Genomic DNA, 288,358 nt, shown 5'->3' with positions numbered 1-288,358 from the left:
GGGCATATTACTGTAGCTGTCAACATTGCAGTGCATAGGTCTGAAGATAATGATTGTTGGTCGCTGCCCAAAGTGGATTGGTAGAAAGGCTGCATTGATACAGATTTCTGTACTCGTATCAGATGCATCACAGTATTTCTGAGTTGATCTATGTGGTATTTTTTCAGATTTTATCTGAAAAATAATAAAACTGGCATAAATTACATTGTCCCTATATCTTAAATTTCTACAGTTGGGCTAATCGGCAATAATTCTTAGTATATATCATGTATTTGTTTCATAAGAAAAAAAACTATTAGAGATGGTGTTTCTAAAAGCACAAAACGTTCAAGTAGGAACAAGGGAATTAGTGAAAAATGAAATAGCATATGGCTTTTAGTGCCGGGAGTGTCCAAGGACAAGTTTGGCTCGCCAGGTGCATCCAGCCCCTGTACCAATGATGGTTAAAATTCCTGACCCTGCCAGGAATCGAACCCGGGACCCCTGTGACCAAAGGTCAGCATGCTAACCATTTAGCCATGGAGCCGGAAGGGAATTGGTAATTTACATAGGAAGATGTCCTCAAGGATTTTTAGTTATAATTTGGCAGTATCGTGACAAGTTAACCGTGTGAAGAATATAATAAAAAAGACCTGAAACTATACCAGAGTAGTGTAGAGAGAAGATCCGTCCATTTTTCCTTGCCAAGGACCCACCAAGCTGGCCCTAGCAGTATTCTTACTTATATAGAAGAATGAAAACGGAGGCACTATAAATCTCAGATTTGTGAACATTTTGTTTCTATTCGCAGCTTTGGTCAGCCGGGTCAGCTATCATGAAGACTATTTTCTGTTGCCTGCAATAGATCCTGCATCATGTGTGCCCACAAGGCCACCACCCTCGTTGAAAATTAAAAACCGTGCAATTTGAAATTGTCCTGACATGCGCCCATAATCTTATTTTTGTCACAATTTAGCAAGACGCTAGAGGGGATGCTGGAGGCTTGTTAACCTTGGACCTTACGCCCCTCAGACTCTTTGCTCTCCCCCCACCGCCAACTACAACGGTTACTAACTGGACCTCACCAATTGAGACCAACGGTCTTTCCGCTGGCCTGGTCTTGTAAAAACAACCTTGTAAAACACGCTGTGGCATCGTATTAGCCAGGCTACATTGGATCTGCAACCTGTGTTTCGCGAAGGCTTAGCGGATGTGTAATAGGATTATGGTTTTTTAAAGGGAATTTTAAAAATTGCATTTCAATTTTATATCTCTATTTTTCACAGGAAATGAATCACAGTTAAATATCAATTTCATTTTGATCCATTCTGTGACAAGAGGCCACTGGCGTTCTAACTCCTCATTCAGTAATTTAATTATTATTTACATTTTAGCAATATAAATTATTGAAAGTTCACGACTAATACAACATTGCAACAAAACAACTTGGCACAATACATAAATTAATAGGCCTATATATGCTACAATGAAATGCGATCATAGTTCTCAGTCACAAAGAAGATAAAAGGGACAAAAGAACGTATCTCCTTACAGCAAGCTTGACAGCAGTTCCGTAGTGGAACTGGAATCCCCTGTAATCCACTGCTTCAGCCAGTAGGACTTCGACAATTTTTCTTCGGGCATTGCTGCAAAAACACTTCTTCTTCTTCTTCTACTTCCACTTCACAATAAATCACAACACGTGCTGAACATAAAGCGTACGCATACAACAGTTCGCATCGAAAGGGAGGTACAGGGCATATGGGTTGTGCAACATATTTTGCCGTTGACTGGTTCTCCCCTATGTCTTAGGAGGTTGGAGGGGTTGAAGGCTTCGAGGTCAAATTGATCTTGTTTCTCCTGATGGAAATTTCCCTAAAACTATTTCTGGTGACTTCTGAGAATTCCGATTTTTGTTTGTGGGTTAAACAGATATTGAGAAAAGAGAAGATAATTCTGTCGAGCACACTAGCTACAGTATAATGCACTGGAAGAAAATCAGCTGTTATAAAATACAGTCAAAAGGCATCAAATAGGCAATTATACTCCAAATAGGCACAAAACCCTGAAATAGGTATTTATAGGTACAATAAAACCAACGAAATATAGCTAAAAAGACCCTAAATCGGATTTATATCTCAAAAGCCTACGTTTCTGAACACAAGAATAAAATAGGCAAATAGGCAAATTCCTGTTTCTAATCATAACACATCTTGTGTATAGCAGAGCCCCCTCACCCGTAACACGAGCGTCACGCTCATTCATGCAGACCTACACCAAGTTATTGTACAAAAAATCAATGAATATTGGTACCAAAGTATCATATTTTAGACCTAATTACCCTTGTTACAGTTTCTTCCACAAAACGATTACTTTCGAAACTGAAACTACCGGCAAACTTGTATAACTCAAACCAAACTCGATAGCTGCAGTCGCTTAAGTGCGGCCAGTATCCAGTATTCGGGAGATAGTAGGTTCGAACCCCACTGTCGGCAGCCCTGAAAATGGTTTTCCGTGGTTTCCCATTTTCACACCACACAAATGGTGGGACTGTACCTTAATTAAGGCCACAGCCGCTTCCTTCCCACTCCTAGCCCTTTCCTGTCCCATCGTCGCCATACGATCTATCTGTGTCGGTGCGAATGTATAACTCAAGACAGATTCATCCACAGGCTAAGCATAGAATGTGTCGTCCTGTAATATAATTGAAATAGTCAATGCTTTTGCATCCCGGAAGGTACATTGCATTGTCCAGTTTCTTTAGACTTCAATGTGAGTACGGTAGAGTTTCAAAAATGAAAAACAGAAGATAGAAACATATACAGTGTACAATATTTATTTATATTGTATATCAATCCTTGGACAATATTTAATTTCAAAATAAAATCTATTAATACATAGATGGACAATAAGTAGCTCAGAAAGAAAGATAATAAAAGCTCTTGAAGTGTAGTGTTACAGAAGAATGTTAAAGGTGAAATGGATACATCAAATAACGAATGAACAGGTACTGAATCGAACTGGTGAGAGGAGAGTGATTAAGCAAAATTCAACCAATCACTACTGATCTGCACGTAGGGCAATTGCCCAGGTGGCAGATTCCCCATCTGTTATTTTCGTAGCATTTTCTTAAATTATTGCAAAGAAATTGGAAATTTATTGAACATCTCCTTTGGTAAGTTATTCCAATCCCTAACTCCCCTTCCTAAACGAATATTTGCCCTAATTTGTTCTCTTGAATTCCAACTTTATGTTCATATTGTGATCTTTCTTACTTTTAACGACACCATTCGAACTTATTCGTCTACTAATGTCATTCCACGCTATCTCTCCATTAACAGCTCAGAACATACCACTGAAATGAAATGGCGTATGGCTTTTAGTGCCGGGAGTGTCCGAGGACATGTTCGGCTGGCCAGGTGCAGGTCTTTTGAATTGACGCCCATAGGCGACCTTTGCATCGTGATGAGGATGAAATGATGATGAAGACAACACATAACCCAGCCCCCGTGCCAGCGAAATTAACCGATCCTGCCGGGAATCGAACTCGGGATACCTGTGGCCAAAGGCCAGCACGCTAACCATTTAGCCATGGAGCTGGACAACCATGTTATAAATCTCATTGTAAACCGTATTGGATATAGATTATAACAGTTGCAAATAAAAAAACAATAAGATGAACCACCTTTCCAATACTTATCAATCCATCAATCCATGGCAGAAGATGCTCACGACAATTGAGCGAAACATGTCCCAAATTATAACACCAGTTGTAATGATTGTATCCTAAATATAAGGATTGATAAGTATTGGATGGTTCATCTTATTGTTTTTTATTTACAACTATTATGACATACCACTTAGTCGAGCAGCTCATCTCCTTTCTTCCAAGTATTGTAAAGAAAGGAATATAATTAAGTAATTTAATAGGTAGATACTTACCAGATATTGTAATAGGAGTTAAATCATGGCTGAGAAATGATATAATAGATGCAGAAATTTACTCACGGAACTGGAGTGTGTATCATAGAGATAGGATAGGAATGGTAGAAGGGAGAGTATTCATTCTGGTGAAAGAAGAATTTGTAAGCTACGAAAAAGTTAAAGATGGCAAAAATGAAATTCTAGGTGTAAGGCTCGTCTCTAAAGATAATAGGCAACCTGATGTCTTTTGAGTGTACAGACTGGGAAAGGGTAGCGCAGACGCTGATACGGAATTATTTGATATGTGGGAAATGATATGTAAAGGAACATGATTGTAGCAAGTGATCTCAATTTACCAAATGTCAATAGGAAAGGTAATGAAAATGACAGGACAAACAAATGGCAAATAAGTTAATATGGGAAGGACAGTTAATTCAGGAATGATGGAACCAACCAGAGGGAATAATATCTGAATGTGGTGCTGGTAAAACCAGATGAGTTCTATTAGTGATCACGAAGCTGTTTTTGTCATAGTTAAAAATACATGTGATAGAAAGGAAGGTCTTAAAAGTAGGACTATTGGACAGTACCATATGGCTGATAAAACAGACATGACGGTATTTTTAAAAAGTAACTATGATCGGTGGAAAACGGTAAATAAAAAGGTAAACAGACTCTGGAATGGGTTTAAAGCAACTGTTGAGGGATGTGAAAACAGGTTTGTTCCTTTAAAGGTGATAACATATTATAACAGAGAGGTAAAGAGACTAAGAAGGACGTGCAGGTTAGAAAGAAATAGAAATGGCTGTGGAAGTAAAGAAAAATTGAAGGAACTTCTAGGAAATTTAATCTAGCAAAGAAGTCAGCTAAGGATAACATGATGGCAGGCATAATTGGCAGTCATACAAATTTTAGTGATAAATGGATGGGTATGTATAGGTACTTTAAGGCAGAACCAGGTTCCAAGAAGGACATTTCAGGAATCATTGATGAAAAAGCATTGAATAAAAGAAGAATGTTTTAATATTCAGAACAACAGGACTTAAATTTGTTTTCCTAGATCATTACGTAACCAGAAAGTAAAATTAAACATGTTTGGCACACAAATTACTTTTTAAGAACGTATCGATATTTCATACGGGAATTTTTTTTTTTTTTTTTTTACAATCCTCGTAGATTCTCACAATGGCAGCAATTGAAATCTCTAGGACCACATGTCTGTAGTTACGGGATGTACTCTCTGAAATACCATCGACTTCGCCCAGAATCGAAATAGCTTTATTGTGGACCGTACACGACAAACGTCTGCACCATAGAAAACAGTAAGACTACTTCGTATTATTTGATATGCTACCTAGGAAAAAAAATGTCTCTTTACCGTCTGTGAAGTCAAGAAAGTAGAAGTGCTGTAATAAACTTCGGTCGTAGTTCATATTTTCTTTTACTTGAACACGTCCTTTCTGCGGGGAGAGTACTGCAACGACATAATTCAGGATGAATAAATGACTATAGAAGGCAGACGTATTCAGTCAGCAGTATGTAAAGATTGTTGGTTACAAGGATAATGTCCAGATAGAGGAGGTGACTAATACTAAAGAAGTATTAACATTTACCTATGATAACAATGATATTTACAATAAGGTACAAAAGTTGAAACTAGGAAATCAGATGGAACTGGTAAGATTTCAGGGGATATACTAAAGACAATAGGTTGGGATATAGTACAATATCTGAAGTTCTTATTTGATTATTGTTTGCATGAAGGAGCTATACCAAATGAATGTAGAGTTGCTATAGTAGCCTCTGTGTATAAAGGAAAGGGTGATAGACATAAAGCTGAAAATTACAGGCCAGACAGCTTGATATGCATTGCATGTAAGCGTTGGGAAAGCATTCTTTCTGATTATATTAGACATGTTTGCAAAATTAATAACTGTTTCGATAGAAGGCAGTTCGGGTTTGGGAAAGGTTATTTCACTGAATCTCAACTTGTAGGATTCCAGCAAGATATAGCGGATGTCTTGGATTCAGGAGGTCAAATGGACTGTTTTGCAATTGATCTATCTAAGGCATTTGATAAGGAGACCACTGGCAAAAATGAGTGCAATTGTACTAGACTAAAGAGTTGACTGAATGGGTGGCTATATTTCTAGAAAACAGAACTCAGAAAATTAGAATAGGCAAAGCTTTATCTGACACAGTAATAATTAAGAGAGGAATTCCTCAAGGCAGTATTATTGGACCTTTATGTTTTCTTATATATATCAATATATGAGTAAAGAAGTGGAATCACAGATAAGGCTTTTTGCAGATGATGTTATTCTGTATAGAGTAATCTATATATATAAAATAAGAGTTTTGTCTGTACATTGCTCAGAATTTGAAAAGAATGGTATTTCTGTATCGGTCATGTCCACAGTAACAAGGAAATGCACTTTTTACTTTTCCGTAATTTCTGTCTGTCTGTCTGTCTGTCTGTCTGTCTGTCTGTCTGTCTGTATGTACACGCATCACTAGAAAACGGCTAAAGAGAATTTAATGAAAATCGGTATGCAAAGTCGGGGAATAAGTCGCTACAATCTGGGTCATAAATAATTTTATTCACGCTGATTGAAATGGTAGTTTAGGGGAAAGCCCAACATTTAATTTTCAAATATTAATGTTATTAGTGGTTTTATCTTAATAAAAATTGGTATTCAAAGTCGGGGAATAAGTCGCTACAATCTAGGTCATAAATAATTTTATTCACGCTGAGTAAAATGGTAGTTTAGGGGAAGGCCTAAAACTTAATTACTAAATATTTACATTATTAGCGGTCCTATCTCATTGAAAGTTGGTATGCAAATTCTGAGAATGAGACCCCTACAATTTAGGATATAAATCATTTAATTCACGCTGAGTGAAATGGTAGTTTAGTGGAAGGCCTAAATTTTAATTCTCGAACATTTATATTATTAGTGGTCGTATCGATAAATACTACACAACCAAAGTTATATAGAATTAAATTTCCGACCATTTATGTCTTACACATTTTTTCCGTACCGGCTATAATAACACAGATATTCATAAATTTGTATTTTTGTTCCTAAGTCCATATCAACGCCGAGCAACGAGAAAATGGCTTAACAGAATTTAATGAAAATCGGTATATAGAGTCGGGGAATAAGAAACTACAGTCTAAGCTATAAACAATATTATTCACCCTGGATGAAATTGTAGTTTAGGGGAAGACGCCTAAAATATAATTTTTAAATACCGTACCTATGTGATTGGTCGTATCGAAAAGTACTACATAACAAAAGTTATAGAGAATACAATTTTCGGTAATTTATGTTTTATTCAGTTTTAACGTACCGACTATGATAAGAGTTTTATTTCAGAGTAGGAAGAAAACTAAATGTGAGGGCCTACAATGTCGAAAGCGCACAACATTGATCAACAATAACATTAAATTGACCATTATCAATCAATCAATACTGATCTGCATTTAGGGCAGTCGCCCAGGTGGCAGATTCCCTATCTGTTGCTTTCCTAGCCTTTTCCGAAATGATTTCAAAGAAATTGGAAATTTATTGAACATCTTCCTTGGTAAGTTATTCCAATCCCTAACTCCCCTTCCTATAAATGAATATTTGCCCCAGTTTGTCCTCTTGAATTCCAGCTTTATCTTCATATTGTGATCTTTCCTACTTGTATAGACGCCATTCAAACCTATTTGTCTACTAATGTCATTCCACGCCATCTCTCCGCTGACAACTCGGCATCTTTCTTTTTACAAATTAGGCCAACTATAAACATCTGGTGAACTTCTTGTCAACGCAATCTTGCCGAATAAATCTAAAATAACCTACGAAATGTTGACCAATAAATATCACGGACAAACGCATGCCAACGTCAAGTAACTTTTGTCAAGCAATTGGAATGTTTTTCCTTCATATTTTTTATACTAAGCTGCATATTCTGACTTATATCTTTTTACCATATATTTAGCAGTTATTTGACCTACATTTCAAACTTTGACTATGGCTTTAAGCCATCAACTGTCTTTTAGAGTCACATGACGCCTTCATTTTTAAATGTACCTCTTATGAATCTACCAGTTTTTATGTACCAATTGTTTGTATTATATATTCTCATTGAACTGATTTCATATGCCTTCCACTATGTATTAGACATCTATTAATGACTACGGCTTTAAGCCGTACAATCTTACAACGTCCTAATTAACAAAGAACTACATATGTGTTTATCTTTTTATTAGATCTATAGTTATTTCATTGAACATTTTATATGTACTACCTTTGAATCCACTAGTTTTTAGTATCATTTGAATGTAATGTGTATTCTCATAGAACTGATATTTTATGCCTTCCACTATGTATTAGACATCTAATAATGACTACGGCTTCAAGCCACCTTCTTTTACTATATAGTACAATCAAACAAGTCCTATTCAACAAAGAACTACTTATGTTTTTATCAATATATTAGATTTTTAGTTACTTCATGAACATGTTTATAACTAACGTAAATCTTAACTCTCTTATAATCATCAAACACATTTTTGAATATCTTTAACCAGATGCCTGGTAATATAATAAGGTTTTTGATAATGACTGAAGATGCCTCACAGTGAGAGGCGAAACATGTCTCATCTGAATAATGTTTTAAAGTAAATGCCAACTTCTTGTAATGTATTGAATAGGTGGAAATAAACAAAAGATATTATCCTATATACAGTTTACATACCACTTAGTCGAGCAGCTCTTCTTCTTTCTCTCAACTCTTCCCAACCCAAACATTGCAACATTTTTGTAACGCTACTCTTTTGTCGGAAATCACCCAGAACAAATCAAGCTGCTTTTCTTTGGATTTTTTCCAGTTCTTGAATCAGGTAATCCTGGTGAGGGTCCCATACACTGGAACCATACTCTAGTTGGGGTCTTACCAGAGACTTATATGCACTCTCCTTTACATCCTTACTACAACCCCTAAACACCCTCATAACCATGTGCAGAGATCGGTACCCTTTATTTACAATCCCATTTATGTGATTACCCCAGTGAAGATCTTTCCTTATATTAACACCTAGATACTTACAATGATCCTCAAAAGGAACTTTCACCCCATCAACGCAGTAATTAAAACTGAGAGGACTTTTCCTATTTGTGAAACTCACAACCTGACTTTTAGCCCCCTTTATCAACATACCATTGCCTGCTGTCCATCTCACAATATTTTCGAGGTCACGTTGCAGTTGCTCACAATCTTGTAACTTATTTATCACTCTATAGAGAATAACATCATCCGCAAAAAGCCTTACCTCCGATTCCACTCCTTTACTCATATCATTTATATATATAAGAAAACATAAAGGTCCGATAACACTGCCCTGAGGAACTCCCCTCTCAACTATTACAGGGACGGACAAAGCTTCACCTACTCTAACTCTCTGAGATCTATTTTCTAGAAATATAGCAACCCATTCAGTCACTCTTTTGTCTAGTCCAATTGCACTCATTTTTGCCAGTAGTCTCCCATGATCCACCCTATCAAATGCTTTAGACATGTCAATCGCGATACAGTCCATTTGACCTCCAGAATCCAAGATATCTGCTATATCTTGCTAGAATCCTACAAGTTGAGCTTCAGTGGAATAACCTTTCCTAAAACCGAATTGTCTTCTATCGAACCAGTTATTAATTTCACAAACATGTCTAATATAATCAGAAAGAATGCCTTCCCAAAGCTTACATACAATGCATGTCAAACTTACTGGCCTGTAATTTTCAGCTTTATGTCTATCACCCTTTCCTTTATACACAGGGGCTACTATAGCAACTCTCCATTCATCTGGTATAGCTCCTTCGGCCAAACAATAATCAAATAAGTACTTCAGATATGGTATTATATCCCAACCCACTGTCTTTAGTATATCCCCAGAAATCTGATCAATTCCAGCCGCTTTTCTAGTTTTCAACTTTTGTATCTTATTGTAAATGTCATTGTTATCATATGTAAGTTTTATTACTTCTTTGGCCTTAGTCTCTTCCTCTATCTCAACATTATCCTTGTAACCAACAATCTTTACATACTGCTGACTGAATACTTCTGCCTTTTGAAGATCCTCACATACACACTCCCCTTGTTCATTAATTATTCCTGGAATGTCCTTCTTGGAACCTGTTTCTGCCTTAAAATACCTATACATACCCTTCCATTTTTCACTAAAATTTGTATGACTGCCAATTATGCTTGCCATCATGTTATCCTTAGTTGCCTTCTTTGCTAGATTCAATTTTCTAGTAAGTTCCTTCAATTTCTCCTTACTTCCACAGCCATTTCTAACTCTATTTCTTTCCAGTCTGCACCTCCTTCTTAGTCTCTTTATTTCTCTATTATAATAATGTGGGTCTTTACCATTCCTTACCACCCTTAAAGGTACAAACCTGTTTTCGCATTCCTCAACAATTTCTTTAAACCCATCCCAGAGTCTGTTTAAATTTTTATTTACCGTTTTCCACCGATCATAGTTACTTTTTAGAAACTGCCTCATACCTCCTTTATCAGCCATATGGTACTGCCTAACAGTCCTACTTTTAAGACCTTCCTTTCTATCACATGTATTTTTAACTACCACAAAAACAGCTTCATAATCACTAATACCATCTATTACTTCAGTTTCCCTATAGAGCTCACCTGGTTTTATCAGCACCACATCCAAAATATTTTTCCCTCTGGTTGGTTCCATCACTTTCTGAATCAGCTGTCCTTCCCATATTAACTTATTTGCCATTTGTTGGTCATGCTTCCTGTCGTTCGCATTTCCTTCCCAATTGACATCTGGCAAATTCAGATCTCCCGCTACAATCACATTTCTTTCCATGGTCGTTTCCCACATAGCTGACTATCCTATCAAATAATTCCGAATCCGCATCAGTTCTACCCTTTCCCGATCTGTACACTCCAAATATATCAAGTTGCCTATTATCTTTAGAAATGAGCCTTACACCTAGAATTTCATGTGTCTCATCTTTAACTTTTTCGTAGCTTACAAATTCTTCTTTCACCAGAATGAAAACTCCCCCTCCCACCTTTCCTATCCTATCTCTACGATACACACTCCAGTGCCGTGAGAAAATTTCTGCATCCATTATATCATTTCTCAGCCATGATTCAACTCCTATTACAATATCTGGTAAATATATATCTATTAAATTACTTAATTCTATTCCTTTCTTTACAATACTTCTACAGTTCAACACTAACAATTTTATGTCATCCCTACTTGATTTCCAGTTCCCTGTTCCCTTATCACCGCTGTTCTTTGTCTCTTATGCTGCCTCTCAACTCCGATAGATGGAATTACTGCTGCGTACCGAGTATAATAGCCTGACTGAATATTGGCGGGAAATAGCTGGGGAGTTAGAAAACTTTTTTCTTTAGCATGTCATTCTTCTGGTTCTTACATTTTCTGATACAGCTGGTTACGTAACACACCGGTTCATCATAGTATTCCAGCTATTCGAACCCTACTCTCACGCGCTGTTTTGAATGAGCAGTTTTCATACTTAAGGCAGAGGCTGACTTAGTAGTAGTAGTATGGCCTGTTCTAGAATAACAATTAGGGCTATTCCAAATTATAGCATCACAGTTCACTAAATACAGTAACTCAAAATTCAACCCTGAAAAGAGTCGTTTCTTAAGAAAAACTTCTTCCTCTTCATTTTTATTAAATTCTACATTCATTTTAATCCAAATTAGCAGTGAAGAGGGGGTTTCTCCTCTGGCTTGGAGGAAAATTCTGCCTATAAATCAGATAGATTTTTCCACCCCCAGTGTAATGAATTGATACTTTCCGACTCATCGGATACTCCTAGGAATCAGGTTAAGTAAAAGGGCATAGTTTTTGCCCTGGGAGTCACCACTATTCGACCCCCTCCCCGCCGAAAAGGGACGAAGAGTGTTCACGGCTCACAGCAGTCTGCGGCTTCGTCATTCCAGCTCTGAAACAATGGACTGTTAGATCGGCAGCTTAGTCCTGTTCGTTAAAAGTGAGAAAATCTGTGGTTTTTCATTTGATCGAGAATTTCGTATGAAAGTATTAGGCTACTTTTAATCGCGCCATTCCTACTGACGTCATTGTAATGACGTATGTTCATTTCAGTTGGGAAAACGGCAAAGACAGTCTTTCTGAGGATGTATAAAGGCAGGTGGAGAGTGAGTGTCTACAATTATAATTTAAACTCCCCAACCTGATTGTGACTGATGGTAGGCAAGCGGACGTACCATTACAATGAAAATTCCCTAACTCAGTCTTTATGAGAAAAGATGTTTGGTGACTTCCCCCGTCGCGTTTCTAGGGTAACGTAAAGAGCTATGCAAATTAATACAATCTTGGTCACAACGGGTACACTACCTAACCTAGAATTCTGTGTACAATGTAGAATTCCGTAGCGAAGCACGGGTACATCAGCTAGTAGTAAATAAGTTACAAGATTGTAAGCAACTGCAAAATGACCTGGATAATGTTGTGAGTCGTACAGTAGGCAATGGTATGATGATAAATAGACCTCGGATTTTAGGCAAAAACCTATTTTGTTCCTTAAGAGATAACTTAAAATGAAGTTGTATTTACATGTTTCATGTATTTATAAGGTTTGAAACGGTGGTCCTCAAGTGCCTAAAATGCAGTGGCGGCTCGTGGATATCAGCAGTGGGGGGCGCACCTTAGTTTCATAATTCCACAAAATATCTCAAGTTCTTCAAAACATGTTATCAAGATACACACTTCGAACACTATACGGTGCAATGCATATGCAATTGTTTTGATTATGATGTTGATTATTATTATTATTATTATTATTATTATTATTATTATTATTATTATTATTATTATTATTATTATTATTATTATTATTATTATTATTATTATTATTATTATTATTATTATTATTGTATGCCTTTACTGGCAGGACCTAGTGCTTACAGTGCACTATGTCTTCTGGTGTGGGCTAGAGCAATTTTGTTACTTCCATTGATCTGTCTCTGTCTTATCCTTGGCTTTGACAATATGAAAGTGACTGAGCTATGAGCGATGCTAGTAATTCCATTCCTTCTGCAGCCAGTCCCTGCTAAGAATGGTGTGAAAATGTTGCTCATAGGGTCGGTTGGTGTATGCATTTCAGTGGGCTTGGCAGTCTGATATGTAACAGCAACTTCTGGTTCAGTGAGGAAAGCAACGGGAAACTACCTCACTCCTCATTTCCCTAGTATGCCTCTTCAGTGATGCCTAGGCCATCTATGACAGTTGATGGCAGAGCTGTTGAGGATCCAACCAGCCTTAGGGCTGAAGACTGAACATACATACAGATATATTATTATTATTATTATTATTATTATTATTATTATTATTATTATTATTATTATTATTATTATTATTATTATTATTATTATTATTATTATTATTATTATTACATTATATAATTATTAGGAATAATAATAATAATATTTGCCTGTTCTTGTCCACCATAGAGTTATGTTTACGAATAGTTTCATTGTAGTGATCACTTACACAAGACACGACATTGACTTCACCAAGCATTTCAAAGTCCATGGTACTATTGATATCACCCCGGTGGTGATCCATTTATCTCCTTTCCTAGAACGGGGAATAGCAGGCAAGGAAAGCAGTAAAAGGTTTCTGAGATATCACTTTCACATATCCGCGAGTTCTTGTTATATACGTCAAGAGAACTAATTTGTATTTGGAAAGCCCTATTTTCATTTTTCTTTGTCTCCGGTTTTTTCAACAGGAATTCTGGTGTCGTCCTAAAACACTCCTTCAGTTCGACTTTCTTCTCGATAGAAAGAGAAGAAAACGTTAGTTCTTTAATATGTTCGATGGTAATCATGCTGTACGAAGTGCATACATAACACTACGCCTACATATAAATCGCAACCTTTCTCCTAATTTCACCTTGTCACAGTCACCTCACGAGATCATTCATCAACACAAAGTTAAGCATTGCGCTCTCGAGTGAGTATGGCCAACATGAGTCAAGTGCGAGGAGCCAGTAGTTACAGTCGTTACTCGTTTCGTTAGTTAATAATCCTAAAAATTACAAGACAATTTTACATGTATACCGGCACATTTAACTCAGGTAAGTGCCTCAGTAAAATAGTTCCTAGTTTTAGGAGAGAAATGGCATAAACTGACCTCTGTTAAATAGAAATCAGATCACCAATGTTTCGGGTAGGTTGGATGCAACGATGGGCCGCGGCAGAAACGCGCCGGAATCTCCGTAGAACAGCACATCTCTACTGCGCCTCTGATTGGCTCCCTCAAGGCCAGTCAAGCGAGACTCGGGAGTATTTGGTCCGCTGTGAGAGAGCGCCCTCCTGCGTAGGGCCAGCAGCGCATCGCGCCGCAGCACAGTATAACTCGCGCCCGTGATAATAATCTTATAGTAAAATATTTCCCATGTTAATATTTAAGATTAAAATTCCCGAATGTAATGGAACCCCGTGGGGGGCGCGCGCCTTAGCGCCTCCCAAACGAGCCGCCACTGCTAAAATGCCTAAATTAGTGTTAAAACCTATTTTTTCCTATATTCCTATAATTGCTATATTTTATCCCTAAATTGATTATAAATGCTTTTAATTTAGTTGGAGAAACTTAAATATTTGCCGACTCATTTTCAGTAACTTGAATAGTATTTTCTTGAAATTCTTCAGACAAAATGTGAAGCTGTAAACCAGTTACTACTCCCCGGAAGTCCTTAAGAATCTTCCGCCGTGAATACTCCTTTGTCCCTTAGTCTGTGTGTCACGAGGTGGGGGGCAGTATCCATTGACCTGTTGGAAACGAAACTCTTCATTCCATTCTGTGAGACTCTTTCAGTGCGTCCGTTTGCTCAGTGTGTGCATTATGCCAAAAGTGGCAGCTTCCAAGACATCCTTAATTAAACAGTGGTTTATCACAGATATTTTCATTTAAGAAATATTTTCATTTTATATTTAAGAAATTGTGTTACGAGAAACTTCTATTACGCTCTCTCACAAGACTCTAACAGACACTTGAAGTGCGCCTGCGCTGTGAGTGAGTTTCTACATTGGTTGTTCCCCCTTCTGTTCCTTTCCCTTCCCTTCTCAAACGTAGTCTTGGTGGCTGGTTGCATCCAGCGTTAGACTCTCACTAATTATTTGTCGCTCTCTTGAGCAACTACTGGGAGGTTCCTTTCGAACCCAAGGCTTCTGGGCTGCGAACATCGGAGCGTAAGTCGTGAGTGAATGTTGTATGTGTGTGTATTGAGTGAGAGGTTAATGCTTGTGGCCGCGAATGTGTGTGTAAGTGGATTTGAGTTGTGCTTCTGTGTGTGCTGTGCTGTTTGGATGGGCCGGGTTCGTAGTCCAGGGGCCTATGGCCACTTGAAGGCCATTTCTTTTTCTTTAATGTTAACGTTTAATATTACTTTCTAGTACTACTTGTTTCCATTATATGTTCTGGAAATAATAGATCTCCTGTTCTTTCTTGTATGTAAGAGGCCAATAGGAGTTGATTGGTTTACTTTTGAAAGAGTGCTTCAGTTATAATGTTGTACATATGTTGTTGTCAGTGAATAAAAGACAGATGGATTTACAGATGGAAAGCTCCCTCACTTCGGTCCACATAACTTCCTCTCTTCGAATGTTCCCATTTTCCTAGGCCCTTATGTTAGCACCTTCTCAGGTTGCAAGGATTTTCTCCATTTCACATCAGATGGAAGAATTATATTCTGCGATGTTTGCAGCAAAGAGGTAAGTGAAATTTGTTTTATATTTCAGTCTGAAGTACGTACTTTGGTGTGAGAGTCGTACTTAATATGTAGGTGTTCTGTTTCTCTGTTGTATTACGTTTTATACATCAATTCAGCGTACATACACTAAATGAAGTATAACTGTAAATATGAATTGCGGATTGTAGCGCATCCCGATCCCTTGCTTTTTTGTTTATAGAATCATTAAAAACTGGCCATGTTTGTGTGGTACTGTAAGGTCTATTCATTTCAGAGAAAGTCAAATTTTCAAGAAGGTTTTAGAAGAGCAATAATAGTACAAATGTATTGAAAAATGAAAAAATCATGCTGCCGTAGGGAACCTAAAAATACGAGGTGCAAATTGTAAGAAAATTAGATATGCACTTTTATCAATTGTAGGAAGTGTATGACAGATTATACACATTGTAAATATAGTATACAGCAATGATTTTTTTGATAAATATACAGTAAGTGTAGAGAAGAAAAAACACAGAATTCAGCCATGCACAGGCATCAGTACCTGTAGTAACAAAAATGTTGGCCAACATAATCTAACCGAACATAACAAAACAAGAAAAGAAATTAATTAAATTCACCTCTTCTGAGTTCTTCTCCTTGGTTGAATGGTCAGCATAGTCGCCTTCGATTCAGAGGGCCCCGGGTTTGTTTCCTGGCCGGATCGGAGATTTAAACCTTAAATGGTTATTTCCCCTAGCTCAAGGACTGGGTATTTGTACTGTCCGAAACATTCCTGAAACTCACACACAATACTATTGCCCCACTACAAAAGCACGCAGTTTCCTGTACATGGCCCACCCTCGTTGGAGGGTCTGTCGTACAAAGGCTGGACCAGGCAGGCCCCGAATTCAAGTAGTTAGCGCCCTGGGCAAACCATCTTTAGCCGCTCCCCTACCGCTCGTTTATCTGTTCCTCTAAAAAAAGTAATTGTTTACAAATGAAAGATTACAGTTGTGAAGATTATGTGATTTAAAACAGCACATTATGCAAATAAATTTAATTCTCATAATTAAATTTATCAAGTCAAATAAAAGTAACAGCAAAATAAGAATCGGGCTGTTTTTATTTTTATTTTTTTTAAAGCCGTTGGTTCAGTTTGATAGTTTGTGTAAATAAATCATTTTAGAAATAAGACACATATAAATTATCATTAATTTATTGTAATTTATTTTGCTCACATTTAAAAATACAAGTTTTGTTTATTGGCTACTTGTATATAATACTACTTTACAGAAAATATTTTTTTCCTAGCAAACTCTTGAATAATTTCATCAAAGTTGGTTTTCAAAGTTAAATCTTTTTCAGTGCAAATAAGGACTGATGAGCATAACTTTTCATTCAGAAGAGTTGCTCTCTTGGCATTTTTTACTCTGCTTAAAACTGAAAATACCCTTTCTGCAGTACAGTTGGTTATTGGTAAGGTCAAAAACATCCTAATTGCAATTTCAAGGTTGGGAAAAGTACTTGACAAATTGTTTTGCTTACTGTAAGAATACACTTTAGGCAAGTTTTGGAATCCCTCGAGTTCAACATACATTTGAAAGTGTACACACTTGTTTACAAAATCTTGACTGATGTCTTGAGGGTACAGCGAATTAAGTTTCAAAGCAGCGTTCTTCACTTCTGATGATTCAGATGAGCAAGTCAGTAGTAGAGGTAACACTTGAAATCTGGAAGCTACGACTTCATGTGCTTCTTTCCTTCTTGCTAAGTTTCCTATAAGTGTGTCCATTATTTTAAGGAACACATTATTTTTTAAATTTGTTCTTGCATCTAGGTCTCACTCAATCCCACCTGTTTCATCTGCAAATATTTTGCATTTACTCTTGAGTAGCTATTTTCAAAGCAGTTTGTTCATATATGTCAAACTCATCCCTTTTTGCTTTGATCAGGGTTTTCAATTGTTTTACTCCTCCCTCAAGATTAAGATTTTCATACTGCAATTTTTTAGAACACTTGTCAACTCTTTCCAAAATGTCATTCCACCCCAACTAACAGAAATGTAGTCTCAAAATTCTGAAATTTAGTTTTAAGGTTTTGTGCCTCTAGTCTACAAGCAGGTTTTACACAGGAGTCTTCTGACAGCTGCCTCAACGATTGTCGTATTTCTTCATAACCTTTTACCAAAGCTCTGACAGCGTCTGCTCTTGCAGACCAACTGGTTTCTGATAAAGATGTTACCACTGTCAAGAATTGCTTCGAAATATTCCACTTGTACGTTGAAACAGAAAAGTAATCATACAACTCCTGGATGAAGCCAGTGGCAGTGGCAGTGCAGCATTCCATGGCAGCCAAACCAACAAGATTTAATATATGTGCTGCACACAGTGTGTATTCAGCAAGGGGACTTTGCTGCTTTATTCGGGCCTGAAGACCTGAGTAAGCTCCTGACATATTGGAAGCATTATCATAACTTTGGTCCCTACAGTTCTTGATGTTGATTTTGAAACTCTCAAGACAGTCAACTACAGCTTTTTCTAGTCCAGCAGATGTATGTGATATTCCAGGCAGAAGCTTAATGAGTTGTTCTACAGGCTTTGGTTCTGTTTGAGGTTCATATCGTAAAACAATAGCCAATTGGTCAGTGTGAGAGCAATCAGGAATCAAATCTACAATGAGAGAGTAGTATCTAGCTTCTTTTACTTCATCAGCTACAGTTTTAAGTACGCAATTCCTCATAACTTCAATAAATTCATTACATATTTGAGAAGACAGGTATGAGATGTGCCCTTGACCTTTGTTACCATATTTTCCGAAGTGCTGGGCAAGGAAAGGGTCATATTCACTCATTAACTCGAGGCATCCAAGATATAAACCATTTGAAGTTGATCCAAAATCCTCATTGTCTCCTTGGAAAGGTAAACCCCTAACTGCCAAAAATCGTACAACAGAAACTATTCTTGAGATTATACTTCGCCAGTAGTTTACCTCTTCTTCATACCATGTAAACAGAATTTTATCAGCCTGAGTACAAGCTAACAGCTACATGACACAAACTGTGTAGCCAACTCGCTCTGCAAATACAGTGTAGAAGTCTCCAAAATCTTCGTCTTCCGCCATAGGATAAAGTTTGGGAATATGCGGTGAACAACTGTGTAGGTGCCTTGTCCAGCGTCTTATTCTGTATATCACTCTTTTTCCTTTGTACTGGTAAAAGTTATGATAACAGCTGTTCCTGCACTGCCTTGCAGGTTGCAGTCAATGACAAAGTTTCAGGACGGACAGATACACGTGATGGCACTTACGATGCTTTTCAGGACTTGATACTTGAATACCATGCACTTTAATGAGAACTACATTAACCAGTTGAATTTTTAAATTATTATTATTATTTTGCACTTTATTACAATGCATTTCTAAGAAAGCATTTCCCTGTAATTGAGTTTTTGTCCACACCAATCATATTGGGTTTTTAGCTCTCTGTCCAATATACAGCGTGGAACATGAGATACAAAGTGGGAAGACCACGCATGATAGTTTCAAGGAACTACACTTCTGTATGTATCACTACCTGTATGCCTAATACAAAGCACTTTGAATAACTAAAGAATATCTGTAACCGGCCAGCAAGTAACAGGATAGCAAATATCAGTACTGCCTCTAAACTGTTACAAAATTATTGCTCGTGCCTGCACAGGAGTGCACCCTTAAAGCGAGCAGCTACGCTTCCTAATATCTGTTAGCCAATCAAAAACTCCTACCCTCCCCTTGGTTTCGCTTAGACAGTTACTTTTGATTTAGGGCAGTATTATTGGACCTTTATGTTTTCTTATACATATCAATGATATGTGTAAAGAATTGGAATAAGAAATAAGGCTTTTGCAGATGATGTTTTTCTGTACAGAGTAATAGATAAGTTGCAAGATTGTGAGCAACTGCAAAATGACCTCCCGGCTTTTTGCAGATGATGTTTTTCTGTACAGAGTAATAAATAAGTTACAAGATTGTGAGCAACTGCAAAATAACCTTGATAAGGTTGTGTGATGGACAATAGGCAAGAGTATGATGATAAACGGTGTTAAAAGTCAGGACGTGAGTTTCACAAATAGGAAAAGTCCTCTGAGTTTTGATTACTGCGTGTATCGGGTGAAAGTTCCTTTTGGGGATCATTGTAAGTATCTAGATGTTAATATGAGGAAAGATCTTCATAGGGGAAATCACATAAATATGATTGTAAATAAAGGGTACAGATCTCTGCATATAGTTATGAGAGTATTTAGGGGTTGTAGTAAGGATGTAAAGGAGAAGGCATATAAGTCTCTGGTAAGACCTCAACTAGAGTATGGTTCCAACGTATGGGACCCTCACCAGGATTACTTGATTCAAGAACTGGAAAAAATCCAAAGAAAAACAGCTTGATTTGTTCTGGGTGATGTCCGACAAAAGAGTAGCGTTACAAAAGTGTTGCAAAGTTTGGGCTGGGAAGACTTGGGAGAAAGAAGACAAGCTGCTCGACTAAGTGGTATGTTCTGTGCTGTCAGTGGAGACATGGCATGGAATGACATCAGTAGACGAATAAGTCTGAGTGGCTTCTTTAAAAGTAGGAAAGATCACAATATGAAGATAAAGTTGGAATTCAAGAGGACAAATTGGGGCAAATATTCATTTCTAGGAAGGGGAGTTAGGGATTGGAATAACTTACCAAGGAAGATGTTCAATAAATATCCAATTTCTTTGCAATCATTTAAGAAAAGGCTAGGAAAACAACAGAGAATCTGCCACCTGGGCGACTGCCCTCAATGCAGATCAGTAGTGATTGATTGAAAACTGGAAAGAATCCAAAGAAAAGCAGCTCGATTTTTCTGGATGATTTCTGACAAAAGAGTAGCATTACAAAAAGTTGCAAAGTTTACCAGAAGGAGAGACAGGATGATAGGATACATCTTAAGACACCCAAGATTTGTTTAGTTGGTTTTTGAGGGAAGTGTAGGCAGTAAAAATGACAGGGATAGTCCAAAGTATGAATATGACAAACTGATTAGACTAGATGTAGGATATAGTAGTTACATAGAAATGAAAAGGTTAATAGTAGTTACATAGAAATGAAAAGGTTAGCACATGACAGGTTACACATTGGAAAGAAGGGTACTGTAAGTGATAATTCTTTCAATAAGTAGTTCATACAGAATTGTAGTCGAAGCATTAAACATATTTTTTATTATTTATTACCAATATATCAACAAGCTTAATTCAGAAACTTACGGTGTTCATTAAAATTCTACTTCACATTAGAACGTTTTTATTTTACTCACAAGTTCATTCAAAAACAAGACTGTTGTATTGACAATATTGGATTTATGCCAATACGCTTTGTACTAGTGTTACTCTTGTAACATTGAGAATAAGGCGATGGTTCTTAATAGGCAACTTCATAAAATCGTTAATATATACAGCGAAGGTTCAAGGACAATTACACAAGTCAAGAAATACTGAATCAATATAATTAGCCAGATATCAAATGGTTTTTAAAATGGTTTTAAAATGATGTTTCAACAGATGAGTTTCATCCATAAGTTTAAAGGACAATGTTAACATTAAGATTTTAGACAAATGTGTTTTAACTTAAAGACGTAACTTTTATTGTTACATGATCTGTCAAATATTATTTGTCACTCATCCTTACAAAGCATATTTTAGCTCAATAAAGTATGTTCACGATCTTATTAAACCTTGGGTAAATGTTAATTGGCTGATGATGCTTACAAAAAAGAGTGAAACATGTACCATGTTAACAATTTATAAAGGATGTAAGTCATCATTGGTTTATTATGTATTGAATAGGTGGTATTTAATAAAATTATAATAATTTGTGTCATGAGTGGTAAGAGTGGTGTCTTTAAAAGTAGGAAAGATCACAATATGAAGATAAAGTTGGAATTCAATAGGGACAAATTGAGGCAAATATTCAATTATAGGAAGGGGAGTTAGGGATTGGAATAACTTACAAAGGGAGATGTTCAATAAATATCCATTTCTTTGAAATCATTTAAGAAAAGGCTAGGAAAACAACAGATAGAGAATCTGCCACCTGGGCAACTGTCCTAAATACAGATCAGGATTGATTGATTGATTGATTGATTTATTTATTTATTTATTTATTTATTGATTGATTGATTGATTGATTGATTGATTGATTGATTGATTGATTGATTGATTGATTGATTGATTTGTGATACTGATTAAACAAGGTAGAATACCCTATATTTGTAACTAAAATATTGTAAAGCTACAATCATTCTTATGAAAATAAATACAAAAAGCTTTAATTAACCAATTGAATTTAGAATTGTTTTATAAAGATGATTTTCATTTTGTTCATGGGTGAGGGGAAATCTCACCACGTGCCCACTTCCATTCCTAGTAACCTTGCGCCCTATGCAGGGTTAACTGTATATTTCTCATATATTTTTTAATTTTCTGATCCAACACTCATTTGAACCCCATATGGAAGAATTTGAATGTTTTAAACCCTATCTTATTTAACATGTAGGATGTAAAAGCGATCAATCTGTAAAATTTGGATTTTGTATGTTGAACAGTAATGGAGGAATGAATACTTTTTTAAGGGGTGAATGTTTTTAAATATTTATTAACATCTAGGATATAGAAAAGCACCCTTCATAAAAAAAAATTAGTTCATGCCTGAAACAGTTTTGGAAGAATGGATATTGTGTTTTTTGAGAGTCAACCACCATCTAAACCCCCTTAGGGGAGAAATATTTTGAAGTACACAATATTTTACATCTAGGACATAAAAGAAGATCTTTCTCGTAAAATTACAACTTTGTACGTCAAACGGGTTTGGAGGGCTGAATAATTTTGTTTACGGAGCTAACCTCATTCAACACTTTAGGGGTGAAACGTTAAAAATGATTTCCTATTTTACACCCAGGATTTGAAATATATATCGCTATTTGGAATTCTGTCTTTGTTCATTAAACCGTTTTGGAGGAAGGAATGAATATATTTGTTTTCAGATCTTAAACCCCATTTAATTCTCTGAGCGATTAAATTTGTTTCAAACCTGCTGTTATTTAACACCTAGGTTATCATTAGAAATTTTAACTTCATAATTCAAATGGTTTCATATAAATGCATATTTTTGTCATCATTCCTCACCTCCCAGTCAAGACCCTCTTAGAGGTGTATTGTTTTAAGTCCACTTCTTATTTTTATCCTCATAAAAATAGTTCAACTTCTTTTATACCCCCTTAAGTTGATTACACCCCACCTCCTCCACTGCAAATTATGTGTCTTTATTTGTACAGGAGATTTCAAATACCGTTTTTGTCGTCCGTAACATCCTTCGTTTTCGAGATAAACTTATAAGTATCCTCAAACAAAGAATTCAATACATTTTTCCCGTCACCCCCCCCCCTTGTTAATTTGATATTCCAAAAACAAAAGAACACATGTTTCTTTATTTTCAAAGGAGATTCCAAATACAAATTTTCATGTCTGTGAGAACTTCAGTTTTTGAGATATAAGTATCCTCATAAAAAGAATTCAACCCCTTTTTCAGTCTTTTGTACAACTCCCACCCCTTAAGTGTTTTTCTGAAACAAAAAAAATATGTGTTACTTTATTTTTAAAGGAGATTAAAACTACCAATTTTTACATCTGTAATAGGTTGAGTTTTTGAGATTTTGAAAAAAAAAATTCATGTTTCTTTATTTTATTTTTAAAGGAGATTCCAAATACCAATTTTCATGACTTCATGTCTTCAGTTTTTGAGATATAAGTATCCTCATAAAATGTATTCAACTCCGTTTTCACCTTTTTTTCACCCCCTTTAAGAGAATTTACCGAAAACAAAAAAATTATGTGTTTCCTTATTATTATAGGAGATTCCAAATACCAATTTTCACGTCTTCGAACTGTTAAGTTTTTGAGATATAGATACACTCATTTTAAAAAATCACCCCACTTTTCACCCCCTTAGCGATGGAATATCCAAAAATCATCCCTTAGTGAGCACCTACATTGTAATCTAAATGTATCCTCTTTATGTCCAGTAGTTTTGGCTCAGCAACGATGAGTCAGTCAGTCAGTCAGTCAGTCAGTCAGTCAGTCAGTCAGTCAGTCAGGACATGTTATTTTACTGTATATAAAAAGATGAGCTGTGTGTTTAAATAGAAAAATTATTAGTGTAAATTGTATCATACTGTATTTTAGGAAAATGTCTTCATCTCTTGTTAATTTAAAATTTAGTGCTTGATAATAATGTATTTTTTGTGTATGGTACCATTTGCCACTTGCACATAAAGTGATTTTGATTTGATTTGACATTTTCAGTTTATCACCGATCAGTGGTCTGTCTCATTCATATGCAGTAATGATCACTGAAAGAAAATTAAGAATGAGAAAATCTTAGTTTGGAGATAAGAACTTTCAAGAAAACCAGGCAGCAGTCACTGGGTATGCAGCAAGAACCTCCTCTTTTCTCTTGAAGAGATGCCATGTTTGTGCTGAAGTTCATCATCATCATCATCATCATCATCATCATCATCATCATCATCATCATCATCATCATCATCATCATCATCATCATCATCATCATCATCATCATCATCATCATCCTATATAGATGTTGATTCCCATAGGGAATCTAAAATATTTGTCCTGAATGAGTAAATTTATAATACTAATATATAAAGTCCAATAACGGACCCTTTATATCATCATCATCATCATCATAATCATCATCATCATCATCTTCTTCCCAGGTGTGGTGTACAAGCGCTCATTACTTCTTCCTTTCAAAGTATAGTTTCTATTCCTCTATGTCCTCCCACTTGGCATTCCTCTTGCTGACCTTCGGTTTCAATGTGTCTATCCATCGATTTCTTGGCCTCCCAACTGGCCTCTCCCCTTTCACTTCTCTGTCCAATAATGGACCATTTATATTGGTATCATCATCATCATCATCATCATCATCATCATCATCATCATCATCATCATCATCATCATCTTCCAGCACCAATCAATTTCCCAGGTGTGGTGTACAAGCGCTCACTACTTCTTCCTTTCAAAGTATAATTTCTGTTCCTCTATGTCCTCCCGCTTGGGATTCCTCTTGCTGACCTCCGGTTTCAATGTGTCTATCCATCGATTTCTTGGCCTCCCGACTGGCCTCTCCCCTTTCACTTCTCTGTCGAAGTAATTCCTTGCTGTTCTTGTTCTGTCCATCCTCATAACATGTCCTGCATCTTCCTAAAAGCTTGGTAACAGGTATTTTGATGTTTGCTTCATTTCTAATCTTGTCCTTTCAGATATTTTGGTACATTGTTGTGATGAATTTAATTTCTGTTGACTGGATTTTATTATTTGCCTTGTTATGCAGGGTACATGTTTCAAGTCCATATGTGAGAACTGGAATAAAGTAGGTATAAAACATGGCCAGTTTTGTTCTCTGTGGTATTTTATCATCCCAGAGTAGATTTCTCACTTGAAAATAAAATTGAGAAGCTTTCTGAGTCCTATTATTTCCTGTTTTACTGTGTTATCTTTTGAAATGATACTTCCAAGGTATTTGAAGTTAGAAAGAGACTGTAACAGAGTTCCTTCCAGAAAAATGTTTGAATCTGTCCCTTTTCTGTTGATAGTCATTTCAACAGATTTTGTTCTGATGGTTAGTCTATAACTTGCCATTCGAGAGATTTAGTTTCTCCTGTACTTCTGCTACATTTTCTCCCCAGATCAGAACATCATCTGCAAATATTAGAGTGTTAGGCTCTTTGCAATGTTCTTTGATGAATTTTGTGATCTGATCCATGACAATAATGAACAGGAGTTGTGACAAGGCACTTCCCTGCTGGACTCCTCTTTTGGTTTCAAACCAATCTAATTGCACTGAAGTTATAACATTTTAACACAAGGATCATATAGTGAAAGCTATTCATCCATTCAATTGGATCTGTGTGGATTTCAAGGGATCAGTACCATCAACTTCACAGAATAACTACTTGCTTCTTGTTGTGGCAAATGCCCTCATTTTCCTTTTGCCTTTCCCAGTTGAGATATGAGTGCAAGTACAGTCATCTCTAAACTGAAAGTTTTCACTCTTTTTGGCACACCTGCATATATTCATTTTCACAGAGGCTTCCGTTTCATGTCACAAGAACTTAAATACCGTACTTCTTTTGTGCCATAGGAGTTACTAAGAGTCAAACCAAACCTTACAACCCACAAGGAAATAGGCAAGGGGAATGTTATGTGAGTGGAAGATGACTAAATTAGCCCTACATACTAAAGATATTGGACAGTTGCAGATGGGTTGAAGATCTGGAAACCTTACATTCCATTTGTCCATTATTACAGTATGTACTGCAACTAATACAACACTTTACAAGAGGATGTTTACCTTCCCACAAAGATATAGTAACGGTACTGCAACACAATCCTGGTTAACACTTCTAAAATTATATCACAGTTATTCTCATGGCGGAATGAGTTTTTCACCTATACAAACTGTTTATTTTGTGTACTTTTAGAAACTTTACTTGTTGTATTTCCCCTATTTAAGGGGCTCAATATTATTGTTTTACACTCATCAAATAAAGTTAAGCATATATCAGTTTTGTTGTGTTGAGCTGGAACCAATATCATATTATTAGTGTGAAACTCAGAGTAGTAAATACAATGATAACGAACACTTGTTGGTAACTTTTGACTCAGTGTGAAATGAGAAACACTTAGTATGTGACTAAACCAAACAAATAAAGGAACCTCCTCAGTTAGAACATTACAAATTAAAGACAGTTTTCAATGCAGTCACATGAAGTGTTGGTCCTCCACGAAGCCCAAGGCACTCTTGAATGCAACAAGGTATGCTCAGTACCATATCAGCAATCACTCACTACTGATCTGCATTTAGGGCAGTCACCCAGGTGGCAGATTCCCTATCTGTTGATTTCCTAGCCTTTTCTTAAATGATTGCAAAGAAATTGGAAATTAATTGAACATCTCCCTTGGTAAGTTATTCCATTCCCTAACTCCCCTTCCTATAAACAAATATTTGCCCCAATTTGTCCTCTTGAATTCCAACTTTATCATATTTTCATCTTTTATACTTTTAAAGACACGACTCAAACTTATTTGTCTACTGATGTCATTCCACGCCATCTCTTTACTGACAGCTCGGAACATACCACTTACATATTATAATTCTCATATTTTGGTCCGTATTGAATTGTACATTAAAGTCAGAGAAATATTAATGTTTATTAAATTCCATCTATTCAATACATCAAGAGTAATTTTAATTAACAATTAAAACTTATGAAGTAAATTATAGGGACATGTTTCACCCTTTTTTTTAAGGGCATCTTCAGCCTTAATATCAAACCTGAAAGATAATAAATCAGGACCCTGATTGACCTTAATTGTAAATGTGAGGATGATGTTGTAGGTACATGCGTCAAAAAATGAGTGACAGGATTGACAGCAGTTAAAATATTCTTATAATAAAGTCTTTATAAAGCCTTACAAACAGTCCTAATTTATATACTTTTATGAATGTCCTTGTCTAAAAATGTAGTAACAAGTTGCATATTAGTAGTTCTATAAGAACACAATTATTGCTGCGTTGAAATAGCTTAATCTTTAGAATAATAACGAAGAAAAATGTAATTGATTACTCCAAGTGGAGTTTAAATGAATTTTAAAGTTGCTAGTTTGTTGTTTATTTTTTTTTAAATGAGATAAGTCTGCTGCCTTCTTAAATTATGCTGTAGGAGCGAGGAAAAATGCTTGATAGTAAGTAGCCATAATTATAAAGTTCTAAAAGAACACAGTTAATTCTGCATTATCAAGCATTTTTCTTTGCTCCTACAATGTAATCCAAGAAGGCAGCAGATTTATCTCATCACAAAAGATTAACAACAAACTAGCAACTTTAAAATTTATTTAAAATCCACTTGGAGTAATCAATAACACTTTTCTTCATTATTATTCTGAAGATTAAGCTGTTTAAGTTCCGAGCTTATTTCTTATTTCTCAACCACTACAGGGCACCTTTAAACAAGAACTACTAAAATATGCAACGTGTTACCACATTTTTAGACAAGGACATTCATAAAAGTATATAAATTAGAGCTGTTTGTACGGCTTTATAAAGGCTTTAGTATAGGAATATTTTAACTACTGTCATCTCTCATTTTTTGATGCATGTACATTCAACATAATCCTCACATTTACAATTAAGAGCAAACAGAATCCTGATTTATTATCTTTCAGGTTTGAGATTAAGGCTGAGACGTCCTTAAAAAAAAAAAAAAAAGGTGAAACATGTCCCTATAATTTACTTCATAAGTTTTAATTCTTAATTAAAATTACTCCTTGTGTACTGAATAGGTGGAATTTAATAAACATTAATATTCTTTGACTTTAACATACCACTTAGTCGAGCAGCTCGTCTCCTTTCTCCCAAGTCTTCCCAGCCCAACCTTTACAACATTTTTGTTACACTACTCTTTTGTCGGAAATCGCCCAGAAAAATTGAGCTGCTTTTCTTTGGATTTTTTCCAGTTCTTGAATCAAGTAATCCTGGTGAGGGTCCCATACACTTGAACCATATTCTAGTTGGGGTCTTACCAGAGACTTATATGCCCTCTCCTTTACATCCTTACTAAAACCCTTCAACTCTCATAACCATGTGCAGAGATCTGTACCCTTTATTTACAATCATATTTATGTGATTTCCCCAATGAAGATCTTTCCTTATATTAACACCTAGGTATTTACAATGACCCCCAAATGGAACTTTCACCCCATCAATGCAGTAATTAAAACTGAGAGGACTTTTCCTATTTGTGAAACTCATAACCTGACTTTTAACCCCGTTTATCATCATACCATTGCCTACTGTACATCTCACAACATTATCAGGGTCATTTTTCAATTGCTCACAATCTTGTAACTAATTTATTACTCTGTACAGAATAACATCATCTGCAAAAAGCCTTATCTCTGATTCCACATCTTTACACATATCATTGATATATATATATATAAGAAAATATAAAGGTCCAATAATACCAGGTACTGCCTTTAGGAATTTCCCTCTAAATTATTACAGGGACAGATAAAGCTTCGTATACTCTCTCTGAGTTGCATTTTCTAGAAATATAGCCACCCACTGAAGTCACTATTTTTTCTAGTCCAATTGCACTCATTTTTGCCAGTAGTCTCCCATGATCTACCATATAAAATGCCTTAGATAGGTCAATTGCAATACAGTCCATTTGACCTCCTGAATCCAGGATTGCTGGAATCCTACAAGTTGAGCTTCAGTGGAATAACCTTTCCTAAACCCAAACTGCCTTCTATCGAACCAGTTATTCATTTTTCAAACATGTCTAATATAACCAGAAAGAATGCTTACCCAGAGGTTACATGCAATGCATGTCAAACTGACTGGCCTGTAATTTTCAGCTTTATGTCTATCACCCTTTCCTTTATATACAGGGGCTACAATAGCAACTCTCCATTCATTTGGTATAGCTCCTTCATGCAAACAATAATCAAATAAGAACTTCAGATATTGTACTATATCCCAACCCATTGTCTTTAGTATATCCCCCGAAATCTTACCAGTTCCAGCTGCTTTTCTAGTTTTCAACTTTTGTACCTTATTGTAAATGTCATTGTTATCATAGGTAAATTTTAATACTTTTTTAGTATTAGTCACCTTCTCTATCTGGACATTATCCTTGTAACCAACAATCTTTACATACTGCTGACTGAATACTTCTGCCTTTTGAAGATCCTTGCATACACACTCCCCTTGTTCATTAATGATTCCTGGAATATCCTTCTTGGAACCTGTTTCTGCCTTAAAGTACCTACACATATTCTTCAATTTTCCACTAAAATTTGTATGACCTCCAATTATGCTTGCCATCATGTTATCCTTAGCTGACTTCTTGGCTAGATTCAATTTCCTCATAAGTTCCTTCAATTTCTCCTTGCTTCCACAGCCATTTCCAATGCTCCTCCTTGCACCTCCTTTTTAGTCTCTTTACTTCTCTGTTACAATATAGTGGATCTTTACCATTCCTTACCACCTTTAAAGGTACAAACCTATTTTCACATTCCTCAACAATTGCTTTAAACCCATCCCAGAGTCTCTGTACATTTTTATTTCCTGTGTTCCACCAATCATAGTTACATTTTATAAACTCCCTTATGTCTGTTTTATTGGCCATATTGTACTGCCTAATAGTCCTAATTTTAAGACCTTTTCTATCACATTTATTTTTAACTATGAATAAAGTAGCTTTGTGATCATTAATACCATCTCGCTTCGGTTTCTCTATAGAGCTCATCTGGTTTTACAGCACCACATCCAGAATATTCTTTCCTCTAGTTGGTTCCATCACTTTCTGAATCAGCTTCCCTTCCCATATTAACTTATTTGCCATTTGTTGGTCATGCTTCCTGTCATTCGCATTACCTTCCCAATTGACATTTGTTACATTGAGATCACCCGCTACTATCACGTTCCTTTCCATGTCGTTTCCCACATAGCTGATTATCTTATCAAATAATTCTGAATCAGCATCAGCGCTACCCTTTCCCGGTCTGTACACTCCAAAGACATCAAGTTGTCTATTATCTATGGAGATGAGCCTTACACCTAGAATTTCATGTTTGTCAGGTTTGGCGAGCAAAAGAGTGGATTCCATAGAATCCTTTTATAGTATATTCTTCTGTAAGAAAGGTTTCTGTTAATATGATAGCGTCATGATGTATTGTTAATGTTTCTGTTGGGATAAATGGTATCGCGTTTTGTAAAACTTTGATGTTCCATAGTAAAACATTTCCGTGCTTGTTATAATTTTGCACCACTGCCGTATTGAATCGTTTGAAAATGAAATCTTCTTACCCTTATTCCTTTTGGTGGGAAATCTCGTCGTTCTGTGTCCGCGAAAAAACTGAACAGAAATCCTATTTTGGAGGCCTTTTGATTCCTTTTTTTCTCGAGGTAACATCTTACATTTTCTGTAGTTGTGTTTTTCTTTAGGTTACTTAAATATAGCAATGCCTTCTTTTCTGCAGATTCAAGTTCATTGTTTTCTAGTAAGTCCATCCCAATGATGGTTTTTACTTTATTAAAATGTATTTTGCTTTCTTATGTGTGTGCTGTTATATCTTGTGAAACTCTCTGGTCGATATTGTGATGACTCTCCCCGTTGCTTACGTGAAATGGCTTTTCATTAACATTTTATTTGTTTATGTTAGTTATTGTCAACGTATTTTGGTTTAGACATTGATTAACTTTATCTTCTGTTAGTACGTTTAGCTTATTTGATATAAAGTCCATTATAAATTATAGATCCTTTTTTATGCATGTTATCTCATCTTTTTCTTTAATTGTGTTTATGCATTGCATAGGTGATGTCATCTGTATCAAGTTAGCTGAATTAGTTGAATACTGCGTCTGAGACAGGTGACCATCTGAAGTCGATAGACGTTGACTGCCATTAGTTTGTTGCTGTTGACAGATGGCGCTATTTTTCCTGTAGATGAGTTGTCTTCTCCTTGCATGTCAACAATTTGACTTCTCCTAACCTCGTTTCGGGTATTCACAATTTTATTATTCCTAACGTACAGAACAATTTTTATATCAATGAAACAGGTTCTAATGACACTTACTACTTGTAGAATATCTTTTTTCATCTTTTTTTTTTTTTTTTAGATAACCTCCTACTTCCGCGATATTCCCTAAACTTTTCAGGACACCTTCTAGTTGTGTATTAATCTTGTCCACCATTTTTTCCGTATCCACTATGAGTTTGTTACCTCTTCCCTTGTACACTGGGGCTGCTATACCAACTCCATACTTGCAAACAGTAATCAAAAAAGTACTTTAGTTATGGTGCTATGTCCCTACCCATGTCCGGCTCCGTGGCTAACCCCTTTAGTCACAGGGGTCTTGGGTTCGATTCTCAGCAGGGTCGGGAATTTTAACTATCTTTGGTTAATTTCTCTGGCATGGGGCTGGGTGTATGTGTCATCTTCATCATACTTTCGTCCTCATCACGGGCGTCAAATTGAAGGACCTGCACCTCGCAAGCCGAACATGTCCTCGGGACACTTCTGGCACTACAAGCCATACGCCATTTCATTTCATCCCTACCCATTACTCCAAGAATAGCACGGACCTATGGTACTATTTAAAGTCCACGAGGTCCTTGGTGTGCTGTTTCAAATCCCAGAGAACCACACCACATCTGCCAAGGGGATTATCATAGACCAAATATGTGTTCATAGGACCATAGCATTGAGCCTCCCTTCTTTAAGGTGACAAAAAGTTTTCCCAGTCAGCTTGACATGTGTTCCATGTAAACTCTGGGAAAGTATTCTTTCTGATGATATTAGACACGTTTGCAAAATTACTAATGGGTTTGATAGAAGGCAGTTAAGGTTATTCCAGTGAAGCTCAGTTTATTATACAGTGAACTCTTGCAGTATAAAAATAGATTTAAATACTGTTAAATCAGCTTTGTAAAGCCAAAACCTTTAGAAAGAAATGACAAATCCTTTAAGAACTTTCTGATAAATTACATACAAGACAAAAAGTGAGCTATTCTGGATCCCAAAACTAAATATAAGTTATACAAAAGTTGTTCTTTTGTTTTACTGATGCTTCAGGGAGTTCTATCCAAGAAAGGTTTGGGCAAATGGATCAGTACCTTCTTCCTTTACCTTCCTTTGAAGATAAAAAAGGATCTTTAAAGAAATGTACAAATCTAGAAATTGCATTTCAACACATTTGGAAAGTGAAAACTTTGACTCTATTGAGCAATCAGATGACTTAAAATTTGTTTCCTTCTTAATACCAGGAAGTATTGCCATGTTGAAAAATACTTTACTCATAAAGTTACGTTACTGTTAAGAATCTTATTGTCATTGTACCTATATTGTAATTTAGTATTGAGAACTCAAGCTTATGAATGCCTTATGATGGCTGACAATTGATTGGACGTATTTGTTATGATTTCAATTGAACATTATAATTGCCTACTTTGTTATTTTGAAAATAAACACAATAGTGCTTTTAAGCAGAAGATATTTGTTCACTTTATTATGATTTCAATTGAACAGGAAATTGGACAAATTTGTTATTTTGAGAATTTGGAACAGGAAAAGTATCATTCTAAACAGAATATACTGTATTCACTTTAGCAGTGACAATATGTTTGTCCTAAAATTGTGTGCTTGCGCAAGAAAAGGGACCACTTCTCGGTTGACAGTTCACGAAATAATAGTAAAAAACCACTGAAGGGAGTAAAATGTCGAATTTTCATTTTTGATACCTATGTACTGCTTAGACCAGGCCTTTCCAACTCGAGCACTTAGTACTGGGGCGCACCAGCGCTGCACTCAACAGCACCGTTCCCCTCCTTCCCCACCTTCCCCACACAGTGGTCGGTGCATGTGTGCTTAAGTGACAATACATTCATTCTCAATTTCTCTTTGTGTGTGTCATTCTCAGTGGAATCTATTCGAGAGAACAGATAGCGGAGCATTTGGTTTCACCTTCTTTAAAAATGTCGTTTAATCCTTCATGGGTGGATTCATATTTCATTCTCAATCCCGCAGGAAAAGCTCAATGTTTAATTTGTCATGTTATTTTACGCGTAAAGTTTTCAAACGTTCGACTACACTACCACAATAAACATGTTCCAACCTATGATGGCATTGTTGGCACAGCAAGAACCGAACAAATTGCTAAGTTAAAATCGGAATTGCCAAGTTCTTCAGAGATAAGTAATAACTTATTCATTAGGAATTGTTTTGCATCCAATTTAGGAGATTTGTTTTCATTTTGGAGTTTGTATTATTAAGAACTGTTTAGAATTCTTAGATGTGCTGCTAAGAAAACACAAAGATAATTATTTTATCTCCCTGTCCTACAGATACTTGAACCCAACACTTTAGAAGGGGCAGTTCGAGCAAGTTATGGGCTATTGTTGCTCTGAAACATGCAAAAAGTGGGCGACCCTTTACTGGTGGTGAATTTGTAAAAGAATGTTTAATAGAGTGCTCGGAAATATTATGTCCACGTTCTGTGGCCCACTTTGAGGCGATAAGCTTGTCAAAAAAAAAAGACCTCTCGTCGTGTACAGGAATTTGGTGCCGACTAGAAATAGAATTGCGGAACAAATGAGGCACTTTCCAGAAGTACTCGATTGCTCTCCATGAGACTACTGACAAAAATGACACGGCACAGGTATCTATTTTCGTCAGGGGTGTCGAAAAAGATTTTGCTATAACTGAGGAACTACTGGACATCATTCCCCTCAAAGATACTACCACAAGCGCAGATATATTTGCAGCTGTTCAAGATGTAATGAACAATATGGGCTTATCACTGGGAAATCTGTCTAATGTCGCTAATGAAGGAGCACCAGCGAAGTCGTCAGGTGGGCAAGGTTTTACAGGCCTCATCAAAATGAAGGTGCGCGATGCTGGGTTACCTCCAATATTATTGGTACCAGTACATTGTGTTTTACATCAAAAACAATTATGAGCAAAGAACTTTTGCAACTTTAAATCTGTTATGGATACTGTGTCAAAATGTATAAATTTCTGCGGAAAGCAATGTTTGAACCATCGGCAGTTCAAAGAAATTTTAAAAGATCTCGAGGCAAAATCTAGCGTCATTCGCTTTTATTGTATTGTGCGCTGGTTAAGTTGCACAAAGTGCTAGCAACCTTCTTTGTAATAATTAAAGCAATTGCTCTGTTCATGGAGATGAAAAGTTCTCCTTACCAACTTTGTGAAATAAACAATGGGTAGTTGACCTCGCTTTCTTGGCAGACATAACGTCTTATTTGAATGATTTCAATATTTCATTGCAAGGGAGAAACAAATTGATTAGCACCATGGTCACAATAATCACATCAGAAATTACGATAATAGGAATTTACATTCAGCCAAATACACCTGTAGAAAACATAATGGATAAAATATCTATAGCCATAGAACAAACGAAAGCAGAAAGGAACGTAATACTTGCCGGAGATTTTAACTGCAGGATAGACAAAGAAAATACCAAAACTTGCATCCTTCTTGAGACACTGGAAGAAGAAGGCTTCAGAATAGTGAACAAGAAAGAAACACCAACCTACTTTGCACAGAACGGTCATAGCACCATCGACCTACTGTTTTTTAGAGGAGTACAACTACAATTGTGTAAACAAGAAGGCCTATGGAACTCATCGGCAGCACCAATAAGGAAACATACCTATAACGACATGCCTACGTATGGAAATCCAACAAAAAAGGAAGGAAGCAAAAACGCCAAGTATATATATACCAGAAAAATCCAGCGGGAAACAATAGAAGAGAGCAAGGAAAACATCGGGAAAGTGAGAAACCTAATAGAAGAAGAAAGACTAGAAGAAGCCCTAGAAACAGCCACCGAAGTAATAACGAAAGCTATAACAGTAAAGGAAAGAAGAGATGTACAAGCTTGGTTTGACCAAGAGTATAACAAGGAAAGAAAAGCAACTCTTCAGTCAATCAATACTGATCTGCATTTAGGACAGTCGCCCAGGTGGCAGATTCCCTATCTGTTACTTTCCTAGCCTTTTCCTAAATGATTTCAGAGAAATTGGAAATTTATTGAACGTCTCCCTTGGTAATATATTCCAATCCCTAACTCCCCTTCCTATAAATGAGTATTTGCCCCAGTTTGTCCTCTTGAATTCCAACTTTATCTTCATATTGTGATCTTTCCTACTTTTAAAGACACCACTCAAACTTATTCGTCTACTAATGTCATTCCACGCCATCTCTCCGCTGACAGCTCGGAACATACCACTTATGATATAGATGTTGATTCCCATAGGGAATCTGAAATATTTGTCCTGAATGAGCAAATTTATAATACCAATATAAATGGTCCGTTATTGGACATTATAAATTTTCCAGCTAGCTCATTCTTGGTAACATACCATTTAGTCGAGCAGCTCTTCTTCTTTCTCTCAATTCTTCCCAACCCAAACTTTGCAACATTTTTGTAACGCTACTCTTTTGTCGAAAATCACCCAGAACAAATCGAGCTGCTTTTCTTTGGGTTTTTTCCAGTTCTTGAATCAGGTAATCCTGGTGAGGGTCCCATACACTGGAACCATACTCTAGTTGGGGTTTTACCAGAGACTTATATGCCCTCTCCTTTACATCCTTACTACAACCTCTAAACACCCTCATAAACATGTGCAGAGATCTGTACCCTTTATTTACAGTCCCATTTATGTGATTACCCCAATTAAGATCTTTTCTTATATTAACACCTAGATACTTACAATGATCCCCAAAAGGAACTTTCACCCCATCAATGCAGTAATTAAAACTGAGAGGACTTTTCCTATTTGTGAAACTCACAACCTGACTTTTAACCCCGTTTATCAACATACCATTGCCTGCTGTCCATCTCACAACATTTTTGAGGTCACGTTGCAGTTGCTCACAATCTTGTAACTTATTTATCACTCTATAGAGGATAACATCATCCGCAAAAAGCCTTACCTCCGATTCCACTCCTTTACTCATATCATTGATATATATAAGAAAACATAAAGGTCCGATAATACTGCCTTGAGGAATTCCCCTCTTCTTTCTTTCTTTCTTCGTTATGTCCATTCATAGAGCGCATTTGAACTTGTTAGTTGGTTTGATGGTTTGTGCCTTCTTATCCTCCCAAAATCTCTTCATAAATGCACTGTGTTGCATCTTGCGTTCTGTCGACCACTTCCTACCAGTTGTCTTTTTTTGGTTTCTCCCTAAATTTATGATTTGTGTCGGCGCGACGTAAAGCCCCTAGCAAAGAAAAAAAAAAAAAAAAAAAAAAAAAAAAATTATGATTGCTACTTTGGTTCTAAAAGCTCCACGATTTTCCATGATGTCGTCTGTAATATTTATTTCTTGGAGGTCCGCCTTAGTTTCTTCTAGCCATTTTATTTTGACCTTCTTTGAGTTGATTACTTTGAATAATCTTTTAGTTAGTCTGTCGCTGTTCATTCTGTAGATATGGCCATAGAAATTAAGGTACCTTTTCCGTACGGCATCAATAAACCTGTCGGTGAAGGAGTAGAGGTCCAATGTTTTCCTCGTAATCCACATTCCATTTTCTCTCGTAGGACCATAAATTTTCCTGAGAATTTTCCGCTCCTGCTTTTCAATTTCTGTAATTTTAGAGTGACCACCTAAGCATATGGTTTCTGAGGCATATAAAGCTTCGGGCAATACAACTGTCTTGTAGTGTCGTAATTTTGCATTACGCGATATGACTCTTTTGTTGTAGTAATTCCACGTCAGTCTGTATGCCTTATGTAGTTTGGTGTTTCTTTCTACATTGGCACTACTGTCTAATCCTGATAGTAGTATAATTTCTCCAAGGTATTTGAAGGAGGGCACCTGTGAAATTGTGCCGTTTTCCATCTCTAGCGGAGTTCTTTTGCTATTTTGACGTAGATTTTCCATGTACTTGGTTTTCTCGTAGGATATCTGGAGGCCTGCCTTTGATGCTATATTGTGTAGTCTCTGTATGGCATACCTTGTTTCATCCTTGGTCTTAGTAATGATTGCGAGATCATCAGCAAATGCTAAACATTTCACATTGACCTTGCTTCCCAAATTTCCGATGTTCACACCCTTGATATCCTTTTTCCACTCTCTAATAACTTTGTCCAGAACTAAGTTAAACAGAATAGGGGAGATGCTGTCACCTTGACGAACGCCCGTACATATTTCAAAAGGCTCAGAGATTTCTCCAAGGAATTTCACTTTAGAGGTCATACTTGTGAGGGTCTGCTGGATAAGTGCTCTGGTCTTCTTGTCCACTCTGAGTTCTTCTAGAGTATCAAATACTGTCTATCTGTCCACAGAGTCATACGCCTTCTTAAAATCCACAAAGGTTACGATCGTGCTGGCACTTCGGCGAATCCTTAATATCGTCTTCAAGTTCCATATTTGTTCTGCACATGATCGACCTTTCCTGAAACCCGCTTGGTACTCGCCAATCAGATGATCTGTCTGTTTTTCTAACCGGTTCAAGAGAGCTTTTGAAAGGATTTTGTATGCGATTGGCAGTAGAGATATGCCTCTATAGTTGTTTGGATCTGCCTTGTCACCTTTCTTGTGCAATGGGTGTATTAATGCACACTTCCAATCCTGTGGAATCATTTCTGTTTCCCATATTTCTACTAGGATTGCATGAATTTTGCTTACAAGATCATCTCCAAGTTTACACATCTCCGCAGTGATGCCGTCCTCTCCAGGAGCTTTATTATTTTTAAGCGATCGTATGATCTCTGCTGTTTCCTGTATTGTCAGTGGCTGTGAATTGGGGTTGGGCATGGGCTTTTCAAAGTTCAATCTTTCCTTTGGAGGATCACAATTGAGGAGGTCTCGGAAGTAGTCAGCTAGAATAGTGCAGTTCTCTTTGGTGTTCGTTTCTAATGTTCCATTTGCTCGACGGAAACATAAAGATGGTGGTTGATAGCTAGATAAATTCTCACGGAAGGTCTTGTAGAAATTCCTGGAGTTCTTTCTAAGGAAATCTTGTTCGATTTCCATGAATCTATTTTTGTCATAGGCTCGTTTCTCTCTGCGGATTATTTTTGAGGAGATTTTCTGAACTTTTAGGAAGGTCTCCCATCTCTTAGTTGTTTGATGTGCATTCCACTGATTCCATGCTTTCATCCGTTCATCAATGGCTTTATCACAAGTCGTGTTCCACCACCTATGTTTGCGTTTCCTTGGAGGCTGTCCTAATTTCATGGCTGATGTCTGAAGTGTTTTATGAAGGCCTGGCCAGTCCTTGGGGTCCTGCTCTTGTATGTCTTGTAGAAAGGTCGTGGTGTTCTGTCGAAGACATTCTGGATCAACTCTTAGAGATCTTTTGTGTTTAGGTCTGCATCTGTTGGGTTGGAATCTCACTTTGATTTGTGTTAGGTAGTAGTCCGAGTCGACAACTCCCTTCCGTATTCTAACATTTTGGATCTCACACATATTCTTTCTGGAGATTGCGACGTGATCGATCTGGAATTCGCCCAATAATGGGTTTGGTGATTTCCACGTTTTCTTCTTATGTGGGGGTCTCGCAAAATGCGTAGACATTAGTTTTAGGACAAAGATTTTACAGAAGTCTATAAGACGTTCTCCATTCTTGTTCGTTCTCCAATGTGCCGAGTGATGACCAACAATCCATTTGTGTTTCCTCTCTCTGCCAACCTGTGCATTAAAATCACCTACTAAGATTTTCACGTGATGCTTTGGAATCTTGCTAGTGGTTTCTTCTAAGAGTTCCCAGAAGGCTTCCACTTTCTCTGGGTTTTTCTTATTGTCAGTGTTTGTGGGAGTGTGGGCATTGACCAAGGAGTAAGCTTTATTGCCAGATTTCACAGTAAGTACTGAGATTCTTTCAGATGGGGATGTAAAGTCAAGTACAGAACTGATGATAGTTTTTCGTACCGCAAAAGCTGTTCCAAGTTGTGTTAAGTTCCCATGGATTCTTATGGCAGGTTTACCCTTAAATATCCTGTACTCTTCAGAGTCAAAATGGTTTTCATCCTGGTAGCTCGTTTCCTGGAGTGCTATGATTTGAATATCGAACTTATCCAGGGTGTCCGTTAGCTGTTTAAGCTTGCCTGTTTTCAGTAGGGTGTTGACATTAATTGTACCTAAGAAGGTCTTTTTCTTGGGACGAAGAGATTTTGAGAAGCTCCGACTTAATTATTACAGGGTCAGATAAAGCTTCACCTACTCTAATTCTCTGAGATCTATTTTCTAGAAATATAGCAACCCATTCAGTCACTCTTTTGTCTAGTCCAATTGCACTCATTTTTGCCATCAGTCTCCCATGATCCACCCTATCAAATGCTTTAGACAGGTCAATCTCGATACAGTCCATTTGACCTCCAGAATCCAAGATATCTGCTATATCTTGCTGGAATCCTACAAGTTGAGCTTCAGTGGAATTACCTTTCGTAAAACCGAACTGCCTTCTATCGAACCAGTTATTAACTTCACAAACATGTCTAATATAATCAGAAAGAATGCCTTCCGAAAGCTTACATACAATGCATGTCAAACTTACTGGCCTGTAATTTTCAGCTTTATGTCTATCACCCTTTCCTTTATACACAGGGGCTACTATAGCAACTCTCCATTCATCTGGTATAGCTCCTCCAACCAAACAATAATCAAGTAAGTACTTCAGATATGGTACTATATCCCAACCCATTGTCTTTAGTATATCCCCAGAAATCTGATCAATTCCAGCCGCTTTTCTAGTTTTCAACTTTTGTATCTTATTGTAAATGTCATTGTAATCATATGTAAATTTTATTACTTCTTTGGCCTTAGTCTCCTCCTCTATCTCAACATTATCCTTGTAACCAACAATCTGTACATACTGCTGACTGAATACTTCTGCCTTTTGAAGATCCTCACATACACACTCCCCTTGTTCATTAATTATTCCTGGAATGTCCTTCTTGGAACCTGTTTCTGCCTTAAAATACCTAAACATACCCTTCCATATTTCACTAAAATTTGTATGACTGCCAATTATGCTTGCCATCATCTTATCCTTAGCTGCCTTCTTTGCTAGATTCAATTTTCTAGTAAGTTCCTTCAGTTTCTCCTTACTTCCACAGCCATTTCTAACTCTATTTCTTTCCAGTCTGCACCTCCTTCTTAGTCTCTTTATTTCTCTATTATAATAATGTGGGTCTTTACCATTCCTTACCATGCTTAAAGGTACAAACCTGTTTTCGCATTCCTCAACAATTTCTTTAAACCCATCCCACAGTCTGTTTACATTTTTATTTACCGTTTTCCACCGATCATAGTTACTTTTTAGAAACTGCCTCATGCCTGCTTTATCAGCCATATGGTACTGCCTAATAGTCCTACTTTTAAGACCTTCCTTTCTATCACATTTATTTTTAACTACCACAAAAACAGCTTCATGATCACTAATACCATCTATTACTTCAGTTTCCCTATAGAGCTCATCTGGTTTTATCAGCACCACATCCAGGATATTTTTCCCTCTGGTTGGTTCCATCACTTTCTGAATCAGCTGTCCTTCCCATATTAACTTATTTGCCATTTGTTGGTTATGCTTCCTGTTGTTCACATTTCCTTCCCAATTGACATCTGGCAAATTCAGATCTCCCGCTACAATCACATTTCTTTCCATGTCGTTTCCCACATAGCTGACTAACCTATCAAATAATTCCGAATCCGCGTCAGTGCTACCCTTTCCTGAATCCAGCGAAATTATACAGACGCCCAGACGACCTAACAGAATATGCAGAGAAAAGGAAAAAATATAAAGAACTAATAAAAAAGAAGAAAGAAGAATATACAGAGAAACAAGGAAGGAAACAAGCTGAGGAAGCAAAATCAGACCCATGCATAGCGCTGAAAAAGAAGACGCCAATTAAAACAGGAGAAATTCATATGGAGAAGTGCAAACATCATTTCTCGAACATACTGAATAAGGAAGGGCTAAAGCAAGCATATCACGTAGAAACAGCAGAACCCACACATGCTCTGGAGCCAATAACAACGTATCAAATTAGGAAAGCAATACAAGGAGGGAGAAACAAGAAATCCACAGGACCAGACAAAATTTACATGGAACACTTAAAAGACTCACTTGACGAGATGGAAGAACTGTGGAAAGACCTAATGAACAAATGTATACAGACTGGGAAAATACCAGAGGGATGGAACACAGCGACTCTAAAGATACTGTTCAAAGGAAAAGGGAGCAGAACATCACTAGACTCATTTAGAGGAGTAGCACTAGAAAATGCATCCTTTAAAGTTTTGACGAAGATACTAAATAAAAGATTACTAGAAGCCTTCAGTGGGTACATTCCAGAAAACCAATTCGGTTTTATGAAAGGCAGGAGCACGGTCCAGGCAGTGAAATACCTAATAAATCAGGTAGAAGAAGCCTTAAGACACAAAGGAGGGAAATATCACGCAGTATTTGTTGATTTCAAGAAGGCATTCGACTCAATCGACAGGTGAAAGCTACAGTAAAATTAAATTCTTTCAAGGTCCACCTATTCAATACAATGACGTTTTATTGTGATTTAATCACATGTCAAATAGTCAAATGGTACTAGTTTCGGCATCTATGTGCCATCATCAGCCTTGAGTACAAATTAAAACAAGATATATATTCCTAAAACATCTAAAACACATTTTAACTCATTATAAAATAACATACAATTAATGTGGTGATACATGAAATACGATAAAATTATGCTACAATTGGTGTGATATAAAATTCTTAAGATTCCGGCTGTTCGTTACATAATTCAGTCTGTGTGCATCCGGGATAAGTGAATTTTTGCAGTTGTATGCTGTCAATGTGAATGACATTTGTTCTCTTAAATATTAGGTGGTTCCAGGGAAGTTTACTTTGATCATATAAGATCGTGATGTAATTAGAGATGAATTCCCACTTCAGTTTGAACCTGAAGGAGAAAATAGCCAAGTTAGACGTTGGAAGCAATGTATGGAAGTTACTAGAAACATTAGAATCATTGAATGATGATTGACTCACCTTGAGCAGGATGTAAACGTGTTGTTACACAGACGGAGCCGGACGAAGTGTGTGGGCAACGGTAAAGGAGGCGAGGGGAAGGAAGGAGGCGGAGCACTTGCGGGGGAATGGAACTAAGGCGGGGCGGAAGGATGGGGTAGTGGGGGTAATTGACGGGAGTGTGTATTCCGGATTACTTGGAAAATCGAACTGTTTTTCGATGGTTTGGTATTTTTAAGCCAATCGATTAAAAGATCGAAAAGGATATTGGGTTTCTCGTAAATCTCATTTAAAATGTGATTGGGGTTAAAATATTGGTCGCAGTTGATGTAACAACTTTCAATGATATTAATTATGGGTCCCTTGTTTACTGTTTGAAGAACTTCCATATCTTGTTCAATGTCGGTAAATTTGTGATTAGTGTCGTCCATATGTATACCCATGGCGGAAAACTTATTGTGTCTCATCGCGTTGACGTGTTCCGAATATCTAATCATAAAGTTATGTCCTGTTTGACCTATGTAGGAGCTGCTGCATTCATTGCATTTTAGTCTATATATTCCAGATTTGGAGTAGATACTGGGGGTATTGATTGATGCAGAGTTGTGTAAAATTTCGGAGGTTCTATTGTTAGTTTTGAATAAAATTCTTACGTTGTGTTTTCGTAAAAGGTTGGTGATTTTGTGGACGTCATTATTATAAGTGAAGGTGGTTCAGATAGGAGTTTTTTCTTTTTCTTTTATGAGTTTGGTTTTAGGCCGGTACCTATATTTATTTATTATTTGTTCTATAAACTGTCTGTTGTACCCATTGAACTTGGCAATTGCCCTTATGGTATTAAGTTCGTTATTAAGATCTTTCTTTGCCATGGGTATGGCGAAGGCTTGATATACCATGCTATTGTATGCTGCACGTTTGTGCATTATGGGATGTATGGAATCTTTGTGTATAGTGTTAACAGTTTGTGTAGGTTTTCTGTATATTTTGTAAGACAGGCCAGATGTATTTCTAATAATGGTTATATCTAGAAAATTGATTGCTTTATTGGTTTCTGACTCTAGTGTGAATTTAATGTCTGGGTCAATACTATTCAAGTCTTGAAGAGTGGATTCCGCGTTCTTGATTGATTCATCCATAATGTCAAATGTGTCGTCCACATGTCTAGCCCACATGAGAATATTTGGAAAGTTGTTATTATTGATTTTTGTATGTTCTAAGTTATCTAAATAAATATTAGCCAAAATTCCTGATGAAGGTGATCCCATCGCCAGGCCATTCTGTTGATATATAATTTTGTTGAAAACAAAGAAGTTATTGTTGATGACCAGGTTTAGAAGCTGAATGAAATCTTGTATTTCTAGTTTGCTAAGAGAACTATGTTTACTTAGATTATTTTCAATGATTTTTGGAAGTTTAGAAATTGGTATGCTCGGGTACATATTTTCTATATCAAAGGAGTAGAGGGAGTGGTTAGGTTGTAGGTTTAATACCTTTAATTTCTCAATCACTTCAGTAGTGTTTTTAATGGATTTGTTGGAGAGAAAGTGATAATTTTTTGTTAGGAAATTTTGAATGAATTGGGATGCTTTGTAGAGTGGACTGGGTCTGTAGTTGATAATGGGTCGGATGGGAATATTAGGTTTGTGAATTTTTGGAAGGGCTCTGACTGTAGGAAGGCCTGGATTCATGGTTATCAGTTTAGATTTTTCATGGTCTGTAAAAAGAAATGTTTATTTAAATTTTGTTTTAGTTGCCTCTGGATTTTTTGGGTAGGATCTTTCTTGATTATTTTAAATGTGTTGTTGTTGAAAAATTCTTTAGTTTTGGATACATAATCAGTTTTATTCATTAAGACAGTAGCTTTACCTTTATCTGCCTTTGTAATTATTAAGTCATTATGTTTTATTTTACTTTTAAGTTCTGTGATTTGTTTGTGTTCAGAGGTAAATTTGTCGTCATTAGAGTTAGTGGAAATAGTTTTCCTACTTAAGTTTTTAGCTGTGCCTATCTTATCTAGTTTTCTTTTTATTTCAAATCTAATTTCATCTTGTTTCTCCAAAGGCATTTTGTTCATTGTAGCTTTTGATTCTATAATCATGTTAGTCATTATGTTTATTTTATCCATGTTAGGCCAATTTTGGTTAGGGCCTTTTGATAAGACGGCGATTTCTTCTTTATTAAAGTTTACATTGGAAAGGTTAACTACAGGGGGATGAAATTTCTCGATTATATTTTTTGTCAAATTGAATTCTTTAGGTTGATTTACAAGTGAAAATGTTTGTTTCTTCTTTTTTTAAATGTTTAATTTTCTATCTAAAGTAAGCTGTTTTTGCGAAAGAATATCAAACAATTTATTGTCAATTTGACTTTGAAATATGTTCCGTTGTGCTGTAGAAAGCAGATGAGCTGCTTCAAGGTGAGTTTCATACAATTTGTTATTTAAGAAGGATTTTTTCTTATGTAAAAAACAAATTTTGTTTTTCAGCCATATCTTGTTCGTTTTTTGCTGAGTTTTGATCAAATGTGGTGCGTAACGATGTTTTTTAATTGTTCCTTTAAAAAAATTGGGTGTTAAATCATGTGTAATACATTGCTTCAGGAAAATGATATCTTTGCCTAATTTGGCACCTTTGATTTTTAGGCCCATATATTGATAGGCCTTTCTCTTTGCCTGGTAGGCCGTTTCACTTATAGTTATGAATTTCATTGGTTCCGTATTGAAGTGGGATTACAGTAAAATTACATATGCACGACACTAATCACAAATTTACCGACATTGAACAAGATATGGAAGTTCTTCAAACAGTAAACAAGGGACCCATAATTAATATCATTGAAAGTTGTTACATCAACTGCGACCAATATTTTAACCCCAATTACAATTTAAATGAGATTTACGAGAAACCCAATATCCTTTTCGATCTTTTAATCGATTGGCTTAAAAATACCAAACCATCGAAAAACAGTTCGATTTTCCAAGTAATCCGGAATACACACTCCCGTCAATTACCCCCACTACCCCATCCTTCCGCCCCGCCTTAGTTCCATTCCCCCGCAAGTGCTCCGCCTCCTTCCTTCCCCTCGCCTCCTTTACCGTTGCCCACACACTTCGTCCGGCTCCGTCTGTGTAACAACACGTTTACATCCTGCTCAAGGTGAGTCAATCATCATTCAATGATTCTAATGTTTCTAGTAACTTCCATACATTGCTTCCAACGTCTAACTTGGCTATTTTCTCCTTCAGGTTCAAACTGAAGTGGGAATTCATCTCTAATTACATCACGATCTTATATGATCAAAGTAAACTTCCCTGGAACCACCTAATATTTAAGAGAACAAATGTCATTCACATAGACAGCATACAACTGCAAAAATTCACTTATCCCGGATGCACACAGACTGAATTATGTAACGAACAGCCGGAATCTTAAGAATTTTATATCACACCAATTGTATCATAATTTTATCGTATTTCATGTATCACCACATTAATTGTATGTTATTTTATAATGAGTTAAAATGTGTTTTAGATGTTTTAGGAATATATATCTTGTTTTAATTTGTACTCAAGGCTGATAATGGCACATAGATGCCGAAACTAGTACCATTTGACTATTTGACATGTGATTAAATCACAATAAAACGTTATTGTATTGAATAGGTGGACCTTGAAAGAATTTAATTTTACTGTAATCCCACTTCAATACGGAACTAATGAAATTCATAACTATAGATGAAAGCTAATCAAGAAAATGAAAATGACAATCGGCGAGAGAGACCCACTAGTGAGAATAGTTGAAGCATGTCTACAGAGGAACATAATCCGAATAAACAACAACGTAGAAATTTCTGAAGACATAATGCAGACGAACGGAGTTATGCAAGGGGATCCCATGAGTCCCACACTTTTCAACATTTATACTGCAGATGTGTACCGCATAGTGGAGGAAGGATCAAAAGCAGAGCTGATCCTATACGCAGATGACATGCTGATCGGAGCGAAAGAAAAGGAGGAGGTGCAAAGGGTAGTCCACAGACTAGAGTCCTGAGCGGAGGAAAACAGCCTACAGATGAATGAAGAAAAGACAGTACAAATGACCTTCAGAAAAGGTAGGAAATCAACGCCCAAAGACAGCATAACATTACACCAAAAGCCACTACAAAAGGTACGAAATTACAAATATTTGGGAATAACACTACAAACAACGGCGGCGTCCTTTGGTATACATATTCAAGAAAGAACGGCAGCAGCAATCAGAGCCTCATACAGCATCCAAAACATTTCAAACCTATCAATCAGCACGGCGATGAGACTTTTCAAGACGACAGTAGCACCAATGATAACATATGGAATTGAGATCGTGTGGGAAAAGCTGAAGATTGGAGACCTGATGAGAATAGAAAGAATAAAAGCAATGTTCATGAAGAGGATTACCCGAGTTGGAAAGACAGCGCCATCCCGGATGGTATACGAAATGATGCGGGAGACGTATTTCATAGAAGACATACGATCGCAATTCTACCTACAATCAACGGAAGCAAGCAGGACGCTAGTAAACATCAGGGAAAGGAAGAAAAATGAAATTGACCTAGACTTCTACACCTCACAGCGCCACGTGATAACACGACTCTCCATACATGGGTTTCACCACAAGATATGCATAAACCAGAAGTTCCATGAGCCAGACGAAGATTGTAAGTGCACTTTGTGTGGGCAGAAGTATAGTAGATACCACATCATAACTTGCACGATAAGAACCAGGACAATAACAGACTATAGCAAAGACTGAAAAGTGAAAATTATTTAATGCTCAAACTTGAGTGTACATTTCTCTATTAAAATTAAAATGTAGAGTTTGTTATTGAAAAGTCAGCTTGAAGCCGGAAATTTTGACAATTTTCCTTCATAAAAATCATTATATTTGTCTACTTATGAAAATCTTGGAGACTATCAGACGTTGTTACAGACTTTTCACTCTGAATTCAGTGCCCGATTCAAAGAAATGAATGATATGTCACCTCAATTTGAAATATTTATGACCCCATTTTCAGCGCGTTTTGAAAAATCACCATCATATTCCCAAACAGAGCTGATAAAACTACAGTGTGACGCAATCCTAAAGGACAGGTACTACGATTAAAGCGGTGATTTAATTTCCTTTTACAAAGGTGTTCATCCACAAGAATTTACTAGACTTCAAGCACTTGCCTTAAAACTTACGTCGATGTTCGGTACAAGTATGGATGCGAACAGAGGTTTTCAGTTCTGAATTTAAATAAATGGAGAACCAGGATTTCTCTGTCTGATGCTGAGTTGGAGGCTGTAATTAGAATATCTACTGCCAAATCGATTGTACCCAATATTGGTAAATTAGTTGCCGCAAAACGACGTCAACAATCAACTTAAACGCTAAATGTACATTAAGGCAAACACCAATGTATGTACAGAATAAATTGTGTGTTTATGTGTTCACAGAACTGTCATAAATACTATTGTTTTCATAAGCTGCGCGCTGACTTGACGACCTGTGGATCGGCCTCTGCCACGTCCCCTCCTTCCCCCACCACATCAACGGTGCTAGAGCACTGCGCCGGGGCCGTGTGAGCACCTCAGTTGGAATCGCTTGGCTTAGACCGTCATGTACTCACTGCAAGAATTTAAAAGCCCTCTGACAATAATCACTGCTGAAACACGAGGTTTATTTAATACTAAGAAAGGGGACCACTTTTCGCATCGTAAGCGAGGGTCCACACACCTACTCATAGCTGCGCGAACATAAGATAAGATGACTCGGATATCTTATCTTTGGATAAATAAACCCTAGAGGTTTCATAAACATCCTCTCTGCTCCAAACATTTCCGATACTGATGCAGTCTTCTTAATGAGATACCTCATGTGGAGAGTTATGACAGGAAAGAACAGCAGTTGTAAAATTTCATTTTTGCCAGTGGGACACTTGAAATTTCAAGCTGATTTGTATTTTGGTTGTTTCAAGAGAGCATTCCGGAAAAATTAAGGTGAAGTTATTGAAGATGTAATTAATGTCGCCTGTAAAAGTTGTCAGGTTTCTAGCTCTATTATTCCTATCGCTGTTGGCACAGAATGCGGAAATGTAACAATTCCTACTTATGACTGGCAAAACAAGTTCCATGCTAGAATAAAAAACATTCCTCAAATAGCCCAGATACATCACTTTGTATATATGAAAGAGCACCCTGCTGTAGTGTTGGCAAAGAAATCCATAGTTTCTGACGAAATACCCTACACCATCCTTCCAGAAGATCCACTGCCTGACTTCAGTGACTTTCCGCAAGTCATCAAACCTCAAGGACTTAGAGCATCGATAGACATATGTATCTCCGTGAAAAAAATAGACCCTTCGTATCAGAAGATAAGAAGTACTATGTCCTGCTCCAACAACACCGCCACCAACCACCTCAAGTGAAAATCTTACGGAGCCAGCTTCTGTTTCTCCTCCTCTGCCAATAATTTCACCATCATCATCTTCTTCAAAAAGTGTAATGCCTAAGAAAACAAGTAAGGCTCAGAAGAGAAAACCACCAACTCCAAGAAAATTATCCCCAAAGAAGAGGTCTCGACCCACCTGCAGCTACTGTGGAGAGGTAGGACATTGAGACCAAACGGTGAAAGGGCATATAATATGCCCAAAATGCAGGCTTCAGCATGAATAACTGATATCCCTGTCTTATGCTGGCTGTGATTAACGATCATTAAGGTACGTAATAATATTTGTAAAGTGCAGTAGTATTGCGATTAGTTGTCTTCAGTGACCTTCTGCACGTCATAAAACCTCAGAGACTTAGTGTCGACAGATAGATCTCCACGAAAAAATTAGACCGTAAATAATATCTGTTGGTAATTTTTGTTAAAAAATATTCTATGTCAGAATACCGGTGAACATGAAAATGTAAACGCCAGCGTAACTTCCAAATAGTTTAGTAGTTATTTGTGTCACAAAGTAACCAAATTTTTAAACAGCTCTACTGAAAAGTTAGGAAATCTTATGTTGTATCATTACATGCTAATTTAAGGCCTTACTTTCTTTTGGAGGCATTCAATTCAATATTATATGATATTAGTTACATATTATGGAGCACGACAGTACTTTTATCTCAATACCCGACATGTGGTCCCTTTTCATATGCACGCTCACAATTATGAATGTTGGGGAGGTCAGAAGAGTGTTCCACATTTCACTGTTGACCAAAATAAATAAAATAAAATAAAATAAATAAATAAATAAATAAATAAATAAATAAATAAATAAATAAATAAATAAATAAATAAATAAATGAATGAATCTATCTCAACTGTATTTAGGGATGTCACCCAGGTGACAAATTCCATATCAATTGTTAACCTAGCCTTTTCTTAAAAGTTTTCAAAGATCTTGGAAATTTATAAAAAATTTCCCTTGATTCTAATCCCCTATTTCTTGTCCTAAAATTAATATTTGGCTCAATTTATCCTCTTGAATTCCAACTTTATCTTTCCTCCTTTAAAAGCTCCACTCAAGCTTATTCATCTACTAATGTCATTCCATGCCACCTCTCCACTGACAACTCAGAACATACTTAGTCGAGCTGCTTGTCTCCTTATTCCCAAGTCTTCCCAGCTCATGGTTTGCAACATTTTTGTAATGCTATTCTTTTGTCGGAAATCATCAGAACAAATCAGGCTGCTTTCCTTTGGATCTTTTCCAGTTCACATATAAAGTAATCTTGGTGTGGTTTCTGGTACATTGGAACCATACTCTAACTGGGGTCTTACCAGAGGCATATACACCTTGTCCTTTATATCCTTTAAATACCCTCATTACCATGTGAAGAGATCTGTATCCTTTCTTTCTTTCTTTCTTTAAAACCTCATTAATGTGAAGATTATTCCATATATTAACATCTAGGCACTGTCCACATCCATAGCATAACGGTTAGTGTTATTAGCTACTGTCCTCGGGGGCCCGGGTTTGATTCCTGGTACTGCCAGAAATTTAAGGATGGTAGGAGGGCTGGTATGTGATTGAAATGGTACATGCAACTCACCTCCAATGGGAGTGTGCCTGAAAAGAGCTGCACCACCTTGGAATGAGGACACATAAAAAAAAAAAAAAAAAAATCTAGGTACTTACAGTGATCCCCATGACGTACTATTACTATCTACTGTACTGGGTGAGGACGAGCGAGCTGAGTACCCAAGAAAACTTACGCTAATAATATACATGATATTATTTTTATGTCTAAAAATTCTGCTTATTTGTGTGTTCCTTCAATTTCATTTTGTGACAAGCCACATGATTCACAATTCATTATCTCTTTCTTCAAATCAGAAATGTTGTTATTGAATCTTTGCAAACCTATCAATGTTTTCTGTTGATTTTAATTGTCAAATAACAGATCAGAACCAGCTGTGTGGAAGTTTTTGGGCAGGAAAAACAGGATTTTTACAAATAATTTGCACAAAATATTTATTTCTTATAATTCAATATTGCATTTATTGCTCACAACACAGATATCGACTTAGCTGATATACAGTTTGTATAAAATTGAACTTCTTTGCTGACTATAAGAAAAGTTATTTTAAATACTTGAGGATTATCAGGAAGCCAACAGTGGGTAGTGTAACTAGTACTTTCTTCTAAAATCATGATACATAGTAAATAAACTGTAAACTTAAAACAAATTAAACACGTGACCATGCCGCTTTCTTTTTTTTTTTTTAGGAAAAATAATTGGCATTTATAAAATAAAGGTTTTCATTTGTTGGAGAAATCCCTGAATAATGTAATGATAACCTGGTGCTGGAAACAAATGATAAAATCATTTGAATACAATATTCCACAAATCAGAAATAATTTATGGGCTCAATAGAATGTAAACAAAGATGAATTAAGTGGAGTTAGTTTACAACCATATAGTATTTATTTAAAAAATATTCAGTCCTAATCTGAGATTTTGTAATGTAGAAAATACATTGCAGGCCCTCCTATAAAAAAATATAGGGAGTTCTTTGAGCAGCACTCGTGCATTGCTGTTAGCACACTCTTGTGCAAGTGATTCCACGTCTGCAGAGAAAATGTACACCATCCAGCCTGTGAATATACCCTTATCTCTTGCAGCTATGTGAACATTGTTTTTCTTTTACTGATGAGGAAACTTTATTTGGTCATCATATGGTATTTATAATCTGCAATTACAAGTAAAATACATATAAACAAAATGTTATAGCTGAACATCTAGGATATTCAACCAGTAGCAGGGATCTCACTTTATGGTAATTTTTATCTCCAAGTGAAACTGTTTTTTGTACTTTTTAATCTTAACACTGTTGAAGAGGCAGGTACAGTAACACCAGGATAAATCTAACGAAACTTCTCCTGCAAGACTTGACTTCTTTGTAATGAATCGTGAAAGAAATCACTTTGTTCTAGTCTTTGGCTTGTTCCCATAGTATTATAAAAACCAAACCCTGTGGCACAACAGCCCCGAAGGGCCATGGCCTAACAAGTGACCGCCCAAAGGCCTGCAGATTACGAGGTGTCGTGTGGTCAGCACATAATAATATAAGCATTACCTAAAAAAATACATCTATTATTTCACCTTAACTTCTGCCATGTAACCTTGGCTGGTCTTCCATTCTTTGCTACTCTGCAAGCGAGGTTGTCTCGAAGTGCTGTTCAAAGAACTCTGTTTTACCTCTATAGTACCCCAAGTCTAATGCCTGTCGGTCACAGTAAAATTTTTGTTCAAATATATTGTACAATAATTTAATTTTATAAAATTTCTGTTGCTCATGGTCAAATTCAAGTTTTATAAAACTTTTCATAAAATAGGACATGTTCCATTCCGTAAAATTAACTTTGCGAAACGAAACAATTAGCGAAACTGACATGATGATGATGCTGGCGCTACGACGTGAGAAGATTGCGAAGCTTGTTTGTAAACATAAACAAACACTTCTAAAATGGCAGGATCTGGGTGGACTAAGGACGCTGTTAATGTTTGTATGAGGTTAAAACGCCAATGTATCACAACTCAATTACTGAATTTGTGTCACAAGTTCGGCCGAACACAAGCTAGGATGATGTAGAGGTGAAGATAAATGGGCTTTGAACTCAATTCTTGAAAGTGCATACACATCTTAGTTCAGAATTTAGTTGGATTTTATAAAATGATTTTACTGTAAACAACACAACTTGTTTTTGTCACATTTTTAAAAAATTACTTGTACAACAATTTTTACAAAACATTTTACCGTGAGCAATGGGCATAACAGATGTCAGAAATAAATGTTTGCTGGAACAAATTTGAAAGTACTGTCAACTGCAGTGATTACAGACAAAAAGTAAAATGCAATTCATTTTTGAAAACTGTATTCTCTATTTTCCCTCAATTCCAGACAAATTGAACTCTTTTTTTTTTTTTTTTTTTTGGTAATAAACCTGTGACTCTACGTTTAATTTTATGATGGCAATTTATGACTGTACCTACTCCAGAAACCAAAGTCTTAACTTGTTTTGAAAGACTCTGTAGCCTGTTGTACAAGAGTCCAATATCAGCAAAATGAAATTTATGGCACTGACTGAAACAGATGGTGGTGTTGTTGTTATATCATTGTTTTCAAGAGTCATTTCATAACTGCTCATGAAATTGTACTAAATCAATATTATTTATAATGATTTTCAAACCAAAACTAAAAATCTTTGACTTTTTAAGTCAAAGCTCAAGAAATCTTTTTCATTTTTCAAGTGGTTTACTTCTGAATATAAAACTTCAAATCCTTATGAAACAATAATTTTCTGACTTCACAAAGAAAAAAGAATGACTCATACAATATAACCTGTCTGACACAATGGGTCTTTTCTTGGGCATGGTCACATATCACAGAAGTTTATGACTTTGGTACAATAAATAGATAAGTAATAATCAGAATAATATGATGAAAGAGAACCCCTGGCAGCTCAGGCTGAGCACAAATTGGCACAAAAGTTTGCCAGAGAGACTGAAAATGAGATGATACACTTTGTTAAAAAGAACTCAAATTCTGGCTTGTTTCAAAGCAAAATTACAAATACTAATTCAGGTTTCATAAAATTCTTGTTATTTTGCAAGCCTTTACCATTATTATATATGCAAGCCTTTACCATTATTATATATAAAGATTTTTTACTTAAGCAAATATGCTTTTGGATCAAAATTTTAATGATAATAGGCCTGCAATGTTGATTCTCAAGTCTGCCAGCCATCCTGCACATTGTCATTTTAGTTAAAAAGATATGCTCTTGAACAGAGTATTTACTACTATTATAACTCTTTTCAAAGTAAGAAAAAAGCATACAGAACATAAATAAAAATTACTTCATTATTTAAACTAACATTTTTTGAATGTGTACAATTCTTTGTGATGGGATGATTACATTAATGTATACAACATAGCAAAAGGAGTACCAAGTATCAACTGATGACTTCCTGGATTCCTCTTTGGCTTACATTATTGTTCTTGCACTTTATTGGCTACATGATTTGCATCATTGTAAGGGTTAAAAAAAAAAAATACATTTGTTCATACAATTGGAAGGATTATTCTTTAGAATAAGTTAAAAACAAATATTTTTCACACAAATTACTAATCGATATAAAAGCTACAAAATTTATACTGTCTTATTCTTAAGAGGTATTTCTTTATAACACGCATTTTCCAGCCTATGTTACAATACTTACATTATGTATTATTTATATTACACAGCAGATATCCCTGCAATACAGAATTTATACAGCTTTTTACACACAATCTCTGTCATACTTTGTTAACTTAATTTGTTTCATTCACAGCACATACATTACATCTACACAATTCAATATACAAAATTCACAGACTGACACTCATCAAACATTTTACATACAGTAGAAAACTAAAATTTACCTTATCTCTGTTTATAAATTACTATGATGATGCTATTACAATGGGTTAATAATGACTTGGTGAATTATTACAAAAATATGCTATAAATGCAGTTCTGGGTGAGGAGATATAATATTCAAGGATAGTAGAATTACATCCAACCTAATTGAGCATTAATGGTAGTATTTGTTACTGAAAAATACAAGATTTACTTGAGTCGGTGGCTTATGAAGAGGTGAAAAAGTGAAATGTGTCCAACACAATGAGTTGATAGGTTGTATGTACAGTAATACCCACAGAACTATATGAGATTCTCATTGTTAAAAAAATAAAATTTCATTGAGGATGGTGTGTTCTATTATTATTACTGAATAGTACAGTGAAACCTGCTTTAGCAGTTACTTCAATAAATGGCCATTTTCTCTGGAACCAATACATTTTTTCATAAAGCCTGTGTTAATATCCCCTCCTTTAAGCGGTCACTTGACACTGCAGTCAGCAGCCAGACACATTTCACAAACTGACCTGAATGAAACAGCCCGTCATAACCGCTCTGAATACTTTGTTCATCCCTGAAGCAGTCACACAATAATAAAGTAGACATTTTTCACATCTGGCCATACAAATAGCATTGTAGTTTCTCTTTCCTGGGATACAATAAATACCGTCCTTCTTCCCCGTCTTTTCCTCTCTGTAGCCTACTAGAAAACAAAGTTGTAATTTACCTGTGATAACGAGTGGGGTGATGTGACTGAACAAGCTGACAACATGCAATTTTGGCTGAAATAATGTCTGAATAGGGTGTGTCATTGTTATGCTTTGCCATTGTGTCACTTTTTAAATAAACAGTACTGGAAGAATACAGTCTTGCATCTGAATAAATTCTTGGAATCGTTGAAAATGTGTGCCACTAAAAGCGACTACATAACAAACAATGAAATATTTTATTGTAAATCAAGTGAATTAAGAAAATGCTATTCTATATTAATTTAACCCTGTCAGTATGGTGTAGCGAGTAAGGAAGTGTGACAATCTGGACGCGAGCAGCAGGTGGCTCACCGAGCCCGCTGTACAGCATACTTGTCTCGCTCGACTCTCCCGTCCGCAACTGGCTCGCGATGTTAAGAGTTTGAAAGTATTTTATTTTTAATGCATATTTAGTCAAATGCTTATGATCATATTTATAGCACTATTTATTCAGTCAAAGCTTCCATCCTAGTTTCAGATTCACGGCTTTGGACGCGGCAGTGTCGGGAATAAAAACCTGATTTGTTTGTTATTGTAAATTTTATCTTTAATTCCCTTTATTTAAATTTTCAATCAATCACTACTGATCTGCATTTAGGGCAGCCACCCAGGTGGCAGATTCCCTATCTGTTGTTTTCCTAGCCTTTTCTTAAATGATTGCAAAGAAATTGGAAATTTATTGAACATCTCCCTTGGTAAGTTATTCCAATCCCTAACTCCCTTTCCTATAAATTAATATTTGCCCCAATTCGTCCTCTTGAATTCCAACTTTATCTTCATATTGTGATCTTTCCTACTTTTAATAATTACATAAAAATTAACTTTTAATTACAATTTGCTTACCTACATCAATTTGCATACATCATGTAACAATTATCTTAGAAGTTCTGGCAGAGTTAAAAACTTGTTTTTTATTGTAAATGTTATTTTTAGTTACTTTTATTTCAATTTTGTTAATTAATATTATAATTTAACATAAACATTAATTTCAAATTACAAATTGTTTACTTACATTAATTTGCATGTCATAAGCTAACAAATATTTTTTAGAAGTTCTTCTGCATATAATAAGTTTAGAAGCAGGGAAAGGTGCATAATGTTACACTGCATTCCATACAACACATTTTCGTCTGCTTCCTCTTCTGTGCTTTGCAGGAGTGGACTTTCCGCACTTTCACTCCCTTCGGTGTGTCTACAGTGTGCTTCATAATTGCTAAGTTCGAGTGAAATCGTAATTCTTTTGTATTCAGAGTTTTAAGGAACGCCGGAATATCACGTAGCAATGCAGTGTGCGGAGAAAGAGAATCCGCGCTGCCGACAACTAACGAAGAAGCGTGACTCATATAATCAATTTCGTACGTACCGAACAAAATTGATACTGGTAATGCTGATGAAACTGCATTGCTTTCTTTTAATGCTGAGCCCAAACGGTCTTATGGTTTTAAAAGAGGAAGTGCCAGCTGGGAAATCGTACAAGGGTGGGGGATCATTGTACTGTGTTGCGATGCACATGGAAGCGAGAGAATTCCTCCCCATCATTGGAAAGTTTGATAAGCCACAATGTTTGAAGGGTGTCGGGCACTTTCCGTGCAAGTACAAGTCATCTAAAAAAATGCAAACAGTACAGTAATCCAAAAAATAATGCATTTGAACAGGGGAGCCAGCATAATTTATCCTCGTCTTTGTATCGTGTTTTTTCCTTTCGTTGCGCGAGGTTATGTTTGTCAGTGATTTATGAAAATGCATTATTTGAACATTGTAAATGCACCTTGTTGGATACATTTTGGAAATAGTTTTTTTCCATGGTATTTGAAAGGTTTAAACTGTGCATCAAGGTTAACTGCATGCACTAACGGATCTTAGAATATTTTGTGACGTGGCAAGGGTTGGCATTTCTGAATTGCGAGTTGGTGGTTAATTCGAAATCACATAATTCGAAGTCCAATTTTGGAGTCCCAATGACTTCAAATTAACGAGGTTTTACTGTACGTCCTCATCTCTCCAATAATTCCGAAGGCACTGTACTTTTCCCAATGATGTTCTTAAAGTTAAACACAGGTATTCCTTCAAGTGCCTCTGTACTGGATAAAATAAATTTATTCCCCGATTCCAAAATTTTGTAACCTTTATATAGCGGCCACCTGTACTAATGAGCATTTTATCAGAACGACTGTAGGCTGCTTTAGGCAGGTTTCATTGTATATCAATCTGAAACCTATTAAAGAGAAAGCTTGTAGCTTGGGGTTTTATGTGAATGTTGATATCATGATTTTTGCTATATTAAAAAGAAGAAACGAGAAGAGATTTAAATATACAGGAAGAGCCACACATTTGTACAGAAAATGAAGTAGCCTATAAAGGGGTTGAAATTTAACAACTTTCATGTAGGAATTTATAACTATGACGAAACCCTGTGTCAGAGCAAGCCTGAGAATGTCAGAAATAACATAATGGACAATTTATTTGATTTACATTTTTCAAACTGCTCTACACACTAAATAATTCAGAGCTGACAATCAATGATGCGATAGTCATTTGTGCATAAAATGAAGTTAGACACTGGGCACTGAACATATTTTGTAGAGTTTACTACGTCGATGTGATGCCTGCGAGGAATGTGGTGAGCGACAGATGGAACATCTTTTGTAAACAACACTCATTGTCCAGTGTCCAACTTCACAGTGTCTACGAACAACTATCACTTTGTTGATTGTCAGTTCTGCATTGTTTAAGAATGTAGGCATTGTGCAAGAATAAAAATAAATTGGTCATTATGTTGTTCCTAAAATTCCCAGGCTTGCCTGATGCAGGGTTTCTTTCTAGACTACATGTTCCTATTTGGAAGTTATTGTACTTTAACCCCTCTGTGGGCTACTTTCTGTGCAACTTTTTGAATCACCTGGTATATAGCCAATCCTATGGTCTAGTGGTAGCAAGTTCGAATCCAAGCTCATCCACAGTGGGCTGGAACAGGCTTCATTTAACCTCGTGAGACCAACTGAGGAGCTGTCATATATGAGAGGCAGCGGATCTAGTGACTGTTGATATTGTAGCCATAGCCATGGTACCTTCAGTTTTATGTGGAATCAGAACCACAAGGACATTATTATTCATTTCTAAAATCCCAAATGGATTGGCCGGGATTTGAACCAATGCTGCCTTGGTGACAAACCATTGACTATACCACTTGGTTATTATGCCACAGGAAACTAGCTACTGGAAAATATAAATTAAATGAAATAAGCATGTGTTCTTTGACCACCTTCCCCTCATACTGTTATAGGCATTATAAGTTAAATACTTTAATTTAGATCTATCATAGAGGTATTAAAACAATGTAACTAACAACTAATACGGCTATTACTTAATGAAGGTGGAGAAAACTTAAATTGATATTAAGTTCGACTATAGGATGGCGTACAGATGTAACAGACCAAACTGCACACAAACTTATCATTTTCAGGACAGCCAAAATTTTTTGTAGTGTAAAATATTTTGTACTTGTATAAGTTAGAAGAAGTCTTCTGAATCCTTCCTAACTTATTTTTTTATCATTTCCTATTTTCTGATAATTCTATTGTAAATGTACAAGACTTATGTGAATCTGTAACATTAAAAGCTCTGTAATAGTTTCCATTTGATATCCTTCAAAATGATGTTGTAAGAATGAAAATGTAAAGATTCATTAGTAGTTCAGTGGGTATAACTAAGGATAAGTGTTCATATTACATGGATGGAACAGGTACTCGGTTGCTTCATACTGCTTGGTTTTGTTTGATGCCTACCCAAATGAGGCAGGACATTGGTAACATAACTGATGACACCGCAGCTGCGATGCTAGGAGCTGTGCTTCCCCGTATTATCAGAGGAATCCTGTTCGGAACCAGAGTCTCGTCGGCGACTCTGGCGTGATTTGCTGGTGCTGCTGTAATCGCGCTCAACAGAACCTGTACACAACAAATATTATCATATTAAGTATTCTCTCTGACAAGGAATAAAATACAGGGTCACATCTTGTTTACATGAAGGAACTTACCAGGAAGAGGTGTGTGAACCTCCACTTTAACATGGGCAGTGGCTGTAACCTTGGTGGTGACATGAGACTGCGATGATGGAGGAGGTGTTGAGCTTTGGGATGAAGTTGAACTATCGCTGCCATGAGATGCACTCTGAAAACAGTGATATAAACAATTATTTCACCTACTATAATTCTTCTGAAAACAAATCATTTTGATTTACTACAGAGTAGAGTTTTCTGTTCTTTTGGACTGATCTGCTGGTACAAAGTTGTGCCTATTACCACAATATCTTTCAACAAGATTTTATAAAATTCTTACTTCAATGGGTATAATGCATATAATTCTTCAAAATTAGAATGTATATTTATTTAGCATATGTATTTTAGTTGCGGGGAGTGTCTGAGGATATGTTCAGCTCGCCTGGTGCAGGTCTTTCTATTTGATGCCCATGGATGACCTGCGTGTTTGGTGTGAGATGATGGTAATGAGGTAGGGAGAGTGTCGCGACATAGCCTACTCCTGTTATAATTTCATGTGGCTATTTCTAACCGAGTGCAGCCCTTCTAAGGCAGACCCTCCGATGAGGGTGGGCGGCATCTGCCATGTGTAGGTAACTGCGTGTTATTGTGGTGGAGGGTAGTGTTATGTGTGGTGTGTGAGTTGCAGGGATGTTGGGGACAGCACAGACACCCAGCCCCTGGGCCACTGGAATTAACTAATGAAGGTTAAAATCCCTGACCCACCGGGAATCGAACCCGGGACCCTCTGAACCGAAGGCCAGTACGCTGACCATTCAGCCAACGAGTCAGATGCCTACTCCTGTTGAATAACACCAATGGGTCTGCTCAAGGCTTAATATCCTCATCTGATAGACAAATCACCATCAATTGTATTATATGCCCTCACTCTGAACAAACATTGCGGAGAGGTTTAAAATTGAGTTCAGGCTTTTGGCACGCAATTTAGTGATTAGAAATTGTTTGCCATGATCTCTCCCATGCTACTAGCCAACATTCTGATGGTGAAATACTTTTTTCCACCAGTGGGACTCGAACCCGTTAACCACCATGTCAGATCATATAGAATTAATGCCTTAATGATCATGGTCGCTGGGCAGATAGACTGTGTAGGAATACTTAATTTACATATTGCATAAATGTAAGGTAGCAGCACGCTGACCTCACACCACTGCATCCTATGGTTTAAATCCCGGTCACTCCAGTTTTCCCTGTCATCTTTCATTCCAGCAACACTCTCCAATTCATTTCATCTGTCAGTCATTAATCTCAGCCCCAGAGGAGTGCGACAGGCTTCGGCAGTCGGGACAGTTCCTATCCTCGCTGCTAGATAGGGGCTTCATTCATTCGATTCCTGACCCGGTTGAAACAGGAAACAGGCTATGGATTTGCAATTCTCTTATTGCATAAGTGTAGATGTAAGGAGGTTGAATATTGTTTATTTGAATGTTGTTTATGCTGATCGGACAATAAAAAAAGACCCTTACAGAAATAATAAGGCTGACAAATTGTAAATACCAAGTCATATACAGAAAGATAGGAACATGAATAGGAACACAACAGGATAAAAGCAATGACAGGTCATTGTGGGAAAGTGGTGCAACATAAACAGAAGCCTAGGACCAACATGAAAATACAAAGGGATTTCCAGTATCTCCACATCTTCAAGTAAATTGGCTCTCTTTCATCAATCTCAGTTCTTTCATATCCATTTCGTCCCTACTATGGCAAACTAGTGAAGGTAACGAACTAGGGAACCTGTAGTTCTGAAGTTTTGGTCTAGATTTTATTATTTATATGTCTATCCTTTGACAAAGTATCACATCTGCACCTCATTCTGTATGGTTAACACCTAAAACCAATCATTCAGTATAAGAATTGATTTAACATGAGTAATCACAGCTTCTTTCAGCTCTCCTAATTTTTTGACAATTTGCACATTTGTTAGTTTGCCAGAGCGGGGACAATTTCTTCTCAGCGCCTGCCCTGCTCCTCAGCTTCCTCCCTTCTTTATCCTGAATTTTTCCTTGTCCAGCACCACAACCATCTGAGCCACTCATCCCAGCTATTCTATTTCTATTTTGTGGCATCTGATATTTGTTTATTAAATTATATCTACCTTCTGCATCGATAAAATAAAATTTCATGGATAATCTGGACTCTGATGGCCTTCTTAAATTAAATTTGGCTCTTGATAGGTATGACTTGGCCAACTGTAATTTAGATATTTCATATTACTCTGTCAGATGACAGAGAAATGGATTTCTGTTGGGCAATCTACGGCTGAGCTTTTAATTAAATTTTTGAATAAACATCAAGTGCATCACCAGAGATCTTTTACAAGCTTTAATCATTAGACATGGAGTGCTGAATGGACATTTTCTGCGCTTTAAAACCTGACTACCTCTGCCGAGTTTGAACCCACAATCTTGGAATTCAGAGGGTGATACTCCACTACTGATTTATCCATACTAAGATTTGGCATTTTCAATGGCAATGACAGGATAACAGTTGAAGAAACCTTAGGTACCTAATCATCATCATCACTGGCTAGACAGCCCTTTGTGAAGTTTCTGCAAGTCTTTCCTGTTCAGTGCCGTAAGTCCAGTTTTGCCACGTCGTCGTAAAGAACTCAGGTTGGCTAATTCTTCTTTGGATTTTGGGTTGTCAGCCCTATGCCAATCCCCAGCCATCTAGAAGGACTGATGTTTTCTGTGAGATTTGTCTCCCTTAGCTGATGGATCTCCATTTTATAAAGCATCGGGAAACTGCTTTTCCGCCCTTGCATGACTTAGCCGCATAGGTACCTAAAGGTACTTACTAAACTAAAGGTTGTAAAAAAAAAAAATGTTTTTAAAATAGCTTCTTTATAGTGAACAGTAAAAGACATCTACAGAGAGTCATGCTGATGAATTATTCATATTTTTCTTAGTTGATAATATGTGGATCTAATACCTCTCGCAAGACACTCATCCTCCATATTTATCCTGAGCTTGACTGTGCTGTTCTGCTGATATCTGATTACTCTGTATGTTGCTAATGTCCTCCAAAGCATTATAACTAGCATATCACAAAAACTGTATGTTTTAAATGTGAGTTGGACAAAACTGAGAATATAATACTTCTAAGCAAAATTTTCACATACCTGTGTTGGGCCATATGTAGTTGTTTCAACTACCAGCTCTGGTTGAACCACAATCTCATGGGTTGAATGCCAGGAGTTTGCTTCTTCTGTGATGGTTGTGAGAGATGGTTCGGTATGAAGACGGTTAGAATGACCTCTTCTTGGTGGTGCTACTTTCGTAACTCGGCAAGATCCTGAACGCACACGAGCTGGAGTTGGAGGTGGTGTGGGAGTAGAGATACGATCAGGGAACTCGTGAGGCACTACCTAAACAGAGTGAATACAAGTCCATTTAACTCTTTTCTTTATCAAGAGAATACTCAATGTTTTTTAGACGATACTAAAACAAACACAAACTACTACTTACCTCAGCTTGTGGTCCAATTAAGGAAAGAAGCACAGGGAAAAAGACTAGACCATTGAGAAGTCCCACGGCTATCATTGCAAATAAAACATAGAAGAAGTACCTGAAACAAACAATGACATGAAGAAAATTTTTGAAGTGGGTAAATTTATTTAACAGTAAAATATAGTATAAGATTTTCAACACCATTTTCTTGTTGTCTGACCTGATTAGCAACAAAATGTAAGATATAAATTGCTACAATTCTTCTAAAATAGGGAAATGGTGGTAAATTCATGAACGATTTGAAAGAAAAAATTAAAGTGGATACAATCAGTTTGGATACCTTGCAACTTTTATTTTTATACTTCCTCTTAAAACAATAATCACCACCACCACCACCACCTTTAATTTTCTATGGATAAAATCAATCCTAGGTGAGGTATAATGTAGTTCCTTTAATGTTTTATCATGTAGAAAAGACTGTAATTTCACCCAGGTATGACGTAGACCCTACAATGTTTTACCATGTAGATAAAGCAGAGATTCTTCCAAGCAGTTTCAAAGAGTTTGGGAAGAAAGTCATCATAAAATCAATTGCAAATGTTAAAATTAATTGAAAATGGGCAATACAATTTTGGTTTTCTGTAGAGTTTACATTAAAAACATGTAGGAATAAAAAATAAGCAACTATCCAAGTTTTCTGTCTTGGAATGAAATATCCATAAATTAATGCTCTGAATCATTTTCTTTGGTGAAGATGTGGTGTAAATCTTGTTCTTCCATTCCTTTAATGCATGGCATTAGGTAATGATCAAATGTGAAGGAAAAAAAAGAAGAAAGATCACAACTATATCTTAATAAATCTTTTACTAGTCTGGTTTTCATTCTTGGCAACATTGACAATACACAAACACACAAAATTAAGTCAATAACACTCACCTAACAATAAAGTCAAACTCTGAGAACGCCAGCATAAGTACACCCAGTAAAGTGGTGAATGCTCCATGCATGACTGGAGCAAACATGTGTTCGAGTGCTAAACGTATCCGTCGGTCTCTTCCTCCGATACTGCTGACAAAGCCCTGCAGAGAAGGATGCAATTAGATCTAAAATCATTCTTCAGCTATACATTATCATTCAAATATGTTAATCTCTGTAAATAAAATATAAGTTTTCCCTGTAAATGTTTTCCAATGATTTCCAGTACTTATAGTTCCATACGTTTTTACCGCATGAGCTATGATAACGGAGAAATTAAGGAAATATTTTTATCACCAAGTCCATTAACGGTGAGCATCACCAGCATCGAAATATCTATATTTATAACCCATCGCAAACTTTTTATGTCATGCCCTCTTCTGCAACATAACATTTTTTGCACCCCGTTGATTCTTCCTTCCTTTGCACTACTTGTTCTAGGCCGGCTGGTGGCCATGAACGTTAAGACGAAGTCTATATGGTTTGACAGTGTGGTTAGCTGGTTCGAGTTCCATTGGTCGAAAAGAATTTCACCATCAGAATGTTGGTCGGCAGAGTAGGAGACGTGGTGGTATACAATTTTAAATCACTAGATTGCTTGCCAAAAGCCTGGATTAAATTCCAAACCTCTCTGCAGTGGTCATATAGAGTGAGGGCATATGATGCTGTTGATGGTGATTCATCCATGGGATGGAGACATAAAGCTTTGCCCTTTGTGTTATTCGACAGGATAGGCTATGTGCCAATACCGGTTTCACCCTCTGCCTACATCATCATCATCCCACAGCCAGATGCACAGGTCGCCTATGTGTGTCAAACCGAAAGACCTGCACCTGGTGAGCCGAACATGTCCTCGGACACTTCCGCCATTAAAAGCCTTATGATAAATAAATAATTAACTAATTAACCCTTTGTACTTTGCACGCGCGCGAGCACACGCACACGCACGTGCGCACACACACACACAATGTTCTGTTTATCTAATTAATAACAATAACACTGTAATGGGAGACATTATATCAGCTTTGTTGCTGGTATCACATACCTGTGACATGGGGTTGGGATTTTCGTGTGATAAATCATGCATACTCAGGAAGAGCACACCGCCTTAAATTTCCTACCAAATCCAAACTTAACAAGGGTGACAGAAAGGCCTCAAGGTCTCAGAACACCGAAGAACAGTGGCAGAAGGTTCTGTTTAATAATAATAATCTAACAAATTTATGTTTATGGACGATAATAAAACAAAATGATTTCAACAAAGGCCAAATTCATAAGTCTCACTTAGACTAAAACTAAATAATAACCTTAAAGCACACCAAATTTCAGCAGGTTTATGCAAAATATTATTCAAAGGTACCTAAGATTCAATATTTTACTATTCAAAAACATTAATGGTTACATGTATAGTGCACTGCTCACAAGTTTCAAAGGCTTTAAGCTATTGTTGCCTTATATATCCAAGTACTGTCGTAATTTCTTATTATTCAGTAGAATGTTAGTAAAGTCTAGATTCAGTTAATTGTATTGATATTTATGCTCTTTGGATTTTGTTTCACATTTTACATCACTGCAGAAGCAGATGTGGAAGGTGATCGTACTCTGATTAAATTTGCATCTTGTTCTTTATTCATTCGGTAGTTTCAAGGGATAGTAGGCATTCAACGAATCACTCTCATGCGATTGCTTTTTACTACTGTGAATTAACCTCTTATTCACGATTATGATGATCACTAAGAAAGGTTAATTACCTCACCTAATATGTACAATAATCCACTTTAACTATCTTTATACTAACTGTCAGGCTGAGAAAGAGAACTTCCTAGCTGTACTGAGAATCTGAGACTTGTAATAACTGTTTATTAAAGATACAAAATTGGTAACATTATAACTTTTGATTATTCTCTGCTACCCAACCCTTTGCAGATCACCAGGCTAAATGGTGATTTCTAGACAATATCACCCACAATAACCATATAAACTTTGTGCATTTATAGGTTCTTGTGATATACCACATACTACAGACAACAGAGACATTAACATTTTATTCATTAAAATTATTAAAAAGAAACAGCAGATACGTACCAGGCAAATATGAACAGTGAAATGTACTCCAATGCCCACAGCAACAATGAGTAGTACAGCAGGTATGGCACTGAGTTTGATGCCCAGCACTCCCATGATGCCTAGCAACTGTAGTACCATAGCAGCAAGAGAGAAGACAACAAGAGCAGCAGCCCAAAAGTTCAGAAGCAGGATTGCAATCACAAGGAACACTGCAAGTAATGCACAGAAAAGAGCCAGTCCTAAAGACTGACGTAGTCCCAGGTACTGTTCCCAAAACAGAAATGGTATACCAGACGGAAAGTTGGGGAGACCTCGCTCCTCGAACTTCTGGCAAAGTGCCCGCACTTGGCCAATGAGCCTGGTTATCCGTTCTGTATCACCTAGTCCATGGAGGTAGAAGGGCAACTGAGTGTACACAAGAGGAGCTGATTTAGGAATCTTCAGTTCATAGTCCTCTGCAACATGCTGCCACATTCGTGGCTCAGGCCTCAAATTTGCTTGAGAAGCACTGTATGCCAAGGCATCGTTAGATGTCCATGCACTTAAGTAATTGTAAAACGCTTTGGGATTAATGATGCCTTCTTCATCCACTAACCGCACCTGAGTAACGAGGGATTTGTCGATGGGGTTATCTACATGGCCAGTCTGAACCAGCAGCTTGTAGGCCAGGATACCTTCATCGGACGCATTGGAGAACCATTTCTCTTGAGTAATACTGCCACGGGACCAGTCACGGTCAAATGCTTTCTGTAAACCTGGAAAAGATATGTTTCCTTCAGCACAATGTTATTTTCATTTCTTTATACTTTAACCTAATGGTGCAATACATTTTATTCTAGCCATTATTTGTAAATTAGAATGCACAATGGTTCACTATTGACTGAAATTATAGTCAAAGCAAGCAGTGAGTGAAAAAACAACAAGGAAACAGACAATTAAAGGGAACTTTTTTTTTTTATAAGATAGGGAATTCGCCACAAGGATGAAAGCCCTAAATGCAGCAGTGATTGACTGACTGATTGATTGATTGACTAATTGATTCATTCATTGAACTGTTATTTCACCAAAAAAATATGGAGCGGAAAATAGGATAGGAACACTCATAACTTCATATTTCTTATCTTGAGAAATTTCAACCAAGTATTCCAATTGTATTTTAGCCAGAGGATGATGAAAGAAGCAATCATGTTATGATTAAGCTGAGGATATTTCCTAAAATGTCTATTCGTTCCAGTAACTGCTAAACATGCAGAGTGAAGTTAAAAGTCCATTTTATGTCAAACTATAATGAATAAAAGGCATCTGTTAATGCCTATAAATACCTATTTTGACTGTTAGTGCCTATTTGCAATAAATGCCTATTTAAGCACATAAAACATTTCTAAAAATATTTTATTTAATGGATATCTTATTGGTCGGCAGATGATATAGGCCCTATCCCAATTACATCATGTGAGGTTGAGAGTGCATTCTCTCGATTTACAAATATCCTGAATGAAACAAGATATAAATTTACACCAAAAAACCTTGGAAAATGCACGGTAGTCAACTGTAATGTGATTAGGTTGTTTTGGAACAGTTTCAATATATCTTCACAGAAATGACAACAATACCAAATTGGCAATTCAAAATACAGTAAGACCCCTATACAACACTGTTCAGAAATAATTTAAATTTGAATAGTTAATACAAAGTCCATCTCCGTGGCCTTTGGTTCAGAGGGTCACAGGTTCGATTTCCAACAGGGTCGGGGATTTTAACCATCTGTAGTTAACTCTCTGATTGGGGGACTGGGTGTTTGTGTTTGTCCCAACACATCCCCTTCTTATACACACAACATACCACACTACCAGCAACCACAGAAATATTAAATACATCCCACTGCATAGGGTTGGTGGCTGGAAGGACATTTGGCTATAAAACAGGGTGACGTCCACATTTTTCATCCACAATCCCACCAGGATATGGTAAAAGTGGAGGAAGAAGTTAATAAAATTGTATACACACTTAAAAATTTTGTTATCACTTATTTTATTGCCAGTGTCTAAATACTCCATTCTATTCTGTCTTGTAACTGGAACTGTTAAATACAACTTCCTTTAACACAGAACTTTCTTCAGTGCATTATAATGTTTACCGTCCCTTCAACTGCTATGGAGGGCTGGATTTTTTCCCAGTTGATACAATGGAGGAAAGAAACCCAACCGGCTTGAAAATAATATTTAATATGCCCAACCTGCCCCCAAAAATACATTGATTTCAAAATATCCTTAAATATATGACATTTTTTATACAACCCATATCATTGGCTGAAATTCACAACAGAATGTCGCTGCTCCCAAAATACAATATTGGCAGGTCTGATTGACAAATGCAATGAATGACTTGGCCAAAACTCTTTAAAAATTATTTGTGAATTATTTAGATCAAGGATATGAACAGATGCTCCAAGATTTGAAGTAACAGTACTCTGCATTTGGCTGAAGAGAAACTGCTTTGAAAATAGCCACAGCAGCACAAGGAACTGAACATCCAAAACACCATAACTTTCCAGTCCTATTATGGAATGAACCTAACCGTTCAATTCTGGAGGTGGGTACAGTACATTAAACAATGGCTGCAGAAGCTGGTCTAATGATTGTATACACTTACCAATTAGCCAATCCCTGAACATACTGAGCCAGAATTCAGGAAGGCCTCCATCATCATTCTTAATGATATTAGGAATTCTCATGTATGCCTCATGATATTCATAGAGTAGCTTCTGGTTGGTAGGGTACTCAAAGTCTCCTTGTGTCACAGCATACATGTTATAGAAGCCAAAGTAACGACCTTGTGCACTGAGGAATGCATGTTCATCAGTGTTCTGGGGCACTATATCTGTCAGATCCAGGCCATCTGCAACTTTGGTAACACCCCATACACTACCAGCCAGCACAGCAACCAACACTATCATAGACACGACCTGAAAGAAAATAGAACACACCAGTCAGCAATTCTGATTTGAAGTCGACAAACTAGGCTAGGTAAGAGTTCTAGGAAAACATACTAGACACTATGGACGACTGTAGAGCAATGATAAGAGCTGGGAAGTAATCGAATTACATGTAGAAAATACTTTTTTTAATAGTAATTTTTATTTGTAATTGTTACATTTAACAAGATGTAATATTCACTCGTAATTTACTTCTTGAAATAAAATTGTAATTATTACATTCAAGTAATTGTTACATTCTAGTTATAGTTAAATTCTAGTAATCAATATAAATCACATAGAGAATTTGACAACTTTGGAGCTCCAGCACTGCCCAGGGTATAAAGCCGAAAATATGATGTGCAGCCATTCATTTTCTCACAGCTTGTTGTGGTTACTGGTATAATAATTGTGAACCACAACTTTGTGGGAAACATGTGGTCAATAACGGAACAGGAATGAATATGCGACAGTGAAGGGTTTAACTCTTTCACTGTCTTAGTCAGACTACCTTGCTTTCTCCTCAGCGTTTTAAAAGCTCATGCACAAAAACAAGACACACATGAATAATTGAAAACCTACAACTTGTTTTCCAGTCATTGCCCGGGTCAGGGATGGAATGAATGAAAACCTACAACCTGTCTTCCAGTCACTGCGTGGGTCAGGGATGGAATGAATGAAGCCCCCTCTTGCGGTGAGGATACGAATTGTGCCAGCTGCCGAGACCTGTCGCACTCCTCTGGGGCAATGATTAGTGACTGACAGATGAAATGAAATGATAATGGAGAGTGTTGCCGGAATGAAAGATGACAGGGAAAACCGAAGTGCCCGGAGAAAAACCTGTCCTGCCTCCGCTTTGTCCAGCACAAATCTCACATGGAGTGACCGGGATTTGAACCACGGAACCCAGTGGTGAGAGGCCGACACAATGCCATCTGAGCCATGGAGGCTTAAAAAAAACCACGACACACAGACATAGACAAAATTTTCATTTTCTTAAAAACTATAAAAGTAATTTGAAGAAGTCCAGTTCTGTAAAATTATCAGGAATATCTATTTTCAAACCTGCTTGCCCAGTAAGTTGTAGTTTATCGGGGATAGGAAAAGAATCTACACATTTAGGGAATTTATGGTAGTGTGAAGTCCCGTCACCACCACTTGCTGCTGGTAAAACAATATCAAGAATACCAACGTCATCTTTATCACGACTGATACTTTTTGGTCACTAGGTTCACTTGAACTCTCACTTTCACTGCATAAATTATTATCATGGTACAAGTCTCTTTAAATGTCGTCGTTTAGCAAAGAACACAAAACACTGCACGATGAGGAAGCCATGGTATAAACAAACAGTGGTTAGCGTCATTCTTTCGTCTCCAGTTCGGCAATGCAAGGAAGATAAATACTTAGAGCAGCATTATTGCGAAGAGAATATCTTTGTGATTCCATCTGTGTGCAACAGATGGTGTTTACATTCATTTTTGGCTACAATCATAGCAATTAAGGGAAAGCTGCACAAACCCAAGTACGTATTTGGTCTGATACCGTGCAGCGCTAATGGGGAGCCTAAGTGCATACTCGAATAAATATTTTGATTTAGTTGGCCATCAAACTAATGAGTATATGAGTGTGAAACGCAAACTTCAAATTTCACTTGGGAGCAATCATGTGATTGCTCTCACTTAGTGATAATAAATATTTAATATCTCTATGCTAAAAAACAAAACGAGAAGTAATATATTTTTCCTTGCAAATTTTTGTATTATTCCAGTCTCTATGAAGAAAACGTTGTCAGTGATTTCCTATAGAATGGTGTTCTGTGAAGTAATTGTAAGTTTACTGATTATTAGTTGAAAAAGTAATTTGTAATCGAGTAAAATTACCATAATTTTATTTTGTACTTTTCCCATCACAGGCAAGATGGTACAACAAACTCTCAATTATCCATGTGCCAAGGGCGCCCATACCCGGGGGCAAGGTGGGGCCGCGGCCCCCCTATAGCTCTCAGAGAAAGGCAAAAATTTAGTCTAGTCAGGTGTTTTCCTTTCAAGAAAATGATTTAAAAGTCAGTATTACGTAGAAGCGGTAGTACCGTTCCCCACCAACAGGCAGGGAACACTGTGGGTTATTCTACCACAGAATACTAGTTGCCATTTATCTTCCAAAATATTAAAAATACTACGTACCCTCAGGTCTGGGCCCCCCACCCTACAAACTGTCATATGGGCGCTGATGCCATGTGCATTTTATCTGGTTTGTGGATTATCTGTGTGTAGTTCTGGAAACATTTCTGTTTAGAGAACGAACGCAAATGGAGTGCCACTGTTTTGATTCAAAGCAACCTCCCACCCACAGAAGCAGAATCCTTTATGTGTCCATTACAAAGAAAACACACAATAAAAATAACAACAACAACAACAACAATGTTGTAGGGTTAAATAATGACCACCTACACCAAAATATTCATTCTTGCAAATTCACATGAACAAAGCGAGACTTGTAAGCCATGCAACCAGATGCACACAAATAATTTTCTCCACATCTAAACTTCAAAATGCTGACTTATTTCACTCAACCTGTACAAATGAGATCTTTTTAAACTATGCCTTTCACCCATTTCTCAATGGGAAACCTGCAGCTAACGGCTGTGTGTTTTTCCCACTGTAGGGAGTCTGCAGCATCTGGATTAAATAAGTTATTATTGGGACAACATTTAATTGTCACTACATGCATGCATGAATGTTGTGAATTTACTATTGTTAAGAAATGGCAGGAAAATGCAGACTTGTTGTTCTGACTATAAAACAGCAACAATACTTGCTAATGATTATGGTATAGAAATCCAGACAGCCAGAGACTTAATAAAAAACTACTGAAATTTTCAAGCAGAGCAGAAAGCCAGGCAGGACTGTCACAGTGTGAGAGAATTAAAAACCTCAAGTTAATGCAGTTCTGGATGAGGCACTGTATATGTGGCTCAAACAGAAAAGAGCAGAAGGAGTTCTCATGTCAGGTCCCATGTTAATCAAGAAAGCAAGAGAACTGCACCAACTTCAGAAGATTGAAGAAGTTAATGCTCCTTCAGGTTGGATGACTTGGTTTAAACAGTGCTACAGGATTAGATAAATCACAGTTCAATGTGAGAAATCGAGTGCTAACAAAGATGCAGCTGACGTCTTTTTGGATGAGTTTCCTACTTTTACAGAACAGCATGATTCTTCTGCCAGAGTACATTTATAATGCTGATGAGACCAAAATCTACTGGAAGAGCCTTAATCTTTAAAAATACAGGAAAGAAGCCTATTTTGGTCACATCTTCTGGTGACAAACATAGCCTGATACAACTGATCATTGAAGCCAAGACAGAAGGGAAACATGGACACAGAAGATTATTATCCTGGGCTTGGAACCTCCAACAGTGGTTCAGTATCCACAGTGCGGAAATCTTGATGTGGGAATGCAAAATAAGAAAAAAAAAAAAAGAGTACTCCATTATAGTCACCAACCTTCTGTGAGGAGATGGCAATGTATATCGATTACTAGAATTGCAATTTTATTGCAAGAAAAATTACATTTTTTAAGCAGTCACAGTTACAAGTAATGGTTACTAAAAACTATTCATTACAAGCAATTTAATAATTTGATTATTTTAACTCAATTACTTACCAAGTCTGGATAATTTATTGATGATGATGATGATGATGATGATTATGATGCTCATTCTAATAAAACCTTATATAGAGAGGGAATATCCCTTTAGAAAGTTATATATGTTGTAGAACTAGTTTGAATTTTGTAATGTTTGTTGTTTTTGATGTATGTATATGTTGACTGTCATCTTTTAATGCTTTAAACAATGAACATGCCTTGGATGTTTTAAAGAGGACAGGTGGGAGTGCTCTGGTACTAGGTTGGTGAAATAACTGAACAAGTTGTACCTTGACAGAAGTTTTGGCTATAAAAGGAGAGTAATGAGTTGCTGCTAGTCGTGTGAGAGACCATCTCCAAAATCCCTCCATTTGACAACGTCCAAACCTCTTCTCAGCATCTGCAGTACCCTTTTCTGGATCCATAGTCAACAACTCTCGGGTCGAACCAACCCAACATTCCTGTAATAACAAAAATATAGATCATGATGAAGGAAGAAGCATTTGGGTGTTCGTGCAATAGAGAAGAAATAAATGATCTTGAAATACTTCAAAAAAGGGCCATAAGATTAACTACTCATGTACAAATTTAAAAACGGTTAAACACAGAAATCAGGTACAGGAAAGACATTCATAACTACCAAACTAGGTCAATAGATCAGATATACACTGGCCATGTATACTCTTCAAGGTATCGAATAAAAAGCCACAGCAGCATTGTATAACTAATTGCCAATTGAGTTAAGGAGTATTAAATTTTTTCACTATTTAAGAAGTCTGTTTTTAGTTGTTTCTTTTTTTTTTTACAAATATATCTAGAAATGCATTAATTATTATTGCCACAGTTAAATATAATTAATAATTTTCTCCAGTGTACTGCCAACATTGTTGTGATCAACGTATATTATATTAAGAATATTAAACTTTTTTTTTGGTACCGTGATTTGCAAAGCCAAAATTGTAAAGGGCAAGCTAAAAGCTCATTGGGACAGTTCTCAGAATGAATAAATGAATAAATAAATAAATAAATAAATAAATAAATAAATAAATAAATAAATAAATAAATAAATAAATAAATAAATAAATAAATAAATAACATTTTACATAACAACATAAAGTGAATACAAATTTTTCAAACTATGTAAGAAAACTGGTGATTAGAAAGTACTTTCTTCAGAAAACTGGTACAAGTTTGACTTTATAGTCATCCACCCAAGTGAATGAGGAAACTCACTGTAGGTGCATGAGTCTGCTGAGGCTGAGGACTGGCCAACACAGTGACAGTCTGCTGGCGGTCAGGAGGCAGAGCTCTCGTAATCGTCTGGAGTTTCTTGGGTGGCTCCGGCACGACCTGTCCCCGACGGCGAGCTGGTCTGACATTGGGCACTACACTGGGTAATGCCACACATGGCCAACTGTGGCCCACGCAGCAACATAGGATGTCGACTCTACCAGCCCGTCGCCGTCTCAGGTCCAGACTTACTATTGCTGGGAACACCAGCAACATGGTTCCCAAGTTGAAGAACACCAGTACAGCTGCCTGTTGAACAAATTAAATACTTATCAGAACAATACTTATTATTAAAAATGGTCAAATAAGCACTACTCATGTACAAATGTAAACAATGGAACATGCCTAGGATGTTTTAAAGAGGACAGGTGGCAATGCTCTGGGAGTAGGTTGGTGAAATAACTGAACATGATGGATACCATCTTCTATTATTTTTGTACAGTTATTTCTTAACATTTTACAAGCCTTATAAAGAGTAATATTGCATGCTTGTAGTTCAACACTGTGTTCTGACAATTCTTGAAGAGCATCACACGTAAGACCTCATACATAACTCCTTCTCTTTAAAGCTGCATGGGTTCATGTTATAACAGTAATTAATAATTCACTTGGTACCAAATTAGCAAATAACCAAAGCTGATTGCTAACTGCACAATCTGTATTACAAACTTGCTTGCTTTATGTTGGAGTTGTATAGGTCTAACAATTAGGAATATGGATAGTGTGTTTTTAAAAAAAAGTATTTTGAAATTTTCTTTTTAAATTTCCAAAAGAGTTGGTATGAATAAAATAAATGAGTAAATAGGGAACAAATGTCAGGACACTGATGATGTGCTTAAGAAGAGAAAAAAAATCTTTATTTGTAGGCTTATATGAAATGTGTTCTTATTAACTGCCAGTTCTTTCGGTGAGCACTAGGTCATTTTCAAATGTTTCACCCCCAATTTGTATTACAAACCTGCTTACTTTATGACTATTTTCAATGACAATGACACAACTGAAAAGGATAGATACTGTAATTAAACTGATACAGGTAAACTATAATTAATTATATTGAAAAGACAACAATGAAAATAAAAAATATATTCAGGTATAATCTACAGTAAATATACCCATATGAGGCAGTATTAGTGATATAATTACAGTCCTTACTTTGTCTGAACCTGAATTACAACTGCAGAGAAAATAAAGATTTAGGGTTACTTTTTTTTTAATAACATAATTCCCCATGATGGATAGCATCTTCTATTATTATTGCACAGTTGTTTCCTACCACTCTGTACATCAAATTGAAACATCTAGGATGGTAAAAATTTATAATTTTAGAATGGTATGCTGTGTGAAATGGGACAATCTGCTTGTAAAACTTAATGTTTATTGAAGACCCTGTTCAAATTTCTCAGAATTGAAGAAAGTGAACAAGAATGGGAAATGTTAATTGTGGACAATCAAGCATTCATATAGCTGGTTAAACAATGTGCTCACCTGTAGTGAAAAGACTCGCAGAGCTGGAATGGGGATGATGGCGGCAGCAAAGAAGGCACACATGTTGCTGAGGGATGTCAAAAGGACACTGAGGCCAGTCCGTTTGAGTACCACTCCTGTATGCTCCTGTAGAACATAGAATAATAAAATATTATATACAATTTGTTTTGTTGATATTATCTACTGTTATCCATAAATTCAGATCTCTATAAATACTATATTTTATCCATACAGTAATAAAATGATGCTTTTATTTGACTAAGAAAACCTTCCATGTCATATAAAGACCAATGGTTCAGTTTATTTTGGCTGTATGTATGTTTGAGTATCACATGAAACTGGCAGGGCATCATCTGAAGCTGCAATAGAATAGTTCATGATCAAGAGAGCATTTTGCACTGGCAGCTCAACTTTTTGAGCACTTTGAGCTTCACAATAGTAAGACCCACTATTAAATTCCCTATCTTTAAACATAAGAATCTGCCTCTACATCACTTTACGAGCCTTATAAAGAGTAATATTTAATGCTTGTAGTTCAACACTGTGTTCTGACAATTCTTGAAGAGCATCACATTCGTAATATTTTTCAAGATACCTCAGAGATAACTCCTTCACTCTTATCCTTGTTCTCATCCTGGTCCTCTTTCAAAATATGCCACAAATAACTTGTAGTTTTTTGAAACTGCAGAAACACTTCTGTAACTTGAAGCTACCCAATGAGCTTTTAGAATTCTTCCAATTTAGTATAGTTGCTGGTCCAGATCATCAGAAATATTTCTGTTATCTGGCATTTTTATGTGACTGGTAATATAATGTATAAAATTTGTCAAGAAATTATTATTACTCTGTGATGGGAAGTCCTTTGTAACTAAATCAAGAGAGAGTTCAATTCTATGGTTAGTGTGGTGCCAAAACAAGACGTGGATCCTTAATCAAGATTATTACACCTTTTTTTCTCCCTAACATCACAGTTGGTCTATCATCTGCTACTGCAGTAAGATTCTCTATAAAAAATTCTTGAGAAAAGCCCAATCCATCCAAAATATTCATCAGACATTGAATAATACCTTGGGCACATATTTTGCAACAACAACAACAACAACAACATTATCCATTTCTCTCGCCCAGCTCCCGTCAGGTTGGAATGTTTATGGTACTTTTCTGTCTTCCTTTATCTAACCACCATTGTTCCTCCTTAACTGTGTTCCAATCCAGGTTTTTTCAAATTACAACTATTCTTGATCATTTTCAAACACGAGTCTGGATCTCCCTCCTTCTATCGGACTCTTCATCACCCGCTTTGGCATCCTTCCCTCTTCTGTCCTCTTAACATGTCCAAACCATCCAAGTTTATTTTTCTTCATTCTGTTGTAAAGCTTTTCCACTCTGCCTCCTTTTATCTCTGTCCTTTCTTGTCTACTCTATCTTAAAAATCTACCTATCTTAAAAATTTCATTTCACTGGCCTGGATTTTATTCTCCTGTCTATTTATCACTCTCCTGGTCTCTGCTGCATATGTCAGTATTTGGCAGTAGTACACCTTATTACATCACCTCTTTACATTTCATTGTTGCTTCCTTTCTCCACAACAGGTTTCTCTCACTCTAGTAGAATGCATTTCAATTTCCCTGTTGAATCCTTGTACTGATCTCCATGTCTAACCCTGCATCCTGCCTCAGTTTGCTTCCCACGTATTTGAAGCTCTCCACAATTTCAAGGTTTTGTTCCCTCCTTTCCCTTTCTCCTCTGGTCAACACCAATGTCATACTCCTTTCCATGCTAATTTTCAGTTAATCTCACTCAACTGGTTGAGCTGTCCTTATACTTCCTCTCCGATTTCTTTCCTGACTTCATTACCTTCAGCTCGCTGTACCCATATTTCATCTTTGTTTCCTTTACACTTTCATCCATAAACATTATGAATAACAGTGGTGACAACACAGTTCCTTGTCGTAGTCCTGTTTCATTCCAAAACCACTCCGTCCTCTCAATTTGTGTCTGGATATGGTTGCAAGAATTTTTGTTCACTGATTGCACATATTCTATCATTTGTTTTCCAGATCCTTTCCATTACATTTGTTCTGGGTTCACAATCATAAGCCTTTTCTAAATCAAAGAATACCATCACCATATCTCCTCTGAATTTCCAATGTTTTCCCATTAACTGCCTCATACTAAGGTTGGAGTTTAGTGTTGATCTTCCATTACATAAGCTCTTCTTGTAATTGTCCTTCCACCTTTCTTCTCATTCTCTTTGCCTGTATCCTTTCAAATATTTCCGCTACCCGATATATGAGTGTGATTCCTCGATAATTGTTGCAGATTTGTATGTTTGTCTATGTCAGGAAGCATTTTCCTTACATATATTATTAAAGCTGCCTGCTGTCATTTCTTGATGGATACAGTACTTTTGCATCCATCTTTTGGCACAGGCCAGAGTAAAGTGTAGCTTCCACCGAAGTCCCAGTCTCATCCATGGCTGTGACAATATGGAAGTTGCTGGGGTATGGGTAGTGCTGAGTGATGACATTCAGAGCACGACTAGTGCATCTGAGTGTTATGAAAGGTGCAGCTCATAGGGTCAGTCGTGCTGCAATAGTACTTTCTGACCCAGTGAGGAAAGCAATGGCAAACTACCTCACTCCTCATCTTGCCTAGTATGCCTCATTTTGGTGCTGCCATTGGTTTTTGGGGTTTCCTTATAACCGCATAGCCTTTGGTGGTGCTATTTGAGGATCCAACCAGCCTCTGGGCTGATGACCTAACAGACAGATATTATTAAAGATGACAACTGGCTAATAATAGTACTCTTCTTAATATTAGCAAAGAAATCTTGTAATTAGATTAAATTATTTTCTTAATTAGGGTGTTTTCATTTCATCTCCAATAATTTTAACTATATTGATACAAGCATTTGTTGAATGAAGAATTCGGCCCAATCACTTCTTAAAGATTAATTTCAGATTAAAAATCATTGAATGCCTGATTTTTCTAGGCAATTTTATAGGCTATTCTGAAGATTTTGGAGGTTATTTCTTTATGTTCAAAAGCTTGAGTAAAAGAGACCTCCAACTTTTTTTCTTTGTGGCAGTTAATATGTTAGTTTTGTATGTTTTGTGAAACTGTGGACAACTATTGATGAAAATTAATCTATCAATACTTCCTGATGTCATAATTTGAACATAATGCGATGGAGATGGCACCTAACTGGAGACACACTTTTAAACAAAAAAGCAGTGCTTCAAGCAAATTTTCAATCAGTTCCTAGTTGATTTGTACACAAAGGTAGAAAGTGAGAGACTGTTGTAAAAAGTAATTTAACTACTTTCATCCCTTTTCACAACTCAATCCAAATAAATTTAAAATGACATTATTATTATTATTATTATTATTATTATTATTATTATTATTATTATTATTATTATTATTATTATTATTATTATTATTATTATTATCTCTGTATTAATCTTCATTGCCACTGATATGAATTTCAGAAAGGAGGAATTTTACAGATCGCTAAGAGTTGCACTATCTCCACTTATAAATAAAAGCAATGTGAACTTACATCAGGTTGTAAGTTTGTGCCATCTTGTTCTGCATAAGTGTGAGTTAACAGGAACATATCATCAACACCCAGTCCTAGGGCAAGAAATGGTACAATCTGGAACAACATAAAACACTTTTATATGACCATCAGTGGAAAATGAAATGATCTAACATTAGTACAAAGCTATCACAAAGAATATCATCAGGTAGAGAGGGACATGAAACAAAAAAATTAATACAACAATTTTATAAATAAAATTAGAAGAATAACCAATATATGTTACAACTTAAAATTATAAATAACAAACTTTGAAGTTCTGATGAGGAAATCAGCATTTATTTTTCAATGATTGAAAAAAATCGAATACTAATCCTAAAATCCATTATTTTGAACCAAACTGAGAAGCCTGTTTATCATTATTACTATTATTAACTGCAAATAAGCTCATTTAGCACTACGCAAAGTACTTAGAGGTGTTATTTCCTTCCATGTGTCCATTTTTCTTTCATACGTTTCTCTTTTTGGTCTAAGTTGTTCCAGTTATTTCCTTCAGTTTGTCTGATTGGCAAAGTAGCCATTTATGAATTTTGGATCTAAAGATCTCCCTGTTCTGAGAGTCTTCTTGTGTTATTCCTGCCAATTAAGGTAATTTTTTATTTTGCCAATAGATTTCTTAGTGTCTATTTTGGATTTACAGTATTCCTGTGTTTATAGAATTTGACTGTTTGTTTTGTGAATCTGTCACGGTTCATGTTTTTGCTTTGCTTGAACATTGTAATCTGTGTTTCTTAGTCATTGTGAATGTCTGTGTATTGTTTGTTCCTGAGTCTGTATTGTTTGACTTACTTTTGATACTGATGTTTTCAATTGATGAAAAAGAAAAAGTTGAATTCCTGATGGGAACTTAATTTCTGATTTCAAATATCTATGCAGTTGTATGTAGATTGTAATAACTATTAAACAGGTTTGTCTAACATTTTTCATAAGTTCAGTAAGTAAGTATTTGTGTAAAACGATGTCACTATACCTGGGTGGTAGAAGCATTAAATGCAATGCCCAATAGTGCACAGAAGCCAAGTCCAGCAGCCACTGTGATGGACACGAGGATGACTCCAGCAATACCAATGCCAGCCTGAGATCTTATAGGATCGTGCCACCTGAGAAGCGACACACCCGTATACACCAGCTGCAACATAAGAATACGGTATTCAAAAAGTTCTCCAACTTCCCAGGATAGTCAAAAATTCAACTTATGACCAGCTTACCATAACAACGTATCCTGCTGCCATCTTCACCACATTGAGCTCCGAGAATTGACTTAGGATATCATTCAGTAGAGTTGTGGAAAAAGCGTAGATATTATAGGATCCTGTTGCGTTATCCCCTTTAAGTTGATGCCGAATTTCCTACACAAGCAAAATGTAGTAGTGAAATAATCATTTTGCTTTTTGAACAGATCATACTAATCTAATCCTATTAAAGTCTTTCACAAATTATAATGACATGATAAACAAATGGTAGGGAATCTGACACCTGGGCAACAGCCCTAAATGCAGGTCAGTAATGACTGACTGAGTGATTGACTGACATAGACTGCACTACATTCTTACCTCCGAAAACTGCCGTTGCCACATTTCTAATATTAAAGCTGCTTTTTCTTGCGTCCATTCAACGTGGTGGACTTTGTACGAATCTGACCAGAACTCATAAAGCTCCCGTTCCCCCATGAGCTGTACAACCGTCTGCAAAGCTCGAGCTCTGTAATAAAGAAAGAGGGTTAAAGAATTCAAATAAAATGAAAATCACTGTTTCAAATGTATTTTTCACGATTATGCCATTTTGCTCTCGTACCTCTGGATGTGTCCGGTTTTGTTCTTGGTGGTTCCGCCCACCACAAGATCTTCTGGCCAGTGCATATATTTTGCAGCAAAGCCATAACAACCACCAGTGAGCTCTGCACCAATGTCAGGGACCTGTAGCAATGTTATCATAATTAAAACATTGGCAAAATAATTAAATATATGCACTATTTGAAAATAAAAGGATACTGGATCACACTGGTTCTTTGGAGGGGCAGTGACTCATAAGGGCAATCTAAAAATGAAGTGTTAGCATCCCTATAAATGTTTTGGATGATGTTGCACGCACTGGTGACAGAATGGGGGGAAAATTCATCTTAAATTACAGCATAATTTTTCAAGACCACCACATACAGTTAATTAGGGGTAGATTCGGCCAGGGTAGTGTGTGATTTATGATATTTTTGACTGTATAGGCATGTAAAATTTTTATAGCCATATAATGATGTTACTTGTATGTAATGATTTAATGAGAGAAAAGTATATTACAATTGTTATTTATGTTAAAAGTGCCGAAGTGAGGTTCAGCATATGAGTTAAGATGTTTTTAAAACTAATAATTGAAACTCTTATCTTATTTGGCATTATGTTAAATTTAATTTTACTTAAATAATATTAAGACGACTTTTTATTCATCTGAGAAAGAACAGTGTCTGCCTTACATATAAGGTAACCATGGAGATCCAGGATGACAAAACAAAATAAAAAATGTATAATTTTAAAAGTCCGCCTCTGTGGTGTAGTGGTTAGCATGATTAGCTGCCACCCCCGGAGGTCCGGGTTCGATTCCCGGCTCTGCCACGAAATTTGAAAAGTGGTACGAGGGCTGGAACGGGGTCCACTCAGCCTCGGGAGGTCAACTGAGTAGAGGTGGGTTCGATTCCCACCTCAGCCATCCTCGAAGTGGTTTTCCGTGGTTTCCCACTTCTCCTCCAGGTGAATGCCGGGATGGTACCTAACTTAAGGCCACGGCCGCTTCCTTCCCTCTTCCTTGCCTATCCCTTCCAATCTTCCCATCCCTCCACAAGGCCCCTGTTTAGCATAGCAGGTGAGGCCGCCTGGGCGAGGTACTGGTCATTCTCCCCAGTTGTATCCCCCGACCAAGAGTCTGAAGCTCCAGGATACTGCCCTTGAGGCGATAGAGGTGGGATCCCTCACTGAGTCCGAGGGAAAAAGCCGAACCTGGAGGGTAAACAGATGATGATGATGATGATGATAATTTTTAAACAGTTTTTATCTTAATACATAACACATAAGGAAATAATTTATTTGTTGTAATATAATTGGTTGTTCAATATATGAGTCCGGCTCCATGGCTAAATGGTTAGCGTGCTGGCCTTTGGTCACAGGGTCGGGAATTTTAACCTTAATTGGTTAATTTCGCTGGCATGGGGGCTGGGTGTATGTGTCGTCTTCATCATAATTTCATCCTCGTCATGACGCGCAGGTCGCTTTTGGGAGTCAAATCAAAATACCTTCATCTGGCGATCCGAACTTGCCTTCGGACACTCCCGGCACTAAAAGCCATATGCCATTCCATTCATTATATGAACATAATTATTCAAGATTCCTCTTAAAATGCTCTTGTATTGCTGGTCACATAAACCCAGTTGGCTTAGAAGCTTCCTGGTTCATAGAAAGTATGTACATTAAGTTTGCAGAGAGCTCTAATGATGCCTAATCTCCTTCCATTTCTGGGTGCATACAGCATGTCATTGGGATAGTTATGTGATAAGCTTTAGTTTCTTTAACAGACGATCTAATTAATTTGTCCACATCATCTACAAAATTATGCTCAGTTCAGACCCACCATTCAAACATTCCTGCAAGAATTTATAACATTCATAAATCAATTGATAGATGTAATGATTTGTCCATGTGATGTAGTGTAGCCATCTAGTAAGTATCTAAGTACTTGTTTTGCATGCACTGAAAAAGGTTTCTAATGATACGCTTTTGGGCTGATAGAAGTTGAATGCCGTAAATAAATACAGTATTGTATAATGTTCCGCCAGCCCCCGCAGTGTAGGGGTAGCATGCGTGCCTTTTACCCGGAGACCGCGGGATCTTTACCTGGATCTGAGGGCTGGTTCGATGTCCACTCAGCCCACGTGATTACAATTGAGGAGCTATCTGACGGTGAGATGGCGGCCCCCTTCTAGGAAGCCAAGAATAATGGCCGAGAGGATTCATCATGCCGACCACACGAAACCTCGCTGCGCCATGGGGGGGGGGGGGGGGGGGAGGGAGGATGGAAGTGCGGATAATATTCCACTTTCCTTATTATTTTGAAGAAAATAAACATATCAAGTTTGACATACCGGTAGTATGAAACACAATAAAGTACAATATAGGCCTATGTTTCCATTTCATCAATGTAAAATTTTCTACTACAGCATTCATAAAATTTTGTCCGGAAACAGGAGCAATTATAATGCAACACTAAATGTATAATATTACAGTTTAAATCAGTAAAAAATTCTTTTGAACTTTCTTTTATTGCTTGAAATAAAATACGAATTTCATTTATAAGGAGAAAGAGAGGAGGATAGAAATTGAATTTATTGACAGCATGACACTGGGAGTAAAGGACTGCTGCCCAGACAAATGGTCTTCAGATACCATACTGGAATGTTATGTAGTCCGCACCACGACATCCTCGGCCCTATCTCTTGTCTTCCGCGACTGCGACCGCTACCTATCTCATCAGACAGCCCTCTTTACTGCTACTAATCACAAACCTATTTCGTACCAATTTAGTGGTACTACTCGCAAGTACAGGCAACCCATGGTGTTCCCCGCATTATGATACGAATCAAGAGTAGTTTCATGGTTCTAATTCAATCATCCCTGTCGCCCCTTGTAGTCGCCTCTTACGACAGGCAGGGAATACCGCGGGTGTATTCTACATGTGCGTCCCCCATCCGCAGGGGGTTAAAATCCTTGGACAGGCCGGGAATCGAACCCAGAGCCTCCAGATAAAAGGCAGACACGCTACGCCTATATCAGAGGGCTGGCCAATAATAATAATAATAATAATAATAATAATAACTCCCGGGGATTTGATCTCTGACGTTTCGAGAGATAGTGGATCTGAACTTAACTGTCGGCAGCCCTGAGGATGTTTTTCCGTGGCTTCCCCATTTTCACCCCAGGCAAACGCTGGGGTTGTGCCTTAATTAAGGCCACGGCCGCTTTCTTCCCACTCCTAGCCCTTTCCTGTCCCATCGTCGCCATGAAACCTATCAGTGTCGGTGCGACGTAAAGCCAATTGTATTATATCCGACGTGGTAGAACTACTACATCTAACATCGTTTCTTACTAAGTTCAATGTCCGACTCGTTGGCTGAACGGTCAGCATACTGGCCTTCGGTTCAGAGGGTCCCGGGTTCGATTCCCGGCCGGGTCGGGGATTTTAACCTTAATTGGTTAATTCCAATGGCACGGAGGCTGGGTGTATGTGTTGTCTTCATCATCATTTCATCCTCATCACGACGCGCAGGTCGCCTACGGGCGTCAACTCGAAAGACTTGCGCCTGGCGAGCCGAACATGTCTTCGGAGACTCCCGGCACTAAAAGCCATACGCCATTTCATTTCATTTACTAAGTTCAATTAGCAGAAACTGTTAGTATATATATTGTTAAGAACCGAAAGACCGGAATATTATTATCGTGATCATCACTGTTTTATGAGTAATAAACATTTACTGTTGTAAACTCACAGCTTCTTGTTCTCAGCGTATACAATTGATTTATAAAATCTTCCAATTCTTTAATCACACTTGGGATGTGAGCTGGATAAGAAATCTACAGCAGAAATGCGGATCATGTTTCATTTTGTTGTGTGAAGTTCAAAAAACGATTCAGACCAGACCTCGAGACAGCTTATTCTCGCACCTTGGCGAGTTTGCGAGAATGTGGAGGCAGAAAGCATATCCACTGAGGCGTGCAGTAAACGGGTGGCCTGACTTCACGTCAAGAAACAACACTGGCTTTTAGATTTATGGCGGCAATTCCGACGAAGACTCTAATATCTTTAGTTGCCGTTTCCACTCTTTAGAAGGTACAGCTTGGCAGAACCCCAGCTGTGTCTAGGGAGAGGGGATGAAGACATTATACTGCTGGTTCCCCCTAGCATCAGAAGGGGCTATTGTCCTGAGCCCTGCCTTGTCACCGAGACAGCCACACGCAGATGTCATGATCGGCGACCATTCTCACTTCAAAAGAGATGTCATGCTGCTGCACCGCGAAATATTCACAGAAAGACTTGACACGCCGGAGAAAAACCGATTACAGAGAAACGTTTATTCAGAATGAAGCTGACAAAGCCTACACGATTTCATTCCTAACAAGAGTTGGCGCATTCAGCGTTTCTTGCAGTATTCAGCGATTGTGACATCAGAGAGCACACATAGTGTCACTTCTATCGCCGACGTAAGAATTCTAATACAGCACCTTACGTCGAAAATAAAAATCTCTACCATAGATCAGAATACTTAAACTAAACCATACCGGTGAACTTTTACAATTATTTTGCTCTGTGAAAGCAGTAAATTAATTCAGTGTCTATAGTGAAGCTCATATTTTATTACGAAAATAAATAGTTAATTATGCAAAGGATTTTCATATAGAGGAACTGGATACAAACTTCCAGTCATTGGTTGAATCAAACAACTCTGTTTGTTTATAAACATGAACGATTACTGGTCCTTCAAGAATATTATGCCAATATATTTTATTCTTAAAGTGTAAAAACCTGGTTCGGCGAAATTGGTTCATAAAGTTGGGTGAAATGAAATAGCGTATGGCTTTTAGTGCCGGGAGTGTCCGAAGACATATTCGGCTAGCTAGGTGCAGGTCTTTCGATTCGACGCCCGTAGGCGACCCGCGCGTCGTGATGAGGATGAAATGATGATGAAGACGACACATACACCCAGCCCCCGTGCCAGCGGAATTAACCAATGATGGTTAAAATTCTCGATCCTGCCAGGAATCGAGCCCGGGATCCCTGTGACCAAAGGCCAGCAGGCTAACCATTTAGCCATGTAGCCTAAACACACGTACGTCCAGCTTGAAGTCGTGGAAATGAGCGTTTCGAAAGTTGCTGCTGCTGTTGTACTTAGTAGAGTTGTTTTTAGGAAGAATAGGGAAAGACCAGAGTACGTGGAGTATGGACCGGTTACGGGAAGGAGACAAGTGGTCTGACATGAATCTTTTAAACATGGTCGGAGATACAAATGAAAAATGCTTTCGAAATTTTCTGCGAATGCCAGACATGAACATTTGTTTAAAGTGGTTGGATCATTGATCACAAACCTAGATACCCATATAAGAAAATAATCACTGCACAAGCACGGCTCGTAGCTACACTTCAATAGACCTACTTGACTACGAAAGGAGTATGGCAGATTCAAAGTTTTCAGCGGCAATTTCTCCTCAATCTCTGGAAAAGATAATCCCAGGAAGTCACAAAGTTATCTTCTAGGTCCTCACAGACGAGTATCTAAAAGTAAGTATTGTGATGTGTTCTTCTTCATCATACACGATTATTATTATTATTATTAACACGTGAGTACATTAGATTAAACTGGTCAAGTATAACTAATATGCCCCGAACTTTGCCAAGATAAATACAATACCCGTTTATTTTCTTCCTATTTTCACATACACACAGTAGTGTACATATGTTCGCCCCGCCCGCTACATATACGCGAACACGGTTCAACGCCGGCCACTCCACGAACAGTTTTTTCCAACTCAACAAAAATCGAACATGGTTCGTGAGACAACATACACAAGGGATCTTGGTTCGTAAACTCTTGATCTTATGTGCATAGGTCGCTTTAAGGTGGCGGCAGACCACTTTCTATAAACTGTTTTTAAATTTATATTTATCCTGACATGGAATGTACCTTTACTTGATTTATCAAGCTCATGCCTCTTGTTAATATAGTCGAAGAGAGTTGAGAGATGGATTTGAAAGGATCGTTGTATTATTTTATGCCGAATGTGATGGACTCTTGCAAAGGAAAGTTACAAATTAAAAGTTTCTCTAGTTTATTATTATCAGTACTTAAAATACATCGAAACCATATTATGCATAGCAAATAATTTATAATGCTAACGATTTATCACAAAAGGCCACTAAAAGCCAGAGCAGGTAGAATGAACATTCTGAATATTCCGTATTATGACATAAATAAAGCTGTTGTAAAAATACTTTAAACTTTATGGACAGTGGTCTCACAGACTCTCTTTACTTAAGCTATGAACAAGAAAAGAAAGGAACAGTCCCCTCACCTGTCCCGTCTTCTTGTTAGGAGCCGTGAGCGGGCACTCGCTGTCGCTGGGATCCAAGCAAGGCTTCTCCTGGTACCCGCTGCTGATACCCGCCTGGAACACAACATGCATATAACATGCTAATATATATGTCAGAGTGACTTTACAAACCGTGCGAATAAGACCCAACTTGGCAGAAAGGAAGGAAGGAAGAGAACAATGAATAGAATGCAGTTAAGCTTCCACATGCCAAGCTCTAGAGGATATATGGAATACCAGGCAGGGTATATGCGTAACCCTGAAGAACTTGTATGGGGTGACTAAATTAAATACTTAATAATAATGTACTCCGCCTCTGTGGTGTAGTGGTTAGTGCGATTAGCTGCCACCTCCGAACGCCCGGGTTCGATTCGCGGTTCTGCCACGAAATTTGAAAAGTGGTATGGGAGCTGGAACGGGGTCCACTCAGTCTCTGGAGGTCAACTGAATATGGGGGGGGGGGGGGGTTTCAATTCCCTCCTCAGCCATTCCCGAAGTGGTTTTCCGTGATTTCCCTCTTCTCTTCCAGTCAAATGCTGGGGTGGTACCTAACTTAAAGCCACGGCCGTTTCCTTCTCTCTTCCTTGTTTATTCCTTCCGATCTTCCCATCCCCCAACAAGACCCGTGTTCAGCATAGCAGGTAAGGCCGTCTGGGTGAGGTAGTGGTCCTCTTCCACAGTTGTATCCCCGACCTCAAGCCTCACGCTCCAGGACATTACACTTGAGGTGGTAGAGATGGGATCCCAGGCGGCCTCACCTGCTATGTTGAACAGGGGCTTTGTGGAGGATGGGAAGATTGTAAGGGATAGACAAGGAAGAGGGAAGGAAGCGGCCGTGGCATTAAGTTAGGTACCATCCCGGCATTTGCCTGCAGGAGTGGGAAATCACGGAAAACCACTTCGAGGATGGCTGAGGTGGGAATCGAACCCCCATCTACTCAGCTGACCTCACGAGGCTGAGTCCCGTTCCAGCCCTCACGCCACTTTTCAAATTTCGTGGCAAAGCTGGGAATCGAACCCGGACTTGCGGGGGTGGCAGCTAATCACACTAACCACTACAATATAGAGGCGGCTTCATCACAAGGTACCAAATACAATTTGCATACGAATGAATACGGAATAAAAGTAAGGATATAAATGTTTCTTTTCTTTAATACATTATTGAAAACCAGTGAAATACGAACACAATTCGCATTCGTACGTTTTTTCCGCTACACGGAAAAGCATCGAATCATGGATATGTTTTTGGGCTTACAAGACAAGAGTGTGAGTACAGATTCCCTCTTAGTAGCTTCTTACGACATGCAGAGGATACATATAATGCATCCTTTGACTCCACCCACAGAGGAACTAAAGACTTCGATAAATCGAAATAAAAATGAGTGTATCCAGAAATCAGTACAGTGGAAATAATGTTAGAGAATGCATAACATTCCATAAAGTAACATTACCTTTTGATCTGAGACCGCATTTCACAAACTTCTTTGGGAACTCGTCTTCTACATCTGCTTTCTTTAACTGAAAAGTGCTCGCTTTGAGAATCATGCCGATGGAATAGCCCAGCTGACAGACAAGAAACATAGGCTATCTTCAATGACAGCACCAGGGGACCCAAAGATGATTTAAACAGTGGGTGGCATCCTTGTCTTGTTCCTAGTACGGTAATCGCATAAACTCCTAAGTGGTATACCATATAGGGGTGGATTTTAAAAAGAGTTCTTTTTTTTAATGTTCACTCATTCTTTTAAAGCTTAATGGCTTTCAGCTAACTGTAAGCTCTTCTTCTGGGATACCAACGTTCAGTCGCATGTAGGTTCTTCTTTCAGGACGCCATCAAAGAGGATGTATTAATGTGTAAAGGGGTGTGAAATATGTTAACTGTTGTACGGGTCTCCAATGGTTTGGAATAAAGTATTCCTGCATTATTCAATAAATGTAATTTCTTAGAGTACTGACTTCTGTGCTAATCAAATATGTATGTCAATCATGTGTTTGAAAGGATACTTTCCTTGCTTATATGAATAAAATAAAATGTGGTGCGGTACATTGACCATAAAGCTCTTTGGGATCTTGTGTGGCATAATCTATTCCAGGTTTTCTTCCTAATGGTATTATGGGATAGCTCAATCTTAACAGAATACTGTACTTAACGCAGTAACCGGGTGCGTTTTCCTGCTAAGAACTGGAAAGCTATACTTCAGATATCTTAAGTTTGAAACCCAGCGCTGACAACAGCTATCCTGAGATAGTTCATGAGGAGCAGGAAAACTGTTTACGGCTACTATTTCATAAGGTGTTTTAGGGACGATGGTCTTATCCTCGGATGTTAAGTATTCGCTTAAAAATGCCAAAGAAACGTCCGTTTTGGTACTTACGCTCACCTTGTTAGATATTTTCTTTTTAATTTCAAAAAACAGCACTACCAAGATCCATTTTTGGTTGATACAGTGTTTGTTATGCTTCCCGATGTGAGCTGGCTCAAGTTTGTTACTTTCATTCATCTGTTTCAGTCTCACCCTTGGCTATGATAATATGAAAGTGACCGAGGTATGAACAATGTAGGTAACACTAGTCTTTATGCAGCCAATCCCTGTGATGGATGGTGTGAAAGTGTTGCTCATAGGATCAGTGGGTGGGTGTGTGCATTTCAGTGGGCTTGGCAAACTAATATGTAACAACACCTTCTGGTTCAGTGAGGAAAGTAACTGGAAACTACTTCACTTCTCATTTTTCTATCTTCAGCGACGCCGATAGTTGGGCCCACGAGAGTTGGAGTCTGACATTTGAGCGGCGAAAGTAGTAACTACGAAGTACGCTGCGTTGTCATAGTTACCTCCATCTACTGCATATCACCCTTTCATACAGGCTGAATGTTTAATAAAACATGTAGGCCTAATGCAATTCAATAAACTTTGACCCGTTCTTAAGCTCGTGCCTATTTTCTGACGATAACCTCAACAGATGCACATTTTAAATACAGAATAGAACTGTACAAGTAGCCACTGATTAATTTACAAGAAAAAGAATCTTTCTTAATCTGTTTACCCTCCAGGGTAGGTTTTTCCCTCGTACTCAGCGAGGGATCCCACCTCTACCGCCTCAAGGGCAGTGTCCTGGAGCTTCAGACATTGGGTCGGGGATACAACTGGGGAGAATGACCAGTACCTCGCCCAGGCGGTTTCACCTGCTATGCTGAACAAGGGCAGGAAGCGTCCGTGGCCTTAAGTTAGGTACGTCCCGGCATTTGCCTGGAGGAGAAGTGGGAAACCACGGAAAACCACTTCCAGGATGGCTGAGGTGGGAATCGAACCCACTTCTACTCAGCTGACCCCGTTCCAGCCCTCGTGCCACTTTTCAAATTTCGTGGCAGAGCCGGGAATCGAACCCGGGCTTCCGGGGGTGGCAGTTAATCACACTAACCACTACACCACAGAGGCGGACGAAAAAGAAGCTAACAACGAAAATAATATTCAGAAAACAAACACGAAAATACATAAAGCAACAACAACTAACATAGTATCAGTCCGAATAATATCATAAGAGTGACTGAGAGCACGCCAACCCACGTGGCGACAGCTTTCTTAAATGTGGCATTGCTGTTATCGTTGCCATAGCAACAGACCCTTTTCGAGCAGCGTTAGTCAACTTTCTTGCGCCGGTGGCGTTAAATGTCAGACTCTAACCTTCGTGGGCCTTAGTATGGGCTTTACATAACAACTGATGGTAGAACTGTTGGGGATCCAACCAGCCTTCCTGTCTAAAACCTTTGGTATGTGTGTTAAGGTCACCGGGGCCTCATTAAACTCCTTCGCGGGCCGTATTTTGGTGATCCCTGATCTAAAATATCGGTAAATCATGAGAGGGTGACATCACTTCAATGAATGAAAATCAATCAATCAATCAATCAATCAATCAATCAATCAATCAATCAATCAATCAATCAATCAATCAATCAATCAATCAATCAATCAATCAATCAATTCTGATCTGCATTTAGTGCTGTCGCCCAGGTGGCAGATTCCCTACCAGTTGTTTCTACTCTTCCTAGTTCACCGAGGTAATGTTCACAGATCTCAAGCCTAAGTATGAGTCACCATCGTAATAGCTTGCCCAGCCTAAAATATCATTATCATTGTACTAACCAGCTGAATAGCCATGAAAACATAAGAGGGATAGATTTATATTCGGTCTTTGGCAGGTTGCCTCAAATTAATGAAGAGGACTATGAGGAAGACTACCCTGCAGAGCTAAGCAAGCGGCTAGTCTCAAGGTGGAGTGAGTGTTATTTATGTGTTGGGGCGGCCCGCTTGGGTGGTCCAGCTGTGGCTGACAACTCTATAGGGCCTGTACTAGCCCGCGCAAACACATCCGCCCACCGCAGACCGAAACTTATTGCCATTGTAATTGAAAAACATATCCTTTTAAATGATAGAGCATCGTAAACATTCGTTAATAGCATTCACAACTGATTGTAAATATAGGCAATTGAGCCTAACAGTAAGATAAATTGTAACTTCAACTCGTTCAGCGATTAGGTCGTTAAGTTACTGGAGACATTTAAACTTTACCGAAGTTGGTTCCAGTATCAATTATAATGGTGGATAAATATTTCTAATGAATTCCAGCAACAAGATGAAGGAGGTGGTAGTACTTAACTCCTAACCAATAGATCGAAGGCCTTGGTTCAATACCCAATCCTGTTCTTCTCATCTTTATTTAGCATCCGGACAGAGTTATGCATTATTTCAAGTTGTTATACGGTATCTTAATACTTCTCAGACAAACACTTTTTGAAACGGTTATAGATTATATTTTTAAGAATGTGCTTGAAATATTTTAAATTGATTCTATGTATTGTGTATTTGATAACTTTTCAGTGTCCGCCTCCGTAGCGTAACGGGTAGTGTTATTAGCTGCCGTCCACGGGGGCCCGGGTTCGATTCCCGGTACTGCCAGATATTTAAGAATGGCAGGAGGGCTGGTATGTGGTTGAAATGGTACGTGCAGCTCACCTCCATTGGGGGTGTTCCTGAAAAGAGCTGCACCACCTCGGGTTGAGGACTCGAGTTTACTTTTACTTATATTTTTTTTAGTTGATAATCCTGTCCTTCATCAACATTCCGTAAGATTTACAGAGGAATTTCGGACATTACCATATGTTAATAATGGTATTGGTTTTACGTCCCACTAACTACTTTTACGGTTTTCGGAGAAGCCGAAGTGCTGGAAGGTTGTCCTACAGGAGTTCTTTTACAAGCTAGTAAATGTACCGACACGAGGCTGACGTATCAGAGCACTTTTAAATACCACCGGACTGAGGCACGATCGAACCTGCCCAAACTGGGCTCACAAGGAACTACTCAGTCCGGCTTAATAGAAGACATGAACTTTAAAAATAATTATAACTGAACTGTCTATGTACCTTGGGCTACTGAGTTGCAGTTGTGTAGGTTTTAAACGCAGGTAAATAAGATAAGGCTACCGATAAAAAGCATTAAAAATGAATTTTCTATGTACTTTGGGCCTCTGAGTTGCAGTCGTGTAGGTTTTAAACGTACAGTACGTTAATAAGAGAAGGCTACCGAAGGTCCTGGCGACTAATCCTCAAATAACAACTCAGCTTCTACTTGTACCGATGTTTAGCAAGCCCAATTCTAGCAAAAATGAGATTATTTCGAAAATAAGGATGAGAAAGAGTAGGTATTTTAAATCTCCAAAGAATTCAGCATATCACTCAGTTGGATTTTATTGATGTCTGTAAATATCAATAAAACAGTAAACGAAATATTCAATAAAATTAGTATACACTTACCCTTTTCATGTACTCCTCTAGCGTATCGAAAGGAAACATGAAATCGAAAGTCCTCATTTCTTCAACCATTTTTTGTGGGTTAAGGTTCGTCCACCGAACTCCTGTTCCCACAACCCTGAAATGGAAAAGACACTTGCTAAAACGGTTGTTACACAAATCTATTTCAGCATCGCGCTAACACTTACAGGTAGGTTTTCAACGATACTTGGGGTAGGGCTGGTCAGGTGGCACTCGTTGCCTTAATTAAGGCACATAAGCGTTGTGAGATACGTCATCTCGTAATCTGCAGGCCTTCGGGCTGAGCAGCGGTCGCTTGGTAGGCCAACATCCTTCAGGGGTTTGGGTTTGGTTGATGTTCGTGTTTTAAACATTACATCATTCAGAAATATGTTTACGATTTAAAAAAAAAAAAGAAAGGCGTAGCTATTGCTATCGGACCAGATGGGTTGGCAAACCCCAAGTCAAAGAGCCATGCACATTGTGATACTTAGGTTAATTTTCAGGAACTAAATTCGTAATTAAAACTCGACTGGAATACAGAGGGCCTATGTGCATATGAAAAGAGAATCGTAGGCATTATGCAATCAAAGTGCAGCGTTAATGATCCAGTACTGCCACATCAGATTCTGGAAAAGGAAGTTTGCAGAGTAAGGAAGACAAACGCTCACGTATTTATAACATAGATATCCACGTATGTTTTTTGAAAGAGGACGACACTAATGAGGAAGTGTGATCTGAATGCGTCAAATATGTTATGGATGGTAGGCCTATCTGTATAAGCAATATCCCCCTGAGGGTTGGGGTGGTAGAATAACACCCACGCTATCCCCTGCCTGTCGGAGGCGACAAATAGGGGCTTCAGGAACTCTGAACTTTGGAGCGTGGGTTGGCGACTACCTGGCCCTTACCTCAGTATTGACATTGCTTCCACATACTTTGCCAGGCTCCTCACTTTCATCTATCCTATTCGACCTCCCTTGATCAACTCTTGTTCTTTTCCGACCCCGACGGTATTAGGTATCGAGGCCTAGGGAGTCTTTCACTTTCACGCCCTTCGTGGCCCTTATCTTTCTTTGACCTATGTCTTCATTTTTCGAAGTGTCGGTTCTCTTCAATTTTTTCTCCCTGATTCACCAATGAAAGTGAAAAGTATGCTAGACAGAATAGTAATGGAGACTACTGGGATAAAGAGATGCACAGTAAAGAAGAGGTTCATAACAAAATCAGAGTGAAGGACGTGGAGAAACCGATGATTAGGGCCGAATGTGAGTCTAAAAGAATTATCAGAATTTTGTAAAACTATGCAAAATATGTCAATGAGGAAAGAAATACTCTCAAATAGAGGTGCAGTGTGGTGGCTAATGGGGATATATATAAATAAGGGGCTGAGAGGGAAACATAATAAAAATCATTGTTTACTGTGTGGAGAAATAACGGAAGAGGCTCATCTATTGAGAGTATGTAGGGGAACTGATGCACTTGGAATTAAATATTTTGGTGGTGAATGTAAGTTTAAAATAGAAAGAGAGAAGGAATTCTATTATAATAGCTAAATTGTTAAACAAATAATGGACCACACCAGGACGAATAGCAAAGTTTTTTTGTATTTTAACAAGTATGTGGCAGAAGGAAATGAAAAGAGATTAGCACTAATTAAAAGTATGAAAATATTTTTTTTTTTTTGCTATTTGCTTTACGTCGCACCGACACAGATAGGTCTTATGGCGACGATGTGACAGGAAAGGTCTAGGAATGGGAAGGAAGCGGCTGTGGCCTTAATTAAGGTATATCACTCAGACCAGCTAGAAATAACTATTCTAATAGATGGCCGTAAAATACAGTCCTTACTTGTGTGATACACAGATCGCAATCACGAATCTCACAGCTAGAAAACACGTACCGGTACTCCCGTAACAATCTCCAATTTACGACCTCTTTCCGCTGCAGAAACATACAGCATTTGCCTGGTGTGAAAATGGAAAACCACGGAAAACCATCTCCAGAGTTGCCGACAGTGGAGTTCGAACCCACTATCTCCCGGATACGAGCTCACAGCTGCGCGCTCCTAACCGCAGTAGGAAAAGAAACCAAGAACATGGTCGTAGTGTTATTGTCACTGTTAATGATGCAAGCTGAGGAGAAATCTGTTCGGACTCAGAACATACAAATACTCGCGCCATTTAATAGTAAAGGTAAGATACATGTTGTCCTAGACAATAAAACACTGTTAATGCCTAGGACAAAAATAAATAGAAATTAGGTGGAAATAGTAATTAGGTGTAAGCGGAATGTTTAAGGTAGTAGTAGATAAATGTAAATGTAATACGGATATTATGCATGTATCAGAATAATGAATTGCAATAAATCATTACTCTCTCTCCAACTCCAGGCGATCCGGAACTAGGGGATGGGAGAGTTCCAGACGATCCGGAACTAGGTACGGGAGAGTTCCAGGCGATCCGGAACTAGGGGATGGGAGACCTCCAGGCGATCCGGAACTAGGGGATGGGAGAGTTCCAGGCGATCCGGAACTAGGGTATGGGAGAGTTCCAGCCGATGGGGAACTAGGGGATGGGAGAGTTCCAGGCGATGCGGAACTAGGGGATGGGAGAGTTCCAGGCGATCCGGAACTAGGGGAATGGAGTATTCTATTCTATTGTGATTCACCACCAGCTGTATGTGCAATACAATTCCAAAGGGCTGCGCTTGATGGCTCATACGGTAGAGAGGTCGTTTCCTGAATCCAAGGTGGCGGGTTTGATCCCAGCTCAGTCCAGTAATATATAGCCTAAAGGTGCTCAAATAAGTTACCAAGTAAATTTACCGATATATAAAAGAACTGCAGCACAAAATTCCAGCATCTCGGTGACTTCTAAAACCTTAAAAGCAGTTAGTGGGACTTTAAACCAAATAATGGGTATTATTAGTAATATCCAATGGAACTCACTTTCCTCACAACCGGTCGTTTAGTTCAAGGATACTACCACATACATTTTCTGTCGGATTTCTGATAAGGAGGTGGTGGTGATTATTGTTTTATGAGGAAGTACAACTAGGCAACCATCATCTATATAACAGTCAGAGAGAGAGAGAGAGAGAAAATGGAATGAATCCGACACTTCAAAAATAATCGGCCAAAGGAAGACAAGGGCCACGAAGGGCATGAAAATGAGAGACTCTCTAGGATTCGCAGACCTAAAACCGTCAGGGTCGGAAAAGAACAAGAGTCGGATAGGATTCGTGAAAGTGAGGAGCCTGACACAAGTATGTGGAAGCAATGCCAGGACTCAGTTATGGGCCCCGTGGTCGCCAACCCCCCACACTCTCAAGTTAAGAGCCCTTGGGGCCCCGTTTAGTCGCCTCATACGACAGACAGGGGATACGTGGATGATATTAGTAATATCCAATGGAACTCACTTTCCTCACAACCGGTCGTTTAGTTCAAGGATACTACCACATACATTTTCTGTCGGATTTCTGATAAGGAGGTGGTGGTGATTATTGTTTTATGAGGAAGTACAACTAGGCAACCATCATCTACCCAGGATTCGTGAAAGTGAGGAGCCTGACACAAGTATGTGGAAGCAATGCCAGGACTCAGTTATGGGCCCCGTGGTCGCCAACCCCCCACACTCTCAAGTTAAGAGCCCTTGGGGCCCCGTTTAGTCGCCTCATACGACAGACAGGTACACCCAGGTGGGGTCAAAATATCGCTAAGACCAAACCAAACCCTATGACCCAACAGCTCGGAAGGGCCATGGCCTACCAAGCGAACGCTGTTCAGCTCGCAGGCCTGCAGATTACGAGGTGAAAATATCACTCAGACCAGCTAGAAATAACTATTGTAATAGGTGATCGTAAAATATACCCCTTACTTGTGTGATACACAGATCGCAATCACGAATCTCACAGCTAGAAAACACGTACCGGTACTCCCGTAACAATCTCTAATTTATGACCTCTTTCCGCTGCAGAAACATAAATATTTGTTTGAGAAGTCCGTTTGTGTAGTCTACTAGGAGTAATTCAGGCACACGAAGTACAAACATTTGCTTCTCACGAAACTGTAAATACCTTGTTTTTAGTGGCCTATAGAGACTTTTTTCCCCTGTAGCATGCCTGTCTCTTGCCCGGAAGCCACGTGTTCGATTCCCAGCCAGGTCAGGGCCTTTTACCTAGACCTACGTTATTACAATTCAGGAGTTATTTGACGGTGAGTTGGCGATCCCGGTCTAGATAACCGAGAATAACGGCCGAGAGGATTCGTAGGTTGCCCTCATTTCTTTTACTCTCTACTGAAGCGGTATTCGAACGTTTTGGTTGGCGAGCTCACAAAATCCAATTGTTTTATCTTCGTACCCCCGAAGTATGAGTATATTGCAATTTTATACCAGGAATAATAAATGATTGTTGCTGGAAGCCAAATAATAATAATAATAATAATAATAATAATAATAATAATAATAATAATAATAATAATAATAATAATTGTAACGGGGGTACACCTTCTCCGGCTAGTTAAACTGCGGGCCTTCTATAAGGCCATCCATGTAAACAAACTTGGGGGTACTACAAAATACTTTGGTCTTCAACTGTTAGTTGTCTCTATCATCGGTTTAATTGCTCCGTCTAGGGGAATGAACTCTAATTATTTCATAAAGGCACGTTTATTTTTGCAGTTGGCAAACCTTAGATTTTGAGGATTGTTTTATTTATGTATCGAAGTTGTTAGTACTTCAGCTGGTTCCTTCTTCAATCATAATCAATCTATCAGAAACTTGTAAATATTTTCTCTAGCCATTAAAACTGAGGATGTGTACAGGAATCCAGACTATCAGTAAAGAGTTCTGGAAGATTCCCCTTAAAAATACTATAAACCCTGGGCGCTTTAGGGCCATATTTTCTGACCTGCTCCAGTGTGAGTAGGGTGAATTGACGTGAACCAGGAGACAGGGGCGCGGCCTGCGTGAGGAAAGCCTAGCGACTCAAGGTAATGGCAGAATTTTCACAGATATGTGATAGCTCCTACGGATAGTGTGAGGGGAAGGTTTTTTTTAGCTAGTTGCTTTACGTCGCACCGACACAGATAGGTCTTAAGGCGACGATGGGACAGGAAAGGGCTAGGAGTGGGAAGTAAGCGGCCGTGGCCTTAATTAAGGTACAGCCCCAGCATTTGCCTGGTGTGAAAATGGTAAACCACGGAAAACCATTTTCAGGGCTGCCGACAGTGGGGCTCGAACCTACTATCTCCCGAATACTGGATACTGGCCGCACTTAAGCGACTGCAGCTATCGAGCTCGGTAGGGGGAAGGTTTCAACCTCATGACTATAACCTCTCCTATATTAGTCGATTCTAAAGAAAATATGAGTCGCGAAGTTGATCTTCTAGAGAACCAAACATAAATCCTCAAGAAATGGAAAAATATTTGTACTACACAACATTACAAATAGCTTAGCCAGGATTGGAGGTGAAACCCAAAGATGGCCAACTTTTCGACTCTCACTTAGTACGATCTATTCAACTTACGGTATGTTAACGTTGTAGTCGGGACCCAGCAATTTAGATCCTTCCCAGAAGCAATCGAGCGGGGTTATAATGGCACACGGTACGATATTGTCGAATATCTGTAAAGAAAGACATCATCAGTACAATTCCTGCGTGCGAGAGTAACATCTACACGAGAAAAGGTGCATTACTTACTTGGTCTATGTAGTGTATTTCGTAGTTTGGAATACTGAGCGAATAACAGAGATCTTTAAGCCTCCACGTTCTGAAAAGAAAGAAAGAAAAAAAACATGAATTTTACACAACAAATAGGGTGATCAACATTTAGCATGTTATAACTTTTCATTACCAATAGAATTAAAAAAAATGCATTGATTGGAAACTCAAATTTAGTAGATCACCATGGAGTATCGTTCCAGTGTATGAGACCCTCCCATGGATTATTTGATTCGAGCACTGGAAAAAATCCAAAGAAAAGCAGCTCGATTTGTTCTGGGTGATTTACGACAAAAGAGTAGCGTTACAAAAATCTTGCAAAGTTTAGGCTGGGGAGACTTGGGAGGAAGATTACGAGCTGCTCGACTAAGTGGTATGTTCTGAGTTGTCAGTGGAGATATGGCGTGGAATGAAATGAAATGTCGTATGGCTTTTTGTGCCGGGATATCCCAGGATGGGTTCGGCTCGCCAGGTGCAGGTCTTTCCATTTGACTCCCGTAGGCGACCTGCGCGTCATGATGAGGATGAAATGATGATGAAGACAACACATACACCCAGCCCCCGTGCCATTGGAATTAACCAATTAAGGTTAAAATCCCCGACCCGGCCGGGAATCGAACCCGGGGCCCTCTGAACCGAAGGCCAGTACGCTGACCGTTCAGCCAACGAGTCGGACATGGCGTGGAATGACATTAGCAGACGAATAAGTTTATGTGGTTTTTTTTAAAAGTAGGAAAGATCACAATATGAAGATAAAGTTGGAATTCAAGAGAACAAATTGGGGCAATTATTCGTTTATAGGTAGGGGAGTTAGGGATTGGAATAACTTACCAAGGGAGATGTTCAATAAATTTCCAAATTTTTTGCAACCATTTAAGAAAAGGCTGCCACCTTGGCGACTGCCCTAAATGCAGATGAATACTGATTGCGTGATTGCTTGATTGATAGATATGGGGGTTAGTGTAATACAGTAGCTTCGCACCAAGTTGCCCCAGGTTTGATTCTCAGCTCTGACAATGTTTTGGGGACTAGAAAGAAGTACACTCACTCTCAGGTAATATAGCGCGAGCCTTGGCTCACCCAGTGACGTTATGGTCTCAGCTAGTCTGCGATAAGCTTCCGTATAGCTTGACTGCTTCTTATACAACAGTAATTGATCAGTTTAGTAGGTTTCTTGGCTTTTGAATTAAGCGCTGAACAGAGCATTTTCGTGCGCCGTAGATTATTAAATGCAATTCGCACAGAAAATTTTGAGGATTCGTGGGGCTGAATTGCAGAGAGGGAACTATAATATCATCACACGCTACAACGCTTGCTACAGTCTGTGGTAGAACTTATTGTAATGGAGAAAGTTACATTGTTTTTCAATATGAAACACAGGGTGGTCGGAAACCGGGTATATGAGTGTAAGAGCTTTGGTCGTGATAAGAAATTATTTGAAAAGTATAATTCGATATTTAGCGCTTTTGTCATTTTATGAGCTGCTAAAGTTAGTCAATCAAATCACTTCGCTGGTGAGATATATGAATATATGGGCTGATGACTTGATGAGGTCTGTTGCAAAGCGACTAGTATACCTTATTCAGACTCTACATTGGTAGGATGATCAGTGTTCAGCCAAGGTATCGCAGATGAGCCAGCCTGAGCCGGAGATTACCACTGGTCGTGACCAGTTATTTTTCTCTATTCCTCCAGCTAACAGTATGTAACCACCTACTCCAATATCGACCACGTCTGATATTGCTAAGTCCAGGAATTCAAACTTGAAATTTACATCATGAACCTAGAAGAGGGACCAACGTATTGTACACTGACTGACAGAGCAAATGCAACACCAAGGAGGAGTGGTTCGAAAGGGATGAAAGTTGGGGAAAAAACAGAGTCGGCACGGAAGAATAATTGATGTTTATTTCAAACCGATATGCAGGTTACACAATGCGCACGGCATCGACTCAGTAGGATGTAGGACCACCGCGAGCGGCGATGCACGCAGAAATACGTCGAGGTACAGAGTCAATAAGAGTGCGGATGGTGTCCTGAGGGATGGTTCTCCATTCTCTGTCAACCATTTGCCACAGTTGGTCGTCCGTACGAGGCTGGGGCAGAGTTTGCAAACGGCGTCCAATGAGATCCCACACGTGTTCGATTGGTGAGAGATCCGGAGAGTACGCTGGCCACGGAAGCATCTGTACACCTCGTAGAGCCTGTTGGGAGATGCGAGCAGTGTGTGGGCGGGCATTATCCTGCTGAAACAGAGCATTGGCCAGCCCCTGAAGGTACGGGAGTGCCACCGGCCGCAGCACATGCTGCACGTAGCGGTGGGCATTTAACGTGCCTTGAATACGCACTAGAGGTGACGTGGAATCATACGCAATAGCGCCCCAAACCATGATGCCGCGTTGTCTAGCGGTAGGGCGCTCCACAGTTACTGCCGGATTTGACCTTTCTCCACGCCGACGCCACACTCGTCTGCGGTGACTATCACTGACAGAACAGAAGCGTGAATCATCGGAGAACACGACGTTCCGCCATTCCCTCATCCAAGTCGCTCTAGCCCGGCACCATGCCAGGCGTGCACGTCTATGCTGTGGAGTCAATGGTAGTCTTCTGAGCGGACGCCGGGAGTGCAGGCCTCCTTCAACCAATCGACGGGAAATTGTTCTGGTCGATATTGGAACAGCCAGGGTGTCTTGCACATGCTGAAGAATGGCGGTTGACGTGGCGTGCGGGGCTGCCACCGCTTGGCGGCGGATGCGCCGATCCTCGCGTGCTGACGTCACTCGGGCTGCGCCTGGACCCCTCGCACGTGCCACATGTCCCTGCGCCAACCATCTTCGCCACAGGCGCTGCACCGTGGACACATCCCTATGGGTATCGGCTGCGATTTGACGAAGCGACCAACCTGCCCTTCTCAGCCCGATCACCATACCCCTCGTAAAGTCGTCTGTCTGCTGGAAATGCCTCCGTTGACGGCGGCCTGGCATTCTTAGCTATACACGGTGTCCTGTGGCACACGACAACACGTTCTACAATGACTGTCGGCTGAGAAATCACGGTACGAAGTAGGCCATTCGCCAACGCCCTGTCCCATTTATCGTTCGCTAGGTGCGCAGCACAGCGGCGCATTTCACATCATGAGCATACCTCAGTGACGTCAGTCTACCCTGCAATTGGCATAAAGTTCTGACCACTCCTTCTTGGTGTTGCATTTGCTCTGTCAGTCAGTGTATGTATCCAAGAGCGAGTTAACTGCACGGTTCGGGCCGTGCAGCTTGTTTGCATTCGAGAGATAGCGGGTTCGAACTCCACTATTGGTAGCCCAGAAGATGGATTTCCATTATTTCCCATTTTCACACCGAGTAAATTCTGGGACTGTATCTATATTAAGGCCATAGTCAATCCTTCTCCGTCTTAGCCCTTTCCTATTTCATCATCGCCAAGGTAAAATGATAATGTTATATGCTTTACGTCCCACTAACTACTCTTTTACGGTTTTCGGAGACGCCGAGGTGCCGGAATTTTGTCCCGTAGGAGTTTTTACGTGCCAGTAAATCTACCGACACGAGGCTGACGTATTTGAGCACCTTCAAATACCACCGGACTGAGCCAGGATCGAACCTGCCAAGTTGGGGTTAGAAGGCCAGCGCCTCAACCGTCTGAGCCACTCAGCCCGGAAAGGTAAAATAAATGGAATACAACATAGCTATGAAAAACTATATTAGTAAATAACTGTATATCATTGAATCCTGATGTCGCTCATAGGATACGTTATTTTTCGGCAACTTCTCCTTGAGGAAACATAAAATCGAATATATATAGATATCCTGTGATAATTGTGGTGAACATATCTAAAATCCTCAAATTTTGGGAAACTTCTTTTTTTCTCGGGACTGAGGAGGTTAAGAGAGCTTCAATGCTAGAGAACCGTGTCTGTAGATCTACTAACACGTTATAAAACCTCATTTTGTGAACTAAATTCCGGCACTCAGGCGTGTATTAAAACAAACAGCAGTCGAAGATACGTTGAACGTACATTTTATAGAACTATAGTTTTCTGCCATATTGCAGGTTGTTTTCTGTAGCAGTGGTTTAATGCAGGAATATTCAATGGAACGATTATAAAAACTAGGTTATAACGATGACACAGCTATTTAGCCAAAAAAAAAAAAAAAAAAAAAAAAAAAAAAAAAAAAAAAAAAAAACCCACGTTAAAGGCAAAGACATTCGACAGAAAAAAGCATATCTTGGGTCCTTCTTTGCACGCTTGCTATCGTGGAATGTTGGCTGGTACAGATATTATTCATTTCTTGGCTCGAAGCTCTTTTACATCCAGTAACATTAAAGTCTCGTTAGCTCTTGTGTGTAGCTCCCCGCTTATTTAAATATACAAGAATTTTGTAATTAAATATAAGCTGCTCCACATCAATATTAAAGATTTAAATGTGAATACGTGGAAGAAATGAGAATGAGTACGGTACTTAATTAATCGTAGCCAGTTGACGCTTATCTCGGGCATCTTGATGACGATGAGATAATGTACGAGATTTATTTGCTGGCTCTTATTACAAAAATGTTACAAGTTTTGTACAGTGAATTTGGCTAGATGATGCAGTCTGCCCGTCTCCTCGAGAGTGAAAGGGAGGACTGGGCAGGGCTGGTAATATCCGAAGAGAGCTGCCAGAAACCAGCCGCAAAAGTTGAGTCATTTTTTTCTTTACAATATTTTGTAAATTGCTTGGTAAAATACATTACTATATCAATTATTGACCACAGAATGAACAGAAATAAAATACCACTAAATGGAAGTCAGTCCCTGCGGGCTTACTGGATAAGATTTCCGAGAGCGATTCATATCATATTATTGATTCCAAAGATTTTCTCAATCATCACTTTAATTTGAATGTTGTGCCGAACAACTACCCCAGTACATTGGGTAATTAATTTACTGCTCTTTTAGTCGCAATATTACTCCCGAACTCTTAAATTATGTATCCTATTTCTCATATCTCAGAGCCATACTAACCCGAGTTATAACCCACATTCCAAGTGTACCACATTCTACTGAATAAAATTTATTAACCACCTAATATTTGTTTTTAATTTCTAATAAGTAAGTTCGGTTACGGGATCTACCATGAATTTAATATCGAATTGGTAGTGTACTGTACAGCGAAGTGCAAGGAGCGGAAATACAACACAATTAAGAAGAGAACGGGATATACATTACATTCTAGTGGATTCTAAAAGTATTTTCCCGTGGTTTCTCTCTTCAGCTCCTGCCAATGCCGGAATGGTTGTGGAGGTGATTCTTGTTTCAAGAGAAAGTACAACACTGGTCAAGCATCCTCTGTTAACACTATTCGGAGAGAAAACAGAAGAGGTTCGTGTTGTATGTCCGGCGCTCTCTTCTCGCTCAGCCAGCCAGCTGCACGCGCGCCTGTGTATCATTCTGCTAGCTTCGACGCGCAGCCCTCAGTGCGCGTGCCTGACCATCGAGTGTACTATAAATAGGCGCTCCCTGTCTGCTCACTTGCCCACTTGCCCTGGTGTCCAGCTCCAGAATACACCCTACGTCGAGCACGGAGGCTACTCCTCTTGAAAATGTGCTTCGACCAGGTGGACTGAATTTCTGGCAGTACGAGGTTTCACCTCTGGTCACCGCTCCCTTACCTGTTTCCGCTGCCTATGTTCCGTAATTCTTTTACAAGCCATTTTCATTCCCTAATATATGCAAGCTCCCTTAGTTTCGCTAGGTGGAATTTCTTCAATCAATTGAACTTGCTTTTTAGGAATTCAGGCACTTCAACAAACAAGGACTCTCAAAGACATTTATGTTAGTGTGCCAGATAGTTCTCGACTATCAACGTGTCAATTCACAAAGACTATCTTTTCAAGATAGGAGTGTATATAAAGACTGCAAACCTGTACATATTGTATAAAGACAAACTTTTCTCAAGATTCAATATTCCTTTTTGCTTCAAAATAAATTTCAGTTATTTGTGTAAATATCATAAAGTGAAGCAATAAAAGTTGTGTTTTGTAAACTTCAACCTTGGTTACAACAGTTCGACCTTCGAATAATGAAAATGTCGGCAAAAGAAAATAAAAGACAAGGACTTGAAGGGGGAGAAAATGAAAACCTCCCCAAGCTAAAACCGTCGGAGTCGGAAGGGAACAAGAAATGATCAAGAGAGGTCGGACAGGAAAGATAAATGTGAGAAGCCTGGCACAAGGAAGTGGAAGCAATGTCAGACTCAGCTAGGGGACTCGTGGTCACCACCCTCGTTGTAAGGCCTTGAGCTCCCCTTTTAGTCGCCTCTTACGGCAGGCAAGGGATTCTGCTGATGTATTCTACCGCCCCTACCCTCAAGAGGATGCCAATGCTGGTACGGTATATTAAATGCTATCCCCGTCCTCAGTCGTGTTCTTAACAGTGTTTACAGGATGTTACACGATGTTTTTTTGCACTGAAAACCTTCCAACGGACATTCCCACAAACCACTTAAGAAGCTATCCCCCATCTCTGTTTGAAGAAGACTCCATAAGGAGCTTGAGGGCTGTTAACAGAGTGATGTTCTCGGCCAATGCACGGGGGATTGTGTAATGTAAATTAACATTCCAGACACATGACCGTTCCGTGGCTATGGTCACGATATCAACAGTCATATAAAACTAAGTTGCTTGCAACAATAATGAATGTCTGTGCCACTTGAGGAATCGCTGAGAAGCATGTTTGCATCTAAAATTCAAGTCAACAGTAGAACTATATTTTTTATACATAACTCCATCCTGGTGGAAATGGACCTTTCCCGATCGTACACCGTCAGCACAACTCTGAGCCCTGGTTGTCCGTATGAGCCACCTATCTCCGAGGAGATGGATGGTTTAAGAATTACCGATACCGGTGCACCTTCGGCGCTCCTCTGTCGGTCATTATTTAGGGAAGAGTTTTTAACGAATTCATCATCATCATCATCATCATCATCATCATCATCTGTTTACCCTCCAGATTCGGTTTTTCCCTCGGACTTAGCGAGGGATCCCACCTCTACCGCCTCAAGGGCAGTGTCCTGGAGCTTCAGACTCTTGGTCGGGAGATACAACTGGGGAGTATGACCAGTACCTCGCCCAGGCGGCCTCACCTGCTATGCTGAACAGGGGCCTTGTGGAGGGATGGGAAGATTGGAAGGGATAGGGAAGGAAGCGGCCGTGGCCTTAAGTTAGGTACCATCCCGGCATTCGCCTGGAGGAGAAGTGGGAAACCACGGAAAACCACTTCGAGGATGGCTGAGGTGGGAATCGAACCCACCTCTACTCAGTTGACCTCCCGAGGCTGAGTGAACCCCATTCCAGCCCTCGTACCACTTTTCAAATTTCGTGGCAGAGCCGGGAATCGAACCCGGGCCTCCGGGGGTGGCAGCTAATCACGCTAACCACTACACCACAGAGGCGGACTTTAACGAATTCGATAAGGAAAAATCTTGTAATTTTTGTTTATGATGGGGTGGTGCTAGTTTTATATTTGTTCATTTTAATGGTTTGTTTAAATTTTTATGGAATATTACCAGAGAATACGAGTTTGTTTCTATTCCTGACAGGGCTGACACAGAGATTCTAAAGAATACAGCAAATGGTTAGACCTGAATGGTCACCCATCCATGTACTAACCACGCCGGATGTTGCTTTGAAAATGAAACGGCGCATGCCGTATATATCGCGCTAATTTATACATGGATGCATATTTTTTCAGATGTTGGGGTGTTTTGAATGGGAGCATTTTAGCGATGTGCTCGACTCGGCTTAGGTGGTTCCAGTGCTTTTAAAGAAGGCTCAAGGTTGTGTTACAGGAAGTGAGAACTTTTGTACGGGAACTTGGCGGGTAGTTTTATGTGAGTTTGTTTAGCAGTGAGAGGAGGGGAGGGGAGTCTGGTTAGGTCTTGTATTTAGTATCTGGTGTAGATGGTCTGATCTGGGTCGTGAGGAGATTTAACAGTAGTACGGTAGATGGAGTCCGCCTCTGTGGTGTAGTGGTTAGCGTGATTAGCTGCCACCCCCGGAGGTCCGGGTTCGATTCCCGGCTCTGCCACGAAATTTGAAAAGTGGTACGAGGGCTGGAACGGGGTCCACTCAGCCTCGGGAGGTCAACTGAGTAGAGGTGGGTTCGATTCCCACCTCAGCCATCCTCGAAGTGGTTTTCCGTGGTTTCCCACTTCTCCTCCAGGCGAATGCCGGGATGGTACCTAACTTAAGGCCACGGCCGCTTCCTTCCCTCTTCCTTGCCTATCCCTTCCAATCTTCCCATCCCTCCACAAGGCCCCTGTTTAGCATAGCAGGTGAGGCCGCCTGGGCGAGGTACTGGTCATACTCCCCAGTTGTATACCCCAGGTTCGGTTTTTCCCTCGGACTTAGCGAGGGATCCCACCTCTACCGCCTCAAGGGCAGTGTCCTGGAGCTTCAGACTCTTGGTCGGGGGATACAACTGGGGAGTATGGCCAGTACCTCGCCCAGGAGGCCTCACCTGCTATGCTGAACAGGGGCCTTGTGGAGGGATGGGAAGATTGGAAGGGATAGGAAAGGAAGAGGGAAGGAAGCGGCCGTGGCCTTAAGTTAGGTACCATCCCGGCATTCGCCTAGAGGAGAAGTGGGAAACCACGGAAAACCACTTCGAGGATGGCTGAGGTGGGAATCGAACCCACCTCTACTCAGTTGACCTCCCGAGGCTGAGTGAACCCCATTCCAGCCCTCGTACCACTTTTCAAATTTCGTGGCAGAGCCGGGAATCGAACCCGGGCCTCCGGGGGTGGCAGCTAATCACGCTAACCACTACACCACAGAGGCGGACTTTAACGAATTCGATAAGGAAAAATCTTGTAATTTTTGTTTATGATGGGGTGGTGCTAGTTTTATATTTGTTCATTTTAATGGTTTGTTTAAATTTTTATGGAATATTACCAGAGAATACGAGTTTGTTTCTATTCCTGACAGGGCTGACACAGAGATTCTAAAGAATACAGCAAATGGTTAGACCTGAATGGTCACCCATCCATGTACTACCCACGCCGGATGTTGCTTTGAAAATGAAACGGCGCATGCCGTATATATCGCGCTAATTTATACATGGATACATATTTTTTCAGATGTTGGGGTGTTTTGAATGGGAGCATTTTAGCGATGTGCTCGACTCGGCTTAGGTGGTTCCAGTGCTTTTAAAGAAGGCTCAAGGTTGTGTTACAGGAAGTGAGAACTTTTGTACGGGAACTTGGCGGGTAGTTTTATGTGAGTTTGTTTAGTAGTGAGAGGAGGGGAGGGGAGTCTGGTTAGGTCTTGTATTTAGTATCTGGTGTAGATGGTCTGATCTGGGTCGTGAGGAGATTTAACAGTAGTACGGTAGATGGAGTAGGTTGTTTGGATCTTGAATTGCGGAAGGGGAGGGGGAGTGATTGAGGTATCTGGGTTAGGTAAGGGAGAGATTTTGAGACTTAGAAGAGGAGGGGGATGTGTGTTTGTGTGGTCGAGGTGGCGTTCCACGACTCTGAACACACTACTATTAAAATGTTTTCCTTCCTCTCCTGAAGGGGGAGGCGGGCCTCTTAGACGGTGACGCCGTCTCTCAGGCCAGGAGATTTGTTACGGTGAAGGAGATGTGCGGAGAAAGTGAGAGGGTTGGCGGCCGTGGCCTATACTAAAAACTGTCTCGGCATTCGCCTTAGTGCAGGAGAATGGGAAACCACGGAAAACCATTCTCAGGACAACCGACGGTGGGGACCAGTCCCTCTTCGTCTCCCGAGTGCAGAGCCGTCGGACCAGCCGAAGCCCACTCTGCAACCGCCAACACAACCATGACAGGAAATAACTCTACAGATTGTGTTAAGTTTACCATGGTTCTTACAGTGTTACCTCCACCATAGATCTCCGTACTCAAGACCAAGTCTGTTTTTTTTTTTGCTAGGGGCTTTACGTCCCACCGACACAGATAGGTCTTATGGCGGCGATGGGATAGGAAAGGCCTAGGAGTTGGAAGGAATCGACCGTGGCCTTAATTAAGGTACAGCCCCAGCATTTGCCTGGTGTGAAAACGGGAAACCACAAAAAACCATCTTCAGGGCTGCCGATAGTGGGATTCGAGCCTACTAGACCAAGATCTACGACTGACTACGGAGTATCAGTATAATGAATATTGTAATGGTAAATCATACCGTGTTAGTTCTGAAACTGGTGGACACGCACCGTGTATTTGCTTGAGTCTCTTCTACTGCCATCTGGTTACTGCTGACAGAGTGCACTTTCCAACATTTTATCAATATATAATTTTAACACCGAGCGAGCTGACTGTGCGGTTAGGAACGCGCAGCTGTGAGCTTGCATTCGGGAGATAGTGGATTCGAAACCCACTGACGACAACCCTTAAGATGGTTTTCTGTGGTTTTCCATTTTTATTCCTAGCCCTTTCCTGTCTCATCGTCACCATAAGACCTACCTGTGTCGGTGCTACGTAAAGCAAATGGCAAAAATATATATAATTTTAACATAAGGAGTTTGTAAATCAATATGTTCGTAGTCATCCCAAGTCTGGGAGAAGGAAAATCATAGTTATTTGTATGTGACGTCCCACCGACAAAGGCATAGGACAGGCTCAGGCTGGGAAGGAAGCGACCGTAAACTTAATTAAGATACAGCCCCAGTATTTGCCTGGTGTGGAAATGGGAAACCACGGAAAAACAATAGGTTCGAACCCACTATTTCTCGAATGCAAGAACACAGTTACATGACCTGAACTGCGCAACCAACTCGCTCGATCTCACGTCTCCCAGGATTTGAACCGATGAGTGGGAGGTGTTATAATTTTCAAGAGAAACAAAAAATTTGTTATCCTATGTTTTTCTACTTGAAACTTCTTCTAAAATCATTTCCCGTAAATATGCTGGCGTGGCTCGCTCTTTGGGGGGTCGCTGGCTCACGTTCCATGCCTGTCTTGCTATACAACAGAAGATTGTGTGACACTTTACGGCAAGGACTCAAAGCAAGACGCGACAAGAGAACACTCGTAAATTGTGAAGATCCCACCTTAACTCACTTCTAGATCACATTACATACACGTCGCGTTAGTCCAAGCTTCAAGCGACCAGGGGAACTAACGACTTCACTCTGACAGAACTGTTCTCCATTCCAAAACCTTGACTATTTTACAAATTGATAATTATTTCAGTATACATAAGTGCCTAATGCAGTCTTGTATATTTTTCGGTCTTATTAGACCATGTAGCAAGCCTCTATTTATATTTTTCTTATACTTGTTAGGTCTATCTTGGCAAGTTATCAGCCCAGAGGCTGGTTGGATTCTCAAAAAGCACCACCAAAGGTTATGCTGTTATAGAAAAACCACAAAAACCGATCGAGGGGGCCAAAAAGAGGCGTACTAGGCAAGATGCTATTGATTTTACGTCGCACCGACACAGATAGGTCTTATGGCGACGATGGGAGAGGAAAGGGCTAGGACTGGGAAGGAAGTGGCCGTGGCCTTAATTAAGATAAGCCCCAGTATTTGCCTGGTGTGAAAATGGGGAACAACGGAAAACCATCTTCAGGGCTGCCGACAGTGGGGTTCGAACCCACTATCTCCCAAATACTGGATACTGGCCATACTTAAGCGACTGCAGCTATCGAGCTCGGTCTAGGCAGGATGAGGAGTGAGGTAGTTTCCCATTGCTTTCCTCACTGGACCAGACAGTACTATTGTAGAACAACTGACCATATGATCAACACCTTTCATAACAAACAGACGCACCTGTCGTGCTCTGAATGTCGTTACTCAGCTACCCCAGCAACTTCCACAATATGACACCCATGGATGAGACTGGGACTTTGGTGAAAGCTACACTTTGCTCTGGCCTACAGAAACAAAAGTACCGCATCCATCAAGAAATGGCAGTAGGCGGAACTTGTTAGGTACACACACAGTATATGATTTTTACAACTATATGTATTTTTTCTATATTAATTGTGAATTGACGTGACGAGATGAACTTATGAGATGTACATCCACTCCCCGAGTCAGAGAAATACACAGTTAAAATCCTTGTTCCGGGCTGGAATGGAACCCAAGGCACTCTGAACTGAACTGAAGGCCAGGAAGCCGGACTAATCTCATCTTGTAAAAATAAGAATATCACTTCTTCTTCCGGTTCCGTCTCCTCACAGACGACTGGCGACTATCATGCAGTAATTTCTCCTGTTTTTTGTGTTTTCCGTACCTTAGATGACGTATCATGGATGTCAAACCACATTCTACGAAAAATGACAAGAGCCCCAGTCCTGAGATCTAATAAAAAGATACGAACCGAAATTCGCATGCCGCCTATTATATTTAAGGTAAATAAAATAGTCAAGGCCTCTGTGGTGTAGTGGTTAGCGTGATTAGCTGCCACCCCCGGAGGTCCGGGTTCGATTCCCGGCTCTGCCACGAAATTTGAAAAGTGGTACGAGGGCTGGAACGGGGTCCACTCAGCCTCGGGAGGTGGGTTCGATTCCCACCTCAGCCATCCTCGAAGTGGTTTTCCGTGGTTTCCCACTTCACCTCCAGGCGAATGCCGGGATGGTCCCTAACTGAAGGCCACGGCCGCTTCCTTCCCTCATCCTTGCCTATCCCTTCCAATCTTCCCATCCCCCTACAAGGCCCCTGTTCACCATAGCAGGTGAGGCCGCCTGGGCGAGGTACTGGTCATACTCCCCAGTTGTATCCCACGACCAAGAGTCTGAAGCTCCAGGACACTGCCCTTGAGGCGGTAGAGGTGGGATCCCTCGCTGAGTCCGAGGGAAAAACCGAACCTGGAGGGTAAACAGATGATGATGATGATGAAAATAGTCAAGATGACCAAGTCTAGAATCCTCCTTAGTCAGTCTACCGACCCAGGCGTCCTACTCTTAAAACGGATTGTAAGAATCAAGAAGCCGAACACCCGTTACAAACATCGCAGCCATTGGCTAACTTAGGCCTGTTTTAACTGGTTACCTCCCCACTTTCCAAATTAGAAAACAGTAAGTCACAAAAAAATCTAAATTGAATCCGCCTGAAAAGGCCCATTAGTTAAGAAGCGAATCTTTTCCCCTCCCTAGATTCTTCTTCTTCTCTTCCTCACAAATCCAAAGTCCGCCTTTGCGGTGTAGTGGTTAGCGTGATTAGCTGCCACCCCGGAGGTCCGGGTTCGATTCCCAGCTCTGCCACGAAATTTGAAAAGTGGTACGAGGACTGGAACGGGGTCCACTCAGCCTCGGGAGGTCAACTGAGTAGCCATCCTGGAGTTGGTTTCCCACTTCTTCTCCAGGCAAATGCCGGGATGGTACCTAACTTAAGGCCACGGTCGCTTCCTTCCCTCTTCCTTGCCTGTCCCATCCAATCTTCCCATCCCTCCACAAGGCCCCTGTTCAGCATAGCAGGCGAGGCCGCCTGGGCGAGTTACTGGTCATTCTCCCCAGTTGTATCACTGACCCAAAGTCTGAATCTCCAGGACACTGCCCTTTGGTGGGATCCCTCGCTGAGTCCGAGGGAAAACTTACATTATTAACAGTTTCTGAGAAAAGGGGATTTTGTTTCCTGACATGGGGAAAATTTTTCCCTTTATGACAGATCGTTTTTCACCCACCAGTGTACGCGATAGAGATTTTCCGACACATTGGAATTTAGCGTAAACAGATGAGTAGAAGGGTATAGTTTTCGCCCTTGGACTCTCAGGTACTCGCTCAAAAAAAAAAAAAAAAAAAAAAAAAAGAACAACCATTTTGGAAGTTCCGGGCTCAGGATAATTTTCACCGCCCACGTCCATGTTTCCCTTTTATCGTCACTTGAATCAGGCAGTACAGTATTTGTCATTTCGAAAAATGTGACCGAATTAAACTACTTCCTTGCGTTTTGCTAAGACTACACATGATTTCCCGGCATGACGGAGTACTTCCTCCTTGGTGACGTGGTCTACACATGAGATCTTCAACATTCTACGATACATCTACATTTGGAAGGCCTGCAGTCGATTAATTACAGAAACATTTAGTATTCAACCCTCGGCACAGTAAAGCTGCACCAGTAACACTCAGTACCGTCCGGCCCGCGGTGTAGGGGGCAACGCGTCCGCCTGCCACCCGGCGGTCCCGGGTTCGATTGGCGGCCGGGTCAGGGGTTTTTAATTGTAAATGTTTAATATCCCTGGCCTGGGGACTGGGTGTTTGTGTCGTCCTTAACGTTCCTTTCGTCACGTTCAACATTTTATACTTCCGCCATTTACATAATACACGCAGGTTCCTCACATACGGTGCAAGTAGGGGCAAAAGATCTTCATAGGTCGACGCCCAGAACAAATAACATTTAAAAAAAACCCACCACTCAGCACTTCACAACATGCCAACACGATTCAAATCGGAGGTCACGCTTGCACACACGTTGTTCTAATTCCAGAAACACACTTCTGGTTTTGATTTCTAGAACTGGATTCCATTCTTGTGTTAGCCAGCATCCTAGGTACTTTGGAATATGATAACTTTCCAATGGTATTTCCGTCCGTTCGGGGTGAATTAAGGTGGAAACTCCTTGCTTACTCCGCTGATGCTGTTCAGAAGGAATCGAAGATCTTCTAAATTGTGCCAGCTTAGCGGATGGTGTCTGTTCATTTACCAGTTTCATCAAGGACGATGTCATTCCTCATGATAATTAAACTAAATCTCTAAAACGGAGCCATTCGGGAGATACTAGGTTCGAATCCCACCGTCGGCAGCCCTGAAGATGGTTTTCCGTGGTTTCCCATTTTCACACAGGCAAATGCTGGGGCTGTATCCTGGCCCTTTCCCATTCTTGCGTCGCCGGAAACCTTCGACGTATTAGAGCGACGTTAAACCGCAAAAAAAAAAAAGTACTCTCTAAATCAGGGTTTATCCTATCTCTTCCAACCCATGTCGTTTTAATATGTCACCAACAGTGGTATTAAGGTATAAGGTGTTGGCTGGGAAACGAGCTCACCTTCGAGTTAGGCTCTGGTTGTCGGTGAACTCTTTAAAATGTATTTGTCTGCCTGACAGATTCACAACCACACTTGCATCGAAGCATGGCATTATCGATACATTAAGTAAAGGTGGCATGGTCGTAAATATGCTTTTATTTTCTAAAGCAATGACATGAGATCTTTAAAAGATCACGGCACAGAAGATTACGAGGCCAGTTCGTAGTGTTTACTTTGTCCCTGTTTTTCTTATCCCTAGTGGTTTAAAGTCAAACTATCAACTCACGTATAGTACCGGATTGTGGTCGGTGGGATGGTAGATGCCGTAGCCTTAACTAAGGTACTACTCCGGCATTGTTCCTATATGAAAATGGGAAATCATGGAAAATTATATTCAGAGCTCTCAACGGTGGGGTTTGAACCCACTGCATCCCGAATGTAAGCTTACAGTCACATGAATCGTACTGTGTAGAATTCGCTGGGGTGCTTTCGTTTGTTTGGTCTTTGATGGCTGTGCGCGTTTTAATAGTCTAAATATATGATAAACCCAGAACTAGAGGCCAAGTTACTGTGGATTATGAAGACCTAGGCAGCACACTTACATGGCCGTTAATGACGAAAGTAAATTTAACATCAATAAATTAATCAACCAATCAAATTAATCTATCAGTTAAAATGAAACAAATCCATCACTGCACTATCATTAATCTAGAGACAAGGAGGAATCTGTGAAACAACAAAGACTATATTTTATTACTAAATAAATCAACAAATTGTCAGAATGGCTGTGAAGTGTAGTGGATTAGGCACGCGATTTCTATGCTCAAGGCTGTAAGATCGAATCCCGAGGCGGACGATAGGCGTTTAAAAGTGCTTCAGTACTAAAGACTGGTACAAGATGGATCAAAAGACATGTCAAATAAAAAAAAATAGCCTTGTAAATCTCGTAAGAGCTATGGCCTTCTGCAATGCACGGGCAGTGCTCAGTATAATTCATCAGGTGAGCAGGTCCTGAGGAGCATTATTATACTGGTTATTTACTAGTTTGTTTCATGAAAATGTATTACTGCATGTTGTATATTTGTATGGTCTCACCTCCGAGTGGGTGTAATGGTGTCTTTCGAGATGAACACTTCGCGAAAACGTATTGTTAAATTCTTCATACCTACCTGTTCAGTTTTCCCCCGGGGGGGGGGGGGGTTGAGATTCCTTCTTTGAGAAAGCTTACCTTGCACATTTAATTCTTGTATGGCTTCCCCTCATAAAGTGTGTGGAGGTGTCATTTAAGTTGTTGAGCTTCTCCCCACGTGGAAATTCTCTATTACATACTTTACACTTGCGTGTCCTCTCTCTACGATGTGCTCGATGACGACTTATAAGATCGCCACTTCGTGCGAACGTCTTAATACATACTTGAGACCTGTCTTGCTGCTTTCATGAGTGATCAGAAGATGACCATCAGGATTCACTCTTCGTGGAGGCGTACTATTGTATGTTTTGTATATTTCACTCCCGTCCTGAGGACGTACTGCAACATACTTTACACTTGCGCGGCTTCTTTCCACAGTGTACGCGATGATGCTTTTTAAGTTCACCACTTTATGAAAGTGTTGCCCCCTTTGTTTCGCAATAAAGCGCAACAGTCTTAGCAAGTCTTAACAATGGGGGAAGGAGTTGTATGCATCAGTTCGAACTACAACGTTTGTCTGTGACGGCAGTCCACACAAATTGTATTCTGTTGAACAGCGTTTGGTTGCCACATTGTGGGTATACGAGAGACCCAATATTGGAATGACGATGGCGGAAGTTACGAATCGCTTCCAACAAGAAAATTACAAATTACGATGGGAAAAGCGTGCATATGAAACAGGGAGTGTGAAAGATCAAGCGCAAAGCGGAAGACCCGTAATGGGAAGGAAAACATGCTTCAACTTGCAGACATCTGTGAAGCAGTCGTCTGTTAAATCAACATGTAAACGCTTAGCTGAACTTGGCATACCCTGGCCAACAATGCGACGTCATTTGCCGGAAGTTTAGGCCTAAAACCTTTTCTACCTCTATCTGTTAACGAGCTAAGTGATGCTGATCTGGACACTCGACGCGAATGCTTGTGCTGCCTTTCTCCGAAGATTTTGTTCGGAACGTGATAACAATAACATTATGTTCACAGATGAGTGCGCAATTTACCGTTCAAGAAATCGCAACGTTGTATTTTAGGCTAAGGACAATCCCCATTTCTCACAGGAATTGGACAAGAATTCACCACATGTTATGCTATCAGCTCTAATGAGTGCGAACCGCATTTTTGAACCATATCTTTTAATGGTCCTGTTAAAGAGCAGTCACACGAAAAGATGCTCCAATAATGGATCTATCTGCAGCTCGCGGAAGCTGGAATAACAGGTAGCACAATCTTGCAACAAGACCAAGCCGGAAATTAATCCCGGGCTACTTTGAGTTGAAGGCTGACCATTCAGACAACACTGAGTTATGTATAACGTGTAACATATAGACATGATACTGTATAGGCTTTTGGGCTTACGCCGTGTCAAGAAAATAAGGTGAAATTCTTTACGTTTCGCAGAGAACCGTGCTCTGCGTCATTAGAAGAAAATCTCGAAGCGGGAATACGGGAAGCTATGGAAATACGTACAAATCCTAACAATTTCAACAGGGACACTGGCTATCAATTAAGTAATACCTGGTTGCCAGCCATTAAGGATTTACGTAGATAGTTCCCTTCCCTGCCCCTTCACTATTGTTATTTCGTCTCGGTGATTTCCAAATTCGTACGTTCCTCATCGCCAGATGTTTCATTCCAGGCTTGTGTCAATGTCATACACCTGTCAATGTCATATGTTACGTACACATGCTATGTGACCCTCTTAGACTGATTCTGATGGTTCGGTCAGCTTCCGCTTCGAATGCTAGCGCTGAGCCACGTCCGGGGAGCCATCTGGTGGCGAATGAATATACCATTTCCACTTCTATTATAACGTCTAAATATAATAAAAAGTCGTTGTTTAAGAAGCCTTTTTCGTGGAAAGTCGAGATTTTCTTCTAATGACGCAGAGCACAGTTCTCTGCGAAACGTAGAGAATTTCACCTTCATTTCTTGATAAGGCATAATCCCAAAAGCCTATACAGTATTATGTCTATAAGTACGGGCCGTGGAAGCATCAATGGCAACGTGTAACATATGTTTATATGTATCTATCTGACTATCCCTCAGGTAATTTGGCTGGTTATCCGTTAGATAAATAGAAGCCTGTATATCAGGAAACACTCACATGTCGAAGAGGTGCACTGTGACTCCCATGGCGGCTCGGACGACCTGCAGATGAGTGAGAAGCGCCTGCGGGTGCAGTAGGGACGCAGCCGGGTCCCGAGGGGTTTGGATCACCAGCTGATGAGTACTGGTGTCCGCCTCGCCCAGCGCCGCTTGAGTATAGCGTAGTTCCCGCTCCAGGCGTCCGCCCTCTACAACGAAAACAAGGCAATGATCATCAAACAAGAGCCCGTCCAGGAATATACTCTGCGACATGCACATACCAAAAATGTTTCAGTCTAGACAAGTAATGGAGAGATTAGATTACGGACTCAATATTCCGAGACATGAAGACAGTATTGAAAGTTGTGAGAAATGGAAGAAAGGACACACTATGCAATGATGGGAAACTTTTAGCGTGGCAAGTCGCACACAGAATCAATAAAACCTAGAAGCATACATTCTCAATAATAATAATAATAATAATAATAATAATAATAATAATAATAATAATAATAATAATAATAATAATAATAATAATAATGAAATGGCGTATGGCTTTTTGTGCCGGGATGTGTCCGAGGACATGTTCGGCTCGCTAGGTGCAGATCTTATGATTTGACTCCCGTAGGTGACCTGCGCGTCGTGATGAGGATGAAATGATGATGAAGACGACACATACACCCAGTCCCCGTGTCAGGGGAATTAACCAATTATGGTTAAAAATTCCCGACCCTGCCAGGAATCGAACCCGGGACTCCTGTGACCAAAGGCCAGCACACTAACCATTTAGCCATGGAGCCGGAAATAATAATAATAATAATAATAATAATAATAATAATAATAATAATAATAATAATGAAAATCCACAGCCTGTTTCAAGTCACGCGACCGGGTCAGGAATGGAATGAATGAAGCCCCCATCTAGCGGCGAGGACGAGAATTTTGCCAGCTGCCGAAGCCTGTCGCACTCCTCTGGGGCAATGATTAATGAATGACAGATGGAACGAAACGATAGTGGAGTGTTGCTTGAATGAAAGAGACAGGGAAAACCGGAGTACCCGGAGAAAAACCTGTCCCACCTCCGCCTTGTCCAGCACAAATCTCACATGGAATGACCGGGATTTGAACCATGGAACCCAGCGGTGAGAGGCCGGTGCGCTTCCACCTGAGCCACGGAAGCTCCAATAATAATAATAATAATAATAATAATAATAATAATAATAATAATAATAATAATAATAATAATAATAATAATAATAATAATAATAATAATAATAATAATAATAATGTTACTGGCTTTACGTCCCACTAACTACTCTTTACAGTTTTCGGAAACGCCGAGTTGCCGGAGTTTAGTCCCGCAGGATTTATTTTACGTATATTTACCGACACGAGGCTGTCGTATTTGAGCACCTTCAAATACCACCGGACTGAGACAGGGAAACCTGCCACGTTGGGGTCATAAGGTCAGAGCCTCAATTGTCTGAATCACTCAGTCCGGCCAGCATACATTCACGAACAGACCCTGAATCCGAATTTTTTTAAGTATTGCAAGTATATGATACAATATGCTTACAAGTCACTCAGATTTGATCAAAACAAGAAATTTACCATTCAATTTAAAAAAATCGGACGAGAAGATAACTTACAGAAGGTGAACGGTTGAATAAGAGTACACCTAAATTTTGGTAGGTGCAAGCAGCAAAGCACAGCCAACTTGGGTCACGGGCCAGTTGTTTCAGCGTGCAGGTCGAATTGATTGATACTATGGATGCGACCCACTTTCTGTATATATCGCAATGGAAAGTCTTAAAGCGAGGTAAGGTACAGTAGCATATGGTCAATGTCCGTTCACTTGAAACAAAAATGATATACCCGCGAGTGTGGAAAATCTCGGGAAATGATCATTTCTCACAATAGCTGCTTTAGAAGACAACGTTGTTGTTGTTGTTGTTGTTTGGGTCATCAGTTCATAGACTGGTTTGATGCAGCTCTCCATCCCACCCTATCCTGTGTTAAGCTTTTCATTTGTACGTAATTACGACATCCTAAATCTACTCTAATTTGTTTATCATATTCATATCTTGGTCTACCCCTACCGATTTTACAGATTTTACCGATTTTACTGCCTACACTTCCCTCAAAAACCAACTGACCAAGCTCTGGGTGTCTTATGTCCTATCATTCTCTCTTTTTCTGGTCAAATTTCGCCAGATCATTCTCTTCTCACCAACCGATTTCGTACCTTTTCATTCGTAACTGGATCTATCCATCTCACCTTCAGCATTCTTCTGTAAATAACACATTTCAAAAGCTTCCTTCTGAGCTAGTTATCGTCCATGTTTCACTTCTGTACAATGCCACGCTCCACGAAAGTCTTCAAAAATATCTTTCTAATTCCTATATCAGTGTTCGAAGTGAGCAAATTTATTTTCCTAAGAAAGACCTTCTTTACTTGTGCTAGTGTGCATTTTATGTCCTCGGGAGTAGATACCGAGAAAGAAGAATGACCTATAATTTGTACAAAAAAATCAGTCTGCAGTGGTTGAAAATGGGAAACCACGGAAAACCATCTTCAGGGCTGCCGACAGGGGGGTTCGAACCCACTATCTCCCGAATACTGGACAATGGTCGCACTTAAGCGACTGCAGCCATCAAGCTCGGTGTCTTGTCTTTCCTCCTCCTCCTCCTCCTCTTTCTGTTGCTGACCTGTTATTGCATGTATCCCATATGTTCCCAATTTCTATAAATTACTTCTGTGCAAATCTCGTGGACACCCTTGTACAAAGTTATAATTACATTCAAAGTAAAGAGAATACATCAAAGAATGGAGCTCTCAAAAGAGAAAAAAGAAAACTTACGGAAATAGCAGTGTGTAACTGATAATTATAATCATTACACATGTGCTCGATATCTATCACACATGATCACAAATTAAGGTTGCAGTTGGTCGAAAGCCATGTATTTAATATCGTTTTAGATCCATTTGAAATTACTTAATAATACGTTATACAATATTATTTGTGGTGCTGTGGTCAAACTTCGGCACAGTCTGCAATCAAGATGTTTGACATAGCAGTTGATTATTATATCGTCGAGAGCGGAGACTTTTTAAAGAAGTCACTAGAGGACTTAACATGCTTCAGGGCTGGCCGTCCTGGGGTCAAACGATAATTCCACAAATTAGTCCATAATAATCAATTAGCAACATGCATTCTTCTTCTACTACCTAGGGTTGTAAACTCTGAAAAATAAAAATTACCGGCATCCCTCTCAAAATTTGCCTATGATATCAACGTCCTCAGTTCGGTCCGTGAAAAATGAAATGAAATGGCGTATGGGTTTTAGTACCGGGAGTGTCCGAGGACAAGTTCGGTTCGCCAGATGCACGTCTTTTGATCTGACTCCCATAGGCGACCTGCGCGTCGTGATGAGGATGAAATGATGATGAAGACGATACATACACCCAGCCCCCGTACCAGTGAAAGTAACCAATTATGGTTAAAATTCCCAACCCTGCCGGGAATCGAAACCGGGAACCCTGTGGCCAAAGGCCAGCATGCTAACCATTTAGCCATGGAGCCGGACTGCGTCCGTGGGTAGCTGGGAACTCAAAGTTTGAATTTCATAAAGAAGAATGGTTTGTGAATTAACTAATGAGGATAATAGGTGAAATAAATGAAAACTACGTTGCAGAGGTTCTTTTTCATTCTCAATAATCTAATGCAATTCAATACAAGTAAATGCGAAATTCTCTTGTACACAGTGCGGATTTGACAAACGACAAGAGACTCAGCTGTCTTTTTGGATGCTTGTTTGAACATTGCGGGGAATCGATTTCACAGAATTTATTCTTCTTTTCTTTAACAATTTGCTTTTACGTCGCACCGACACAGATACTGTAGGTCTTATGGCGATGATGGGATAGGAAAGGGCTAGGAACTGGAAGGAAGCGGCCGTGGCCCTAATTAAGGTACAGACCCAGCATTTGCTTGGTGTAAAAATGGGAAACCACGGCAAAAAAATCATCTTCAGGACTGTCGACAGTGGGGTTCGAACCCACTATCTCCTGGGTGCAAGGTCAGAGCTGCGCGCCCCTAACCGCATGGCCACCGTTATTTCGTAAAACTTGGTAGGCTATTATTTAAGTTCAAGATATCCAGAGTGTGATTAATATACAGAGGCGTAGCAATATTAAGGGGACCAGTACAAGAAATGTAAAGTTTCTCCGTTAATGTTAGCATTATGAAAAATAAAATAAAAGTTGTCATAGTAAGGATATGAATGTGGAGGTATCCTAGATTCTATGACTTAATTAAAAGTCTAAGAAATACCTCAAAGGCTAAGTTAACCTAATCATTAAAGACACGTCCAAGAAGTATTTATGGGATATACCGTATATTAGTACATTATATTTAAATAATGTCCGCCTCTGTAGTGTAGTGGTTAGTGTGATTAGCTACCATCCCCGGGGCCCCGGGTTCTATTCCCGGCTCTACCGCGAAATTTGAAAAGTGGTACGAGGGCTGGAATGGGGTTCACTCGGCTTCGTGAGGTCAAATTAGTATAGGAGGGTTCGATTCCCACCTCAGCCATCCTTGAAGTGGTTTTTCGTGGTTTCCCACTTCTCCTCCAAGCAAATGCCGGGATGGTACCTAACGTACGGCCATGGCCGCTTCCTTTCCCGTTCCTTGCCCACCCCTTTCAATCTTCTCATCCCCCACAAGGCCCCTGTTCAGCATAGCGGGTGAGGCCACCTGGGCGAGGTATTGATCCTCCTCCCCAGTTGTACCCCCCAGCCAAATGTCTCACGCACCAGGATACTGCCCCTGAGGCAGTAGAGGTGGGATCCCTCCTTGAGTCCGAGGGGAAAACCAACCCCGGAGGGTAAACAGGTTAAGAAAGAAAGAAAGAAAGAACTTAAATAATTTTGTGGCATTTTCTTAGTTGGATTATCTTTAATAGTTTGTATTATAAAAACTATCTGCATGCACTCATTATGATTACAATAAATGAATACTCTCTTACCAGCTGATGGCCATCTGTGACTGGGAGAGAAAAGTATTCTATTTTCTTCTTTTCCGAATTTGGACAGCATAGAACGTAGGGCTTCTTGACCTTTCTTCTTTTCTCTTCACAGAACATCTTCATTCTTTCGCTTCTCATCTTTCTCTCCTCTTCGGAAATGATCCGTTCGGGCCGCCATTTTTGTGGTTTCTCTTCAAATGATTTTAGACTGTCGGCTCTTCTTCTGAACTAGAGGGTGACGCCGTCTCGTCTCTTCTATTGTGGATCATCTGCAATGTAATTCCAACTTCTTCCGCATCCTTCTTGACCTCTTTAACCCGCTTGGATGTGGCCTTTAATCCCATGATGTACAACCTGTGACAATAAAGTTCGGTGACTAGTCCTGTACCATCAACATAAATGAACAATGCACGGCAGTGACCTTACTGTCCTTCGATATAGTCCCCTCCCATAACTAAGCACTGCTGAGATCGGCGATACATGTCCTGCAAACTTTGCAAGAAGGCTTCCTTTGGGATGGTGTTCAAAAGCCTCGTCACATTTCGTTGGATGTCAGGAATGTCGTCAAATCTCTTTCCTTTCAAAGCGAGTTTGATGCGTGACTTTTCGGCTCTGACCTTTTTCCGACGAGGGGATCCCGGAGAACGCCATCCCATGCTTTGCTGTTTCGTTTCGAGATCGTACCTGAGACACCAGGTTCATCCTCAGTGACAATACAGTTCAAGAAATTTGGTGTCGCATCGGCCGTTTCGACAAAATCCTGTGAAGCCTCTAAACGTTGCCTGCTTCTGATCGTCAGTCAAACACAAGACGAGATACACGTTTGCCTCTTCCCGATTTGTCCCACGGATTCACGGTTAATCTGCTGTTCATCCGCTATCATGCGCACAGTTAATCGCCGACTGTTCGTGATTAATGTCCTCACCTTCTCAATGTTTTCGTCACTGACGGCGGTCGCCGGTCTTCCGCTACGGGGTTTGTCAGAAACACTTTCCCGGGCTCCTCGAAAACGGGCGAACCACTCGTACACACACTTCAAGGATAGTGCTTGATCTTCATAAATACGTACCTGCTTCGCATGCGTTTCTTCCGGTGTCTTGCCAAGCTTAAAACAAAAATGTACATTGATCTTTTGGTCGTTCAGGTTCCTGTTCGCAGTTCAGACCCAACGCACTATACACGCACTCAGGTCTTAAACGGCACGCACACGATGCTCAACTGAACAACGTTGGGAGCAGGTGGTCGAAACCTGCTGCTACGCAGGTGCAGCGTTGTGTATCGCCATTGTTGCCGGATCGACCGTTCTGATTTCATTCACCGAACTTTATTGTCACAGGTTGTATTTGAAGATCCTTTTAGTCAGCCGTTTGTCATCCATTCTTACTTGGTGTTCGTAGAATTTCAGCCTTCTTTTCCGCATTTTGTCCGTCATCTTTTCAATGCACTTGTAGAACTCCTCATTTTTCCTTTTCTTCCAAGTCCCATCTGTAGTCTTCTGTGGTCCCAGAATTTTCCTCAGATCTTCCTTTTCTTCTTTTCGAGTTCTTGCAGCTCTCCTGTTTTAAATATTTAAAATCAGGCACTTTGAAGCTATTAATTCATTTAATGAGTAGAGGAGGCTTCTTTCTGGGTGCATGGACAGGGACCCGTGGAAGAAAATGGCGAAGTGCGTTATATGGAAAGTTGCATTATATAGCTGAAAGATGGGCACTAAGGAAAGAGGGAGAAAGGAGACTGGAAGCATTTGAGATGTGCATTTGGAGGAGGATGGGTAGAGAAAGTAAGAAATGAGGAGGTGCTGAGAAGAGTGGGGGAAGATAAAATAATATTAAAGGTAATCAGGAAGTGGAAACACGATTAGCTTGGACATTGGATGAGAAGAGGTTGTTTACTGATGGATGCTATGGAAGGAACGGTGAATGGAAGAATAAGAAGAAGATACCAGATGGTTGATATTATAAGGATAGATGCCAATTATGAGTAAACGAAGAGGGTAGTAGGTGACAGGATTACATGGAGAACTGCCACGTGAAGACCTGCCCTAGGGCAGAACACTAATTATGGCCATTCATTCATTCTATCATTCATTTATTCATTCATACTATGATGGGCTCTTGTTAAACTCCCCTCGCCTTTTCCGTTTTCATTTTTGAACGTGACTTCCCCAGGTCCACGTCAACGACCGTCATCAGAAGCAAGTTCCGTGTTTTCATACGTCGGAAACAGCGCCGCGCTTCACTGACAGAGATTTACAAAGCCATTATATTGTGTCAGCACCTCCGGTCTTGTGTCATTGTCATCCGAGATGTCTTCTTTTTATGAAGTTAATTGTGCCATCTTGTTCGCGTTCTGCGCTGAACAGCACCTGCGGGTCTCTTTTTTAAGATAAAACATTCTTTCTAGCTCATAACTCTTTAATCAGTAGCCTTAATGAGGTACGTCATCGTAACTAAAATCTACATTGTTATTCCACTGCAACAGACTAATATATCGTCGTTGCCGGGACGAAACCTCCTATGGGATAATATTTTTGGAGATATACTGACCCGCAGCACATACGTTATGAAGAGCGAGAATGCCTTGACCACATTCACACAATATTGCACCTTAGAAGACAGAACCTTACCGGCCAAAGTTCTGAGCTAAAATATTTCACATAGGAGGTTTCGTCCCGGCAGCGACGATATCTTCCTGTAGTATTTTCAAAGTCTGGCCCCGCGGTGTAGGGGGCAACGCGTACCTCGGGATGAGCATATGAGTTTATTTTTCTGTCCCGTTCCATGGCTAAATGGTTAGCGTGTTGGCCTTTGGTCACGGGGGCTTCCGGGTTCGATTCCCAGCAGGGTCAGGAGTTTTAACCATAATTGGTTAATTCCGCTGGCACAGGGCTGGGTCATCTTCTTCATCATCGTCATCATCACCACCACCACCACCACCACCACCACCACCACCACCACCACCACCACCACGACGCGCAGGTCGCCTACGGGTGTCAAATCAAAAGACCTGGATCTGGCGAACCAAACTTATCCTCGGATACTCCCGGCACTAAAAACCATACGGTATTTTTTTTTGTCGTGGTTACAGTAGTATTGCGTCCGTCTCTGTTGTGTAATGATTAGTGTGATTAGCTGCCGCCCCCGCAAGCCCGGGTTCGATTCCCGGCTCTGCCACGATATTTGAAAAGTGGTACGAGGGCTAGAACGGGGTCCACTCAGCCTCGAGAAGTCCAGGGGAGTTCGATTCCCTCCTCAGCCATCCTCGAAGTGGTTTTCCGTGGTTTCCCACTTCTCCTCCAGGCAAATGCCGGGATAGTAACTAACTTAAGGCCACGGCCGCTTCCATCCCTCTCTCTTGTATATCGCTTCCAATCTTCCCATCCCCCGACAAGGCCCCTGTTCAGCATAGCAGGTGAGGCCGCCTGGTCGAGGTACTGGTCATCCTCCCCAGTTGTATCCCCAGATCCAAATTCACATGCTCCAGGACACTGACCTTGAGGTGGTAGAGGTTGGATCCTTCGCTGAGTTCGAGGAAAAAACCGACCCTGGAGGGTAAACAGATTGAGTAAGTAAGTAAGTACAGTAGTGGCCTACTGCATTTATTACGACGCATGCCGAAAATTTTCAACACTCAGTGTAGGGAAATCAATTTTCAGTGGCAGTCTTTTTAACGGAAATACTGTCTAACCACACTTCCATTAGAAAATGTACATTTGATGCAGTTTTCCTTATCAGTTATAGGTTCTGGGTTCGCTATCAAACGTGTTACGTGAACAAGCACAGTTACAAGTCGGTTCACCTTTCTTTTGACTTGTGAGAGAAGCCACGCCATTCCTTACGTAACAGTTTGTACTATCTTGGTTTTAATATCTCCTATTAAAACAAACCTGTGTTCTAATAACTGGGTATGTTCGACTTGTCGGGTGGTCTCCGTTCGAGTGGGCCGCCAAACGCCTGGACGAGGGCCAAGAGCTTATAAATTAGCAATTACCGCTTGATGGATGGTGACATAACACTGCACACTCGAACCCCACTACACATCCATTAATTCAAGCTCAATGAACACTACACCTGTTTTTTCTTCACTCATTTCCTGTTTCAGTGGAACACTTCTCGTACGGTGAGCCTGCATTCCGAGAGGCAGAAAAAAAAATAGCTGAATGGAAATTATACGTTTATTTCAAAGAACTATTATAATACCTGGGATTAGCAGGCTGATGCAGGAACATCCTCAATTAATTCTGTTTGTCTCAACGCTTTCCTCTTTATATTCAGACAACACATCACACCACACTACCAACCACCGCAGAAACACGCATTAGCGATTACATCACTCCATATAGGGTTGGAGTCGGGAAGGGCATCCGCCCGTAAAACAGGGTTACATCCACATGTGCGCTACAGTTTACACACACGATTCCACATGTGTAGGAAAACGGTATAATAATAATAATAATAATAATAATAATAATAATAATAATAATAATAATAATAATAATAATAATAATAATAATAATAATCGTATGTTCTCAGCTACCGAGTGTCCGGCTCCATGGCTAAATGGTTAGCGTGCTGGCCTTTGGTCGCAGGGGCTCCGAGTTCGATTCCCGGCAGGGTCGGGAATTTTAACCATAATTGGTTAATTCCCCTGGCACGGGGACTGTGTGTATGTGCCGTCTTCATCATCATTTCACCCTCATCACGACGCGCAGGTCACGTACGGGTGTCAACTCGAAAGACCTCCAACAGGCCTCTTCGGAGGCCACACATTATTATTATTATTATTATTATTATTATTATTATTATTATTATTATTGTACCGGGCGGTACACCTCCACACCGCTAATTTAAAATTTTGCGCCAGTTGAAACTCCTCTGCTGGAGAAAGTCTGAACTTTATTTAAGGTGTTAATTTTCAAGTTTCTCAGAAGATGTCACTACTTGGAAATTTTGAAGTTTCTGAACTGGGTCGTTTTCGATGTATTTTTGTTTTACCTGTAGTAAGAAGTGTGAACTTTCTCTTCTAGAGGACACTACTGAAGAACTACAATGGTGCACCCTAGTGTGAAGTGAAAGAACTATGCTTTTGGAGAAATTTTGAATTCATAAGTTTGTTCTTTGTTAAATTTCTTTCAGTCATTGTTTAAGTTGGCAATATTAACCCTTTCTTCCCCCTTGTTTTGAATTTAGCCAATCCCGAATTTTTTGAATTAATTTTCCACAATTATGTGTTTCTACTTCATATTGTGTAGGGGTTTTCTTGGTTAGCCAATAAAGTTTTGTGGGAGGGTGTTCTCATTCCCCAAACGCCTCGAACTTTCCGCGAGAGTATATAAACTGCTGATTTTAGGGTCTCCGGGCCACTTCAGTACCATCTTTCAGTGTGTAAAGTACATAGCAGGGGGCGGGTAGCGCCTCTTTCTTCGGGCAGCAGTTCAACAACAAGGTAATGGCCGTTTAATAACTTCTTTTCTTGCTAGCTCAGCAGAACTCTCGGGGTGGGTCCGAAGCGTTTCCACCGTGTAACTTTCCCTAAAATGTAAAGACACTTTGTATTTATTCTATCTTTTAAACTACATATTGGGATAGAGAGTGCTTAACCCTCTCGAGCTCCCACTCATATTGTTCTGAGGTGAACTTATTTTTCTCAACCGATTCTTCCGTAACAGTAATGTAAATTGTTTCTTTCTTAAGTCACCTCTTTAGTATGGGATTAGCCCTTGCATTAGCGGCCTAGTGCCAGATTAGGGTTTTAAACAAGTGTATTAGGAGTACAGATCGCCTCCTCTCAAATGGTTATTTTAGAGGTCATGTAATTAACCTCTTTTTCACTTAATAGACCTCAGTAGGTTGGGTATTTTACCCCTGTGTCTATGTCCTTAGAGGACAACTTGAAGGTGGAGTTTGGTGTGGCCTTTAATAGGCTTAATGTTGAGAGCGAGTGGCTCTTTCTCGAAAATTGAGTGTTGTATGCCTCGAGGAGGCTTTACTGTGTAATTGGGAGCAAGTGCTCCTGGGCATGATTGGGGTCTTCTGCCCCTTTGTTGAATTTCTGTATATCGTAAGACTGGGCTAATTGTTCATGTATTGTGGGTTTGGCTCTCGGAGCCCATCCTGTAACTCTGTAATTGTACATTCTCGAATAGTGGCTTTGCTACTCTGTACCTGCCATGCTTGTTATTTCTTAATTAAAAAAAAATAACCTTGTTAAATTTTAAATTAACTTTAATTTCGTAGCCTGAGACCCATTCACCCCCGCACCTTCTTTCACCTCTAACTACCACGGAAATCTCCGTAACAATTATTATTATTATTATTATTATTATTATTATTATTATTATTATTATTATTTACCGAGTTTCCTGCCTCTTACCTGGAGGTCCTGAGTTCAAGTTCCACTCAGCCTCGGCTTAGAAAGACAAGACCATCAGCCAAGAGATTCTTCGCGCTGACCATGCGTCACATTTGGGGCTGAGGAGCGATTGCTTGGTAGGCCAAGAACCACCAAGGCTGAGAGTGCCATGGTTCTTATGGCCGAATTAAATTAATTTTGTCCGATGACACTGAGTGCCAACAGAGATCTGTAACATACCAGCAACGTAATGGTGTGCCAAGATTTTTGACCGCCCATCAAAATCCGACTACTTCAGCCGGCATCGAACCCACGAACTTGAGATCATGAGTTGGACAATATACCACTGGCCCACCGAGGAACTAGGACTCCTCTGTGGGACTGGAACATGGTGCACTTAAGTAATATAGGGTGTCCAAAACGTAACTGCAGTATAACTTTGACATTTGAAATATGAAGTGGTACTTATAGCAGTAAAATATTTGCTGCAAGACATGTTGGAAATGTCATCCTGAAGACATGTTAGCACAGGATACTATGGCTGAACACTTTCTGGTATTGGACCAGCCCTCTTGAACCTCAAGCTCATCGGGTTGGGTCACGAAAAGTTTCAGAATCTCAGTGCGGTAACGTTCTGTGTTGATGGGGTCGTGGAAGGAAATTAGACTTAGCCCAGTAACACGTTGCAGACTTACGGCACACCATATTCCAATCTTCTGATCGAGTAGACTTGTCATTGCTCCAGACACGAATGTTCTGACTGTTAATGTATTCGGACAGATGAAACCACCATGCCATTGCTAAATTTTACCTACTCTGCGCTGCACAGCTATTTTTTGAACACCCTGTACAAATGGGATGGCTATACAGTAATCTGATTCTCAGATATTCTAGCAGAATTGTTAATGAGTTATAACTCGAGGCGAATGCTGAGATGGTACCTAAAATATAGACAATGACTGAGTTCTTCCCACTCCTTACACTACAGATGCTACACCTGAACATGTTTACAAGATATAAAGAGGCTCAGGCGGCATCGCGTCGGCCTCTCACCGCTGGGTTCCGTGGTTCCAATCCTGGTCACTCCATGTGAGATTTGTTCTGGACAAAGAGGAGGCGGGACAGGTTTTTCTCCGGGCACTCCGGTTTTCCCTGTCATATTCATTCCCGCAACACTCTCCACTATCATTTCAATTCATTTCATCTGTCAGTCATTAATCATTGCCCCAGAACTGCGACAGGCCTCGGCAGCCGGCACAATTCCTATCCTTGCTGCAAGATTCCATCCCTGACCCGGTCAATGACTGGAAAACAGGTTGTAGGTTTTCATTCACCTCAAAGAGGGTTATACCTAACAGAGGCGGTAAAGACATGATCGGTTTACCCAGAAGAAAGTGTTTGATTCCCCGTGGGAAAGTCGAATAATACAGAAATGAGATTTGCATTTCTGGAGAGGCATATGGCCCTGGAATTAACTCAGCCTACACCAGAAATGAGAACGAGGTTAATTCCTAGGAACGAACAAGTGACTGTGTAGTTTGGGTCACATAGCTATCAGCCTGCAGACAGTGGGTTTGAACCTCACTGTCGGAAGCCCTGAAGATGGTTTCCCGCGGTTTCCCATTTTCACAACAGGCAAATACTGGGGCTGTACCTTAATTAAGGCCACTTCTTTCCCATCGCCGCCGCAAGATCTATCAGTGTCAGTGCGACGTAGAGAAAAAAGCAAACAAAAAACAACCAAAAACAAACAAACAAACAAACACCTACGGACAAAAACTAGCCTGATATCCGGTTAACCATTCTATCCCACAAAGTGCCGAGGCTTCCACTCCTCCCGGAATCTTAGTGAAAACGGAGATGGATTATTTTAAGTACTCGATACGATTGATCTAGATATCTCATACATGTAACAACAACTGCTGCAAAAATCCTCCACATATAGATGAGAACAGCTAAACTATGAACACGACTGAAATGTAATTTGAAACTCATTGCTAAGATTCAACTTAATGGCTTGGTCATTTAGGAAGTAGTAACATTGAGCACAAGCTTCACTTCTGGAAAGGCTTCATCCGTGTCTCCAGTGTAGCCGTTAGCCGGCACTCCGTTGCTTGAAATTTCGTTCGTTCCGACCCGTGAACCTCAGATTGGGCGGCGCGGTCAGCACTTGGCCAGAGCCATAGGTGCGTTTTTTCTGGAAAGTACATTTCAGTTTTCATTTCGAAGGTTATAAAATGTACTCTGCAAATCTGCACTTGGTTTAGTCTACACCGGAGCTAAGTACTGTCCATCAATCTCCCTCCTCCATGGCACCACAGCCCTTGAAAGTCCTTGGCCTACCAAGCGACCGCTGCTCAACCCGAAGGCCTGCAGATTACGAAGTGTCGTGTGATCAGCACGACGAATCCTCTCGACCGTTATTCTTGGCTTTCTAGACCGGGGCCGCTATCTCACCGTCAGATAGCTCGTCAATTCTAATCACGTAGGCTGAGTGGACCTCGAACCAGCCCTCAGGTTCAGGTAGAAATCCCTGACCTGGCCGGGAATCGAACCCGGGGCCTCCGGGTAAGAGGCAGGCACGCTACTCTTACACCACGACTGTCCATCAACTTGGTTTAAAACTTGTCATGTGAAGAAGGTTGACGTCCAGTTAAACAAGACAATGAGACTGATATCAGAGACCATTGAATGTACGTCACTGTAATGGTGAACAATAATCTGCCATATTCCTCCTCTACCATCTCAGAAGTTCGAGAATGTCTAAAGATACTGTCCAACCCTCAGTCTCCAGTTCATGTTGAGATGTTACTACATCCTGGACTAAACACAAGGAACACTTCGTTATCTGCATAAAACATTCAAACTATGATCAAGTTTAAATTAAAACAGAAATGGGACAAAGAATGGTCCATTAGAGCACCTCTACAGTGACATCCACTGAGAAAGCGTAATCCTCGTCCTCGGGGTTAGACCTACCCCATCCATTACAGGTCAGTCTCAACAGAACAAGGGCAAATCACGGACCCTGTGCTGACTCAACCGTAAAGTGAGGAATAAAACAATCACCTGTATGTGACTGTGGAAACGAATGATAGACCATTACTCGTATCACTTTCGAGCGTCCAGAGGTGTATTAGGCAAGATGAGTACTGAGGTAATTTCCCATTGCTTTCCTCCCTGGGCCAGAAAGTACCAGTGCAGCACAACCGGCTCTGTGGCATTTTTTAAAGATCCAGATAAACTAGGCGTTATATGTGACCTAGCTGACGAATAATATATTTAATGTTGCTATTTGTTTTACGTCGCACCGACCGATACAGACAAGTCTTATTAGCGACGATGAGGTTGGACACGGCTAGGATTAGGAAAGAAGCGACCGTGGCCTTAATTAAGGTACATCCTCAGGCATTAGCTTGGTGTAAATAAGGGAAACCACGGAAAACCATCTTCAGAGCTGCCGACAGTGGGGGTTCGAACCCACCATCTCCCGAATGCACGCTAACAGCGACGTAACCCAAACCGCGCAGCGAACTCGGACGGTGGTATTACATTTAATTCTTAAATATAATATATGAAAGTAACTTCAATTTACCGGCGGTTTGTCGTATTTTTCACGTGTATTTATTTCTCTATTACTCGCAATTCGGTTACACGAATTTCTCGATTTCTCGAAGCAAACGTTTCCTCCCTTGAAGCAAAAAATACCCTGTAACTCGAATTTCGTGCAACATTAACTGTGCAATACGGCATTTGTGGTTTGTGAGGATTTAAATGATGCTGGGAGCTAATATGACGGGAACAGAAAAACTAAGACTTCTAGTGATCGGAAAATATGCGAAGCCTCGCTGTTTCTCGGGTGTGAATTAATTACCGTTCACGTACGAAAGCAGCCTCCGAATCCCGGATGACAAGCTCCATTTACGAATCTCGGCTGCGTGGTATTGACGAGAAGTTTCAACGTGAAGGCAGGAAAGGTTAACAATAACAAACAGAAGAGACTAACGGATTTTTTTTCTAAAGATGTTAATGGAAGTATGTTTCTTGTTTCACCACTGTATTGTGCCAATTCACTGTCCTGAATTGACACGTTTGGAACTAAAATGGACGCAGTTGCCACGAGACGAATCGATACGGCACATAAATTCAATTATCGATATCGAGAAAGTAATAAATATAGCATAACCGAAGCAAGAAATATCAAGGCGGCGGTGAAAAAAAAAAAAAAAAGTAAAGCCTAAGATTGTTACATCATTATTACTACTACTTCTCGTTAAAGACTAAAAACCAGAAGAAGTATGGTACCGGTCGTGGTAAAATAAGCATATAATACGAGTAGCTGACTGAGATGTGAAGAGAATTTTTACAACATTTGGGAGAAGATCAGAAATACGGAGTGCTACGCCGAAACGCGCAAATAAACGCCAATAAATCAAAGTGGAATATTGAGGAGAAAATTGCGGGAAGGATTACGTCCACGAATCTACTACGCTGGCGTAGCAGGGGGAGAGGTGATACTCCCACGTGGCGCGTCCCAGGTGGCGGATAGGGGGGTCCTAACCGGCTTGCCGGCGGACTTGAGGGAAATAAAATACCTCTTCGCGGACCAAACACGCTACCTCTTGCGGGTGGGGGAAGCGCATGTAGAATACACCCGCGGTATCCCCTGCCTGTTGTAAGAGGCGACTAAAAGGGGCGACCAAGGGATGCTGGTGTTAGAACCATGAAACTACTATTGATTAGTACCATCACGCGGGGGACACCATGGGTCGCCTTTACTTACGAGCAGTACCACTATATTTGGTACACAATAGGTAGTAGCAGCAGAGAGTGGTTCCCCTGTGGGTTTCCAGTACCCGTGATTAGTACCATTGTGAGCAACACCGCGGGTATGGGCGTTGCCTGTGAGTTGTACCACTATATGAGCGTTACCGTGGGTTTGCGTTGCCTGTGATTAGTACCCACTATGTGAGGAACACCATGGGGCCCGTGGGACCGGCACCCGTGACTAGTACACCTAGGTGAGGAAACTCATCGGTTTGCGTTGGCTATTGTGGCGCCATTGTGTGAGAAACAACATAGGTCTGCATTACCTGTACGAAATACAATACTTGTGAGTAGTACCGTCTTGTGTGGAACACCGTGAGTCTTCGCTACTTTTGATTAGTACCCCAACATGACAAATACCATGGTTCTACTTTACTAGCGATAAGTACCGTTTTGAGGGGCCTTAGACCTGGATTTTGAACCCCTTTAGACATCCAGCATACTCGATTCAAGATTTCGCTTTATAAGTGTTCCCTTGGTCAGTAATACTACTATATATGATCTTTTTTTGAGTTGGATCCACTGTTTTTGTTTTTTTGTTTGTTTTTGTTTTGGTTTCATGTCCATCCATTCACTCTTCATGACATTTTCTTTATTTTGGCCAGTGGGTGATTTTGAACTTTTTGTTGTAATTTCCTTTCGTACCATTAGGGGCCGATGACCTCGATGTTAGGCCCCTTTAAACAAGCATCATCATCATCATCATCAAGGATTACGCCATGAATCTCGAACAGCAACAGATAACATTCATAGCTGACCAGAAAGAAATATACAAGTTACGACAATTAGTATCAATATATCAAATAGAAATCGTAACAGATAATTGAATTTTAGGCAGACATATTTGTAATCTGGAACAAAAATCAGAGTTGAAACTTAAAAAAACGCTACAATTGACACCCATATTAATGTTAGAAGGCAGTGAAGTTCCTAAGATGACGAAACTGGCTCTGTTTATATGCATTTTTGTTACATTTGCGCAAGAGGTGACCGTCAACATGAGCTAAGGAGACCATGGCCCGATGTTCGGGGAAAGCTTGCCTGAGATGACGGAGATGGAAGCATGACCTGTCCCACAGCATCCCAGAGACCATGAGGATGTAGCAGCCAAATCTAAATCACAGATGTACAAATACATCTAATTCCAACGTCATTGGAGCAGAGGGAAAAATATGTCATACACGTCAATGCAGCAAGCAAATTTTTTTGAATGAAATGTTAATTTCTTATGTGATAAATAGATAGTGAAGCGGCGAGATTTTCGAATTAGCTCATAAATAGTGGATTTTCGTGAGATAGCATATGCATGTGACAATGCAAAGGGATGATAGGTAGTCATCTAAACGGAATAACAAATTTTTGGCTAGGATGTGAATGTGATATATAGAACCTGTAAATGCATTCGTAATGTTTCCTAACATAGAGAAGAGGTTAGCATATGTGAATTATAAGAGTTATGTCGACGTAATGGTTAATGCAATGAATAAGTTAGGTTAGTATTTTATAAAAATGGAATTAATTCAGTGCCATATGTAGGTTATAGTTGGATTATGAGAAGATATAATATGGGTAACATAAAATGAAACAGAAGTGAATTAAGAAGAAATGGAATATTCAATATGGAATTATCTGCATCAAATCAACATGTACATGAAGGTAGTTGATATAAAAGAAATATGATAATGAGATTGAAGCAGAAGATTTATATGAAGAATGAGTGAATAAGAAGAATAATGATGGTGATAGTTATTATTTCATTGATAAAGAAGAGAATGATTTATGGCAGTGGTTATAACAATAAGATTGACGCAATTTAAGGTTAATAATGTATATTTAATTCCATGGTGAGTGATAACTCTTACGTATTCCATATCCAACATTGAATATGAGTTGCATAGCTCACATATAGAAGGTAGGCACGTATAAGTCGTCGAGATAAATCCATATACGGAAAGTTGAGTAGAATATTAACCAACATTACCCCAGATTTCAACCAGAGTCATGTTTGCTTGATAGATAGAAATATATCGTACTATCACATTTATGCTATTGGAAATGTTACTCACGCACAATTGCTAAAGATAATGGTTGTTAGAGTCTTCTTAAATGATATACGATACCTATTTTCATAAACAGCGATGAGTGAGATGTTGTAATTTATTAATGACCCGTTGGCATGTTTCATGTGACACATTTATACAGTTGACCTAAGTTATAGAATTTACGAGGGATATCCACATGAGCTATTGATAATGATGATAGATGATAATTTTGAAAAGTGCACATGTAGTAAATGACTTATTGCTTATCTTTTTTTTATGACGTATCCATATATAAAAAAACTGATGTAATTGATATCCTCGATATTATTGATATTAATGGTATGATGAAAATGTGAAGACATAAATATTTAAGATTAGGATATATAATTCAAGGCAACGGATTGATGCTCAATACATTTTTACAAATAGATCTAAAAATTTTGAAATAAGAAATAATGTAGGGATAGTAATCTCATTCAGACACAGAAAGAAATGAATCAGAGATGTGATTTTAATTTATTGGTACAGAACTCATGAAATAATTTCATACTTATTTTCTACTTTTCAATATACATCATTGTAAATATTATATTTTAATCAAAGATCTTTGATGAATCAATTCAACAGTTAACTAATTTTTAATTAAGATAGATATTTCTTCCCAAAGATCATTTTTCTTTCCTTTTCTAGATTTTTCAATTAGAATAAATGAGAATAATCAAAAGTTAATGACATTTTTTATATTATACTAAGATAACCAGACAGTAATAGTCAACTTTAGGTTAAGGATTACGAAATGTATTACATAAAAATGATTGATTGGCGCGATGAAGACGTCGATCGACTTCATTGAAAGGAAATCAGCCAGCAAATACAGCAATATAACGATTTCTGCGAATCCACGACCTCAGGACGAAATGGAAATTGGAATTTAATCGGGAACGAACTAGTCTGGATTTCTTCGCGATCCGCCCTGGACGCAGGATCGGCGCAGTATGTACAGTATCCTGTATTCTAAACAGTTACTATAATAAGGGTTATAATTAAAGTGATGCCGAAAAATAGAGTTTGTTTGTATATGTTTACATACTGTTAAAAATAATGTTTTCAGTATAAGCTCGAGCATACATACGGTTCAGTTATGTGGTTTACATGTTCAAAAACGGTATTCTCTATATCTCGAGATGTCGATAACTCGAAATAAAAGTTAGCTCCCGAGGTGGTTCGAGATATCGAGGTGCCACTGTATACGTTATGATTTAATGTAAAGTCCAGTCTTTGCACGGAAAAAAGTTCGCAGATCCTATCGTCCATTTGGTACGAATTTCACAAGAATGGATGGAACTTCGATACCGGTCAATGCATGTGGAATTTTGAAAGGAACGTCACGTTGCTGTAGTTCGGATTCCACATAAAACTGAATGTCCCCTGGTTATGATATCAACAGTCACGTAAAACTACAAGCTTGCTTGCCTGGAACTTTGATCCACGAACAGCAGTGATTCAAGTCAGAAAGGATCACTGCACGAGGGAAGGAAGGATGATCAAATTCGGAAAGACTTGTCGTGCTGACCACACGACACCTCGTAATCTGTAGGCCTTCGGGCTGAGCAGCGGTCGCTTGGTAGGCCAAGGCACTTCAAGGGCTGTAGTGCCATGGTTTTTTTAATTATAACTAGCCCTACATAATAGCTCGAAAGAAAGGGAGAAGTGAGATAAGCGCGGAATCATTCGGAAAAGTTTACCGTAGCGCATGCTAAAATTTGGTACTGAAATCGTCCAAGAGGGATGGAGCATGTACATAAGTAGAGGAGAAATTAACTATTAACAAGAATGAAACCTAAAGAATGGGTGAGATTGAAACCGCAGATGTACACTAATTTCTTTTGCAGGATATTCTAAAATTCCCATTAGCAGAAAGCAATGTTCATCAGTTCATCAGATAAACATTCATGAATACCAGATTTAATGGGAACTCCACTAAATTGGCAACTGTGGTGAATGGAACAACCTCCAAGACTCCCTTCGACAGCTGCAGCTGTTGGGTTGCTTGTGCAAGCTTCTCGTCATCAGATAAGAAATCCACCGGCCCCAGTCCGACAGGTTTCAATTAGAGAAATACACTAACACATGTCTGCCCGCAGGTTCTATGCTAATAGGATGTTATTTATTTGGTCAATGTCCCTGTGTTTGCTATTGGATTTAAGTGACGCCAGGGTGTCGGAAGGTTGTCCCACAAGAGTTCCTCAACTTGCCGAAAACAAACAGTACGGAGTTGTCGGATGCCACTGTCTTAGGGTGAGGTCGAACTTGTATCCTGGAGACAGGATAGCGCCACTGACATCGACAGTGTATCTTTTCTGAAAGTTTTTAATACAATCAGTATTCTGCTTCAACATCTTTAGTTCTATTATATGGGGTCTTATTCCATACAGGTCTGTCATGTATCACATCCTCCACAAGTCCGCGCAGGTATAAGCTTCCTTCACTATTGGATATTTTGTTCACTCTCGTTTCCACCTTCTACAGCTTCAACAATCGCTACACCTGATGAATTTCGCAGTCCACATTGACACAATAATATATTTCAACGAAATGTCCACTGAAATGTTCATGCAATTTCTTCAGTGGCAAATCTTTCTCTTCCTCAAATGCTGCACACCTGACAGCCAAACCAGCTGACACAATGCTCCAGGCATTACGGCCAAAACAGTCAGCATTCAGAATATTAATAAGCACTCTTGATAAGTTATTCATAGCTAACTCCTCTTCCTATAAGCGAATACTTGCCACAAAATCGAGCAGCTCGCATACTTACTCCCAAGTCTTCCCAGCACGAAGTTAGTAATATTTTCCTAACACTGCGCTTTTGTCAGAAATAACCCATAACAAATCGTGCTGCTTTCCTTAGGATATTTTATAGTTATCAAATCAAGTAATCCTGGCAAGGGTCCTATACGTTAGGACCATAAGCTTCTTTAATTGGGGTTTTACCAGAGTCCTATACATCCTTACTACAACTCCTAAAAACTCCAATAACCGTATACAAGATGTAGACATATAACCTTTATTTACAATCCCGTTAATGTGATTACCCCAATAAAGACATTTCATTAATTAACATCTAGGTAAAAAAAAAAAATCAGAAAACATTACCTGACGTTTTCTCCCGTTACCATTATACCATTCATTGTCTGCTATCCATCTCACAATATTTTCGAGGTTCTTTTGCAGTCGTCATAATAATGTGACGTATTTATCATTACTCTGTAGAGTATAACACCATCTGCAAACAGCCTATCTGTAATGCCAATTCTTTGCTCATATCGCTTTGTCTACTACTATGAAAACGTTTTCAATCCCATATCCTGAAGGGGTCCGCCTCTGTAGTGTAGTGGTTAGAGTGATTAGCTACCCCCCCCCCCTAGAGGCCCAGGTTCGAAACCCGGCTCTTCCATGAAATATGAAAAGTGGTACGAGGGCTGGAACGGTGTCAGCCTCAGGATGTCAATTGAGTAGAGGGGGGCTCAATTCCCACCTCAGTCATTCTCGAAGTGGTTTTCTGTGGTTTTCTACTTTTCCTCCAAGTAAATGCCGGGATGGTACCTAACTTAAGGCCACGGCCGCTTCCTTCTCTCTTCCTTGTTAGCCTTCCAATCTTCCCATCACCCCGAAAGGCCCCCGTTCAGCATAGTAGATGAAGCCACTTTGGTGAGGCACTGTTCCTCCTGCCCAGTTTTACCCCCGACCCAAAGTCTCACGCTCCAGGACACTGCCCTTCAGGCGGTAGAGGTGGGATCCCTCGCCGAGTCCGAGAGAAAAACCAACCTTGGGGGGTAAAAGGATTAAGAAAGAAAAATTATTATTACCATTATTATTATTATTATTATTATTATTATTTGGTGTTTTGCTTTACGTCGCACCGACACAGATAAGTCTCATGGCGACGATAGGATAGGCCTAGGAATGGGAAGGAAGCGGCCGTGGCCATAATTAAGGTACAGCCCCAGCATTTGCCTGGGGTTCGAACCCACTATCTCCCGATTACTGGATACTGGCCGCACTTAAGCGACTGCAGCTATCGAGATCGGTAGATTATTATTATAATTATTATTATTATTATTATTATTATTATTATCATCTTCAGCAATTCCACTGAAAATAAGTTGTTTTAAAATGTTTCATTCTTCATATGGCACGATAGATCGTTTATGATGAGGGCCACTTGGCAAATACATTCAAACTTCCCAGTGTAGAAATGTCCCATGCTGTTTTCATTTTGCGTCAGTTGATGGTACTTTGTGGGACAGGAAATGGTGTGGGGAGTGCCTTCCCTGGCGCCCTGAGGTCAGCCGTACACATGGTGTGCAGGATGTGCTCCCCTTGCCCAGTGCACCACGGTCTCGCACAAGCATGGCCCTAACAGGGCGTGTCTCCTTATTAGTATAAGAACTAACGCACAACCATGCTCATTAAGTAACTCTTTCGAAATTTATCGTGACGCTGACCGGTTGCAAAATGGTCATTAACGGATCAGAAGGGGCAGCTGTGTTTGGTCGGAGACATGGCCGCAAAATTTATAATGCAGAATACGTATTTCTAACTGAATTGAAGGGGTTCGAATTAGATGCAACAATAATACAGTTGCGGTAGAAGTGGTGGATTGTGCGTCCAACTGTGACGCCTTCACTTTTTTACGCTACTGATACTCTCTGGAACGTTCTGCATCACACTTACTGGGCTTACTTGATTCCTCATATTTCCCTCTGTTCTCCTCAAAGAGTTTACGGTACTTTCTGATCCATCTAGACCGAACATATTTGGACCTTAGGCAAATTTAGCATAATTTTAAACTTTTAAACTGACGTGGTCACGATTTTATGGTGACTAATGGTACAGCCTCCGTGGCTCAGGCGGCAGCGCGCCGGCCTCTCACCGCCGGGTTCCATGTTTCAAATCTCGGTCACTTCACGCGAGATTTGTGCTGGACAAAGTGGAGGTGGGTCAGGTTTTCTCCGGGTACTCCGATTTTCCTTGCCATCTTTCATTCCAACAACACTCTCCAATATCATTTCATTTCATCTGTCGGTCATTAATCATTGCCCGAGAGAAGTGCGACAGGCTTCGGCAGCCGGCACAATTCCTATCCTCGCCGCCAGATGGGGGCTTCATTCATTTCATTCCTGACCCGCTCGAATGACTGGAAACAGGCTGTGATTTTCATTTCATATGGTGACTAATGAGTCCGCCTCTGTGGTGTAGTGGTTAGCGTGATTAGTTGCCACCCCCGGAGGCCCGGGTTCGATTCCCGGCTCTGCCACGAAATTTGAAAAGTGGTACGAGGGCTGGAACGGGGTCCACTCAGCCTCGGGAGGTCAACTGAGTAGAGGTGGGTTCGATTCCCACCTCAGCCATCCTGGAAGTGGTTTTCCGTGGTTTCCCACTTCTCCTCCAGGCGAATGCCGGGATGGTACCTAACTTAAGGCCACGGTCGCTTCCTTGCTTATCCCCTCCAATCTTCCCATCCCTCCACAAGGCCCCTGTTCAGCATAGCAGGTGAGGCCGCCTGGGCGAGGTACTGGTCATACTCCCCAGTTGTATCCCCCGACCAAGAGTCTGAAGCTCCAGGACACTGCCCTTGAGGCGGTAGAGGTGGGATCCCTCGCTGTGTCCGAGGGAAAAACCGAACCTGGAGGGTAAACAGATGATGATAATGATGATGATGATGATGATGATGATGATGATGACTAATGGTAGCCAGCAGGGGCGTATGCAACGGCGGGGTTACCGGGTTTGAATTCCACGACCCCTCAATGTTTAACCACTGTTTTAATATTAGGCTTTTAGAAATAAACAAAACAAATTACATATTTGAGTATCTTTTAAAAATGCATAATGTTTTCTCTCTTCTAATTCCTCACTGTCAGAGTAACAAAATCTGTTGACATAAGGCACAATCCGCCCTTTTCAATAATATAATCCCTGTGGTTGGGGCTGCGGCACGTACACTACATCACTCAACGTAGGACACACGCAGCTGTCATTCAGTATTCAATATTCTGAGAAAGCCGAGTGGGCAACAGGAAGTCAAAAATTAGAAACGAAATTTCTACTTCTGGAGGGGCTCATGGTCCTGGAGTTCACTCAGTCTACACAAAAAATCAGAACAAGGTTAACTGGGGGAGGGGGGAAGGTGGCCAGGATTAGAACAAACCACTCCATCCCGCTTAGTGCCGAGGTTATGGATGATGGAAGCGTTACCTTCCAATCCCCCAAGCGCGTAAACGGAGGTAGCCTTAGTTTACAGACGGCTATGCGTTTGAATATTCAGGGGCAAGCCTCTGTGAATGAACTATACGGCAAACGCCTCAATACAACTCTACGTTAGCATAGCAGCCTCACTTACGGCTACCCCTTTTGCCTAGGAAACATTCAAAACTGCCCGCTCTCTATGGCTGAATACACTTTCCTCCTGTGACAACTTCCGTACCCCCTTCGCCGCAAATAACCTCAGCATTGCAGCCGGTTTGTGGGAACGGCTCCATTCTAAAGTAAACTTCATATGCTCATCAAGAATGTTTTCACTGTCCCCATATGTGTATACCAGCAATCATTTTTGCTGCTTTTCGGTCTGCTGCCTTCTGATCATGAATGAAGAATCGCAAGCCTACCTAGTTCTCACTTCTGTACAGCAAAATATATTTTTTCTTTTGCTATTTGTTTTACGTCACACCGACACAGATAGGTTTTATGGCGACGATGGGATAGGAAAGGCCTAAAAGAATGGGAAGGAAGCGGCCGTGGCCTTAATTAAGGTACAGCTCCAGCATTTGCCTGGTGTGAAAATGGGAAACCACGGAAAACCATCTTCAGGGCTGCCGACAGTGGGGTTCGAACCCACTGTTTCCTGGATGTAAGCTCACAGCCGCACGCCCTTAACCCTCAAATGGTTAAACGACGATGCATCGCCCTTTTTGTACACGTTGTTGTGGTCAACGACGATACATCGACTGTTTTGCAGCCGTTCATTTGACACGCTCTCGTTATGCGTAGTGACACACAAATGTGCTCTATTTAGTATCATTTTAAACAGCAGATTACAGTCTCTCTTTTTACTCTAGTTGCTAGGTTGTAGACTGCCGTTTAAATGTACTGCACAGTCTTAAAGTTCAGTCGTTAGGCTCGCTACCTTAACTGCGCAGTACAATATGGCGCCCTGCCGCGTCACGGTGTCGTTCTGTTGTACGCCCTGTTTTTATCAGTTTTGCGGAAATGGCGAGTAATTTAGTTTCAAGACCCAAGAAATTTTCTGTTCAAGTCCCATTCGGAAGATGTTGGATGAAATAATGAGTGACGCGAGTGATATGAGTGATAATGACAGTGACATTGACAGACCTCCTGAAAAGCTGGAACGTTTATGCGTAATCTGTGGACCAACAAAAACGGGGAAGGACCTGTTATTTGTGCCCTGGTTGTCACTGTGCAGTTCACAGGGAGTTTCACCACAATTTGCAGCACTTCCGGAGGCCTGAAAGGAGAGGAAGAAAAAGGAGAGCACAGTCTAGTTCTGGTAGCTCCTCTGAGTGACGTTGCGGGGGCGTTCTAGTGCTTGTGTATATATGTATATCTCTCTATATTTTCGTATATAACATCTAAAGTGTTTATATTTTTTTGAAGTGCATAAAATTGTGCACAATATTGTGATTTGACTTTCTAGGGTAAGTCGAATATTTTAGTGTCTGGTATGCGCGCAAACATTTTGATAACATAATTTTGGAACACTTTTTTGGAAACTCAGGATGGGTGTAAAGATATAATGAAAGGTACAAAACAAAAATATATTTATTTCAATAGCCTATGATATTAAGATTTAATAAAATGTATTACACTGCATGATTTCCTTTTAAAACCTATTTTTAAGAATTTTTAGTGAAAGTATACAAAAATCCTGAAAATAGTGTGACAGTAACAGTCGTTTATATGGACCATTTGAGGGTTAACCACACGGCCAACTCGCCCGGCGCAAAATATCTTAATATTGAGCGATGGAAGGATACTTTCCTCGAGAACGTACTTACATTGAAGGAGAGAGAGAAATTGGTATGTAGAACATGCGTGGAATATTTGGAAATGGCGACATCCTCCACTTCATAAACCTAATTTGATAATTACATTTGCATCCATTCACGTTTCCTTGATAAGAAAATATGTATTTCACTTTTTTAATAGCTGGGAGCCTCCGTGGCTCAGACGGCAGCGCGTCGGCCTCTCACCGCTGGATACCGTGGTTCAAATCCCGGTCACTCCATGTGAGATTTGTGCTGGACAAAGCGGAGGCGGGACAGGTTTTTCTCCGGGTACTCCGGTTTTCCCTGTCATCTTTCATTCCAGCAACACTCTCCAGCTATCAGTCATTAATAAATCACTTTGGGAGTGGCGACCCCATCGTATTAATAGCTTATATATGCTTCATTCATTACATCCCTGACCCGGTCACTGACTGGAAAACAGGTTGTAGGTTTTTTTTAAATAGGTGATGTGGAATACGGTGGTGAGTGCGGGATACGTAGGTTCATATAGTAGACTGGTATGGGTGATGATTATTATTCCTGTTATTTTAAAAGGTCAGACTTTAATGTTATTGACCCGTGTATATATTTGGAAGACGGGGAACTACTTTACTTCTCATTTTCCATGTATACCCCTTTAGTGATGGTGGAACTACTGAGGATCCAACCAATCTTCGTGTTGAGGACTCAACATACAAATATACAAGTGTGCAAGAACTGAACAAAATACCGGTAATGAGATGTAACCGAGATTTTCACGTGGTGTAAGGTCTAATTGCGGGACTGTATTTCGTAAGAAAGAAGACGGAAGGGAGATTGATCGAGTACCATACATTCGTAATCATCTAACGGTGAGCATTACAATATCTTCATGAACGAATAACTTACAAAGGGCAACTAATACATCAATAGAATATCTTCAATTAAATAAAAATATGACCATGGATGTCAATTGTATTTTATAAAAGGTGCAAGTGTGGATAAAAATCTGTGGAGCGATTGGAGAGAGACCTCTTTCTAGAATAGCCTCGCAGAGTCGTTCCGCTTGAGGCGCTGAAGGTTGTACTTCGGAGGAAATCTTGTGTTTCACATTTCAAGGATATGGAGTGCTAATGTATATTTATCAAACAGACTTTTTTCCTTGTGTGTATGTACTCTTTATACCACCATGATTAATAGATCCTGCCATGTCTGGTGTTTCTTTACGGACAAAAGACGAATCGAAGGAAATGTGGAATGCTGCACTACCCACAAATGGCTACCTTGACCATGATCCAACCATCCAACCACCCGGCTACGATTTGAAACGCCAAAGATCCCTTCTGAGTCCGGCTCCTTGGCCAAATGGTTAGCGTCGAAACCTTCGATTCAGAGGGACCTGGGTACGATTCCCGGCCGCGTAGGTGATTTTAACTGCGTCTGGTCAAATCCTCTGACTCGGGGACTGGGTATTTGTCCCAATACACTTCCCATCATGCACACAATACACCAAATCGCCAACCACCACAGAAATACGCAACAGTGTATACATCATATAGAGTTGAGCGGCAAGAAGGGTATCCTTCTGTAAAACAAGGCGAACTCTACATGTGCAACACAGTTCGCACCCGCAAGCCCATCAAGGGAAAAGCGGTTGCACCTTTTTAAATTGCTGTATGATAAACGAAATGAAGTTGTCCCTTCCCAACAGATAAATGGAGATTGGCCAGTTCGACATCATGTGACTGTGGAGAAGCTCAACAGACCGCTCATCACATCCTGGAGTATTCTATCAGACCCTTCTCCGGAGAACTTGCAGAGCCTCAGCTTGCAACTTGAGAAACTGAAGAAAGAACATCTGAAGCATCTGGATGTTATAACTTTAGCCACATCACTGCTTCTAATTGTCTTCTTGTTTTTTATGACATAACGAATGAATGAATGAATGAATGAATGAATGAATGAATGAATAATTCTAGACGAGTTCCAAGAATTCTTATGAATCCTCAGTAAAGTATTTGTTTAAAAACAGTTCGGGCGTGGTTACCTTGCTGTTCAGTTACCCTGTGACCCTACTGCCAATTCCAAGAGAGATGAACACGGCGCTGAAATGCAGAATAGTCTTGCTACACGTATCGTGGAGCTGAAGGGCTTGGCTAATAGACACATCATGCCTAGCTGCGTGACCCTGGCACAAACGTACAGGTGTGACGGTATAATTCGGTCGTTTCTTACACTCACAATACCAGCGAGAGAAAAGAGCACAGCAATACATAAACGGACTTTCTTTTAACAACAACAATACTGTGGAAGAGAGCCGAGGTGGGGGTCCTGGGCTGGCCAGGCCTAGGCGACGTTGCCATGCCGTGCTATTGTTGAGACCACCGGGCGGGCCGGACGTCGTGTGTGGCCATTCTCCTCGCGAACCGACATTCCAGCGGGACGCGTGACACAGCCCAGCACTAACACTTGACCTACATCAGTTCTTACCATGAGGATTATCCAATTATCTGGCGCCTGCTTGCTGGTCAATTTGAGCCTCACTAAAATACTAATAACAAATTTGACGAATTTTATTTCTTTCTCTGCTCATTTCCCTTCAAGTACTGCCAATTATACAGGTAGTTTCTGCAATCCCCTACAGATACAGGCTGCAACATAGGTACGTTTTTCTCAGATTATCCCTGGCAATTATCACGGTCAGGAAACGTTTTGTTCAGAAGTTTAACGCCTACGTGATTTTTCAAGTAATGATTCCGACCTGCAAACTACTTGTCATTTTTAATCACAGGCAAGAATCCCTGACAATATTTTTTTTCAGTCGATAATAGTCTATATATTTGTTTGTGCAACGATCAGTTAACAATACGATAATGTCATTTGTTTTATGTTTCACTACTTTCATGGGTTTTGAAAATGCTAAGGTACCGAAAATGTTATCGCAAGAGCTTCTTTACGTGCCAGTAAACCTATCGACACGAGGCTGATGTATTTGAGCCCTTCAAATACTACCGTACTGAACCGCGATCGAGTTCGGCAACATGGGAGCAGTTAGCCAGCGCTCTACCGTAGCAACTATCAGTGTAATTACGGTCTCTGATCTTGTAAGATAACAATTATTATATATTTAAGATGTCTACAAAATAACTTCTAAAATAGTCTAAAAACTATGGGATGTTAGAGACAGTTTCTCCTTGCATACGTGTGCACCGGAGGTAAATGGGACTATCTTCTTCTTCTTCCTGTGCTTTTCTCAAACCTGTGGGGTCGCGGGTGCAAACTGTGTCACATATATGCATGTTTGTATGTATATATGTATGTGGTTGGATGGATGGATTGATTGATTGATTGATTGATTGATTGATTGATTTGGCCATGTTTTACGGCCGGATGCCCTTCCTGACGCAACCCTATGTGGAGGGATGTAATTACTATTGTTTGTTTCTGTGGTGGTTGTAGTGTAGTGTGCCATCTGAATATGAAGAGGAAAGTGTTGGGACAAACACAAACACCCAGTACCCGGGCCAGAGGAATTAATCACACGCGATTCAAGTCCCCGACCCGGCCGGAAATCGAACCCGGGACTCTATGAACCGAAGGCCACAACGCTGACCATTCAGTCAATGAGCCGGGCAAATAGGACTATATATATATTAAACAATCACGTATGTTCGCTGTATTGTTTAGCCCGCCTTCTGGCCATGATCGTTAGGGTGTCTGACACCATGATTAGCCGGTTCGAATCCTGCTGGTCGAAAAGTATTTGACCATCAGAATGTTGGCCGGCAGGGCAGGAGAGGTGGTATACAATTTCTAATCACTAGATTGCGTGACAAAAGTCTAGATTTAATTCGAAACCTCTCAGCAGTGTTCATATGGAGGGCATATGACGCAGCCGATGATTATTCGTCCCTTAAGACAAAGCCTTGAGCAGACCCCTTGGTATATTCGACAGTAGTAGGCTATTTGCCGGCACCGGGTTTCATCATCTTCCTTCCTAATATCATATATCACGTCATTCACTTCCTTTCATTAACTCCTGTATGTCAGGAAGGGCATCCGGTCATAAAACTCGCTACGAAGATTCATCTCGCTTTATACCCGGCCCCTTAGGAAAGCAGGACAAGGGTTGGATATACTTTCACTGTATTTTCTGAGCTATTTTCTGGGACAAAAACACTATATCCTGCACTTAATAATGAGTGAGTGAGGTAAACACACCAAGTCTAGCATGCCTACTTCCACTACTTCCAAAACAAATTAATGCGTCAGAATCTGAAAAGTGGGTGTTAAAAAGTCGAAATATACCTGTATTGTTATGCAAAAGAAGCTTACAAATAGCATTAATACAGGAAAGTGAAACAAACAATAATAAACATTCTTTTATAAAAAATTACATTTACTTTTGCGATCGATGAAATTAAATTATGGTTTCCTTCTAGGAACCTTACTTTTTGATATATAGGCCAAAGCCAGGCATTTCTACAAGTGGAGGTACGTGCTTCCCCTAGTGCACCGTCACTGCGTTGTCCTACATAGGAGGCTTGTACTGGTGTCTCAACGGCGCACTAGCCGCCAGCGTCGTGGAAAGGTGTAGCAATTCAACCGATGAGCCCACTGCTACACTGGGGCGAAACGCTGGTAATTTCACGATTGAAAAAGCTTCTAGAGCTTAAATGTTTTTAATATTTTTTTAGTGACTCCCTGGTTATCGGAGATAGGTGGTTTGTGACGTGCCGGTTCTGTAAACTTTGTGACATAGTGAGTGTCTTGGACCTCTGCGTAAAATGCTATAGATATTGAGTTTCAGCCATTACTTTTTCAACCAGTTAAAAGCACTATTGTCCGCCTCTGTGGTGTAGTGGTTAGCGTGATTAGCCGGGTTCGATTCCCGGCTCTGCCACGACATTTGAAAAGTGGTATGAGGGCTGGAACGGGGTCCACTCAGCCTCGGGAGGTCAACTGAGTAGAGGTGGTTTCGATTCCCACCTCAGCCATCCTGGAAGTGTTTTTCTGTGGTTTCCCACTTCTCCTCCAGGCGAATGCCGGGATGGTACCTAACATAAGGCCACGGCCGCTTCCTTCCCTCTTCCTTGCCTATCCCTTCCAATCTTCCCATCCCTCCACAAGGCCCCTGTTCAGCATAGCAGGTGAGGCCGCCTGGGCGAGGTATTGGTCATTCTCCCCAGTTGTATCCCCGACCAAGAGTCTGAAGCTCCAGGACACTGCCTTGAGGCGGTAGAGGTGGGATCCCTCGCTGTGTCCGAAGGAAAAGCCAACCCTGGAGGGTAAACAGATGATGATGATCATGATGATGATAAAAGCACTATTACCATGTAGACCTCCGTTGGAGCACCTGAGGAGGAGGGTCACAACATTCGATCACAAACTAATAGTAGACTATTTGATCATGTCGACATAAAACCAAATCGCATGGCGCAACAGCCCCGAAGGGCCATGGCCTACCAAACGACCGCTACTCAGTCCCAAAGCCTGCAGGTTACAAGGTATCGTGATCATGTCGTTATTTTTTTAAATGCAGCGAATTCGTGCAGAGTTCAAGGTAGAATCAAATACTACCACTACATGAAAAGTCACGTTCCTGAGGTTCAGATTCCTCGTTATTATTATAATTATTATTATTATGATGTCCACTTCCGTAGCGTAAAGGTTTCCACTATGAGCTGCAATCCTCGGGGCGGGGGAAGTTCGATTCCCGCTACTACCAGAAATTTAAGAATGGCGGGAGGATTGATGTGTGGTTGAAATGGCACATGCAGCTCACCTTCACTGGGGATGTACCTGAAAACAGCTGCACCACCTCGAGGCGAGGACACGAATTTACTTTTGTCCGGCTCCGTGGCTAAATGGTTAGCGTGCTGGCCTTTGGTCTAGGGGATCCCGGGTTCGATTCCCGGCCTGGTCGGGGATTTTAACCTTCATTAGTTAATTCCGATGGCTCGAGAGGTGTGTGTGTCGTCTACATCATAATTCATCATAGGCAGGACCCCATCTTCATAGATGCGCAGGTTGCCTACACGGCGTCAACTCGAAAGACCTGCTCATCATGAGACTGGCCCCCAAACTCATAGCAGTGATCATTAATGAAGAGAAATATTCGCCCAGCACCTTGGATAAATTATCAGCGCCGTGGCCTTTGGTTCAGAGAGTCTCGGGTTCGATTCTCGGTCGGGTTGGGGTTTGTAGCCGCGTCTGGTTAATTCCTTTGGCTCGAGGACTGAGCGCTTCTGTTTGTCTCATTACACAACTCCTCATTTACACACACACCACCCTACGAATCACTACAGAAAAACGCAATAGTGAATACATCATGTCTGTTTCTGGAAGGGCACCTGGCGGTGAGACAAGGCAAAATTCATATGTGCGACAGTGTAAATTCGGATACCACGACTCCAATACGGTGTAGCAGCAGCAGCAGCAGAAGAAGAAGAAGATGGTGATGATGATTCACTCTTGTTTTAAATTTTCAGCACGTTGCCCAACAAAGATCCGTTTCTCTGCCACCTGTCACGGTAAAATGGAACATCGAAAAGGCTACAAATAAAATGTCTGCAATATGATAGCTGAAGCCATAAGATTCTTCTTCTTCTTCTTGTTAGTAGTAATAGTAGCAGCTTAAAATAGTATTTACCGGGCGAGTTGGCCGTGCGCGTAGAGGCGCGCGGCTGTGAGCTTGCATCCGGGAGATAGTAGGTTCGAATCCCACTATCGGCAGCCCTGAAGATGGTTTTCCGTGGTTTCCCATTTTCACACCACGCAAATGCTGGGGCTGTACCTTAATTAAGGCCACGGCCGCTTCCTTCCAACTCCTAGGTCTTTCCTATCCCATCGTCGCCATAAGACCTATCTGTGTCGGTGCGACGTAAAGCCCCTAGCAAAAAAAAAAAAAATAGTATTTGTCGTGAAGTGAAAAATGGTAATCTTGTGTCCTCATCGCGAGGTGGTGCAGCTCTTTTTACGCACACCCTCAATGGAGGTGAACTGCATGTACCACTTTAACCACATAACAGCCCTCCTGCCATTCTTAAATTTCTGGCAGTACCAGGAATCGAACCTGGGCCCCGAGGACGGCATGTAATAACACTAACCGTTACGCTGCGGAGGCGGACTGTCGTGAAGTGGACCTTAGTCAATTCAGTACACTGTGATTATCATGGCCATTTGCTTCCAGAGTTCCTGTGTGGCCTTTCTACAACTCTGAGAGAGCGAAGCATTACGTTCTTAATTTGCGAGAACTGATCGGATACTGTATGTTCTATTAAGTGCCAATGCAAAAATATTCGATGTCTTTCTCTTCCAATCGGATCTAGAGTACAATACGTAATCGAGTGCACAGCTATGCAACCGGTTGTACAGGATAGAGAGAGCAGTTGCCTACTCCATACTCGCCACGGCGGTCTCGTAATAGCAGATAATGAAGTAGGCCGTCCTGGCCCACCGGTTGCACATGAGTGGTGGACCCTTCAAGCACAACAGCACATAGGACGGCAGGTTTTGCGGAATAATACTAGCATTTGCTTTAGGGCAACCTTTTCGGTGCGTGTATCCCATGGATAAAATCTCTCCTAACTCCTGTCCTGCAAGAAGTTCTTGAAATGTTTAGTTTGTGTTGTGATGTACAACATTATTCAACATTTTTAGAAAATCTACGGACATCTGTTATTGTCCATCATATAGTATATATACTAATCTCCGTTCGTTATGGGCTTAAAGTCTACTGCCCAGCAAGATAGCTTGTACGGATTAAACATTTACGTGGTCAAAATGATGACTTCTTTAATTGTACTGATTGAATTTCTGTTGCAAATTTATAACCCTTAGTTGACTTAACGAGGCTGAGTTAATCCAGTCCAAAACCTTAGACCAGGATTAAAATCCTTGATGGAACCGGAAATCGATTTCGGGCCTTCCAGATATAAAACAGAATAGAAATCCTACACTGCAGGACTGATGGATGAATATAAAGAGATATACATATATTATCAAAGACAATTAAGTATGTATTATTATTATTATTATTATTATTATTATTATTATTATTATTATTATTATTATTATTATCTCTCATTCAGTATGTTTCTGAGAATGATGGAAGTGGCTAAGAAACTATATTTACTACTTGCACTCTAATTTTACGCCTCATATCTTGAAATATTATTGTTAAGTATCACAGACTTGAAGGTGTCTCTCAGTTTCTCTTACCCCCCATGGCTGAGCCCATTACTCTTGTAAATAACCTGCACTTTTCACTTGCCCCGCATGATACCAATAGTGCAGTCGGTTCATATGAGCATTATTAATATCATTATAATCTACAGAATAATGAAAACTGAAGGCTGACATCGTTTTTAACATGAAAATACTTCGTTTCGATGGATGGATCAAGAGCAATTTTCTAGACTCACGTGGTTAAAGTTGCGCTTTCTTCGTCAACATATCAAGAGTACAATTTGAGCGTCATTAAAATTAAGAATTTGTTTCTTGTTAACTTATACTAACAATGTCTAATACAACTGACCACTTAGAAATGACTCGCATAAAATGGGATAAACTTAATTTGTGCTAAGGGTAATTTGGCGGCTATACATTAAACCTGAACATATCAATCAATCAATCAATCAATCAATCAATCAATCAATCAATCAATGAATCAATGAATCAATCAATCAATCAATCAATCAATCTCATGCCATACTTAAATATCGTCTCCTCAGTAATATCGAATCCTTCCCACATACTGCGATGCAATAAGAATGAGCTAAAACTTGTCTTGGAATACTGTGTTGAGAGCAACAAACTAGAAAACTTTCCTTATTGCAAAAATAGTCTGGGATGGAGTCCCAATTTCACGATCATTTTAAATTTTAATTATCTGCCTCTAGACTGGAAGTCTCGCTAAATAAGATTTAATCGTTCATCGTTAGTTGAAATCTCTCCGAGAGTGTTAAATGTTTGTAGAATATAACAGACCGTATAAGGAATCATAGTGTCTCGTGCCATGAGAAAAAGTTTAGTGGTTCGAATCGGACTCCAGGAGAGTTCCATCGGTGATCCCGAGTATACGAATTTCTTCAGATTAATTAATGCCCACTTCCGATAAATGCCGGGACTCCTATCCCAAAACTAGTTCCATATAATTAAGACGACACGTAATACTAAAACGAGTAGACATATAATTTTAATGTACAAGAAAAGCGGTTGCCGAAGGTTTAAGAGGACACGTTTCTGTCGCCACTGGTCCGTTAAATTTGCCGCTCTCTCTCCATCCGCAGCCACTCTTCCAGTGTCTACAAAATCTTTTGAAATAATTATATGTAGGCCTATAGCAACAAAGGAGGTCATCCCTTCCTTGCTTTCTCCCATTTGCTGCGGCTTCTCTTTAAAGTTCTCACTCTTTCAATCTCCTACCATCGCTCATTCACGTACTTTTCTCCTTTCTTCCTCGTGTTTACTGTCCCGACCAGCTTTCTTTCCCGTTCCTCAGTGGCTAGGAATGGTAGAGCGCTGGCTTTCTGAGCCCGAGAAGGCAGGTTTGATCCCAACGCAGTCTAGTGGTATTTGAAGATGCTCAAATACTCCAGTCTCGTGTCAGAAAATTTACCGGCAAGTAAAAACACTGCGGGACAAAATTGTGTGCATCTCGGAGTCTGCGCAAAAATGACTTGGTGGAAGGTTAAAATTTATTATTATTATTATTATTATTATTATTATTATTATCATTTCCCTTTGCCTCCTGTCATTTATTGATGGATACAGTACTTTTGCATCCATCTCTTGGCACAGGCCAGAGTAAAGTGCAGCTTCCACAGAAGTCCCAGTCAACATCCACGGCTGTGACAATATGGAAGTTGCTGGAGTATCGGTAGTGCTGAGTAATGACTTTCAGAGCACGACCAGTGCATCTGAGTGTTATGAAAGGTGCTGCTCATAGGGTCAGTCGTGCTGCAATAGTACTTTCTGACCCAGTGAGGAAAACAATGGCAAACTACCTCACTCCTCATCTTGCCTAGTACGCCTCATTTTGGTGCTGCCATTGGTTTTTGGGGTTTCCTTGTAACCGCATAACCTTTGGTGGTGCTATTTGAGGATCCAACCAGCCTCTGGGCTGATGACCTAACAGACAGATTATTTCCTTGATTGCAGTTATCCAAAGTTGTGTTTCTTGGACTCTTCTTTCATAAATTCCTTTCGTTATTTCTTGTTGGAGACGTGAAGGCTAAGTGATATCGTCACCGGCTTCTCACCAAGGCGGCCACGCCACGGTTCTTTCTTCTTGCTAGGGGCTTTACGTCGCACCGACACAGATAGGTCTTATGGCGACGATGGGATAGGAAAGGACAAGGAGTTGGAAGGAAGCGGCCGTGGCCTTAATTAAGGTACAGCCCCAGCATTTGCCTGGTGTGAAAATGGGAAACCACGGAAAACCATTTTCAGGGCTGCCGATAGTGGGATTCGAACCTACTATCTCCCGGATGCAAGCTCACAGCCGCGCGCCTCTACGCGCACGGCCAACTCGCCCGGTACGCCACGGTTCGAATTCCGACCGATACATACTGGTTTCCTGAATCGAAAAGGACACATCCCTGTGGCTGGCTTATTTCAGCACCTTCAAATTCCAGCAAATGAGCCGAGTTTGAGGCTGCCAACTTGCTTCAGAAAACCAGCGTTCTACCGTCTGAGCTATACAGCTTCTCTGTAATTAATTGTCTTCACTATTCTAGTGTGAATTCCTAATTCTGTTTTCCATAAATGGAAAAGAACCTTTCACAAAACATGGTCCATATTTTTCTTTTTACTCCTTTAGTACACAATTTGCTTTACGTCGCACCGACACAGATAGGTTTTATGACGACGATGGGATAGGAACAGGCTACGAGTGGGAAGGAAGCAGCCTTGGCCTTAATTGAGGTACAGCCCCAGCATTTGCCTGGTGTGAACATGGGAAACCACGGAAAATCCATCTTCAGAGCTGCCGGAAGTGGGGTTCGAACTCCTTTAGTCCATGTCAATATAACAATTAAGGAATGTTTAAATATTGCGATCAATCAGTCACAACTGATCTGCATTTAGGACCGTCGCCCAGGTGGCAGATTCCCTATCTGTTGTTTAGCTAGTCTTTTTTTAAATAATTGCAAAGAATTTGTAAATTTTTTGAACATCCTTGGCAAAATCTAGATGCGATAGTGACAAATGAACAGTAAACAAGGAAACATTCCTGAACATGTAGCTAGCTCTTGAGTTCTTTCGTCGTTAGTAGTAGAATCTAACCCTCTCTGGTTAAGCCCTCTGTCCGAACAATTATACATGTAGCGCCTGTTAACAGGCAAAAAATCAACCAAGAATGCGCTAGTATGAATAAGGCACAGCAATAAATGAATGATGCTCACTCGGCTAGTCCCAGATTCAACGAGGGAGAGCTGTGTGCTGGGCGACCCTAGATCCTGAACCAACCGGTTGTGCAGCTGTCCGTGTGATGGTTATGTCTTCATTAGTGTGTGCTAGTGGGCGCACTCTCAATGGCTTCCTCTCCCCTCTCTTCTCTACCTGGCTGCACCGCTTGCTACTTGCCCTGACGTCATCGTAGCCTGCCTGCTATTGTCTCAATGACTCGCAACTTCCCGCTTCCCCGTCGGCGTACGCCGATGGTTACCATTGATGATTAAGAGTTCCGCGGGCACTTGGCGGTAATAACATTGTACGCTCAGAGATCTATCAGTTATATAGTTACCTTCTGTTACAATTCCTTCTTCACAAACGTACACGTATTTTCTTCTACTCCGTAACAATAATTGTACTAAGTTACTAGTATCCATCACTCAACACTGTCACATCTCAGATTCTTCGTCATCTGTACTGTGTAGCAGCAATCTACCGGCTAGGTGGTCATTTTAGTAATATTTTTGCAACCTATGTAACAACCTTCAACCAATTCGATTTATTACTCCTCTTTCAATGGCTTGCCGTCTTTATTTAGGGCCACTTTCGTTTGAAGAGCTTGCCCCGTAGGGTAGGGGTAGCGTGCCTGCCTTTTACCTCGAAGCCCCGGGTTCGATTCCCAGCTAGGACAGCAATGTTTACTTGCATTCGAGGGCTGGGTCGAGGTTCACTCAGCCTACGCAATTACCGATTACAGTTGAGGAGTTATCTGACGATGAGATGGTGGTCCAGGTCTAGAAAGCAAAAATAACGGCCGAGAGGAATCGCCGTGCCGACCACACGACACCTCATAATCTGCAGGCCTTCGGGTTAAGCAGCGGTCGCTTGGTCGGGTCCCTTCGGGGCTGCTGCGCCATGGGGTTTGGTTTTATGTTTGATGAGCTCTTCCATTTTGCTCTCCTCTGTCCATCGCTCAAGGTCTTGAGGAAGGAAGTTTTAGATAATAGGAAAGCCGGATAAACAAAGGAGGAAGAAAGAGATTAAAATATAAAGGGGAGTGTAGGTAGACTAGGAACACAGGGCTAACACAGATGAATTTAATTTTATGTCATACATGCAACATTAAGTTTGAAGATCTGTCCAGATGGTCCCTGAATGGGTGTCGATGCTCGCTCTACGGATGAAGCTTGGAAGCAGACAGGAAAAAAAGTATAGAAGGACGAGATTCATAAGGAATAATATAAAACTGTATGGTTTCAGTTACCGTGTCTAAGCATTTTGTTTTGATGCCATTTAGACGCTGCCAGCATTATTACCAGGTGGCAGGAAAATCGGAACCTATTTGCTGAGTTTTTGAGTGTTATCAAACATGTCGCTAGAGATATTTATTTTTTTTGCTATGGGCTTTACGTCGCACCGACACAGATAGGTCTTATGGCGACGATGGGATAGGAATGGCCTAGGAGTTGGAAGGAAGCGGCCGTGGCCTTAATTAACGTACAGCCCCAGCATTTGCCTGGTGTGAAAATGGGAAACCACGGAAAACCATCTTCAGGGCTGCCGACAGTGGGATTTGAACCCCCTATCTCCCGGATGCAAGCTCACAGCCGCACGCCTCTACGCGCACGGCCAACTCGCCCGGTAGAGATATTTTACACGCAGACATTGTACAATATGCAGTGCCGACTGGAATTCTTTACGTCCTTCAAAAGCTCGACTGCTTCTTCCAGATCGTGCTGGTTTTAAGATCAAGAAAATATTTTTCAAATGCCTGCTGTTTACAAAGTGAACAACGGTGACGCAATCGTCTCTTCGGACAAAGTGCAAAAAAAACAAAAAAAACAAAAAAAAACAAAAAAAAGGTGAAGTTCTTCACTTAGTGTTTTAAGAATAGTGTGTGCGTCTATAGTTAAGTGTTCTGAAATTGTTCAACAAGTTAATGAAGGAATTCCTCAAACTCCAGTTCTTGGTTTTAGTATCACTCTGGCTTTAATATGACCTATTATTTAGTCTATATCTATCCATGTACAACGAGCATGAACTGCTGGTAACAGTGTAGTAGAACCACATTGTTGCAATGGCGTTGTTCTCTCGTGACTTTGGGTCGGATCTGGGTCACGACACTGAAATGATTTCTCCTGAGCTGAAAAAGTCATTCGCAAGAATAGTGGTCTTGTTTTTATAGAGAGATAATTCACTATCCACCGTACCACCATGAAGATTATTTTGTCCTGATTGCTCGAAAGATGGGTTTACAAGCGAGAGAAAGAATGCAAAGATTTTAGGCCGCAAAGAAGGCTTCCAGTAATGTGTGATTGTTGTTTAATATGGTCTCAAATGGCCGTAAACGATTATATTATTATTATTATTATTATTATTATTATTATTATTATTATTATTACATCGTTATGCCCTACTCAGGAACACGGTTGAACTTGCTTAGCTGATGTGTTGGCCTTCTTTTCCTCCCAAAATCTCTTCATCCTCTCGCTGAGCTTCTTCCTTCGTTCTTCTGTCCAAGTTATAGTAGCTCTGGTGTTGGGTTTGTCTTCAAAGTGGTGATTGTCGATTTTGGTTCTGAATTTTCATCTGTCCTGTACAATGTCTTCTGAGATGTTGATTTCCTGGAGATCTGTTTCAATTTCACGAAGCCAGCTGTTCTCGGTTTTAGACGAAAGGGCCAGGTTGAAAATTCTTTTAGTTAGCCTGTTCGTGTTCATGCTGATAACGTGTCCATAAAATTTCAATCGTCTTTTCCGAATGACAATATATCTCCTGGGATGATATTTTTCTCCATATTCCATCTATACAAACTGGGTTAACAAATTTTCGTACAATTTTTCTTTCTTGTTTCTCAATATCTTTGGTTAAAGATCCGCCACCAATGATTAAGGTTTCTGAAGCATATAACGCTTCAGGTTTGATCACTGTATTATAGTGTCTAAGTTTTGCATTCCGAGATATTGATTTTTTATTATACCTGTTCCAAGTGATCCTGTATGCTTTCTGTAATTTGGAAATTCTTTATTTGCTTCGCGGTTTAAACCAGAGGGCTGAATAATTTCTCCCAAATATTTAAATTGGTTCACTTGAACAATTTTGCCAAATTTAGTTATCATAGATTGTCCATCTAAGCATCGTGGGGCTCCTTCCATGTACTGAGTTTTCTCATATGAAATTTGAAGTCCCGTTTTGATGGCAATTTCATGTAGTTTTTCAATGGAATGAATTGCTTCATGCTTATTATTGGAAAGGATTGCTATGTCATCAGCAAAGACCAGACACTGCACGTGAATTCTGTCTTTAGTAGTCTTCCAAGGGTTATTCCTTTAGTTTCCCTTTTCCAGGTCCTGAATACTTTCTCAAGTACCAAGTTAAACAATAACGGCGATAAACCATCCCCTTGATGGACCCCGGTGTTAACAGGAAAAGGCTCAGATATTTCACCTAGGAATTTAACTTTTGAAGTAGTGCCAGTTAATGTTTGTTTGATTAATTCCCTTGCTTTTTTATCCACTTGACGTTCTTCTAGAATATTGAAAAGTGTTTGACGGTCTATAGAGTCATATGCTTTTCCGAAATCTACAAAAGTAATGACGGTCTGTCTGGTTTTGCGCCTTCGGAGGATAGTTTTGAGATCAAGGGTTTGTTCTCTACAAGATCTCCCTTTTCGGAAACCTGCCTGGTATTCATCAATTAGATGGTCTGTTTGTTTCTCAAGTCCAGTGAGCAGGGCTTTGGAAATTTGTTTGTAAGCAACTGGTATCAAGCTAATTGCTCTATAATTATTGATGTTCGTTTTATCCCCTTTCTTTTGTAGTGGATGGATTAGCGCACATTTCCAATCTTCCGGAATTTCTTCAGTGATCCAGATGTTCTCAAGAATCGAGTGGATATTTCGGGCTATGCTGTCAGCTCCTATCTTCAGCATTTCGGCAATTATACCATCTTCCCCCGGGGCTTTGTTATTTTTGAGTCCATGGATTATTTCTTTGACTTCTTCCAGTGTTGGGGGTTCTGAATCTTGATCAGATAAGGGTTTTTCAAAGGTGAGTTGTTCTTTAGGGGATTCACAGTTTAAAAGATCCTGGAAATAAACTGCTAGAAGTTTGCAGTTCTCTTGATTATTCGTTTCCAATGTCCCATCTGGGCGTTTGAAGCAAAGACCAGGTGCCTAATAATTTGATAATTCTTATCTGAATGTTTTGTAGAAGTTTCATGTATTGTTTTTGTAAAATCTTGTTCAATTTCTGCCAATCTGTAGTGTTCGTATTTGCGTTTTTCAGACCTGATAAATTTTGTTTGTTTTGCTTGAGTTTTTGTAATTACGAGAGCAGATAAAACATACATCGGGTAGATGTGTCTATAATAAACTACCTTTAATGCTCAATACTGCCTTCTGTCATTTCTTGACGGATGCAGTACTTTAGCATCCATCTCTTGGCACAGGCCAGAGTAAAGTGTAGCTTCCACTTAAGTCCCAGTCTCATCCATGGCTGTAACAATATGCAAGCTGCTGGGGTATGGGCGGTGCTGATTAATGACATTCAGAGCACGACCAGTGCGTCTGAGTGTTATGAAAGGTGTTGCTCACAGGGTTATTCGTGCTACAATAGCACTGTCTGGCCCAGTGAGGAAAGCAATGGCAAACTACCTCACTCCTCGTCTTGCCTAGTATGCCTCATTTTGGTACTGCCATTGGTTTTTGTGGTTTCTCAATAACTGTATAGCCTTTGGTGGTGCTATCTGAGGATCCAACCAACCTCTGGGCTGATGACCTAACAGACAATGCTCAATAGCAAGGTACGATCAATTATTGTAACAAAAAGTAATAAACATATAAAAGGATTATGCACGATCATATCCTAAATAAAGAAGATCTACGGCTACTGGATATTCTCAGTTATATTTAGTGGTATTGAAAAAAAAAAGAAAAAAAAACAGACCAGACTGGTGGGGTCGCGGGTGCGAACTGTACTTAGCCCCGTTTGACATCCTGTTGTCTGGAGGGATGTTTTCACTACTGCGTGCTTCTATGGTGGTCAGTAGTGTTTCAATTCGGCCGATAACAACTTTCTGCCTCTGATCACAGCGCATGTCGTTTGGAGTGCTCGGATTCACATTGCCAGAATTCTTAACATCGGTTTCGTGCGTTTTTCACTATAAGAGAACTTCGACCTACAGGAACTTCAAGGTGTCATCCTGGAGGAGTGGGAAGCCCTGGCGCAGATTAATTCAAAGTTCGGTAGCCAATGAAGACTGTCATCCGAGCTCGAGGAGGCAACACCCGCTACTGATTTGGCACAGTGCATGTAGGTTGACATTTCCTTCGGTACAGGAGCGTTCTCCCGTTCTAGCAAGCCAACAATAACGGCCAAGAGGATTCGTCGTGCTGACCACACGACACCTCACAATCTACAGGCCTTCGGGCTGAGCAGCGGTCGCTTGGTAGACCAAGGGCCCTTGCGGCTGCTGTGCCATGGAGTTTGGTTTGATTTTTATTACACTTTTTTTTTACAATTGGCTTTACGTCGCGTCGCACCGTCACAGATAGGTCTTATGGCGACGACTGGATAGGAAAGGCCTAGGAGTGGGAAGGAAGCGACCGTGGCCTTAATTAATGTACAACCACAGCATTTTCCTGGTGTGAAAGTGGGAAACCACGGAAAGCCATCTTCAGTGCTCCCGACAGTGGGGTTCGAACTCACTATCTCCCGGATGCGAGCATTACATTTTTCGTGTCATGACTACTTTCTTTATTTCCAAAAATGAGGTACATTTTTAGTTTGAATACTTTTTGCGCACCGTGACTGGTGATAAGTGTCTATTTTTTTAAAATCCAAAAAATGTTGTTTGAGTAAAATTCGACAAAATAACTTGTAGTGAGAACAGAGATACTTCCTCGTGATGAGATTAATTTGCTGGAGTATTATGCGAATGGCATCGATGGATAGAAAAACAAGTCTGAATACAACACGAAGATCACTGCATTCTTGTAGGTCTGTAAGGTAAATATACATATTTTATAAGATTAAGCTAAATTTCAAAATAAGCGTAGCTTTTTTTATGTTGTATAATTTTAATCATTTAAAAAATAATGTAATGGCTGGGATTAGAAGGTTACTATTAGTCTCTATTTATCAACACAGCAATTGTCCGACTCGTTGGCTGAACGGTCAGCGTCGTCGGTTCAGAGGGTCCCGGGTTCGATTCCCGGCCGGGTCGGGGATTTTAACCTTAATTGGTTAATTCCAATGGCACGGGGGCTGGGTGTATGTATTGTCTTCATCATCATTTCATCCTCATCACGACGCGTAGGTCGCCTACGGGAGTCAAATAGAAAGACCTGCACCTGGCGAGCCGAACCCGTACTGGGATATCCCGGCACTAAAAGCCATACGACATTTCATTTCATTTCAACACAGCAATTTCGATTAAATATGGAAGAGGTAAGGTATTACAGCCTATACAAATAATAAGATCGTTACGGAGATGGTTATAGCATTAAACGTGATCCACGCCAACACTGCCAATATCACTGAAAGGTTTTAAAACCTTCCCAAATCGACTTCCTTATAAAAGCAGTCCAACAGCAGACCAGCCTGTAGCTTCAGCATAGCCTCACGTTCGCCCTAATTGAGTTGTTCGTTTGGAAGTTATCAACGGAGCCAGCCTGAACAATATTTCATTTAGCATGGACATAAAAGGCCTTGGAGCTGCGAGATCAAGGAACGTGTCCATTGCCCGGCCGACCCACCGACTCTTTTATTCACCATCTTCAAAGCTTGCTTCGGAACAGAAAAAGGAAAACAAAAGACAGTTTAAAATAACAAATGGGGCTCTTTACAACCAGACATTCACGAGTTACATTCTTTCGCTAGAAGCAGACAGAGGATATCTTCTTATTCAGCATCGCTACTGGGTCTGAGCCGCCGTTTGTCACATCTGGGTACTTTTTAGCACATGTACCTGGATGTGAAAGCTGTGTCAAATTATTCTTTTATTTTACCGAAGCAGAAATAAAGGAGCAGTAAACAGGTAATCTGCGATTAATGTTTCTCATGGAACATTGTCCGATTCCATGGCTGAGTAGCCAACGTCTCGGCTTTCGGTCCTCGGAGATCCGTGTTCGATTCTCAGCCGATCTGAGGGATTTTGTCCGACTCGTTGGCTGAACGGTCAGCGTACTGGCCTTCGGTTCAGAGGGTCGCGGGTTCGATTGCCGGCCGGGTCGGGGATTTTAACCTTAATTGGTTAATTTCAATGGCACTGGGGGCTGGGTGTATGTGTTGTCTTCATCATTATTTCATCCTCATCACGACGCGCATGTCGCCTACGGGAGTCAAATAGAAAGACCTGAACCTGGCGAGCCGAACCCTTCCTGGGATATCCCAGCACTAAAAGCCATACAACATTTCATTTTTGAGGGATTTTAATCCTAAACAGTTAATTATCGCGGCTCAGGGACTGGGTGTTTGCGGCAGTTCATATATAACACTATTCTCCACTACACTAACACGCAGTTTCCTACACATGGCAGGTCGGAGGGTCTGCCTTACAAGGACTGCAACCAGCCTAGCAACACGTAGGCTAATTATAATGGAACATTATTGTCAGGTTGTTATCATCCTCTGGGCAAGAACGGTATACTAATACAGTGTTTCGTAATAGACGAGTTGTGGTGAGATCCTACATGCTGATTGAGGTATTTCTAGTGTAGATTTTTTCGATTTCTTTTCTAATAAACTCTCGACGTATCCTGGCCTGACTGTCTCACCTCTATTTCGAGGCTCCTAGCTCCCCATTATCTTCCCTATCAGACATGGATGGTGAGCTAACCGGGTGAAGTAACGAATCCTGTAAGTAACAACAAAACCTAATATGCAAGGTATCTGTTTTATTTGAAGTAAAAAATAAAAAATGTCCGCCTCTGTGGTGTAGTGGTTAGCGTGATTAGCTGCCACCCCCGGAGGTCCGGGTTCGATTCCCGACTCTGCCACGAACATTTGAAAAGTGGTACGAGGGCTGGAACGGGGTCCACTCAGCCTCGGGAGGTCAACTAAGTAGAGGTGGGTTCGATTCCCACCTCAGCCATCCTCGAAGTGGTTTTCCGTGGTTTCCCACTTCTCCTCCAGGCGAATGCCGGGATGGTACCTAACTTAAGGCCACGGCCGCTTCCTTCCCTCTTCCTTGTCTATCCCTTCCAATCTTCCCATCCCTTCACAAGGCCCCTGTTCAGCATAGCAGGTGAGGCCGCCTGGGCGAGGTACTGGTCATTCTCCCCAGTTGTATCCCCCGACCAAGAGTCTGAAGCTCCAGGACACTGCCCTTGAGGCGGTAGAGGTGGGATCCCTCGCCGAGTCCGAGGGAAAAGCCGAACCTGGAGGGTAAACAGATGATGATGATGATGAAATAAAAATGATTACTGTAAATATTGTAATTTTTGTAACTTTGTAAATTCATGTACAACTTATGATGTAGAAAGTAATAATCAAGCAATCAATACTGATCTGCATTTAGGGCAGTCGCCCAGGTGGCAGATTCCCTATCTGTTGTTTTCCTAGCCTTTTCCTAAATGATTTCAGAGAAATTGGAAATTTATTAAACGTATCCCTTGGTAAGTTATTCCAATCCCTAACTCCCCTTCCTATAAATGAATATTTGCTCCAGTTTGTCATCTTGAATTCCAACTTTATCTTCATATTGTGATCTTTTCTACTTTTATAAACGCCACTCAAACTTATTCGTCTACTAATGTCATTCCACGTCATCTCTCCGCTGACAGCTCGGAACATACCACTTAGTCGAGCAGCTCTTCTTCTTTCTCTCAATTCTTCCCAACCCAAACTTTGCAACATTTTTGTAACGCTACTCTTTTGTCGGAAATCGCCCAGAACAAATCGAGCTGCTTTTCTTTGGAATTTTTCCAATTCTTGAATCAGGTAATCCTGGTGATGGTCCCATACACTGGAACCATACTCTAGTCGGGGTCTTACCAGAGACTTATATGCCCTCTCCTTTACATCCTTACTACAACCCCTAAACACCCTCATAAACATGTGCAGAGGTCTGTACCCTTTAGTTACAATCCCATTTATGCGATTACGCCAATGAAGGTCTTTCCTTATATTAACACCTAGATATTTACAATGATCCCCAACAGGAACTTTCACCCCATCAACGCAGTAATTAAAACTGAGAGGACTTCTATTTGTGAAACTCACAACCTGACTTTTAATCCCGTTTATCAACATACCATTGCCTGCTGTCCATCTCACAACATTATCAAGGTCACGTTGCAGTTGCTCAGAATCTTGTAAATTATTTATTACTCTATACCGAATAACATCATCCGCAAAAAGCCTCACCTCCGATTCCACTCCTTTACTTATATCATTTATAATCCCTGCATAAAGCTCATCCTGTACATAACGACATTGTAACCACATAATTTATTTTACTGTTGTAACTAACACCCACTATCTGATGTCAGAACACCAATTGTTACAACCATATTTTGTAAACAGGACTGTATATATCAACTGTTATATTTTCAGGGAACCGAATACACTTCTTGCACCAGATGTAACAAGCGCTATACAAAACCTTTGTAATTACAAGACAATGCAAATATCAATTAGAAATATGCAATACCAATTGTAAACCAATGTAATTGTTTTAAGAAAATAAAGCACTTAGCCAAAAGGTCAAAAATTCCCTCCGCAACCTCCTTCGCCGAATCAAATCACCTCCACATAACACTACTCCATCAATCCTCCCAAACCCACCGAATCTCCTGGCCAGAGAGCCAGAGAACCGAGTTCGATTCCAGGCCGGGTCGGGGATTATGACTGCGTCTGGTTAATTTGTCTGACTGGGTGATTGTGTTTGTCCCAATTCTCTCCTCTTCATATACACACAACACATCAAACTACCAACCATCATAGAAACACATAACTGTGAATATATCCCTTCACACAGGGTTGTCCTCAGAAAGGGCATCTGGCAATAATAATAATAATAATAATAATAATAATAATAATAATAATAATAATAATTTTGTGTGGCTATTGCCTGCCTGTTGCAGCCGTTGTAAGGTAGACCCTCCGAGGACTGTAGGCGGCATCTGCCGTATGGTGTGATGGAGGATGCTGATATGCGTGGTGCATGAGTTGCGGGGATGTTGGAGACAGCACAAACACCCAGTTCCTAAGCCAAGAGAATTAAGTATTTAAGATTAAATTCCCCGAGCCGGCCGGGAATCGAATCCAGAGACTTCTGAACTGATCTGACAATTCAGCCATGGAGTTGGGCATTTGGCCATAAAACCGGACCAAGTCCACACGTGCGTCAGCGTTCGCACCGGCGACCTCGCCAGGAGTGGGAGAAGAAGAAGAAGAAGAAGAAAAAGAAGAAGAAGAAGAAGAAGAAGAAGAAGAAGAAGAGCTATCTTGAGTCTTCGACCTGTAGGTTTTCAATTCCTTTCTAAGAGTTGGAATAGTCTTCTAAGTCACTTTAATGTAATTGAGGAGATGTTTGATATACAAGATCATGCGAAAGCAAACCAAATCGTTGGAAGTAAACTTCACATTATCCATATGTCACCACATATCTACCGGCAGTAGTCGTTTTGGTAGGCCACGGATTGTTTAGGATATGAGATACTGTAAGTAAGAGAGTACTTCCTGCTGTACGTGAGTAATGCAGTTCCCGCGAAGGGGCTCGAAGGCCGGTCGGCTGAGCAAGGGCAATGACCCAGTGCGCTAGTTCCGCAGTGACTCAGCTGTCCGCATGCCAAACACTTGCTCGTGTAATGTTTACATTGCCCACGCGCCGCTCATTTGTCACCTAAATAAACTTTTAAGTGAAAATGAATGTTAAGTGTGGCAGATTTAATGAGAAAAACATTTCTACGGGACTACAAGCTTATCATATTACCTCTTTTAAATATATTACGAGTTCCAGGGAATTTAGAGGTATCCTTCAAACTCTAGAAATTGCATCCTTTCCAAAAGTTAAATATATAAATAAATTTATAAATAAATATTACGTAGTCCAGTAGTTCCTAACATAAGAATTGGCGAGCGAGTTGGCCGTGCGGTTAGGGACGCGCAACTGTGGGCTTGCATTCGGGATATAGTGGGTTTGAACCCCACAGTCGGCAGACCTGAAGATGGTTTCCTGTGGTGTCTCCTATTCACACCAGACAAAGCTGGGGCTGTACCTTAATTAAGGCCACGGTCAATACCTTCCTAATCCTAGCTCTTTCCCATCCTCCCGTCGCCGAAAACCTTCGATGTGTTAGCGCGACGTTAAACAAGCAACAAAACAAAAATCTAATAATAAAATAAATGCAAAATTTTATTCTACCACTTTTCCCACATACTGCTGGGGTTGCATACGTGAACCTGGCCCTGCTTTACGATAGGATTCTTTTCCCTACGTCAACCCTAGACGGAAGGATGTATTCACTATTGCGTGTGTCTGTGGTGGTTGAAGAGTGTTGTGTCGAGACTAACAAAAGCTTCCAATGCCCGAGTCAGAGGACTTAACCAGACGCGATTTAAATTCCAAACCTGGTCAGGAATGTAATCCAGGACACACTGAACCTAAGGCCCCGAAGCTGACCATTCAGCCAGGGAATCGGAAAAACAAATGTATTAAGGTTCGCCATATCTCATCTACAAAATGTTCTCACTAACCCTCTACTGCATGAATTATTTTTCGTTTCCGTTTGGTGAAGAAAATTTCAAGCTTTAATGTTCAACGTACGCTCAGTGGTTTAGATATACCAGAAATTCTTAACTGGGCCTAATAGCTTAACACTCGTATGTGATGTGGATTGCCATATTGGAATATATATATACGATTTTCCACGATTGTACGCTAAGCTTTGAACATTCAAAGACAGAACCTTACTGCCTACTGGCCATGGGTACGTATTGCAAGGCGCAAGTATACTTGCACGACCGTAGGTCGGTGATGTCCTGGAGGTTGAGCCAGAGGTATTCCTGAAGCCTGTGGTAATATGATGGGGAGGGCCCACGTAAAATAATCGGTGGTTGGTTCGCGTGGATGTTGACGGGGTGGAAGGAGTACCTTCGGCTGTTTTGTCTTATGTTATGTAAAAAAAATACAAGGCATCACTGGGATATATGTTTAATTGACTGTACAGTTGAAGGTGTGCCGTAAAACTACCTCTGTCTATACACAGGTGAAAAGTTATTTGTTGCTTAATGGCAACAGTATGCAGTAGAGGGCTAAAGAGCATCATAAAAATCCGCTAGAACTAGTGACTTGTCAGTAAAGCTAGCATAGTGTGTAGATCATGTCTTTTTAATACTGTATAGCATGTTTACATATTCAACATTTGTCAGCTCTTCTTTTCTGATGTACCGGTATCCAAAGAGATGAGACTCTAAAAGCAGCTTATGTAAAGGAGAAATGCTCTGCCGTAAGTTATATACGATTGATGAAGAAGGGTTCAGAAATCAGATAACGTCGGCTAAGTTCCTCACAGTAGCAACTTGCAAACGTCTTATGCAAATAGCTCTCGGTTAATTCTTCAAAGACGACCGCTGTCCAAAATCTACCGTACGGGGGATCACTAAACAGGCAAAGTAATTAAAAACCCAGAGCTGTCTCCATTTATTCTTCAGCGGAAGACATGATCATTTCTCCGCATCTTGTTTTATACGCAGTACCATGGCCATGAATTTTAAAAGAATTTCTTTGCGAAGCTCACTCTGCAGATACACAACTACCCCTTACTGAACGAGTGACTACACGGTTTGGGTTACGCGGTTGTCAGCTTACATTCGGGGATCCATTGTCGTCAATCCTGAACATGTTTTTCCATGGTTTCTCCAGTTTCATACAAGGCAAAATGTTTGGGATTTACGTTAATTAAGGCCAACGTCGCTTCCTTTCACTCCTAGCCCTTTCCCATCACATCATCGCCATAACACCTCCTGTATCGGGGTGTCGTAATAAGGAAAATAAATAAAACTAACTCTATAAGTTGTCCACGGTTCGATTCTCGGCCATGACATGAAGTTAAACCAGGTTTAAAGTAACACAACTGGAAAGGGAATTTGCTTAAGTAAGGTCATCTGAGACGTGATTTTTCGGACTTTCCTTCACCACTTCACAAGTAGACGAATACTAAGATAGTACCATACATAACTTACTGGCCGCGGATTCTTCTTTTTCAGTCCTAGCCCCAGTGTATTGCAGATACATACGCCAAAAGAGGCAGCACAGCAACGCAGGTTATTGGATTCCACATATTCCAAGGAAACCGTATTACTCAACACGATGAATCAAAGTCCCTTACATGGAACATCATCATAATTAACAGCAACAACAACTACAACTTTCCAGTGAAAAATACCCTAACTTCAAGACGAATAATTCACGTACGATGGCAAGAAAGGGGTCGAGGATTCTATTTTGTGACAGCTGTGTACTTTATGCAACTGCAACGTTTCATTTAAGGGGATCGAGACAATGCGAACATTAGTTTATGGTAAGCGATTGTCGTGTCGTGTGGTTTCTTATTCCTGGGATACGTAAGTACACTACTGTACTCTTTACGTAAGACAAGGTTTCGGTAAGATTTCTTTTGAAATTAAAATGGGCCGTTATTCCAGCAATATTGCAATACTACTGCTACTAACAACAGCTACCGTGTGCAAGCATTTTAATTGACACAATGCAGGCTGCCTGCCCGTCAATTTCGCCCTTCCGTTTTAAACCAGATCTTTGTTTGATGATGTATGACTCAGTTGTCATTAATTTTGTCGGGTAAGCAACCAAAGTATTACCAGACAGCTTTTACATCCCGGCATCGTACGGCATGGAGAGTCGACTTTTTGCCGCCCTTCAAAAATCCGACCTGGTTCGAATCTCACTGCCGGCAGCCCTGAAGATGGTTTTCCGTGGTTTTCCATTTACACACCAGGCAAATGTTGGGACTGTACCTTAATTAAGGCCACGGCCGCTTCCTTCCAACTCCTATGCCTTTCCTATCCCCATTGTCACCATAAAACCTATCTGTGTCGGTGCGACGTAAAGCCACTACAAAAAAATCCGACCAACTGTGCCAGATTTGAACCCACGATCTTGGAATTTACGTCCGAGTAAGTTTACGGTTTTCGGAGACGCCGATGTGCTAGAGTTTTGTCTTTAACGTGCTGTTAAATCTATCGATACGAGGGTTGAGCACCTCCAAATTACACTGAACTAAGCGTGGATCGAACCCGCAATTTTCAGCTCAGAAGGTCAGCGCTCTACCGTCTGAGAAACTCAGCCGGTAACGGTGATAGAACCAAAATCTACAATCTCGTTGGCAAGTGTCAGAGCCTGATTCAATCCTCGGGCCTCTGGAACAGAATTCACCAGGTCTGATGTCCTTGATTTTCATTGTTTCAAAGAGCTGACATATCCTAACACCGTTTCGAAAACCCATTATACACGATTTACGAATATGTCTTATTCATTTTGCTGTTGACAAGGATAACTGAGTATACCGACTTCAAATGATGACAGGATATCCCTTCTCCTTCGAGTGGTCAACAACGTGAGGCTAGTTACAAGATACACATGGGGCCACCTACCAAAGGACAGGTCTCGAGGAGAATCGCATAGCTCTTAGATATTCCATCTTTGGATGGGGCGTATCTTTTTATAGGCGAGCCATGCTCATCAACATATACGATCAATTGGTACGTGCGTAGCTTTCTTTAAGACTAGTAAGGAATATCTGTCCGCCACATCGACACATATTCACGGCTTTCGGCTTTCCCCGCTTCACTGCAATCTTCAATCAACCGTTCTCTACTCTATCTGTAATTTCAACATTCTGTGAATGGAGGTAAAGTGTACGGACATGAAATCTTCCAGAATATTTAGATTTTTTACCTTTCAAGCAAATTCTGGCCTATTAATCCTCTGCCACTAAGGCTGGATTCGTAGACCGTTTGGTGACACACGGAATTCTCATCAATAATAATAATAATAATAATAAAAATAATAATAATAATAATAATAATAATAATAATAATAAGTATTATAATAATAATAATAATAATTTCGTGTGGCATTGGCTAGCCTAGTGCAGCCCTTATAACGTAGACGCCCCGACGAGTGTATGCATCTGTTTTGTATGGAAAGTAGTGTGTTTTTGTGGTGGAGGCTAATGTTAAGTATTAGTTGCAGGAATATTGGAGACAACACAAATACGCAGTCCCTGAGCCAAAGGAATTAACCATTTATGATTAAAAGCTATCGACCCGGCGGGGAATCGAACTCACAGCCCCAAAAACCGAAGGCCAAGACTCAGCCAGGGAGTCGGTCTTCTCATCAATGATGTCCTAGTACGGTCAATGGATCTGTCAGGTGTCGAAACTCCCCATCTACTGTACAGTGCAGTTTCGGGGTTAATTTGTCCTCTCCCTAAATTTACTCTAGGAATGATGTATTTAGTTCGGTAGTTCCCCAATTTCTGTATTTATACACATCAAAGAAGATATCGCAAATAAGAGAATATTATGAAATATAAATGCACAAGGCTGAGGAACAGTTAAACAAAACCAAACCCCATTGTGCACCATCGTTTAGTTCTATACCTTTTATCACTGGTGGTGGTGGTGAGTATTGTTGGCGCCCTGTGACCAAAGGACAGCACGCTTACCATTTAGCCATGGAACCGGACGGAGCCGATCACTAACGCTACACAATCAGCTGTTTTAGAGGAGGATACGCAAATAACCAAATGCAAACCCAATTGTTTAGACTTATGAATAATCCTGTCAGCGAGTTGTAAATAATATTCTCAGCCTCCACGAAGAAATATCTTTGGACTTGAATATGAGAACACACGAGACAGAATGGAACATTACGAAAAGCGAAATCAATATCGTGCTTTACATACTTAAAAAAGACCTTTTAAACAGAGTACATAAAACATTAAACATTCCGTGTTCTTAATCTGCCCACCGGGCGAGTTAGCCGTGCGGTTAGGGTCGCGCAGCTGTGAGCTTGCATCCGGGAGATAGTGGGTTCGAACCCCACTGTCGTTTTCCGACCCCGTTGGTATTCTGTTACGAGGCCTAGCGAACATGAATATTCCAGTCTAGTGTAGAATTTGAAGGAAAATATAACAATAGGTTATCATTATTTTGAATACTTGATAAAACATTCTAGAAGTCGTGGAATTTCTGGAAGCTTTAAAGAATGCCACACACCGGACGGCAAGCTCTTGTCCAATTCAAAACTTTCGCAAACTATTGCTCAGTGTCTAGGAATTAGCATGGATATCAGGAACGGAATAACTCGAGGGTAGGTCTCAGACGTTTATCCGCTGCTTACAGTATGTTACCGCACAGGACGCTAATTAGCTGCGTTTCTGTGCACTCCCTATATTGAGCAAGCGGCCCGCTTTTTGTGATCTCTCTTTGTGTGGCAGCCAGCACCTGCCCGGCCCAAACCCTTCTATCCCTACCAGCCCTCCAAACCTTTAATTACTCACTACTTGCTGGACCCACACAGACCACTGTCCTCGCAACTGTAATTGGAAGAGAGTAAGAAACCAAATTACAATCCTCATGGCCAGTCACGGCTTCTACTCTTTGTGCCTTCATTTCAAAATTTGTATTTAACAATCTGGTTCAAATTGAGCTTGCCATCCAGTGTGCGCCTGTTTTGTCTGATTTTGATAAATCGATGTGCAGTTCTGCAAGACAACGACGTTGAATATACTCATAGCCTCTCATACAGCTGACGTTCAAGGATTTTAAGCGCGTTGTTCACATTAACTTGTAAAATAAAACGCTTCCCGAGAGTCTCAGGGGATCGATAAGCGCTTAATTTATATCTGTAACTAATGTAAAGCATGCTGTTAGGAGTGTCGTTTGGCATTTCGAGATTATATTTAACAGAACTCATAATCATATCTACCTTAACCAAAATATATTCGGGAAATTTGTCAACGAAGTGACTGATTGCGCCTAAATGCTTTATTTCTTCATATGCGGTATGGTGGCAATTTTCCCGCTAACAGTTTATATTTTGCCCCGATAGAGATTTCAATGGACTCTACAGTGAGGAATAATATCTCCTCTTTTTTTTTTACTTTTGAAAATCTTGGTATATACAGATATACTGTAGTGTTTACAGCGTACTGGCTGTACCTTCTGGTACGGGCTAGAATAAGTTTGTTGCCTTCAAAGTTCTGACTCATCTGTGGTTTCGATATGTCTACCTAACGAGTTGGTTGCATGGTAAGGGGTGTGTAACTGTATGCTTGTATTAGGGAGATGTGGGTTCGCATTCCACCACCGGCAACTCTGGTTGTTTACCCTGGTATCCCGTGGTTTCCCCGTTTTTTCACCTGACAAATGCTTGAACATACTGGTTTTTTTTTTTGCAAGTTGCTTTACGTCGCACCGACACAGGTCTTATAGCGACGATGGGACAGGAAAGAACTAGGAGTGGGAGGGAAGCGTCCGTGGCCTTAATTAAGGTACAGCCCCAGCATTTGCTTGGTGTGAAGAGGGGAAACCACGGAAAACCATCTTCGTGCCGAGGATTAAACATACCTAAAGCAAAGCATTCGGTAACTAGTAATACATAATACAAAGTTACGTAAGATTCTTCTTCTTTATCTGTGTTGTTGTTTACCCTCTAGGGTAGATTTTTCCCTCGGACTCAGCGAGGGATCGCACCTCTACCCCCTCAAGGGCAGTGTCCTGGAGCTTCAGACTCTAGGTCGGGAATACAACTGAGGAGGATGATCAGTAACTTGCCCAGGTGACCTCGCCTGCTATGCTGAACAGGGGCCTTGCGGCGGGATGGGAAGATTGGAAGGGATAGACAAGGAAGAGGGAAGGAAGCGGCCGTGGCCTTAAGTTAGGTTCCATCCCGGCATTTGCCTGGAGGAGAAGTGGGAAACCACGGAAAACCACTTCCAGGATGGCTGAGGTGGGAATCGAACCCCCCTCTACTCAGTTGACCTCCCGAGGCTGAGTGGACCCCGTTCCAGTCCTCGTACCATTTTTCAAATTTCGTGGCAGAGCCGGGAATCGAATCCGGGCCCCCGGGGGTGGCAGCTAATCACACTAATCACTACACCACATACGCGGACAAGATTATGTTATTCGCTTGTTTTATTCTGCTGCTACTCGCCTCAGCCTTTCAAAGACCAACGCAGATTGTAAATCAAAGTCTTTTCGGAATAAGTTCGTTGCTGAAGAAATCTAAGAGGGCAGTCAGTTCTCCCTCGATGTTCGTTATATCTAAAGAGGTAATAACATAGCATCTGAGACCTTCCTGGGTCATTCCTTCTCTCTATTGTCTGGTATTCAGGAATTATGACTGAGGTCTGCAGCCTAACACATGTTTTATGGAATCCTTTCTAACGGCAACATACTTTTAAACAAATCGCTTAGTTTATGACCCATGAAAAGTGGACGTAATGCAACCCTACAAGCTGGCTCGTGACAGAGCCTTCAATCACATAGCGAGACAAACAAACAATTTCACCATTCCACTGATTGTTGAATGATGCGGCCTAGAACCGGTTGTGGGGATCACATGAGGCACGGGGCTACCCGAGGTTCTAAGAAGAAGGACCACCCACCATGTACTGACCGCCAGGTTCTGCCGCTCACCAAGGACACGGCATATGGAGCGGGCGACGGTCGTGACGTCACCACCACGACAGTCCACACCATGGCACGCAAATGTTGAAGTCAGATAGAACAGAACACTGTACTCCCTTCTCTTAGATTTGGATTACCAGGAACTGATGAGCAAAGCCCGGATTTTCATGGCGTAACAGGTTAGATTGCAAACTAAATTTGGTTACTAGGAAGTGTCGGCCACCCGCTCATCCATAGTGTAGCAAGAGTAACATAGAGTTCTGATGGGCCGTACCCCTAATGTTTATGCAAACCCCGTAGCATTCTCGTTGTGAAGGTAGACTATACTTGCTGCTCGCTTCAGAAACTTTGCATTTTAACCTATTAATGCATAAAAATCCGGGCTCTACTGATGAGTATAGTTTATTGGAATCCAAGTTGCTTGACACATCGTCGGTTTGGAAGAAGACAATCACAACTCAAAAATTGTCAGTTTTTAGTTTTTGTTAGGAAATAACTCCAAGCCTGCCTGGTGGCTATGATCATTAAGGCGTCGAAGTCTAACGGTCTGACAGCGCGGTTAGCCGTTTCGAGTCTCGTTGGTCGAAAAATTTTCACCATCAGAATGTTGGCCAACAGGGTGGGGGAGGTGGTGGTACACAATTTATACCCACTAGATTGCGTGCCAAAATTCATGGATTCAATTCAAAACCTCTCCGCAGTGTTCATATGGAGTGAGGGCATATGATGCGGTTGATGGTGATTTGTCCGTCCGATGGAGACGTTCATTCTTGAGCTGACCGCTTGGTGCTATTCGACAGGACATGGAGTTTCGCCCTCTCCCTTCCTACTATCATATATTACGTCATTCATTTCATCTCACTAACTCATCTGATGAGGTTGACGTCAGGAAGGCCATCCGGTCGTAAAAACCTACCACAACAGATTCATCTCACCTCATATCCGACCCCGTAGAGAAACGGGACAGGGGTAGACAAATCTTAGGAAATAACTCCAAAAAGTGTACATTTGTATCAGGAAAAGTGTCGAATGTTAAAGTCGCATAGAATCCGCAAGGTAGCATTTGTGTCAGTTTGCCTTTGTTCACACTGCGAACAACATTATAGGGAAGGCCGTCACAAATCAGTTGTGTCTCTACTCTGGTTGTGTAACAGTAAGGTAAGGGCAGCTTCTTGGATTCTTTTTTCTCTCTCTCTCTAGTGTATCATTTGGAGATGTGCCAGTTTTTTTTCCTCAAAATTTTTACTCAAACCGATTGACCTCCACTACGCCGTCTTCTTCAAATATAGATGTTAAAATGTTAAACATAACCAAGTAATATAACAGTATTCTGGAATCAAAAACCCAAAGAATTTCTTATAATACTGGGTGTCTCGTGGCTTGAGGGGCAAGCTCACAGAGAGGCTAACGAAGTCGGCTCCTGCGTGTGAAGTTACTTGAATTAGTTTGAAGATAAATATGACGGGTGAACAGAAGATATATAAATGATGGACGTGATATTCTACACCGACAATTACGTAGGATAAATTAAAAATACGTTTATTGTTGCCTTGTACAGGCATGCCATTTCAAAACTGGAGCCTATACGATCAATTACTCAAATTTCTAAAAACAGGACACACACAAAATGGAAGTACTGAAAGTTATATTAGCATATGTAAGAAATCTGGACCTATATATGTGCCAGAGCAGTACAAGACCTCTATAATTTTTTTAAAAAACAAGGGAAATCCTTATTCTGTAGAGGAAAATATGTCACAGAGATTTCGTTGATAAATATTTTGCCACGCAGCTTGGTATCACGAACTTCAACAACAAAAACAAGGGAAGATGAACTGGTTAGATTGTCAGACATAAAAGTGCTGATGGTACTGTATTAGAAAGGGCACCCCAGGACCAGTTTATACAAATTCTTACGAAGACGAAGAATTTTCCACTGTGCATGTCCTATCATCAAAACACGAGCAATCTAATATCATTTCTGTGAAATTCAATATAGCTTACAGACATAAAAAGGAATTACACAGTCCAAAAAAGCAGGGACTCATCTCCTTTTTAAAAAAAGAACTTTGAACCAAGATACAACTATGACTTGTATAAAAATGTGTGTGTAGTTAATCTGGTCTTATGCTTCATTTTTTCATAAAATAAACTGAATATTGCAGTTTTTTTAGTGATCGTGCTCTATTTGTTCCATAATTTACCGACAAAAAATAACCGCTTTAGGGAAAGACTGTCACAAATCAAAATTAGGGATGATTTAGGGGGAATCATGAGGTTGAATGTAAATAAATTATGACTAAATATTGAGGACAATACCTAAATTAAACCATCTAATTCTTTGGCTCTTGAGCGTAAAATCTTTGAAATATCTAGATTTTAAATGTAAATTAATTTCAAACGCATCTCCGGAAAATTATTATTTTTTAAGTTGTGTCTGTCTTCTTCCAAGCCAACGACATGTATTCACAGGGTACACTACACTCTGATACAACGGGATCCTCTACGACGCCCAGGGTACTCCAGATGGAACTCCAAAGACGCGTGATCACCTAAATCATGGAATTTGCAGAAGCATCAACGTTGTTCAAACATCAGTTTGCACATGCGACAGACAGACAATATAAGACCTCAACCATAAATATTTTTCCGTTGTCGACAATATCGAGTACAACACATCAATCTGGTGGACTCTCTCTCTCTTTCTCTCTCTCTCTCTTGCTTGGCTATCAATAGCTAGCATGTATCATTACTACTCTTCTGGCGACCAACAGTCTCCATGTATACATTATATTTATATAATTTTCAGGCTGGCTGTATGTCTTCTCATGATCCAAGGTCAAAATAAAAAAATATTCCATTGGATAAACAGATTTTCAAAATAAAATTTAAAATGGGATATTAACATTAAAGCTGACATAAATCGGCACTTTATCTAAACATTCAATATCACAGTGTGTATATATGTCATTGAGGAACAAGTGTCAAGATTTATTCAAAATAATAAATACTGTACAATCGGAAACAAGCTGCAAATAGAAAGAAGCCGTAAGTTATAAGGCAGAGGCTGGTAACACGTCGATCACGTGAACAGATTTAGTAGATCTGAAAAGAAGTAAAATATTTAAAGAAAATATTCACATCCCCCGCATTAAATCCCCATGTAAGCTCTAGGAGATTTTCATATCTTGTTCGCGTATGAAAATGTTGCTTCGCTCGCATGTATTGAGGCTGTATTGTACTGCATCACAATGTTATTATTATTATTATTATTATTATTATTATTATTATTATTATTATTATTATTAAAATATATTAATATTATTATTGATCATTATCGTTATAATATTACTGTTATATTATATTATTATTATTATTATTATTATTATTAAAATTGCTTCTAGCACTTGAATAGTAAAAAGAAGAAGAAAATTTGGGGAATTTAGGGAAATTTGGATATAAAATATTAGCAACAGGTCTAGAGGAGAGTGACCCCCGGCTGTAATGGCCCAGGAGGCTTTTATACAAGAAGGCGCCAATGACAACAGCAATCAAGCGTGGAGAACGGCTACTTTGAAGGTTAGAAAAAAAGAACATCTTCTAGGTAGTAAAGTGAATTGGTCACGGACATCAGGCGGGCCCGCCGAGTTCCTTGTCGCATTCAGATAAGCTCATTTGCTTCGTGAAGCAATCTGCAACTACTGTATGCCAAAGCCAGTCAAAACCCGAATAGACATAGTTTGATTTCTCAGCGAGTCAGATTTATCGAGTTTAGACTGAGAAGGAAATAGCTTTTAATTACATTTCTCTGGCCATTTTGAATTAACTTTCTCAAGTCAAATCTCTTTCTGTATTCCGCTTTTATAATTACCATTCTTGAAGCCCACAATAAATTACATTCACGACAGGACCACCGCGACTGTTAGTCGTCATGCTGTCAGGAGTGGGAGAGAAAGGTCTCCAGTCAGTTACCCTCACGAAGTTTCTCTTATATTCCAGCAAATTTAGGGAAGTGCATGCTCGTCCAAATAGAGGAGTCGTTCCTAAACTGTTCCACCTGGCATTCCCCTTTGAAAGCTCTGTAAATCTCAAGCAAAACCTTTCCCAATTACAAATACTATTTTCTTCAGAAATTGATATCTGAGAATAATCATAATATTTCAAAGTTCACACTAGTACAGTTTTTAACTGTAACAAACTCTAGGAGATATGGCTGAAAATAGAAAGTAACTTGAAATACATGGTGTAAGAATAAGGTGTCACTGACCGGGCAAAGATACAAGTGTGGCGATTCATCCCACTATACGATTCGAGGAAAATGAACAGCAGTCTCGATTAGTATGCGAGAAGAAGGAGGCTATATATGAACAATGTAATGATATCGGGAAAATATGACATTAAAAGGTGGGAAGTCATTGGGTTTATGTTTGGCGCCAGGGGGACAATTTGTAAGAAAATGCTGGATTAAAGCTGACATAACTACACCATTCAAACCATAGTGGACTCTGTGCTGAAAAATTCACGGGAGATTGTTATACATTACTTGCATTCCCCGATCTGAAATACCACGTATTGGATTTTCTTTTTTCAATGAAATCAGAGAGGAAAAGTCCACCTGATGGTCGTCAATTTCAATTTTAAATAACTCAAACTTCACTCGCATCTAATTAAAACCGCAGTTAAACGTAATTAAACACTGTTCAAACGAAGTGATTAGGAGGCTGATGATTTCGATTCCCTAACAGGGGCGGTTATCGGGTGGATGATATCTCCTTCATTTCTACGCGACTACAAAATCCTACATTAAGTTGATCTGTATGTCATATTTATGCGTTGGTCTATTCCTACTGTTCTTACCACCTACACTTTCCTCAAAAACTAACTAAACAAGTTCTGGGTGTCTTAAGATGTGTCCTTCTGGTCAAATTTCGTCAAATCGTTTTCCGATCACAAAGAGTGTATCTTAATTTGTGATCCGATCTACCCATCTCACCTTTGGCATAGGTGTGATGGCGATGATGGGACAGGAGAGGCCTAGGAGTGGAAAGGAAGTGGCCGTGGCCTTAATTAAGGTACAGTTCCAGCATTTGCCTGGTGTGAACATGTGAAACAACGGGAAATCGTCTTAAAGGCTGCCGACAGTGGGGTTCGCACCCACTATCTCTCGGATGCATGCTCACAGCTGCGCACTTATAACCGCACGGCCAATTCGCCCGTTAACTCCGTTAGTAACTAGTACAACTAAAGTATTACTTACGAACAACTTGGGTACAAAACTGAAATTTAAGTTTAAAGCGGCATATCTTGCGTTTAGTCTAGCAATCTCGAACTAATTCTGTCGTACATTCCCTCTCAAGTGTAATTCTCTCAGCGGTAACGGACAGGACCAAGTGTCTCTGCTGCCTTCGTTAACAGCTAGTCTTTCCATAATGATATTTGGAACCTACACATCATTTCCCCACGCAGTAAAAAGTTTAAAATCTTCTGTCTATTTTTAATGGCATGCCAACAGATTTTGACAGCAAAGTTCCACCGGAAATAGTCTGGCGGCAGGGACCACACACACAATATGCCCGCACCACACCAACAGGAAGTGCCGCGTGGTTTTCATGAGTGCATCTATTGCATTTCCAAACACGTACACCTCTAATCTTTATCGGTTAAGAAAGAATTATCTCGAATCAATAACTCACACAGGATGTAGGAGAAGACTTGTTGTATACGGAATGGTCCTATACATCCGAAGTTATTGGTCAACAAAATCAATTGATAAAACATTAACCGTAGTAGGCTTGGAATTACTCAGGTCACATTTGATAACACTTGCCTGTCAAAACTGTTGCTTAAATCCACTGGTGATTCTATTTCTAACGTTGTGAATTACGATCTAGTCTAGCTCCTTGGCTGAATGGCCAGTGTAGTGGACTTCGGTTCCGAGGGCTCCTGGTTTGATTTCTGGCCAGGTAAGGGAGTTGAGCTGCGTCTGGTTGTTTCCTCTGCCTCAGATGCAGGTTGTTTGCTTTCATGTTAACACAGATCCACTTCCACGCCACCAAGCCCCACAGAAACACATAATAGTGAATACATCCCTCTATATGGCATCAGGAAAGGCATACGGCCGTAAAATTGAGCTTAATCCACAACTAGTGCCGCCCCCAAGTGACTGGGTAAGGATCACGAAGAAGAAGAAGAAGAAGAAGAAGAAGAAGAAGAAGAAGAAGAAGAAACTTAAGTGGTCTAATTTAGTTGTCTTTTCTGTACAGCAGCCAAACCCGTGGCACATAATGCCCATTAAGGCTTGCCAAAACGACTACTGCCCAGCCAGAAATCCGTCACAGTGACGTCATCATCCGCACTGCTTGGCTTTTGTGACCGGGTCCACTACCCCTCGTATTAGCAGCTCCTCAGTTGATTTCACGAGGCTGAATGAGCCATGCTCCAGCTCTTAGTCCAGAATTAACATCCCTGGACCGGCTGGGAATTGAACCCTGGGGCTCGGTACACCTACACCCTGCGGCTTTTATGGGGCAATATCATTATTTTTTTTTTTGCTAGGGGCTTTACGTCGCACCGACACAGATAGGTCTTATGCCGACGATGGGATAGGAAAGGCCTAGGAGTTGGAAGGAAGCGGCCGTGGCCTTAATTAAGGTACAGCCCCAGCATTTGCCTGGTATGAAAATGGGAAACCACGGAAAACCATCTTCAGGGCTGCCGATAGTGGGATTCGAACCTACTATCTCCCGGATGCAAGCTCACAGCCGCGCGCCTCTACACGCACGGCCAACTCGCCCGGTACATCATTATTTTATTGTGACGTGTAATGCCAATCCTTCTCTCCTTTACCGTGTACCTTCGGTCTTCTTCCTTTTTTGTTTTGTTTATTCACGCTATGTAGTTACCAAATAAATGCAACTTTGCTTTAATTTCAAATATGCAGTGTCACTGGTTAGTGTCAACGGCCGTAGCCGTGTTGAAACACCGGATCCCGTGAGATCTCCGAAGTTAAGCAACATTGGGCGTGGTCAGGAGTTGGATGGGTTGCCACGCGCTGTTGGTGGGGGGTAAGGGAATGGAGGAGCGGAAAGGAACTGGCCACGCTACCGCACGTAAACTCCGGCTCAGGAACACCTCTGCGGAGGTTCGGACCCGCCTTCGGCCAGAATAACCCTTACCTTTACCTTTACTGGTTAAGTCACATCTGGACAACAATACTGCGCCTTATGTCGTCACATATCCTTTTTTCTTTACCTGTTACCCAAGACGAGATTAAAGGTTTTATATAGCACAGTGTTATAATAGTATATTTACAGCTCAGTAAACAAATAACATTCGCTGTACAATGTGCCTTTAAATCCACGTTTAAAATATTCTGTGATCGTAGTGCCGAGCATCTCTCTACGCCAACGATTCTCGCTCGATTCTCGGATCATTATGTTCACAGTACAGGGGTTCCACAGAAGTAACAACAGCTCCTTAAACATGTGAGAGACATTTATAAATTCTGCAGCCATATTGAATTCAAATTCAAACCCGGGCCCACATACTTTCTGCATCAAAGAGTAGCGCGTGCTTTGGCCACTTGGTTAGTGCTTCATTCGAAGGTTCTTCCTAGCACGCAGTTCACTGTCCGTTCATGAACGTATCTCTCTATCCGCATGCGTTGACTTGCTATCGCTTATGGGAATGGTATGTGAATGGGATGTGTTGAATTACCTTCTCTCACTTCATGAACTGACACTGACTCAATACATGCTTTAGACCGCAGACTACTTCCGACCGTCAGCGATCGATGCCAAGAGTTAGTTGGAAAGCCGGACAGTAGTACATGAAAGAATACATGGGTCCAATTTTGACTGCGTTGGAAAGGATTTTTCGTGTTCATGTACTGCTACAGGCCGGCGGATGAAGCACGTTAGAAGATATTCTATTTTCTCGAGTAGTACTTGTCGGATTTTGGAAATAATAGCACCCCTAAATTTGGTATATCCATGACATTAATGTCAGATGTAGAAAACAGTATCGTCTCATTTACAAAATGTAAAGTTAGTACTGTTATTTCGGCAGTTCGATTACGAGCCCCTTAGTAAGGGCAAACAGCTGACTCGCACTCTATGTCATTTTTCAAGTCGGTTGCTGCTATGATCTTATAGTATATGACAAGGGAACTATGGGGCTTTCATCCTCAAACAATCCGAACTTCAGCAATGACATTGGGTTTTTCTGCTGCTGAATATGCTTCCCCACTCCAGTACAGTTCATCTCATGCCAGACAGGTGCATACGGTCATTAATGATACCTGGTTGCATCCGGGAGATAGTAGGTTCGAATCCCACTATCGGCAGCCCTGAAAATGGTTTTCCGTGGTTTCCCATTTTCACACCAGGCAAATGCTGGGGTTGTACCTTAATTAAGGCCACGGCCGCTTCCTTCCAACTCCTAGACCTTTCCTATCCCATCGTCGCTATAAGACCTATCTGTGTCGGTGCGACGTAAAGCCCCTAGCAAAAAAAAAAATACCTGCAGTTTGATTACGGATAGCTTAAAGCCTACTTCGACAGATAATTATATTACAGTGCCTGGCCGGAATACATTGCAAAATACTGGGCATGTGTAATACAGTATGATCTTACATGTTATGTTCAAATGTTTCAAATTGACTTGTATATTAACGGTAAATTTGTATGTTTTAGACTGGAATGGTAGAATCTCGATTGGTGGCAGAAAATTTAACAACCTGCGCTTTGCAGATGACACTTCCCTCATCGCTGGAAGTGAAGAGGAACTTTCTGATCTGCTTACAAGGGTGAAGAACACTAGTATTCAGTATGAACTAAATTAATGGTGGTTGATCGGCAAGGTCAAATCCGACTTACAGGATGCCTAAAGCACCTGGATATAGCAAAGGGATTTGTAAACCTGGGGTCAGTCATCAATGACATGGGAAGCTGTGATAAAGAGTTTAAAAGACGTATTGTCTTAGGTCGTGCTGCAATGGTTAAACTTACTAAGATCTGGCAGAACCGGACAATATCAAAAGCTACGGAGATGCGCTTGATAGAATCACTAGTGTTCTCCGTCTTTTTGTACGGCTGTGAGACCTGGACCGTGAATACTAAAGACAAAAAGCGCATTGATGCCTTTGAGATGTGGTGTTGGCGGAGAATGCTACGTGTTCCCTGGACAGAAAGAAAAACTAATGTTTCCCCTCTGGACGAACTCTGCGTCAAGAAACGTCTATCTTCCCGTGCGAGTGAATGTTACCTCCAGTTCCTTGGCCACATTTTCAGACGAGACGGAGAGAACTTGGAAAAGATCATTCCGCAAGGCAAAATCGAAGGCAGTATACCACGAGGAAGAACAGCAAGTGGATGGATAGATCGGGAGAAGAAGATTGATGGTCTACCACTTCAGATCATATTAATGAAGTGTGAAAAATGCTCGGGATGGAGACATCTCGTCAAGGTTGCAACACGGAAATGATAAAGTTATGTGGTCACGATGCTCAGTAATGAGCATAGCGAATAATAATAATAATAATAATAATAATAATAATAATAATAATAATAATAACATACATTATCATTATAGACTGTTATGCCTTTGAGCGTTCAGTCTGCAAGCCTCTGTGAATTTTTTTTTTGGTAGTTGCTATAGGTCGCACTGACACAGATAGGTCTTATGGCGACGATGGGGCAGGGAAGGGCTAGGAGTGGGAAGGAAGCCGTGGTCTTAATTAAGGTACAGCCCCAGCATTTGCCTGGTGTGAAAATGAGAAACCACGGAAAACCATTTTCAGGGCTGCCGACAGTGGGGTTCGAACCTACTATCTCCCGAATACTGGATACTGGCCGCACTTAAGCGACTGCAGCTATCGAGCTCGGTCCTCTGTGAATATACTAAACGTCGCCACAATCCTTGATTTGCAACTAGTGTTGTCGCCTCATTTACTTCTATACCTCTTATCTTTAAATCGTTAGAAATCGAGTCTAACCATCGTCGTCTTGGTCTCCCTCTACTTCTCTTACTCTCCATAGCTAATAATAATAATAATAATAATAATAATAATAATAATAATAATAATAATAATAATCACAATTCTGACCCCAACTTGGCAGGTTCGATCCTGGCTCAGTCCGGTGGATTTGAAGGTGCTCAAATACGTCAGCCTCGTGTCAGTAGAATTACTGGCACGTTAAAGAACTCCTGCGAGACTAAATTCCGGCACCTCGGCGTCTCCGAAAACCGTTAAAGGGTAGTTAGTGGGACGTAAAGCAAATAGCATTAATAATAATAATAATATTAATAATAATAATATCACTGAATAGAATAAAACATACCTTTTGCTGCAATACCCTTGTCATCTTTACGCATATTTTACATTGAAGGCGGGTAAGCGGGTAACATATCGTTAGAAATACGAACAAGTAACTAGCATACCACACCGAATCACAGATCAACAAAGATACGTTCTAGCTGGGTGGTTGCTTTCTCAGCATGACAAAGTCCGAAATTTAGTGGACAAGCGCTTTATATTATCGTTTCAGTGCGGCGGTAACCTGATCCAGCACGACCCAAATTGTAATTAAGATGCTGAACGTGTCAGATGATAGGAGGCTCACGATTTGGGAAGGTCGTTCATTACCACGCAGTAATACTACACTCTCGAACGCAACCCATAAAACATTCCCTCCTTCCTTGTGTGACATATCACGGTGAAATGGAGACGTTCTATTCCATCATACTTGGGCTAAAATGGATCAAAGAAATCAACAATACAAGCGAAATGAGAGATTATTATAGCTGACACGTCTGACTTCTTTGTCAATACTTTTGTAGACTGTCATGTATAGTGCGGTATACATAGTTCTGTTGCGACTACGGACAAGGATAGGGAATAACGCAGGCCTGTGAAATTGGAAAGAAAAGATAACAAAAGGAAACTGATGAGCCCACTGCTACACTGGGGCAAAACGCTGGTAATTTCACGATTGAAAAAGCCCACTGCCTCTGTGGTGTAGTGGTTAGTGTGATTAGCTGCCACGCCCGGAGGTCCGGGGTCGATTCCCGGCTCTGTCACGAAATTTGAAAAGTGGTATGAGGGCTGGAACGGGGTCCACTCAGCCTCGGGAGGTCAACTGAGTAGAGGTAGGTTCGATTCCCACCTCAGCAATACTCGAAGTGATTTTCCACTTCTCCTCCAGGCAAATGCCGGGATGGTACCTAACTTAAGGCGACGGCCGCTTCCTTGTCTGTCCCATCCAATCTTCCCATCCCTCCATAAGGCCCCTGTTCAGCACAGCAGATGAGGCCGCCTGAGCGAGGTACTGGTCATTCTCCCCAGTTGTATCCCCAGACCCAAAGTCTCACGCTCCAGGACACTGCCGTTGAGGCGGTAGAGGTGGGATCCCTCGCTGAGTCCGAGGGAAAAACCTACCCTGGAGGATAAACAGATTAAGAAGAAGAAGAAGCCTAAAGACGTAATGAGCTTAAACGTTTTTAACATTACGCAATCGATGAAATTACATTATGGTTTCCTTCTAGGAACATTATTTTTTATATAGGCCAAAGCCAGGCATTTATATAAGTAGAGGCACTTGCTTCCCCTTGTGCATCTTCACTGCATTGCGCACTAGCACCAGCGTCTTGGAAAGGTGTAGCATTCCAACTGATGAGCCCACTGCTACACTGGGGCGAAACGCTGGTAATTTCACGATTGAAAAAGCCTAAAGACTTAACAATCTTAAATGCTTTAAAAAAAACCCCTAGGGAGGCGAGCTTAGATCTATGGATCACGAGCTAGTGAAGCGCAGAAGGCGAACTGTGCATTAATTCTGGAAAAGTGCAGCATGCTGGTCTTGTGAAACACACTCCAAGTATTCAAATCCCATTTTCTCGGAACTGGATGAGAGTTGTGCCTTGCAAATCGAAACAGTGAAAGTTTTCGCGATGGCCTACATGTACACTGAAAGTGGGGAAGGTTTCCTTGTGAGTTAGTGAGAAAAGAAAAAGAAAAAAGACACTCCCAATCCAGAAGGCCTGCAGATACTGTGCCACGTGGTCAACTGAACGACATGCTCGGTCGTACTGCTTGGCTTTCTTGACCGGGTCCGTTGCTTCACTTATCAACAGCTCCTCGCTCTCGTGAGACTGAGTGAACCACATTCTAGCTTGGATACGCAAGGAATCAAACCGAGAGACTTCACGTACTGTGTGGAGATGAGAAGAATGCAAGAATGAGGAATGTGGCCTGCAAGCACGAACTTCCTGCTCTGCCCAGACAGATCGGCTTTTATCTGCTCTTATCTGCTACACGAAAACATTTGACTCATACTTTGCAGTTTACTGGCTAACAACAGCTGGCAAGAGCGAAGAGCTGCCAATAGAAGATAATATAAAGTCGCCTGGGTAGTAGAGGAGTTGCTATGGTAACCGTTGCGTCACAGGCTCTTCTGATCTCCCAACAATAAGTCAGTAGATGTGTACTGTTACTTGGATAGTAAAATAACTAACGGTGGTAGAAGTAAGGAGGACATAAAATGCAGGCTAGCACAAGCAAGGAAGGCCTTTCTTACGAAAAGAAATGTGTTTACCTCGAACATTGATGTAGGAATTAGAAAGATGTTTTTGAAGACTTTCGTCTGGACCGTGACATTGTATGGAAGTGAAACATGGACGATAACTAGCTCAGAAAGAATTAGAATAGAAACTTTTCAAAATGTGGTGTTACAGACTTATGCTGAAGATGAGATGGATAGATCGAATCACGAATGAAGAGATACTGAATCGAATTGGTGAGAGGAGAACAATTTGGCAAAATTTAACGAGAAGAAGGGACAGGACACACCTTAAGACAGCTAGGATTTCTTCAGTTGGTTTTTGGGGAAGTGTAGGTGGTAAGAACGGTAGGGGCAGACCAAGGTACGAATACGACAAGCAGATTAGAGCAAATGTAGGATGCAGAAATTATGTAGAAATGAAACGGTTAGTACAGGATAGGGTGACATGGAGAGCTGCATCAAACAGTCTATGAACTCATAACGAAAGTCTCTAAATGTACCTACTTCTGGTGGGAAATGAAACCGACGTGCTTCCGGATGAACCGAACACGCCTTTACTGCCCCGTTCTCTAAGTATTCGCTGACTCCATTTTATGTTTCCAGAAATGTTATGCAGAAAATCCAATGGACGAGGTGTGATTGTGGATCCCACAAAGTTTTCAGTTGGAAAATGAACAGGTTACAGAGATACACCAAGAAAAGGAGAGTAGTTTTAAAACCACAGTAAATTTCTTCAAGGATAAATATCACCTGGAGTCAGTCGAGGTTTATAGTCTTTTACTGGGAGCTCGAGATGTCACACCAGGATTATTTAATGATTCTAGGAAAAAAATCGGCTAACCAACTTTGTTTATTTTTTATATTTTTTTTTACAATTTGCTTTACGTCGTACAGACCCAGATACGTCTTATGGCGACGATGGGGTAGGACAGGCCTAGGAATGGGAAGGAAGCGGCCGTGGCCTTAATTAAGGTACAGCCCCAGCATATGCCTGATGTGAAAATGGGAAACCACGGAAAACAATCTTCAGGGATGCCGACAGTGGGGTTTGAATCCACTATCTCCCAGTTGCAAGCTCACAGCTGCGTGCCTCTAACAGCACGGCCAACGCACCCAGTCCCATCCTGTTTTAGAGATGAGATTGCAGTGACCGTACTGTCACATTTTAGATCACTATCGCAATTCAAATATTTGAGTACTACTTGCTATAGCCTATAAGATTTCTGTTTGTGAGTATACTGAGTCATCGTTAGAAGGCAGTATACCGAGCTCGATAGCTGCAGTCGCTTAAGTGCGGCCAGTATCCAGCAATCGGGAGATAGTGGGTTCGAGCCCCACTGTCGGCAGCCCTGAAGATGGTTTTCCGTGGTTTCCCATTTTCACACCAGGGAAATGTCGGGGCTGTACCTTAATTAAGGGCATGCCCGCTTCCTTCCACTTCCTAGGCCTTTCCTATCCCATCGTCGCCAAAGACCTATCTGTGTCGGTGCGACGTAAAACAAATAGCAAAAAAAAAATGAAGGCAGTTTCGAAAAATGGAATAAAAATACAACGATTGTGTTTGACAGTGCGAACAGAAGATTCATGTTAGAATCTTGGATCTTTTTCTCCTACTTCTTACTGCTATTTTCCATCTTGAGATAGTTACGCATCGTCAGCAGCCCTGAAAATGGTTTTCCGTGGTTTCCCATTTTCACACCTGACAAATGCTGTGGTTGTACCTTAATTAAGGCCACGGCTAAGGCCTCTCCTATCACATCGTCGCCATAAGACCAATGCGTGCCAGTGCGACGTAAATAAAATTATAAACAAGAAGAAAGAGATAGTTACGTAGGACCTAAATACTATTTTTTATTTACACCCTTTCTTCCAACACCCTAGTGAAGTCGTGGGTGCGATAAGCGTCGCAGATATGGAAGTGGCCTAGTTTTAGGAATTCCCTTCCTGACGTTAATTCTTTGTGGTAGAATGGATTCTACCATCACGTGTTTCTGTGGTGGTTGTGTATGAATGAAGAGATATAATATATTAAGACAAACATAACCAGCCATTCACAAAGCAAGAGGAATTAGTCTGTCAATCAGTCACTACTGAACTGCATTTAGGGCAGTCGCCCAGGTGGCAGATTCCCTCTCTGTTGTTTTGCTAGCCTTTTCTTAAATGATTGCAAAGAAATTGGAAATCTATTGAACATCTCGCTTGGTAAGTTATTTCAATCCCTAACTCCCCTCCCTACAAAAGAACATTTGCCCCAATTTGTCCTCTTGAATTCCAACTTTATCTTCATATTGTGATCTTTCCTATTTTTAAAGACACCACTCAAACTAGTTCGTCTACTGATGTCATTCTACGCCATCTCTCTGCTGACAGCCCGGAACATACCACTTAGTTGAGCAGCTCGTCTCTTTTCCCCCAAGTCTTCCCAGCCCAAACTTCGCAACATTTTTGTAACGCTACTGTTTTGTCGGAAATCATCCAGAACAAATCCAGCTGCTTTTCTTTGGATTTTCTCCAGTTCTTGCATCAAGTAATCCTGGTTAGGGTCCCATACACTGGAACCATACTCTAAACCATGCCCTCTCCTTTACATTCTTACTACAACCCCTAAATACCCTCATATCATTCCCAACCCGACGTAAAATCGAATCCGCGCCCCCCTCGCAGAGAATGCTAGAGCGGTACCACTCAGTTAGGGAGGTGGACGCCCATCATGGGACACTGTATCACAGTAATACACATCGTCCGACAATAAAATCATATCCAGTACAAAATGCTAATGGATTACAATGTACAAAGTACCAGACTTTTTTTAACTGAGAGTAAAAGAACTGTTAATAAAGAGAGACGTGTCTACGTGAATGAGCCGTCACATCAGTGACAAGCTCTGAACTCTAAACAGAGACCGTAAATAAACAGCTTTCCAGTTGATGAGTTCGCTGAACTTGTGTGTTTGTATATGAGTGGCATGTTGAAATGGCACATGTCTTACGCTTTTTTCCGGCAAAGTACCGTGCTCGATAGCTGCAGTCGCTTAAGTGCGGCCAGTATCCAGTATTCGGGAGATAGTGGGTTCGAACCCCACTGTCGGCAGCCCTGAAAATGGTTTTCCATGGTTTCCCATGTTCACACCAGGCAAATGCTGGGGCTATATATTAATTAAGGCCACGGCCGCTTCCTTCCCACTCCCAGCCCGTTTCTGTCCCATCGTCGCCATGAGACCTCTGTCTGTGTCGGTGCGACGTAAAGCAACTTGTGGGGTGGGGGGAGGAGTCCCCAAACAACATGTATATCACGACGTAAAGAAATTTGTCTGAGAGTAATGTATTAGAGTTTATGATTTATTTCAGGTACAAAACGCGTTGCAAGCCATTGAAAGTCTTCAAAACATCCAAAATGCTTAAACAAAAGAATATTATTCTTGGGGCGAATGGAAGAACACCTATACATATGCTGCGATGGTGGTGCTTGGAGTATTGAAACCTGGGCAGTCTCTAATGTATGTAAATTCACACCCAAGATCAGCAACAAGTAGTGTCAGTACGGGGATGGTCACACTACACAGCCACTCCGAAAAGAAAAGAGAGCTTATGTAATTGTATACGTTCCTCCCAGGTACACAGAAATAATATTATACCTATAGATCTATCTATGTATGAAAATTTTCATTCCCCACCATGAAGGGGTTACGCACTCTCTCTGGCCAAGAGATTCGGGCGGATTGAAGAGGAAGTGGAGGATTGAGGAGAGGGGTAAAGGATGCGGAGTAAGGACATGGGAGGAAGGTTTTCGGCCTATGGGCGAATTGCTTTATTGCATCAATAGGTTTACAATAGTAAGTATATGTAAACAGAACATATTACAACAGTGGTATTTGTTGACCAACCTAACTTTTTTAACATATTGTGAAACTTAAAACTTTGTTTTCATAGTGACACTATAAGATACACTGACTGACAGAGCAAATGCAACACCAAGAAGGAGTGGTCAGAACTTTATGCCAATTGCAGGGTAGACTGACGTCACTGAGGTATGCTCATGATGTGAAATGCGCCGCTGTGCTGCGCACGTAGCGAACGATAAATGGGACACGGCGTTGGCGAATGGCCCACTTCGTACCGTGATTTCTCAGCCGACAGTCATTGTAGAACGTGTTGTCGTGTGCCACAGGACACGTGTATAGCTAAGAATGCCAGGCCGCCGTCAACGGAGGCATTTCCAGCAGACAGACGACTTTACGAGGGGTATGGTGATCGGGCTGAGAAGGGCAGGTTGGTCGCTTCGTCAAATCGCAGCCGATACCCATAGGGATGTGTCCACGGTGCAGCGCCTGTGGCGAAGATGGTTGGCGCAGGGACATGTGGCACGTGCGAGGGGTCCAGGCGCAGCCCGAGTGACGTCAGCACGCGAGGATCGGCGCATCCGCCGCCAAGCGGTGGCAGCCCCGCACGCCACGTCAACCGCCATTCTTCAGCATGTGCAAGACACCCTGGCTGTTCCAATATCGACCAGAACAATTTCCCGTCGATTCGTTGAAGGAGGCCTGCACTCCCGGCGTCCGCTCAGAAGACTACCATTGACTCCACAGCATAGACGTGCACGCCTGGCATGGTGCCGGGCTAGAGCGACTTGGATGAGGAAATGGCGGAACGTCGTGTTCTCCGATGAGTCACGCTTCTGTTCTGTCAGTGATAGTCACCGCAGACGAGTGTGGCGTCGGCGTGGAGAAAGGTCAAATCCGGCAGTAACTGTGGAGCGCCCTACCGCTAGACAACGCGGCATCATGGTTTGGGGCGCTATTGCGTATGATTCCACGTCACCTCTAGTGCGTATTCAAGGCACGTTAAATGCCCACCGCTACGTGCAGCATGTGCTGCGGCCGGTGGCACTTCCGTACCTTCAGGGGCTGCCCAATGCTCTGTTTCAGCAGGATAATGCCCGCCCACACACTGCTCGCATCTCCCAACAGGCTCTACGAGGTGTACAGATACTTCCGTGGCCAGCGTACTCTCCGGATCTCTCACCAATCGAACACGTGTGGGATCTCATTGGACGCCGTTTGCAAACTCTGCCCCAGCCTCGTACGGACGACCAACTGTGGCAAATGGTTGACAGAGAATGGAGAATCATCCCTCAGGACACCATCCGCACTCTTATTGACTCTGTACCTCGACGTGTTTCTGCGTGCATCGCCGCTCGCGGTGGTCCTACATCCTACTGAGTCGATGCCGTGCGCATTGTGTAACCTGCATATCGGTTTGAAATAAACATCAATTATTCGTCCGTGCCGTCTCTGTTTTTTCCCCAACTTTCATCCCTTTCGAACCACTCCTCCTTGGTGTTGCATTTGCTCTGTCAGTCAGTGTAATTAAAACTAATGCTGATAAAATATTAAATGCGAGGAACATACAATATCAAGCGCTCACTCCTTTTGCGACTATACATTTTCAAGAGGTATTTCGTGTCTTTCATAACTAACAGTTATGACGACTTCTAAACTATAACTGCCTTAGACTGTCACAATCATGTTCTTCACTGGTGATAAGTACTTCTCTTCGCTTAGGCTCAGCAAGCGACCATTCATAATTACATGAAATTACAATGAAAATCTTCAAAACAACCTCCTGGTATTGCCTCAGATCTATATAAATATAATTTTCTTACAGTTTTGTTTACGCCGCGCCGATACACGTAAGTCTTATGTCGACGGTCTGTAAAATCAAAATGTTAGCGGTAACAGAATCACGACTGGGAAGTTAAAACACAGAAAACTGAAGAGAGAGAATCTTGCTAGGTAGAATATTTGGGGCACGTCCTTCCCGAGCATGGCGATCATCATCTGTGTTGCATTTGTCATGTGTGTGCCGTTAGGAAGGCGGCAGCACTGAGTCCACACAGAATATTGGAGCTCTCAGGTTTCTTCGCCTGTAACCACGTAAGTTTTTAATTAAATGTGACCATTTTCGTTCATCCTGTCCGTCTCCTTGGCTGAATGATCAGCGTACTGGTCTTCGGTTCGGGGACCCCGAGTTGGATTCCCGGCCGGATCGGGGATTTTAACTTCATCTAGGCAATTCTAGTGACTCGGAGTTGGGTGTTAATGTTCGTCATAATACGCACAAATAACCGCACAAAAGCTGGCTGTCCGTGAAGATGACTTTCTTTCAAAATCTTCTTGTTTGAAATAGGATGAACATACGGTGCCGGTATTAGGATTCCAAGTATCACCGACTATCCACACTAAACGAATATGCTCGCGTTTCGAGAATGTACAACATTAAACATTTCTTTGTCTGTCAATTTTGTGCTGTTCAGGCTACCGATCTTCATTTACAGACAACAAACACATCACACTACAAAACCACCACCGAGCTCGATAGATGCAGTCGCTTAAGTGCAGCCAGTATCCAGTATTCGGGAGATAGCAGGTTCGAGCCCCACTGTCGGCAGCCCTGAAAATGGTTTTCCGTGGTTTCCCATTTTCACACCAGGAAAATGCTGCGGCTGTACCTTAATTAAGGCCACGGCCGCTTCCTTCCAACTCCTAGCCCTACCCTGTCCCATCGTTGCCATAAGACCTACCTGTGTCGGTGCGACGTAAAGAAAAGAAAAAAAAAACCAAAAAACAAAACCACCACAGAAAAGAAAAGTAAGTACTTGTCCGGCCCCACGGTGTAGGGGGCAACAAGTCCGCCTGTCAACCGGCGGCCCTGGGTTCGGTTCCCGGCCGGGTCAGGGGTTTGTAATTGTCAATGATTATTATCCCTGGCCTGGGGACTTAACGTTCCTTTCCTCACATTCAACACTCTACACTTCCGCAATTCCAATTACACGCAGGTTCATATCATATGGTGCAAGAAGTGGCAAAAGATCTCTGGACGCCACGAACAAATAGCATTGAATAGTATTGGCGTTAGGAAGAGCATCCGAATGTAAAACTGGGCTAAATATATAAAACAAAATGCCGACCCTAGGAAACTGGGAAAAGGCTAAGAAAAAGAAAGAAAAGAACAAGGAGAATACTTGAGTGAAACCTCAACGATAGTTACAGTAAGCCTGCAAACTTTTAACTCAATCTGCCAGCCCCGTGGTGTAGGGGTAGCGTGCCTGCCTGCTACCCGGAGGACCAGGGTTCGATTCCCGGCCAGGTCAGAGATTTTTACCTGGACCTGAGGGCTGGTTCGAGGTCCACTCAGCCTACGTGATTAGAATTGAGGAGCTATCTGACGGTGAGATAGCGGCCCCGGTCAAGAAAGCCAAGAATAACGGCCGAGAGGATTCGTCGTGCTGACCACACGACTCCTCGTAATCTGCTGGCCTTCGGGCTGAGCAGCGGTCGCTTGGTAGGCCAAGGCCCTTCAAGGGCTGTAGTGCCATGGGGTTTTAAGTCAATCTACCAATAATTTAGGTTATGAAATATATGGTCAAGCTTTGCATTCTGTGGATAGTGGGTTCGAACCCCACTCTCGACAGCCCTGAAGATAGTTTTCCGTGGTTTCCCATTTCTCACCAGGCAAATGCTGGGCTGTACCTTCATTAAGGCCACGGCCGCTTCCTTCACACTCCTAGCTCTTTCCTATCCTATCGTCGCCATAAGACCTATCTGTATCGGTGCAACGTAAAGCAAATCATGAAAACACTTATTCACTAAAAAGCAAATATCTAAAATATGAAAATTAAAGAACTACTGGACACTTTTGAATGAAAATGTGTACAAAGACGAAGAAAGATGTGATCTATCCGTTGATTAGAAAAAAGCAAACAGTGAAGATGTTTTGTAAATAAACTCCCTAATAAATATGTTACTGGTATATTAAAGAACCCCCTTTTCAGAGCAAAATTACAGTACTCAAGACCCTAAAAAACTGATAGCACTTTAAGGGATATTAAACACAGGATTATTACGTCCCTTTAAAAGTATTAAGTGCAATTCTGATTTGTAATACCCTATAGTTTGGCAGCACTATACACTCCTTTGTTATTGAAAGCGTCGAGCCCAAGCAGAGATGTAAGGCCTAGAAAGATCCAATATTCTGTGTGGGCTCAATACTGCCGCCCTCCTTACGGCACACACATGATAGAAATGCAACACACATGATCGCCATGCTCGGGAAGTACGTGCGCAAAATATTCTACCCAGCAAGAATCACATGATCTGAATGCAGGATCAGCAGCAGTATGCAAACAGTATGTAGATCGTAAGGAAGTTCTCAATGAGTACCATTGTTGGTGCATTCATAGATGACATGGATGAAGTCACAGTACTGGCCAAAAGCCAAAATAGCAAGCAGGTGAATGGAAAGGGGATGAGTAGAGTATCGGGCGAGATTAATGCGCGTACAAAATTTAAAGAACAACAGGTCTCGTGTACAAAAGATGTGTCCTTGATTCAGTCCATGGGCAGTAATATTATGTTTCTGCACCGTTCCGCTGTAAAGATCAACTGAAGCGATTTTCAGGCCTGACGACGGTTTTCTGTACTTTAGTTTTACAATATTATATTACTGTATTACAGTATATAATATTTTACAACGGTGAAGTGACTGAATTGGCCGAAATACGCATTTCATCTTTGAAAGAAAGTCGTAATTCTCTGCAGATTTCTCCTTTTTTCCCCCCTCCATGTCTTTCTATTACATTCATTTCGTGATCTGAATAATTCGGGGAGGGGGTGGAGGAATGTGCGGACTTATATTTAATTCATAAATTTAATCTATAACAACGCCTGAACTTCTGGGGCAGGAAACACCACTGTCTTATGCGTGTTGTACACCATTACATTTTTCTTTCAGTTCAATATTTCACAAGAAATTTGTCATATCTTGTCCAAGACTGTTCAGCATTGCTGAAGGTTTGATAAGATTCGATAGATTCTCCACTTCCTGTTTAAAGAAACAATGCCGGCATGGCCATTTCTTAAGCCAGTGGCGTTTTCTCAGAGTGTGTAAGTAGTGTCAACGCCCAAATTAAATTGAAAGAAAAATAATAAATTATTTAATTTTATTTTATTACATTATAGTGTGTTTTTCTTTCATCATCGTTCATTGTTCTATTCCATATACTGTCAGCACCGCCCGGAAACGTCCGTCAGTCTGCCACGGCACCAAGGCATTGGTTGTTTCAAACGATTCGACAGCTTAAGAGGCGGCCGTAGTCAGCTCAAGATCCATCTTTTATTTCAAAATATCGCCACTAGTCTCGTTGATGTCGACAACTAACTCCACTGATAGTTACATCGCGGGTGCATAGATGGCAGTAAGAAAGGCCAAGGCCGAACGAGCGATTCCCCTCTCACCCTCCAGCGTCACATGGTCTGTCACCAGGAAGTTGTGATACAGTACTGATGGTGTTGACATTTGTACGGAATGCGAAACATTCCAGGAAATTATTGAGCATCGGTTAGTGCTGAGCAAAGCAGTCAAAATAAGGTACTGTTTCCGACAAAAATAAATGAAATGGTGTATGGCTTTTAGTGCCGGGAGTGTCCGAAGACAAGTTCGGCTCGCCAGATGCAGGTCTTTTGATTTAACTCCGGTAGGCGACGACCTGCGCGTCGTGATGAGGATGAAATGATGATGGAGACGACACATACACCCAGCCCCCATGCCAGAGAAATTGACCAATTATGGTTAAAATTCCCGACCCTGCCGGGAATCGAACCCGGGGCCCTTGTGACCAACTCTTACAAACTTTTGACCCATGTTACAACAACTACTGAGCTGGTGGCCGGCCGTTCCAGCTCCGGCCGCCTCTTAAATCCCTGGAATCGCGCATGTATACGCTTGCTAAACCTGACCAAGGCGTTGTTTCAGTTTCCAACGCTTTGTGTTGATTTTTGTCTTCGAGTTCCGCGCAAGAGTATTATTGCTTAGGCAATCAAGTCGGAGGTTTAAATGTTTCAATATGGGTAGGTTTTTTTAACTACTTGTTTTACGTCGCACCGACACAGATGGGTCTTACGGCGACGATGAGATAGGAAAGGCCTAGGAGTGGGAAGGAAGCGGCCGTGGCCTTAATTAAAGTACAGCCGCAGCATCTGTCTGGTGTGAAAACGAGAAAACACGGAAAACCATCTTCAGGGCTGCCGACAGTGGCCGGATGCAAGCTCACATCTGCGCGCCCCTAACCGCACGGCCAACTCGCCCGGTAATATGGGTAGTGAAAGCTTAGTAAAACAATTATCAAACGCTAGTTTTTCATCACATGCTTATAGTGAAAATAAACAAGTGATTGACTGTAGCCGACCCTGCTGAGCGATTTGAAAAGATTTGGCAAGAAGAGAAACGCGCAATAAACCATAATCTACATGGACAAAATATTAATGTAGTTATCTTCAACATAATTTTTGCAATGCATTTACTGCCATTATATCATTTGTAGAGGTTATGTTATATTGCATAGCTATACTCACATTCATTGAATAAAAATGATAATGTAGCAATGCAACGGGAATTCGTATCTTATTACATGAAAACATATTAGAAATTCCATAATAATAATAATAATAATAATAATAATAATAATAATAATAATAATAATAATAATATAACCTTTCTTTCTTAATCTGTTTACCCTCCAGAGTTGGCTTTTCCCTCAGACTCAGCGAGGAATCCCACTTCCATCCCCTCAAGTGCAGTATCCTGGAGATTGAGACTTCCGGCCATGGGATACAACTGAGGAGGAGTACAGTACCTTCCAGGCAGCCTCGCCTGCTATGTTGAACAGGAGCCTTGTGGGGGGATGGGAAGACTGGAAAGGATAGATAAGGAAGATGGAAGGAAGCGTAATGGCCTTAAGTTAGATACCATCCCGGCATTTGCCTGGAGGAGAAGTGGGAAACCACGGAAAACCACTTCGAGGATGGCTAAGGTGGGAATCAAATTCCCTCTACTCAGTTGACCTCCCTAGGCTGAGTGGGCCCCGTTCCAGCCCTCGTATCACTTTTTAAATTTTGTGGCAGAGCCGGGAATCGAACCCGGGCCTCTGGGGGTGGCAGCTAATCACGCTAACCACTACAGCACAGAGGCGGAAATAATAATAATAATAATAATAATAATAATAATATGCGAAGATCGTCATCAATCTATAACTGCTGACTATTTATTTATGTTACCGTACGGTAATAAACATAAAAGCTGTCCACTTCCCTGAGATATTTCTCTTGGAATTCACTTTATTGTAGTAGACCTACTCTACGGAGTCCAATGAATATGGCAGGGATGTGCCTCATACTTAGTAATAAATCCACACACAACATCCCTCGATCATGAAGACGAAGCCTTTTTTGTTGTTTTGATTCCCATCCCGGCAATCCCAGCATGCCCAGCGGCATAGCGCGCACGGTTACTACTCGAATTCCATTGGTCAATTCTGTCAAAGATTTGGCAATTCGTTGATCGATTAGAACATGTTCTAATTCACTTTCAAGACTTCTGAAGACTTCTCAAGACTTGAAAAGCATTGAAGCGATTTGACATCTAAACTTGACAAGTGTTGAAAATTCTTGTTAAGTCTTATAAAGTCTTGAATTTGATGAAAGTTTGATCGTGTACAACAGGCTTTACCTGAGAGCTCCAATATTCTGTGTGAGCTCAGTGCTGTTGTCCTCCTTCCAGCACACACATGACAGAAATGCATCACAGGTTATCGCCATGCTCAGGAAGGACGTATGCAAAATATTCTACCTAAAAAGACGATCTTTCTTTATATTTTCTATGTTGTAACTTCCTAGCAGTGATTCTGTTACCGCTAATTTTTTTTTTTTTTTTACAAAAAGTAAGAGATCTGAGACAACAGCAGCAAGTTGTTTTGAAGATTTTATTTTGATAGTAACCTCATGTTATTACGTATGTTCTAAGGAAGAGAATCTTGGAAATAATAGCTCATTTCGGAAAAAGCTAAACATGACCTGGTCTACGTAGCCAGACTACAGAAAAATATCTTCCATTCATGGGATTGTGCCGGACTGGCACAGACCTTTGCTCGAGGGTTGCTGGGTTCGATTATCTGCCGGCTGAATTCGGGGACTGGATGTTAGTAATGTCTCTACACTTCTCGGCAACTCACATACATCCAACAGTTTCTCAAGTATGGAACCGTGCAAGGCAGACGTCTACCTAAGAAGGGCTGCACAAAACTATGAAAGACACACAAATTATTATTATTATTATTATTATTATTATTATTATTATTATTATTATTATTATTATTGATGATGATGATGCTTGTTGTTTAAAGGGGCCTAACATCGAAGGTCATCGGCCCATTATTATTATTATTATTATTATTATTATTATTATTATTATTATTATTATTATTTACAAGGTCTGCAACTCGGTAGGCATGACCATATGATTATTATTAGTATACCTGTATACTGCTGGTGAGAGCTTACTCGGAGACTTCCTTAATTTGTCTTTAAGGAATAACTATGCGGGATGAACAAGAGCATGAGTTCCATTTCGACGCAGGACAATATCTCGACATCGGAAATGAAAATGAAGCTTCAGCAGTATGAATATTTCCCATATGCATCCTCTAAGAAAGAGTACGTCCTAAGACATTTAATGTAACAGTAATGAAAATGTTATATACACAGGGCACACCTCATATTCTCATAATTCAACGCATAAATGAGTCTGTGGAATACATTTAATTAAGGAATCAAAACGTGCAACTTGTTGGCCCTAGAAAGTTAATACCACACAAACGGTGTGTGCGGAGCGGCGCCGTCATGGCATCCTTCGGCCCACGTGCACCGCTACCTAATGAGGCTGGGCAGACACAGGTCGGCGACAATCACAAGAGGAATGTTAATAAGGTCCATCCTCAGAATTAAAACTAACTTTAATGAGGGTATATATATATACAAAGATTTAAAATTACACTTCTTTCTCCTAATAATAATAATAATAATAATAATAATAATAATAATAATAATAATAATAATAATAATAATAATAATCTTGGTGGATCAATCTGACTCCATATCATTGCTGTCGGCACGTTAAAGATATCTGGTAGCGCACTCAGTTTCACCTGTCAAAATGACATAGGAACCATCCATATGTATTTCGCTTTCGTTGCTAAACAGCACAATCAGAATATCGAAATTGGTAGGCAGGCAGCCTAAACGGCACCACTTCAGGAAGTGTACAACTCGGCATTGTCATATTATTATTATTATTATTATTGTTGAAAACCTACAACCTGTTTTCCAGTCTGTGACGGGGTCAGGGATGGAATGAATGAAGTCCCCATCTTGCGACGAGGGTAGGAATTGTGCCGGCTGCCGAAGCCTGTCACACTTCTCTGGCGCAATGATTAATGGCTGACAGATGAAATGAAACGATAGTGGAAAGTGTTGTTGGAATGAAAGATGACAGGAAAAACCGGAGTACCCGGAGAAAATCCTGTCTCGCCTCCACTTTGTCCAGCACAAATCTCACATGGAGTGACCGGGATTTGAACCACGGAACCCAGCGGTGAGTGGCCGACGCACTACCGCCTGAGTCACGGAGGCTTCTATAATGATGACGATTATTATTATAATTAGGGGGCGTGGTTATCGTAGTGGCTTACATGCTGACGTCCCATCCGGGGGGTCGATATTCGATTCCCGATCGATCTCCTACTGGAATTTTCACATGAAAAATCCTGTGGTGTCAGCAAGGGTATCCGGTCTTAAATCCCCGACAAAACCCAAAATAAGCCGCGCAGCTCCATCTAACCCAGAACTATCTGGGATACAATTATTATTATCGTAGTGTTGTAGACAGCCGTCTCGCTAATTGCTGAGTTCGTAGTAGGAAACTGGCCAAGATGGATTGAAATTGTGCTAAACAATCATACTGGCGAGAAAAGAACAATAATTCTAGGTACGGTGTACTAATACACTCTAAAATGTCACTTACTACTTTTGACCTCAAAGTAGAGGATGAAAGAGGGGTGCTTTTCCATCCTGAAAATCTGAAAATCTATTCGAAAAATTGTTTTAACTGATATTGTTATTGAGAACACATTTCTACAATTTTTTTTTGTTGCAATGAGATAACGTAATCAGGCATAGCGCAGGACCTCATTTCAAAATTTCTCGAAATCCAGAAGAAAGGAAACAATAAAGTCAAAATACTAAAACAAAGAGCAGTTGAACACATTAAGCTCCTAAATGAAAGACAAGATTGGGAGAGAAGCCTACCTTCGACCCAGAGCTGATCGACCCGGGAGTGCACCTGGGCTGACTTGAGCCCCACACAGAATGTGGAGAGTACCAATATGGCAACAAACAGTACTTTGCCCGCGTGACGATGAAGGAAACAACCGAGCTGGAACAGATGAGCTTGGAGTCGTGCTCGTAGCCAAAGCGCAGCGCGCTCGCCCGTCGCCTTGCCCTGCAACAAACATAACATTGACCACACCTTTCAAGTAAAATAATACCAACCTAATAAATACCAAATAACACACAGTTAGTGTTAGTGAACTCTGTATGACACATCCGGCTCGAACGGGTGAATTTTATCTCAATAAATTTTCAAAATATTTCTAAATAACTCCGTGGCTCAGGTGGCAGCATGCCGGTCTCTCGCCGCTGGTTCAAATCCCGGTCACTCCATGTGAGATTTGTGCTGGACAAAGCGGAGGCAGGAGAGGTTTTTCTCCGGGTACTCCGGTTTTCCCTGTCATATTTCATTCCAGCAACACTCCCCATTAACATTTCATTTCATCTATCAGTCATTTATCACTGCTCGAGAGGAGTGCGACACAGGCTTCGGCAGCCGGCACATTTCCTATCCTCGCCGCTAGATGGAGGCTTCATTCACTCCATTCCTGACCCGGTCGAATGACTGGAAACAGGCTGTGGATATTCATTTCCAAATAACTCTACTGGAATCTCTAGCTGCCTTATTCAATATAATTATCTATTTTCTTCTGCGACTTTCCCCATACCCTGGTGTGGACGCAGGTGCGAACTGTGTCGTACATGGGGACTTGGCTCTGTTTTACGTTCGGATGGCCTATATGACGCCAACCCTATGTAGAGGGGTGTAGTCACTATTGTGTGTTTCTGTGGTGGTTGGCAGTGTGGTGTGTTTGTAAATGAGGAGGAGTGTACTGGGACGAACACAAACACCTAGCCTCCAAACCAGAGAAATTAATCAAACGTGGTTAAAATCCTCGACCGGGTCGGGAATCGAACCTGGTACTTCTGAAACGAAGGCATCGATTCTTACCGTTCACCCACCAAGGAGTAGAATCTAAAAACAATACTTTCTTCAGCTTATCGCAGATATTTCAGGGGTCACTGGAGCCACGTTGCTCATTTTAGGTTTCGGCCGGATGCTCTTCTTGACACCATGTGCTTTTTCAGGTGAAAATTCCAACCTGAGATTGACGCCTGTAGGTAGGTAGGTGCTTATATTCATGCGGGTTATTGTTATTTTTCAAATGGCTTTACGTCGCCCCGACACAGATATGTCTTACGGCGACGGTGCGATAGGAAATGGCTACGAGTGGCATGGAAGCGGCTGTGGACTTAATTAAGGTACAGCCCCAGAATTTGCCTGGTGTGAAAATGGGAAACCACGGAAAACCATCTTCAGGGCTACCGACAGTGAGGTTCGAACCCACTATCACCCGGATGCAAGCTCACAGCTGCGCGGCCCTAACCGCACAGCCAACGCGCCCCGTTTGTGCGGGTTAATCTCAAGAACTACAAAACACCATTTTGCTACTTTTCTTAATGTCTGCACATTTTCCCACTTGTTTCATACTGTCTTGGATCCTTTGACGCATTGTATTCCTGAAGAAATTAAACAAGAAAAACCGAACATTTCGTCTATAAAGCTTCGTTCTATGTAGTTCCTCAATTCGCCGCTGGGATCGTAGGCTCCCTACACTGCACTAATCGGGAGCTAAGTACGAACCTGGTAATTGTTGAACTATTATCTTGCAGTTTTTTTTGGACGTGTAATTTTAATAACGTTGTTTTAGGAAGATTTTTAATACATGATAACATGAATGAATTTTGTGTCCATATACCAGGGTCGAGTCATAAGTCATGGCAACTATTTTTTTCTCCCGAGCAGGAGACAACAACGGAAAATCTAAGATATGCATTTGGAAATATAGGGCATGTACTTATGCATAGTGCCTGAAGACAAATTCTGACTTCAGGAGATTCTCATAGGAAAGTGACAGAACACAGGCCATTGGTAAAGATTGTTTTATTATGGTATAGACAGCAAATACACAAGACTACGTACAAAGGAGAGATCTCCACTGGTTACAGACCTTCAAAATTATCATCCAAGGTTTCCACTGTGCGTTGCCAGCGGTGGGGAGCCGCTGAATACTATTCGCTGCATGTGTATCGCTAATGTGCGACACCTCTCTTCGAAATGCTGTAACGTCTCCACCCACCTCGCCACTGTTCTATAGGGCATGGCATGCACACCTAATGCTTTCCGCAGCTCTGCAAGGCATTAGCGTGCATTTCTGCAGCGGAGAACTGCTATTTTAATATACGATGTTTGCTTCTGCTTGTTGACTTGCATTTTGTGACGCTCTCACTCACGTACTGAACTTAGAGGCATGCATAGACCCACAGTATTGTTTACATACACCACCTAGTGGCATCATACGCAAGTACATACCGTACGTTTCCAAATGCATATCATAGATTTTCCGTGTTGTCTCCTGTTCGCGAGGAAAAAAAAATTGCCATGACTTATGACTCGACCTACGTATATAATGTAAAATTGATTTTGGTGATGTTTGTATGCACATTTTCATTTAAACTTTGCACTTTTTTGCACCTTTTAAACCAACATTTTGCACCTAAAATTCCTAGCTATTGACACCCACCTTTACGCAGCCAGACTCTTTAATGAACTGTGTGATGATATCGATTGGACTTGGTGGACAGGTATGTAATAGCAACTCCTGGCTCGATGAGGAAAGCAAGAAAGGTCCACGCCTTTCCAGTGACGCCGGGGCTATCTGTAATAACTGATGGTGAAACTTTTGAGGATCCAACCAGCTTACGAGCTGGAGACACAACATACATTCTCTCAAAAAAGCATAGTGCTTCTACTATCTCGCGTGTGATTTTGTGTTCCTAAAGAACTATAGTATTCGACAATTTACTGTCCTACTTTCTTAGAAATTCAATTTCAGACATCATTTAAAAGTAATAAAAGAAAATCGAGTAAAGTAATAACGTACCACTATATGTATTAACACGAGATAGGCGTATTTAAGCACCTCTAAATATCACTGAAATGAGGCGGGGTCGAACATGTCAACATGAGCTCAGAAAGCCAGTGTTCTTACAAATGAGCCTCTCACCCGGTTAAAGGGAAGAAGAAGAAGCAGCTATAAACGTGGAACGGAGTAAAATGTATAAATAAAATAGGCTTGATGGCGTAAGAAGCAATAATAAAAAACATTAAGGATGTAATGTATAGTAGAATTACATATGACCGAGCTCGATAGCTGCAGTCGCTTAAGTGCGGCCAGTATCCAGTATTCGGGAGACAGTAGGTTCGAACCCCACTGTCGGCAGCCCTGAAGATGGTTTTCCTTGGTTTCCCATTTTCACACCAGACTGTACCTTAATTAAAGCCACAGCCGATTCCTTCCTATTCCTAGGCCTTTCCTATCTCATCGTCGCTATAAGACCTATTTGTGTCGGTGCGACGTAAACAAATAGCAAAAAAAAAAAAAAAAGAATTACGTATGTTAGGTTTCACCTGAAAACGTGAGCGATCACGTGACTTACCGGCGCCCGAGTGGTAGTTGCTTGCATTGAGAAAAGGTGAAAAAAAAAAGCAACTAAAACACAGTTAGGGGTGTTCATTTTATGTTTCCTTTGCAAGACAAGATAATGCGGGCTTTTAATGGCGAAAAAGAATTAAGGTGCAGCATCTTAAATTCCTAACTTTACTCGTACCTCAGCCACTTGCATACTGTCACAGCTAAGGGAAGAAGTGTCATCTCGAAGTCATTCGGAGATAAGTAAAAAAAAAAAACCCTTATCATCGCAAGTTCCCTGCTATATTTACATTATTCTAAAGGAAATTAATTTTATAATAGTTACAATTTATGTGGTTTAGAATTCTGTCACACCCATCAATCAATCATTGGTGATAAAAATGGGGCAATCATCTATCACTACGAGAAAGGATGAAGTGGATGACGTGATGTGCAAGGGTAGTGCGATCTGCTGCTAAAATTCTTGACGCTAAATTGTCCAACACTGATGAAGAAATGCTATTTCTGTCTCTTAATGTGTGGTCCATATGGCATTACACCGTCTGGAATTAAGGAACGTAGATTCTTAACCAAAATAGCCATCATTAATCACAAAAGAGCAGAAGAGATGTTCTGGAGACAAGACCTGCGACTACAGGAGAAAAATGGAAAGCATGATAAATTTGTATTTGAACATTCGCTTTGCGTTTCAGAGTCATTTGGAGTCCAATGCCTCCAGTGACATCTCTATCATTCAACTGTGGAAGCCTGGATTATTGCCTGTCGACGAAGAAAGCACGATGTGGTCAGCAAACCCCCCGTAGCGACGTTGCCATTTCATGGAGGACATCTAATGGGAAAGCGTCGAAGTTGTACTTCGACGAGTCAAAAGCAAAACAAGCTTGTGGTTTCACGCGATTGTTATTATCGTGGTCATAATCCTCGGATCTCCCGTGTTACATGGAATCTGAGCCATAGGAACGAGACATTTAATTTTCCAAATACCCTATGTACATTGGCCGGGATTCGAACCAATGTCGACAGGCCTTGTAAAGACAGCCTTCCAGTTATATGGAACTGAGTTACAATACCTGTTTTAGGTCGTACCGACGTAGGTCTTATGGAACGTTTGTATAGGACAGTGCTTGGAATGGGAAGGAAATGAGCGTGGCTGTCATTAACGTACAGCTCCAGTGTGTGCCTGATTAGAAAATGGGAAACCGCGGAAAACCATATTCAGACTAACGACAGTAGACTTCGAACCCGAATGTAAGCTCACATCTACGCGACCCAAACTGCGCAGTCAACTGTCTCGGTTAAATACAACTGACATCTTACACAGGTTATCAATTGCAAAATAAGGTCTTCCTTATCAATCCGCCATGTAGGGTGAAAGGGTAATTTGTTACGTCATCTGGATTAGGACAATATTATAGTTCTAATCAAGATTACATAAGGAATAATGAATGCTTATCAATAGTCTATTGTTTCTTTTTATTTACCAACGGCCGTAGCCGTGTTGAAACACCGGATCCCGTGAGATCTTCGAAGTTAAGCAACATTGGGGCGTGGTCAGGAGTTGGATGGGTTACCACGCACTGTTGGTGAGGGGTAAGGGAATGGAGGAGCGGAAAGGAAATGGCCACCCTACCGCACGTAAACTCCGGCTCAGGAGCATCTCTGCGGAGGTTCGGACCTGCCTTCGGGCAGAATAACCCTTACCTTACCTCTTTTTATTTAGTTATCTTTCACGTAAATAATTCACAAATCTTACCAATTAAACTTTCTAGGAATAATTTTGGGAAACGATTAAAGCGAAATTAAAGCGATGGGGTCAGCCATATTTCGCGAAATAACGCGAAAAAGTTTCCTTATACTAAAAATGGGACACGTCATAAATGTTAAAAAACCTCTGTTAAAGGATAGTGGCGGCCCCGCGGTGTAGGGGTAGCGTGCCTGACTCTTGGAGATCTTTTTTCGCGGTTTCCCCATTTTCACACCAGGCAAATGCTGGGACTGTACCTTAATCAAGGCCCAGGTCGCTTCCTTCGCACTCCTGTACCATCGTCACATTAAGACCTATATATTTCTGTGCGACGTAAAGAAATTTGTAAACAAATTAAGCGACAGTACATCAGTGTCGCCAACTCAGCGGATTTTCCGCCAAATGTGGCGGATTTTTAAATAGAACAGCGGATAAATTTTCCGTTTAGCGGACAGTGGATTTTTGACAGTTTTTCAAACTTCTTTTCGCGATTTTCAGCAGTAACAATATCACCTTTCATCACCAGGAGAAAAAATAATATAGAACTTACTACGTTGCATTAAACTTACCCTGCATACTACGACTAGTTTTCTTGACCAGCTCTGGCCCACAGCGTCAGTCATAATTTGTTACAATCCTTACTGTACTCTTGACGAGCGGGGTAGTGTCGTGTTTTATAACGTGTTTCTTTTGACATCAGGTTCTTTTTAGTACGTCAATACGTCGAAAGAATAGGTTAAAAAGTAGTCAGATATTTCGTAAAGGGTGGTTAAATAATTAAACTTTTAAAGACTAGTTGGTTGAGCTTCCCACTGATCCCAAATACCGACGGTGCATCTATTGGCAGTGCAATATAAATGCGAAATTGTTTGACATTATTTCTTTCCGCACTTTTCAAAAAATAAAAAAATAAAACAGTAATGAAAGCGAAAATAACTTTCGATATAGATTTGAAAATTTCCGTATGTGCTTTGCTGCTGTGAACTTCCAGCACATACTTTGAAAAAGAATGGTATCATGTAGCTTCATATGAAAACACAGGATTTCAAACCAGCATATCTGCTTCAGAGCATATAGTGCGGGGAGGAGAAGATGAACTGTTCTGAAACTGGTGAGTGTTGAGTTAATCTCTTTAACTGAAACTGCTGGTATATGCTATTTTGCTTCAGTTCGAAATTTAGCGGAATTCAGCGGATATTAAACTAAAATTGAGCGGAGAAAAGATTTATGGGTTGGCAACAATGTAGTATATTTCCTTTTACTGTCTTATAACCGAATAAAGGTTGAAATACGGTCATAAAGACAATCGTTAAGAACTGTGTACCGATCAACGACCATGTACATAACGATAATAAATAAATAAATAAATAAATAAATAAATAAATAAATAAATAAATAAATAAATAAATAAATAAATAAATAAATTTACAGTAGTAATGTATTTTCGATGCTACCGGTAACATATCGGCCAATTCGCAACCCTACTATTACACCGCGACTCTGTCCTGGGGACGAGATGTGGGATGTTTCTAAACAGCAAGTACCTTCTGTTTACAGCTCATTCGGAAGGAAGAAAATAAGCGAGAGAATTATGTCAATGAACTGTACATCGCAGCTTCCTGACAGGTCACGGAGACATAGCAGACGGTGTGCGACCGATGAGCAGCTGCTGTGAACAAGAGGGCTCTTCAGAATGTAATATAAGATCTGGAAAGCAAAGAAAAAAGAAAAGTATACGTCTGGCAACAAGGTGGAGTCATAATTACAGCATACAACGTAACCGACCCTGACTAAAGTAAACAAGATGCTATCTGTAATCTCATTGAAAATACCGGTTGTTGCACAACTTGGGCTCGCATTCTGCATGCTACCTGGTCGAGACAGATCTGCATACATTGTCCCGCTTTGGCTCTGTTTTACTTGGCATACGTAACATGTTCATATCAACAGTGTGTTGGCCGACAAGTGTTCTCTCACTAGCACGCGCTATTACACGGTTATCACAACCTGAATACACTTCTATAAAAAGCAATTCACAGCCATTTCCTTACAGGCCTTGATGACCCTTGTACGAGTAGAACTTCAACTATTCATAAGCTCGGCACTAAGTAGGATAGAGTGATTACTGATTAGACTATGTCTGGCCGCCTTTGTCTTTGCTCCCTGGAATGCGCCTTTCCAAAAGTGGTAAAGAAATTAAAATCCACAGCCTGTTTCCTGTCATTCTACCGAATCAGGAATGGAATGTAAGAGGTCCTCATCTAGCGGCGAGGATAGGAATCGGACCGACTGGCGAAGCCTGTCGCACTCCTCTGGGCCAATGATTAATGACTGACAGATGAAATGAAATGATATTGAAGAGTGCTGCTAGAATGAAAGATGGCAGAGAAAAGCGGGATACCCGAAAAAAAACAACCTTTTCTTCGTCCACCACAAATTTCAGATGGAGTGACCCACGGAATCCAGCGGTGAGCGGCTGGCGCGCTGCCGTCAGAGTTCAGAAGTGGAAATATCGTTTCTGATTATTATTTGTTTACTGCTCGAAGGGGGATCAAACCGAATGAACCGAGCACTCCTCTACTGCTTCGGCCAGCCAGCCCATACAGTATAATTTAACTCCAGAGTGAGATGTGGTGGTGTTTTAACGGGATTATTACCATTTCTCTCTCATACAGAAAAAAAACCCACACTCCATGGCACTACAACCCTAACGAGGCAGGTCGCCTATACGGTATCAAAACGAAAGACTGCACCAGGCCTCTTCGGAGGCTACACGCCGTTATTATTATTATTATTATTATTATTATTATTACTGAATGAAAATGAAAACCTACAACCTGTTTTCCAGTCATTGACCGGGTCAGGGATGGAATGAATGAAGCAGGTATAGGCTATTAGTACGATGGGGTCGCCACTCCCAAAGTGATTTATTAATGACTGATAGACGCTATGGAATGAGAATGGAGAGTGTTGCTGGAATGAAAGATGAAAGGGAAAACCGGAGTACCCGGAGAAAAACCTGTCCCGCCTCCGCTTTGTCCAGCACAAATCTCACATGGAGTGACTGGGATTTGAACCAAAGTATCCAGGCAGTGAGAGGCCGACGCGCTGCCGTCTGAGCCACGGAGGCTACACTATTATTACTACTACTATTATTATTTCAACAACCCCCGAGTGTCGTTGACCTCAGGCAGGATCGAAGCCACTAAATTCGGGTCAGAACCATCCACTTGAGAATAAGTACAACTTTAAGAAATCTCCGTTATCATGCGTCGTATGAAAAACATAGTTTATTATTGTTATTACAATTCTGCTTTACGTCGCACCGACACAGATAGGTCTTATGTCGCCGATGGGACAGGAAAGGCGTACGAATGGGAAGGAAGCGGCCGTGGCCTTATTTAAGGCACAGCCCCAGCAATTGCCTGGTGTGAAAATGAGAAACCACGGAAAACCATCTTCAGGGCTGCCGACAGTGGGGTTTGAATCCACTTTTTCCCGGATGCGAGCTCAAAGCGTGCGCTCCTAACCGCACGGCCAAAAAATGTACTTTAAGACATAAATGATTGCAATCATCCAGTTCTCATTACCTATAACTTTTCGATAGGAGTAACGGAGGTAACTGAGGAAACATGCCTGTAAATTACTTTACCTTGCAACTAGAAAATAATAATACGTTAATTTATAGCCGAAGCTCGTTAGCGTAACTTAAAGACTGAGTAATGTAAAATTGTAAAATTACGTTCAGCCGTTTCTACATGATGTTGTTTGAGTCATCAGTCCATAGACTAGTTTGATGCAGCTCTCCATGCCTCCCTATCCTGTGCTAACCTTTTCATTTCTACGTAACTACTGCATCCTACATCTGCTCTAATCTGCTTGTCATATTCATACCTTGGTCTACCCCTACCGTTCTTACCACCTACACTTCCTTGAAAAACCAATTGAACAAGTCCTGGGTGTCTTGAGATGTGTCCTATCATTCTATCTCTTCTTCTCGTCAAATTTAGCCAAATCAATCTCCTCTCACCAATTCGATTCAGTATCTCTTCATTCGTGATTCGATCTATCCATCTCACCTTCAGAATTCTTCTGTAACACCACATTTCAAAAGCTTCTATTCTCTTTCTTTCTGAGCTAGTTATCGTCCATGTTTCACTTCCATACAATGCCACGCTCCACACGAATGTCTTCAAAAACATCTTTCTAATTCTGATATCAATGTTTGAAGTGAGCAAATTTCTTTTCTTAAGAAAGCTCTTCCTTGCTTGTGCTAGCCTGCATTTTATGTCCTCCTTCTTACATGATAATGAAGAAAATAATAGCATAACTGAGCCAATTTTTTTATTCTCTAATCCGAAATGAAACCGAACTACGGGACAAACATTGCTAAATAACCAATCAAGTAAAGGCCGTGGCATGTCGTTGGCTATCTATTCAGGGCACTGTCCTCATTTGGGAGTAGGTATCATATACAAGTTTGTTAAGAGTTCTTCGATGATTTTCTCTCTTAGCTTTCGTCTTTTGTTTATTTTCGAGAATTTTAACCTTCATAAGATATCGTCGTCAGAAACAGTCCGACAAATTGAGCTCTCTTTTCCAAATTATTGATTATATTTTAACTTTTCTTACGACATCCACATCAGTGCAGTATCGCATTTCGAAGTAAGATATTGGTTTTTACATCATCTTCCTAATTTAAAGTTTATAGACATATGATTCAGCGTAGATCGTATGGTACCGTCTTTGTGCTGCCCAGTATATCATAGATAATTAATGTCTCCTAAAACACAAAATTATATGAATACAGTACTAGGTTCACTGCACAAAAGTGGTGAAAGTAAAAAAAAAAAAAAGAAACATTTTTAGAATTCAAAATGTTCGATTTGGTTATAAGAATAAGTCATTTTAGTTTTTTAGTTTCTTCTCAGCTGTTATATTGTACTTTTTCTCTTTAACTCTGGCGTAGTGGGATGTCAAAATGAAGAACTCAGTGATTGATGATTAGCATTTAAAATATATAGGCAATGCCAACTAGAACGACAGGCTCCTGAAAGAGAGCTATATAATATACGTGAAGGCACATTCCCTCAGTAGAGATGTAGATTCCAACAGGTAGTCTGAGCCGTCGATAATGCAATGTCACGCCTATTGATGGCCTATGTCTTAAGTAAGGACCACATTGTAACGATGCTTTCAAGTCATGCAGACCTGTTTTATCCCTGGTGGAGAAAATTATGACATTTTTTTTTTTGCTATTTTGTTTAACGTCGTACCGACACAGATATGTCTTATGGCGACGATGGGATAGGAAAGGTCTAGGAAGTGGACGGAAGCGGCCGTGGCCTTAATTAAGGTACAGCCCCGGCATTTGCCTGGTGTGAAAATGGGAAACCACGGAAAACCATCTTCAGGGCTGCCGACAGTGGGGCTCGAACCCACTATCTCTCGATTACTGGATACTGGCCGCACTTAAGCGACTGCAGCTATCGAGCTCGGTGATGACATTTTATCACTAGTCCAAGGATACAGCCAGTGTCAAGATGTAGGACTTTCTGTAACGAAATTAATTTGTAAAATCCGTTGTACGTCAATACCAATACAGAGACACAGCGCCAATAACCACATAAAGATATCTCCCTGATTTTTTTTAAAAAAAGGACTCGACTCGATCATAAATAGAGATGGTAGAGCAGCTGTGAATGAATTTCCTTCAATCTGTTTATTTCTTACCTCTTGATTATCTCACACATTCATCTGACGTCAAACCACTACCTGAGGCCGAGACATGGCAACAGCGCCCCTCCTCTCCTGTCGTCATAACAATCTGATTACGTCACACGGCCACCCAGTGTGCCGTGCTGTTTCGTCACAGTATGAAGCGGTAGAGCACGTAGTCTAAACGCCAGGAGCATGCATACAGCATGAGAAGCAACTTCAGCTATTTCATTACCTTCCATAATGAAAGGAAGTAAGCGAGTAATGGTGCTCTCTATGGGCAGAAGAGCTGCTAAGAATACATAAGACATGGAAGTTTCTGTGTAGTACCGGCGCACGTTCGAATGAAAACATGACATTGAGGCTAGTTTACCTGTACGCATGGCCACACACCAGCATACCGACAAGTTTTTTTTTTTTTTTTTTTTTGCTAGGGGCTTTACGTCGCACCGACACAGATAGGTCTTATGGCGACGATGGGATAGGAAAGGCCTAGGAGTTGGAAGGAAGCGGCCGTGGCCTTAATTAAGGTACAGCCCCAGCATTTGCCTGGTGTGAAAATGGGAAACCACGGAAAACCATTTTCAGGGCTGCCGATAGTGGGATTCGAACCTACTATCTCCCGGATGCAAGCTCACCGACAAGTTTAGGAACCTTGTACAATAAAGACCGGTTTCAGGTACACCTTGTTTAACTTTCAGCTCCTTGTTATATACTTGCAAGAACATTATAAAGACGATCATGTAAATCAGTAGATCTTGACACCATAACGGGCGGTGTGCAAAGTCGTGAATTAGCGGTCTTCGCATTCCTCCGACTGAAGATGAGCAAGTAGTGGTTAAACTGCGGAGACATGTCACAAGTATGGCGCATTTTTCAGATTAACATTTATTTATTTATTTATTCTTTCTTTCTTTCTTAATCTGTTTATTGTCCAGGGTTGGCTTTTCCCTCGGACTTAGCGAGGGATCCCACCTCTACCGCCTCAAGGGCAGTGTCCTGGAGCTTCAGACATTGGATCGGGGGATACAACTGGGGAGAATGATCAGTACCTCGCCCAGGCGGCCTCACCTGCTATACTGAACAGGGGCCTTGGTGGGGGATGGGAAGATTGGAAGGGATAGACAAGGAAGAGGGAAGGAAGCGGCCGTGGCCTTAAGTTAGGTACCATCCCGGCATTTGCCTGGAGGAGAAGTGGGAAACCACGGAAAACCACTTCTAGGATGGCTGAGGTGGGAATCGAACCCACCTCTACTCAGTTGACCTCCCGAGGCTGAGTGGACCCCGTTCCAGCCCTCGTACCACTTTCAAATTTCGTGGCAGAGCCGGGAATCGAACCCGGGCCTCCGGGGGTGGCAGCTAATCACACTAACCACTACACCACAGAGGCGGACTTTATTTATTTATTTATTTTCAAATTGTTTACATCGCACCGACTCCGCAGCGAAGTACTTGTACAGTATAGTTTGCACAACATAGACGTAACACCGATCTGCGTCCATAAGGTGGAAGTAAGTCTGCGTAAACTTCATAATGACAAAATTCGTCTTCGGAACAAGAATAGGGGGTTAATGTCGAAATCACAACAATGTGGTCGAGTGAATGTATATATATTTAAGAAGTGTTCTCTTAAGAAGTGTTCTGCTGTTCATTCTTGAAAAGGAAATCGCGGGGGGGTCGGTAACCGTATACTTAGCAAAGCAAAGCAAAGCAAAGTCATCTCCTTACAGGCGATGAAGGCCCATGCAGGGGTGAACGATAAAGGCTTCCACTATCTGTAACCTCGGCACTTGATGGGGTAGAATGGTTAGCTCTACGCCCCGCCGCCTTTGCGCCCAGGAAATAACTTGATACACAGGGCTATGTGCACTTCCGGAAGTGGAAATCTCGTTTCTTAAATTTTACCACTTTCTGGGGGGGATTCGAATTCACGTCCTTACGGGCGAATCACCTTGGCCACGCAGCCCCTATCTCCGTACACTTATTGTTTACAAATATCCCGCAAGCACGACGATTGCCTGTTTTCTCCTCTTAGAGTAGTAGGTTATAGGATGAAACGGAATATATCTTCGACTTTATATTCCAAAGGCATGGTAATGATCCATACAGCATCGTAAATTCGGGGACAGATTCCTTGAAATAATTACGTACATCGGTTTGTTTTGTACAACTGAAAATATTTTCCGCGGGTGAAGACACGGCTTGAACATGTCCACACAAACAAGCTTTAGCCTGCGAACCAAGTTTGTACAAACATCTTTGGTATAATTTCGTGTGGCTATTTCTAGCCGAGTGAAGCCCTTGTAAGGCAGACCCTCCGATGAGGGTGGGCGGCATCTGCCATGTGCAGGTAACTGCGTGTTATTGTGGTGGAGGATAGTGTTATGTGTGGTGTGTGAGTTGCAGGGATGTTGGGGACAGCACAAACACCCAGCCCCCGGGCCATTGGAATTAACCAATTAAGGTTAAAATCCCCGACCCGGCCGGGAATCGAACCCGGGACCCTCTGGACTGAAGGCCAGTACGCTGACCATTCAGCCAACGAGTCGGACAACGAGCTGATTTCTTGCCATCCACAAGCACGTGCTTCCCGATAATAAAGAATAAAAGAACTGATTTGTATAGCTGCTCGAAATAAAGACTGACCGCATAGTATTGTATGTTCCTGGCATTTATAATTTATCATATTTCCTTTTAATTATTATACAAAACATAATTCACCCCACAATGTGTTTATGACTGCTTTACTGGCAAGATGCAGTGTTTACAGAGCACTATGTCTTCTGGTATGGGCTAGAATAAATTTGTTACTTTCATTGACCTGCCTCAGTCTCATCCTTGGCTTTGACAATATGAAAGTGACTGGGGTATGAGCGATGCTAATAATACCATTCCTTATGCAGCTAGTACCTGTTATGATTGGCGTGGAAATATTGCTCATAGGGTCGGTTGGTGCGTGCATTTCAGTGGGCTTGAAGACTGATATGTAATAGAAAATTCTGGCTTGGTGAGGAAAGCAACGGGAAACTACCTCACTCCTCATTTCCCTAGCATGCCTCTTCAGTGACGCCTAGGCAATTTAAGACAGCTGTTGGCGGAGCTGTGGAGGATCAAACCAGCCTTCGGGATGAATACCCAACAACATTTTATTCTTAGAGACAGTTTTTGTCCTGACAGTGTTTAAAACGCACACACATATGTAATACATACGAGTAAATAGGCTAATTTATGTTTTCATACACTGAAGTGAAACTTAACAATGATTGATGATAACTATGACCATGGCATGCCTATACGGCTGTTGAAAACTCTATCGTTGTGTCGTCTCTTGACTAAGTAGGTTCTCCGGGAAAACGTATTCTACTATAATAATAATAAAAATAAAAATAAAAATAATAATAATAATAATAATAATAATAATAATAATAATAATAATAAACACATATACATTATCATTATAGACCGTTATGCCTTTCAGCGTTCAGTCTGCAAGCCTCTGTTAATTTACTAAACATCGCCACAATCCTAAATTTGCAACTAGTGCTGTGGCCTCATTTAGTTCTATACCTCTTGTCTTTAAATCGTTAGAAAGTGAGTCTACCCATCGTCCTCTTGGTCTCCCTCTACTTCTCTTACTCTCCATTACATAGTCCTTTATTTTCCTAGGTAACCCCTCCTCCTCCATTCGCCTCACATGACCCTAACACCGAAGCCGGTTTATGCGTACAGCTTCATTCATCGAGTTCATTCCTATCTTAGCCTTTATCTCCTAGTTCCAAGAACCCTTCTGCCATTGTTCCAACCTTTTTGTACCAGCAATCATTCTCGCTACTTTCATGTCTCTTACTTCTAACTTATGAATAAGATATCCTGAGTTCACCCAGCCTTCGCTCCCGTAAAGAAAAGTTGATCTGAAAACAGACCAATGTAAAGGTAGTTTCGTCCGGGAGCTGACTTCCATCTTACAGAACACTGTTGATCGCACATACGAGCACAATGCATTAGCTTTACTACACCTTGATTCAATCTCACTATATTACCATCCTGGGAGAACACACAACCTAAGTATCTGAAATTATCTACCTGTTCCACCTTTGTATCACCAGTCTGACATTCAATTCTGTTGACTTTCTTACCTACTGACATCAATTTAGTCTTCGAAAGGCTAATTTTCATACCATACTCGTTGAACCTATTTTAAAGTTCCAATATATTAGACTGCAGGCTTTCAACACAATCTGCCATTAAGACCAAGTCGTCAGCATAGGCCTGATTGCTTACTACATTTCCACCTAACTGAATCCCTCCCTGCCACGTTATACTTTACAGCAGATGATCGATGTAAACTACGAACAGCAAGGGTAAAAGATTACAGCCTTGTCTAACTCCTGAACGTACCCTGAACCAAGAACTCATTCTAAAATTAATTCTCACTGAAGCCCAATTGTCAATAAAAATACTTTTGATTGATTTTAATAATAATAATAATAATAATAATAATAATAATAATAATAATAATAATAATAATAATAGCCGGGCTGAATGTATCTCCGAAGTTAAGCAACATTGGGCGTGGTCAAGATATGGATGGGTGCCACGCGCTGTTGGTGGGGGGGTAAGGGAATGGAGGAGCGGAAAGGAACTGGTCACCCTACCGTACGTAAACTCCGGAGCAGTTACACCTCTGCGGAGGTTCGGACCTGCCTTCAGGCAGAATACACCCTTACCTCACTTAAGTGGCTCCAGTGGTTGACGCGCTGGCTTTCTGACCCCAACTTGGCAGGTTCGATCCTCGCTCAGTCCGCTGGTATTTGAAGGTGCTGGTGCGCTGAGTGGCTCAGATGGTTGAGGCGCTGGCCTTCATCCCTAACTTGGCAAGTTCGATCCTGGCTCAGTCCGGTGGTATTTGAAGGTGCTCAAATACGTCAGCATCGTGTCGGTAGATTCACTGGCTCGTAAAAAACTCCTGAGGGACTAAATTCCGGCACCTCGGCGTCTCCGAAAGCCGTAAAAAGTAGTTAGTGGGACGTAAATCCAATAACATTATTATTATTATTTTGAAGGTGCCCAAATACGTCAAACTCGTGTCGGTAAGTTCACTTGCATGTAAAAGGATTCCTGCGGGACAAAATTCCGGCTCCTCGGTGTCTCCGAATACCATCGAAAATAGTTACTCGGAAAATAATAATAGTCTAATAATAATAATAATAATAATAATAATGAAAATCCACAGCCTGTTTCCAGTCATCCGACCGCGTCAAGAATGGAATGAATGAAGCCCCCTCTAGCGGCGAGGATAGGAATTGTGCTGGCTGCCGAAGCCTGTCGCACTCCTCTGGGGCAATGATTAATGACTGACAGATGAAATGAAAATATATTAGAGAGTGTTGCTGGAATGAAATATGACAGGAAAAACCGAAGTACCCGGAGAAAATCCTGCCCCGCCTCCGCTTTGTCCAGCACAAATCTCACATAGAGTGACCGGGATTTGAACCACGGAATCCAGCGATGAGAGGCCGGCGCGCTGCCGCTTGAGTCACAGAGGTTCTTAATAATAATAATAATAATAATAATAATAATAATAATAATAATAATAATAATAATAATAATAATAATAATGCACGCTGGATGCGAGAGGTCAAGAAAGATTTAGAAATAAATAAAATAGGGGAAGAGGAAACTATAAAAAGAGAGATTTTATCAAGAAAGTTTTAAGAATAGGAAGAATGAAAAGAAAACGCGGTCCAAAGTGGCCTGAAGATAGAAGAATAAAACAGTGCAATGGCGAAGGTTTACTTGAAAGAACGGAGTAGGAAAGAACAAAGAAGGTTTAATTGAAATTGACGTGTCGTTTCTAGCAGGCCTCATCGTAAATAATAATAATAATAATAATAATAATAATAATAATAATAATAATAATAATAATAATAATAATAATAATAATAATAATAATAATAGGCCTAATAATAATAATACAGCTTCATAATAGATTGTTATGTCTATCGAGTGAGTTGGCCGTGCGGTTAGGGTCACGCAAGTGTGAGCTGGCATTCGGGAGATAGTGGGTTCAACCCCCACTGTCGGTAGCCCTGAAGATGGTTTTCCGTGGTTTCCCATTTTCGCACAAGGCAAATGCTAGGGCTGTACTGAAGCAAGGCCACGGCCGCTTTCTTCCCACTCCTAGCCTTTTCTTTTTTCCATCATCGCCATAATATCTATCTGTGTCCGTACGACGTACAACAAATTGTAAACAGTTTTGTCTTTCAGGATTCCCCTAATAAAAACAACAACGATTCAATTTCCATCAACTACTATAGATCTTACTAGATGGTGGGATGCTTGTGCTCTGCCCTAAAAAGGGGTACGAAAGTTTAATTACCGAGCTTGATAGCTGCAGACGCTTAAGCGCGGCCAGTATCCAGTATTCGGGAGATAGTAGGTTCGAACCCCACTGTCGGCAGCCCTGAAGATGGTTTTCCGTGTTTCCCATTTTCACACCAGGAAAATGCTGGGGCTGTACCTTAATTACGGCCACGGCCGCTTCCTTCCCAGTTCTAGCCCTTTCCTGTCCCATCGTCGCCATAAGACCTATCTGTGTCGGTGCGACGTAAAGCCAATAGAAATAAAAGTTTAATTTCACTCAGGTGTCTCATATTTAAGCGCTCTTAAATGACAAGCAAGCTGGGCCGGAATCGGATTCCACGGCCTTCAAGCTCTTAATTACGTCACGCAGCGGTTAGTTTGTACATCAAATATTTGAATATCGTTATTAAGTTCCAAGTCTTATATATAACCATCGGGGCTTACGACTTTGTTGTGGGTTCTCTTGGCCAAGTCAAGAATGAAGAACCACGCACTTCACCTGACGATGGTCTGACCGGCCACTACGATGAAGAGGTCCACGATCTTCTCAGCTAGTCTCTCGTTACGCAATTAATCTCTTTTAATGGCTGCACTCGAGTCAATGCAAAACTTGTCAAACGGAGTAATCAAATAATTAGATCAGCTACAGGGTGCAGTTAACAAGCAATTCATTTCGAGCTCCTCCTCTGAATTCTTTTGGTGGATAAGCAAAGGGCCAATCTACTTCATTGACTCAAATTCCTAGTCGTCAAGAGTTCCTAATTGATGCTATTTTCAATACAGTCTATCTATCTTTAGTTTTAAATAATAAGATCAAAAATGGTAGCGCCGTCAGTTCCGACAAACTCAGGATACGCACGGGTTCCGACAACACAGTTTGCCATTCCTGTAATTAATTTCTGCGGTTTCTCTTTCTCATATTGGCTTTCCAAATACTAAACTCTATTAAGCACAAATAGGCCTATTCTATATACAGTACTCTAGAACAAATATGACATCAACAGCATGTTCTTCTTCTTCTAGTTCCTATCTGGTCCGGAAGTCGACAACCATTTTGACTGTGCTTTCTCTGTTGTGAGTTGCTTGGAATAATTCTGCCGATTTCTAGAGAATCTAATCTCTTGAGTTTTTTTTTTTTTAGCCAGGAGATTCGTCTCCTGTCAACACCTCTCTTTCTAGGTAACTTTCCTTGCAGAATGTCTTGCAATGGACAGTATCTGTTTCTATTTCTCATGATGTAACCAAAGTATTGAAGCTTTATCGTTTTTGCAGTGGTCGTGCAACAACCTCATCATGATTAGATTGACCAGCATGAGAAAGAACACCTGTGGGGAAAAATTTCGTGAAAATGGGCGCCTCCGAAAATTATACAACTAGTTAGTGGAACTTGAAAACCAATAACTTTATTAACACAAATACAGTGGGACGTATAATTTATATGCAAAGGGATCGAATTGATTGTAAGTTGAGACATATTTGGGTATGATTCTTGCGTACCTTGCTTCCATACTGTCTTAGATAATAGGTTAATTAGGTCTACTGCAACATCAAGGACTAATCGTTGCCCAAATAACAAAGGTTGCAGAGGAATCACCAAACCTCAAAACCTAGAGAGCTAGAACACTTCTCATGTTGCCGCTGGAAAGCCAAAGCTAAAAGTTTTATCTCGAGCAAGGGCAATGATGAGTTAAGAGTGCTTTTTCCTCCATCTTATCCTGTTGAATAATGGAATAAAATGTTTGATTACGTCTCTGGAACTTATTTTAACCATCATTAGAAGAAATTAGTTAACTAAACACACTGTCTCTTTGTCAGGGATACTATAATGACTCGGTGGCGTGCGGTGACACACTAGACAGATGAAGCACTGAACATATTCGAAAATAATAGCTCTTCCTAAAATATCCTTCATACAACATAATCAAGTACTCGTAATATTTATAAGGTAAGCCCTATTAGTAAATATAATCACAATGCAAGTTATACAACTAATTGCACACTTCATTCAAATCGTAAACGGAACGTCTTGTCGATCCTACGACTCTCTTGTCATTTTCTGTACTTTTCAGTGTCATATAAATGTCACATCCTAGTCTCTTCTCGATATTTTCCTCCTAGGCCATCCTCCTCCTTTCTTCCCCGACACTTTCCCTCTAAGAACATTAATGAGAAAGCGTGGTATTTATTATATTTCCAAATGTGCACTGTAATAGAGGAAATAATTCATTTCAAATGAAATCACATATAAACTATAGTGTAATATATTCCTATCAAATTTACGTATTCGACTATGGATATGTTTGTTATTTCACTGCAGGAAAAACAACCTGTTACTGCTGTGTTCCACGTTGTTCATCATTGCAACCCGGGTAGACAGTGAAAATCCCCTTCCGACAGGTTATTGCCCTCGATTCGACATTCGAAGGTGTATTTTCCTATGACTGTAACCTGCCGCTGTATGGTGATGGACGAAGGAGTTCAGCACAGCCAGACGAAATAGAGCGTTTATGCTGAGAGTGTACAGAACGCGTTGCGGGCGTAGGACGTTGTAGGAACAAACTCCTATAGCTTCTCTGTGTTACCTTCAGCAGTAAATAAATAAATAAATAAATAAATAAATAAATAAATAAATAAATAAATAAATAAATAAATAAAGTCTTATGCCGCACGCCCCTTGGTTTCTTGCATTTGGCCCGCCATACAAAAATGTTCGGGCTTCCTTGACATTGGCTATTAAAAGGTTCTACACAACAGTACACGGGGTTGATGGGCAAAACTACCGCCAGCTCCTAGAAAGAATCAGCGACCGCGAAGGGACTCATCCTATAGAAATAGTTCTGGAGGCGGGAACAAGCTATCTCTATAGCTTGGTAATCCTCTAGTTACGAATATCAATAACCTTTCCTCTGCTGCCATCAACAATACAGTAGCTCTAATCCGAAGCGTGTTGACTGCCCTCGCCCTGTGGGAGGACAAGTGTCATATCAAGTTCGTCAGGTTTTTCATATTGATGACTCACTGATCGATGATTAAATAAAGTCTGAGGATTATAAGACTTCATGTAACAAAGGGAGGGCCAGATTCTGAAGAAGCCGACGTAATCGAAGATTGTTGAGTAGGTGGGTGGAGGGCTATCCAACGGCGGGGAAAAATGCATGTCACGGCCTCATAAACAAAGGTGGCAAATACATCGCCTTGGGGGCGTAAAGCACACAACCGAGCGGGCTCTGCAGACTGCTATCATATTGGCCGTTTTGAACTGAAAGAAGGAAAACTGCATTAAAAAAATAGATATTATGCCTTTGTTACTATTTCTTGATGAATGCAGTATTTTTTTTTTTTTTTACATGTGTCTCTTGACACTGGCCAGAGCAAAATGCAGCTTCCTGAAGTCTCAGTCACATTTATGGTTGTGAGAGTAGGGAAGCTGCTGAGGTATGGAAGGTGCTGCGATCATATTTGGAGCACAACTAGGTTATGAAAGATCCTGCTGATAGGCCTGGTCATGCTGCAACAGTACCTTCACCCCCCAGTGTGGAAAGCAATGGCAAATTACCTCATTCCTCATGATACCGCATACGTCTCATTACGGCGCCACCATAATTTCTGGCGTTGCTATTTGAAGGTCCTACCAGCCTCTGAGATTAAAAACACACACAGAGACATTATGTGCCGCGGCCCAAGGAAAAAAAAAAGTCTCCACAACTCGGCTTTTAAATGTAAGCTTGAATAAATATTTCATAAAATTAAGTACAATCAGTCAGTCACTATTGTAGCCTGTTTATTTCCGCGAAAACAACACTGGGCGCTTTGCATACATCTCTTAATGAATGAAAGAACACTGTATGTGACTACGGTGGCGAACTCAACAAAGCCTTGAAACGCTTTAATGTACAAATGGAATTAAACAACTATTAATTGTATTACTGGTATGAACTCTTCTATAATGTTACTGGCAGTAAGAAATATACCGAAAACTCTCGATCGCCGTGCTGAGTTGATCAGACGCTAAATCTCTGGCCTTCTGATCCCAAGTTGCCGGGTTCGATCTTGGCTCAGACTGGTGGTATTTGAAAGTGTTCGAATACGTCAGCCTAATGTCTGTAGATTTACCGGGACGTAAAAAATAACTCTTGCGGGACAAAATGCCGGCACCTCGGCATATCCAAAAATCGTAAAGGTGAGGCGTAAAACCGATAGCATTATTATTAAAAATATCGATTACCGAGCTCGATAGCTGCAGTCGCTTAAGTGCGGCCAGTATCCAGTAATCGGGAGATAGTGGGTTCGAGCCCCACTTTCGGCAGCCCTGAAGATGGTTTTCCGTGGTTTCCCATTTTCACACCAGGCAAATGCCGGGGCTGTATCTTAATTAAGGCCACGGCCGCTTCCTTCCACTTTCTAGGCCTTTCCTATCCCATAGTCTCCATAAGACATATCTGTGTCAGTGCGACGTAAAGCAAATAGAAAAAAAAAATATCGATTATCCATTCTGCGCGTTATCGAGGCCTTCTTCTTCTTCTCCTTCTTTCTACAGCCTTTTTTCACATCTGTGGAGTCGCGAGTGCGGATGTGGATTTGGCCCCGTTTTACTGCCGGATGGTCTTCCTGACACCAACTCTATGGGGATGGATTATCCATACCTGATTGTTAAAATACATTTTTCTGGAGATAAAATAGAAAACACAGCAGCGAAACACAAAACGTTGCCGACAAGTAATCTGCTTTTCTTCCAAACACCTCCCATAAGTCCTGTAGGCCTACCTTTTATTGTTTCCAGAAGTCTTCACGCCAGAAGTTAGCAGACAAAGGTTTCCCGAGGAGATTTCAACGAGCACGTCAATATTTCAATAAACAGACAGCAGATGCAAATATCTTCTTATGGCAAGAAAGTCGAGCCTGACCAGAACCATATAAAGTTATCAATGAATGGTTGCCAACGGAATGGAAAGTGGGTTGTCGTTTTTTACGCGAGGCCCACCGCCGAGTATTGGATACCATCAAATAGCTCGAGTTCTATGCAGCTTACACATGTAATGCTATAGCACTGATTCCAGTGGACGTTTGTGTTAAAAAAGATTGTCTCCGGATATATTAGTTCGATCTAAAAAGATGTAGGCCGACATAACAAAAACTATACAAGTTTCAATTTCCAAACTTTTGTATCTGATGCATTTATTCTGTACGGGCTGTAATAATGGATATTTTCGCGAATTTGAATTTGTATCCCCAAGCTGCAGAACCGCGTGGTCATTAGCCCCGATTGATCAGGAGCATAATAAAGATGACTATCGAAATTCGAAATGTGAAGACAAACATGAAGGAACGATCACTCGAAGAATGAGAGGGAGAAAAGACAATCATTAATAGGAGCGGAGGAGGAGGAGGAGGAGGAGGAGGAGGAGGAGGAGGAGGAGGAGGAGGAGGAGGAGGAGGAGGAGTTGAAAGCCTAGACGTCGAATGCCATATTATCGCTCAGCCAGAAGAAAATAAGATATCGTTATTGTACTTTTTTACATCCCACTAACTACTTTTGACAGTTTTCGGAGGTGCTGAGGTGCCGGAATTTTGTCCCTCAGAAGTTCTTTTACGCACGTAATGCTATAGAACTGATTCCAGCGGACGTTTGTGTTAAAACAGATTGTCTCCGGATATATTAGTTCTACCTAAATAGGTGTAAGCCGAGATAACAGAAATTATACAAGTTTCAATTTCCAAACTTTGGTATCTGATGCATTTACAGTATACCGTACGGGCTATACGAGGCTGACGTATTTGAGCACCTTAAAAATACCACCAGACTTTTTTTTTCTAGTTGCTTTACGTCGCACTGACACAGCTGTCTTACGGCGACGATGGGATAGGAAAGGGCTAGGAGTGCGAAGGAAGCATCCTTGGCCTTAATTAAGGCACAGCCCCAGCATTTGCTTGGTGTGAAAATGGGGAAACCACGGAAAACCATCTTCAGGGCTGCCAACAGTGGGGCTCGAACCCACTATTTCCCAAATACTGGATACTGGCCGCACTTTATACCACCGGACTGAGCCAGGATCAAGCCTGCCAAGTGTGGGTAAGATGGCCAACGCCTGAACCGTCTGAACCACTCAGCCCGGCAAGAAAACAAGGTGTGATGACCTACAATGTCTAAGTCCTCAACAATAACATAATACTGACTATTGTTGTTAGTTAAGGCTTTGTTTCTTATGGTTCTACACATCTCCGCTAGATAGCATTACTGCTGAAATTACAAAACGAATCGTTGAACAATGGATATACAGCAGGGAGTACGAAATATAGTGTAAGCAGGTATTTGCGGGGAATAGAAACTCGTGTGCAGCGATAGGCTGAAAATGGCTCACGTACCAGAGACATATGATGGTGCATGTATAAAGAAACAAGACCTCTCACATGCATATACACTTAACGAGTTCTATTATTTCTCTGTAGACTTGAAATTGTTGGTAATGTTTTCTAGGTAGCCTATCCAGTGTATGTGCGTGTGTATTTATCACGGCCGACTAGATCCCTCACTGCGCTCGGAGCTAGCTAGAGCGACGCATCAAGTCGGCCGTGGTATTTATAAACATATTTTCCGGATTGTGGTGGTCAACTCTTAATTGGGGAGGACTCGAGTCGGAAGAGAACAAGAGTGACCAAGGGAAGTCACAGATAAGACAGATAAAAGTGATGAGCCCGGCATGGACAAGTTGACAGCTGATGATAGAACTGAGAAGACAAGTACCGTAGCTGTAATTAAGGTACAGACCCGGCGTTTGCCAAGTGTGAAAATGACGAATCACAGACATCGTCTTCAGGGCTGCTGATGGTCGGGTTCAAACCCACTATACCGCGAACACAAGCTCAAAGTTCCACCACTTTATTACCGCACAATTTACAGGCATTCTGGCAATGAAAGAGGCATTCACCAAATGTCAAGAAGACATTACAACTCTGTTCGTCAAGACATCAGCCGCAGGTTGGTTAGATCCTCCAACAGCATCACCAAAAGTTATGCTGTGTCCGGCTCCATGATTAGATGGTTAGCGTACTGGTGACCGTTCCCAATGGAAATATTACAATACTAAATCTCTTTCCACTGTATACTCTTCAGAACTACTGTACACGTGGTTAACTCTGATGACCGTCCCCAATGGAAATATTACAATACTAAATCTCTTTCCACTGTATACTCTTCAGAACTACTGTACACGTGGTTAACTCTGATGACCGTCCCCAATGGAATTATGCGTACATGAAGATAATTAACCTCCTTCCACTGTACTCTTCAGAACACTATGTGGTTAGCCATGGTGACTGTCCTCAATGGAACTATTCCGATACTAAACCTACTGCTATTTTTAATTTTTTTTTTTAAAGAATTTGTTTTACGTCGCACTGACACAGATACGTCTTATGGCGACGATGGGATAGGAAAGGCCCAAGAGTGGGAAGCGGCCGTGGCCTTAATTAAGATACAACCCCAGCATTTTCCTGGTGTGAAAACAGGAAACCACGGAACTATCTTCAAGGCTGCCGACAGTGGGGTTCGAACCCACTATCTTACGGATGCAAGCTCACAGTTGCGCACCTCAAACAGCACGGCCACCTTCTATTGCCTTTGCCGTGTGGTACTCATTCGTATTTTAGAAGTAATTCTTATTCATTATAGACAGATCAGTACCCTCTCAGAACAACCTTGTAAAATGCAGAAGTGAGAGATAGACGCTCCTCAGAAACAATATGAGGTAAGGAATGCGGCTGCATATGCTGGTCGATATAATTCGCTTACGGACAGGGGTATTGTCCGGTTCCGTGGCTAAATGGTAAGCGTTCTGACATTTGGCCAGAGGGGTCCCGGGTTCTATACCCGGCAGGGTCGGGAATTTTAGCCATAATTGGTTAATTCCCCTGACACGGGGACTGGGTGTATGTGTCGTCTTTTCATCATTTCATCCTCATCACGACGCGCAGGTCGCCTACGGGAGTCAGATCAAAAGACCTGCACCAGGCCTCTCCGGAGGCCACACGCAATTATTATTATTATTATTATTATTATTATTATTATTATTATTATTATTATTATAGGGGTATTGTTATGACCTCTGTCTGGCTCCATGGCTAAATGGTTAGCGTGCTGGCTTTTGATCACAGGGGTCCCGGGTTCGATTCCCGCCAGGGACGGAAATTTTAATCATCATTGGTTAATTTCGCTGGCACGGGGGCTGGGTGTGTCGTCTTCATCACGACGCGCAGGTCGCCTGCAGCTGGTGAGCCGAACATGTCCTCGGACACTCCCGGCACTAAAAGCCATACGCCATTTCATTTTTTTTTTGTGACCTCTAATTACGCTTTCATTTCATTGAGTATCATTTGATAGGGTGTAAAATTAGCAAATAATAACAAGACCAAAAACGTACTTTTATCATTTTCTTGTGGTGCCGTCTCCTCAAAGAGAATTGGAGTAATTCGACTTACTCTGTATATACTGTATCAGAGTTACCGTACCGTGGACATCGAAACACCGCCAGAGGTTCTCCGCCCAGGATAATAAACAAATGCATATTTTACACTATCAAATTAGTTGCGAACCATCAAGTTTCCTTTCCTTTGACTTCTCTCCTGTACAATTTTAGTACCATGCAAATGCTGGGACATTGCCTTTTCGCAGTTCACGGACGCTTCGTTTGGAACACTGTCGAACTCGACCAGCTTCCTGGATGTTCATCTTCTTCAGCCATGCTGCCGATCAGAAGTTCCATCTCCAAGACAAGCGAGCAGTTGTAGAATATACCTTTTCGTCCCAGATAAAAGGTGAGCTTCTGAATTTGTCTCCATAGTGCTACGACACGTTCCACGCAAGTACACGAGAGTCAAAGTTGACAGGACTAATCCCGAGAGTCACGGCGATTCTCGCTATTACCCAGAGTGAGGATCTCTCCACCCAAAGTTTTTAATTTTTTTTTCGGGTATCAGGACACCTTCCCCGTAACACTTCTACAGGCACACATTATCAGCAAAATGCCTTTACAATATGCCTGTGATAAATACTGTCAATAGCCGTCGGGCTGCACGTCAAACACACGACCCGCGCGCTGAATTTGAACGTGACCCCCACGCTTGTGATAGGGAAAGGTTAGTTTTTCCTCCTACCGTCTCAAGGGGAGTGTCCTGGAGCGTGAGACTTGGGGTCGGGGGGGGGGGGGGCAGCTAATCACAGTAACCACTACACCACAGAGGCGGGAAGGAGGACCAATACCTCGCCCAGGCTGCCTCACCTGCTATGCTAAACAGGGGCCTTGTTGGGGGGATGGGAAGATCGGAAGGAATAGACAAGGAAGAGAGAAAGAAGGGCAGGAAGCGGCCGTGGCCTTCAGTTAGGTACCATTCCGGCATTTGCCTGGAGGAGAAGTGGGAAACCACGGAACACCACTTCGAGGATGGCTAAAGTGGGCATCGAACCCCCTCTACTTAGCTGACCTCTCGAGACTGAATGATCCCCGGTCCAACCCTCGTATCACTTTTCAAATTTCGTGGCAGAGCCAGGAATCGAACGCGGGCCTCCGGGGGTGGCAGCTAATCACAGTAACCACTACACCACAGAGGCGGACATTATTTCTTCTGGTCAAATTGTCCATTTTCACCAGCTTGATTCTTTACCTTTTAATTTGTGATCCAATCTATATACCTACGTAGCCTTCATATTCTGTGTCGAGCTCGGTGGTTCAGGCAGTAGAGCGCTGGGCTTCTGAGCCCAACATGGCGGTTCAACCCCAGCTCACTCCGGTGGTATTTGCAAGTTCCCGAATGCACCAGCCTCGTGATGACAGGGGCATTTGCTAGCGAGACTTAGGGTTTACAGAGCACTATGCCTTCTGATGTGGGCTAGAACATAATTATCTGTTACTCTCATCGACTTGTCTCAGTTTCACCCTTGGTTTAGACGATATGAAAGCAAGTGATATTTGAGCGACGACACTATTCCTTGTGCTGCCAGTCCCTGGTATGAATACTGTGAAAACGTCGCTCATTGAGTTGATTGGTGCGCACAGTTCCAGTATGTAACAGCAAATTATGTCTCGGCAAGGAAAGCAACGGGAAACTACTTCACACCTTATTTCCCTACTATGCCTTTTCAGTAACGCCTAGGCTATTTATGACAATGATGGCGGAGCTGTTGAGGATCAACCCAGCCTTCGAGATGAATACTCAAGATACGTATCCGTTGATTTACCGGAACGTAGAAATACTCCTGCGAGATAAAATTCGGCACTTCGGTGTCTCCGAAAACCATAAAAGTAGTTAGGGAACAGTAAGACTAATAACAATATTATTATTATTAATCAAACAGCCAATATATAACGGAACCAGGTGACTGTCGACAAGAGGTATTTTGTCTCATTCCGCAGTGGAGGCGCGACCTGGTCTTGGAGCCCGCTGTTGACTGAGAGCGGTGACCCTCCGCCCGCCAGCTGGCCGCCACAGCAAGGCCGAGTTCTCTTCCCTTCCGCCTGCTTCTGTGTTGGTTGACCTTCCTGGGGAGCTCTGCGCTACTTCCACCGCTCGGCTCGAACAGCGCATTGTAGCCTCGTGCAGGCAGATGGTTTAATCCATCGCATTCAACCCTCCAAGGATATCTTAGAAGTTTGCAAAGGATGGTGGCGTTCAAGCTAACTGAGATTGGGTCACAATCTGTTCGCCCTTGTTCACTGGATCCCTTCCCACCTGGGACGACCTTGGCCCTAGTCGCGTACATTCACGGTTTACACATACAACTTCTTTTATTCTTCCCTCACTCGGAAGGGAAAATATCTTTTTACGTAACATTCGGTACTCTTTCATTACGCATGATTTTCGTGTCATTTTGTTTCATTTAGAGTAAAGGAACATATTTAGTAGAGCGTATAAATACAATTATTTGGGTATAGGATTACAATTCGTAACCCTGGACTACAAACTCGTTCTACCTCATCACTTATCTAGAGTGAGAGAAATTCACACCTTGAATATACTTTGAATAAACTAGGGAAGTCCGCGTGTCCGAGCACCTTGGTTATATACCGACATTTACATTTAAACGCTAACCTGATAGCAACATACTGTCGGTATCGCTGGAATATTTCCAAAAATCAAACCATCGCTATGCCACCCCCTTACGTGGGGATGACACAAAGATTAATAATATGAAGGTTTCTTGGAGCCTAATGTTCAGCATACAATAATCGAGGCCACTAACTTCACGCTGTATATTTATAGGAAGTTTTTTTAACTGTAGGCTATATACCACGAGAAGGAAATTCGAAACAGAACGAAAGGAAGATAAAATAATGTCAGTAACTTTTTTACAAGCTGCTTTACGTCCCACCAGCACAGATGTCATATGGCGACGGTGGGACAGGAAAGGGCTACGAGTGGGAAGAAAGCGACCGTGGCCTTAATTGAGGTAGCCCCACTGGTGTGAAAATGGGAAATCACGGAAAACCATCTTTAGGGCTACCGACAGTGGGGTTCGAATACTGGATACTGACCGCACTTAAGCCACTGCAGCTATCGAGTTCGGTAATGTCAATAACTTTACCCTGACAGTAATATGAAAATTATGATTCTAACTTTTAGTGCTGGAATTGAAAACAGGAATATTATGCGTGTGATTTCATAACCAGATTCTTGAAATGTTCGAAACTAGAGTTTCTTTAGCCTTTCTGATAACCCCACAGAAGCAGTCTGAATAAAAAAAAATCACTTCATAACTGAAACCCGTTATTACATAAACAGAGGATGTAATTCACACAAAAAGTTAGATCAGCAGTCTCGTATCGCCAGTCACATAATCACATTAATCAATAAAATATCAATTTTAATAATTATACAAAGTCGATTACATTTATGCCGATGACAGTTACAAATCATAGCTGTCAACCGGGAAGCGATAATTTCCTTCTTTTCTTTTTATCCTGTCACAGCTCATAACTTTCCGAGACTAATGAAGCTGTTAATCAATAAAAACTATACCCTTCTGGTTTCGAGAGTGATATGATACGAATATGACATAAACTGAAAAATAACTCTGAATCTGAATTGGAAAACAAAGTTGTTCCAATGTTCTGACTCTTAGATAAACGTAATTCTGCCTACAGAGACACAGTGAATAATTTATGAATGTATTATATCAAATAACACTGTTAGTTGCCGACTAGCGCTGAAGATTTTATAGTAATTGATTACATGAAAAAAACTTTAATGAATTTATTTTGGAGACAGCTCCTCTGTGGTTAAATTTATTTCCAGGAAATTCCACCGTGCTTCATTATGATTAGAGTTGATATGTTGCTGGAAAACAGGTTGCTACGAAGAAATCTCAGCTCACAGAAGTGATTTCATGTCATCTCAATAAACAGAAAGCGAATCGCGCTTCGATGCACTTTACGAGCGACAGGAACATTTAGCGCAGTGACCGCCCTGAGTGCCGGCCACCCACGAAGCAGCTAAGGTTACCGGAAGTTAGAGCACAGATCAATTCTCACACATCAGTGTAAATAATAATACCAGACTATTTTTAAAAACAGATAACATTATATTTTCACCTCCTACACTCTTTAAAAAAGTATTTCTAAATTACAGGCCTACGGTCTTTCTCAAAAGATAACAAGGAAATCTACAGTAGGGTAATTTTAATGTGAAACTCATGCAAATGTCATCTGCTATTCATCTGATTACATACTAAGAATGAATGTCATCATACCAAGGATTTATTCAATAAACAGGCATCGCCAATCTCAGATTTGACAGTTAATAGAAAAATACATGAACACAGTAGTCCACTTGATTTTATTTTAAAAGAAACTGCTGGAAGTGTTGAGTTAAAATATGCAATAGAATAGTATAAAACTCATAATTCAGGTATACAGAAGAAGTGGAGATGATTAAACATTATCCTGAATACTATTTATTTCAATAATTTAAAAGGCTGCAGCGCGCCTGAAAGAAGGAACGCTTCACTACTGGAGTCAAGAGCACAACTGAATTCGTGAAAACACTCACCTTGTCTAGTTGTGCGAGGGCGACGGCGGCGTCCGTCCAGCTCGTACGGATGAACAGATCGTCGTCGTATTTGGTGGCGACGGCGCGAGACGGGGGCGGCGCTGCACCACTAGACGCTAGTGAGCTGGCAGTGGCGACCACCATATTGGTGAGGGTGCACGGCGACGGGGCGACCCTGCCTCGGTGCTCCAAGTCTCCACATTTAGACGGGTGATGGGGTCCCCGCACACAACAACATGCAGACCCTCCCCCACACTGCTAGCACAACACAACACCGCGCCGTAAGGCACAAGCACAGTCACTGAGAGAAACACTTGCTGTTCCGACCGTTCTGACAAACACTCAGATAACAACTGGTCCACGAACAACACTCACTCACTCTCTTGACCACCGCCGTCCTTCGACATGAAGCGGGAACTCACGAAGAGCAGCGGAAACTACCGAAATCTTCCTACCTCACACGCTCATTGGCTAGTGTCGGCACGCTACGACTCCAGTTGCCTAGCAACCAATACCCCCCACTCGTTTAAGCGGCTGGACCACACACGTGGTTACCGAGAGAGAGAAATCGAGGCCCGAGGCGTCACGGACTTAAAACAAGCCAGTCACAAAAACAGGGGCCCAGCGAAAGAAAGAGAAAGAAAGAGAAGCAGCCAGGCTGGCTCATGGCTGCCCCAAATGGCACAGTCATTAGTGGAGCAAATAGGTCCTGCTTCGAGACAAGGACAGCGCGACAGCAAGGTGTGAAAACTCCCGCCCTCCTGTTTGAGCGAACTCGCATTCCTCAGGCACCATCTCTCTCCCTATAAGGCTAGCGTGTTAGACGATGCAGATTTTTTATATTCCCTGTAGCACAAACAACAACAAAGCTTTGCTTTTCCTTTTATCTCTAAGTAAATCTAAACATTACTTAGTACGATTGGTGAGTTAAGTTCGATTCACTGAGAGTTTTACCAGAATACCAGACGGGATTACACAATAAGAACATTGTAGTAGTGCTTCTATACTTTTGTGGCATTAGAATTTCAGTGGACTGGATCTCACATTTGTAATCTACAAAACAATCCAATTTGAAAGGGTGTTAAATTCCATGTTGTGAGAAAGCTTCGAGAGAACTGCATAACAGTTGCAACTGTCGAATTTATCACTCAGAACGCAATCTGAAACTTAACTTAGTTTGAAATACTTCCTCTACGACTCATTGACGGTGGGTATTTCTTTCCCTAGACAGAAGTACAGTAGTTGAACCACGACTGTTGAAGGGGTCTTGTGAGTGATCTTTGGGTGCTAATATCACTTCTAACAAAAATATCTTTTATTTGTATTTATTTATTTATTTATTTATTTATTTATTTATTTATTTATTCACAAAGCACACGATGCAACTATATTGAGCATTTCCCACTTGTGCTACAAATGGATTAATTAACGGGCGTAAACTTTGTTAATAAAATATAACAAGTAGGTTAGACTCAGTTAAATTCGAAATGAATGAAAATGAAAACCTACAAGCTGTGTTCCAGTCATTGACCGGGTCAGGGATGTAATGAATGAAGCAGATGTAGGCAGTTAGTACGATGGGGTCGCCACTCCCAAGGTGATTTTATTAATGACTGATAGACGCTATGAAATGAGAATGGAGAGTGTTGCTGGAATGAAAGGTGACAGGGAAAACCGGAGTGCCCGGAGAAAAACCTGTCCCGCCTCCGCTTTGTCCAGCACAAATCTCACATGAAGTGACCGGGATTTGAACCACGGTATCCAGCGGTGAGAGGTCGACGCGCTGCCGTCTGAGCCACGGAGGCTACTTAAATTCGAAATACGAAGGCAAAAAATGGAAATATGACACATGTTAAGAATATTTATCAAAATCATATTTATACATTGGAACAACTGTTCCATTGTTTTAGCAGTTTAATAAAAACACTGGTCTTGTAAACCATTATTAAGATATTTCTCCTAAAACTAATGCTATATGTATTTAGTACTTCAAAATAATATTGTAGCAAACGTTTTTCAATTACAGGTAATTCATTCCGCTGCAATATCAATACTTCGGTTAAATACGTAGCAGCCTGGTAAATTCCACAGCAATCCCTGAATTCACTGCAAATAATGCTACAAAAAGTAGTAGTAAAATGTAGCGGCTATTGGGAATTAGAAGTTCGTGGGGGGGGGGGGATGTACGGACAACAAAATGTAGTCGATTTTGCGGGGGTTGGGGTGGGGGTAGGTCGGTGGGAGGTATATGCATCAAAACTTGTTTTTAAAAATCTACAAAATTCTAAGTTTGCTGATGCTCTCTGTGCGAATTTCGACAGAAACTGGCGAATGCGCGCGGCAAGCGGGTGCCCATGACTTTGGAAAAAAGTACCCCTGATACCCTTCTTTACAGCGCATGGTATACACTGCAGCGCGAGTCTCCGCTACTTGCTGTGCCGCTATGCAGATAGGTTAGACGCGATATATTGTGAGTATTTCCCCCAATGAAAATCCACAGCCTGTTTCCAGTCATTCGACCGGGTCAGGAATGGAATGAATGAAGCCCCCATCTAGCGGCGAGGATAGGAAATGTGCCGGCTGCCGAGGCCTGTCGCACTCCTCTGGGGCAATGATTAATGAATGACAGATGAAACGAAATTATATTGGAGAGTGTTGCTGGAATGAAATAGGACAGGGGAAACCGGAGTACCTGGAGAAAAACCTGTCCCGCCTCCGCTTTGTCCAGCACAAATCTCACATGGAGTGACCGGGATTTGAACCACGGAATCCATCGGTGAGAGGCCGGGGCGCTGACGCCTGAGGCACGGAGGCTCTTTTTCGCTAATAATTTTGTTAGTAGTTAAACGAAAGAATTACCCGATAAGACAACAGGGCTTGTACAAAAGGCTTTTTTTTTTCAAAAAATCCTATAATTCCTAGTTTTAGCTGGCTAAAATTCAATAAAAATGTAATGTTTTCTCCACAAAGTGGGGTGGGGGAGGGGTGGGGGTGGGGGGTTGGCGACGACTGCCCTACCTCGTCCTCCTCCCTCTAACCACCACTACTGGTGGTAAATCTATTATAAGTACTCACGTTAAAGAAAGTGTCTTCCAAACTTAGAAAACAGTGTTAGTAGGCTACTAAAGTTCCTTGATGCTACCACCAAAGGGATCCACTTTACGACTTTTACCATACCAGTAGAAGGTGTTTAGAGGATGTACGGTAATAAGCCAATCAGATCTTCTCGTACCGAGCTCGATAGCTGCAGTCGCTTAAGTGCGGCCAGTATCCAGTATTCGGGAGATAGTAGGTTCGAACCCCATTGTCGGCAGCCCTGAAAATGGTTTTCCGTGGTTTCCCATTTTCACACCTGACAGATGCTGGGGTTGTACCTTAATTAAGGCCACGGCCGCTTCTTTCCCACTCCTAGCCCTTTCCTGTCCCATCGTCGCCATAAGACATATCTGTGTAGGTGCGACGTAAAAAAAAAAAAAAAAATCTCGTTACGCTGCGGCAAAGCACAGTAAAGTGTTACTGCAGAATTAGCCGTACTGTGAGTCCCTTCTTCCCCCGCAACGAACAAGTAACATGATCAAGTACATGTAAATAACAACTATCCAAACAGTAAACTGTCGAAATGTCCATGTTCAAAACGAAGTCGTTGTAGACCAAGATGATGGCAAACCACTTCACATTAACTCATTTTTGAAAGATTACTTACCCTGTCCTGGAAGATTGAAGGACGTGATAAATCAGTCGCGCTGTCACTGTTTCGCTCACCAAGGTCTCGCAGTAACTCAGATAGGTTTACGGTGACAATGGGAAAGGACAGGGAAGGAAACGACCCTTCCCTTAAATTGAGGCACATCTCTGAGATTGGTCTGATGAAATGAAATGTCGTATGACTTTTAGTGCCGGAATATCCCAGACGGGTTCGGCTCGCCAGGTGCAGGTCTTTCTATTTGACACCCGTAGGTGACCTGCGCGTCGTGATGAGGATGAAATGATGATGAAGACAGCACACACACCCAGCCCCCGTGCCATTGGAATTAACCAATTAAGGTTAAAATCCCCGACCCGGCGGGAATCGAACCCGGGACCCTCTGAACCGAAGGCCAGTACGCTGACCGTTCAGCCAACGAGTCGGACATTGGTCTGATGTAATATGAGGAACCACGAAAAACTATTTTCAGAGGCATTTGAACCCATTATCACCCGAAAGCAAGCTTACAGTTAGACGGCGCGTACCACGCACCCAATTCGCTCATCATAGTTGTTGTTCGAAAACCGGTTACTTCATGCCAGATTCGTTGAAATACAAATACTAATACTAATACTAATACTAATACTAATACTAATACTAATACTAATAATCTTCCTTCTTTCCTCTTTCTTAATCCATTTAACCTTCAGGGTTGATTCTTTCTTGGGACTCAGTGAGGTATCCCAAACTATAGCGCCTCAAGGGCAGTGTCCTGGAGCGTGAGACTTTGGGTGGGTGGGGAGGAGGACTAGTAATTCATCCAAGTGGCCCTTCACCTGCTCTGTTGAACAGGGGCATTGTGGGGAGATGGGAAGATCGGAAGGGATAGACAAAGAATAGGGAAGGAAGCGACCGGGGTCTTAAGCTAGCTACCATCCCGGCATTTGCCTGGAGGTAATGTGGAAAATCACGGAAAACAACTTCGAGGATGGCTGAGGTAGGAATCGAGCCCCCCCCCCCAACCCCTGTGGCAGAGCCGCGAATCAAATCTGGGCCTTGGAGGGTAGCAGCTAATCACACTAACCACTACACCACTTAGGAGGTAATAATAATAATAATAATAATAATAATAATAATAATAACAATAATGTCCGCCTCTGTCGTGTAGTGGTTAGAGTGATTAGCTGCCACCCCCGGAGGCCCGGGTTCGATTTACGGCTCTGCCACGAAATTTGAAAAGTGGTACGAGGGCTGAAACGGGGTCCACTCAGCTTCGGGAGGTCTAATGAGTAGAAGTGGGTTCGATTACTACCTCAGCCATCCTCGATGTGATTTTCTGTGGTTTCTTACTTCTCCTCCAGGCAAATGCCGGGATGGTACCTAACTAAAGGCGACGGCCGCTTCCTTCCCTCTTCCTTGTCTATCCCTTCTTATCTTCCCATCCCCCAACAAGGTCCCTGTTCAGCATAGCAGGTGAGACCGCCTGGGCGAGGTACCGGTCATCTTTCCCAGTTGTATCCCCCGACCCAAAGTCTCACGCTCCAGGACACTGCCCTTGAGGCGGTAGAGGTGGGGTCCCTCGCTGAATCAGAGGGAAAAACCAACCCTGGAGGGTAAACATATTATTTAATAATAATAATAATAATAATAATAATAATAATAATAATAATAATAATAACTCAGTTTGTGTTCAGTACGTACAATGTGCACTTAAGAAATGTTAAGTACAAAGTAGAAATGGTCAACGGGACACCAGTAGGATCGGAATCCACAACATTCCGATTTTTTATGGTGGCCTAGGTCATAGTCTTCTGTTGGAAGGAAATAAGTACTGTCGTCTCAACCGTAGAATGCACGCAAATCGCCCGTTGTTGGCCAGTTCAATGCAAACGAGCTAGGCCACCACAGCTCAAGTGGTGAGAGCATCCAACGCGAAGTCGGAAGGTTGTGGGTTCGGATCCCACTGATGTCCCGCTACCCATTTATATTCTACACTTAACATCTCTTCGGTACGTACTGTATGTACTGAACACAACCTAATACGATAAAAACATGTTTTCAGCTCAATGTGGTCGTGAAAATTCAATATTCAATAATAATAATAACAATAATAATAATAATGACCTTTCTTTAGATTATCCCACTTATTGGTGGGGTCACTGGGGCCAACCAGGCTCCTTTTGGGTTTAGCCGGGGGTTTGAGGCCTGATGCCTTTCCTGACACCATGTGATTTTTGACATAAAAATCTCACCCCATCGTCGACTGGAATTCAAACTTCGGACGTCCGGGTAGAAAGCCAGTAACTAAGTTACTTAGGTAATTACACCTCAATACTATTAATACTACTACTACTACTACTACTACTACTACTACTACTACCACCACCAACAGCAACATCCATCTCTGTGATGCAGTGGTTAGTTTGAATAGCTGCCATCCCCAGTGGCCCGGGTTCGATTCCTTGCTCTGCCACGAAATTTGAGAAGTGGTACGAGGGCTGAAACGGAGTAGAGGGGGTTCTATTTCCACTTCGGCCATCCTCGAAGTGCGTGGTTTCTCACTCCTCCTTCTTTAGCCAAACGCCTACCTAATAAAAGGCCACGGTCCGTACCTTCCCTCTTTCTCGTCTATCCCTTCCAATCTTTGCATCCCAACCGTAAGGCCCCTATTCAGCATAGCAGGTGTGGCCACCTGGGCGAGGTATTGGTCCTCCTTCCCAGTTCATCCCCCGACCCAAATTTTCACTCTTCAGGACAGAGGACAGTGCCCTTATGGCGGTAATTGTGGGATCCCTCGCTGAGTCCGAGGGAAGAAAACAACCCTGGAGGGTAAACGGATTAAGAAAGAAAGAAAAAAAGAACATAATAATAATAATAATAATAATAATAATAATAATAATAATAATAACATAGAAAACTAGCTATCGTACCTGTCTTCGACGGGCCGGTCATGTAGGTGGTTCAGGTAGATGGATAAAAACAATCTAATTTGAGGCGTGAGTGGAAATATGTTCGAATGTTGTGGTGAAAATGAATGCTATCTTATGAAATGCTGGATGAAACGTAAAGCGGCACAGATTCTCACTTTTCACGAATAATACTACTGTATGCTTTCGATCTACGCCGGCCCCGTGGTGTAGGGGTAGCGTGCCTGCCTCTTACCCGGAGGCCCCGAGTTCGATTCCCGGCCAAGTCAGGGATTTTTACCTAGATCTGAGGCCTTGTTCGAGGTTCACTCAGGCTACGTCATTAGAATTGAGGAGCTATCTGACGGTGAGATAGCGGCCCCGGTCTAGAAAGCCAAGAATAATGGCCGAGAGGATCGTCGTGCTGACCACGTGACACCTCGTAATTTACAAGCCTTCGGGCTAGCAGCAGTCGCTTGGTAGGCCAAGGCCCTTCAGGTTAGTTATGCTTCCAATGTCAAGTTCTAGTTCTGGAATTACCTGGCAACAGACAGCGGAAAATGAAATGGCGTATGGCTTTTAGTGCCGGGAGTGTCCGAGGACAAGTTCGGCTCGCCAAATGCATGTCTTTTGATTTGACTCCCGTAGGCGACCTGCGCTCGATGAGGATGAAATGATGATGAAGACGACACATATACCCAGCCCTCGTGCCAGCGAAATTAACCAATTATGGTTAAAATTCCCGATCCCTCTGGGAATCGAACCCGGGACCCCCTGTGATCAGAGGCCAGCAAGCTAACCATTTAGCCATGGAGCCGGACACAGACACCGGTGAAGACTGCTCACCTGTGTTCCGTTCAGCGTGTTATGTCCCCATTCCTAACAGGGCCTCCATGATGGACCGGTGTGTCAGTTACCAGTATTTATCAAAATATGTATGACCCAGACGAATTACAGGAAAGTAAAAATGAAGTTAGCAGACTCCCCAACTCCTCTCTCTCAGGATTTAGAGAGACTATTCCACTGAGCGAGGTAACTCTCCCAAATCGCACTTTGTGCATATCTCCGCTCACAACCCACTTTGGGACAGATGATGTACTCGAGTATCGGGACCGTAACTTTTCTACTACAATAAAAACAGTATGAGGCATGGAATACTAGAATTTACCATTCCTTCTCTCTTCGTTGTGAAGGATTCTCCGTAAGATTAAATTAACAATGATAGAATGCAGGAAGTAAGTAAGAAATATAAAATCGTAAACACTTCCTTTATTATTCATCGGAGGATCAATTCATAGTGCGCATAAGATGGGGATTTTTATTTTCTACATTTGTTATCTATCAGTTATCGATAGGAGTGATATTAACGGCGATGGTTGGGAATTAATTTGTAGACTTTCGCATGAACTGCTATTTCAACCAGCGTGAATACAATTATTTATAGACTATTTGCTTTACGTCGCACCGACACAGATAGGTCTTATGGCGACGATGGGACAGGAAAGGACTAGGAGTGAGAAGGAAGTGGCCGTGGCCTTAATTAAGGTACAGCCCCGGCATTCGCCTGGTGTGAAAATGGGAAACCACGGAAAACCATCTTCAGGGCTGCCGAAGGTGGGGTTCGAACCCACTATCTCCCGAATACTGGATACTGGCCACACTTATATTTATAGACTAAATGAAAGTGTGTTCTCCCTTGACCATAAATACCAACTGCCATTAAATTCTCTTCATCTGTTACATACCAACATGAAGGAAATTTAAAAATTTCCTTAGTATTCTGGAAATGACCGACCCACAAATACAAACCTTTGAAAATCCTGACCGAATAATGGCAAAATTGTTATTTTATTTTATCTCCCAGAAATGAAATATGTCATTCTTTTATAAAAATGAAAAAAAAAAATGAAAACCTACAACCTGTTTTCCTGTCATTGACCGGGTCAGGGATGTAATGAATGAAGCAGATATAGGCTGTTAGTACGATGGGGTCGCCACTTCCAAAGTGATTTATTGATGACTGATAGATGCTATGAAATGAGAATGGAGAGTGTTGCTGCAATGAAAGATGACAGGGAAAACCGGAGCACCCGGAGGAAAACCTGTCCCGCCTCCGCTTTGTCCAGCACAAATCTCACATGGAGTGACCGGGATTTGAACCACGGTTCCAGCGATGAGAGGCCGACGCGCTGCCGTCTGAGCCACGGAGGCTCTCAGTCTTTTATATTTAACTCAAATATACCAAAATACATTTTTTTACACCTTGTGTTACGTCGCACCCACACAGATAGGTCTTATGGCGACGATGGCATAGGAAAGACCTAGGAGTGGGAAGGAAGCATTCGTGGTATCAATTAAGGTACAGCTCCAGCATTTGCCTGATGTGAAAACGGGAAAGCTCGCAATACCATCTTCAAGGCTTCCGACAGTGGGGTTTGAACCCACTATCTCCCGGATGCAAGTTCCCAGTTTTTTGTCCTGCAGGAGATCTCTTTACATGCCAGTAAATCTACCGACACGAGTCTGATGTATTTGAGCACCTTCAAACACCACCGGACTGAGCCAGGATCGAACCTGCCAAGTTGGATTCAGCAGGCCAGCACCTCAACCATCTGAGCCACTCCGCCTGGCGATGAACAGTGTTGCTGTGGTGTCTGCAGTAGTATGTGCATTTTAATATAGGATTGGCGGGGAATAGGCCGTAGTTTATATAGTGTGTCACATACCATCCTCACGTTCCCACTCAGGTGGTGAGGCGGGCAGTGATGCTACTACTAATAATATGTTTTTTCTTCTTCCTCTTTTCAAAAATTCCGTGGTACATACAGCCCATATTTGTGCCGTGGCTACCAAAACAACTGCTATCATGACTTCCAATTAATATAGTGACACTTGGTCATCCACGACGACACCCTCAGTCACATCATCAGCTCCTCGGTTTACCTCAGGAGACTGAGTGAATCTCATTTCAATCCTCAGTCCAGGATTAAAATCCTACGTAGGAGTGGTTCATAACATGAGCATTCCGTTCTCAGTGGCTGGTGGCATTTGAAGATCTTTAAATGCGTCAACTCCGTGTCGTGGTTTTCGACACTTTGAACTCCTGAAGGACTGTTATGTCAAGAGCCTTGCATCTTCAAATAGCACCAGCAGAAATTATACGATTATACGGAAACAACAAAAACCGATGACAAGATGACGTAGTTTGCCATTGCTTTCCTAACTGGACCAGAAGGTGCTATTGCAGCACGAGCGACCCTATGAGCAACACCTTTCATAAGACTGAAGACGCATTACTGTAGTCAAACTCCGAATATCATTTCTCAGTACAAACCTTACCCTAGCATCTTCCATATCGTTACAGCCATGGATGGAAGTGGGCCTTCGGTAGAAGCTACATTTCGCTCTAGCCTGTGCCAAGAGACAGATGCAAAAAGACGACCTCCATCAACAAATGGTAATAAGCGAAATAATAATAATAATAATAATAATAATAATAATAATAATAATAATAATAATAATAATAATAATAATAATAATAATAATAATAATAATAATAATAATAACAATAATAATAATAATAATAATAATAATAATAATAATAATAATAATAATAATAATAATAATAATAATAATGGGCCTAATAATGATAATAATGACCGCCTTAATTGTGTAGTGGTTAATGTGATTAGCTGCCACCTTCCGTGGCCCGGGTTTGATTCTCGGCTCTGTCACGAAATTTGAAAAGTACAAGGGCTGAAACGGGTTCCACTCAGACTCGGGGGATCAATTGAGTAGAGGGAGTTCGATTTCCACCTCTGTCATCCTCGAAGTGGTTTTCCGTGGTTTCTCACTTCTTCCCCAGGTAAGTGCTGGGATGGTACCTAACTTAAGGCCACGGCCGCTTCCTTTCCTGGGGCCGATGACCTTCGATGTTAGGCCCCTTAAAACAATAAGCAAGCAAGCTTCCTTTCCTATTCCTTTCCTATCCCTTCCAATCTTCCCATCCCTCACAAGGCCCTTGTTCAGCACAGCAGGTGAGGCCACCTGGGGAGGTACTGGTTTTCCTTCCCAGTTGTATCACCCCGGCTTAAATTCTCACGCTCCAGGACACTGCCCTTGAGGCGGTAGAGGTGGGATCCCTCGCAGAGTCCGAGGGAAAACTAACCCTGGACGGTAAACGGAATAAGAAAGAAAGAAAGAAAGAAAGAAAGAAAGAAAGAAAGAAAGAAAGAAAGAAAGAAATAATAATAATAATAATAATAATAATAATAATAATAATAATAATAATAATAATAATAATAACAATAATAATAAAAAAGATATCTTAAACTGTTTAGAAAAACAGACAGATCACCTGATCGGCGAGTACAAAACAGGTTTCAGGAAAGGTCGATCATGTGCTGAACAAATATGGAATTTGAAGACGATATTAAGGATCCGCCGAGCTACCAGCACGATCGTCATTTTTGTGGACTTTAAGAAGGAGTATGATTCTGTGGACAGAAAGGCCGTTTTTGATACTCTAGAAGAAATCAGAGTGGACAGGAAGACCAGAGAACTAATCCGGCAAACTCTCACGAATACGATTTCTAAAGTGAAATTCCGAGGGGAAATTTCTGAGCCTTTTGAAGTATGTACGGGCGTTCGTCAAGGTGACGGCATCTTCCTTACTCTTTTTAACTTATTTCTAGACAAAGTTATTACGGAATGGGAAAGGGACGTCAAAGATGTAAGCATCGGAAACTTGGGAAGCAAAGTGCAAAGTTAAGGTGAAATGTTTAGCTTTTGCTGATGATCTAGCAATCATTACTAAGACCAGAGATTAATCTAGATACGCCGTAGCATCAAAGGCAGGCCTCCAGATATCGTACGAAAAACCCCAGTTCTTGGAGAATCTACATGAGAAAAATACTCCGCTAGAGATGGAAAATGGCACAATTTCACAGATGTCCTCCTTCAAATACCTTGGAGAAATCATGCTACCATCGGGACTAGACAGTAGGACCAGCATGGAAAGAGCCACTAAACTCCATAAGGCGTACATAATAACGTGGGATTACTACAACAAGATAGTCATATCGCGTAATGCAAAATTACGACATTACAAGGCAGTTGTTTTGCCGGAAGTTTTACGTGCTTTAGAAACCATATCCCTTGGAGGTCACTCTAAAATTATAGGAATTAAAAAGCAAGAAAGGAAAATTTTCCGGTAAATTTATGATCCCACGAGAGAAAATGGAATGTGGATAAACAGCGGACCTCGACTCATTAACTGACAGGTTCACTGATGCCGTACGCAAGAAACGCCTGAAATTCTATGGCCATATCTGTAGAATGGGCAGCGACAGACTCACCAAAATATTAATTAATCAACTCAAAGAAGACCAATATAAACTTGCTAGAATAAACTTTTTTTTTTTTTTGCTAGTTGCTTTACGTCGCGCCGACACAGATAGGTCTTATGGCGACGATGGGACAAGGAAGGGCTAGGAGTGGGAAGGAAGCGGCCGTGGCCGTAATTAAGGTACAGCCCCAGCATTTGCCTGGTGTGAAAATGGGAAACCACGGAAAACCATTTTCAGGGCTGCCGACAGTGGGGTTCGAACCTACTATCTCCCGAATACTGGATACTGGCCGCACTTAAGCGACTGCAGCTATCGAGCTCGGTTCTAGAATAAACTAAGGTGGACCTCCAAGAAATGAATATTACGGACGACATCATAGAAGATCGTGGAATCTTTAGTACAATAGTATCCAAGCACGAATTCTTGGAGAAACCTAAAAAGAAAACTGGAAGGAAGTGGTCCAGAGAACGAAAGATGCAACACAGTGCATTCATTAAGAAATTTTGAGAGGATAAGGGAGCGAAAACCATCAGGTTAACAAACAAGTCCAGACGTCCTCTTTGAATGGGCGTAACGGATAAATAAATAAATAAATAAATACATAAATAAATAAATAAATAAATAAATAAATAAATAAATAAATAAATAAATAAATAAATAAATAAATAAATAATAACTAGTTGAAATCCGTCAAGATATGACAGTCAATACAGTAAATATTTATTGAAGAATTTCCTTATATACGACATTTCTTGTACTTATTTTTTCTAGTACAATTTAATTTAACGTCGCACCGACACCGATAGGTCTTATGACGATGATGGGATAGGAAAGGGCTAGGAGTGGGAAAGAAGCGGCCGTGGCCTTCATTAACGTACAGCCCCAGCATTTGCCTGGTGTGAAAAAGTGAAACTACAGAAAAACCATCTTCTTTGCGGCCGACAGAGGGGTTCGAACCCAATATCTCCCGGATGCAAGATCACAGCTACGCTCCCGTAACCGCATGGCCAACTCGCTCGGTTATTCCCCTTCTTTTACCGACGCCTTCGTTTTTTGAAGGATCTGACTTCTTCCTCTTTCATTGTTGTTTATTGTTAAGAGAGGATAGTTGCCCAGTTGTACTTCCTCTTGAATCAATAATTACCTCTACCGCCGTTAGGAAAGGGTCAGTGTCGATATTTGAGCCTGTCCACAAGGATATTTAACAAGGGAAGTTACTGGATGACTGCGAATGAATCGAAGTAATGTCGTTGGGACATGAAATCGTTTCAAAATGACAATGCGGGCGTCTAGTATTGATTGTGTTAATAAATTAGACCGTACAGACCAACTGTAGTCGATGACCACTGTCTCCAACTGTTCACACGGAGCTGCCTAGCTCGGAAGTTCAACCTCATGGGAATTCGGTCCCCCAGGAATTATTTAATGTGTCGGAATCCAATGATGCGGAGTGTCACACTTAAATTCCCTTAAATGCTGCCGACCTCTGCAGAAATCGAGCCCACGATCTTGGTAACAGGACAACGGCTGACCGATTGCAGTACTGAGGTCGACTTGAAGCAGAGAAGGCCAAAGTAGGAGTTACACTAGGCTAGACTTGGTTAACGGCCAACTGTAGACGAAGAAGGAATTCTGTATTACGAATTGCAAGGCTGGGAAAGGATCACGTTGTAAAAGAGGCGCTTCTTTTGTGTATGTTCGTTGCCCGTATTTTCACTTTTCCGTTCAGACGCTGTTTTTTGCTTCTTCTTCTTCTTCTTCTTCTTCTTGCGATTTTTCACACACTTGGTGGGATCGTGGACTGGGTCGCACATGTGAACTTGTGTCAGTTTTACGGTTGAATGCCCTTCCTGACGTCAACTGGTATAGTGAGACATGTATTCATCACAATATTGAGTGTTGTGGTGTGGTGTGTTACGTAGCCTATATGAAGTGATGCGTATAACCCGATCCAGAGGAATTAACTAGATGCTGCTAAAATCCCCGACCGGGAATCGAACCTGAGAACCTTCAAACTGAAAGCCGCGACATAAACCAAGCAGCCGGACCATTGACACACTCTTCTTACCATTCTCTTATGTTATCTATTATCGGTATACATCATCAAACCAACCAAATCAATCACTACCGATCTGCATTTAGGGCAGCCGCCCAGCTGGCAGATTCCCTCTCTGTTTTTTACCTAGTATTTTCTTAAATAATTGAAAATAATTTGGAAATTTATTGAACATCTCTCTTGGTAAATTATTCCAATCCGTAACTCCTCTTCCTATTAACGAATGTTTGCCCCAATTTGTCCTCTTGAATTCCAACTTTATCTTCATATTGTGATCTTTCCTACTTTTAAAGACACCACTCAAACTTATTCATCTACTGATGTCCTCCCACGCTATCTCTCCACTTACAGCCCGGAACATACCACTTAGTCGAGCAGCTCGTCTCCTTTCTCCCAAGTCTTCCCAGCCCAAACTTTGCAACATTTTTGTAACGCTACTCTTTTGTCGGAAATCACCCAGAACAAATCGAGCTGCTTTTCTTAGGATTTTTTTCAGTTTTGAATCAAGTAATCTTGGTAAGCATGGGCGCCCATATGACAGTTTGTAGGGGGGGGGGGCATAGAACTGGGGGTATGTAGTATTTTTAATATTTTGGAAAATGAATGGCGACTTGTATTCCGCAGTAGACTAACACCTACGGTATTCCCTGCCTGTTGGTGGGGGGGGGAGGTACTACCACTTCTAGTAATACCGACTTCTAAATATTTTCTTGAAAGAAAAACACCTGACTACGTTAGATTTTTTCCTTTACCTGGGAGCTAGAGGGGGGTCGCGGCCCCCCTTACCTTCGGGAATGGGCGCCCTTGCTGGTAAGGGTCCCATGTACTGAAACCGTACTCTAGTTGGGGTCCTACCAGAGACTTATATGCCCTTTCCTTTACATCCTTAGTAAAACCCCTAAATACCCTCATAACCATGTTCAGAGATCTGTACCCTGTATTTACAATACCGTTTATGTGATTTCCCCAATGAAGATCTTTCCTTATATTAACGCGTAGGTACTTACAATGATTCCTATAAGGAACCTTCACCTCATCAACATAGTAATAAAACCTGAGAGGACTTTTCCTATTAATGAAACACACAACCAGACTTTTAACTAGATGATATTTGTAGTTATGGACGCTTGCATATTGAAAACGGTTTGCCACAATAACAAAATCAGCTTATTTTAACAAAATCATTTCTCTCTGATCTCGAGAATGACAGTCAACAAATCTGAATGTTGTTACCATTAAGATATTATTATTCACATTATGAACCATTTTCCATGGTTGTGTTGTACTTTTTATATGAGCTTCAAAAATGAAGATGAGGGATTCAATTTCGTCTTCGTTTGATGATATTTCTGTCAGTGGATTTAACTGTTCATACCACAAGAAGCTTAAACGGAGAAGGGAACGGACCCCTCATTGTTTTATGATTCATCCGTTTTCATATCTAACACACTCCGTTTTCTGTATTCATTCGTTTGTTTGATTTTATGTTTGTTTCTTGTTTGTTCGTTTATTGATTTGTTATCCTGTTTTAGATATCAGTCCATGTACTGGTCTGATGCAGCCCTCCATTGTCACTCTTGTCTTTTGCTAATATGTTTATTTCCAAGTAGTTGGTTTATTTTAACTTCTGCTTTTGATTAACTTATCTGGTTTTAACTTAGTACATGAAACAAGTCATCGTAATTAAACATTTTTTCTGGTGGGAATAATATCATTTCACGAAGTGGCTTTTGCATTTTCGGAACGAGTGAAAATGGGAAACAACGGAAAACGACCTTCAGGGCTGCCGACAGCGGGGCTCGAACCCACTATCTCCCGAATACTGGATAGCGGCCGCACTTCAGCGACTGCAGATATCGAGCTCGGTTGGCATCATTTCAGGAGAAATTGTAAACTACGGTATACTGACATTATAAACAAAGAAAGTTTATGAGTTTGATTGTATATGGGGACTACCTCTGAAACCACTCAACCGATTTTAGTACAGTACTTCTTTCACCATTAGAAAGCTTATTTCTTCCTAATTATTATGAGATATATATACGTACGCTAGCTAATGCGGGGGCCAGGGAAGTAAAACAGTAAAGCGAGTCGTAAAATTCTACGCCCGAGATCCTTAAAAGTGAATACCCTGCATGAAGCGTTAGTCTATCCGGATCCCTGACTGAATGGCCAGCCTAGTGCCCTTCGGTTCATAGGGCCCCATGTTCTATTCCCGATCGGGTGGGTGATTTTAATCTTAAATAATTAATTTCCTTGGCGTGGGGATTGGGTGTTTGTGTTGTCCCAGACATACCCGCAACTCATACACCACAATAACACACAGTTTCCCATACACAGCAGATGCCTCCCACCCTCGCCAGAGGGTCTGCCTTAAAAGGGCTGCACTAGGCTAGCAATACCAAACCAAAATCAAACCGCATGGCACAACAGCCCCGAAGGGCCATGGCTTACCAAGATTACGAGGTGTCGTGTGGTGAGCACGACGAATCCTCTCGTCCGTTATTCTTGGCATTCTAGACCGGGGCCGCCATCTCACCGTCAGATAGCTCCTCAATTGTCAACACGTAGGCTGAGTGGACCACGAACCAACCCTCAGGTACAGGTAAAAATCACTTACCTGGCCGGAACCGAACCCGGGTCCTCCGGGTAGGAGGCAAGCACGCTACCCTTACACCGCGGGACCGACAGGCTTGCAATAGCCACACGAAATTATTATTATTATTATTATTATTATTATTATTATTATTATTATTATTATTATTATTATTATTATTATTATTATTATTATTATTATTATTATTAGCTGCAGTACCCGTCGTTGACGGGACAATCTATATTTATAAAATAAAATGTCCTGACTGACTGACTGACAGATTCATCATCGCCGAGCCTAAACTACTGGACATAATGAAATGAAATTTTGGGGATACATTTATATTACGATGTAGGTGCTCAGTAAGGGAGGATTTTTTGACATTCCGTCCCTAAGGGGATGAAAAGGGGGGGTGAGTTTTTAAAATGAGTGTATCTATACCTCAGACATTAAATAGTTTAACGATGTGAACATTGGTATTTGGCATCTTCTTTGAAAATAAAGAAATATGTATTTTTTTGTTTTCGAAAAATCCTCTTAAGGGGGGGGGGGGTTGGGTGAAAAAAGGTGGAAAAGGGGTTGAGTACCTTTTATGAGGATACTTATGTCTAAAAACTGAAGATGTTACAGCCATGAACATTGGTCGTTGTAATCTCCTTTAAAAATAAAGAAACACGTATTTTTTTTGGAAAATCTACTTAAAAGAGGGGTAGGGTGAACAGGAGTGACAAAGAGGATGAATTTTTAAAATGAGTGTATCTACAGTATATCTCAAAATGTAACATGTTGCAGACGTGAAAATTGGTATTTGGAATCTCTTCTAAAAGTAAAGGGACATGCATATTTTTTCTGAAAATTCACTTAAGGGGAAGTGTAAAAAGGGGGTGAATTTTTAAAATGAACATGTCTACAGTATATCTCAAAATTTAACATATTACAGACGTGAGAATTGGTATTTTAAATCTCTTTTAAAAATAAAGGGGCTGCCTGGCCGAGGCGGTAAAGGCGTGCTCGGTTCGCCTGGAAGGACGTGGGTTTGAATCCCCGTCAGCAAGTCGTAAAATTTAAGACATGAGATTTCCACTTCCGGAGGTGCACATGGCCCTGAGATTCACTCAGCCTACACCAAAAATGAGTACCAGGTTAACTCCTGGGGGCAAAGGCGGCCGGGCGTGGAGCTAATCACTCTACTCCATCTAGTGCCGAGGTTATTTATAGTGGAAGCCTTTACCTTCCACACCTCCAAGGGCCTTCATGGCCTGTACGGAGATGACTTTGCTTTGCTTTTAAAAATAAAAATAAAGTAACATGTATTTTTTGTTTTAGGAAAATTTAGTTATGTGGGAGGGGTAAAAAGAACTGAAAAAGGGGGTTGAATTATTTTTATTAGGATAAAATGGTATCTCCAAAACTGAAGATGATACAGACGTGAAAATTGGAAATTGGATTCTCCTTTAAAAAATACAGAAACCCGTATTTGTTTTCTGAAAATCCACTTAAGGGGAAGTGTTAAAAGGGTGAATGTTTAAAATGAGCATATCTACAGTATATCTAAAAAAACAACATATTACAGAAGTGAAAATTGGATTTTGATCTCCTTTAAAAATAAAGTAACACATATTCTTTTTTTCTGAAAAAAAAAACCACTTAGTAGGAGTTGTAAAAAGGACTGAAAAAAGGGTTGCGTTCTTTTTATTAGGATACTTATATCTCAAAAATTGAAAATGTTACAGACATGAAAATTGGTGTTTGGATTCCTCTTTAAAAATAAAGAAACGCGTATTCTTTTGTTTTCGCAAAAAGGAATTCAAAAATGTGTTGAATTTTTTGTATGAGGATACCTCAGAAACGAAGGATGTTACGGACGTGAAAATTAGTATTTGGAATCTCCTTTAAAAATAAAGAAACTCGCATTTGGGGTGGGGACAACTTAGGGGGGAGGGGTGTAAAAGGAGTTGAATTATTTTTATGAGGAAACAAATAAGAAGTGGACTTAAAACAATACAATCCTAAGGGGTTTTGACTGGGGGATGAGGAATTACGAAGTTAAAATTTCAAATGATATCCTAGGTGTTAAATAACAGAATGTTCGAAAGAAATTTAAACCCTCAGAGTTAAATGGGGGTTAAAATACGAAAACAAATACAATCCTCGGAAATGGTTTAACGTACGAAGACAAAATTCCAAATAGCGGTATATATATTTTAAATTCTAGGAGTGAAACAGGAAATATTTTTAAACATTCCACCCCTAAATTGTTAAATGACGTTAAACGAAATTATTCATTCTTCCAAAACTGTTTGACGTACAAAGTTGTAATTTTACGAGAAGGGTCTTATGTCCTACGTGTTAAATATCGTATACTGCAAAATATTTCTCCCTTAAGGTGTTTAGATGGTGGTTGACTCTCAAAACTACAATATCCATTCCTCAGAAACCGTTTCAAGTACGAAGTTACATTTTTAAAATGAAGGGTTGTCTTCTATATCCTAGATGTTAATAAATATTTAAAAACATTCACCCCTTAAAAGAATATTCATTCCTCCATTACTGATCGACGCACAAAATAAAAATTTCACAGACTGGTCGCTTTTACATCCTAGATCAGGGCCTCTCAGGGTGGATGCACTGTGCACGGTGCAAAAGACGACTTCGCTTGGTTGACCAGAGTGCAGACCCCCCACTCCTCGATTTGGAGCAATAGCGCTTACTCTCTCTTTCCCCACGCCTGTCTTGCTCGCTCCCCCTGTCTCCCTCTTCCACACTTGCCCCGAAGCGCTCCAAATCCGAGCTGAGTTGCGCCGAGTAGAGCCGAGCTTAGCCGAGCTTAGCCGAGCTTAGCCGAGTAGCCCAGAGACGAAGCGTTGGTCCGAGACAAGCCGAGCGCGACCGATGCACAGAGCACGTAGCTCTTGCGCCTCGATTTGCACGCGTGAGATTTTGGGCGTTTGAGAGGCCCTGTCCTAGATATTAAATAAGATAGGGTTTAAAACATTAAAATTCTTACGTATGGCGTTCAAATGAGTGCTAGAACCACAAAATCATTTGACGTACGAACTGAGGGCGTATTTTATAGGCTCAGCTGGCAGTGGACTCTCCAAAATGTAAAACTTTGAATAATAATTTCAGTTTAAATCCGTAGCGAAGCACGGTTATCTTGTTAGTCATTTTTAATGTGTAAAGTTATGTAACTCCCTACCTACTTTCCGCCAATATTCAGGCGGGCTGTTTTACTCGGGACGTAGCAATAATCTCATCTATCGGAGACGAGGTGCGGCAGAAGAAACAAATCACATCACAACAACGGTCAAGATAATGTTATTTGATCAGTCTTACGAGCTTTTCATATTGTAGGCCTATATTTAGTTTTCTTCCAACTCTGGGATATTAGAGCATATAACTTAAAGGCAGCCCTTACTTCCTTCATGACTCCCACGTGTTTTGTTCTTCTAGCGATCATTCCCTGCGATTTCCCTCATTTTTTATTCACGTTTATTTCTAGTCGATACGGACCGATGACCACGCGCTTCTTTACCTTAAGACAATTATGAGAAAAACCATTTGAGCAATGTTTCCATGTTAACAACGCTTGGCGTTACGGTATGTAATACTTCTCGATAGGGCCAATAACATAGGTAATTTCTTCTTCGTCTTCTTTACCTGTTTACCCTGCAGGGTCGGTTTTTCCCTCGGGCTCAGCGAGGGATCCCGCCTCTACCGCCTCAAGGGCAGTGTGCTGGGGCTTCAGACTCTGGGTCGGGGGATACAGCTGGGGAGAATGACCAGTACCTCCCCCAGGCAGCCTCACCTGCTATGCTGAACAGGGGCCTTGCGGGGGGATGGGAAGATTGGAAGGGATAGACGAGGAAGAGGGAAGGAAGCGGCCGTGGCCTTAAGTTAGGTCACACTAAACACTACATCACAGAGACACACAATTCTAACAGTTTACCATACAATTGTACGTTTACACGTTAAAAAAGCAGTTCGAGCGTACGGAGCGCAAGGCTCGCACGTCCGATGTGTTAACAGTGTGGACACCAGGGGCCTATTCCACGAACGAACTTTGCAACTTTTCACTTTGCACTTTGCACTTTTCAGTTCAGATTTTGTTCCACTATCGCTTTTCAGATTTAGCTTGCAAAGTGAAAAGTGAAAAGTGAAAAGTTAGAAATCTTTTCACATTTCAAGCCTGTTATGTTCCTCTGTTGGTACAGAAATGCAAAGTGCAAAGAAATGAAGTGAAAAGTTTTCATAAATCTCGCAAAGAGATGATTCCCTTTTCATATGTTAATTAACAAGTATGTACATTAGTTTCTCGGCGTAGAATTTGGTTTAGTGATATAAACACGTCACGACGTGAGCTTTTGTTAGCATCAAGTGAGGACAGTGATGAAGAATCCAATAATGGAACGTACAAAGACAGGATTAATTTTCATAACCTCACTTCGACGTAATAACGCGAGTGATTTCGTATTATCCCAAGAGGCTGACTATATTCTTGAAATGATCGGTAATTTATTGAAAGATAAAGAAGTAAATTCCTTTCCAAAAAAGAACAAATTCTTATGTTTACATTTTTTAGTAAATGGTACCCAGCTGTATTGTGTAACAGCAATGCATGGGACATCAAAATCAATTATTTGCAGAACTGTTACCAAAGTCGTAGATGTTATTGTAAATGTAACATTTGCTAACAGTACGGTGGCCTGATAATCCACTTAATATAGCGACGGGATTTCTAATGAAGGGTGAATGTACTTCTGTGTGTGGATGTGTTGACGGTACTCTCGTTAACATTGATGTGTGTCATCATTTGAGAGGTTATCTTTAAAGTTGTCAAAAAAGGATGTCACGTTTCTCCTTGACAACTTCCAGCAGAGACAGCTTCTTGTAATAACCTTTCTTTCCCACGATACAAACTTAAACGGTACGACAATTATACCGCCAAGTTCGCCGCGAAAAGTAAAGCATTAAAATCATAGAGTATTAGGCCTATACAGTTTGCTCATAGAATAAACTCGATCGGATCACTCATTCGCAAAGACTTTTCACTTTGCGAAGAAATTGAAAAGTACAGCCTAGTTCATGGTGGAACAGAAAGACTTTGCACTTTGCAAGAATTGAAAAGTGAAAAGTGCAAAGTTGAAAAGTTGCAAAGTTCGTTCGTGGAACAGGCCCCAGGATCCCTTAAAAGACATAACAGTGCCCAGTTAGTTAAAACTAAAAGTTATATTCCTTTCTTTCTTTCTTTCTTTCTTTCTTTCTTTCTTTCTTTCTTTCTTTCTTTCTTTCTTTTTTAATCTGTTTACCCTCCAGGGTCGGGTTTTTCCTCGGGCTCAGCGAGGGATCCCACCTCTACCGCCTCAAGGGCAGTATCCTGGAACTTCAGACTTTGGGTCGAGGATACAACTGGGGAGAATGACCAGTACCTCGCCCAGGTGGCCTCACCTGCTATCCTGAACAGGGGCCTTGCGGGGGAATGGGAAGATTGGAAGGGATAGACAAGGAAGAGGGAAGGAAGCGGCCGTGACCTTGAGCATTTGCCTGGAGGAGAAGTGGAAAACCACGGAAAAACCACTTCGAGGTTGGCTGAGGTGGGAATCGAACCCCCTCTACTCAGTTGACCTCCCGAGGCTGAGTGGACCCCGTTCCAACCCTCGTACCACTTGTCAAATTTCGTGGCAGAGCCGGGAATCGAACCCGAGCCTCCGGGGGTGGCAGCTAATCACACTAACCACTACACCACAGAGGCGGACGTTATGTTCTTTGGCTACGTAAACTGACGCGCCATTAAGGCATTTATCAGTAAAGAGGTCCATATTGCCAATATTTAAAAAAAATGTTATTTCACTAGAATGCTTTAAGTGCCAAGGGGCATTACTTATCATCGAGGCTAGTTAAAGAGACCGGGCGAGTTGGCCGTGCGCGTAGAGGCGCGCGGCTGTGAGCTTGCATCCGGGAGATAGTAGGTTCGAATCCCACTATCGGCAGCCCTGAAGATGGTTTTCCGTGGTTTCCCATTTTCACACCAGGCAAATGCTGGGGCTGTACCTTAATTAAGGCCACGGCCGCTTCCTTCCAACTCCTAGGCCTTTCCTATCCCATCGTCGCCATAAGACCTATCTGTGTCGGTGCGACGTAAAGCCCCTAACAAAAAAAAAAAAAAGTTAAAGAGAAGAATGTACAGAGTTCTTAAGACCACCAGTGGTGCTAAGTTCCCAAGCTCTCACATTAAGAAATGTGCCTGCAATTCGTTTGTTTTCATTTCCTTCCTTTGCCCGATTTTGACGTTAGAAGAATAAAAGAATTTAAAATCTTTTGACATTCAAACTGTGGTAGGTAAGACGTAAAAACTCTAGTTATTTCTAAAGCTGTCAGCATCACCTGTGCGTCATCGGAATTAGCACGTGGTCATGCGAACAGAGGAATTGAGACTGGTCGTAAGGCGAAATGAAATGGCGTATAGCTTTTAGTGCGCGGGAGTGTCGGAGGACATATTCGGCTCGCCAGGTGCAGGTCTTTTGATTTGACACCCGTAGGCGACCTGCGCATCATGATGAAGATGGAATGATGATGAAGACGACACATACACCCAGCCCCCGTGCCAGCGAAATTAACCAATGATGGTTAATATTCCCGACACTGCCGGGAACCGATTCCGGCGCTCCTGTGGCCAAAGGGCAGCACGCCAACCATTTATCCATGGAGCCGGACTGGTCGTAAGGTAAACGCACAGAATAAAGAGGAACGCGTAAACGACCTGGATCAGCAATGTTAGAAGTCATCTCCTCTGTACGTTCTACGTCATTTGAAAAAAGAAACAAAAGAAGAAAAAATAGTTGAAGGCCAGGATGCCCTATTTGACGAAGGAAAAACATAAATAATTGTAGTTGCAGGCTGTAAGTAATAAATATAATATACTACATATGAAATGTTTGGTCCGACTCGTTGGATGAATGGTCAGCGCACTGGCCTTCGGTTCAGAGAGTCACGGGTTCGATTCCCGGCCGGGTCAGATATCTTTGCTAGTGGGTTTACGTCGCACAAACACAGAGAGGTCTTATGGCGACGATGGGATAGGAAAGGCCTAGGTGTTCGAAGGAAGCGGCCGTGGCCTTTGCCTGGTCGGTTTTTTTATCACTTCTGATTAATTCTTCTGGCTCGGGGATTGTGTATTTGTGTGCGTCCCAACGCTCCTCTTCATATTTACACAGCACAATACACTACCAACTACAACAGAAACACGCAATAGTGATTACATCCCTCGATATAGGTTTGGCGTCAGGAAGGGCACCCGGCCGTAAAACAGGGCCAAATGTACCTGTGCGACGCAGTTCGCACCCGCGACCCCACAGGTGTGGGAAAAGGGGTAGGCAAATAATAATAATAATAATAATAATAATAATAATAATAATAATAATAATAATAATAATAATAATAATACATATTAAATGTTTGCAGACTTGGCACCTCTCATAAATTGTGATTTTAAATTAAATTTTAAATTTGCCATCAGTCTATCGTTAAAGATCGATCAAAGCTGTAATTTGTTTCACTAATTTAATTTGTAAAAATAAAAGCATTACATTTTTTTCTCAGAGACAATTTTACCAGTAACTTACTCTTTATAAATTTAACATTTTGCACCTTTCTGCTGTTGATGAACGCCTGGGGAGAGGGACGGAATATGGCATAGAGGTTGATGAGAGTTTTATTGGATTGTTCATTGTAACCAACAGTGTTCAAATCTGACTCTTAATTTCGGATTCAGTGCGGACGAGCCCGGGTGCTTACTAGTCCTATGTAAAGGAATTGTTGAATTAAACTGAAAGCTAGAAGCTGTCATATGGTGGAGTTAACTTACGGGTGAAAAGTTCTGTATGGAATTTCCTTTTCGCGTAATTTGAATAAAGCCTTCATTAATGAAGAATGTTTGAGAGAAATGTGGCCTCATGGTCGAAGCCGTCTGGATGAAGCACGCTAAGTTTCACCGCAATGCCCGATGGCATGCTTGTAATAATGTCAGATTGATCACGCCTGTTCCAACTCGGACCGTTTTCACCACTGAAATCCATTATTTATTTCGTCATTTACTGCGCTGAATATTTTAAATTGGAGATAATTGTTCGTTGGGTAACAAAACAATGGGAAATAGCCGCTAGCATCCTCAGTCTGTTTTATTCAGGAGTGACTAAAAAGATGATTATTTAATTATTTGTGCATTTTAATTGCATGACATCGAAGAGAAAGCTATCCGCAAGTATACAGAGGTCTCTAGGGATTGGCACGTTTTTCTACCAACCGATCTGTAGGAAGCAAGCAAGGCAAGGTCATAACCGTACAGGCTATGAAGGCCCTTGAAGGATTGGAAGGTAAAGGTTTCCGCATTGTGGAAAGAAAGAGGTTTAATAAATCTTTGCGGCCTACTAGATCACTTTGTACCTTTACTTCTTTACATCGTCCGACTCGTTGGCTGAACTGAATGGTCAGCGTACTGGCCTTCGGTTGAGAGGGTCCCGGGTTCGATTCCCGGCCGGGTCTGGGATTTTAACCTTAATTGGTTAATTCCAATGGGCCGGGGGCTGGCTGTTTGTGCTGTCCTCAACATCCCTGCAACTCACACACCACACATAACACTATCCTCCATCACAATAACACGCAGTTACTTACACATGGCAGATGCCGCCCACCCTCATCGGAGGGTCTGCCTTACAAGGGCTGCACCCGGCTAGAAATAGCCACACGAAATTGTTATTCTTTACATCATGAGTGATAGCGGCCAAGTGAAGAAACACAAATCCACAAGGCAGATAATTTTCTCGGACGCGTAAACACCACAAATTCAGCCTACGGTTCAGGAAATAAAATTACCGACGGTGAGGCTCGAACTCTTCGCGGGTGATATAGAAACGTGGACAAGTTTTTGGAAACAATTTCAGTCTTCCATCGATAAAACCTCGCAGTATATGAAATAAATATACGCGTTTTTCTACGGGGATATCTGGATGGAGAAGTGAAACGTCTCGTAGACTGAATAGCTATCACTGGAGAGAACTACGAGCTGACGAAGAAGACACTTTTAGGAATCTATGGAGATTTTCTATAAACCCTTAAGCCCACCCTATCAGAAAGTCCTGAAAAATTAAATTCGACATTCGTGAGTGTCAAGTAGATTGCAAGCTCTTAAGTCTCTTGGAGAAGACATTGATATGTACGGCCGTGTACTAGCGCCGAAAGTCCTACGTGCATTTCCAACCGAAATATACAAACGATGGCTTATCCATGCTAAAAGGAGTAATATACCAAGTCAGATAGAATTTCTGAACGAAGAAGTGGAAGGAACGCTAAACGTTCAGAAAATTAGGGAGCTACTTTAACACGAGACAAGTTTGATCAGTACCAGTATCAAGAACTTTCAACTGGAAGTGCAAAAGTGAATGTAATTAAACTTGTGTTAACGAGAAGTTGTAGTACAAGCGCCTTCACTAATAACTTAGAACACGCAGATGAGTACCTAACCTACTTACTTGAAATATTTTGAGATAAATACGGAGTTAGGCGTAGAACGCATGTTAATTTATGACCGAGCACGATATTACATTGTTACAATCCGTAATCTCGGCATTAAGTTGGATAAAGTGATTAGGCCTATGCACGGCCGCTTTTATCCCCAAGAACTAACCTGGTACTCACTGTGGTGAAGACATTCAGGGCCATGCAATTCTTCAGAAGTGGAAATCTAGTTTTTAAATTTTTCGACTTACTAACGAGGAAGCGAACCTACGTCTATCCTGGTGAACCGAGGACACACGTACCGCCTAGGCTAGGTGGCTCCTCCAATCTATAGGTCTCTTACTAAACTTGTATTGACGACGGTTCATTCACTGAAGTGTCTACACCAAAGGCAGGCACAGTTCGGCTCAATGAGCAGCGCTTCAACTTAGGCAGGTAAAGGAGCAGAGTATGCGCTCTGATGGAAGGTACAGCCTAGCAGCTGCTTGCACGGCTCTCAGCTACAACTAGTGAAGGGACGCTTATCTAAACAGATTTAAACTTTGAACAGTTCTATTGTGACTAATGTCTCGTTCTATTCAGTGTACCCTATTTGATTACGGTAAGGAAACAAAATAAATTACTTTGTACGCAAAGACCTTGAGCTAACTTTGTGTGATTTAGGCTGATGATGACATTTGTATATGTCAAAACTGGTACCACTATTGAATAAATGTTGTAGATAACATCTTATACAACTTGTAATTTATATTGAAAAGGTTGAACCTTACTAAAACTTACCTCTCAGGTCTATACAGTGTATGGCCAATCCACTGCCAGTTTCTTTTCTTAATCTGCTGTTCAATCGGTAATTGGTGCGTTCTCTTCCACAGTTCCTCATTTGACACCAATTATGGCCAGTATATCCTTAAGATGTTTTTAAGACATTTGTTCAGAAATATCTGCATCTTCCGTCTCAAAGATGTGGGCACTTTCCAGTTTTCACATGCATAAAGCAGCACAGACTTAACATTGCTATTGCAGATCTGCAGGTTTGTTTTCATACTGAGTTCTTTAGACTTCCTTATAGGACGGAGTGTTGTGAACGCACCCTTAGCTTTGTTCAAACGGCCGGTCACATATTCATCTGCCCCTCCGTTGACCGTTACAAAGCTTCGTAGGTAGCAAAAGCTATTCACCCTCTCTATAACATACCCGTCCAATTGCAACGGAGTGTTATTTCGGTTTCTCAATCGCATTTCCTTCGTCTTGTTAATGTTAATCCGAAATCCAACTCCCTCTGCCTCAGTTTCCAGGTCAAGCTTAATTTCCATATCTTTACAACTATGAGGAAGTAAGCATAGGTCATCGGCAAAGTCCAAATCTTCCAGTCGTTGAGTAAGATTCCACTGGATTCCCAATCGTCGATACATCAAAACAGTATGGATGAAAAGTAGACATCCTTGTTTCACACCAGTCTTAATTTCAATTGGTTCCATCAAACGTCCTTTGTGTTCCACCTGGCATGTATACTTATCATACACGAACGTAATCAGACTGATCATCTCATTGGGAATGCCTAAGATCTCCAGATCTTAGCCCTAAAAATGTTGTCGAAGGCCTTCTCATAGCCAATAAAGAGCAAATACAAAGATGACTGGTATTCTGCTTATTGCTCTGCTATTATCCGTAAGATATTGATCTGATTGGTACAGGAGTGGCCTTCTTGGAAACCAGCCTGCTCTTTTCTCAGCTTACTGTCCACGTACACTTTGATCCTGTCGAGAATGACTCTTGAAAGAACCTTGCTGGGCACAGAGAGCAGTGTGATGCAACGACAGTTGTCACGAACCGAAGGTAAAGTCTCCTTTTCCCAGATAGCAGAAATCAGTGGAAGCAGTAAATCTGTAGATACCTCTGGATTTGTTTTGAGAGCTTCAGGTATGACATTATCCATTTCTGGAGCTTTGCCATTCTTTAGGTGTTTGATGGCTTTTGCTAATTTTCTTGTTTTCTTGGTGGCTCACTACCGATCCTTCGGTCTTCTGGTATCTCTTCATCCCCCTGCTCTGGTTTCTTAGCTTGTTCTGTAATCCGGTTCAGGACCTCCATAAAATACTCTCTCCATCTCTTCATCTGCTCTTCCTCGGAGGTAAGAAGGTTGCCATCTTAATTGGCTTACTACTATCAAATTTCTTGTTGACCAATTGTCTTGTGATTGTATAGACCAGGGCCATCCAAACAGCGCTCCCCGAGCGCTAGCGCTCTGGCCGCGCTCCAAGCCAGTGCTCCGAGCGCTTTGGGGAAGGCAGTGGTGGGAGAAACTTGGCTGGCTGAGCGAGCAGTCTGCCCGTTCCGCCGAAGAGAGCAGTCGATCCATCAGTCGTAGTCTAGTCTACAGTGACTCTATACATATAGTGTCACTGTAATTTAGTCCAATGCGCTTTGTTGACACCGTGTAACTAAATAATTAAATCAGTTTCGCAGTTGTCATGATTGAACAAAATACAAACAAACAAAAAAAGGAGTGGTGAAGCAGCAACCTTCAAAGCAGAATGGGAAATTTCATTTTTCTGTACAGCTTATAAAGGGCATGCCAAATTCTTAGTGTGCCACCGAGATTTAATGTGTTAAAAAAAGCACAATTTGGAACGGCACTACAGTGCCAACCACAGGGATAATTACGGTGATTTGACAGACGCCAATTACCAATCGAAGTTGAAAGAATTGAAAGAAAATTTCAAGCAGCACTGTTCTGTAAATATTATTGTTTTAATTTTTAAATGCTTGTTTACAAACGGGAATGAAGAAATGATAGAATTATCTGAAGAATATTAAAATTGTGACTTACCGTATTTTTGTCTGACAGGTGATTGAGGAGAGTGAGGTTGGTGGAACCATTTTAAGAACAAGCTACAAATGTTCACCACGAATTGCCAAAGCTGGGAAACCCTTCACGGAAGGGAATGTAATCAAGGAGTGCCTAATGGATGCAGCGGCATGTATTTGTCCTATGGAGCTAGTTGAGAAATTTGATAAAATCTCTCTTTCTCCTCAAACTGTGGCTCGCAGAATAGACGATATGGCCATTGATATGGAACAGCAATTAATGGAGAAGGCAGCAAATTTTGTATCTTTTTCCATCGCCCTCGACTAATCAACCGACATTGCGGACAAAGCTCAGCTCGTTATTTTCATTCGAGGGGTGGATGACGATCTTCGGGTCACCGAGGATTTCCTAGACTTGGTAGCTCTCAAAGACACCACTACCGGTTTCGATATTTTCCAAGCAGTGGAGGGTGTTTTGAGTCAATGGGATTAAAATGGGAGCGGTTGACGAGTGTAACGACGGATGGAGCTCCTGCTTTACGTGGTCTACGCACGGGGTTCCTCAGCTATGTAAAATTAAACATGGCTGAGAGCGGTAGTACCCTAATGGCGGCGGTCCAGTGCTTTATACACCAAGAGGCAATCTGTGCAAAAGTCGCCGAGCTTAAAGACGTAATGGGAACAGTTGTGTGAATGGTAAATTTTCTTCACTCCCATGGACTCACGCACCGTCAATTGAAAGAGTACCGGGCGAGTTGGCTGTGCGGTTAGGGCGCGCAGCTGTGAGCTCGCAATCGCGAGATAGTGGGTTCGAACCCCACTGTCAGCAGCCCTGAAGATGGTTTTTCGTGGTTTCCCATTTTCACACCAGGCAAATGCTGGGGTTGTACCTTAATTAATACCTTAATTAAGGCCAGGGCCGCTTCCTTCCCATTACTGGGCCTTTCTTGTCCCATCGTCGCCATATGACCTATCTGTGTTGGTGCGACGTAAAGCAAGTAGCAAAAGAAAAAATCAGAGTTCTTGGATGACATCGAAGCGGAGTATCCGGATATCCCGTAACATGCAGAAGTAAGATGGCTGAGCAACGCGAAGTGCTTCATCGAGATTTTTGCTTGCGGAATGCAATAGATACCTTTTATGACATGAAAGGGTGTCCCGAAAGTCTTTTGCGTGATCCTAAGTGGGTGGCGGACTTGGCCCCTCTAAGTGACTTCACTGCCCATCTGAATACTTTGAACACTTCGCTCCAGGGCATAAAGCACATTATCTCCGATTTGGTGGAAAAAATTCAAGCGTTCAAAAGAAAATTGATTTTGTGGGAAAACCAGATGCGTGCAAGGAACACAGGACATTTTCCATTGCTTGAAACAGTGAAATAAGGTGTCGACTTTGATGAGTATTTGCAGGTAATTCGCCAGTTACAAGAAGAGTTTGAAAATATATTTTCAAAATACAGAACTCCAAGCGGTGTTAGATGTGTTTGTTCGACCATTTTCTCTTAGTGCACACAGTGCTCCACAGCTATTTCAATTAGAGTTGCTGGAACTGCAGTGCAATGTTCGTCTTAAAGACCGCTTTCTAATGTCACGAAGTTTAGAAGAATTTTACAGCGGTTTTCCGCAAGAAGAATACCCCCTTTTGTATAAACATGCATGTAGAGTTCTGTCAATGTTCGGCTCAACGTACTTTTGTGAGCGTTTCTTTTCGGTTCTTTAGCTTAGCAAAAGTAAACATCGTGCAACGATAAGCGATAGAAACTTGCGCAATTGTTTAAGAATAGCTGTGTCCAGAAATATTGTAGGCCTACTCAATTTGGAGATGATTGTTTGCTCCAAAAGTAAAAGCTCGTATAAACGACTGACCAAAAGTCACTCAATGTCTGTACTATCTGTTCATATCGGTAAAACGTTGTTGAATTTTCCTCCCAGATATGTTCAAATTTCGATTTTGAATAAGTCACTTTACTCTATTCTTTACTTGGCACTTGATTTCGTTTCATGCATATTCCATACATCGGAGTACCTTTCTATTTGTAGATGCGGTATATTTTTACGGAAAAACAGCCCTCTCAACATGATGTCAACAAACCCACAAAAGCCGTCGGACGCACGACTGTACGTACCTATCTGGTCAGCGCGGTCCGAACATCGTCAATCTCAGGTCTCCTCGCTGCCACACTGTAGTGGTGGTAGGGGAAGGAGCGCTAGTCGGACTGCCCAGTGCTCCCCGAGCGCGGGCGCGCTCTCGGAGCGCAATGGCTGGATGGCCCTGGTATAGACAGTTCTTACATCTACTACTTTCGCTGCATGCTCTGATTCTGTGGCAATATTATTAATAAAAGTCCTTTTATCCCTGCGAAAGCAACGCTTAACTGTTCGATTGATAGCTGCGTATTGCTTGTGGGTCCTCTCTTTAACTTCTCGTATTTTAGCAGCATTTTTCTTGGTGTTAGCGATTCTTCTTAAATTAAGTTACAAGTGTCTTGTGAAATCCAGTCAGACCTTCCTTTCATTTTTAACTCCAAGTACCACCTCACAGGTTGAGTCCAAAGTTGGTCGATATCCTTGATCTCTTCCTGTTCCAGTTTGCCCAGCTCTTCGTACCGATTTAGAAGTTCTATTGAGAACTCTTCTTTGATGGTAGTCTCCTTCAGACTATTGGTGTTACATTCCACTCTACCATATTGACCTGATCGTCTCGCTGATGCTATCGTAATGCGTACAGTTGCTGTGACTAGATGGTGGTGTCTACCAACGTCTGCTCTTCTTCTATTTCTCATATCGAGTAGAGAGTTCAATCTGGTTTTCAGTCTTATGATCCGGAGAGACCCAGGTTACCTTATGGCATTCTCTGTAAGGGAAAATTGTACCACCAATAACCAATCAATAACCACACAGATCGATGAATCGTTCTCCATTGTCATTTTGTGTTCCCATACCATGCCTTCCCATAATTTGCTCCAGGCCTTGGTTAGCATTTACAATTTTTGTATTTAAGTCTCCCATTACCATAACGGTATCTCTTTTCAACATATTTCGTAAAGTTTCATGTAGCTAACTTTCTCCTATTCTTCCGCCACCTCCATCGGTGCATAACATTGTACTGAGGTAACCGGTCTTGCTCTAGATGCAAATCGAGTGGTGATTACCCGTTCAGAAATAGGATGCCACTCTAACAAACTCTTTTTGCCGTGCTACTCAGTAGTAGAGCTATCCCTTCAGCAGGGTTGTCATCTTCTCTTCCTGAATACAACCGAATACTTTCATTTCTAGTTTTTAATTCTACAAAACCTGCCCATCCAAGGTCCATTTTTTTTTTGCTAGGGGCTTTACGTCGCACCGACACAGATAGGTCTTATTGTCAGTCGATAACGCATCATTTCTCTTGACACTTCTTCGAGCTTTACAGTCTGCCACATGGTCTGAATGTTCCAACATCCAATTCGAGTGTCCTTTTACATAGCAAATGCCACATCTTTTGAATCAGTCCGGATATTTCTTGTTTCTTTGATGAGGTTTATTCGGGTTAGCATGAGTTATCGGCCCAAGCGCCCTAGCTTGGTGGGGAAATGGCGCTTTCCGCTTCCAGGCATGCGGAAGTTTTCTGTTGGGGTTCTCTCCCTTAGCCTTTAGGAATCCCTTCCATTCTTTACAAAGCTGTGTTGTCTCTTCTGCCAGTTCCCTTCAGTATGGTTGTCACCCTCTTTTCCTGAATACAACAGAGTACTTCCATTCCTAGTTTATATTTCTCCAAAACCTTCTTTCCGCCTTCACTGCCATTGAGGACTTCCAGCAGAGTTCATCACAGCCCCGTTAGCCATTGCTTTTCAGGGTTCCTGCAGGGCCTTCACAGCTATCGTGGTGGTGCCGGGGCACACAAAGTCCCCACTGTACTTCGCCCCAGTAGGTCATCCCCTACTTCACACCGTTGCCTGTCTCCCACCACGAAGGGGAGGGGTTGGACTTGTGGGAGACAACTTCCGAACCCTACTTATCTATAAAGAAATATGAATTTGTTTATATGTAACGGGTAATCTCAAAATCTACTGGATCGGTTTTGAAATTTATTTCACCATTCCGGGTAACATAGGCTGTGTATTATCCCGGAATATGAAGGGGTTCCCGCGAAAACCGAGATTGAAAAAAAAATGGCAGCAATAACAAACCTGAAAGTTTGTATGCTTGCCTGTCTGTGTTTTTTTCACGTAAAAACTACTTGGCTGACCGTGCTTAAATTTTGTAACCTTTGCTTAACATATAGGATACTCACTATCTTAAGTGGGTCGGGCTGGGAAATAGAAATATGTACGCCTGGGACCCTTAAAAGTATATACCCTCGCTAAAAAGTTGTGTATTTCATTCATCAGGCCATAGACTGGTTTCATGCAGCTTTCAGTGCCACCCTATAATGTGCTAAACTTCTCATTTCTAGGTAACTACTGCATCTTACATCTATTCTAATCTGCTTGTCATATTCATACCTTGGTCTACCCCTACCGTTCTTACCGCCTACATTTCCCTGAAAAATCAACTGAACAAATCTGGGTGTCTTAAGATGTGTCCTATCATTCTATCTCTTCTTGTGGTCAAGTTTTGCCAAATTGTTCTCTTCCCACAAAAATTCGATTCAGTACCTCTTCGTTCGTACTTCGATCTATCCACCTTACCTTCAGCATTCTTCTGTAAGACCATGTTTCCGAAGATTTATTCTCTTTCTTTCTGAGCGAGTTATCGTCCATGTTTCACTTCCATACAATGCCACGCTCCATACGAAAGTCTTCAAAAACACTTTTCTAATTCCTATATCAATGTTCGAAGTGAGCAAATTTCATTTCTTAAGAAAGGTTTTCCTTGCTTGTACTAGACTGCATTTTATGTCCTCATTACTTCTGCCATCGTTAGTTATTTTACTACCAAAGTAACAATATTCATCTACTTGCTCTAAGATTTCATTTCCTAATCTAATATTTCCTGCATCACCTGACTTTGTTCTACTGCACTCCGTTACTTTTGTTTTGAACTTATTTATTTTCATCTTGTATTCCTTCCCCAAGATTCTGTCGATACCATTCAGCAAATTCTCCAGATCTGCAGACTCAGATAAAATAACAATATCATCGGCTAATCTCAGGGTTTTCATTTCCTCTTCTTGGATTGGGATTCCTTTTTAAAATTTCTCTTTGGTATCCTTTACCGTCTGTTCTATATAAATATTGAAAAGGACGGAGGACAAACTGCAGCCTTACTTCACTTCTTTCTGGATTGCTGCTTCTTTTTGAAAGCCCTCGATTCTTATTACTGCAGACTGATTTTTATACAGATTGTAGATAATTATTCGTTCTCGGTATCTGATATTGGTCGCAGGGGAGGGCCTAAGCAATCAGTCCTATTAAATAATGGAGTCAGCGAGAGTACTTAAAATTCGATTTCCTAGAAAAAAGTGTGTAAGCATTTCCTTCGTAATTCTAACAATATTCCAGATAAGATTATTTTCTGTGTTTTACTATCACACTATCTCCTAAGCGAGCCACGTAGCGAAAGGAAACGTGAATGAAGTCAGAGGAAAACGTACGCCTGAAACCCTTAAAAGGAAATAAACTGCCTGAACGGTTAGTTCTATTAAACATTGGAGCTGGGTAGGTGTACTTAAAATTCGATTTACCATTAATTTTCTTTGTAACTTTAATTCTGGATGTCAGAGGTAAACTGTCGTGACATTTCACTAACTTTATAGGAGAGCAGAGTCTCATAATTGAGACAGAAGAATTTATGATGCTCCCACGTCAGCAACAGGGGCAGCTAAGTTAATTGGAGAATGTTACTACAATGAAATAACTGGTGATACAGCCTTTTTTCAAACTTTCTTCAACAGAGAGTACATTTTTCAAGTACAAATTTCAACACAGTACTGATTATAATCACTCAGAAATAGATTAAGAAAAGCTATATAAATTTAGAGAATCACATGAAAACATGGTTGTTAGAGTACCTTTTAATTGCTCAAAACGGGAAGCTGGCCCCGCAGTCTAGGGGCAGAGAGTCTGCCTCTTACCGAGAGGCACCAGATTTGATTCCCGGCCAGGTAAATAATTTTTACTTGGACTTGAGGGCTGATTCGAAGTCCACTCAGCCTACATGAGAACAATTAAGGAGCCTTCCGACGGTGCTGTAGCGGTCCTATCTAAAGGTCAAGAATGGTGGCAGAGAGGATTCGTCACGCTTATCACCTATCACCCTGTACTCTGCAGGCCTTCAGACTGAGCAGCGGTCGTTTGGTAGGCCAAGCCTCATCAGTGCTGTTGTGCCATGGGCTTTGTTTGTTTGTTTGGTTGGTTGGCTGTATTGATAAATGGGATAGACTTGGTTATGATGTATTCATTTACTCTTAATTTCAGATATACAATTGATAGTTGGGCTACTTAACACCACGTAGAGTTACATGCATATTCAGTGTATAGTTATGAATGACGGATATATATATCTTTTTCTGATCTACATATGTTGACCTAAAGAAAAGTTTATTTGACATCTCGCTGTATGGAATCCTGACAGATAATCATTCAAGCGAAGTGATTAGCATGCTGCGGGGAATTTCACAGCCGGTTGTCAGATCTTTCTCGAAACCTCCGTAACGAAACGAACTTCGTAGCTCTAGCAGTAAGTACTTGATAATAACGCAATTTAATTGGTAATATTCGTTGAGTGAGTAAATGTTTCGAACGATTAGTCAAGGTCTCAGGTTGTAAAAACCTGCTCTAGACTGACTTACCAATTAACGACTCATAAAGCTACATTAATGTTGCACACGGGCCACCTTCATCACTCTTAGATTTCACACTTCGTTATTAACGTTCACGAACATTTCAGAAATGAATATACATCGAAAGAGCCCACTGAAATATATTAGAGAAAAATATGAACGTGTTACTGCAAAATACTCGATAATTCAAGTTCCAGTACACAGTGCATTGAGTTTATAATAATAATAATAATAATAATAATAATAATAATAATAATAATAATAATAATAATAATAATAATAATAATAATAATAATAATAATAATAATAATAATAATTATTATTATTATACCGAGCTCAATAGCTGTAGTCACGTAAGTGCGGCCAGTATCCAGTATTCGGGAGATAGTGGGTTCGAACCCCACTGTCGGCAGCCCTGAAGATGGTTTTCCTTAGTAATAATAATAATAATAATAATAATAATAATAATAATAATAATAATAATAATAATTTCCTGGCCTTTTCAAAAATATTTGAGGTCGGCATTTAATGCTATTTTTTATTTGCTTTACGTCGTACGGACACAGATAGGTCTTATGGCGACGATGGGATAGGACAGGCCTAGGAATGGGAAGGAAGCGACCGTGGCTTTAATTAAGGTACAGCCCCAGCATTTGTCTGGTGTGAAAATGGGAAACCACGGAAAACCATCTTCAGGGCTGCCAACAGTGGGGTTCGAACCTACTATCTCCCGATTACTGGATACTGGCCGCACTTAAGCGACTGCACCTCTCGAGCTCGGTGGCATTTAATGGAGTTTTGGTCTAGTTTTACGACCGGTTGGTCTTCCTAACGTGAAGCTTATGCAGCGTGATGCTTTCACTTTAGCGTGTCCCTATGGTGATTGGAAGTGTGGTACATTGTGTGTACACGAAGAGGCATGTTTTAGGGCAAACACAAATTCCCAGTCTCCGAGCCATGTAAATTAACCAGCCGCAGCTAAAATCTTCGGAAATCGAACCCGCGGCTTTCTGAACTAAAGGCCACCTTGCTGATAATTCACTCAAATAATAATAATAATAATAATAATAATAATAATAATAATAATAATAATAATAATAATAATAATAATAATAATAATCTGGACTAGGATTTATATATGAAATAGAAATTGCTAAATATGAGGTGAAATATAGAGTAAATTCTTAATTTAAAAAAGTGAATAATAATATCTGCCTGCTGTCATTTCTTGATGGATACAGTACTTTTGCATCCATCTCTTGGCACAGGCCAGAGTAAAGTGTAGCTTCCACCGAAGTCCCAGTCAACATCCATGGCTGTGACAATATGGAAGTTGCTGGGGTATGGGTAGTGCTGAGTAATGACATTCAGAGCATGACTAGTGCATCTGAGTGTTATGAAATGTGCTGCTCATAGGGTCAGTTGTGCTGCAATAGTACTTTCTGACCCAGTGAGGAAAGCAATGGCAAACTACCTCACTCCTCATCTTGCCTAGTACGCATCATTTTAGTGCTGCCATTGGTTTTTGGGGTTTCCTCATAACCGCATAACCTTTGGTGGTGCTATTTGAGGATCCAACCAGCCTCTGGGCTGATGACCTAACAGACTGACAGAATAATAATATAGTGCGCCTCATTGGTGTAGTGGTTAGTGTGATTAGCTGCCATCCCCGGCAGCACTGGTTTGATTCTCAGCTCTCCTACGAAATTTGACAAGTGGTACGAAGACTGGAACGGTGTCCACTCAGGCTCGGGAGGTCAACTGAGCAGAGGGGGCTCGATTCCCACCTCGGCCATCCTCGAAGTAGTTCTGCGTGGTTACCCACTTCTTCTCCAGGCCAATGCCGGGGTGGTACCTAACTTAACAGCCACAGCCGCTTCCTTCAATCTTCCTAGCCTATCCCTTCCAATCTTCCCATCCCCCACAAGGATAGCAGGTGAGGCCGCCTGGGCGAGGTATTGGACCTCCTTCCGGTTGTATCCCCAACCAAATGTCTCACATTCCAGGACACTGCTCTTGAGGTGGTAGAGGTAGGACCCCTCGCTGAGTCCGAGGAAAAAGCCAACCCTGGGCAGTAATCTAAGAAAGAAAGAAAGAAGGAAAGAACGAAAGAAAAATAATATAACGAATAATTATATTGTATCAAATGTTAATACTAATAAAAAGAGTAACATTAAAAGAAGTATTGCTTATACATGACAGACGTAAAAATGATTTTAACTCAAGTCACAGAACAAGAGTTTAACCTTTTCGATAGGCTATGAGTCACAACGGGTTGTGTAAAAAGGCGGTAGCCAACAAGGAAGGAAAAAAAAAATATGCATGGAGCAGAACTTAATTTCCATATTTCGTAGAAATACTATTTGAATTACTGATACGTGTAAAATGAAGATGGATCCACAGCCTGTTTCCAGTCATTTAACCGGGTCAGGAATGGAATGAATGAAGCCCCCATCTAGTGGCGGGGATAGGCCGGCTGCCAAAGCCTGTTGCACTCCTCTGGGGCAATGATTAATGACTGACAGATGAAATGATAATGGAGAGTGTTGCTGGAATGAAACATGACAGGGAAAACGGAGTACGCGGAGGAAAACCTGTCCCGCCTCCACTTTGTCCAGCACAAATCTCACCTGGAGTGACCGGGATTTGAACTACGGAACCCAGTGGTGAGAGGCCAGCGCGCTGCCGCTCGAGCGACGGAGACTTTCTATGCTAGTAAAATAAATTTTATATTATTTTCTGAGAAGATTAACTCTGGAATCATAAAATATGGAACATATTTAAAATAAGACGTAAAGTTATGTAAAAATATGTGGGTTTTCGTCGAATATGTAATAACATGTACTGAAGCTTGATATAAGGACAATTAATCTATATCAGGGCCATCCAGCCATTGCGCTCCGAGAGCGCGCCCGCGCTCGGGGAGCACTGGGCAGTCCGACTAGCGCTCCTTCCCCTACCACCACTACAGTGTGGCAGCGAGGAGACCTGAGACGGACGATGTTCGGACCGCGCTGACCAGATACGTACGTACAGTCGTGCGTCCGACGGCTTTTGTGGGTTTGTTGACATCATGTTGAGAGGGCTGTTTTTCCGTAAAAATATACCGCATCTACAAATCGAAAGGTACTCCGATGTATGGAATATGCATGAAACGAAATCAAGTGCCAAGTAAAGAATAGAGTAAAGTGACTTATTCAAAATCGAAATTTGAACATATCTGGGAGGAAAATTCAACAACGTTTTACCGATATGAACAGATAGTACAGACATCGAGTGACTTTTGGTCAGTCGTTTATACGAGCTTTTACTTTTGGAGCAAACAATCATCTCCAAATTGAGTAGGCCTACAATATTTCTGGACACAGCTATTCTTAAACAATTGCGCAAGTTTCTATCGCTTATCGTTGCACGATGTTTACTTTTGCTAAGCTAAAGAACCGAAAAGAAACGCTCACAAAAGTACGTTGAGCCGAACATTGACAGAACTCTACATGCATGTTTATACAAAAGGGGATATTCTTCTTGCGGAAAACCGCTGTAAAATTCTTCTAAACTTCGTGACATTAGAAAGCGGTCTTTAAGACGAACATTGCACTGCAGTTCCAGCAACTCTAATTGAAATAGCTGTGGAGCACTGTCTGCACTAAGAGAAAATGGTCGAACAAACACATCTAACACCGCTTGGCGTTCTGTATTTTGAAAATATATTTTCAAACTCTTCTTGTAACTGGCGAATTACCTGCAAATACTCATCAAAGTCGACACATTATTTCACTGTTTCAAGCAATGGAAAATGTCCTGTGTTCCTTGCACGCATCTGGTTTTCCCACAAAATCAATTTTCTTTTGAACGCTTGAATTTTTTCCACCAAATCGGAGATAATGTGCTTTATGCCCTGGAGCGAAGTGTTCAAAGTATTCAGATGGGCAGTGAAGTCACTTAAAGGGGCCAAGTCCGCCACCCACTTAGGATCACGCAAAAGACTTTCGGGACACCCTTTCATGTCATAAAAGGTATCTATTGCATTCCGCAAGCAAAAATCTCGATGAAGCACTTCGCGTTGCTCAGCCATCTTACTTCTGCATGTTACGGGATATCCGGATACTCCGCTTCGATGTCATCCAAGAACTCTGATTTTTTCTTTTGCTACTTGCTTTACGTCGCACCAACACAGATAGGTCATATGGCGACGATGGGACAAGAAAGGCCCAGTAATGGGAAGGAAGCGGCCGTGGCCTTAATTAAGGTACAACCCCAGCATTTGCCTGGTGTGAAAATGGGAAACCACGAAAAACCATCTTCAGGGCTGCCGACAGTGGGGTTCGAACCCACTATCTCGCGATTGCGAGCTCACAGCTGCGCGCCCTAACCGCACAGCCAACTCGCCCGGTACTCTTTCAATTGACGGTGCGTGAGTCCATGGGAGTGAAGAAAATTTACCATTCACACAACTGTTCCCATTACGTCTTTAAGCTCGGCGACTTTTGCACAGATTGCCTCTTGGTGTATAAAGCACTGGACCGCCGCCATTAGGGTACTACCGCTCTCAGCCATGTTTAATTTTACATAGCTGAGGAACCCCGTGCGTAGACCACGTAAAGCAGGAGCTCCATCCGTCGTTACACTCGTCAACCGCTCCCATTTTAATCCCATTGACTCAAAACACCCTCCACTGCTTGGAAAATATCGAAACCGGTAGTGGTGTCTTTGAGAGCTACCAAGTCTAGGAAATCCTCGGTGACCCGAAGATCGTCATCCACCCCTCGAATGAAAATAACGAGCTGAGCTTTGTCCGCAATGTCGGTTGATTCGTCGAGGGCGATGGAAAAGGATACAAAATTTGCTGCCTTCTCCATTAATTGCTGTTCTATATCAATGGCCATATCGTCTATTCTGCGAGCCACAGTTTGAGGAGAAAGAGAGATTTTATCGAATTTCTTAACTAGCTCCATAGGACAAATACATGCCGCTGCATCCATTAGGCACTCCTTGATTACATTCCCTTCCGTGAAGGGTTTCCCAGCTTTGACAATTCGTGGTGAACATTTGTAGCTTGTTCGTAAAATGGTTCCACCAACCTCACTCTCCTCAATCACCTGTCAGACAAAAATACGGTAAGTCACAATTTTAATATTCTTCAGATAATTCTATCATTTCTTCATTCCCGTTTGTAAACAAGCATTTAAAAATTAAAACAATAATATTTACAGAAGAGTGCTGCTTGAAATTTTCTTTCAATTCTTTCAACTTCGATTGGCAATTGGCGTCTGTCAAATCACCGTAATTATCCCTGTGGTTGGCACTGTAGTGCCGTTCCAAATTGTGCTTTTTTTAACACATTAAATCTCGGTGGCACACTAAGAATTTGACATGCCCTTTATAAGCTGTACAGAAAAATGAAATTTCCCATTCTGCTTTGAAGGTTGCTGCTTCACCACTCCTTTTTTTGTTTTGTTTGTATTTTGTTCAATCATGACAACTGCGAAACTGATTTAATTATTTAGTTACACGGTGTCAACAAAGCGCATTGGACTAGATTACAGTGACACTATATGTATAGAGTCACTGTAGACTAGACTACGACTGATGGATCGACTGCTCTCTTTGGCGGGACGGGCAGACTGCTCGCTCAGCCAGCCAAGTTTCTCCCACCACTGCCTTCCCCAAAGCGCTCGGAGCACTGGCTTGGAGCGCGGCCAGAGCGCTAGCGCTCGGGGAGCGCTGTTTGGATGGCCCTGATCTATATAAACAAAGTTGTAGGGTCCGCTGTCTGTAATTTTGTTTGTTTTCCCAATTTTTCAGATATTTATGCGATTTAGGTCAAATGAAGACCGTATGGGTAGTTTTTAGCTTTCGGTCTGTCCGTCTGTCCGTCTGTCTGTTTGTTCCACCATCACGGCAAAATGACTTGATAGATCTCGACCAAACTTCTCATTTAGATTATACTCATCCAGGGGAAGGTTTAGATATGCATATGATTTAGAAATCACTGAATAGACTGGGGGTTTATAGGGAAACCACTTATAGGGAAACCACTTTCGCTTACTCTTCAAGAGCCGACGACCTTGATGTTAGGCCCGTTTAAACTAAAAGCATCATCTTACTCTTCAAGTGACGGAGAAAATGTATACTACCAGCGGGTATCATGCTCTGCATTAAGTGACCGACAAACCGACAATGGACCTGCCGATTACCATGGCAATGCCACTCGTTGCTTCCCAGCAGGGATGTAACGTAATGTAATTTTCGTCAACATTCCTGTAAATTCGAGGTTTTTCCTTGCGTAGAAGGCGAGAGAGATATTGAGCTGCCATTCTGCGGGATATTTGTGGAATATCGTTGGGGGTTACAGTCGTCTTCGAATAGCACGAAGGGGGGATATTAATATTTGAACAGTAACGGGGAGTGTAGCCCATCATTTCACACCGCAAGATGTTTTCTAGCACTTGCTACACTTTTTACTGTATTTCTCTTCTACTTCTGTTTTCCATATCAATTTATTGTCTCTGCCTTGCTTATTTAGGCTTAAGTAATAACATCATAAGTCATCTTATCTATTTACCTAAGAATCCCTGCGCCTAAATTTCTCCACTGTTACCGAATTCTTATACCCGTAACTCATATAATCACAATTTAGTGATGGGCATTTCATTTTCCAGTACATCCGTTTGGTATTTACATATTTGTCCTATCCGGCTATCCTCAGTTATAATACTATTTTGTATTAATTTAAACTTCCTAAACTGTATTAATTTTTTCCTTAATTACTGCGTATGTATGCGAGTGTTAATCCAGAAACCTGGACACACTTTCCTTTGAAGAAAATTTCCAAGCTGTTCAAATGTATACCTTTTTGGCTCTGAAAAATTTAGAAATATGGAGGAAATTTTAAAGAATGCATGAATTATTATCAGGGCTAGGATTTTTATGTAAATAGACATTTGTTTTCTCGTTAGCTACGGTTAAAGTGTTGTCATATATATATTATTCTTTTCATAAGTTACGGTTAAAATGTTGTCATATATTTACGAATTGGAATATTTGAAGTAACTCTAACTTGACATTATTCTTTTCATTAGTTACGGTTAAAATGTTGTCATATATTTACGAATTGGAATATTTGAAGTAACTCTAACTTGACAACACTGAATCTTGGACTACCCGTAAGCTGAAGTATGACTTATTTCTTAGACTGTTGGTGAATCATTTCACTGGCGATCGTGAACGGGAATTGTTGTTCAACTAGTAGATCATATTACCACTCCGCTCTGTAAGAGAATGAAAATGAAAACCTACAACCTGTTTTCCAATCTTTGACCGGGCCAGGAATGTAATGAATGAACCATATATAGGCTATTAGTACGATGGGGTCGCCACTCCCAAAATGATTTATTAATAACTGAGAAATGATAGTTGAGAGCGTTGCTGACAGGGAAAACCGGAGTACCCGGAGAAAAACCTGTCATGCCTCCGCTTTGTCTAGCACAAATCTCACAGGGAGTGACCGGGATTTGAACCACGGTATCCAGCAGTGAGAGGCCGACGCGCTGCCGTCTGAGCCACGGAGGCTCTCCCTGTCAGAGAATAAATACGAATATTTTATATTTATCATTTGTAAATATCCGGCTCCTTGGTTGAGTGGGCAGTGTAGTGGTCTTTGATTCAAAGAGCCCCGGGTTCGATGCCCGGCCGGGTCGGCGATTTTAACCTTAAAATGGTTATTTCCCTTGGCCCGGGGAATGGGTATTTGTCCTGTCCCCAGCATCTATACAACTCGCACGCCACACACAGGACTACCCTCCACTACAGTAACACGCAGTTTCTTACACACGGAAGATGCCGCCCAGCTTCGTAGGAGGGCCTTCCTTATAAGGGCTGCACCAGGCTAGAAACAGACCCACGAAATTATTATTATTCCTAGATAACAGTGAGACAAAATATATTGACCTTATTTAAGCACAGTGCCGGTTTGCTGCCTTGTAAAGGGTTAACTCTGACTTGACAACACTGAACATTGGACTATATGTAAGCTCCAGTATTTGCTAAGCTATGAATGTTTAAAAAACTTTTATCTAGTCTTAATCTCAGAGGACTTGAGATACGAGATACACAAAAACAGCCTAAACATTGCGTGTAGTGTTACTGACTTTTCTGAAAACATTTATTAACCCACCTTGCACCTCACTACACTTTACAAGATCATAAAATATACTGTTTAATACCAGGATTTATTAATTGCAGGAAAACTACAATAACGGGCATGCACTTGAACTGATCAGTTACGATTGAATTACTCACGAGGAAATGGCGCAGCTAGGGTAGAATTTCCGTGAGGGCTGTTCCAACTGGTTAACATGTCTTCTATAGTTTCTTTTTTTTTCAGAGCGTGGATTTCTTTAAGAGGAACGGTACAACATAACAGCTTCAAAATTTCTGTTTTTCACCTTGGATTTGACAATATGAAAGTGACCGAGGTATGAGTGATGCTAGTAATACCATTCCTTATGCAGCCAGTCCCTGTTATGAATGGTGTGAAAATATTCCTCATAGGGTCGGTTGGTGCCAGCATTTCAGTGGGCTTGGCAGACTGGTATGTAATAGCAACGGCTGGCTCGGTGAGGAAAGCAAGGGGAAACTACCTTACTCCTCATTTCCCTAGTACGCCTCTTCAGTGACGGCTAGGCTATTTATGACAGCTCAGTGAGGAAAGCAACGGGAAACTACCTCACTCGTCATTTACCTAGTACGCATATGACACCTGGGTCACCTATGACGGCTGATGGCGGGGCTATTGAGGTCCAAACCAGCCTCCGGGCTGAGGACCCAAATTATTTTTTGATTTATAACCCCAGTCTTCTAGTTGATTTTGGAGAAATAATATTATTTATCTACACTAGTTTAGCGGTTATGATTTAAAAACTAGACATTGCATAGGCTCTTCAAACAACTCTTTGGAACGCATGGCTCATTTTCTCAAAACTGTATTTTTCAAATCATTGTCCCTTGCAACTACTAAATTATACGGTCTATTAAAATGATTGGCAGCCTCCGTGGCTCAGACGGCAACGTGTCAGCCTCTCGCCGCGGGATACCGTGGTTCAAATCCCGGTCACTCCATGTGAGATTTGTGCTGGACAAAGCGGAGTTGGGACGGGTTTTTCTCCTGGTACTCCGGTTTTCCCTGTCATCTTTCATTCCAGCAACACTCTCCATTCTCATTTCATAGCATCTATCATTCATTAATAAATCACTTTGGGAGTGGCGACCCCATCGTACTAATAGCCTATATCTGCTTCATTCATTCCATCCCTGACCCGGTCAATGACTGGAAAACAGGTTGTAGGTTTTCATTTTCATTAAAATGATTCTTTTCTCTCATATTCTTACTGACAGAATTTACACAACTGACCAAAATCATATGCCTAGGGTTGATAATTGTTTGTATTCTTTTATCTACATGCAAAACATTGATCAAAATATGCAATATTTAAGTAACACAAAATTAAAAATACTGATTTTGCAACTGTAATACTGGAAGTGGTGAGTTTTTTATCTTCAACTTTAAGCAGTACCTTTAAAAATCAGAACACTGATATAATGATAAATGGCCCAGCTATGAAGGAAATGGTACTTACCGCTATGCAAAGAGCCGTTATTTAAAATAATTAGTGAGTTTCATAATGCCAAAATCAATTCTGAGGTATGTGCTTGCATAGTAAACATGTAGTATCATTGCTGTACATATAGAAGGAGCTGAGATAAAATATAAATTAAATTGCCCAAATTTTGAAGGTTGCTTATACATATAGCCATTAATAAAAGCGAAAAAGTAAATCACTTTCTGTTTTTGGATCCGACACCAACTACATTCAAATTAAACTAATTTGTACTTTTCTCACTTATTTCAGTTGGATTCAACCCTCTATCTCTTTTTCTCAGTTTCTTTCTCACTAATCATGCCTCAAGCTCTCAGGGATACACAACAAACACCTGTTGCTAAAAGTTTGGTTCGAAACCGAGATTTTTGAAAGGTATACAGTACTTTTCCATACAAACTGTGGCATCGCAGATGGTGATTGGAAAAGTAAATTATATGTTGGGATAACGACAATCTTCTTCCGGGTTATTCTTGAACTCAAAAGGTAGTACTCGTAGAAGTCTCTCATTAACCAGTAAGTGCAGTAGTGAGTGGGGCAGTAAATCAAGTTGGAGTTGAGCCGCATTCCTTAAGGAGGCTGGCCTGGTCGCTGCGAGTATCATTTTAGCGAGCACGACCCCCCGGAAGTGTTCCCTGTGTGACAGCCCGGACCCCCCAGCAACTGCGCTCCGCTCAACGTACCGTTAACATCCTCTGTCTTCCCTTCATTACATGGTCATCGTCCATTCATGCTGCCACATTTTGATCTGCCTGTCTCGTTAAAACAGAGAGAAAATGTAGTTTGTTGCCTCTTCTGAGCAAGTGGCTAATAAGGGATGATGTGGTCAAGACCAGTAAGGGCTATAGCTAAAATTCAACCCTGAAGTGGTCGCACGCATTTTTAGAGACTTTAGTGATCGCAACGTGTCTCCTAGACCCGTTATTCTCTTTGTCGTTTTCTTTTGTAATTTAATATGGTTTTCATTGCTATTATTTTTGTGACTTTATTTCATTTATTGGAATGTATTTGGCATGATTATGTGGTGGCTAATAGGAATATATAAAAATAGGGGCCAGAGAGAGAGAGAGAGAGAGAGAGAGAGAGAAATAACGAAAATCAGTTATTGGAAGGAGCGAATCTATTAAGAGTTTGTAGTGCAAGCGAAGCAGTGTGAGTAAAATATCTGGGAAGTGAATATAAAAACAAAAGTAGAAAGAGAGAGAGAATTCTATACAATTGTTAAACTATTAAATAAGGAGTAGATTACACCGGGGAAAATAGCAATTTCTTTGGTATTTTAAAACGTATGTGGAAAAAGGACATTAAAAATCAAAACAAATACGAACGAGAATAATGAAGGATTAGGATAAGATGGATAAGAGGCCTGCTTGTCCTAGAATAATGAATATAATTACTAGTAGTAGGTTAAATATAGTATCAAATTTAGTAATATATAAATTGCTGCATGGTTGTGTCATTATCTTCTATTCATAATTCAGCCGTTAACTAAGGCATGTTGTTAATGGTAGGATGTCCAGCCCCATGGCTAAATAGTTAGCGTGCTGGCCTTTGGTCACAGGGGTCCCGGGTTCGATTGCCGGCAGGGTCTGGAATTTTAACCTATGGAAATAAATCTCTAACCCACACACTCACAATATCTTCGTTAAAATCCACCGCCACGCGAGGTTTATGGTCAGAAGAGACTACAAAACACACGTAGACACTGTCACTGAAAACGTCCGCAGCAATCCCAAGCGCTACTGGAGTCTCATCAACACACGTAGAAGGACAGAGCGGATTCCTGTCAGCGTGAACCACAACGATGCAACAGCAGACGGCGCCGATCTCAATGAACTGTTCAACAGGTATTTCTTCTCCAACTTCTCCCCTCCCTTACAAAACCAACTGCTCCCTTCCGTAGGTACACCTTCAAACAGAACCCTATCAAGCATAACTACCACACAAAGTGAAGTTCATAACCTTTTCGAACTCTTCGTACCAACAAAGCTACCGGTGCCGACACTATAGGTCCTTTTTTCCTAACAAATATTGCCAGCACTATTTATGTCCTTCTCTCTAAATTATTTAAAAGATGCTTTGCTGCGGGCTATTTTCCTATTACCTGGAAACAGGCAAATATTGTTCCACTTCTCAAATCAGGCAACAAATTTAACGTTTCATATTACCGACCAATTTATATTCTCCCCACACTGTCCTTTATCTTTGAAAAAATTATACACCAGCGTCTCCTCGCATTCACTTGCCGTATCTCAACCAAGCAGCATGATTTTCTACCAGGTGGCTCTTGTCTAACAAACCTGGCCACTCTGCATACCTTTGCATCACATGCCATTGCAGCTAAATCACAGCTGGATATCTGCTACGTAGACATTTCGAAAGCTTTCGATTCTGTAGACCATACTCTGTTGCTCCATAAACCCTCCGAACGATTTAATATACATGACAGTCTTCTGACCCTTCTTGCTGGCTTCCAACATAACCATTGGCAGAGAGTGGTAATATCAGGCACTTCATCCTCATGGTTACCAGTCACCTCTGGTGTCCTACAAGGCATACTCTTGGCTCCTTGCTGTTCACTTTGTTTATGGACGATCTCCCGTCCGAACTCAACGAAACAGCGAATACCCTACCCTTTGCTGACGACTGCAAGATATTTACGGAGATCAGGAATCCAGCAGATGCAGCTCTGCTACAATCCTCACTTAATGGCCTCTCGAACTGGTGCCGTACTTGGAAACTTATCCCCAATCCACAAAAATGCAGCCACATGACTATAACACTACGTAAATCTCCTCTATCGACATCATATTACCTACTCGACAAGCCCATCACCGTAGTTACGCAACAGCGTGACCTAGGTGTAATATTCGATACAAAATTACAATTTAAGGCCCACATAGTGTACCTGTCCAAGGCTTCAGTACATAAACAAGTTACCGTGGTTCATAAATATGATATTAGAATGGAGCACCTCCGGTGAGATTCGAACTCAGCCCAGTTATCGAAGTCTCACCCTCCCCTACTAGAATGATTCGCTAGCTGAGTCGGTATAGCATTTGGGTCTGACTGGACTGTCCGATGGGGCGATAATCTTCTAATAATCTCTATAGTAGGGGAATATTAATTATGAGAGGAACACTAGTTCATTACTAATGAGAAGATAAACTATATCTTATATAACAACTTTACTATACTAGCGAAACACATCTTATTCGCATGGATATGTCATACAAACACTTTACATATGGTATTTAAGGTGATCTTGACGTTTAAATGTTCGGTAGTCTCTATCTACACCTCATTCTACGTTCAATTATTTCAAACTTAAGAGGTGTTCCCTCTCGAACTATTTACACAATTTTAGACTATTTTAGAGAGGCGTTTCCTCTCGATTATTTGCACTCTACACTTACACTTATCACTTTGCGTACACATTTAATTAGTATGGGCATACCTTGCTGTAATTCTGTTTACCTGTCGAGAATTAATATATTCAAATTATATCAAGTTACGATATCCTATGATCAGATGAACTGAGGTAGACGCATGTTACTTATGTATACATTCCCAAATCTTTGAAAGTCGTATCACAACACTTCCCTAAATTAATCATTGCTGAATATGCAATATAATACACACGCTCGTTTCATTAGGATTTTTGTCAATACACATAGCACGACATTATTTACACAACGTTGCTACCTGTGGACAATCAATAAAGCGACTCAAATATCCAAACATTATAAACAGAGTATCATAGTACTTCCTGTAAGAAATGGGCAAATACATTTCAAACACACACGATGAGTCACATATGGCACAAGTCATCTGCTGTTGGTGACAGTAACTATAAGCTTTCACTGTCTCCTGGAATGAACTCAGGATCTTCTGAGTCAGGGTATATTTAACCTGGAATTCCCTGCACGCTGTAAATAATTAAGGAAAGAAATTGGAGGATCCTTCCTTTAATGCACATTGGAATCTATGCGGCATTGGTAATATTTAAATTGACGCACGTAATCGCTGTGCCGAGAGGAATGAACCAGCTACTTGTATTCTGTTCCCTTTCAATGGGGCAAACACTTTACTTCGTCCCTTTTGACGGGCTTGTAAATCACCCAGTTATGAGTTGCCCACGACCCACTTCCAAATAGCGGGCCACTGGGTCCTCTCATACTCTTGCTTCACGGCAAATAATCTCACTTCTTTCTTTCCTGGCCACAATGGCAGCACATTAAATATTGGCTCTAAATCCGGCCGTGATCGTCATCTTCGTAGCACGGTATCCACTTCGCGCTTATTAATAACAGACTCCAGGGGGAAATTCACATTTTTACTTCACAATATTATGACCTTTCAATGACGTATAATCATGTATCAGAGAGTCATAGAAGGTCATAAGTCAAACAGATGCATATGAACGGCATGGAAGTAAGATAAATTGTCTACGCGCGGCGAATTTATAGGTTCGTAATATATGAGCCGATACAACTCGCAAATTTATAGTAGATCTTGTGGACGGAAATCAGAAGATCGAGCTCAGAACCCCGTGGTATACAGCGGACCGCATAAAAACAGTTCGGTTACAAGCAGATATCAGCAATGAATTATATCAACAACTGAGAAGACGAAAGGCCAGACATTATATCTAGTCTTAAAGACGTCAAGGAGGCCATGGATCAACTTGGAATTGTATACAGCTGACCATCTAATAGGCGTATGGTGTGACGTACTTCATGTTTGGAAGAACAGACAATAGTAGCGTGTGTTCCTTTGTGAATCTCTGCAGTATCGAGTTTCTTCAAATGTCAAAATCACATGTAATGAAGTTAAGATAGGAGCTCTGTGGTTCATGGAAAACAACCTTATTATTATTATTATTATTATTATTATTATTATTATTATTATTATTGAAAATAATGAAGTTAGAATTTTGTTTTTTTATGTCAATTATTGTATAACGAAAGCGATCGAGAAGCGAATAGTGAGCGTAGCTCTTGTATGCGTATAAAAACACGGAAGATTTGTAAAGTTGAGATCTAAACAGCATCTAATAAACTCAAATAGCGTTAAACGACGTTAATTCATACAGGCCAGTATTGATCTATGAAAGTGGAGTTGTAAATCTGTATGAACTTTTAGTAACTGTTTCTGTACAAGTTTCAGGTTGAAGCCCAAAATGCTACTTTCAGTGAACCAGGGAATCCATATGGAGAAAATGTTTGAGTAAACTGGTAGGATCCTGGTGGATCCGGGCTCTGCCGAAATGGATGAGATGGCTTGGAACGAATGACCTGACTACCACTACCCTTACCATGAAGTGAAGACCAGATGAGTAGACGTACTTTGTCCCTTTTGCTTTACCTGTAGCTGCTTATAGTAGATGTAGATTTTTAATGTTGAACAGGTGATCTAAAGTGAAATAACTTGTATAACCTAAGGTGTTAATGGTGTTAGTTTAACGTTTCATTATACGACTGCACATGCTAGAATATCGTTCACCATCGGTAAATATTCGGTTAGGCGCGATCTTTCCTGCGTAGCTTTCGAATTAATGGATCAACTGTGAAGTGAATATATGATCTTGAATGTTACAGGTAAGTTTCAATGTACCAGTGTGTGAGATAATTGATGTGGCGATCCTTCGATGTAATAATTCCGCGGAGTGTTGTGATATGTTTATTTAATCGGATTATGTGATGTTGGTACGTATTATAGTGAGGCTCTTCAATGACATTTGCTTATTTATTTAGGGAATGATGATTGTTCTATTATGCGGTGTATATTATGGTGGCGTAAGGCATGTAGGGCCATCTAAGGTATAGTTGATGCGACATAATTAGTGAATGATTTATTGAATTGTGTATTGCGTTAGTGAGTTAATTCTTCGAGATGACCAATGGGTTAGGATAGTGTTATTGAAAGGTATGTTCGCCGCGCATATGGTGTCTGATAAATGAGCGATTTATTTAGCATTGATTGAATGCGTTCGAAGTGTTTGATTGAGCATATGAATTGAAATGAGTTAAGATTTGATCACATAAATAGTGGGACGTTTAAGCGGACACATAAGTAGGATCTTCGACAAGCTACTTGAACGGTGGTTGGATTTTGAGATCATTGTCACCTATACTGTATGTTAATACTTGTAGCATTTGCTTGAGGTAGTGAGTTGGTGCTGTAGCATTATTTCTGCCGGACGGAGAGGCGCAGATGCAACGCAGACCTTCTGGTATTTGATCACTTTCTTGTACATGTCAGTAGTTAGTACTTTATTTCAGGGGCGGCTATGCGATGCCGTTGGTTGGATGGTGGCATGCAGTTACTCAATTATGGATCGATAATGTTATTGTTATGTATTTGAAATGGTTTTCTGTGTTTATCAAATAACCGTTGAGAAATTCAAGTTATTATTTAGCTAGCTAAGGGTTACAATGAGACCAATAGGAATAGGTAGAGCGGGGAGGACAAAGTGCGGCTAATAAATGTGATAGTGAATGAACAAACAAGATGAGGGAAAAGGGACTTAAACTGCTGATTTTCCGTTATGTTTTACAATTATTTAAATGTGTCAAAGTGTTGTGAGAGATGATGATATTTGAATTTCATGATTGACAATTTTCAAGAAGGACTTGATCTCTAGTACAGTGCGATAGAAAATGCACGAGGATATATTTCTTTTTTTATTACGTTGCTTATCCGGTTTGTTTGATTATAGTCAGTTAATTTTGTTTTATTAAAGTTATTGTCCTTCCAATTTCTTGTTGCGATTTTCATTTCATGCCTAATTTAAATGAACTTAGTATATTGGAACATAATGATGTTGGATCATTATCTGATTAATTATTGATAGGATGTGACCGCTTTCTCTCCGAAGGGCCATGCCCTGAGTGGAAGATCATGTAAACCACTGAATTCTAGCTGAGCACATTATGAAGTTTATTGTTGCCTTCGAACCTGGCGTCCATGAACGGTCACAATATACATTAGGGCTACAGCCTGCCTAGCTACCCCGTTCCTCCTCTCGGTACCTCGAATACAATGCTATTTAATGATGAACCCCTGCCACACGGGTCCAAATTACCTCACGCACTGATGAGCTAAATAATTCAACGATATATCCCAATGTCATGTCTCCATTCATTGTTTGAGCAGCCTTAATTACTAGTTAGGAGGGCTCCCTACCACGTGTGAAGTGCAAACAAAAAAAATCAATTACTGAGAGATCTTTGATGACTCATATTTGCTATAGAGAAGATGATAACGGGAGTCATTTTTACAGAATATTTAAGCCCTCTTTACTCGACAGCGCTTCACACTTAATTAATCTAAGGTCCTTAGAATTACGTCATGCATTACAAAAACCCTAATAAAACGGAAGTAAAATATGGTTGTTCCAAACCATGATGAAGGTATTCCATAAAAAACCCAAGATAAAATTAAATTATTATTATTCCTTTGAAATAGCATATTGGCGATCTACATTACATCTACATGCAACTTTACTCTACATTTACAATAGGAGACGATTTTCAAAGCTACAAATAGTTGGAAATGTACTCATCCTTCAGGTAACCACGAACACAGCATTACAGGAGGGCACACTCATGTGTTTATTCGGTCTACATTATGCCTTCAGCGAGATAAAGTCCTTTAGTGACCAACTGGCAAGTCACGAACATGACGGCTTGATCTCGTGCGAAGTTCCAAACGATCTCTGCTACACCAGGCGAAATTCCGGCAGGCAGCTAGATGTCTCGTTCTCTCTGCTACACAAGGCGAAATTCCGGCAGGCAGCTAGATATCTCGTGCACTCCGACATTCTTGTAGACTCCTTATGTAAATGAGGGGAAATTATCTCATGTGAATGCGTTCGTTTATATTACACGTCACAGATTAAATACATGGTTAACGTCGGTCGTGTCCCTGAAGCCCGACATTATTCCCTTCTCATCTACCTATCCTTCTTATTGACAGCTACTCTAGGTCCTGAAGCTCCATTGGTTCACTTAGAAACGTCACTGGTTAGGCCACTAATGTGTTAGCACTCTCGTATTACACAACAATAATTCAGGCATACTCTATTGCACTTAGTCAAACGTAAGTCGAGCTCTCTACTGCGTTAAGGATGGATCTAACGTGGCACTGCCCTTAATCATGCCGACAATGAGCCGTTCATTCACTTTCCTTGTATTTCACATTCATATCGAGTACACTCGCTCCATGCACTTAGTTAAATACATGCCTATTTACGTCAATTGAGCCGTATTAGTTTAGTCATATTTGAGGCTCGATGCACGACCTCTTCGACACACGGACAGCGATCATCACGGTTTCGTATCGTTCCTACTATATTTGTTAGCGGCACACTGTACGCGCAAAGAGCTTACTCAGATTGTGGTTATTTCCACATACATTCACAGACTTTCATAAATCATTGCATTACACTGCTCACATTACAGAATGGTGTCTTCATAAAAGACTCACACACAAATCACGACGAACTGGTAAAGAACTGACGTTGAACTGAAAATGAACTGGTATTGTCCGTTCCTCAGCTCCTTACTATATAGGCGAGATGCCCTGGTGCTAGCAGTGGGGGAAAAACGCAACCCCTTCTCAAAATGCGCTCCGGTAATACGCGACGTACAGTGACGAACAGGATATCAAATTGTAGCTCCTGTATTCCCATTTTCACTGAGTGAATATTAAAAATAGCTTCGTGGATTCTCAAGCAATCTTAAAAGCGTCCTTTGGTCTCTGTCGGTGAATGATGACGAGCACTAGGGGAATCCTTGAGCTCATTGCCACGGTTGGGACCCAACATCTGGTAACCATTTATACGTGCCCTTGTTACGGCGTAGCTACCGTTCTTTCAATTATGTACAGCACTTCTCGGCCTCATAATTATGTGTAAAATTCTCTGATTCAAATGAATGTTTGTACGTGACTTTCCGCTGAGTATTTCGCGATTTATAATAATTATCAGGGGAAAAACAATTGAACTCGATGAGTTGGCAGTGGTGAATGAATGAGGGAAATATGGTATACTGTTAGTTCTCACGTTGGATGTACTCCATGAGCTCTGCTAGTGACCAAGATTCTCTGTCATGTGATAACGCGTTTCTTTCCGTCTTGCTCGTGGTTGGAGTGAGAAAACTTCAAGTACCAGCGCTCCTGCAATGCCTCGCTGCTAATTACCGACAACTAAAGTTGGGTCGCGCGAGCTGGCATACTACCAATCGCATCCCGGAGCGGGTGGATAAATCCTAACTTGGACAGTTTTTACCGCAGAATGACGCGGAAAACGGCATATTTCATCTCCTGGGTATCATGACATACTATATGTGACGTTGTGAACGGTCACAATAGAAACATATACAACCAAGGCTATGAAATTAGTAGGCATTCTCTATCGCTTCACAGAAATTTCTGACCCCATTGCTCTTCGTCACTTCTTCCTCACGATCATTCAACCTCTCTTAAACTACTGCTCTCCGATTTGGACAACAGCCTCCCCCTCCAATACTAAGTAGTTAGACAGAGCAGTGTCCTTCTTTGCTGCAGTTGTAAGGAACAGAAACCCCAAGCTCAGAAATCTGTCTACGCAGCAGGTATTAATGGCAATTAATATGTCACCGCTGCACATCAGGCGGCAGGTAATTGACCTGAGTTTCCTTCACGGGATCTTAAATGGGCATTACCGCTCGGAACATCTTGTCTCACTCTTCTCTCTCCGTGTTCCTTCCCGCTCCATCAGAACTAAATACCTTCTCCACATTCCCCACACTCAGCACTCAATACTTCAACGATCTTTCTTAATCCATCTCCCAACACTCTTTAACAATATTAATAGGAGACAAGAGCTTGATATAGCATCAAATAAAAGTGTATTCGAGAGGGGTGTAAATAGTCTCTTACAGATAAGTTGATGTGAAGGGATTATACCGTCATCTTAACCCACGACGATTTAGCTGTGAACATGGATATTCTCATGGTTTTCGATTTGGACAGTTGTTATTAGTAGGCTGTGTACGTGATCTTGTTATATTTTGTTAAGTTTGTTATATTTTATTATGAAAGTTTACGTTTGTTAAATAGTCCGTTGACAGTGCAAGTGAAGTTTGCTCAGTGTAGCTGTATCTTGTGCTTCGTGAATAAATAAATAAATAAATAAATAAATAAATAAATAAATAAATAAATAAATAAATAAATAAATAAATAAATAAATAAATAAATAAATAAATCGTTAGTTAATTTCGCTGGCATGGGGGCTGGGTGTATGTGTTGTCTTTATCATTATTTCGTCCTCATCACGACGCGAAGGTCGCCTACGGGCGTGAAATCCAAAGACCTGTACCTGGCGAGCCGAACATGTCCTCGGACACTCCCAGCACTAAAAATCAATGAAATGCAATAAGAGTGCTCTCTCCCTAGTTTCAAGCCATCCGGAACTAGGCTGGCAATAAGTGTACCTAAAATTAAAGTTGTAGTAATAAAAACTTAGCAGGAGTAGTGAAGATTAAAAAGGAGGACAATCCTATTTACGGGGTATGAACCTATTAGCTTATATTTAAGCTTACCTTTTTGTTAAAGTTATGAGTATATCTAGGAATTCTATTCCATTCTATTCTATTCTATTCTATTCTATTCTATTCTATTCTATTCTATTCTATTCTATTCTATTCATCTGGCATGATTACAATTTACTTTGAATCACTTTCTTTAATATCACATTATTTTTAAAACTATATACATAGAAAACTGAACTATTTCCCTAATCATGTAAAGAGATGAAATCAGTGAACTTAAAACACGTTTTTTGGAAAACATTTCTTTGCTGTTTGTTTTACGTCATACCGACACAGATAGGTCGTATGGCGACGATGGGATAGGAAAGGCCTGGGAATGGGAAGGAAGCAGCCGTGGCCTTAATTAAGATACAGCCTGGTGTGAAAATGGGAAACCACGGAAAACCATCTTCAGGGCTGCCGACAGTGGGGTTCGAACCCATTATCTCCCGGATACAAGCTCACAACTGCGCGCCCCTAACAGCACGGCCAACTTGAAACTTTTTTTTTTACCTAGACCAAAATCTACAGGCGTAAGTCTTCCTATTCGGTTACTTTTTTTTTAACAGTCTTTTGATTAATCATTTTCATCAGTATTTTGTATATGAAATGATGGAACACATATATACATTTTTCCTGTAACTCTGAATTTTGTGCCGCAATGTAAACAAATCAAATTCTTATCACACATTCAAGGATGTGACAACATCAGTTCAATCAGCTTCTATGCTGAAAACAAGTTGTCCATGTTCTCCTCACATGTAGTTTTGGCACCTGGTACAGATGAAGGATGTCTTTCTATCTTTACCTCATCGGTCACATTATTCCTTTCATCTCCACCTGGAACTTGTTCACTCTGAAATTCCTCCAACATTGAATGAATCCAGGTGGCATTAGGTTTATCCATTGTAAAACAACAGTAAAAATATATTAGTCCGCCTCTGTGGTGTAGTGGTTAGTGTGATTAGCTGCCACTCCCAGAGGCCCGGGTTCGATTCCCAGCTCTGCCACGAAAATTTGAAAAGTGGTACGAAGGCTGGAACGGGGTTCACTCAGCTTCGGGAGGTCATCTGAGTAGAGGTGGGTTCGATTCCCACCTCAGCCATCCTGGAAGTGGTTTTCCGTGGTTTCCCCCACTTCTCCTCCAGGCAAATGCTGGGATGGTACCTAACTTAAGGCCATGGCCGCTTCCTTCCCTCTTCCTTGTCTGTCCCGTTCAATCTTTCCATCCCCCGCAAAGCCGCTGTGCAGCATAGCAGATGAGGCCGCCTGGGCGAGGTACTGGTCATCCTCCCCAGTTGTATCCCCCGATCCAGAGTCTGAAGCTCCAGGACACTGTCCTTGAGGCGGTAGAGGTGGGATCCGTCGCTGAGTCCGAGGGAAAAACCAACCCTGGAGGGTAAGCAGATTAAGAAAGAAAGAAAAATATATTAAAGCAGCAATGAGAGTTTTAAAAACAATGGCCACTGTATGCAATGGATTGTCGAGGTCAACCGGAGATAGGCCATTGTGTTTCGTTGGGGGAAAGAGCTACGGAGGTTCCTGGAAGGGGGCCAGTGCTTGGGTCATTCTGACAACAGCAACAATAAGAAAAACATAGAATCGGGTCTCCCAGACCCAGAGGGATCACTACTGGGTCAACTATGTGGTACAGTTTTCAAGTAAGAAACCGAACAAACAATAAAATAAATCCACAACAGTATATATACACTGTAAGTTTAGTACTCACTTGCTGACGAAAAATGAAGCCCGTACGTCATTTTCTGCTGCAGAACTTGTCGATTACTTCAGAGTTGAACACCTTGACGTTGGCAGCCATATTCTTCTCAACTGAGAGCGTAACAAGGACTCTACGTCGTTTCTGTTATAGAGAGTTTCAAACAAAGATTTTTATTCAGTTGAGGGAAGAAAAACAACTTTCCGGATCCGCAGTAAGTTATCGCGGGTCTAGAAAATATTAAGAAAACCCCCACAAACTCCAAAAGGCCTGCAAATTACGAGGTGCCGTGTGGTCGGCACGACGAATCCTCTCGGCAGTTTAACTTGGCTTTCTAGACCGGGGGCCCCATCTCACCGTCAGATAGCTCCTCAGTTGTAATCAGGTAGGCTGAGTGGACCTCGAAGTAGCCCTCAGATCCAGGTAGATCCATCGTATCAAGGGAAAATAAACCATTGTCACTTGCTAATTTTCTCTTTTAGAAACGAACAATAATTTCTGTTATTGGGGGATTACAACAATCTCAATGAGTGGATATGTTCTGGTAAAAATGTACTCTAAGTTCATCACTCAAAGTGGTAGAAATTTCCCGAAAAGACCATTGTGTATGAAGGATATAGTCTTTTCCTGGGAAGAGAACTCAGTGCTCTAACATTGCCGTATTTTTATTTAAACTTTAGGTAACCTATGGTGACCTCTGCCACCCATTTACCTTGTTATTCGGAACTCTTATTTATTATTAATGAGCAGTAAAT

General features: G+C 40.9%; 1 protein-coding gene across 1 annotated transcript; it reads right to left on the bottom strand.

The window, feature by feature from the left end:
- Nucleotides 1-58,808: 58,808 nt before the first annotated feature.
- ptc (protein patched) lies at nucleotides 58,809-230,237 on the bottom strand. The gene is made up of 22 exons (XM_067146079.2): nucleotides 229,980-230,237; nucleotides 199,542-199,734; nucleotides 116,452-116,641; nucleotides 98,157-98,226; nucleotides 97,983-98,080; nucleotides 92,456-92,570; nucleotides 86,626-86,718; nucleotides 80,318-80,439; nucleotides 80,077-80,224; nucleotides 79,732-79,872; nucleotides 79,494-79,652; nucleotides 78,485-78,580; nucleotides 74,920-75,045; nucleotides 73,378-73,683; nucleotides 72,435-72,605; nucleotides 68,175-68,487; nucleotides 65,541-66,277; nucleotides 63,417-63,559; nucleotides 62,499-62,598; nucleotides 62,153-62,398; nucleotides 59,008-59,140; nucleotides 58,809-58,918 (listed from the first exon to the last, which is right to left on the bottom strand). Exons 1-22 carry the CDS (start codon nucleotides 230,121-230,123, stop codon nucleotides 58,809-58,811), a joined length of 3,954 nt encoding a protein of 1,317 aa, XP_067002180.1. The 5' UTR covers nucleotides 230,124-230,237.
- Nucleotides 230,238-288,358: the final 58,121 nt, after the last annotated feature.

Source organism: Anabrus simplex, chromosome 4 (genome assembly GCF_040414725.1).
Source record: "Anabrus simplex isolate iqAnaSimp1 chromosome 4, ASM4041472v1, whole genome shotgun sequence".
Taxonomy (NCBI): Eukaryota; Metazoa; Arthropoda; class Insecta; order Orthoptera; family Tettigoniidae; genus Anabrus; species Anabrus simplex.
Note: the sequence above shows the minus strand (reverse complement) of the source record. Positions and strands in the feature narration are given on the sequence as shown.

Coding starts and splice junctions, on each gene's coding strand:
- ptc (XM_067146079.2), bottom strand. CDS start 230,123: ATGGTGGTCGCCACTGCCAGCTCACTAGCGTCTAGTGGTGCAGCGCCG. Junction 98,081..98,156: donor AAATACACTACATAGACCAA/GTAAGTAATGCA, acceptor CTTTCTTTACAG/ATATTCGACAATATCGTACC. Junction 75,046..78,484: donor GCACAAACTTACAACCTGAT/GTAAGTTCACAT, acceptor TATGTTCTACAG/GAGCATACAGGAGTGGTACT.